The sequence below is a fragment of the Eleutherodactylus coqui genome, chromosome 9, assembly GCF_035609145.1.
Source record: "Eleutherodactylus coqui strain aEleCoq1 chromosome 9, aEleCoq1.hap1, whole genome shotgun sequence".
Taxonomy (NCBI): domain Eukaryota; kingdom Metazoa; phylum Chordata; class Amphibia; order Anura; family Eleutherodactylidae; genus Eleutherodactylus; species Eleutherodactylus coqui.
This window is the reverse complement of record NC_089845.1, coordinates 52,545,158-52,833,515: the sequence shown is the minus strand read 5'-3', so window position 1 is coordinate 52,833,515 and position 288,358 is coordinate 52,545,158. Positions and strand designations below refer to the sequence as shown.

Here is a 288,358-nt window from a genome sequence, read left to right as displayed (position 1 = left end):
ATTATTCAATTCTATGCGCAAAAGAATTAGCGTCCAAATTTTACTTACAAAATCTAATTTTTTCACTTTCCGGTGTCATAGAAACGTGAAATTTGGCACGAGCATTGATTATGTCATAAATAGGAAAAGCTAATGGGTCCCAACTCCATTATTCAATTCTATGCACAAAAGAATTAGCGTCCAAATTTTAAGTGCGGAATGTAATTTTCCCACTTTCCGGTGTCATAGAAACGGGAAATTTGGCACGAGCATTGATTATGTCATAAATAGGAAATGCTAATGGGTCCCAACTCGATTATTCAATTGTATGCGCAAAAGAATTAGCGTCAAAATTTTACGTACGGAAAATAATTTTTTCACTTTCCGGTGTAATAGAAACGTGAAATTTGGCACGAGCATTAATTATGTCATAAATAGGAAAAGTTTATGTCCCAACTCGATTATTCAATTCTAGCGCAAAAGAATTGGCGTCAAAATTTTACGTGCGGAATGTAATTTTTCCACTTTCCAGTGTCATAGAAACGTGAAATTTGGCACGAGCATGGATTATGTCATAAATAGGAAAAGCTAATGAATCCCAACTCGATTATTCAATTCTATGCGCAAAAGAATTAGCGTACAAATTTTACGTGCAGAATGTAATTTCTTCACTTTCCGGTGTCATAGAAACAGCAAATTTGGCACGAGCATTGATTATGTCATAAATAGGAAAAGTTCATAGGTCCCAACTCGATTATTCAATTCTAGCGCAAAAGAATTGGCATCGAAATTTTACGTGCGGAATGTAATTTTCCCACTTTCCGGTGTCATAGAAACGTGAAATTTGGCACGAGCATTGATTATGTCGTAAATAGGAAAAGCTAATGGGTCCCAACTCCATTATTCAATTGTATGCGCAAAAGAATTAGCGTCCAAATTTTACGTGCGGAATGTAATTTCTTCACTTTCCGGTGTCATAGAAACGTGAAATTTGGCACGAACATTGATTATGTCATAAATAGGAAAAGCTAATGGGTCCCAACTCCATTATTCAATTCTATGCGCAAAAGAATTAGCGTCCTAATTTTACGTACATAATCTAAATCTCTCACTTCCCAATGTCATAGAACCATGAAATTTGGCACAAGCATTAATTGTGTCATAAATAGGAAAAGTTAATGGGTCCCACCTCGATTATTCAATTCTATGCGCAAAAGAATTAGTGTCCAAATTTTATGTAAGTATCTAATTCTCTCACTTCCTGATGTCATTTTATATAAAGGAAGCGTCGCATGGTTACCTCCACGTGGTGTTTTCTGGGTAACGCAGAGAACTATGCAAAATGGTGAACATATCTTTTGCCTCAGTATCTCTAAAGTAACCACGACTTCATAAGATTTTCCATGTGAACACCAGATAAACACTAGTACAAAATTAACTCGGGCGAAGCCGGGTATATCAGCTAGTATATATATATATATATATATATATATATATATATATATATATATATATATATATATATATATGTGTGTGTGTGTGTGTATATATATGTGTGTACGTATGTGTGTGCGTATGTATGTATGTGTGTATGTATATATATATATGTGTGTGTGTGTGTGTGTGTATGTATATATATATATATATATATATATGTGTGTGTGTGTGTGTGTATGTATATATATATATGTGTGTGTGTGTGTGTGTATATATATATATATATATATATATATATACACTACCGTTCAAAAGTTTGGGGTCACATTGAAATGTCCTTATTTTTAAAGGAAAAGCACTGTACTTTTCAATGAAGATAACTTTAAACTAGTCCTAACTTTAAACAAATGCACTCTATACATTGCTAATGTGGTAAATGACTATTCTAGCTGCAAATGTCTGTTTTTTTGTGCAATATCTACAAAGGTGAATAGAGGCCCATTTCCAGCAACTATCACTCCAGTGCTCTAATGGTACAATGTGTTTGCTCATTGGCTCAGAAGGCTAATTGATGATTAGAAAACCCTTGTGCAATCATGTTCACACATCTGAAAACAGTCTAGCTCGTTACAGAAGCTACAAAACTGACCTTCCTGTGAGCAGATTGAGTTTCTGGAGCATCACATTTGTGGGGTCAATTAAACGCTCAAAATGGCCAGAAAAAGAGAACTTTCATCTGAAACTCGACAGTCTATTCTTGTTCTTAGAAATGAAGGCTATTCCATGCGAGAAATTGCTAAGAAATTGAAGATTTCCTACAACGGTGTGTACTACTCCCTTCAGAGGACAGCACAAACAGGCTCTAACCAGAGTAGAAAAAGAAGTGGGAGGCCGCGTTGCACAACTAAGCAAGAAGATAAGCGCATTAGAGTCTCTAGTTTGAGAAACAGACGCCTCACAGGTACCCAACTCGCATCTTCATTAAATAGTACCCGCAAAACACCAGTGTCAACATCTACAGTGAAGAGGCGGCTGCGGGATTTTGGGCTTCAGGGCAGAGTGGCAAAGAAAAAGCCATATCTGAGACTGGCCAATAAAAGAAAAAGATTAAGATGGGCAAAAGAACACAGACATTGGACAGAGGAAAAAAGTGTTGTGGACGGATGAATCCAAGTTTGAGGTGTTTGGATCACAAAGAAGAACGTTTGTGAGACGCAGAACAAATGAAAAGATGCTGGAAGAATGCCTGACGCCATCTGTTAAGCATGGTGGAGGTAATGTGATGGTCTGGGGTTGCTTTGGTGCTGGTAAGGTGGGAGATTTGTACAGGGTAAAAGGGATTCTGAATAAGGAAGGCTATCACTCCATTTTGCAACGCCATGCCATACCCAGTGGACAGCGCTTGATTGGAACCAATTTCATCCTACAACAGGACAATGACCCTAAACACACCTCCAAATTGTGCAAGAACTATTTACAGCAGAAGCAGGCAGCTGGTATTCTATCGGTAATGGAGTGGCCAGCGCAGTCACCAGATCTGAACCCCATTGAGCTGTTGTGGGAGCAGCTTGACCATATGGTACGCCAGAAGTGCCCATCCAACTTGTGGGAGATGCTTCTAGAAGCGTGGGGTGCAATTTCACAAGCTTACCTCAACAAATTAACAGCTAGAATGTCAAAGGTGTGCAATGCTGTAATTGCTGCAAAAGGAGGATTCTTTGACGAAAGCAAAGTTTGATGTAAAAACAATGTTATTTCAAATACAAATCATTATTTCTAACCTTGTCAATGTCTTGACTCTATTTTCTATTCATTTCACAATGCATGGTGGTGAATAAGTGTGACTTTTCATGGAAAACACAAAATTGTTTGGGTGACCCCAAACTTTTGAACGGTAGTGTATATATATATGTGTGTGTGTATATGTGTGTGTGTGTATATGTGTGTGTGTGTATATATGTGTGTGTGTATATGTGTGTGTGTGTGTGTGTGTGTGTGTGTGTGTGTATGTATATGTGTGTGTGTATGTATATGTGTGTGTATGTTTATATGTGTGTGTATGTATATATATATATATGTGTGTGTATGTATATATGTGTGTGTATATATATATATATATATATATATATATATATATATATATATATGTGTGTGTGTGTGTGTGTTTATATATATATATATATATATATATATATATATATATATATATATGTGTGTGTGTGTGTGTGTGTGTGTGTGTGTGTGTGTGTGTGTGTGTGTATGTATGTATATATGTATATGTGTGTGTGTATGTATATTAGAGATGAGCGAACGTACTCGGATAAGCACTACTCGTCCGAGTAATGTGCTTTATCCGAGTACCTCCCCGCTTGTCCTGAAAGATTCGGGACGCGCTGCGGAGCGGGGAGCTGCAGGGGAGAGCGGGGAGGAACGGAGGGGAGATCTTTCTCCCCTTCTCTCCCGCCCGCTCTGCCCAGCTCCCCGCTGCGACTCACCTGTCAGCAGCGGAGCACCCCGAATCTTTCAGGACGAGCGGGGAGGTACTCGGATAAAGCACATTACTCGGACGAGTAGTGCTTATCCGAGTACGTTCGCTCAGCTCTAATGTATAAATATATGTGTGTGTGTATGTATATATGTATATGTGTGTGTGTATGTATATATATATGTGTGTGTGTGTGTGTATGCATGCATATATATATATATATATATATATATATATATATGTGTGTGTGTGTGTGCGCGTATGTATATATATATATATATACACTACCGTTCAAAAGTTTGGGGTCACCCAAACAATTTTGTGTTTTCCATGAAAAGTCACACTTATTCACCACCATGCGTTGTGAAATGAATAGAAAATAGAGTCAAGACATTGACAAGGTTAGAAATAATGATTTGTATTTGAAATAACATTGTTTTTACATCAAACTTTGCTTTCGTCAAAGAATCCTCCTTTTGCAGCAATTACAGCATTGCACACCTTTGACATTCTAGCTGTTAATTTGTTGAGGTAAGCTTGTGAAATTGCACCCCACGCTTCTAGAAGCATCTCCCACAAGTTGGATGGGCACTTCTGGCGTACCAGACGGTCAAGCTGCTCCCACAACAGCTCAATGGGGTTCAGATCTGGTGACTGCGCTGGCCACTCCATGACCGATAGAATACCAGCTGCCTGCTTCTGCTGTAAATAGTTCTTGCACAATTTGGAGGTGTGTTTAGGGTCATTGTCCTGTTGTAGGATGAAATTGGTTCCAATCAAGTGCTGTCCACTGGGTATGGCATGGCGTTGCAAAATGGAGTGATAGCCTTCCTTATTCAGAATCCCTTTTACCCTGTACAAATCTCCCACCTTACCAGCACCAAAGCAACCCCAGACCATCACATTACCTCCACCATGCTTAACAGATGGCGTCAGGCATTCTTCCAGCATCTTTTCATTTGTTCTGCGTCTCACAAACGTTCTTCTTTGTGATCCAAACACCTCAAACTTGGATTCATCCGTCCACAACACTTTTTTCCAGTCTTCCTCTGTCCAATGTCTGTGTTCTTTTGCCCATCTTAATCTTTTTCTTTTATTGGCCAGTCTCAGATATGGCTTTTTCTTTGCCACTCTGCCCTGAAGCCCAAAATCGCGCAGCCGCCTCTTCACTGTAGATGTTGACACTGGTGTTTTGCGGGTACTATTTAATGAAGATGCCAGTTGGGTACCTGTGAGGCGTCTGTTTCTCAAACTAGTGACTCTAATGTGCTTATCTTCTTGCTTAGTTGTGCAACGCAGCCTCCCACTTCTTTTTCTACTCTGGTTAGAGCCTGTTTGTGCTGTCCTCTGAAGGGAGTAGTACACACCGTTGTAGGAAATCTTCAATTTCTTAGCAATTTCTCGCATGGAATAGCCTTCATTTCTAAGAACAAGAATAGACTGTCGAGTTTCAGATGAAAGTTCTCTTTTTCTGGCCATTTTGAGCGTTTAATTGACCCCACAAATGTGATGCTCCAGAAACTCAATCTGCTCACAGGAAGGTCAGTTTTGTAGCTTCCGTAACGAGCTAGACTGTTTTCAGATGTGTGAACATGATTGCACAAGGGTTTTCTAATCATCAATTAGCCTTCTGAGCCAATGAGCAAACACATTGTACCATTAGAACACTGGAGTGATAGTTGCTGGAAATGGGCCTCTATTCATCTTTGTAGATTTTGCACAAAAAACCAGGCATTTGCAGCTAGAATAGTCATTTACCACATTAGCAATGTATAGAGTGCATTTGTTTAAAGTTAGGACTAGTTTAAAGTTATCTTCATTGAAAAGTACAGTGCTTTTCCTTCAAAAATAAGGACATTTCAATGTGACCCCAAACTTTTGAACGGTAGTGTATATATATATATAGATATATATACACACACATATATATGGTGTGTCTGTATGTATGTGTATATATATGTAAAAATATATGTGTGTGTATATATATATATATTTGTATAAACATGTGTATGTGTATATATATGTATACATATATGTGTGTGTGTGTGTATACGTGTGTGTGTGTATATATATATATTATATACAGTGGGGGAAAAAAGGATTTCGTCAGATACCAATTGTACAAGTTCTCCCACTTAAAAAGATGAGAGAGCCCTGTAATTGACATCATAGGTAGACCTCAACTATGAGAGACAACATGAGAAAACACATCCAGAAAATCACATTGCCTGATTTTTAACAAATTTATTTGCAAATTATGGTGGAAAATAAGTATTTGGTCACCTACAAACACGCAAGATTTCCGCACCCTACTATTGCTTATATATGCAGATGAATATATATATATATATATATATATAAGTGTGTATATATGTATGTGTGTGTATACATGTATATTATATATATATATATATATATATATATATATATGTGTGTATATCAGTGTCTGTGTATATATGTGTTTCACAGAAGCAGTAGTCTAATAATTCTACTGTAAGCCTGATTATCTGTTATTAAAATGGCAGTTTTAAAACCAAAAATTGTTCGGACTAGAACTAGCAAACATAAATTGTACCACAACACACCTGGGTGTGCAGTAAGTAAACAGCTATTAGAGAATGATCTCTGTGTAGTCTACAGACATGTAGTGATACCCAATCTCTGGGATGCAAGTCTGCAAAGAAAGAAGAAGAAGCAGAAAAGAAAGAGAAACTTTCAAGGGCTGAACTGAGGAGCGAAACAAGTCAATACAATAATGATAGTTTGTAGCGGATTTCCGCTCATGTACATCAGGGCTCAGTCACCCGGCCGCCGATCCGCCCGTGTTTCTATACGATTCTGACCGCTGCACTGCAGGTACGGACGACTCTCAGCACTGCCGGGGGAACACATGGCTGGCAATGGAGCCAGTCATGCAGAGTCGTCAGGACGTGCAGGAACACGGGCAGATCGGCGCCCATGTGACTGAGCCGTCAGGCTGCGCTTTCCATAGTTCATTGCATTAACCTCGTGCAGATTATTGCCGGTAGTAACACAATGCAGAATTGCCCGTGGACAGGAGGCCTTACTCAGAAAACCATTGCACATGATTCATCAGACCAGGCCATCCTCCTCTGTTGCTTCATGATCCAGTTCAATTGATAGATATGCCTCTATGTGATCTGACACCTTTCCATCTTAGCCAGCCTTTATGTTGTCAGCAATCTGTGCTGCAGTAGCTATTGTTGCATGAGGCCAGTCTCAATCGCTCAGACCCTTACGTCTGGCCATATTTCCATTTCCTAGACCTCAAGTTGGACCACTGACTGCTCCCTACTATACGCTACCCCATGACAGCAGCCAGTCACAAGATAGTCCATAAACTCTCTCCTTCCAGTCTCAAACAACAACTTTTAACACTTGCTATGAAATAAGGGAGACACTTAAGCAAATTGAAGAAGCAAACGGATTTAATGAATTTTTCACAGTTTGAAAGAAAATTACAGACTCTGTAATAATGTATATATTGATGTTTAGTTCAACAGTACATAGATTGTCTTATGCCACAATACTGTACATGGTAATACTCATATTGCAAAACAAACTTGTTTTTTCCCCCCCAACATCCATGCAAATAACTGAAGAGATATGAAGGAACTGCAGCCAGAGTAAAATTATGTCCCGTATTGTGAAAAACAGGAAAAATGGCACCTTTTGGAACTGGGAAGCACAACAGTTCAGTAGAAGCAGATAGCTGTGTGTATAATATACATATGCACATACATACTGCAAATGGAGTGTGTCCTATAGAAAGAAGTGAACTGTACGAACTAGTATTGTATATACAGTTATTTTTATATTGCTAAAGTGGGAATTCTATAGTATTTTGCAGTGGTGGCCAACCAATGGCTCTTCAGCTGATGGCGAACTCTCAACATGTCACAGTAAGTAAAGGCTGAAGAGCCACTGGTAGTCATGTGGCAAACTTTATTTAGACACCTTAAGAGTTATCCAGTTAGTAGACAACCACTTTTCAATAGGCTCCCTGCATAAAAAGTAGAAGTATACTTACCCCTCCGCAGCCGGCGGGATCCAGCACTGCAGGCCTCTGCCGTCAAGGTGATTCCGAGAACAGATGATGCCACGGGAAATCAGGTGACTACTGCCACATCACTGCCCGTTCTGGCATCGGTGCTCACATCCTGAGTGCCATGATGCCAGGAGTTCAAGAACATGATGCTGCAGCAGTCACCTGATTTCCTATGACATCATCTGTCACAACAAACCCCGGGATCGCAGCGAGCTGAAGCTCTGGATCCGGCAGCCACAGAGGGGTAAGCAGATCTCCGTTTATTATATTCATACAGGGGCTACTATCGAAAAGGGGTTGTTTAGTAACCAGAATCCCCTTTATCATGTTTAATAAACAATTTAAGCAAACTTTAACTTGCCTTAGTTTGTGGCAAACGTGTATTTAACGCATTAATCGTCAACTTAACATTTGCTACATTTGTATATCCTAATATATTTAGAAGCTGATCCAAGAACATTTTCTAGAATGGTTTCATTAACACATAAAACAAAAATACATAACTCATGCCAATATGTAGTTGTGGTGCTACTTTGTGCCAAACACCGACAAGTATAAACTTTGCTTCCCGACATGTCATATTAGCAGTTCCAAAAATGTGCAAACTTTACGTTAATGGGTAAAGAAAAAAACCTATCCATCAAAAATCCCATGACAGATAGGTCTTACAGCAAATTTTAACCCAAAATGCTTACATTTTTTTCAGCATATGAATGAGGTTTAGAAAAATCCTCTTCATTTGAAGGTATTAACCTTATCGACGGGGACAATCAACTCAAAAATAAGAGTATAGACAGTAATTCTCTAAAAAGCAGATAAAAGCAGCAAAGATGGAGACAGATTCATTGCCAAAGAGTACAACAAACCCTAAACCGTTCTTCAATTATAGAAATAGTAAAAAAAAAGATCAATACTGAAAGTATTGTGCCTTTAAAAATAATGTAAGAAAAATTGTGGATGGCGATGAGGAGAAAGCAAATCTAATAGATAGTTTTTTTCTCCAGTGTATTCACTCAGAATGAAATATCAGGTGAAATGCAGTTATGAAGTAAACGCTCCATTAAATATCACCAGCCTAACCAAGGAGGAAGTGCAGAGCGGCCTTAAGTAGGTTAAAATAGACAAATCGCCAAGTCTTGGCATACACTCCTGGGTTCTAAGGAAATTAATATGATATACCATGGTTTCTTATAGTTGAGGACTCGATGCTGATGGGGTCTGTGCCATTAGTATGGTGCATAGCAAATGAAGTGCCAATTCAAAAGGGAGGTCAACGAGCGAACCTGAAACTGTAGGCTGGTAAGCCTAACTTCTATTGTGGGTAAAATGAGGGGTTTGTAAGAAATGTATACGGTTGCAAACGGATCTGGATAAATTGGGGGTTTGGGCAGAAAAGTGGCAAATCAGTTTTAACACTGAGAAATGTAAGGTTATGCACATGGGCAGAGGAAATACAGGTCATCATTACATATTGAATGGGTAACACGAACATGGAAAAGGTCTTGGTGATTTTAGTTAATTGTAAACTCAACTGGAACAGCAAGTTTCAGGCAGCTGCTGCCAAGGCAAATAGGATCATGGGGTGCATTGGTCTTCCTCTTTACAAGTCATTGGTCAGACTACACATGGAATATTGTGCACAGTTTTAGGCACTGGTACTCAAGAAGGACATATCAGAGCTTGGGAAGGTGCAAAGGCGGGCAACTAAAGTAGTAAATGGATTTGGCAGGCTACAATACCCAAAGAGTTAATCAAAACTGGGATTATTTCAATGGGAAACATTATATCGCATGGTACTCTCATGTCTTTAAAGGTACCATTAAAAAGAATGGGCAAGGTATTTCAAGAGAATGCCAAAACAATTTTAGGGTGCCTGTCCACGGGCGTGATTTGCCGGCGGTTAACCGCCAGCAAATCACGCCTACGGAAGCTTTCCATAGAATTGCTATGGAAAGCGCCGTCCCCGTGTCCACGAGCGGAGAATTATTGCTGACCGCTTGCATGCTGCGAATTGCTCCGATTCTCAGCGGTCAGCCTATCTATCGGATTAGGCTGACCAGTGGAGATTCGTGTGCAGCTCCTGCTCCCAGGCGGTGGCGATCTGCCGCGGGACTTTGCAACGCCCGTGGCAGGGGGGGGGGGGGGGGGGCTTAATCTGGCAGCATTGCTGCAAGTGAAAAAAAGACGCTAATGTGAATAACTCCATTTAGAAGAATGGACTTCATATTCAAGTTGTGTGTGCGCGCTGCTATGCACAAAACTCGTACGAGATTCTCGCCCCTGTGCACATAACCTCATTGGGGTTTTTATTTTTTGCCTTCCTCTGGATCAACATTGAGGGGTAATAGGGCCGACTACATGGACATATGTTACTGTGCATTTTCAGTGCAACAAATCCACTCCTAAATTTCTCATTTACACAATTAAAAAAAAAATGGAACTCAGACATAGGATATTATGGTCCATATGTGCAGATACATTAGTAGGGTAGGGGATACTATGTGACCATCTACAAATGCAATGCAGGAGCCCACTGCAAGAACTATAGACCCCATTTATAAAAGTTCCATGAATTTAGTTTATAAAGGATAAGTAATATGTAGTTTCTTGGCGGCACATTTTTGGTTAAACCGTCTACATTCAGATGGTGCCTAGCCTACACCCTCAGATAAGGACTTATAAGAACTTAGCTGTTGGTGACTCCTCCGATCATTGGCCACGCACCTTTCACATCTTTCACCCATTTTATGGTAGGGGGGCCTTTTCTAATTGCCACCATTTTGACCGATTAGCATTTATCACCTAGCTATTTTTTTCCTAAAGTTGGTGGAGATGATGAAATGTGTCAGGTACAACACGGAGTGGCTGTAAAGTAATAACTATGCCCAAAGTGCATTTCTGTATATCGCACCTGGTTCCTTATTGCATTTGCAGCTGCAGACCACGTAGTCTTATATTTGCAGGGATACCTGCGCACTATAGAGATCAGTACTAGCCAAGTCACCCGTATCATATAATTGCTGGTGTATCCAATGACACTCTAATGTGAATGAGGTGGCCCGACTGCCCTCTGACATCTGCTACCAAGACAAACAGGGAAGGGTATATGTTGGATTTTCCTTGCTGTCTGCTCTAGTAGATAAGCAGGGTCAGCGGTGTCCGGTTTCTGCTTACATACCTCTCTAATGGCCCTTAAGACAAACTGATTCTTGTTTGTTCTCGTGCAGCGTGTTTAGACAGGCAGATCATGGTTGAGAATTGTACACTTCTCATTCAGTGTTGCACATTCCTATGAGAGGGGAGTGTTTAACGAGAAGTGAACGAGCCAACGATGATTTTTATGCCGGGGGAAACTGGATGATGAACAAAAAGTGCACGATTCTCGGTCATCGTTGGCTTGCATTTAAACTGAATGATTTTGGTTTACTTTCGCTCGTTTTAACGATCTTTTTTAACAATAATCGTTACATATAAATGCACCTTTAGGCCCAATGTCCACGGTCGGATTTGAATCGTGGAATCCACGTGGGCCACCCACACGAATGATCCACAGTTCAAGCCGCCCATAGGGAAACATGGGCATCCACAACTAAATTAAAGCATGCAGATTTGATTTGTGGACTTTTGGGTGCGGAAAGCAAATTGCAGCATGATCCATTTCAATGCGATTCCCGCATGGACGGCTTCCATTGAAGTCAATGGAAGGCGTCCGATCCGTGGATTCCAACGGAAAGCAGAAGTGGCCCACATCCACAGTAGAGAAGAAAAAAGACCCGAACGGATAAGCAGGGTTGGATTCCACTGCGGGCTTCCGCATGCAGAATCCGACCCGCCCGTGGACACGAGCCCTTAGGCAATACATATTTCAGAAAGCATGTTTATGGAGCCATCTGGGCCTGCTTTGTGTGTCAGGGACAACAGCTATATACATAGAGTGGGGCAGATTTATGACATTTCCTAAAAGAGAAACTCTGTTGCTCAAAGCGACCAATCACAGCTCAGGTTTGATTGCCCAAGAGCACTAAAAGAAGTGAAAGCTGTAATTGGTTGCTATGGGCATCAAAGACTTTCATTAATCTGCCCTTTGCTAGTGAGAAATGACCAAATTGTGACAATTTTCCCCCCACTTTTCCTAAACATAAAGTACCAGGTTAGGGAAATATAATATAATCACGTGTTAATGAAAAAAAAAAAAAAAACCCAAACTAAAAAAAGGCAAAAAAAAAAAACTCCACTGCAAGTCAATAGGAAAATATTAAACACTCTATAGTTGTGGATTTTTTTTCCAGCTCTTGCAAATACTTCTCTTATAAGAACATGAAGCACCAGAAAAAATATGTTAAAAATGTGTGAAGAAAAAAAAATTGCCAAGCAAGACAAGTTAAAAAAAAATAACCAAAAAAAAAACTTTACCATGCATTATTTGATGAAAAAAAAAGGGTGACAGAAGCCTTAAAAGGGGTTGCCCAGCTCTGAAGATTAATGACCCATCCCCAAGGATAGCTCATCAAAAGCAGATAGGAGGGGGTTTGATTTCAAAGGGAGTTGTGTGCCTGCAACAACATGCTGGGTTACTGCAGTGTATTGAGCTGTCCGATTCCTCCCCCATACACTGACACAGCGGCTGGCGAACAACTAATTGGCAAGATAGGCCATCAATCCTCAGAGCCCTTTAAAAGTGTTGACCACCAGGCAAAGGGATGCCATGTCACTGGCATATGCCATCACTCCCTGACTGGTGTGCGCTTTATTTGCAAGTACCCAACTGCTCCGCAGAATGAAGACTCCACACCAACAGTTAGGGCTCTCTCACACGGGTGTTTGCTCCTGCGTGTCGCAGGCGTATTTCCGAACAGGTGAGCATCGAGTAGTACGCAATGCATTGCGTACTGCTGCGTGCCAGTAACTCTACTTACACTATTTTGGCATGTAATATGCGCCAAGATTGAGCATCTTTTGTGCAAGCATTTCATGCGCGCTGAAAGTAAAGTTGTTTACCGTGTATTACGTGTGCAAAACCGACGTGTAATATGCAGTAAAAAACTCCCACATGAGAGCCCTTTAGCTCAGTGCTGCTCCTGTTTGTTCAATTGATGCGTTGAAAGCTGCCACACAACTCTAGCCCACAATAGGCAGAGAAACTGCCAAGTGCTTTCTGCAACCTGGTCCTTTGGGGTTATTGGGGGTCCCAATTAGATCTCATTGATCACTTCTTTAGATGGGAATACCCCGTAAACTGATATTTTATGGGCTTTTTCACCAGAACTGCCAAGACACCAAACAAGTGTATTTTTTTTTTTAGTTTTGACCAGACATGTCATCTACATGCAATTCAACCAAAATGTCATATTTCAGTGACTTTCAGATACTTTAAACTTAATGGTGTAAATAAACATCTTACGTACTTTACTAAACATGTCAAAATGTAATGCAAAACCTCGAATTACCAAACTGTAAACCGTCCCTATCTAAGCAATGCACAGCCACCCAGCAATAATGCATAAGCAATCATAGTTAACCTTTCCGATGATCTGTATACCTCACTAATATACGGTATTTAGCACATCCCCTATACCGAGTCCCCGGATCACATACATTCCTGGTTTATAGCTCTGCGGTAAAACAAAAAAAGTCCTGCCTTAGTCCCAGCTGTACCGACCTACAAACATACAAGCAGTTTCAGCCAGTTACATAATGTGTGTCAAATAAGAGCTGATGCAATGAAAGGAAAATCTGAAAGAGCAACAACAATGATGAAGAATATGATCAGCGCTGCCCACAGGGGCTGAAATAGGAGCAATTAGGAAGTTATTAGTAAGCCACCTGTTCAGAGTCACAGTCTGAAGTGCCTCAGTTGCATAAGGTTTGTCAAAGAGCGTCCGATACCAAACCAAGCCAACCAAAGTCAACCAATGGCCAAAACGATTTTGCCGGCACTATTGGCAAATTCTGCGCAGCTCATTAACTCCTGCCGTCTATGGACATGCAGAAGTTCGGCAGCAGATTGTCCACAGCTCAGACGTCCTGTTTGAAGGAAATCTTAGCCTAGGGTCACACGGGGCGGATTGCCGTCGGAAATCTCGCGGTTTGGCCGCAGCAAAAACCGCGAGATCTCCGCCGGCAGAGCCGCCGCGGTGGCTTTGAAGTGGTCCGGCCGCTTGCTCTTCCGTTGCGGCCGGCGCTCCCATAGAGGAGAGCGCGGCCGCAGCGGAATGCAAAAAAGAATGAGCATGCTGCCTCTTTTGAAACCGCGGCTGCGGCGGCCGCAGCCGCGGTTTCAACCGGATTTACCGCAGCAGATTAGCCGTCCCGTGTGGACGAGATTTCTGAGAAACCTCGTCCACATGGCTGGCTAATCCCGGGCTTAGCGGCCGCGGGCGGTTTTGCCGTGGGCGGATCTGCTGCGGCAAAACCGCGGCAAATCCGCCCTGTGTGACCCCAGCCTTAGGGTGGATTGAGGTGCATGTCACATGAGACATCACAGACACCCATCTGTGTCCGATTCCACGAACGCTGCGCTTTGCATGCCGTTCTCGGCCGTAAAAATGGAAGAGAATTGGAGATGCAGCGATTTTCTTCATACAAATTATCGGTTTATATGACAAATCGTGCATGTGAGCCGCCTCCTAGGCTATAATGGGCCACGTGCTGTCTGTGCAATAGGGCCACACACTTTTTTGTGTGTGTTTTAGAGCCAAAGCAAGAAGTGCATCCACCAGGAAGTAGAAGTCCTTCCTCCTGAAATCAACTTCTGGCTTTGCCTCAAAAACACAGAAAAAAAATGTCAGATGGGTGTCTGGGTAGCTGTAGGCCATTAGGGAATTCTGAAACACTCTACAAATGTTGCATGCATTTTTTTTCTTGTGACTTTTTCTCACTATTGGTCGATTGAATTTGGGCCCAAAGATTATTTTTCACCCCAAACTGCAGTGTGCACCTGGTAGGGCTTTTTAAAAAAACATTTTCTCTAATACTTCTCTGTAGGGAGGTAACTTTTTTTTAACAACACCAAGGAAAGGAGTGAATGAGTGGTGACTAAAGGGATTGACTGAGATTTTCTCAAAGTTTCGCAGAGAGCAGAAAACTGTATAAAAGAAATAAAAAGCCATTTTTCACTTTTCAAATGCCCCACCAGTCCAGTCCTGGAAGCTCCTACACCTCTCACATGACTACTGATGCCAGGGAGTAATGACGTGACAGCCGAGGCCAACCGTTACCTGCAGCGGCCACTTGAATGAGGAGCATGGCTTCATGATTGCAAGAGCAGCGGGAAGTTCTAAAAATATGTGTTTTTAGTTTTTTGGTCTCCACCCTTATCTGCTCTGTGCTAAACTTTAAAAACTTTAAACTAGCGAGTGCCAAGTGTCCCCAAACACCTCCCAAAACAAGAGTTTGTAGGCCCGCCAACCAGATGGAAAATATATTGCTAGGATACAGCCCAGGGCAGCGGTCTTACTTGCAGCAGCCATGTGGCCGAGAGCCCCTTCTGTGGTCTGTTTGCACAGTTCGTTAGACTTATGTGATCCATGGCTGACGGTTAACCTAAAAATCCATGATAGCACCAGGGATGGGTCATGCTGCGATTTAAAGACAGGACCTTTCAGGTTTCCTGACATGCACGTTTGGTAATAACTTGTATTCCCCACATTTCAGGACAATCATTGCTTAGAACCCTGCTGCCTGTCGTTCCTCTGTTATTCCTCCTGGAAATGTGCCACTATATTGACAAGTGGATGTTACAAATCTTCTTATCAATAGACTTCTTGCAGGTAGAATTATAGAGGACAACACAATACAGAGTCTCAAGAAAGGATGCTTCAGCATTGTTAATTTGTGGGGAACACAAAATACATATCAGGAGAGCTGCCAGATCCTCTTTAAAAGTTCTCCAACTTCTAGGTGTTTTAAGACAGCTCCGTACAGTGCGCAGTGGCCTAGGTTGGTACTGCAGGCTGAGTCTCATTCACTTTAATACGATACGATTCAGCCTGCAGTACCAACTTGGGCCAGTACGCACTGTACGGAGCTGTCTGAAAACAGCTAGAAGCGGGAGAACCACTTGAAGGAAACCAATAACGTTTGCAGATGAAAAAGCTCTTTGCCTACAGTTAAGTTACACACATATACTAAAATAATCTTTATTATATCATTTACACTTAATATTACATATATATGTGCATTATTTGTCAAAGAGGAGGTGGTTTTGTTAAAAATAAAATCTCAGAACGTGCAGGTTTGTCTTCTCCTTACTACATGCTCCTTATAAACCCTGAGGAGGTCCTTCGTTAGAAAGCATTATGTATTCTGCATTTTTCCGCTTCACAACACTGATCATCTGGAGAGATTGGCGACAATTATTAAGCTCATTCTTCCTGTAGTTGTATGAAGATTACCTTGTGTGACCAATCAGTAACACCTCATGCCGTTAGCAAAAATTTTTTAAAAAGCCCTTGACAATAAATAGCCTCTCAGAGGATTTGAGCAGCAAAATCACCCGATCACACGGCGTTCTGAAGACATTTCCATCCGTTTGCATCATCTCATGTTTCGCCTTACAACTATGGTGCCGGCTACAATGTCGTAGGCGGTTCTGTTGTGCTGGAAGAACAGCAACGTAATGAATGCAGGGAAGAAGAAAGCGATGGAGAAGTTCTTGATGACGGCTCGCACCGTCGACCTAGGAGGCAAATAGAACAGCATCAAAGTACAAATCAAAGTGTCAAAAAGCAAATGATATCAACATCAGCATTACAGCTGAAGGCCGTCTGCCCACGGCAGCCCGCAGCAGGATCAGACTCTGACAGATGCGCTGTCTGCGCATACCTGTATTTTCGCTTCTTCATCTGTACTGCGGATGGACCCAGCGGATCGCCGTCGGACATTCACAGTACAGATTTTTTTTTTTTTTCGCCGCACATTGCTAGGTGATGACGCGGAATCCGTGACCTGGCCACGATTTTTGCAGAATCACAGCAAAAATGAAGCGTGCTGAGACTTTTCCTCCGCTTGCGGAAAAGCGTTTTTTCCATAGCATGCTAGGGATTGTATTTGTTGCGGGTCCACGGTGCAGCAAAAACCCGTCCGTGTGCAGGCGGCCCAACAAGGAGCCGTTGTAAGGGCGGTAAAACGAACATCTATAGAAGTACAGTGGTTTCTCCCTCAGTGTTTTTTATGAAAAACAACCAGTGTGTTTATTTTAATTTTTTTTTATATTTTAGTGGCTTTTTTCCCTTCTTTTGGGGGGCTTTGTTGTTTATTTCAAAACATCATCCTTTTTTTCTTTTTTACCCGGTCGCTTTTTTCCAATAGGCTTTTCTACAGATCTTGAGAACATAAAAATTAAAAAACATAACATCTAAAACTGGTGTTAAGGAAAAAAGGGTATGAATGAAGAACTGTGGCAAAATCCGCAGAGGAAAAGCCACCCCATGCAGGCATACTGTATAGTCATCAGCCAGCAAACACGAAGGGCTCATGTCCACGGGTAGATTTGATTTGCAGAACCCGCACGTGATCCGCAAATCAAGCCGCCCTTAGGGAAGCATGGGCATGCGCAAATCAATTTAAGCATGCAGATTTATTTTGCGGAACTTTGGTCCGGAAAACAAATCGCACCATGCTCCATTTTTCGGCAGATCCGGCTGGGACAGCTTCCATTGAAGTCAATGGAAGCCGTCTGATCTGCGGCACACTGGCAGCTGACACTGCAGAAGTGCCGCGGATCCCGCAGGAAAGCAGGAGAGTTTGAAAAAAAAAACTGCACATATCCGACGGTGAGCCAATTACACAAAATGATTATCACTCTAAATTTGTTCAAACGAGCAAAAGTGAGCGATGATCGTTACGTGTAAACGCCAAGCCGTCGTGCATTATTCGCTCACTTGTCGTTTATTACCGAGTTTCAGACTGCATAAAAATGGTCGTTAGTTCGTTCAGTCTTTCAAACGACCTAAGGCCTCATGTCCACAGGCAAAAGAACAATTAAAATCCGCAGCGGAGCACCCGCACGCGGATCCGCGCCCCATAGAAATGCATGGACCACCCGCGGGTAGATAATACCCGCGGATGATTAATAAAAGTGAATTTAAAAATTTCTGGAGCATGAAAAAAAATGGACATGCTCCATTTAGGTGCGGGTCTCCCACGGGGACGGCTCCCGCAGGCTTCTATTGAAGCCTATGGAAGCCGCCCGGATCCGCAGGAGACCCGCACCTGAATTAAACTCCCCTGCTCTGGGTGATGCAGATCTTCCTTCCTTCGCAGCAGGATCTTCTTTCTTCGGCCCGGCGGATGTGCCTGGCACGCAGCCGGCGTGCCGAGCACATCCGCCCGGCCAAAGAAAGAAGATCCGGCCGCGAAGAAGGGAAGACATGCACGGCCCGCAGCAGGCGAGTTTATTCTTATTTTCAGCCCTCATGTCCGCGGGGCAGGAGGGACCCGCTACGGATTCTCCATAGAGAATCCGTAGCGGGCCCGAATTTCCCTGTGGACATGAGGCCTAAGGGAGGGGTGATTGTTTGCCCGGCTAAACACAATGACTCATGCAGCAGAAAAGCTTTTTCATCACACTAATTAACAACCTCCAACCAAGCGATTTTTCGCACAAACACAAGCCCACCTGAGCAATCATATACAATGTTTACATAGCCAACGAGGGAAATGACGAGGATTTCAAACGATTATCTTAACGTGTAAACGCTCAACATTTGTAAGCAAAAAAGTAATCGCGTTGTTCGTTTGTTCTAATGACAATCGCTTCGTGTAAACGGGGCTTAAAGGAGATGTCCCGAGGCAGCAAGTGGGTCTATACACTTCTGCATGGCCATAATAATGCACTTTGTAATGTACATTGTGCATTAATTATGAGCCATACAGAAGTTATAAAAAGTTTTATACTTACCTGCTCCGTTGCTGGCGTCCTCGTCTCCATGGTGCCGACTAATTTTCGCCCTCCGATGGCCAAATTAGCCGCGCTTGCGCAGTCCGGGTCTTCTCCTCTTCTCTATGGGGCTCCGTGTAGCTCCGCCCCGTCACGTGCCGATTCCAGCCAATCAGGAGGCTGGAATCGGCAATGGACCGCACAGAAGCCCTGCGGTCCATGAAGACAGAGGATCCCGGCGGCCATCTTCAGCAGGTGAGTATGAAGACGCCGGACCGCCGGGATTCAGGTAAGCGCTGTGCGGGTGGTTTTTTTAACCCCTGCATCGGGGTTGTCTCGCGCCGAACGGGGGGGGGGGTTTAAAAAAAAAAAAACCCGTTTCGGCGCGGGACATCTCCTTTAAACCGAATCAGCCCCAGTCCCCCACAATCAGAGGATTTGTATGCGATGAACCCTCAGTGCTCACGTTTGCCAAATGTAGACGGCTTTCAGATGTCTAAATCTCAACCACATCCGTCATCTGACAAATGCACTTTAGTTGCGCCGTAAGCTGAACGAATATACAGACAAATCTAAAAAATTCCAGCCAAGCGTGACATTTCCAAAAACCCAGTGCACTCACGTGGACGGCTGCACCTCTTCTGTGGTACGTAGCGATTATCGCTCAAACGGATGAAAGTGCGTGATGATTGTAACGTCTAAACACGAACCATCGCGCACTTTTCAACCGTCGCCAAGTTTCATGCTGCATAAAAGTCATCGCTGTTCACTCACTCCTCGTTGCGTTAAAACGCTCCTCGCTCAGCGTTTCACATGGAATTGGAAGCGCTAAACGAGAAGTGGGCGATTCTCGCCTGTCTAAACATTCTGCAGGACTGCGAACGAATTAGCGGTGACGTCACTCCCTCATTCAAACGAAAGTTGTCCCGTGTAAAGTGGGCACTAGAAGAGGGGGTTACTTTTCACATATATTACTGCTGACTAGCAGATGCCGCTGGACATCAAGCAATGTCTAGACTGCATAAAACTAGCATTCTAGAATCTTTCAAGTCTGGAGACATTATGATTTAAGGCTGTACAGCTCCGATGTTGGAAGACGTCCGTCGGGGTTCTCTTACTGTATATTGCCAGCCTCTCTGCTGTCGGAGCCTATCCAACGTGTCATCTCATGCAGTACTGGCTTTAGCCAGCAGATAGCGCCGTTGTATAACAGCAGAAAAAGAGTAAGCCACCTAGGAAAACCAGGATACAAATTGGATTGGAAAGGGTTAAACAGCGCCGTTCAGTCGTTCTCCGTCACTAAAACAACAAATGAGAACCACTGAATGATTTTTCATTTGAAGGAGCCAACGATGTACCTACTCTCATAAACCGGCTGTACGAGAGAACGAGCCAACGATGACATCACCCACTCGCTCAAATGATAAATCGGCTGGTCTACACGCGCCCTAACCCACTGGTAGTTACAGCACCTCAGTCTTCATTTGCACGAATAGCAAAACCTTCCAGATAAATGTTCTTTATGAAAACCAGCCACATATCAAGTTAATAATGGATTCAGTAAATAAACAGAAGACGACAGAAAGTACTTACGCAGTCATATTTACATTGGTGGAAGGGATCACCAACACTCTGTTGGGCGCAACCAGCACAGAGCTATCACATGTCACAACTCGAAGACCAAGAAGGAACTTTCCGGGCGTTGCTCCTCCGGCTCCCCAAATGCAAATAATCTTACGAATTAAAAAGAAAAAAAATTAATAAAAAGGCACCTTACTAGATATTTCCTGTACAACTTAAAAGCACAGGTTTCCACACACACAACATACATTAGAAAACCTGCCTATATCGTAAAACTATCATCTCATCGTTATTTTTCTCATTACTATGGCTATGCCAGGTCTAAGGAGAGGGGAAGAAAAAGAGACTTGCACAGATGTAGCTGCAGCGAATGGTGATTTATTTACTAAATTACAGCTACTGAAATTATACCTACACTGCTCAGGCCTGCTGTGCAATGTCCTCCATGATGATGCTATTTCTGTATATCTCTCTCTCTATGTATATGTGTGTGTATGCACGCTATGGTATTAGAGAGCAGAATTTGCTGCTTTCTCCATGTGCCGTGTGTAGAAGACGTCATAGTAGCTGGTCAATACCCACAACCTCAGGAAAGACAGAGATATAGAGATGCAGCCTCTCCAGAGGTAAAACTAGTGAAAAAAATGAAGGATACAAGTCATATAATTGCCAGAAATAGTATGTATTCACAAGGCAGCTTGTTCTGAAAAGTTAGGTAAACTTTAAAGTGCGAGTCACCTATTTACTAACATTCAGAACAAACACCGCAGCTTTGTATAATTGCGGATATTTAGTAGTTACAGTTGATTTGTAAGATGCCTGTGCTTTATAGCTCAGTGATGGGGCTGCATTTAACTTTAAAAAGGTACAATCACACTGGATTTGGATCCATGGCAAAGATCTGAAGCCAAGTCTCTGATTTCTGCTGCGAATTGGCCCCATCCAATGGTGAAAACCACATCTGTAAATGGCATGCCACATTTTTCTGCGATGCTGTAGTTCATACGGCCCGGATTCTTGAAGCAATCAACAGGACATTGAAAACACGCAGATTTTACTGGATTTTGGCAATGATTCCCCATGAGATTTGTGAATTTACCTTAAAATTGTAATTTCTGGAGATTTTTCAGAACACCACTTTGTGAGTAATAACACTATTTCGGACCACTATATGACTTGTATTCTGTATTTTCACCAGTTTTCTCCTCTGCAGAAAAAAAAATCTCCAATTGCCAGGTTTTCCATGAATTCAGAATGGTGTGGAGAAGACTAGCTGTGATTAGAGATGAGCGAGTATACTCACTAAGGCACATTACTCGAGCGAGTAGTGCCTTAGCCGAATATCTCCCCGCTCGTCTCTAAAGATTTGGGGGGCGGCGGGGGAGAGCGGGGAGGAACGGAGGGGAGATCTCTCTCTCCCTCTCTCCCCCCCGCAACTCACCTGTCACCCGCGCCGGCCCCCGAATCTTTAGAGACGAGCGTCTAAGGCACTACTCACTTGAGTAATGTGCCTTAGTGAGTATACTCGCTCATCTCTAGCTGTGATGATGTCTCCTATAAACAGAGGAGCAGGATTTCCATTTTTTCTCTCTATAACACGCCCTCAGAATAAGCAGCATGGAGGCCATTATATAGCAGTACTGAGCAGTGTAGCTGTAAATCCAGCACTGGGATGAGGAAAAAAAACATTTACTGGAATCAGCAGAATTTTTGCACCTCTTTATCTCTCCCCCTTTACAGCTGCTATTCCTATAGATTTTGATGGGCAACCGCTGTAACCCGAACTCCCAGAAAGGTGGAAAAAAGGCCTTTTTCTGTAATAAGATGTATTATGAAGTTTTTTTTTATCATGGCTTGTACTATTGATTTATGGGGGGAAAAAACCCTGAAATGACATTTTAATACTAGAGTTCGAAGGGTGCCGACATGATCTATTATCTTCTATAATAGCTGCAAGCAGTAGCAGACAGAACACACAAAGGTCACTGGAGTCCTGTTTCAACAAGTCTTACAAGTGCAGTCGGCAAGATGGACATATAGCAATATTAGTAGTATAGTCTTTGTCTTATTAGTCTTTACAAAAGAAATCTAAGTTTTATATGGAATTCCTTATTATTCTACTCAAATTCATGGGTCTGGGACGTAAACAATTAAAGGGCCACTACGCTGACTTTTCTTTCACTTATGATGTAGCTATCCCCCTCAGTATACACTAGGTTGACTAAAGCATTGGGACACACATGAAATTTGATTTTATTCACATTTTTTAACACAGTTGGGTTGCTTTTGGTTTCAATGACTGCTACTCTCCACCAAATTCTGATAGATGTGTGGAGGGATTTACCTCCATTCTTTGAGAAGAGCTTCAGAGAGTCATGCAGGGGATGAGGCGTTCTAGTTTATCCGAAAGATGTTGGATGGGATTGAGGTCCGGACTTTGGGCAGGCCAATGAAGTTTGCAGAGTTCTGCTTCTCCAACCAAGCCCCTCAACACTGCGTGCCGTATGACATGGTGCTCGGTCATACTGGTAGAGACACAGAGCCGTACCAAAGTACTGCTATAGAGTAGGCAATACCAGATTGTCTCTGTACCTATTGGAGTTGAGGGTGGACTTCGCTATAAATCGATGGTCCTCATCCTTCCCAGAAGAAACACCCCCACACCATAACAGAACCTTCTCCAAACCTCACTGTTGGGACGATGCAGAGTCTTAGAAACCGCTCTCAAGGGAACTGCCACTCCCAAGAGCGGCCATCCGAATGGAAGATGGTGTCCTGTGATTCAGCTTTCCACAACACTTCCTTCTACTCATTTACAGTCCAAGAATGACACTCCAAACACCATTACAGGCGCCTCTGTGTATTCACTGCTGTGATGTTGGACTGGTAACGTTTCGTATGGAGTTCCTTACAAATGGGTCTGCTGCTAATGGATGTTATAATGGCCTGTGAGACCTCCTGAGCGAGGGCAGAGGATGTGCGTGACATCTTCACGTCTCATACAAGGCGTCGTTGTCCATATTGTCGGTTTACGAGGTCTTCCCGAACATGGATGCGCTGCACTCACCAGATGGCAATGTTTTCCATTTCTGAATGATAACAGTGGACTTTGGAAGGTCCAAAAGTGTTGCGATGTCCTCTACCGATTGGTTGCTCAAGAGACTTCCCATGTTATAAGTCTGTCAACGCTACAGCTGGTGGCATTCTGATGATTTATGTACTGGGATATGCCTGTGTGATACTCCTTAAAGGCGGCCACACACGGGTGTAAGTGCATTTACGCTCGCTTATATGCGCCATGTTTGAGCAGGCGGGTCAGGTGACTCAATAGACCCAGGTGTTATTGTTTAGCCCTGTGAAATCGCACATTTCCATGCGCAATTTCAGGCAGATGGGGACCTTTGGTGCGCAACTGCGTCTGAAAATACAGTACGGGGTCTTTTTTTATCCTGCGCTCAAAATGTGCCCGAAAAAAAAAAACAACACGTGTGAAGTCAATGGATTCTATTTGCTGCGTATTGCGGGCGCAGATTTTGTGTATGCGTGAGACCGCCCTTATACCTAATGCTCACACATCTGATTTGCACATTCCCTTCACCCAACAGCACAGGATTTGTGGGTGTCCCAATACTTTTGGAAACATAGTGTATGTAAGTGAGCTAATGTTACCATGGTTAGTTATTCCTTTCTATCTGAAACTCCTGGCAGTTTCTTCCTCAGATGGTCATGTGATCTCAATTCTGACAAGCTCAGATGTACTTGGGGTGCTGTCCGAAACTAGTCAATTTCTCAGTGTGTCCAATGCTGTTACATGGAACCTACCCCAAAAAAGGAGGGACAAAATGCCCTGTCACAGCTCCTGTCACACAGTTATAATAGAGAAGGCCACTGCTCATCCTCCTGACTTTATACTTATGGTCTGTAGCATATTTAGATGAATATAGAAGGTAATAATTAAACTGTCCCTCTAGCAGGCGGAAATAGGTTAGCCTCTAACTAATGCCGTGCTGATGCATCATGGGATTAATTTCAAACTGAAAGTTAAAAATCTCCTTAAAAGGTGCTTGATAAGCATCAGAAAGGGGGGCTGCACTGCATAGAAGTGACTGCAATACACGAAAAAAAACTTCTAGAGTATGACAAAATCAGGTGAGGGAGGGCAGAGATAGATTTTCTCTGGAGTGACCCTTTAACAAACAGACATGTCAGGAGAAATGAGAGGAACTATTTAATGCTTATTAGCTGATCAATGTATTAAAGGGGTTGTTCTACAATTACAAGTTACCCCTATCCACAGGATAGGGAATAACTTGCTAATTGGTGGGGACAGTCAGACACAGAGGAGACCTACAGAGTGTGACATGTGACAATCAGGAGGCTGGAATCGGCACACGTCATGGTGCGGAGCTACGCGATGACGCGTAGAAGGGGGCGGAGCCAGAACGCCTTCTGCGCAAGCGCGTCTAATCAGGCGATTAGACGCTGAAGTTAGACGGAGCCATAGAGACGGGGACGCCAGCGCAGGGAAGGTAAGTGAATAACTTCTGTATGGCTCATATTTAATGCACGATGTACATTACAAAGTGCATTAATATGGCCATACAGAAGTGTATAACCCCACTTGCTTTCGCGAGACAACCCCTTTAAGCGCGGTATAATGCTCCCATTGAAATCTATGGGGACTCGCAGACATGCGCTTGGTTGCGGCGCTGCTCTATCTTTGGCCGTTAAGCGCACCTCATCACCCATCACAATGATGGGCTGCGCTAAAACACACCGTTGGATGCAGGGAGCTGCGTCCGAAAGCAGAAGTAAAATCGCAGCGCTTTGCCGCATTCATGTGTGAAAGGATCCCAAATACTCTCTTTCATTCACTCAATTTTGTTGTACATAACCTCTAGCAGTTCAAGGAAAAGACACAATAAGGCTACATTCACACGAGCGTGAATCTTGCGTGAGTTTTGTGCGTTGCGAGACGTACAAAACTTACGTGAAAAAGAACTCCATTCTTTTGAATTGCATCATACACATGAGCGATGCTTTCCCTCACTGCGATGTCAAAAAAAAAGTTGCTGCATGTCCCATTTTTTGCATCCCTCGGAACACATCGCCCAGTCAAACACATTGCATACCGTACGATGTACATCCGAGTTTAATGTAATGTTTCTCATTAAAATCAATGGGAAACACTTGCTGATTCTCCGATGTGCGTGAATCAGGCGCCAGAGGATCAGAATTTCATAGTAGTGATGCGAGGTGTTTTTACGTGAAAACCGCCTCGCGTCCGCTGATAAAACGCAGGTTGCTATCAGGCCCGGTTTCTCGTGTGAAGGTAGCCTCAACAGTATAAATAGTAAAAGTGACTCACTTCATATAAGCAGACCAGCAGCCTATATATAAGTGCTACTACCATCATTTTCTGTAAGTCTTCCATTGATGTATCTTCATCAACTTCTTCAATGATGTAGTGCATAGCAAACTTAGAAATATCTCTGAGGTTTCAAAAGAAAAAAGTTACAATTAAAAGGTTTAAAGAAAAAAAAAAAAAAACAATTTTATTTTTCAGAAACTGGCTCCATAAAGGAAGATAAAATGGGACCAATGAAATCACAAAGTATCCTGCTGTGACACTCAGCCATAAACTGTAATTTGTGGGTGAACCCAGTATCAAGTGTTCGTTTCCCCAGCAGCGCCTCCGCAGGGGAAATAAAGCATTACAGTAGTATAACCGCAGCAAGAGCAGATTTCTGTAGCCGCTCACAGCTCTGGTTAAATAACTCAGAATCTGCTACTTGGTTTACAAAGTTACTGTAATTTTCAAATACCCTGTCAATCTCTGAAAGAATGGGCAAACTCCCTAATTTATAGAGATGGGAATCTTGTTTTAATAGTAGTTAGCAATTTTTGAAGGAGGTACAAATAAAATCAGCTGGCACTACTTTTTGGAACTCTTTTCCATTAGTTTTCACAGAATTACCATAAGGTGACAGCAAGAAACGGAGGGGAAGGGGGAGGCTACTAATATATATATGATTGAGAGAAAGCAAAAATGTTTGCATTCCTTCTCAGTCAGAATAGTTAATACTACATATCATTATCATCTCAGTCCGCAGATTACTGGCACAGCTAGAGGAAAGGAGATTGCTTCATGCATCCGCTACCTAACCTAGTATGTGGTCATAGACTAACTCCATACTATGTATGAGACCAGCATCATCTCCTTATTCACCACTTCCTTGACACGTTGGATTCTACATAAACGCTACTAAAGCATAAATTTATTTTCTCGCTCAATGTTCCTCTAAACGAAAAAATAAAATCTTGCTACTCTGGCCTATGATCACTGTTGTAAGAGATAAGGCGCTGTAGGACAGAAATGCAATGCATTATCATAGCTTTTAGGTCCAATGCTCACAGGCGTATTTGCACTGTGGAATCCGGAGCGAGCGTTTGCTCCCAGATCCCGCCGCAAATACTGCTGAATGACATGCTATGCAAAATGCTTTTCCCTGCCCACAAGCGGAAATCAACTGCAATTTTCCGCTCGCGGGCGAAAGTAAAAAAATAAATAAAAAAAGAAGAAAATTGCAGCATGCCCTATGGCAATTTGTTGTGGATCCACATCATCGCCGGCATGTCAACCGGCACAACTGCAGCACAGAGAAGAAGACAACTGACAGGTACGCGGGGGTTACCGCTGGGGCATAGGGTCTGATTCCGCTGCGAGATGTCGCAGTCAGAATCTGACCCGGCTGTGTGGATTCAGCCTTATGGTTCAAGTCCCCAATGGGGACATAAAAAAAAGGAAAACAACTCGCCCCCCCCCCCCTCTATTCTGCACACTTTCCTATTTGTATGATTTTTTTTTTAAATCCAACATATTTGGTATTGTATCCGTAATGACCTGTACAATAGATTGAACACACTATCCTACACAACAAAAACTGTAAAAAGGAAACCCTAACGAAAACAGAACATAAGCAAATACTCACCAAAAATGCAAGAAATGCCCTAAAGACCTGCGGCCGTTACCCTGACTCAGCCCCATATTTGTTTTGTACCATGTGGAAAAAAATTATTAAAATTTCATCCACATGACTTGTACCGTATCCTGCAGCATTTACACTTGTTCTATGCAATGTAGATGAGTTATGTTCCAACAGCCACAAGTGGTATAATAATACTCTTTATAAAATAATAGATATTCACTCCGGCCCCGAAGTTGTCGTTTTGCTGCAAAACTCGTCCTGCAGTTCCATCTCAAATAGATAAAAATGATGAGATGAAGGGTCTTGTCACCTGAGGCCATAAAAGTGGTTCCCCCTTGGCCTATAATGCGGCTCTCGGAGGCTCCTTGTGTGTAGTGACCGCTTCTTGCGCTTGTAGGGCTTGTTGATCACTAGACGCCTCTACGATTTCACCCCTAAAGTCTGAGAGGGGGCGCATTACTGGCATGTAAGAAGCAGGATGGTGGTATCGACAGACTGCTGCCACCCGGGCCATTCTGACCAGACTGTTAGGAGGTGTTGGGACCATTGGATGCACGAGGGCACATAAAGTAACCGGGCTCAGGATACCATCGACAGACCACCTGTAGAGAGGATGGCCTGACAAGCACAAGCAGCTCCAACTGTTTCTTTGTTGGCAAGCAAAAAACAGGCCCTTGTGCCTAAATCATTTCCAGGCGCTTGGCTGAAGGACATTTGGTCTCATGGCGCCCATACCGGCTTTAACACCCACCCATTGTCACTTCCGTTTGCAGTGGTGTCATGAACCTGGACTGCAATGTAGTGGAACCGGGTTGTCTTCTGTGACAAATCCAGGTTTAGTTTGCCCAATGACGACGGCCGTGTTCGTGTCTGGAGACCAAGGGATAAACATCTCAATCCTGCCTTTCCTGTGGAACAGCACACTGCCCCCCACTGCTGGTATGATGGTCTGGGGGCCATCGCATACGGCAGCCGGACATTTTCCAGCAGGATAATGCTCGGCCGCACACACAAGGGGGTCACAGGAATGTCTCCACAACATGGTCACACTCCATGGCTGCCTGGTTGCCAGATGTACCGCCAATAGAACATGTATGGGACCATCTGGGATGCCAACTTCAACAGCCGACGAGTTTGCACGATCTAGAGGCTCAGTTACTGCAAAGTGAAAGTGACATGCTGAAGGATACCGTACAGAACCTGCATGCCTCCATACCCACCCATATCCCATCTTGTATCCAAGCTAGAGGTGGCTTAATTGGGTACTAGAGCCTCCATGCCCGCCTGTATCACAACTTGTATGTAACATAGAGGCAGTACAACAGGGTACTAGAGCCTCCATGCCCGCCTGTATCACATCTTTTATCCAAGCTAGAGGCGGTACAACAGGGTACTAGAACCTCCATGCCCACCCATATCCCATCTTGTATGCAAGCTAAAGGCAGCCTAACAGGGTACTAGAGCCTCCATGCCCACCATTATCACATCTTGTATGTAACATAGAGGTGGTACAACAGGGTACTAGAGCCTCTATGTCCCCACATCACATCTTGTATGAAAGAAAGCTAGAGGTGGTACAACAGGGTACTAGAGCCTCCATTCCTGCCCGTATCACATCTTGTATCCAAGCTAGAGCCTCCATGCCTGCCCGTATCACATCTTGTATCCAATCTAGAGGTGATACAACAGGGTACTGGAGGCTCTATGCCTGCCAGTATCACATCTTGTATCCAAGCTAGAGGTGGTACAACAGGGTACTAGAGCCTACATGCCCTTCGTATCATATCTTGTATCCAAGCTAGAGGCGGCACAGCAGTCTACTAGAGCAGTGGTCCCCAACTTTTCTGGCACCAGGGACCGGCTTCAAGCAAAACCATTTTTACAAGGCCAGGCGGGGTGGGACATGGGCGGGGCTTTGGTTATATGGGGCGGGGTTAAAGAGGGTTGAAGTTTAGTGCATACTTATTTAATTATGACATTTAGAATGTCCTGGCAGTACACACATAGGGCAGTATAATATATCCCCCCCCCCCCCCCCCCGCCTGGCAGCACACACATAGGGCAGTATATAATCTATCTCCTGTACTAGAGCCTCCGTGCCCTACCTGTATCAGATCTTGTATCCGATCTAGGAGGTGGTACAACAGAGTACCACAGAAGAAAGGGGGGGTGATAATAATTGGGAGAGGAACACTGACCTCCCATCTAGCAGGTCCTCTGGACACCAGCAGACCAGAGCACACAGACAGGCAGCAGGTGAAGCAGTAAAGGATATAAAAAGGTTCAAGTCTAAAAGACTGACATCATGTGACCAGCCCGGGAGGAGTCCGGCAGCATGTGTGCAGGACGGGAATAAGTAACCTGCAGTTACTTATAATCAGTATCAGTAAGATGTCCGGAGCCGTCCATGTGTGGGGGGACGTGATCTGCATGTATGCACGGGTACAGCCTCAGAGGGAGTAAAATATACCTAAAATCATGGAAAATATTCAGGCGCGGATATTTACCCGGGCAGCTAAATATAAGGCATCTACGTGTATCACTGCAGTTTGCCTTTTAGGCTGGCTGTCCACGGGCGTTGCGAAGTCCTGCGGCAGATCTCCGTCGTGGGAGCTGCCGCCAAATCTCCGCCGGTCAGCCCTATCTGATAGATAGGCTGGCCTCGGAGAATCGGGGCAATTCGCAGCATGCTGCGAATTGCCAGCCGCAAGCAGAGAATCGCAATGCTATGAAAAGCGTTGGCCGGCGTGCTTCGCCGATGGTTTACCGCCGGCGAATACACGTCCGTGGACAGGGGCCTAAGGGTCCTTTTATGGAATGTTTATTTAAAACAAACAAACACTGGATCGTTGAATTTTGAACAATAATCAGTGTAAACACGGCCAACAATAACGCACGATAATTTGTTCGCTTATCGTACATTTTTTTGCGAGCACCACTGGCTCGTTCGCTTTTGGTTTTAGCACTGATCCTTCGGTCGTTCTCACTCACTGATTGTGACCTTAAGGATCGGGTTTAAAAATAAAAAAAACAAACGATTTCTCTGTGTTTAAACTGACCGCCGGAGCGAACGGGTAGACCGTGTCACTTCCTTAGACCACCAGCGAAGTTTTACATTAGTTTGAAATATCTTCTTCCTATTTTAGTTGTCCAAACCCGATGCGTCCGAAGAATATGATGTGTTTAGGTATATATTACCAAACAAACAATCTCTTTATTTCCTACAAAACCAATAAAGCAGGCACTACCATTGAACATTTGGTGACATTAACCCCTTCGCTGTCACGGGCCACCCGGGAAGTTTAAATTGCAATGACATTTTTTCTTATTTTGTTAAAAATAATAAAATAGACTTACTTGATACCACTGAAATGCATTATGGTTAAAATAACAGCTGCTTTGATGAAAAACAGAATGAAGAAATCCACCATTTCCGCTCGAAACCTTTGTGCCAAGGATGGAATAATATATTCACGGCCTACAATGAGAGATCGAAAACTCTAGTTAAAGGGGTTGCAGAGAATTTGCCAAAGAAACAGCCATCTGTGTGGCCTGTGAGAAACTCATCCTAGAATGTAAGTAGGACGGGTCGAATGATGTTATAGATGGAAAGGGGCTGCGAGCGGCACCTAACTTGCATAGTTTATTCCTATCAGGCTTACCATTCAGCCCGACAGGAATGAACAGTGTGGTTTTAGGCTCCGCCCTCATTCCACTCCACTCTAGAACTGCATTCAACCCATCCTACTTACAAAGCCGCAGGCTGCCAATTCCTATACAATCCCTTTTAGTTATATTAAAAGTATACACATTCAAATACCTTTACAATGTGGATACTTCCAAACAGTATATCAAGCAAAAACCTAAGCTACCAAAGACATCAAAGGTGACAAGGTCTAATCAAATGAATATATAAAAAGACAGAAGTTGGTCATGGGTGAAGAACCACTGCAAAAAGTAAGTCCCAGTTAAACTGCCTGCAAAATACCCTTTAAATGGCATTTAACAATAAGAAATGCAAAGTACCACATCTGGACAAGAAAAATGGAAAAAAAACAACCACATACAGAATGGGAGGAATTGAGCTATGCGCATGTGAAAAAGACTTGAGTATACTAATAGATCGCAGACTGAACATGAGTCAACAATGTGATGCAGCAGCAAAAAAGCAAACACAATTCTGGGATATATTAAGAGAAGCATAGAGTCTAGATCACGTGAGGTCATTATCCCCCTCTACTCTTCCTTAGTCAGACCTCATCTGGAATACTGTGTCCAGTTCTGGGCACCCCACTTTAAAAAAGACATAGATAAACTGGAGCAAGTTCAGAGAAGAGTTACCAGGATGGTGAGTGGTCCGCAAAACTTTTCAAAATAAGCTGTTGTGGGTAAACAAGAGGACTAACACTATCTGCCCATTACATGACTTGTATTCTGTATTTATCACCAGTTTACCTCTCTGCAGGCTCTATACCTAATTCCCAGTTTTTCTGAGCTGCTAGGTGCAGACTAGTTATTATATCTCCAATACACAGGACACAGTGAAGGAGATTCTTGCTCTCCCATCTCTCTGCAGAGCGCCCTAATTAAAAGCAACATTGAGGACAGTGTACAGCAGAGTACTGTAGATGTGATTTCAAAAACTCTAAGCCAATAAACACTATTAGGCTCCAATCACATGGAGTTTATGGCTCTATCCTGAGCTTCCATCCGACGCTTCTGTCTGGATCGCCAAAAACAGCATCCAGATAGAACCATAGGCTGCCATTACTAAAATAGAGGCCAAAGCTAAAAGCTTTAATCTCCACTTTAGCAGATTTTCACTTGTTTCCAGAATTTTAGCCGCATGGAAGAGCGTGAACATTAGGAGGTAGACCCCCTGGTGGTGAGCACTTCAGAATGATTTCAAAGCACAAAAACATTATATGGGCTCACTAAAGGTCAGGAGGGGTACTGCTTCTCCTAGTCGAGAGCACTGAAGAGGCCTAAGAAGTCTTATAGGCCATGAAATGCTCCTCTGGGAAATTTGGTATGCAAATGAGAGATGTTATAATGCCTCTGAAGCGACACCTATTGGAATACGGCTTCCCTAGAAGTCAATGTCCGATCATTTAACAGGCCTTACAACATCACCAAGTCTATACAGAATTATGCAAAAGTTCTTGGTAGATGTGGAAAAAAATACGGCAAAGTTAGAATACCTTAAAAAAAAAGGGGTGATAGTTTATTTTCATCAAGTAAAATGCAAAATGAATGAACAGAGAAATCTAAATCAATTTAGGCTGGGTTCACACAGGGCGGATCTGCCGCGGCACATCCGCCTGCGGCCGCTAATCTCGGAATTAGCCAGCCATGTGGACGAGATTTCTCGGAAATCTCGTCCACATGGGATGGCCAATCCGCTGCGGTAAGTCAGGCTGGAACCGCGGCTCAGACACTGATCTCATCGTCATCCGGTCTGTCTGGGATTACATGAAGAGACAGAAGGATTCGAGTAAGCTACATCCACAGAAGATCTGAGGTTAGTTCTCCAAGATGTTTGGAACAACCTCTCTGCTGAGTTTCTTCCAAAACTGTGTGCAAGTCTACTGAGAACTGGGGCTGTTTTGTTTTTATTAAATCACTTTTTATTGAAAGCTTTTTCATATACAAGTATCTGTTACAAACTTTGATGTCCTCAGAAGCATATCATCAGTCATAACTGTTTATAAGCAAGATGCCTGTGTGCCGACTTATATTCTAACGATAACTCCTAGTGTCAAAGAAAGAGAGGAAGAAAACTCTTGCTACTTCCTGGTAATCTCCAGCTCTGCTCCATGCGCTTCTGCTCATTAGCCACTCAATTTCCAAGAAAAACATCTTATTTTGGCTGGGGCCAAGCCACAGATCACCTTCAAAATCAAGGACGCTAACATACAGAAATATGAATGGGGATGAGAGGAGGGGGATGAGAGGATGAGGGGGGAGATAGGGGGGAGGGGGGAGATGAGGGGGAGGGGAGGATGAGGGGAGGATGAGGGGGGGGGGGGACTGATGCCGTTTTGGAGGCATTTATCTTTTATTCACTTTGCATTTCGTTGACAAATAAACTATTAACACTAGTATTTGTGAAGGCATTCTCACTTTTTTCCACTCCTGCCTAAAACATCTGCACAGTACGGTAAGCCAAACCAGAATCTTCTCCATGAGGAAGAGGTGCCCATGTGCAGACAGCTGTACCGGGGGTCTTGCCTCTCACCAGGCAGAGTGGTGCCCCCCTTAGCTTGTTATCACATAAGCCCAAGTGTGTTCAAAGTGCAGAAACCATTCAAGAGACAGAAATCTATTTACTAGGCTGATAATAAGAACATGCATATAAACAGAAGATCACCCAAAAGAGCCAGACCCCAGCGGGAGGGAGGCAGCTCTGCTGAGATGGGCATTGGTTGGTGGCCAAGACAATCCTTACGTCCGATCCATCTCGTATCCATGGTCATAGTCGGGCTAGACCTGTGTGCCAACTGCCCAGAGAAGAGCAGATGGACAACAGTGGAAGGAATCACAGCATCAAGCGCTGGAGAGCAGCCATCAGACGGACGGCCGGGATAATGAGCGGCTGCATTATAATAGGGGGGGGGGGGGGGGGGATAAGGCAGGGGTGCCCAACTCATTGAGCCACATCAGCCTTGTGGTTCTCTTTAATGGGCGATTGTAAGGCTGTATAGAAATAGTGACCAACATAGTGGCCCCAGTAGTGATAGTAACCCCCATAGCAAGTCTACCCTATATTGGTGGCCCCTGTAGTACTAGTAGGCCCCCATTTTGGTCTCAGTAGTGTTAGTGCCCCACCCACCATCATGGGGGGGGGGGCATTGTTTAACCCTTTGCAATCCCATTTTGGATTCAGGGTTTCCTAGGGGGATTTCTCTTTCTGCCAATATACAATGGCACCATCTGCTGGCTACAGCCAGTACTGTGGTCTGGGACATGCTGGAGAGGCCCCCCGACAACAGAGCGGCCAGTAATATACAGTAAGAATACCCCGCCGTACGTCTTCCGGCATCGAAGCTGTACAGTCTTCAATCAGAATGTCTTCAGATGTCAGACAGTGGATTGGAAAGGGTTAATAAGTGACCCCCCCCCCCCCCCATATACTCAGTGCTCCCCCATATAATCGGTGCCCCTCCATATACTCAGAGAACCCCCCTTTCCCCCATACACTAGGCGGCCCCCCCCCATATACTCATCGCTACCCCATACACCGCACACCAGCGGACAGCCAGCAGTCTGTACAATCTCCAGCACTACGCCCCCTGCAGGACGTGTAATGAATGACGGTTTACCTGCAGCCGGCAGCGCTGTTGTCGTCGCCGCAGAGTTGGTATTGCCGGCAGCTGTGACAGGGGGCGCTCTTCCCCCGCCGGCCCCCCTGCTCTGTTCCCCGGAGTTGCCCGCATTCATCATGACAAGAGCAGCTGCGGTAGCGCAACTGTTCTGCCAGCACAGGGACCCGCAGTAACACTGCCACAGCCATTCCTGCAGCCTTCGGGAATACTCCGCCGCGCTCATGTTAGGAGCAGGAGGGTCTCTTCCTGCATAAGCTTCGTCCACACTGTGCGGCTTCTTCTCCCGTAGCTCTGCAGCTACCTGAGGAGCCTCCGCCATGACTCGCCTACACAGAATCCATCAACATCTACGTCATCAACGGGGACGGAGCGAGCAGCCTGCGCATACTGATGACGTCACCGCCCAGCGGCGCCATGCTGGGTACTGGCACTAGGCGGCTTCTCATAGCTGTACGTGTATGATTACTATACAGTCCCTGTGGGCACTGTACTGCGTGTAGTTGTCAGTCACAGCTATTGTAATGACCAGCACAGTCATGTAATGTCCAGTCATTATTAACAGAAGGACTCAGGGCAAACGTGCAAAAGTGAACTATAATCATTCAGTGTAAAGGCAGCCAAGGCCAAACGTTTTTTTCCACGCCACATTGCATGATTGAAAGCATTGCAAATGGGAATGAAACCATTAAAAATCATTGGTTTCATAATTCTGTTTCACTCACTCTTGCATCGCTCAAGAAACGCACAATTTTCTCGCACGTGTGAAGGCACCCTTATAGTGTCTGATAGTGACCAATGTTCCCTCTAAGGGCTCCTTCACACTGGCGATAAAATCGCACGATTTTTGCGTGACGCAAGAGTGAGTGAAAACACAGAATTATGAATCCAATGATTTAAAATGGTTTTTATTCCCATTTGCGATGTTTTCAGTCCTGCGCTGTGGAGTGGAAAAAACGTTTGTGTGTTGCGATACTATGAAAAAAGAGGCTCCATAGGGCAATAAAAAAATTGCAAAACGCAGAAAGATAAGGACTTGCTGCCATTTTTTTTAATTGCAAAATCACAGGAATGAAACCATTGAAAATCATTGGTTTAATAATTCAGCGTTTTTACTTACTCTCCCGCCCCCTCTCCGCCCCTTGCCACTGTTTACAATGGGAGGGGCAGGGATAAGTTCCACCCCTGTCCTGCCCCCTCCCATTTCAAACAGTGGTGAGGGGCGGAGAGGGGGCAGGAGCTCAGTGCACTGCTCCCGGCCCGCCTACTCTGCCTGCAGAGAGGGACAGCGTATATCGGCCTGGAGTGAAAATCCGGCCAATGTACGCACGTCGGAATAAGCCCTAAGGCGTTTTTTACATGCTAGTTCAATCTGATTGTGATGTGGACAGAACTGACGCTAAAAAAAGAACCCATTATTTTCAATTAATATATTCACATGAGCGATGTTATTCTTGGACCGATGGTCCGAGATGGAAAAATTGCTGCATGTCCTAATTTTTGACGATTCTTGTTTGAGAATTGCCCGTTCTTTCCTATAGCAGGGGGAAAAAAATCCCATCCCAAGTGCTTTGACACGATGAATGCGTTTTTCTTGCAAAACACATCACACTCACAGAAAAAAATCTGCAAGTGTGATGTTGGTTTGGGTTTTTTGGGCCAATATTGCACTCGCGCGTGTGAACGCACCCTAAGCTGTGGGAGCTGTGGAGTGGAGTGGCCAGGGAGCTGGGCAATTTTTCATCAAAGTTGGGCAATCTGAAAACCTAACATTTCAGACGGTGCGGTTGAGGTGAGCCTATTATGGATTCCCTCTTATAAGCAGGGGGGTGGAATCCACAGTGACTCAGCACCAAATCCACTTCTAATCCACATGTAGCACGTGATTTGCTGCAGATTTTCCGCTGCAGACACTATGTCATATGTGCATGTATGTCCACGGGGAAAATAAGAATTAAAATCCGCAGCGTTTTTCCCGCACGCGGATCCGCGCCCCATAGGAATGCATTGACCACCCGCGGGTAGATAAATACCCGTGGATGGTAATTAAAAAATTTCTGGAGCATGAAAAAAAATGGACATGCTCCATTTTAGTGCGGATCAGGCGTGCGGGAGCTCATAGAGCACATAGCTCAATTGATCTCCCGCATGAAAAATAAAAGACAATTACAGTGCATCCGCAGCCCAAATCCGCGTTACAAATCCGCAGCGGATCTGATTTTCCCCATGGACATGAGGCCTAAAGGTATGGGGTGCAGTTTCTAGGACCACATAAAAACCCTACCAACCCTGCAAAAATGTGAATGGTAACTGTTACAAACTTTTATTTCCAGACCTGTACACCCCTAAAAGAAGATGACATTGACTGTACAGGGGATCAGATGCTTCCTCCCTGTATTGCCCCCTATAGCATGGGTGTCAAACTCATGTTCACCGAGGGCCACATCAGCCTTATTGCTGGGCCGATTGTAATTGTAAGGGCTTCGACAGATGAACACATACGCAAATACGCTCGCCGCAATGGAGCATATTTGCGCATGAACAAGGGTTCTCCGCAGGGTCACACCCTTCCCTTGGCCTTTTTAACCCGCCATAGACTTCTATGACAGCTTGTTGCATAAAACACAGCAAGATAGGGCAGGTCCTATCTTTTCTCGCGCTCAGGAATTGCGTGCGAGAATCATGCTCATGAGAACGAACCCACTGAAATCCGTGGGTATGCTTTGTCACATTTTGCGGGCGTGAGTTTCACATGCGCAAAAACGTGCGCAAACACGTTTGTCTTTTTAAGCCCCAAGGCCCAATGCCCTCGGCGGATTTAAATTGCGGCATCTGCGTGGGTTACCCTCGCAGATGATCCGCAGTTCAAGCTGCCCATAGGGAAACATGGGCGTCTGCAACTGCATTAAAGCATGCAGATTTGATTTGTGGACCTTTTAGTCCAGAAAACAAATTGTAGCACACTCCATTTCAGTGCGGTTCTGACCCGCAGCCTGTCCGTGGGAAAAGCAGGATATAAAAAAAAAAATCTGTACTGCGCATGTCCGACGGCGAGCCATGTGGACCATCCACAGTACAGATAACCCGGAAGAAGAGGGGTCCGTGAGGATGCCACCTGCACGCATAGGTACGTAGAGTCTTCCACCCCAGTCACGGGCCGGATTCCCGTGCACAGCTTATGCGCATAATTTTTGCGCACATACTACACAGTGAATAGAATCTATTGTTACACGATGTGTGATGACGTTAAAAAATATGCCTTTTTTGCTGCGTATTGCGCGCCACAATAGGCCATTGGAGTGACTAGGCTGGCGCAAATACACAATAAATATGCAGAAAGCCTGTGTATTCACTTCATATTTGTACACCATTTCATTGAGCCTATGTTCTTTTTGGCACATGCAAGTACGCAGTGTACTTGCCCACACAAAAACCTGCGCGGCCAAAAACACAGGATAAATGCATGACTGAAATACGCTTACGCCCATGTGAGCAAGCCCTAATAGTGATCCCCATAAGAGCAGAAGTAGTAATAGTGACCCCCATAGTAGGCCCAGTAATAATAGTGACCCCCATAGTGGGACCAGTAATAATAGTGACCCCCATACTGGCTCCAGTAATAATAGTGACTCCCATAGTGGGCCCAGTAATAATAGTGACCCCAGTAATAATAGTGACTCCCATAGTGGCCCCAGCAATAATAGTGACTTGCATAGTGGCTTCAGTAATAATAGTGACTCCCATTGTGGCCCCAGTAATAGTGACTTGCATAGTGGCCCCAGTAATAATAGTGACTCCCATAGTTGCCCCAGTAATAATAGTGACCCCAGTAGTACGTGTACCTTATATAGGTGGACCCAGTAGTAATAGTATTTCCAGTAATAATAGTGACTCCCATTGTGGCCCCAGTAATAGTGACTTGCATAGTGGCCCCAGTTATAATAGTGACTCCCATAGTTGCCCCTGGTAATAATAGTGACCCCAGTAGTACGTGTCCCTTAAATAGGTGGAGTATTTCCAGTAATAATAGCCACCTCCCTATTGGCCTTGGAACGGGCAGCATCATTACAGGTATTCCACTCACGCAGCCCGCAGGTCCGGTCCGGCATCTATGACCGCTGGCCTCTCCCTTCGACGTCTGCGTTGTGTACAGGATGGCGCACACAAACGCCATTGAAGAGAGGTCAGCGGTCATAGACTCTGCTCTGCTGCCGCCAGACCAGACCTGTAGGCTGGGTGAGTGGAATGTTGCACGGTCGATGGGCCACATAAAATGTGGTGGCTGGCTGGATTCGGGCCGCCGGCCTTGTGTTTGACACATGTAATCTACAGTATTTAAAGATGTGTGACATGTAACTGTCTCTTGATTCAACATTGTCCCGTAGATGAAGCTTCATCCTAAATGCTTTTGTTGCCATGGAGATGTGTATTACTTCTTAGCATATGTCTTCCTACAATGTCCTATCTGTCAGCTGGACCACTGTGTCCTTAACAACCTGTATCCATAGCAACATGCATATCCATAGTGTCTCATATACAGTACATGGTGCTACCATGACAACACGTAGAATGGCATTACCACAGTCAATCGCAATGTGTATCCGTCTGGCAACAACCATTCCCATGGCAACATGCATCACCAGCTGTTGTCTCTACGACAGCACGCCAGTATGGTAGATTCCTTTTTATGTATGGAAACACATAAGAACCGCTGAGAGGTTTTCATTCACAGCAAACGGAGCTTCTCCGAGACTAAGCATGTCTACGACATGTATCCATGGCAATATGTGTTACCATGACAACAGGGGTCTCGTATTGTCATTTGTATTCATGGTAATGTACATGGATTACTTTTAGAAGGACCCTTCTACGTGTAATGATTTATCGTTCGAACGAGCAAACGCTGTCAGGGTTTGTTCATTCACTCGTGCAGCTAGATAAATCGTTTGCTTGTTAAATCATTCATTCCCTCGCATTCACTGGACCACTGAATGAGAACGACTGAACAATCGGTATTTAATCAAACGATTGGCGAACGAGCAAATGACGATTTTTATGCCTGCATGAAACGAACAATAAGCGAATAAATTATTAGTCGCTGTTTGATCGTTGGCCATGTTTACACAGAACGATAATTATCATTCAAGTTCGACCGATCCAGCGTCTAAACGCACCTTTAGGGCTCCTTCACGCGTGTGTATGTGTTTATGTACATGCATCAGCTCAGCGTATTTGTGCTATGTACGAGGCTTTTTTGTGTGCATATCGATGTATTTTACTGTACTTTTGCGCACGCAGGGCATGGTCATGGTCATTTGTGCACGGCAAACGAACACGTCCCAAATGAAATGGCTACTTGGCCTAATGACTCCCAGATGTGTTCTTTTTTCATAGAATTGCACATTGTGTGCATTTGCGCACCTTTCATAGACTCCTATAGGGACTGTTGGTACGCAAATGCGCACAAAAATTGAGAAGGTCTTTTTTTTTTTTACCACGCAAGAAATGCACGCAGAAAAAAAGGACATAAGAATGTAACCCTGAAATCAATTGGTTCTGTTCTGTGTATATTGCATGCATAAATGCAAAAAACATGCCCAAATACGCCAGTGTGAAGGAATCCTTAGGTTACATATACATGGGCGAGCATGGTATCAAGCCAAGAAACTCGGCTCTATTTAGCACTTGTCAACGCGAGTTTTACCCACGGACGCAAGGCGTTTTTCATTCAAAAACGCCTCGCATCATTTCTCTAAAGTTGCGATCCTCCAGCGCTTGTTTCACGTTTGTCGGATGATCGCGTTTCCCATTGTTTTCAATAGGAAACATCACATCGCACTCGCGTTCACACGGCACGGCATACGATGCATTTGACTGTCCCTTTGAAAACAATGGGTGATGTGTTCTGAGGGACGCAAAAAAATAGGGCAGGCAGTGATTTTTCTACCTGGAAACCATCGCTCATGTGTATGACTCCATTCAAAAGAACAGAGTTCAAATTCGTGCGAGATTTGTGCAATGTGTAGCGCATACAATTCACGCGATATTCACACTCTTATAAATGCAGTGGTGAACCTGTCTCCCTTCTTTTAACTTGAAGACCGAAACTAGCAAAGTAGATATAATCAAATTGAACGTTATTTTATATATATATAGTGTATCGGAAAGTACTACATCTTAAAGGGGTTGTCCACTTTCTACATGTTTCATTTATAGAATAGGAAATCATACAGTTTTCTAATATACAAGAAATTGTCATTTTGCTCACACACCCTCCTTATTTCAGTGCCCGGAAGCTTCAAGTTACGCCCCTGGAACCCAATATAGTCAATGGCGCTCATTGGTTCCGTCCTAAGAGCCATCCAGCCAGGAGAGTCCCCTTTCCTGTACCCCGAAAGGAGCAGGAAACCAGAACCCCCAATGGAGATGTGAAATCACCCTAATGCCGCCTGCAGACGGGTGGAAATTCCGCGGTGGCATTTCCCGTGGAATTTCCGCCCCTGGAAACTGCGATAGGATTGCGTTAACAAATGCAATCCTATGCAGACGGCCGCGATTTGGCCGCGTGAAATCTCTCGCGGCATGCTCTATTTCTGTGCCGGGCTCGCAGAGCCCAGCATAGAAACGTCATTCACCGGCCACCGGGTCCGCTCTGCGCATGTGCCGGCTGCATTGAAGAGCCAGGGCCGCGGGAGCAGGTGAGTGTCACGCTGCTCTCTGCAGAGAACTCTCGCAGCCGGATCCGACCCGGACGTCTGCAGGCGGCCTAAGGGTTCCTGCAAACTGGCAAGAGCGATATCGGGATGTGATTGATGCCCTGGATGCGAGGCGTTTTTGCGGCGAAACAGCCTCGCATCCCAGCAGGGCTGAAGGAATCTCCTGCTGTGGCTGTCACAGCCATGGCAGGAGAGTGTTCTTCTCCCATTGATTTCAATGGGGCCAACGGCAGCAGCGCCAGCCCCATTGAAATCAATGATACACGATCGCTGAAGGAATCCAGCAGGGGATTCCTTCAGCAATCGTGTTCCATCGAATTCAATGGGGATGGCGCTGCTGCCGCCTGCCCCATTGGGAACAATGGCTGACATCACAAAAAGATAGGACATACTGCAATTTTGTTTTCACGCTGCATCGCAAGCATTAAAACATTGCACGTGTGAATGGAGCTATTGGCTTCATAATTTCACAATTTCCCACAGCACTGGGAAATGGTGCAATTTCTTCACCAATGTGAAGGCACCCTAAGAAAGATGTGATACCTACTAGCAATAGGATCATAAATACTTAGAAACCAGACTACAGAGGTAGGGGTGCACAAAGACTCCCATTATTGCTTCTCACTTTTAATGCTACATTCTACATATGCCCCGAAGTAATAAATATAAGACCCCCCCACCCTCTTATAAAAGGCCATTTCTTCATCATGGATTTGGACATATATGTATAGTAACACCCCAATATTTTGTTATTATCAATGGCAATTCCTATATGATCAGGATTGTCCCCATAATACGATGTAGGATTGCTTAGCACTCCAAACCACCAAAAATTCAAATTTTATTAATATTTTTAACCCTCATGTGGTACCAATTCCAAAGTGCAAGACTACAATAAAAAAGGCTGGGGTTACACAGATCCCATGGTACCTCACAAGGGTTAAAAATCCTACCTAAATCTCTGATGCATTTGGGATTTCTGAAGTCTAAATGTCTTCAGGATTGCAAAATGCACCAGGGATTTAATATGAATTTTCAAAGCTATATATTATAGTCATTCCCAACACCTTCGGAAGACACTAACATGATAAGCAGGTAAGGACGTTGCAACTCCTCCTTAATCTCCACCAGTATGGCCACTGCTGATGCACACATGGTTAATTATTTCATGTTCTGGAATGATTGGTTTTACTGTAGGTATTCTATAGGTTTTAGTATGCTATGTACTGCTTAATCGGTACTGTACTGCCATCTAGTGGCTACTACTACTAATTACATTTTTTGTAGTTAGTGATGCATATAACGAATATATAAGTTCTAACATTATTATATATTCAAATAATTCTATTCAAATTGCAAAAATCACATTGAGAATGTCCACGACTTATTCATAGGCATGCACAGTTCCATACGCAGTCTCTGCAAGCTCTTTGCCGCAAGAGTGTATGGGCTCTAATGTAGAGATGAGCGAACGTACTCGTTTCGAGTAATTACTCGATCGAGTACCGCTATTTTCGAGTACTTCAGTACTCGGGTGAAAAGATTCGGGGGGCGCCGGGAGGCGGGGGGAGGCGTGGCGGCGCGGGGGTAGCAGCGGGGAACAGGGGGGAGCCCTCTCTCTCTGCCCCCCACTCCCCGCTGCAACCCCCACTCACCCACGGCGCCCCCCGAATCTTTTCGCCTGAGTACGGAAGTAGTCGAAAATCGCGGTACTCGGGCGAAAAAGGGGCGTGGCCGAGTACGCTCGCTCATCTCTACTCTAATGTGTACAACGCTGTGGAAGACCTGAAACATTGTACGCATATGCCCATGTGAACGAGCCCTTGGTTCGGTTCTTGTTTGGTTACTGTTTGGTGATTTCAGTGTCCGGTTCTGAGTGCATATCCTTCAGCAATAAGTCTATTACATTTGTGTAGGTCGCTGTTCACACGATCTGCACGAATGTAACAGTTCCGACTCAGACTTACATGTAAAAAAGAAATGTATTATAAATATGGTATAATTCATTACATGCAGAATGTGTTACATATGAATTTAGGAAACTTTTGAAATGTCCTATAAATACATGCTCTATTCAGTACACAACATGTATTTAGAAGACATTTTAAAACTTTCCTAAATGCCTATGAAAGGAAATATGTAACAAATTCAACATAGGGTATTGCATATTTACAATTTAGTAAAGTTTTGCTTTCTGAAATTGTAAAATATTTTACATTCTATGTAAATTGCTTGATTATTTTATCATAATGGTGATGAAAAGCCTGATGTTACCATTTTAAATTAAGTTTGACTTTTCGACTTCGCAGCCCAGCTGTCACCTAGTTCTGTTTAGGAACTTGTATAAATATTCTTTATGATGTCTTATCATTTTTTCTTGAAAATTATATTCTTCAGATCTATTCCAGCAAGTCTAAAGAGAAGAACCCAAAATTGATTCGAAAGCTCGCAATAACATCGTGTCTTTTTGTTAGCCATTAAAAGCTATCATATCTACAAGATTATTTGGTTTCTCTTACTGAGATCAATCACACTTTGACAACAGAATATAATGCAATCAAATGCTTGAGCGGGGTATGGAGGGGAGTTAGAAGCAACAACATGTTAAAAGCTTGACTTCTGATATTTGGTACATGTTTAGTTGCAAACAACCCCCATCTCCAGGATCCACTGTAGTAAGTTGGGGAGTAATGGATGCTTGACATACAGAATAAGGGCTTCAACCTTTAGGCTCAATGTCCATAGGCAAATTTGATTTGCGGAATCTGCAAGGTTCACACGCGGGAGATCTGCAAACCAAGCCGCCCATAGAGAAGGATGGGCGTCCGCAAATGGATTAAAAGAATGCGGATTTGATTTGCAGACCTTTTGGTCCAGAAAACAAATTGCAGTATGTTCTATTTTTCTGCGGATCCTGCAGGGACGACTTTCATTGAAGTCCATGGAAGCCGTCCGATCCTTGGCACACCCACAGCTGACACTGGATCCACGGGAAAGCAGAAGATTTGCAAAAAAAAAAGACAAAACTGTACCGCGCATGTCTGATGGCGAGCCGTGAGAACCATGCGCAGTACAGCGAAACCAGTAGTGGAGGGATCTGCACGGACGCCGTTGCCAGGGACATGAGGCCTTAGGCTATTTTAGTATCCCATTATGTCCATCTGGTGGAGTCTGGAGGCACTGATGATGCCTATCCAGTTATTAATAAGTTTCATTACAAAAACAACTCGTGTATTAAGATCCTGCTATTTAACAGGGCAGAAAAGGGTGGCAGGCTAAAAAACAGGGTCCAGGCAGGCCTATTAGAAGTCAACGGAATCATAGTATCCCTCATGGGTCAATGATGCCAATGTTAACCCTTTCCAATCCACTGTCTGACCTCTGAAGACATTATGATTTAAGGTTTCACAGCTCCGATGTTGGAAGACATTCGTCGGGGTTCTCTTACTGTATATTGCCAGCCTCTCTGCTGTTGGAGCCTATCCAACGTGTCACCTCATGCAGTACTGGCTTTAGCCAGCAGATAGCGCTGTTGTATAATGGCAGAAAAAGAGTAAGCCAGGAAAACCAGGATACAAATTGGATTGGAAAGGGTTAATAGTCTGAGACATTCAGCAGAGTCTAAGAGCTGTAACAAAAAATGATGGACCACAACTGCTAAAAACTCATTTTTATTTCTTTTTTGACAGACAGAAATCAGATTTTCAAAGCAATTCTTTTAATAAGAAATGAATTCATGACCAGGTATTTACAAGTCATATGAATATAATACTGTATCATGACACTAGAAAGGCCAAAAGATTTTAAATATAAAGCAAGCATGACCTTTGTGTAAATACCGCTGCGTTCATACTACGTAATGATGGAATGACATATAACGGTAAGGCCAAACAGTCTGGTGCCACATGTGGCTGACAATCACACCCGCCATCAGTGGCCAATGGACTCGTGATCCTACTGCAAAATCATACGGGCATTAGCATGGCCACTGCAGGTGAGCGGGACTTGGCCGCATGAGCCAACCACACTGTGTGGCTTCCCCCCATAGGCTTCTCTGCATTAAATATAGAAGATTAACAAGTTCAGTCTTCCAGAAAGCATCTCTTTCAGTGCAAGTTAATCTCATAGCATTCACAAATGTATATGGAAACGTTAGGTTGTAGATTCTGAAGCACACAGCTATTATTCTAGATTATGAACCATTTCAGGCTAACGTAATCTGTTAATAGGAAGCGTATTAGACTGTCATTCTTAGTCACTGAAAGTAAGAGGTTGACTATTTCATGCTCACTGAGTCTGAATTGACATCAACCTCACAGTTGGGGGCACTGTTGCATTTGTGTCTATGAGCAGGACTTATATGCGGTCACAAAGTCTTTTGAATGGAGCACTCTACTAGATAAGGGTTGCCATAGATGTACAGATTTTTCTCCCTAAAAATATAAGTGTTCTGCTTTTATTGAACTTTCATATGTAAATTACTTCAGCATTTAAAAATAGGACATTAGTTTTTGAACAGTTTGCAAGAACAGAGACATTATCCACAGAGATATTTGACATTCCTACGTTTGATGTCTTCTATCGTCCCTTCTTTTGTTTGTATATAGAAGAATAAACATTTCAACATTTCCTGTGTCTTGCCCAATGATCCCTCGTCTATTGGGTCTCCCACAGTTATCTTGCCATGGGAGCCCCCAAAAATAAGCCCATTAAGAGCCCCCCTTCTCTTCTTGTCCCATTTAATCAAGTTCTAATTATCAGTATATGTATAAATTTAGGAAGGAAAGCCAAAGAAAGCAGAAAAAGCACAAAGAGGGGACAGTTGGAGGGATGAGGGATGGAAGGTGCCCTGGGTCCGTGAACCAAACTCATTCTTGGGATTTCTCCTAATTTCTATATTTAATCACCTGAGGTCTCTCATGGTATCGATCACTCCTCAACCAAGACATGAGAAAGGAAGAGAGTCTCTGAACTCTATCCAAACGGCCCCAGGTGGCATAGAATTTTGAGTGTTCTGCTTCCATTTCGTTACAAGGAAGCTCCACCATGTATTTCAAGGAGTCCATGGTCTCCAGCCGCACCACTCTCGGGATTACAAGATTTTGTCTACAGTATCTGGGAATAATTTGTTGCATCCGATTTGTTTTTCAGTAAATCAAATGTGGGTTAGGAAAGGGGACATTCATAAACAGCTGTTTACAACTTTACAAATGAGTTTCCCATGAAACACTGTACATGAAATATAGTGCTTTTACATGTACTACAGTTTCCCCGAAAATAAGACCTACCCCAGAAATAAGCCCTAGCATAATTTTTCAAGATTTTTGAGGATGCTGGATGATTTTTTCAGGATGCATGAAATATAAGCCCTACTCCAAAATTGAGCCCTAGTTACAGTTAATAAAAAAGACAATGTAAATAGTGTCCAGATTGCTATACATGTAAAAAAGTTAAATTTAATATAAGACACCTGTCTTATTTTGGTGGTATATGCCATTTTTTCTATAAGACGCATAGTACATGCAATACATGGAACTTTAACATTAAGGGTAATATGCATATTCATATCATTTGCACACCATATTTTGCTAATTCTGTATAAATGACAAAGATATTGTCATCTTCTTTACAATTAAAACATGTAAGATTATCATTACAAATAGTAAAATAGTCTGATTGCTTAAAGGGGTTTTCTTGCTAGGCTTGGCACTTCTCCCCTTAGGTGTCTGTGGCCATTTAACTCTTTCCAATCCACTGTCTGACATCTAAAGACATTTTGATTGAAGGCTGTACAGCTCCAATGTCGGAAGACATCCGGCAGGGTATTCTTACTGTATATTACAGGCCGCTCTGTTGTCGGGGGCCTCTCCAGCATGTCCCATACAGCAGTACTGGCTCTAGCCAGCAGGTGGCGCCATTGTATAATGGCAGAAAAAGAAAGCCCCCTAGGAAACCCTGAATCCAAAATTGGATTGCAAAGGGTTAATAAAATGTCTGATTCTTTCATCTGAAAAAAATGTAAGTAGTCTTATGCAATATGCTATTTCCTTGTGTAAGATATTAATTTCCATTATTGTGATAGCTCCACTTAAATTCTGTGTCGTTGCTGATGCAAACGTTATCTGAACTTTGGCACTGCGCAGAAGACAGATGGAATTTCGAGTTGGTATTTCTAACGTAGAACATTTGAATTTCAAGTGCTCGGCTAAGGCACAAAGACGATGGTAAGAACTTGACTGAACGACTCACGGGCTATTTACTATCTCTACCGACAACTTCACAGCACATAGCAACTCACACATATCCTTCACTTACAGCATTAATATCTCACTTCTCTATTCTATGTTTTACAGCAGTGAAAAAAAGGATTGTCCGACCATTCACAGAATTCTGCTTTATGGTAACATCAACCACGTGATGATGTGCTTTGGCTAATCTGTAGCTTGTTAAACACACAAAGTCTTCAAGGTTCACAGTTTACTGACCCATTGTTCTCTCTATTACTGTACGGCTGGTGTGTTAGCGACCGCAAAATTTATGAACGCAATACGCAGAGAATAAAACCCATTGATTTCAATGGGTTGGTTCACATGTTCATATTTTGCGCATGTATTGTGGTCACGCAAAAAAAACACTGCATGCTCTACATTGCTGTGCATTTGCACACCAAAGGTCCCATAGGAGTAGAGATGACCGGCAGGAGTGACAGGTGAGTTGCGGCGGGGAGCGGGGGGGGGGGGGGGAGGGGGGGAGAGGGAGAGAGAGAGAGATCTCCCCTCTGCTCCTTCCCGCTCTCCCCCGCCGCTCCCCGCCCCCGCTGGCCCCTGAATCTTTAGAGACGAGCGGGGAGATACTCGGCTAAGGCACTACTCACTCGAGTTATGTGCCTTGGCGAGTATACTCGCTCATCTCTACATAGGAGTCAATAAGGGTGCACAAATGCTCTCGCAATACGTAATTGCACTAGAAAAAAAACACATCTGGAATCAGACATTTCAATCAGTGTATCTTTGTTTGCTGCAAATGAACATGTAGCATACACCGATACGCACGAAAAAAAGCCTCATTCAGTGCACTAAACATTTTTGATTGGTTGCGTAAAAACAAATGCGCCCCTGTGATGCCGGCCAAAATGTACAAAGGTAGAATTCTATTTATAGAGATTTATCTGTTTGTGAATTTCAGCAATATTTTTGTAGCTAAAAATAAGTTTCTTTTTTCTTTTTTTCAATTAAAGACATCGGGAAAACCTCCTAAAAAAAGGACAAATATTGGGCATGTCTTGATTTTAAAAAAGCAGCAGGTTCTCAAAACCGCACTGATCACCGCTGACTTGAATGGCCAGTCATAAATTCTCATTTAGGGCGCCTACCCACTTGCGTTGCCGATTTCCGCGCGTGAAAAACGCGGCGTTTTCCGTGCATTTTTCGCAGCGTTTTTTGCAGCCCTCCATTGACAATCATGGGTGCATTAAGAGAAAAATAAGGAGACATATGCAACTGACAGTTCCTATGTGAAAAAAACCCACGAAACGGAAAAAAAACCCAGATGGACAAGAACACATTCTATACTAATTGCTCTTGAGAAAAAACGCAAAAGATCACAGGAAAAAAAATCGCAAGTGGGTAGGCACCCTTATAGGGTTACTCTGCTGCACAAAAAAAAAAACTCCTGGTCACTTTGACCTCGGCCGTAGGTAATGTATGAGTTACATCATAGTATATAGTACATTTTCCTAATAACAAACTACTAATAAATTGTCTTGTATTACATTGTATTCATTATACATAACATAAAAAGTGTTTACTAAAATATCTACCATCATGAGTGCTGGCCTTGTTTGGTTCGAGATATCCCAAGAGGAGTGGCACAAGATGACCAACCTTGGGGAAATGAAGTTTGCATTTTGCATTACTCTATTCTATTGACCGAGTAATACAAATCTCTTTGTTTCCCCCAGAGTTGGCCATGTTGCACCACTCATCTTGTGTTATCTCAAACCAAGAGGAAAAGGAAAGAAAGGACTTCTCTGGACACTCTAGTAATGTACCCACAGACTTAATTGACCAAACGTATGCCAAAAGGGTGCGACAATAGTTATGTAGTAGTCAATGTAGTAGTAGTAGTCAACACTACTAGTTGAGCACAACAGGGTTAATAAAAAGTTGCATACTTGTAAAGGTTGTATTAGATAGAGTAGCATGGCATTGTCTTAGTAACCTAGAATGTAGGCTATAAGCTATTCCGTATACCTCCTTTACAAGCTGGTAAAGCTTGTGGTATTTTGACACCATTACCAAAAGCCTGTTTATATGGCTGGTAAGTGTCTGTCTGGGTTGCATATTCCATTTGTGCAAATATAAGTCTCTTTCCTTGTCCAGTGTGTTCAACCCAGTTGACCCATTTTGTGGTGCAGACTCCGTTTGAGGGCACATTATTAGGATGCATCTACTGGTGTAACTATAAGGGATGCAGGGGATGCGGTTGAACCCGGGCCCAGGAGCCTCAGGGGCCCATAAGGCCTCTCTTCTCTATTATAGGGAGCCCAGTACTATGAATAAAACATTATAGTTGGGGGCCATGTTACAGGTTGTGCTTTGGGGCCCAGGAGCTTCAAGTTACGCCTCTGGATGCATCCACCAGTACACACTTGCAGCAATAACCTACTACACTGCCATAAACACGAATCACATGTCATAGTAATGGTAACAGAAATAGAAAAAAACACAGAATATTAGAAGATGTCAATCACTGCACTATAAGGCAAGTCACAATAACTGAAGGCCACATCATATGGTTGTATAACGGCTATGTATTTACTGTACAAATACTTAATATCCTGTACACCACCTGGTCAGATTGTCCATGTAGGTATTGAATAAAAATGACTAAGAAGGATATTCAGCTTTATAGAAGTATATTTTCTAACCCTATAAATAGTATACAAATAGTATAGACAACACTTTTCCATTAAAAGAGGTTGCACCACAATTACAAGTTATCCAACTCTCTCATTAGAGGGGGTTTTAATGCTAAGACCCTCACAAATCTCGAAAATGGGACTCCTGTGTCCGCTGTACCTGTCACTGTAGGGGGCGCTTCTTTGCCCACAGTGACGTCACTCGGAATCAAGCACTGGCTGAGCATGTACAGTCAGCATGCCATTCATTTCCATAGGGCTGATGGAAATGCCCAAGTGCTTGCTGCTCGGCTATCTCAGCAAGCCTATTTAACGTGAATGGAGTGCCACTGCGCTTCTGCATCGAGCGCTCCAGTCAGTCTCCTCCTCACTGTGGGGAGTGCTATAACCCTGCAATGAGGAGGATGGGGGACACAGGACCCCCATTCCTGGGATCAGTGGGGGTCTGACTGGCAAGAGATTTTTTAACTTTCATTTTCAAATCTATCCCATAATGCATCAGCACTGCATTAGCTGAGGCTATACCATTTCAGCCTGCTGAGGAAACGGTTTAATTCTAACTATCTTCTATTTTCACCCAAATAAGCTACAGACCATAAATACACAGTCAGTTGAATGAACTGTGTACTCCTCTATTATAATGCTGGGCGATCAGACTGCGTATTCAACATGTCAGTTCTCCTTTAAGCTCATAAGCAGTTAAACTGATGCTTTATATAACCAGCGTAGTAAACATTAAGGAAAACGTATTGTAGGAAGTGGTGTTATAAAATAAAGCACTAAGAAGCTGATGTATAAAGGTTGTCTTGGGACTAATGAATATCATATAAGCATATACAAAAAATTAACTGCACGGTTGTTAATAAATGAGATTTCTATAGTGTGAATACATGCCAAAAATGGAATGCACTTAGAAGATGTAATCATAACGTAACAGTTTTTTTTTAATGGTAAAATCAATATCTTCATCACAAATTGCTTTTTCAATTTTCCATTCTTTGTAATTAAAGTGTATATACATGGAGAAAAAGAAGGTGTAACATAAAAAGACATATGGGGTAAAAATCTAAATGTTGCCCACCTTTATAAAATCGAGCATATGTATAGTTAATAATTTCCCATGTAACGATTATAATCATTATGCCTCTTGTATTTAAACTGTCATTTCTGACTGATGAAGAGGTGCTTAATAAGTCAAAACATTGTCACATATCGAATGATTTTCCTAAAATAAAAACTGCATTGTGGCCACTACCTTTGGTCATGTGCCTTTCTCTAATGACTGCTCTTATTCTTATTTCACCATGTCCTATTATGAAATATGGACTTACAACCTCCCTTTGTTGGTTAGAGAAGAGATCTGCTGCCAACAGCTGCTCTGGTTCTCCAGGACTCGGGGTGCATTCACACAGGTGAGTGCGATATCAGTCCAAGAAACTCAGACCGATATCGCACTTGCGATCCTGTGATTTCTACTGCAAGTGATTTTTCAATCTTGCATCATATCGCAGTCAATCAGATATTGCACATTAAACTCTCCTGTATGAATGTGATCATAGACTTAACCCCCTCAGTGGCAGGTTTATTATTACCATGTCAGTGCAGCAAACCCTGGAGATTTTACTGAGGTAATTCAAAGTGGCAAACATGTACAGTGGCACAATAACTGTGTGTCCTGGCCAGCATTTCAGCAGTGGAGCTGTCCACAGAAATCTTCTGGGGTTTAAGTGCATGGTCAGTGCAGCAAGCCCAGTAGATTTTCCTGGCGTGCCACTAAAAGGGTTAAATGGGCACAGTGTATGGGTAGTGTTACGTATACTTTTTTAATGCTAGCTCTCAGTCAATAGGGAATTGTGAAATGTACTACAAGCAGTGCATTTTCTTTGTAGTGCCTTTTGCACGTTTAGTGCTTTTTGGGTCCACGACATCTTCTTCAAAATCACAACATGCTCTGGGTATGGTGTTTTTTTATCTGGCATTTTTCCATAGGTAAAAAGGCGAACAAATAGCCTTCATGTAAGCAAAAGGCAACAGAAAAACAAACAGTAAAAAAAAAAAGCTGGCATCATAAAAGAAAAAAGCATTATTCTGGCACTCGTTAAAAGTGCACAAAAAACAGGAGGAAAAGACTGTCTAACGGAAGCCTGCATTCTCACAGGCGGTTTTCACTTGCGAGTTTTGTCTGACTGCGATATGGATGGAACTCGCACATGAAAAGAACCCATTCTATTTTATCTGTTTATTCACAAGTGATTTATTTTTTAGATGGCATGTCCTATTTTCGGGTGAGTCTATTCAAATTTCCTATGGTAGGCAAAAAGAATTGCATCGCTCTCGCCTTGTAAATGTGATTTTCATGTAAGTGCAAGGCGCGTGAAAATTGCATGTGCAGCGATGCATTCTTCTTGCAAAACGCATCGAACTCGTAGAAAAACAAAAATCACTGGTTTACGAGTGTAATATCTGTCTGATATTGCACTCGCCTGTATGAATGCACCCATATACTATATTTCTCGTGCAGTGGCTCCCTTCAGCTTCCCAATAGAATACCCTGTTCACCTTCAGTAGCCCTGTTGGCTTTGATGCTCACGCCTGTTTATTCCCGAACAAAAGGAAACAAGATGGGTTGTGGAACATGGCTGATAGTCAGATGTCAGGAATCTAATGTGGGTAGACATCTTTGTGTCCACTTCTAGTAAATGACCCCCTATGAGGCCCGACTACATTGTTGTAAAAGATCATCATATCATATAAACATAGAGGAGTAGATGTATTATCTGGTTCGTGCTAGAACCGTGGCATCAAAAAGTTGCAATTTAGGTGCAAGTGCCAAAATTGTGACTTTTTGATTCATTTACACCCTGTTTTGGAAAATGGGTGTGGCCTGATGTAAGGGGGTGGGCCACATAGCCTTCGGATTTACCGTAATTTATTCCAAAAAATGGCACAAATTAAAGCTGAACCTATGGCAGTTTGCAACTGGAGTAGATTTCAGCCTGGTTAATGGAGGTGCAGCCCTTAATACATTTATTGCACTAATGTCAGCATTAGGCCTTAGTCAGACGGGCGTTTTTTCGCGCGATTTGCGCATCGCATGTCGCATGCGCATGCGCAAATCGCATGACCGGAGGCGAAAAATCGCGGGAAAAATCTGCACCTAGCTGCGTTAATCGTCACAGCAAAACGCCCGTCTGACCGGAGAAAAATCGCCGTGCGCATCAAAATGCGCATGAAACTTCGTCTGACCGGCGAAAAAAATGATTTTGGTGCGCACATAAAACGCAGAACGCAGATAGGCGCGATCTGCGAATCGTCGTGTCCTATAATTTTTCGCATATGCGCATAAAAAGCGGACATGTGACCGATACCATAGCGAACCATTGGTTCTATATATGCGCAAATCGCATGCGCAAAACACGCGAAAAAACGCCCGTGTGACTAAGGCCTTAAAGTTTACTTAGACCAGTGTTTCATATGGGCCGGTCTAAGTAAATATGCTCCAGTGTGCATTTTTTTGCATGGTTGACGTGAGAAAGCATTTGCTTGGTTTTGTAGTGATTTAGAAGATTTACAATATACATATGTTTACCCCATGACTATTTCCATTCTAGAACAGTACGAGCCACTGATGCCATGTTAGATTGACTATCAAAGCTCTGCTCATGATTGGGTGTTGTTCATGTGTATTAGATTTGACTGATCCTTTCAAACCCACCACATTGAAAAAGTACATAGATGAATTTATGTTAGCAAGTACGAAAAGCTCGTTAATACTAGTGCAATAAAAAGTGCAAGAACGACTCTACTATGTTGTGGGCATTTAACTTGGCTGTAATGTAATGTCCTCTGCCAAACAATTTAAAATAAATGCATACTGAATAAACGCAAGCAGTGGTCTTTATTATGAAGTGTGGTCTTACTGATTATCTCTATTAGAAAGAGAACAAAGTGGAATTAGTCAAAATTAGTACAATAGCAATACAAAGCCAGTGTTACCATTATAATCTACTAATTCTAAAAAGTGTTGCCTTTCGATATATACCTCAAGTTTCCTTAAGAATTTAGTAAACATTACGGCCCACATTTATTAAGATTGGCGTTTCCTATGTTGGAATGGTTTGCACCAAATTTATTAAAAGGTACACACCTTTAAATATACGGGTCACATTCCAAACTGCCTAAAAGTTAAAACCACAAATCATATCAGGGATAGATGATATCAGGAAGAGATGTTCCCACTTAAAGTTGTTTTGCTGCAGAAAAAAGACAGCTCTATACATTGCGCAGTGGCCCGGGTTGGTACTGCAGTCTAAGGCCCAATGTCCACGGGCAGATTTTAAAGGGGTTGTCCCGAGGCAGCAAGTGGGTCTATACACTTCTGTATGGCCATATTAATGCACTTTGTAATGTACATTGTGCATTAATTATGAGCCATACAGAAGTTATAAAAAGTTTTATACTTACCTGCTCCGTTGCTGGCGTCCTCGTTCCCATGGTGCCGACTAATTTTCGGCCTCCGATGGCCAAATTAGCCGCGCTTGCGCAGTCCGGGTCTTCTGCTGTCTTCAATGGGGCCGCTCGTGCAGAATGCCGGCTCCGTGTAGCTCCGCCCCGTCACGTGCCGATTCCAGCCAATCAGGAGGCTGGAATCGGCAATGGACCGCACAGAAGAGCTGCGGTCCACGGAGGAAGAGGATCCCGGCGGCCATCTTCAGCCGGTAAGTATAGAAGTCACCGGAGAGCGGGGATTAAGGTAAGCGCTGAGCGGTTTTTTTTTAATGTCTCTGCATCGGGGTTGTCTCGCGCCGAACGGGGGGGGGGGGGGGGTTGAAAAAAAACAAAACCCGTTTCGGCGTGGGACAACCCCTTTAATAATAGAATCTGCGCTAGTCATCCAAAGCTCTAGGCACCCATAGGGATGCATTAGCATCCGCAAAACAATTAAGAGCATGCAGATGTGATTGTTTTTTCCCGGCATGCGGATCGCACACGCGAGAAGAACTCGCAGCATGCTCCATTTTCTGCGGATCCCGCAGGACGGCTTCCATTGAAGTCAATGGAAGCTGTCCGATCTGCGGCACAGCCACAGCTGTCAATGTGGACTGGAAAGTAGGAGATTTAAAAAAAAAAATTGCACTGTGCACGCATTCGGCACGTTACTAGCACGTCCGGACGCATCCGCCGTGCTGAAGAAAGAAGATCTGGCCGGTATGGAGGAGACTTGCGCTGGATCTGGACAGGTAAGAAAATGTCTTTTCCTGCCCATGTCTGCGGGGACAGCTGGATTCCGCTGCGGGATTCAGCAGTGGAATCCGTGCGTGCAAGTGAACATTGGGCCTAAGTGGCATTCATTTTAATAAAACTCAGCCTGCAGTACCAGCCCAGGCCACTGTGTAATCTATGGTGCTGTCTGCTTTGTGAAGCAAAACAGCTGGAAGTGAGATGACTTCCTCTAAGCAGGGAGATCATTCTATAGTGACCACAGTGACATCTCATGTCATCTTCAACTTTTGGCGAATGGGTCATAAGAATTGAAAGTTCTGTGTAATTTTGGCACGTGCAATGAATTTTTGGTGGAGATTGCGCCAACAACTGCCACAAACTATTAAATAAATGTGGGCCTATGAGATCTAAAATTATTAATAAAGACAAATGTATAATCATGGTTTATTACAGGATTTTACATATTTTAAATAATTATAGTTCCCTAAGTATTGAAACATGATAAACCCCTTTGCACCCCAGTGAACCAGTTTGGTGGCCAGGATATAGCTTAGCAGACGTGTTAGTGGGCATATGTGGTAGCTAGGACTGGCCTCATGTCAGATGGTGGCCTGGTCTGTCTGTTCTGTTGGCGCACTCTAATGGTGTACTGTCATACAGTGTACAAATAACCAAAATATACATTGTCTAATTACCAACATCATACAGTATGATGGCTAAATGACAGTGCCATATATTCCACAAGTAATACTTTGCCTAAAAAACAATGTTATACAACGCTGCTATCACCATATACTGCAAAAATATAAAGCCATACAGTAACAATACCACAGCACCTAAAGAAATACCAGCATAGTGACCAAGTTCCACATATGATCTAATATCAGTACCAATACCAGTGTATTATAATAATAGCTAAGTAATATTGCTATATAATTAAGATTCTTTGTGGTCTCAAGCCTTCAGAAACAGGACATTGGTTACACCCCTCAGTGGGGATGGTTGATGTATAGTCACTAGAAATGAGCGAGCATGCTCGTTTAAGGCTGATGCTCGAGAGAGCATCTGTCTTTTCGAGTAACTGCTTACTCGTCTGAGCAACATGCGGGGGAGCGGCGGGGAATGGGGTGAGCGAGGGGGAGAGAGAGATCTCTCTCACCCACCCCCCCCCACCGTCCCCCTGCATGGTGCTCGGACGAGTAAGAAGTTACTCGAAAAGACAGATGCTCTCTCGAGCATCAGCCTTAAACGAGCGTGCTCGCTCATCTCTAATAGTCACACAATCCTAAGGCCGGCCCCAGTCAGTGTTTTCCCCCTCCTTCTTGTCAACAGCAGAGAGAAAGCTGTTCTGCAGTAAAGGCTATGGACAACTTCACACACTTTTTCGATGCCTTTTTAGTGAAAAACCTTTGTATTTGGAATTATAGCCGTTTCCCTCCTGCATTTTACAACTGTGCACTACAAGGTGGAGGGCTCAATTTCTTCCTAAATCTGTAGCTCAGGGGAGGGGGGTATGTTCATTATCCACTTAACAGCAGTGGAGGAAGTGATGTGAAAGTTAAGGTTTACAGCCGGGTGGGGCTTGAAGATGTGCAAGCAGCACATAACTTAAAGCCTCATGCACACAGGCACTCACGGATTCAGCTGCTGAATCCCACAGCAGAATCCGTGCGTGCCCGGAGACATGGGCATTAAAAGACAGGTTCTTACATCTCGGGATCCAGCGCGGGTTTCCTCCATCGTGGCTGGATCTTCTTTCTTCAGCAAGGCGGAAGCTTCCAGGGACGCCTGCTGACGCATGCCTTTTTTTTAATCTCCTGCTTTCCTGCGGATCCGCAGCACGTCCGTAGTAACAGTAAAAAAAATATTAATGTTCCTGGATGGGACCTGGTCTCCATTGCCAACAGTCACCAGGCCCCAGCAGCTAAAGCTTGTATTCACGAGCAGATAGTAGTGCTGGCTGCTTGTACTGCTTAGGTACGTTGTACAATGAAAATCATAATTCATGCACCCAATTTTTATTTAAATGGCAGGTCTTTATAGAGGAGTTCCTAAACCCAAATGAGATCGTGGAATGAGACCATTTACCAACATGGTATTATATCCAAGCTGATATGAATGGCCCAGGGAAATGAAAAATTGCATAAATTGATGATTGTTGAACATATAGGAGAAATCCCATTTCAAGAAATGTTTAAAACTCTGACATTAAATCTGTGTAACTAAGCGCTGTGATTGGATCGAGTGCCAGCCAATCACAGCCGCCACTCGATAAACCAATCACAGCCATTCAATGATGTCATTCACTGAATGGCTGTGAATAATTGAGCGCCGGCTGTGATTGTCCGGCGCTCGATGCAATCACAGTACTTAGTTACACAGCGCTGATGGTGGAGGAATTGAAAATCGAGGCAGAGAGATGACTGCAGGGAGAAGTCTGACGCGACTTGCCGCACCGCCGGTGACAGCATCGCGCCAGGGATACAAATGCCGGCTGAGAAGTGAGTATTGCGTGTTTTTTGTTTATTTTTACCTCACTTGAGAATAAGCTGAGGGGGCTTTTTCAGCACATTCGAGTATATAAAGGTATATGGAAAATGTCCTAGTAAAATTAGTTTCTGTATAATATCCTCACCACCCTGTATATTTATACGAGTATCTATATCAATTTACGACTGTTAGTATACAGTAAGTGTATTACACATATGAATATTCCGGACAGGATGTGTGGACAATACGTAAAAGACCTCGAATTGTTCATGACTGTTCAGTACATTACTTGAGATGTAACCTTTATATGCGAATGAAAATATACTGTATTCTATGAAACCAATGTGATATTCCCCTGTTTTGATATTTTTGATATTTGGATATTATGAAAATTACAAATAAAGGAGTTTAAAAAAAAATCATAATTCATAATGTATGAAGTCCCCATTCCTGGCTGTATATATTTATGTCACATCTACTCCTCCCCTGCTGTAACATAGTCAGTGAACAACCCGTCCCAGCAGAACCTTTCAGTTAGTCTGAGTGATGGATTCTCCTAGAAACGGAGTCCTCCAGTTTGTGGTGTACAACTATAAACTGCAAGCACCGGAGGCGAATGCTTAAACTTGGATTCTAATTTCAAAAATTATTTTTCAGTACAAATCCATCAATTCTAAAAATTTACAAAGGTGTCCATGGCCTTTAAGAGTTCTCAGACAGCTTAAGAGTTGCAAGGGTTTGGGGTTCATGGGTAATGATGGAGTATATAGAGAGTGTGCGATAATCTATTTCCTGTTGGGGAAATTGTTTTATAGTGTTTTCCTTTGCATGTGTGATATGATGAGTTTGAAAAAGTGACAAGTCAGTTTATTAAATATAGAATGTATGAGATAACAAACAGTAATTCACTCTGGAACTTGAAAATATTCAGCACTCTATGTTATAAGCAAAAGGTTTACGATATGACTTAAAATGGACTTCTAGAATATATACTACATCACTTTAATGAAATGCAAGTTATTTGTTGTCTCCTATATAAAATGTCTATTGAATTTTCAAGTGCTGCGTTTGAAGTCAACTGCTAAATGCTTATTTCATAACACTAACACATGATTATTCCGCTATGTAAATAGGGGCGTCATAACTATGTTTGAACAGAGGTGAGGAAAGTGCAGGGATGGCGTGTATATATATGCCAAAATGCTTTCCCCTGCAGTCTGGGAAGATGCCGCTTACCGCAAGGTTCTCACCTTGCCTCATGGATTACAAATGTAGCAAAGTTTAACATGACTGTAATAACTTTTTGAAACAAGTTATGTTAAGCAATTGATTAGCTATTGTTATCTTATCTTCATACAGCAACCCATTTTAGACGCAACGAATAACGCTCAAAATTCGTTAAAAGTGTCTAAAGTCAGCGATAATCATTACGTGTAAACGTGCGCCCATCGTGCACTTTTTGTTAGTAATTTGTTCATCGTTGTCCTTCAGTCCGCTTAAAATCATTTTGTAGTTTGCTTATTATACATTAAGTGTCAAGTTAAACTTTGCTGCATCGGTGTGTTATCCTAGCAGTAGATACTAGATCTGCATAGTTGAGTTTTCAAAAAAATGAAAAACTCAGTGTGGCATCAGCATAAGGCTAGTTTCACACGGGCAATCGCGATTTTGCCATGAAAAAATCGTGGCAAAAGCACGCCTTTGTTCACTGCGATTTTTGAGCGTCGGCCATGCTTTCTTTTTTTTTAGAGAATACTCTTGAATCACATTACTGCCGGCCGCAATAAAATCGAGCAATTTTTTTTTTATCACACAAGTCAATGGGACTTTCTAATGTCAAAATTGCACCGTAACGCATGTTTATAGCGTTGCGATGTGATAAAACGCAGGCTCCATAGGGATACATGAGAGCTAAAAACAATCAAGGCATGCTCTATATTTCTGCAATGTACGATTTTTTTTATCTCTTAACATCACATCAGCGAAAACACCTAAACTGCCTTTTTGCTGACCAATGCATCAGGCAAAAATCATGTGAAAATCGTACGATTTTCTCGCCCGTGTAAAATCACCTTAAGGCCTCTTTCACACAAGCGCCGTTTGCCCACATGAGAAGCGCGCACAGAACGTGCTTCTATAGGAACTAATAGGTTCTTATAGAAGCGTTCACATGGACGATTGTTAGATAGAACATGCGACTACAAACTCACATGTCAGCTCCAAGGTGCGTTTAAAGATAGGACCTGTCCTATCTTTGCTGCGTGCTTTCTATACACTCCTATCGGAACTGGAAAGCACGCAGTCCGCACCTTGGATCGTGTGAATGGGCTACTTTAAGTAGCTTGAAGTAGCCCTTTCACGCGATCTTTAGAGCAGTGTAGCCGCAAGCTATGCACGCAGCTACACTGCGGGGGGACAGCGCTTGTCTGAAAGAGCCCTAAGACAGATCCTAGGAGTTGTACTAGGCAACACTTGACTACCTGATGAATAATCTGTAGTGATGAGCGAGCATACTCGCTAAGGGCAATTGCTCGAGCGAGCATTGTCCTTAGCGAGTACCTGCCCGCTCGGGAGCAAAGATTCGGCTGCCGGCGGGCAGGGAGCAGCGGGGGAGAGCGGGAATGGAGGGGAGATCTCTCTCTCCCTCTCTCCCCCCCTGCTCCCCCTGCTCACTGCCGCAACTCACCTTCACCCGCGCCGGCACCCGAACCTTTTCTCTCGAGCGGTCAGGTACTCGCTAAGGGCAATGCTCGCTCAAGCAATTGCCCTTAGCGAGTATGCTCGCTCATCACTAATAATTTGTAACTTATTGTTAAAGGTGTGTACAGCTAAGATTTCAGATTTATTGTAAATGGTTTCCTGGAGGATCTGATGCCACATTAAATGCCCACTAGAATACTTTCAGGTGACTTTAGTTCTGCATACTCCATGAGTACATGCAAGGTGCCACAAGCGCAGTCAGCGTTCTCCATCTGCTGAGGCTGAAGCATGTACACAATTACACTATTAGATTAGCCCATCATTTCTGCAGCCTCAGTGACCAGCTTGGAGCCATCCCATGATGTCTTGAACTGTTCAGGAACAGGAAATTCTTTCTGCAGAGACAAAACCAACACAAGAGATTATATAAACCCCGGGATACAATGCCGAAACAGGGAGAATGGGAGTGAAACTGTATGAATGATTAGGTCTTTACAAGTCAGACAAGCCTGGATTATGGACCTTTGCTCATTACATCTCCCAGGATGATGTTGTTGTAGTGCACAGCTATAAATCACACTGGGTTCAAACACAGTACAACTACCACAGAGATGCCGTGCCCGCTGCTGGCACTAGAAAAATGAGTTTTTCTTACCTACACAGCAGCAATTCTAGTGCAGTTTCAGTACCAATGAGTGAAATATAGCCCTATGTATTATTGCAGACCTGAGAAGGATACAAATGTACTTGCCTTGCTAAGCTTGTAGCCAGGGGCGTAACTAAAGGCTCAGGGGCCCTGATGCAAAAGGTGAGCTGGGGCCCCCCCTCTATCTGTATCTGTACCCGTACCCATACCTATACCATGCTGCACAGAGACATAACTTGAAGCTTCTGGGCCCCAATGCAAAACCTGTAACAGGGCCCCCAACTATAATGCTTTATTCATAGTACTGGGCTCCCTATATGGAGAAGAGAGGCCTTATAGGCCCCCTAGGGCTCCTGGGTGCAACCGCATCCCCTGCACCCTCTTTAGTTACGCCCCTGCTTGAAGCCTTCTATGGCCATGTAGGCATATTTACTTCATATGCCAGTCTAAGTAAACTATGCACCATAATCAGTGTGACAAATGTATTAAGTGCGGGCCTTTTAACCCCTTAAGGACCAGGGTGTTTTGGTCCTAAAGGACTAGACACTTTTTAGGGATTTTACCTATGATTTTACTGTCCTATTTTTTTTCTTCACCAACCAAAATTATTTTTGCCGTGTTTTTTTCCCATGACATACAGGGCTATTTTTTATATCTTTTAATTCCTTGGCTTTTTTTCCTGTTTTTAATCTTATTAGAGGTAAGGCCTCATTCAGATGAGCATGTTTATGTACGTACATACGTCTGCAGGAGACCGCGCATCTATTTGAACCATTGGCTCTAATTATTGAATGACAGCTGAGCGCTGCCTGTGATTGGTCACAGTGCTCAGCCAATCACAGGCAGCACTCGGCCATTCATTTAATTCAATGAATGGTCGAGCACTGCCTGTGATTGGCTGAGTGCTCAGCCAATCAGACGCAGCCCTTTCAGCAGGCAGAGATTTTAAATCCCCTCTGCTGAAAGTACTTCATTACCGTGCAGGGAGAACAACCGGCTAGACGTGCCTGAGCCCTGGCGGATGGGTGAGTTTATATATTTTTTTATTTTTTACAACAGCTAGGGATGATTTTCAGCGAAGGGCTTATTATTTAAAGCCCTTCCCCAAAAATCACTGCAGGGTTTGCCGGCAGGCCATTGCTTTCAATGGGGCCGCCGGCAGCAGCGGCGTCCCCATTGAGAGCAATGCTGCACGTGTTTTGGCATGTGTGTTGACGTGCAAATTTGTGCAAATGCACGTTCGTGTGAACGAGGCCTAAATAGCAACATTTTTATTTTACATTTATAGTTATTTTTAGAATTAGTATATTTATACTAGAATAAAGTACAGGAATGGATTCCTCATTTTGTTTTGATATATAATTTACATAGTCTCAGATAACAGGGCGTATATGGCGGCTTTGGTTGGCATCAGTAGTGGGTCATTTTATTTTTTATATATTTATTTTTTTTTTTACTTATTTTGGTAACTATTTTTTTTACTATGTCCCTCATGACGTCATATAAGACCTCCTGGGGGCTATTTACATTGTGTTTTTTATTTATTTATTTCAAACCTTTCCATTGCAGCTGGAGCATCCATAGGAGCCCAAATTACAGGTGAAAGCATCCCCCTGTAGTGGCAGTAGTCACTAGCAGAGTTAATCTGGGTCTACTAGGAGCCTGCAGCTCTGACTTGTTAGAGGGCACTCGGTGGTCACGTGATCGCCAGGTCAAATAGTGGAAGGAACAATTACGCTTTCTCTCTTCACTACATAGCGCTCATTGAGAGCTATGTAGCCTGTAAAGGAGAAGGCAGAAGTGGTGAAAAAATGATTTTGGCTTCTCCTCCGGGTCCTTGGCTGTGACTAACAGCCGAAGACCTGACCTGCTCCTGTGAGTTTGTAGGAGCAGCAGCAACTTTAATCCTATGCCATATTTTTACTGTCGGATGGGATTAAAGCCCAGGGCTAAGCGCCGTAAATTTACTATGCTTGGTCCTTTAGGGGTTAATACATTTGTCACATCTGGTGGCACCTCCATGCACCATACTGAAACCTACACTAGCTACAAGTTAGGTGTTAGCTATAATTTTGGGTATTATCAGGATGTATAATCCTTACACATTTCCCTTTTTTTTCCTCATAAAGTTGTCAGTGGATGTTGGGGGTAAATCCAAGACATTGAGTATGTATATTGTTTGAATGCTCGATCAACCGTAATATTACGATGGCGCCGGCGGGGTTACCTTCTTGACATGGAATTTATGAGGAATAGGAGAGGTCAATATAATGAAGGTTTTATTAAATAGTATAAAACAATATCAACTATTAATATGCTGTCTTCGAAGATGGATTTGATTGTATCAAGTTTCTAAATAAATATCAGATTGGACAAAGTTTTCATGCTACATATTCTACGTACTCGAGAGGGGGGAGCAAACTCATTCAATGTTGTTTCACTTTTGAGTGTATTTTTTTAAAATCAGTTAAGGTCGAAAAGGTATGTGTGTGCTTATGATAAACTTTACAATGTTCTCTGTATTGTGTCTGGAATATATACACTCATTGTCAAGTACCTAGAAGTTGTCAGCAGAATCAAATGAAACTTTTTCTGTGTGATTGTAACATTGATATAAGTAAGTGATTACAATATCAGAGCAAAAGGATATTTTGTTGCGGAAAACTGAGACCTGTTATATCGCCTCAAGCTTGGATACAAGATGTGACACAGGTGAGTATGGAGGCTCTAGTACCCTGTTGTACCGCCTCTAGCTTGGATCCAAGATGTAATATGGTAGGGCACGGAGGCATACAGGTTCTGTATGGTATCCGGCAGTATATCTGTCCACATTTGCTATCTCAGTCTCATGATCATGCAAACTCGTAGGCTGTCAAAGTTGGCACCCCAAATGGCCCCATACATGTTCTATTAGTGATAAATCAGGCAACTAGGCAGGTCATGGAAGTGTGACACTATTGTGGAGGCATTCCTACGGCACCCTTGCTCTGTGTATCTGGGTATTATCCTGCTGGAAAATGACTCTTGCAAGCCCTTCATCAGAGGCAACACATGTGGCTGCAGGATGTCCTGAACATATCGCTGAGCTGTCATTGTCCCTCGTACCACTACTAGGGGTGACCGACTGTCATATGCGAGGGCCTCCCAGACCATCACACCAGCAGTGGGGGCAGTGTGCCGCTACATAACAAAGGCAGAATTGAGGGGCTCACCCCAAGGTTTCCAGATACGAACACAGTCATCATCAGTGCCCAAACAAAACCCAGATTTGTTGCTGAAAACAACCAGGTTCCACTTCGCAGCATCCAGTTTTGACATTCACGACACCAATGCAAACAGAGGCAATAGTGGATGGGTGTCAAAGCAGTACACGTAATGGGCACCGTGAGAACCAATGTCCTTCAGTGAAGTGCCTGGAAATGGTTCCGAAGGGCACAGGGGCCTGTAATAATGGTGCCACCTGTCGCTGGATGGCGGTCAACAAAACAATTGGAGCTGCTCATGCTTGTTGCATGATCAGATGATCCTGTCTACTGATGGTATGTCAAGGATGTCCTGAGCCCAGCCACCTTGCGTGCGTGCCCTTACATATCCACTGGTCCCAACACCTCCTTACTGGTCAGAATATCCCAGGTGGCAGGCAATTTGTTGATATGTCCATCTAGCTTATCACATTCCAATAATGCGCTCCCTCTCAAACTCTGTTAACTGGGCGAAATAATAATAATAAACTTTATTTGTATATCGCCAACATATTCCGCAGCGCTTACATAGACAGGGGGATACAGAAAGACAAAAGTACAAACATTACAGAACCACGGTTACATAGTAATCAATTGATGGAAACACTAGGGGTGAGGGTCCTGCTCCAACGAGCCTACATACTACAAGTAATGGGGTGATACAGAAGGTAAAGGGGCTGGAGATGTGCCCGGTATGGTGAGATGGAGTGTGAGGGATGCTATACACAGACAATGGTCAGGCATTTAGCCGTGTGACGGCAGAAACAGTATGACTTCAGGAGCGGTTTATGATGGCTAGCAGGGATTGCAGTCAGTAGGTCAGGGAGCATGTTATCAGGCGGTGTACAGATGGGTTTGTTTAGGGAATGCGGTATGCCTCCCTGAAGAGGTGCGTTTTTAGAGCACGCCTGAAGTTCTGCGAGTCCTGGATTGCTCTGGTAGCCGACTGAGCGCCCTTTTAATTCGAACTTCTCATTCCCGCCTCCAAGACTTCTCCAAAGCAGCACCGGTCCTCTGGAACGCACTACCAACGGCAAGCCGGGCAATCCAGGACTCGCAGAACTTCAGGCGTGCTCTAAAAATGTCTCTGATTGCGTTGAAGAGACATGTCTAGTGGAAAAGTTCTACAGAAATGGAGAGAGAGGTCACTACATACAAGGATGGAACCATTTTTGGGTCCTCAGGTGGCAAGACCATTTATCTAATCATGTCACAACTCTAATCATTTGCATATCTGCCTGGAATGTAACTGCATGCCAAGTTTGTAGCAAGACAACAACTCCTTCTAGGTGCTTATTTTTTTCAGGTTTTTTTTTAACAATGAGTGTATATTTCCATCATATTCTGTGTTGCCATTAAAAAAAAATCCTGTTGTTTGTGGGAAAGGTGATCAATTGCTTTCTTATTACCCGTGAGAAACTTTTAGATATATGAAGAATTAGAAGAAATCTGTCAGCTTGCACATTCTGTCCTAACTACAGGCATCATGTTATAGAGCTGGCGGAGCTGAGCAGATTGATAGTTTTATGGGAAAAGACTCAATATAGCTTGTATTTTACTCTTTTATAACTCTGCTCCTTCTAAGCTGCACAGTCCAATGGGCGATCTTATCAGTGATTGACAGTTATCTATGAATGACTGTATATACAGAGGTAACTGTCAATCTCATCATTGGGGTCCATTTGGGACCCCGCAAGTAAGATCAGGAATTTAAATGCTGCTGCCAGAACTGACAGTGGCATTTACAGGATTATCAGATGCGAGAAACAGACGGCATCCACATTGTATGAGGTGGGATCTGCTCCCAATCCCCTTACAAACCCCAAATAGACAGGATGTAACTGTATGTCCTGTGTCGTTAAGGAAACACTGATGTATAATGGATCAAAAGTGGTTGAACATGAGAAACCCATGTCTTTTTTTCACCCTATGTTATTTTGCAAATTGAGAGGCTAAAGAAGGATATAAACCAACATAGAATAAAAAGAGAATAAAACACTGCTAACAAACACACAACACCACAGTGTACAAGTGAAAAACAATCCATTAAGGTGCTTAGTGCAAAAATATCAAATAAAGTACATAATTATTTAACATACTGATGGTGAAAAGTGAAAATGTGTAATGATAATGAAATATACATACAATCCAGAGATAAAAAAGATAAAAAAATAGATGGCAGGTGAAAACCTAGACACAAAATGAAAATATACATATAAAATATAAATTCTTTACATGTGCCAAAGAATGTTTTTGAGATAAAATGTATGGTATATAAAAAAAACAGCTATTAGAAATGATAAAATTAATACCATAACTGGTCGACATATAAACCAAGTGTATAAACATGGAGGCCCATGAAAAAGAAGTTGAAACCAATAATGAAATAAAGTGTGAAATGATTTAAAAATTATCAACCCAATGAAAAAATTATCCAAATTGCTATATGCAATAAATATAATAAAAAATACATCTACTCATAATAATAAGTACAGTATAAAGAACATCACATTGAGAATATGTGTGCATGGAAATGGTCATGAACCAAACTATGGTGAAAAGAGGTAAATCAATATATAAAGTGTGCCCCACCCCCCACCCCCCAGTTCATAGAGATGTAGGAAAGCTACAGCTAAACACATAAAACATAATAAAAGTCAAAATATATTAGAAACACATTGGTCCCAAGTGCAACTATAAATCAATTAATCCATGACAGGGATATACAAAATGCACCACCGCAACAATATTCAGTAGTTTAAAGTATCTACTAGGGATGAGCGAGTATACTCGCTAAAGCACTACTCACTTGAGTAATTTGCTTTAGCCGAGTATCTCCCTGCTCGTCCCTGAAGATTCGGGAGCCGCCGCAGCTGACAGGTGAGTCGCAGCGGGGAGCAGGGGAGAGCGGGCAGGAGAGAGAGATCTACCCTCCATTCCTCCCCGCTCTCCCCCGCAGCTCCCCGCCCCGCGCCGGCCCCGAATCTTCAGGGACGAGCACAGCGATACTCGGCTAAAGCACATTACTCGAGCGAGTAGTGCTTTAGCGAGTATACTCGTTCATCCCTAGTATCTACACAACTCCAGTCCTATAAACCACTAGAACGTAGTTTGTACTCTACTATATGCTCTTATGGTGCAAGTACATAATACTGTGTTTCCCCGAAAATAAGACAGTGTCTTATATTAATTTTTGTTCAAAAAGGTTTAACTTTTTTACATGTATAGCTGCCTGGGCACTATTTAAATTGACTTTTTTAATTAGCTGTTAGCAGGGCTTAATTTTGGAGCAGGGCTTATATTTCAAGCATCCTCAAAAAGCCTGAAAAATCATTTTGCATACTCAAAAATACTGGAAAATCATGCTATGTCTTATTTTCAAGGTATGTCTTATTTTCAGGGAAACAGGGTAGCATATTTTTATGTCACCGCACTCCAACAGCCGTAATTTTTTCCAATGATATAGCCATATGTGGGCTAAGTCATATTTTCAATACAACTATTTTTGGGGAGGGGCATACATAGTATAACATTTTTTATTAGATTTCTTTTGGGGGAGGAAGCAATTCTGTCATTTTCATGATTTTTAAACGTCATTCTTTTTACATAATCTGTCAACTACATTATACAGACCCTTACCACTTACGTGTATTTAACACTTTTGCAAAATAAAACCACTTTTTATGAAAAAAATGGTTTTATTTTTTAAAATGAACACTTTAAAAAAAAAAAAAATGGAAGATTTCCCACAGGACTTTACAATGTGATTGCTAATATAATGCTTTAGTATGGCAAGAATACCAAAGGATTACCGACTTCAGTAATAAACTGATAGGCAATGTATTAAGCATATAGCTATGGCAGGCCTGGGGGCTCAATCATCATCATACACAGGCATGGCATAATACCCTAAAGGGGTTGTCCGGCTTTCATCTACTGATAACCTATCCTCAGGATAGACCACTGTGACTGTGTAGGGAGATGGAAGCAGACAATACGTATACTTTGCAATGGCCTGGTGTGCGCGCTTTCCCATAGACTTGTATACGACAGCGCACACATGGGACTCTGAAAAGAGTCAGATTTTCACCCAACGCGTGAACTTCAAAGGTGGGCTTTGCAGGAACCAGGTGAGTATGAAGAATACAGCAATTGACTCCGTCACCTGCCCTAATAGCAGCAAAAATTAGATTACTGTTCTTTGGGTAGGTGACAAGTTCCCTTTAAATAGGTACTCCAGTTACTCAATGTTTAAATTTTGCAATGTGGTTCTGCTTTGGATTTTGTGTCTGTAGCTCTATAAACCATCAGCACTTCAGAATTGTCTATTCATAGATTGTCACAGATACTACCTATAGGCATTCTAGTGCTACAGGTCCGGCTTGCTCAGTAGGAACGATCAGGGGTGGTTTTTTTCTCTTCAGCTCTCAGATTGCTGACCAATAACAGACCAACTCTTAGCGGGGAAGAAAGTACAAAATGGGGAATCATGCGAATTTTAGTTTCAAACTACATATCGGCTGGGTTGTGGTGGCCAACTTGGAAAATAGTGATGTGGGCAAACCTCATAAACTGAGGGTAGGATAAAAAGGTAATGGCTGCTAAATTTATACCCATGAGCAGCTGTGTATAAACATGGCGTAAACACCTCCATATCTGGAATTTTGGAAAATTCACTTCCTAACTGCCCCTTTAAGGCATTTATCATTTGCATTTCAACATACATGTATATGATTAAGTGGAAAGGGGTTAATGTTTTTTCTTTTTAGCTTCGTGCCGACATTTTGGTGGCATTGCATATTTATTGCAGTGGTGATGCAGATGGTGTGATATGACCACAAGCAGACCAGCATTATTGTGCGTGTTTCACCACCATAGGTATATAATTGGGCCTAATTTTTAAACATATTGCACATAACCATTATTGTAATTATGCTCATGCTTTCTGTACAGACACTACAGTTGCATCAGGTATAGCAGGGCAAGTCACTGTATGAAGTGCTGTGACTTTACTTGTGTTCTCTCCTGGGGTGTTAAAGGGGATGAAAACACCTTGAAGGGCAGGATCCAAAAATTGGGCCCAATGTGCTACAGATTTGTGTTCAGCCACTTATATATTTCCCATATATCATACTGAAGACTGAGAATACATGTGTGACCATCTCTCTCCACTGCAAGTCAGGAGAAAACAGACTTTAATTGTAATTTGCAGCCCTGCATCCGAGGTTCTCGTAATGCAGTGGGTTGGCCACCATTAATCAAAAACTAATTTTTTGGTAATTTTTTTTTAGGTTAGATTGATTGTTGGGAATCTAATATTTCAACTACCAGCAAAAATCTAGTATTTTAATTTAAGCAAAGTCAAGATACAGGTGTACATCATCAATAAACCAATATATAGTCCAATATACTTTAGTAAATTTAGGCGTTTATTTTATTTTTTGATATTGGCTATAGATCATTACACAAAACAAACAAAACGCAGTAGTCCATAGAGAAATGGTTCATTATAAAAGACACAAAGCTTTTTGACTTACATAATCACCATTGTGTGGAACAAGGATATTCATCTCTGATGATTTGGCACTTATGATCTCACAGTCTATTGAACTTTCGCTGAGGTAAACATGGCAGCCATCTGTCTTGTTAATGGAAATGGTTGGCACTTTGCCCAAGACCTTTGTAGAAGCAAAAATATAGAACAGTTTATAAGGCCTCATGTCCACGGCATGCGCGGATACTTCATGCAGATTTACACAGCAGATGCACTGCGGGTCATCTTAAAATTGATTGATTTTTTCCACACAGATGTACGCGGATGTACTGCGGATCATCCGCACGACAAAAATCCGCAACCCCACCTCCCAGCCTTTTCCCCACCTCCCTAATTACTTCTAACCTTCAAATCCGCAGCGGATCTGCAAATGCAATTAAATGTATTTGCAGATGCACTGCGGACTCTGAGCTCCCATAGAGATGAATGGAGTAAGATCCGTGGCACAATGGAGCATGATGCGATTTATTATCTGCATGTGGCATCATTTAAAATCAAATCCGCAGGACTTAAATGAAGTGCGGATGCCCCATGCTTCTTTATAGGCGGCTAGAGCTGCGGATCAATAAATAACATCCACCCGTGGACATTGGGCCTAAGCAGTTTTGAAGAACAAGGCCACTTTACAAATAAACATTATTCAAAATGTAATAAAAACCTACACTTAAATTCATTTCAGAATTAAAGGAGTCCAACAAATAGTCGACATGTTTAGATGCTGGAAGTACTCAATGAGATCTTGTACAATTGAGGATTCACCATAGTAAGCAACATTGGGTAAATACTTAGAAGTTACAACTAGCTTTACCTAACCCTCAACAAAATTGATTACTTCAACATCATTACTTCAATAGATGCCTTAGTATCACTCATGCCTTTATGTTATAACTCCAAGAACATGACAAAAAAAGCAACTAATTTTCCTTCACCTATTTCCATCCATCATTTTTGGGATGAGATAGAACAAGCCATTTTCTTCATTGAAGCCTCCTGTAGATTGACAGTCACAATGCATTGGGACAGTTCTGAGAGTGGTGCGGTATTGGTGTAGCATTGGACCACACTCTTTCGGGTATTGGTGAAGAAAGGGCTTTTGGTACAAAAACAGGGGAGACTTTCTTGGGACTCGGGACCCAGGAGGGGATCAGGACCTAAATGGCTCCAGTCCCTTGGTTCATGTAGATCCAGTTGCCCCATCCTCAGCTTTAAACCTGCACACCATGCATGGAATCATCGGTCACAGGGGTGCTATAGGATCATATGAGATGCTGGTCAGTGCAGTATTCTCTTCTCCTCTCACTCTTGTCTGTCTCTCTCCTTCTGCAGTGAAACTCTCACCGACCCTTTATGGAATCCTTGTCAGCATACCCCCACCCAGTCACTGAATGTCTCTCTTCTCATTTTTTTCTGTGATCACTTTCCTTCTCTCTGATTTTCACTTGACCTTTCTTTACTTTCAGTCACAGAGTTCTTCATCATTCTCATTTTACAGGCATCACTTTATCTTCATCATGTATGGAGTGTCCTCATTGTTTTTTCTACCTTCTGTATCTCACAGCCGCATACTATAACTTCTCACCCCGCCTCCGCAGAGCAAGGGGTTTTCTGGCCCCTCCCATACACATGGCACTCCCATACCTTGCTATACAACCAAGACATGATGGGGCATATTTGTATATATTTCTATAATAGGTATCAAACACCCCTTACATAAAGAGTAATTAAACTTTCAGGTGACTTTTCAGAATCAGCCATTATGTGTGTACATAAGGAATAACAGTATTTATAACCCCTGTATCACTATCCTGCATTTCAAGCCGTTTTCTGCTTCTGCAGGGTCGAACTCTGATCTTTAGTTTTTCGTGAGTCGGTGCGTGCATGGAGACTAGCTGCTATGAGGTCTCCCATACACTGCATACATAGTGAAGCAGGATCTCTTCTTCAGAAACAGCAGCAGCATGGAGGACAGCAGCACTGAGCAGGGTCTGAACGTAGACCTGGGTGGTATATATGAACTCCCATCTTACAGTTTTTGCATAGTACATCTTATTTTTATAAGAGGTTTGCTTGACTATGCATTTTAGTCTCAAATTTGAATTTTCATGCAATTTTTGCTTCTAATTAATGTTTAATGCAAAGTTGCATGAAGGTGGTTGAGTCTTTAAAGTTTAATTCTATAAACAGTATGCTGTTTCAATTTTGGTAGCATTGTAGTAGTTTGTAGTATATATATTTTTAACACATTTGTGGGTGACAGTCAAATACGCATGACCTCGTTTTTTGAGTTTTTGAGAGCTCAAGCTCTTGTTGATGTAGATGATTCAATAGGAAGAGTCCTGCAATAACAACCTTGGCTGCAAAGGTGTACAAAGCTGACAGCTCTGTAGACACCAACAGCGGTCCGGCAAACAGCTGAATGCTGGGACTCCTGAGCATCAGAAAACTCCACCGATTTAACTATTGCTGACATCTATAGTTCAGACCTTTCAAATCTGGACAAGTCCTTTAAAGTTAACTTTCAGCTTTAAGCCACCTGTACACGGGAATCCCGCAGCAGAATCCGGCCCTGGCAGAAGTGGCGTCTGCGCATAACTGCCTTTCTTTTTCTCCATCTGTACTGTGGGTGGTCGGCACAGCTTGGACATGCGCAGTACAGATTTATTTTTTAAACTCCTGCTTTTTCCTGTTAGAGATGACGCAGAATCCGCGATCTTTTCTCAATGTCAATTGGATCAGACAGCTTCCATTGACTTCAATGAAAGCCGTTTGCACGTAATCTGCACAAAAATGGAGCATGCTGTGATTTTTCCTCCGCGAGCGCAAACTGCAATTGGTTGACGCTTGTGTGCAGGAAGAATCACTTTTCCATAGCATCCTATGGGTGGTATTTGCTGCGGAACCTGGAGGTGGATACCCGCTATGAATTTCATGATGCAAATCCACCCGTGTGCAGACAGCCTTACTTGTTAAGTCCGAAATTCTGTGCTCATTAGTTCCATAATAAATCTGTATATTGAAGTTCTGTGTAAGCCCCCCTAGTGGCAACTGCAGATAACCTCCATGACACTGTCACGGCAAAGTTCAGGTCTGAGCTCCTTACCACCAAGAAGTCCGTTCCTTACCTGTATCTGAACATCTTTGGAATTAATAACCTCGACAATGCCCACAACGTCATCAAACACCAGGCCAAGTTTTGTGCAGTTGTCTGAAACATAATACAAGGGAAGGAGAAAAAAAACTTAACTAACATGAATGCCCAATTCACTGACAGTAAGGTAAACTGGTGTTAGTAAGAGAAATCATACAATACAGTCAGCACAGCCATACTGCATTCTTATCATTGACTACTATAAAGGCCTTTTAAATAGGCCAATAATCGGGGACTGATGTTCAACCAAACATTTGTCTTCCCAGTTATTGGCCCGCGTGAATGTACAACGTTCATTCAGAAATCAGCAAACACTTGTTCATAGGCCGAACCGAAATAAATCATACTTCCTGGCAGCACATTCCCTTCATCTCCCTTTGCTTCTTACAACACTGATGAAATGATTGTTTGTCCCCCATGCATTATGAATTGGCCTGTGTGAAGGGCAGGTAAATGAGCGCCAATCTCGGTGCTTGGCGATTATCGTCAGGAACACATCAAATTGGGTAAAGGGTCTCTTACCTAATATTATGGAATTAATTTTCCCTTTAATTTGCAGCGTTGTCTTCTTGCACTTGTAAATATAAGCCACTTGCTTCAGCTCCGTTTCAGAAATCACTAAGTTGTTTACTCCTTCGTGGTATTCCTAAATTTCAAAGATATCACATGTAAAACAGAGCTGCGACATTTACCAGTTCATTTCTGTACCATGAGGACAAACGGTTGTGCGCCACGTTTTACATAATCCTACATATTTCTAAGCAGAGTTGACTGCCTTGAGTTTTATGCTGCCCAAAAATTGGATTTCATAAAATGTTACCACAGTTGTACTACAGAAATTGGGAGGGGCACAAATATAAGTAAAGCACAAGTACTATGCCCATTTAAAGGGTTTCTTTTAGGACTGAAAGAAAAACTCCTTTGGTCCGTAAATGTAAGAACATAGAAAAATGGGGCATGCTCACCTTTTTTTTTAATAATAAATGCTCTTACGAAATTGAAAACTTTAATAAACAACTTACCCTACTCTATCCCCCCCCCCCCACACACTCCAACCCTCTCACCCTTTTTATTCCCTCTCACGACGTCCCACCACAATGTATATGATGTATCGTTCGCTAGTAAGTTCAGAAATTATGGATCCTTCCTCCTCCGCACAACTATCCTCAATGATCCATTACAAGAGTTCCTGATAGTGGATACATTGCTCCTCTTCCTCCTTTCCATGGGATGTTCACCTTTTTAAATGTTCCCCCCACTCCAACACAGGAGCCCTGGTCACTTCCACTTTGATCCCAAAAAAAGCTGCAACAGTCATGTGCCGTTTATTGTGCACATGACTGCTCAGCCAATCAGAGGCTTCAGCGGTCATGTGCAATACATGGCATCAAGGGTGTAGCTAAAGGCTCATGGGCCCGGGTGTAATTGTTTATCTTGAAGCATTCCAACTTCTCTTAACCCCTTAAAGCAGAGGTGTAACGTGAAGCTGCTGGGCCCCAATGCAAAACCTGTAACAGGGCCCCCAACTATAATACTTTATTTATAGTACTGGCTCCCTATATGGAGAAGAGAGGCCTTATGGCCCACAAAGGCTCCTGGGCCCAGGTGCAACGGCATCCCCTGCATCCCCATTATCACCGCTGAAGCCACTGATTGGATGAGTGGTCACATGTACAATGAATGGCACACGACTGCACCGTCTTCTGGGATCACAGCAGTGGGGACTAGGGCTCGCGAACAGCTACGCCTACTCCTATCATGCATTTGTCAGGTCAGCTTAGGAGTCCTAGTCTTGCAACAGGTGGAAAAGCACAAGTTGAGGAACATTATCTAAACAAAACCAGTAGTTTTGTTCAACGGATGAATGTCTGATTGAATATTAAATACCACTAACTTACCACTCTCCATTTCTTTCCTTCAAGCTCTAGCAGAGGGGAATAGGACTGCTGTGGAGCTGATTTACGAGAGCCTAGAACATGACTTTTGCTAGGTGATCGAACTGGTGCCCCTTTCCCACGCAGGTTAGGATTCTTATGAGTCTTCTGATCATCAGAAACATGTTTTAGCCCTATAGAACACAATAGAGAATACAATCTAATTTTTCATGCAAGTGTTGATGCATTTTATTTTATGCTTATTTGTATTCCCACTGCTTTCACATCTGTAGCGGGGATTAAGTTTTCCTGCTGGCTGAATGGGTTTGTCTTATGATGGTACGAAACAGCACTGAACAAACCCCATTGACTATAATGGAGGTCCCACTGCAGGTATGAAGGCAGCCTTATCTCAATGTATATGCAGTTAAATGTATCATAATGGTATGTCACGTAATGTAATATCAGATAATACTATGTTAGAAGTCTCCACAATTGATTGGTTATTACCACTAGAGTTTGCTTGAGGGTGCATGGACATACTGCGATTGATCTGTTCTAACTGCATGATGGCTCACCAATGATTGCCAGGTAGAATCTGGAATTAATAGGTAGCCCCAGTACTTACTACTTGCCACTAGGCAATTAGCAGTGATCTGCATGCAATTTGAACTGATCAACCACAGCGTGTATAGGCACTCTAAAGGCCAATTTACATGTAACGATTATCGTTCAAAATTCGTTCAAACGACTGAAAATGAGCGATAATCGTTACATGTAAATGCGGGCATCGGGCACTTTTCATTTGAACACTGATTTTAAGGTGAACTTAAAATCCATCTTTCAGACACTGAGAGATAAAGAGTCTCTCAATATACCACACGCTGTTATCCCCACGGCAGATTATATTGTAATTTGCCATCAACCTTGAGCAGAACAATGCAGCTGTTTGCACACCTGTGTGTGTGATCACAGGCTTAGCTCTGCAAACTGCTCCTGGAGGCCCTTTTACATGCAAATGAAGATGATAAAGTGTTAATGGCCATTACCACTTTATGCAAATAGATCGCAAAATCTTTCAGTCGTTTGAAAGATTATGTTTGCATGTAAATGGGCTGGGCTAAATGGAGACTTTTTCAGTGCTACTAATTAATTTTAACTATCAAGAGACAGCTGTGGGCACAGGATTGCATATAATTCCATGTATGGCTCTGCACCGCAGCTTTATCTTTATAGCTAAAATTCATCAGTTGGGCTACAAAAAGTTTCTATGTAGTTCTAGTCTAAAGGTGTTGTCTCATGAAGACAACCCCAGTCCATGAACCCTACTAGGCATAAAGTGAAGTGAAAACACCATCACAGAAAATCCACGTCCAATAGTTTTTAAAACTAAAAGGTTTCACGGTCTTCATTAATAAACCTCTCTAAAAGTTAGCACTTACGACATTTGGAGTAGATACAACTGCAAGACAGTTTACATTGTCAAGGAGACATAGTAACACAGTACAACGTATTACATCTAAATTAGATACATTAATTAGATACATTTAATTCGTTAACCTCTTGTAATTTCTTCTCCTTGGTTAAGCTGGGCAAATAATGCAGATCGGTCTTGAGAAATATCATCTTTGGGTTTACTATTAAAAATATCAAAACTGGGAGGAGGAGGTCCTGGAGGTGGAGGAGGCGGTGGAGGATGACTTGGTCCGGATGGTGCATCCTTATGCTGAGGTTCATCTTTTGAAAGCAACTAAGTAGGTAAATGAAATGTAAGAATTGTGTAAGTTACTAAAGAATTACAGCGGAACACAAATTTTTGGACATATTGTATTTTGCAATAACATTACAGTTAAGGGCTGTTCAGTTCTGTCCTAAGAAGGAGCCGTTCAGTCACAGGGATTCCCCTTTCCTGCTCCCCGAACTGAGCAGGAAAGCAGAACCCCCGTTGCAGATGTGAAACCGCCCCAAAGCTCAATGTCCACGGGCAAAATGGAATTACTAAAACCGCGCGGGTCTCCTGCACGCAAGAGCCGTGCCCATAGGGAATTATTGGACACCCACAGGTAGTTAAATATCCGCGGATGTCATTTTTCCCTGGCGCGTGGATCACACATGCGGGAAAGCACCTGCAGCATGCTCCATTTTGTGTGGTTTCCCACACGGACAGCTCCCGCTGAAGCCTATGGAAGACGTCCGGTCCCGCGGCACGGACGCAGCTGTCACTGCGTCCTTGCCGCGGGACTGTGGAAAAGCAGGAGTTAAAAAAAAAAAGAGGTGTGCATGGCGCATGTGCGGGGCACGCTGCAGGTGTGCCAAGCACACCCACTGGGCAGAAGAAGAAGATCCGGCCACGGCGAACATGAACCCACAGCGTCCAAACAGGTAAGTATAAATCTATTTTTTGGCCTTGTGTCTGCAGGAAAGGAGGGACCTGCTGCGGTATTTTGCATGGGGAATCCGTGCGGGCCTGGATTTCCCTGTGGACATGAGGCCTAAAGGCGTGTTTAAAAGAATCAAAAGAATGGTGGAAAAGTAAAGTTGATTTATTTTCCATGAATTGCCATTAGAGATGAGCGAGCACCCAAATGCTCGGGTCCGTGTTATTCGAGTCGAGCTTTTCGTAAAATTCGAGAGCTCTACTCGAGTAACGAACCCCATTGACTACAATGGGAGACTCGAGCATTTTTGTATGTGGGACTCCGGGTCCTAAGCTTTTTTTTCTCTCCCCCTTTCTCCCTCTCCCCCTCTCTCCCTCCCTCCTCCCTCTCTCTGTTTTTTAATGCACCTTACCAGTGTTTCATGTGGGTGCTGCTGCTGACACGGCGCATGTCAAGTCGCTAGTCCAGTTCTGCCTGGATGCATCCCAGCATATCATCTGTCATCGATTCCGCTGATCTGGACTACCAACTTGACATCTGTAGTGTCATCAAAGATGCAGTTTCATATAATTTTGGTTGTTATAGGTCAATTCATATATGAATAAATCAGCTTTGCTTTTGCGCCATTCTTTTTGAATCACCCTGTATGATATCAAATCTTGCAGGGAAGGAAGTTGCAAGACTTTCAGCTCTCACATTTGCTGAATCTCATCTTGCTTTGAAAAAAAAAAAAACACCACAAGTTTGACAACTTACAACTACTTTACAACTTTACAACTATATAGGGATACAAGTATATAGGGAACCTCTACTACGAATCGTATGTTAATTCAAATACCCTGCAGCTTTCCTGGCGACCCCTTCGCATACCATAGATTGTTTTACTACAATGTACAGATAATATACAGTTCTCTAATATTTCCTGCAAAGCATCTTCAAACCTAATAGTCTTTACACACCAACCTTCACATTTCTCCATGAATTTGCCAGACTAAAGGATTTTCAATGTTTCATAAGCTGCTAATTCTTTCATGATGTTATAAAGAAGCTCTGATAAATGTTACACGCTTGGTTAATTTTTATGTAAAATTGCTCACTGTAAAATAATTGATGACTTACTAGGCACAGGCCATTTCTCCCATACTAGGCAACTATATTATTTCTTCCATATGATGCTCATACATGTTCTATGTATGCAGAGCACATGGTAAAGCCATCACAAATCGCACGTCATCTGAGAAGAACAGGTGGAGAGTCGTCCAGACACTGATCCTTTGTCGAGGTGCTTCTTCTGTAAATGTAGATTCTTGTTTTATTGAGCTGGATCTCACAGCACCTGTCTGTCTGCAGCCCTTGTGCATGCTAAAAAATAACAAAAGAGTCTATACCCCCCCGCCCCCCTGTCCCGGGTCACCTCCACTCACCCTTTCAAGTCTATTTTAACTCTTCCGCATTTATTTAGTTTCTACACTCTCCTTCAGAGCCTGATGACAATATCCCCCACACCCTATATACTCTAATGAACCTTATACCTATACATATATGGATACTGGCTGCTGACCAGTTCATGAAGTTTTATGTATACGGTACTACCCTATTTATTTAAAAGATGGTTGGCCCATTGTACAGAACACTTTTTACCTCTTGTGTCAACCCTACTTTCTCATGGATTGTAGACCCTTGGAAGCTGGGTTCTCACTCCTGTTCAAACTGTTGATTAGTTTAAGGGGATTGCCCAGTTAAACTATTGATAGCCTATTTGTAGAATAATCCATCAATAATAAGTAAGCAAGGGTCTTCCACCCAGGATACCTGCTAATCAGCTGTTCACCAGGGCAAATCACTTGTGCATTCAGTGGAATTCTGCAGGAAGCAGACAGCTCCGTTCTCACTGCAGTGGCCAATCTTGGTATTGCAGGCAATGTTTTAATTCAACTCAATGAGAACATAGATCATCCTCAGGTTAGGCTATCAGTAGTTGATCGGTAAGAGTCTTCCACCTGGGACCACCACTGATCAGCTGTTAGCCAGATTGGTGTGCTTTGTATATTGAGCTATTTTCTGCAGGAAGCAGACAGCTCCATCCCCACTATAGTGGTCAGGCTTGGTATTACAGGCATTGAAGTGACTGGGAACTTTGCCTGCAATGCTAAGCCTGGCCATTGCAGTGAAAACGGGATTGTCTGCTTATTGCAAAAATTAGCTGAATGCACAAAGTACATTGACCTGGCAAATAGCTGATCAGTGGGGGTCCAGACCTCCGCCAATCTACTATTGATGGCTTAAACTGATGATAGGCTATCAGTAGTTTACAACTGGACAACCTCTTTAATAGTGTATGCAACATCTGATATTCTCTAGACATGTACCCTGTGATTTGTAAAGTGCTGTAGTACATGCCAGTGCTATATAAAAATTATTATGTATTACCTTGAAAAACCCATTTAAGTATTTTAACAAACAAAAGAGGCTTCAAAATCTGTGAAAATACTATTATCACCTGGATTACCCATTGTCTGGCACTACTGTTCTTTGGCCAGAGCAGTAAAATGGTTTCTATCTTTACTGGCACACTGGACATCAGACACAGCAGTATTATGCTTGGCACTAACACTATTATAAATGGCATCAGTCATTACTTTAATATAATTGTCTCCAACTGAGGACCAATGCATGCCATTTGACTTGAAACTTTTTTCACTATTAGATCCGGCACACGAAAACAGCAACAGAGAGCAACTAAAATGTTACTATTTCTCAAAGCAAACATTTTCAAAGGCCCTTAAATTCCATCCTGGGGTTCCAGAAACCCCACAAAGACCATCATAACTATTATCTTAAAGGCCCCTATTGTAACAACAAAAATATAAGGCCTTTTATTATTTACAGGACTAGCGAAATTAAACTTCCCCAACTCAGAGGCCTCTGGAAGGGCCTTCTGCTGCTCCAAATGAGACGAAATTTGGACAACGGTCGCTTCAGACAATGTGCTTACCATTTATGAAAAAAAAATTAATAAAAAAGTCGCAGATATGTGGCGCTGTAGCTATGCAAATCTCACTACAAACATTCATTTTGTCCCACTTGGGTTTCAAAAACACTCTCCAATTGTTAACCCATGTTTCCCACTGCTGAATGTAGCGAGTCAGCTTTAGGCCTCCTTCATATGGGTGACACGATATCACCGCAAGAAAATCACAGCGATATCGCATCGTGGTCGGTGCAATATCACTGCATTTTCTCGTAGCAATACCACAATTTTGTGGCACTACAAAGTCGCAAGTGGTGCTACAAAGTTGCGCAACTTTGTAGCACCACTAGCGAAGATTTTCAGGGGGGCTTGAAATATAAGCCCTACCCCAAAAATAAGCCATAACTACTGGAAAAAAAGAATACCTTACCTTAGAAGTGCTGTCCAGCTCCGCTACATCTTCTTCCCAGTGCCCGGCACTGTTCTTCATCATCTCTTCTGGCCGGGGACTGAAAAATTCCCCGCCTCTTGGAAGCACTGCCTCTGATTGGCTGAGCGTTGTGACGAATCAAAGTCAGCGCTCCCAGGAGGCGGGATTTTTCAACTCCTGGCCAGAAGAGATGATGAAGAACAGTGCCAGGGACCAGGAAGGAGATGCATTCCTTTTTTAAAATTTTTTCCTGCAGCTAGGGCTTAGTTTAGGGCTTTGACAGTAGGATTTCCTACTGTCAAAGTTGCATTGCACTGCATGAAAACCGTGTTTTCATACGATGCAACAGAAAGGAAGGCTTCATAGAGAAACATGGGGTACAAAACATCGCAAGTCACATGCATATCGCGAAACCCCCAAGATTTTTGACTCGCAGTGTCCCATGCTACAAAACATCACAGATGAAAGCATGGACCCATAGGAAAGCATGGACCTCACTCGCAGCATGAGAAAATCACTCTGTCACCCGTGTGAAAGAAGCCTTACTTGCTACAATATGCTGAGGAATGCTGCCTTTCAGATCTGACACTGATGCAGGTCTATCACGGTAGACTTTGTCTGCTACAGCACCACTTATCGGCGACTTTTTTACTAAAATAGTTTTTTCATAAATGGCGAGCACATTGTCTGAAGTGGTCAGCGTTCGAATTTCATCCATTTGGAGCAGCAAAATGCCCTCCAGAGACCTTTGAGTTGCGGAAGTTTAATTTTGCTAACCCTGTGCTTTATATATAACTGATCACATAGGCCTAGAGACAAACTTTTAAACTTTTTTTTACCTATAGGCAAACTTTTTTCCCCAAAATTTCAGAATGCAAAGTCCTCCCTCAAGTCCATAATGTGCTGTACTGTGCTATCAGTTGTCTTTTGTATTTCACTGAGCATGTAAAGTACCCCAAGACACATGTCTATACCCGCTAAGACCTTGTTTTTGTATAGCTTTTTGTTCCACTAATACATTCACAAACCCCCTCTATGCTGCTACTGACTATCATTCCCTTAACACATGTTATAGCCGACACGTGTTTAATGCCATTAAGATCCACCAGTTGTTCAGTTACCTTCTACAAGTGTGACCATAGCCAAAATGACCTGCACTGAGTGTTTCTAAGCCCTTCTTGTTAGGATGTGGCACAGCTGTTGAGTTCCTTCCTCTCTTCACTTAGCAGTAAGGCAAACCACAAATCTGTAGCATCACTAAAGGAAGTCTTTTACTTTTTTTTGGCAGGTGCTAATAAAATAAAAGGAACAGTTGCGCTGTCCAGCTGTCAGTGCGTTGGGGAGGTTAGCTATCCCGGGTATGTTTCCATATCTTTATTTCACTGCCTGACATGTATAAACAGTCTATACTGGGGCAAGAAGAATACATCATTCATGAGTGTTATGTAGTTCATCATGGAAGGAAGGGGGGGGGGCTGGTCGAAACCTTTATATATGTTAAAAAGTAATGAATAGGGTTCATTTAAAAGCACTATAACAAGGGGGCACAATCTGAGATTAGTTGGGGGGGGGGGGGGGGGGGGGGATCAGAAGCAACACCAGGAGATATGATTTTACTGAAAGAGTAGTAGATGCTTGGAGCAAATTTTCATCAAAAGTGGTTGGAAAATCAACAATAAATTAATTCAAGCTGCTGGGGATAAGTATATAGCTATCCTAAAAGACATACAAAGGAGAGAGAGTATAAGGGGAGAGTAAATGGACCATGTGGTCTTCTTCTGTTGTCATTTCTCTATGTTTATATGTTAACACATACATTGTAATTTTTCGAATCTCTTCCCAACAGAATGCAGCATACCCTAAGGCCGGTGTCACACAGGTATAAGCGCATTAATGTGCACGTTTGTGCAACGGTGTTGTGAATTTTCGCGCACATGCAGTGCAAAAAAAACAAGCAACCATATTGCCATTAATTGAAATGAGCAATTTGTGTAATTAGTTCAATAGGTGTTCCTTCCCTTCGCGAATGTGCAGGAAAATAGAACATGCTATGTATTCCTTTTTGCATTAAAAAAAATGCATGCACAAATACGCTTAAGTGAATGAACCTATTGAAATCAATGGGTTCTATTCACAGTTAATTGCAGGGGTAATTTTTTGTGTATAATACGCAGCAAAAATACATTCATGTGAAACCGGCATATGAACCCACAACCTTCAGGTCGTGAGCGAGAGCTTAGGAGGGCATTTCTGCTGCTTTAGCACTCTGCTACCCACGATTCCCAATGCACCAGATCCCATTCACATATTGTGGAGAAGTCAGTACAGTTTTTAGGGCATTTTGTGGATTTCATATTGATTTTTGCAGCGGGTTTATCCCTGTCGTATGGTAAACCAATTACATAAAGTAACTCATGCTCATACGACCCTGCCAGTCAGGACGCAGACATAACATGCTGTATATAAAGATAATGCTTGATAAATACTTACGCTATTCCATGATGTTCCTGTAGTATGATACTCCTTAATGTATGCTTGTATATCATTCCAAATACTCAGGTATGACTTGACCCAGTCAACATGACGCACATCACTGTGATAAAGTAGAAGTCAAATTAGTAGATTAAACTTGCAACCAGTTTAAAATGTTAATATTTGATGTTTTACATTTTATTGTAGTGTAGCTTTAACAAATGGCGGTTCAGATGGGAAAGTGAGATGTGAGCCCCGTAGGCCAACTGGGTGGAATTATTTAGTAGCTGATGTTGGCTACTGCAGATCCAAGCATGTCCACAACCTGTGGACCTGGTTCTATGGAGATCTGTTGTGAAGGGGGTCAATACCTTTTTCAGAGTAGGTCTTATGTTCAGTGAAACAGGGTACATTAACCCCTTTACGCCACAGGGCGTAACTGTACATCCTGTCAGGGTGGTACTTAGCGCAACAGGACGTACAGTTACACCCTGAGTATAGCGTGAGATCAGAAGAGATCCCGTGTTATCCCACAGCAGGAGCCAGCTGTCACCGATAGCCGGCCTCCCACTGCAACAGCGGAGGTGCATCTGGACAGCGACCCCCACAGTTAGCCCCTTACATGCCGCGATCTATAGAGATAGATCATGGCTCGTAAAGGGTTCACAGAGGGAGCACGGTCGTGTCAACGGAAAAATAAAAAAGTTAGGGCTTTTGAAAGGTGGAGATGAAAATCCCCCCAAAATCTTTGCATCCTCAACGCCAAAATAGGCCGTATCCTTAAGGGGTTAAGGACTGTGTTCCAATCCTGAAAGCTGTACTTCTCCTCGGACAGAACCTAGAGACTGTTACACCTTGCAGGCCAAAGAGGTAGCACCAAACCGTAAGTTGCCTTGTTGACGACTGTGAGCAAAGCTCATGGTTTTGAGGATCCAAGGTGATCTTGAACATATTTCTTTATCTCACTAGGACATTTATATTTCTGTGCTAGTCGCTGGCTAATATCTTAAATCACAGCTGCTAATCCACTACCCATAGATCCGCAGCCTGCAGCTCAGCCGGGGAGACAATTGTGCCTCGGTAATCTCACACATCAATTCTATAAATCAACATTTTATATCAACATGATGACATTCAGAATCACTCTAATCTGTTAGCAACCACCTACAGGAAATATACAGCAGGCATTCACAGGTGGAGTATGGATCGCGCTACGAAGTAGAGCCTGCTCCATACTCTGAATAGCTGATACCTGCCCTAAACGGCTAACTCCCATTGTGGTTATTTAACTACTTAGATGCCATGGCCAATGTTGACTACGACATATAAGCAGCTATCTGGAGGGAGAGCCGTCTCTGGTGCCCCATCACCCCCTGGGATATGATTGTGGAGCGACTTTGGACTGCTACGGCAGCCTGGAGCCTAGTGAACTCTCTCAGGGCTGCCGTGCTTCACTGTCTATTAAGCATGGGGCAAGACTTAAAGGGATTGTCTAGGGTTAGAAAAACACAACACCACCTTTGTCCGTGGGATGTGTCTGGTATTGCAGCTTAGCTCTCATTCACTTCAATGGCGTTGAGCTGCAATACCACATACAACCTTATGGACACGTGTGGTGCTGTGTTTGGAAGAAAGCAGCCATGTTTTTCCAACCCTAGACAAACCCTTTAAAGGGAATCTGTCATCACCATTATGCTGCTCTCTCTGAGCGTAGCATAATGTAGTAATAGGTACAATGATTAGAACATTGTTTGTATTATGTACCTGCAAAGTAGATTTTCAGAAACTTACATTTTATAAGTAGCAAACACACATAAAGGCCTATAGGTAGGGCTGCATTTAGAGCTCATGCTGCCCTAGACACTAAGATTGGATACGTCCTATTAAAGGAGTTGTCCAGACATTCTCTCCGATCCAATTGGACATTGGGCTTGGAACAAGGTTACTGGATACTTGGTGGTACAGTTGCTGAGACACCCATCTAACACCCAGCAAGTATTGTGCACAGGTTCTGCATGTTGGTCAGTTGCATCAGCAAATGTACCACCGAGGTTGCAGTGGCGTCTCTCCAAGCCCAATGTCAGAGCTGGCAGAAGTGTATGCCTGGACAACCCTTCTGAAGGCCCATTTACACTGGCCAATTATTGTCACAGTTTACTCTTTTTGTGATCATAACGATAGATGCTCAATGTTAAAGAAGGAGAAGATCGACAATAAATATTGTTTACCGCTATTTTTAAGGGATCATCATGCTGCTATAAAAGCAATCAGTACTGGAGGCATGATCCGTAAACGTACATACCATCATATGCCACGGTTGTTGTTGTTTTTTTACATTTTTTACAGTAACTGTGGTAATAATGTGCACGGTTTTGCTGATGCATTTTTTTGTGTCGTTTTTACTGCAACCAAAGCATTCTGTGTGAATACAGACAATGGCCAAGTATCAACGGCTGAATTCAGTGACTCACAGGTAGTTCCTTCTCTGGAGGAGTCATTCTCTTTCCAATTTCTTCACTACCTGACTCAGACCTCCCATTGTGATATCTCCTTGCCACAACTTTGCAGAGTTTTCCGCTAGTGTTTTTGGCTCTTTGCTCTTCCAGCACATCCATAACACTAAAGCAACACAACTTCCCCATTCCCCATCCATCCCTATTTAATATCACCATCTTGTTGCTACCCCTAATACAGTTACTACTCCCGATACTATAGCCAACCTAAACCGTTCACCTGTTGTGCTGATAAGTAACTTGAAATACAGTATGGAAGAAAAAAATACTGTTATCTGCTGCACCCTTTACTTCTGCCTCGAATACATCTATTGCCCCATTTTTGTGTCAGTTGTTTTGTCCAGTGGCCACAAATACTGTATTAAGAGACACATAGCACAGCGTTTTTGCATATGCTATCGGTTGCCATCCCAGTCTTCTCTCTCAGATGCTGAAAACAGCATTGGGATGAACCCTTGATGGAACCATAGGCTTTTTTTGTGAAATGGAGACCACTTTGGTCTCCGTTTCACAAGGTTTCAGTTTCTTTTCCGCATTCTAGGAGGATAGAAGAAACATGACAAGACTTTTGTGCCCTCCTAAAATACCGGAAACCAAAATGTTCTCAGTTTCACACTTTACCAACTATGGTTCCATCCAGGGTTCTGTCTCAATGCCATTTTCAGCATTTAAGAGAGAACTCCAAGATGGCAAGCCACAACGAATGCAAAAATTATGTTTGTGACTGTCCCCTTATATAAATATTAATCGTAGTAACCTCAAGTAGTAATTCTATTATACTGAGTGCCCACTAAAACAGTGCCACACATAATTCCATTGAAGTATACAAGGTGGCTTTAAAAATAGTGCCACAAACTAAGCAGCTTCACTATGTACATTTTGTAGACTATATATATTAGTGTGTGTGTGTATGTATACACATTTAGGCCTTAGTCACACGGGCGTTTTTTCACGCGATTTGCGCATCGCATGACGGATGCGCATGCGCAAATCGCGTGACCGGCGCCGAAAAATCGGCCCAAAAATCGCCCGAAAATCTGCTCCTAGCCGCGTTTCATTAGAAACGGGCCGGAGCTGTCCAGCGCATTGCATTCAATGGAGCCGGCAATACAGCGGCTCCATTGAATGCAAGCGCTGTGGGCGTGCGCGGGGTTAATTGTCGGGAAGGGGTTAAATATATAACCCCTTACCTGCAATGCATCCTTAAATGTGAAAAAATAAAAAAAAAGGATGTACTCACCTGCTCCCGGCAGCTGGAGATCCCGGCGGTCGGCCTGCAGTGGGTGTGAAGGAGGTGTGACTCAGGCTTGCCCCTGATTGGCTCAGCGCTGAGCCAATCAGAAGCAAGTCTCAGTCACACCCATTCATGAATTCATGAATGGGTGTGACTGAGCTCAGCCTCTGATTGGCTCAGGCTGAGCCAATCAGGGGCAAGCCTGAGTCACACCTCCTTCACACCCACTGCAGGCCGACCGCCGGGATCTCCAGCTGCCGGGAGCAGGTGAGAACATCCTTTTTTTTTATTTTTTCACATTTAAGGATGCATTGCAGGTAAGGGGTTATATATTTAACCCCTTCCCGACAATTAACCCCGCGCACGCCGGCAGCCCATTGCTTTCAATGGAGCGGCTGTATTGCCGCTCCATTGAATTCAATGGGCAAACATCGTTCTTCTCTGCCACAGCTGTTCCAGCTGTGGCAGAGAAGAATGATTTGTCTTCTATATGTTCTCAATGGGGTCGGCGCTGCTGCCGCCGGCCCCGTTGAGCGCATATAGAGAAGAGAACAGGAATCGCAGATCGCAGATAGGTGCGATCTGCGATTTCTGTTCTCTAATTTATCGGACGAGCGCATAAAAAGCGCTCATGTGTCCGATACCATTGCAAAGCAATGGTTTTAAAAAGTCGCCGGACGCATGCGCATGCGCAAATCGCGGCAATAAACGCCCGTGTGACTAAGCCTTTACACACACCTAAACATTAACTGCCAGTTAGTAACTGCTCACAGATAACTTAACGTGATGGCAATATAGACATCGTACCTCCCAATAAGGCCAGTTTCACATGGGCAACATGTAGTCCATGTTTCCCTATGGAGCCTTTCTATGTGTTGCATCAAATGTGTTGCAAGCAATCATAGCCATTCAATGCGACGGCTGTGATTGGTTTATCGAGTGCTGCAGTGATTGGCTGAGGCACAGCACTCAAGAACCAATCAGAAACAAACACACCAGGAAGCGCTGGCTGAAAACTACAAGCAAGTCTGCCGAGGCTGCACGAGAGGACGCACTGTGGAGCTGACAGCGCCTGTTAGGTGATATTTTTTTTTAATGCAGATAGGCCTTATTTTCGGGCTAGAATACGACTTATAATGTGCAGTGTCCTGTACATTGCACAGCATACGGATGGGGTGTAAAGATGGCCTAGCAGTTGTGTGTGTTGAGTCACTGCTGCCAGGAGAGGAATACGTAGTATGTAACACGCTGGAACCTCTGGAGGAGACACGAAAAAAAGGGAGTTTCTTCCATAACCAGTGCCATACCTATCCATGATATGTTTCTGGTATTTCATTTCAGCCCCATCTACTTCAATGGAGTGATGCTGCAATACCAAATACAACTGATGGACCGGTTTGGCACACAAAAGAAAATGCTTGCCAGAAGATCATAGAAAAAAAGTTTACATTTTCTTGTTTTTTTCATAGTGTGAGGTCTCCAAAACACCAAAATATCAGGTTTTAATGTGTTTTATCTAACAGAAGATTTTAGATTGCAGTGAAATGTATTTGTTTCATAAGACTAACGTATTATTTTTTCCAAAGCCAGACTAACCACATTACCGGCCTAGTGATGTATCACCATCACAATGTTTCTATATTGATGTTGCCTGGATACAACTAACATGCTACTATGATTGCTGTCTCAAAATGTTTTTTTACTGGGAAAGGGACACTGTTGGCTTTATGCCAAAGCTTCAGTTACATACAAGAATAAATGTTAATTACGGTTAACGTGCGTCAGCCATAACAAGCCACAAAAAGTTAGTTTAGTTGATTGTTAGAAAGCATTTCCCTCTATATAAAAATATATAGTTGTGTTGTTTTGTCCTAGTTTTATCTGTGCATAAGATGTTTGAGTGGCAACCAGTATTTCTAAAGTGCCTTGCAAAAGTATTTTCCCTCCCCCACTTGGTGTTTTTCCAGTTTTGTTGAATTACAACAGTAAGGGCTCAGTCAGATGAGTGGATATTCACGCGTTTTTCTGCGCGGAAATAAACGCACTACGTGCGGAAAAAAATCCACATGACCACATCAATTGCCACCCATATATTCTATCTTTTGTAGGTGCTAATTTTTTTCTGCACGAAAAAACGCATGAATATCCGCTAATTTGACTGAGCCCACATTATAATTTTAGATTTTTATGTAATTGACCCAACAAAATAGCACAAATTGTTACAGCAGAATGAAAAAAAGTGTTAAATTTGAAGCCCAGTTATAAATAAATAAAAACTGAGTGCATGAATGGGAGGTGTGAGACATTTATTGCACAGATAAGACCCCCATCAACAGTAATTCAGGGACCATAAACTTTCACTCCCTTATCAGTGTTTAGTTAAAAATGTTTGTGTACCTCTTGTAGCATTCCTGGCCTGACAACCCCCCCCCCCCCAACAGTAATTTAGGACCATAAAACTTTCACTCCGTTATCAGTGCCTAGACAAAAAAGTTTGTTTGCTGTTGCAGAATTCCTTTTAAGTGCGAACCAATCACATCCATATCTGTGCCTTGTCATACGTATGTATGCTATAAGTGTGTATAAATATCCATGCCTCTTCAGATCCAATCCATTTAAGCTGCCTATTGTGCGCGTAAATTGTGCACACATAATACACAGAGCTAGTGCATGTGAATAAGCCCTTAGGCCTGGTCCAATCAATTAACTTCACAAGTTACATAATATGTTGAAAGAGTTCCTCCTGTGTGCAATCAAATAGGAGTGAAAAACCAACGATGAAGAAGCTTCCTTGTCAGCTCTAAATGAGATGGACATTTTCAAAGTGAGCTTGCTAATGTAAAAGTGTTATTCCAGTCTTCTTTGCCTATAGAGATACCTAGATCTCCTTCCCAATGAAGCAAGCATGGGGGCCGCTCCCTCTGAGATCTGTCCAAAATAATCTTATAAAAGTCTTGTGATGCCTTTGGCAAGTTTATTTGAATCAGAGAACGCTAATTCAAAGGTAGTTATGGGTAGAAAAGACAAATTGGGAATCTGAGCAATAAAGTGACATATTCCGAGGAACGTATAAAAAGCTGTTAGGAATTTGAAATTTAGCAAAAATGTCATTAAAGGACATACAATATATTTCTGAGATTGAAATTATCCCTGCAGTGATCCAGTTACTAATTGAGATATCAGGAATAATAAAGGGTATCACCTGTAAAAGTAATTCAGGCAATCTGAAGGGGATAATAGATTTGGAAATCATCATGCGCTTCCATACTGGGATCAAAGCTTCATATGTAAGATAAAGAGATTTAGGTAAAGGAACTCCCAGAGTTATTAGCCATAATTAACATCGGCAGGTATAGTGTTTGGAAACAGTTTTTCTATATCCCCCAAATATTGGCTTTCCAATGTCTGGCTTGATCAATTATGGTTGCATAGTAGTAATAAGAAACTTGTGGATGAGAAGATGCAAAGTGTGGGCTGCCACATGGGAAGATTGCCCTTTCCAAACATGTTTTTTTTTTACATTTCTGTAATTCATGGAAGTAAGACACTGGAACAGGGAAATAGAGAGTCTTAAGCATATATACCTTTTTGGAACTATTAGCATCTTGAGGGTTACTATTCTGTCTACACACGATGCTTCATATTAATGAAAATTGGTTAAATCATGTTTAATATCTTGGAGCAGTGGAATATAATTATTCACAAATAGTGTTCGGGATGGGAAGGATGGTTTAATCCTTAAATAGGTAAGTGAGTCCGGTGCCCAGAGAAATGAGAATTTGCTTTTTGAACTGGAATTAACAGAGACAGGTATATACATACCAAGATTTAGGATTTGGTGACGTTTAGCTTGCTGCTAAATATAATAAGTATTCCAAACACTGCAGGTGATGAAGATCTGGGTTGGCGAGGGCTATAATTACATTGTCCCTAAACAAACTAATTTTGTGTTCTCTTACCCCTATAGTAATTACAGATAACGTTTTTTGTTCTTTATCTTTACCCATTCTGCTAAGGACTCCATGACCAGAGTAAATATTAAAGGTGATAACAGATATCCTTGCCGACTGCCGTTGGAGGTAATAAATGTTTTAGAGGTGTATCCTGATGTTGGTACAGCAGCAGATGAGAGGGAGTATAGTGCCATCATTGAGTCATATGCTTCTCCAGATATCCCACATTTGAGCAGAATTTCACTTAGGTATCCCCCAGTGAACTCTCAAACACCTTCTCAGCATTGAGGGAAAGAAGTCTGAGTTTTTCCGATAAAGTTAATAATGTTTATAAATCTATGGGTACCGTCCACAGAGTACCGACCCTTAACAAATCCTACCTGATTTTGATAAAGCAGAGTGGCTAAAATTTTTGAATGTATTTTTAAGTCAGTGTTACGTAATAATATGAGGCAGAAGTTTCTAAGTCTATCTGGGAATTTCCTTGGTTTGGTGAGAGTAAAAGTTGTGGCATGTAATATCTCTTTGGAGATTGTACCCGTTGTTTGGATATTGTTAAAAGGATATGAGGTGATATGGCAGACTGAACTTTTTCGTTAAACCATCAGGGCCAGGGGTTTGATTTAGTTTAATTGACTTGATAGCACTATTGATTCCTGCTAGAGACACAGGAGCAGATAATGTTTCTAACTACTGCGCTGACACCTTAGGCCTAATTCCCACAGGCGGATTTCCACCGGGTATCAAGCGGCGGAAATCCGCTGCGTTGCCCGCAGCTATTAGGTTCTATTGAACCTAATAGCGCAATGCTCATGGTGCGGAATTCCACCATGGAATTCCGTCCCATGAACTCACCTGTAATCACCCGCGGCATGTTCTATTTGCAGCAGGCGTACGCGCGGACGGCTTTCATTGCAGTCAATGGAAGCCGTCCGTCATGCTATCTTCCGCTGTAGCACAGCGGTAGATAGCATGAAAACGCTTCCCCGCCACCCCACGCCCCATCATATGATGCGGCTGGCGTGTCATGTGATGCTATTGGCATGTCATATATCGCTGCTAGTGCGTCACACGACACTGCCGGTGTGGCATGCGCTGTACTGCACATGCGCGCTGGCACGGAATGCGGGACATTGGGCAGCGGATCCGGAGGTGAGTATGGGGTCTTTGGGCGGGCGCCGTGACGGACTCTGCTGCGGAATTCCGCTTGCGGAGCCCGTCACAGCCGTGGGCACTAGGCCTTAGAAAGCGAAATGGAATTTAAAAAGTTAGATCAAGTGAAGCAAAATAATCAGCTATAGCATTCACTATAGTTTGAGGGCTGAATATTTTTTTGTTTTGTGTATTAAAAATATAAGATATCTTAGAATTAGCAGCTCTAGATTTGAGACACGATGCTAATATTGTACTAGTTATATTATTTTGACTATAATACCTGGCTTTCATTTTCCGTAGTGTTTGTTCATATTTATATAAATCTCGTTGATGTGACTGATCTTGGAGGACATATATCATGTCTCATCTAACTGGGCAGTATTTTGCTTTGTTTAATTGACTTAAGTGAATATTATTGGAGAGATGTGATCTTAATTGGTTTTCTTTTTATCTGCGGCTGCTAAACTTGTAAATTGTCCCCTAATATAAGTTTTATGAGCAAATCATATTGTGGATGGCTGTATTTCAGGCGTGCAGTTGTTATGAAAAAGATCAAGGATGTTTTGGTCAAGTATTTAGAGGAATGTAATAAGTAATTATTCAGTTTGCAAGGGATGGTAGGGGAAAGTTTAAGGGTTTCAGAAATAGAGAGAGCGTAGTGTGTGAAAAAGGTGTAATCATTTTCAGTAAGGTGTTGTGACCTCCATACATCAAGAAAATGTTCTTTTTGTGGAAATTGTTAGAAATTGGTGGGTATTATCTGTCAACCTAGAAGCAGATGAGTCTGGAGATGGCCACATTAGGCTGGGCTCACATGAACAGGTTGGAATTCTGTAGCGGAAGACCTGCAGTCATTTGCGGAAAGTAATTGTGAATGGTCGCAAAATATTGCAGAGCCGAGGGTTTTCCACGCAGATGTATGTGTATTGTCCATGTGGAAGAAAGATCTCACACATTACAGCTTATGTATCTATTTTCCTATGAAGTAACGAGCGTTGCCATCGCTCGTACTTAGAGATGAGCGAGCACGCTTGGTAAAGGCAGATATCTTCTCGAGTATCTGCATACCTGTCTGAGAAAATGCGGGGGGGGGGGGGGGGTTGCCGCCCCCCGCATTTGCTCAGATAAGTATGCAGGTATTCGAGAAGAGTGATGCTCGCTTGAGTATCTGCCTTTATCAAGCGTGCTGGCTCATCTCTACTCGTACTCAGTGTTAATTGCGTATGGGTGACAGAACACTTGCATTCATTGACTTCAAAAAAGGTCATCTGGGCAGAATCTGCGCTAAAATAGAGCATGCGGCAATTATTCTTCTGCTCGCGGAACTCGCAAATTCCTATCTGAACATCTAAGCGAACCCAACAAAAGCTCATGACTTCCAATGCCCACGTATTACGACGTATCGTCCACGCAGACGCTTATCGCAGAATCCACAATTCAAATCCACCTGTGTGAGCCCAGCCTTACTCTGTTAAAATCTCCTGCAATCAGGACAGATCCATTTTTATAATGGTTAATTTTCTTGAAAAAAGTCTGATAAAATGTAGTTAGATTTTAGTTTGGGGGCATAAATGACTGCTATAGTATAATTTGTATTATTTATTGTACAAATCAAGACAATATATCTTCACATTTTTCAATGCAATGATTACTCCTCATTTCTTGTTAATTGCTGGAGCAGCAGGAATATATGTAAAATGTTTGTGTCTTAACTGAAAAACGTCCACCTGATTAAGGTGTAACTCTTGCATGCACATGATGTCTGCATTCAAGCTTTTAGCCTCTTCTAGAGCTTACATAAATGCAGTAAAACACCTTGTGACCAGCTAACAATATGTGGGTATAGAATCTTCTGTAGAAGCCTAATAAATTGCAAACACAATTTAAAACCTGATATTAACATAGATTAACCTCAAACAACACAAACATATGTTTGAGTATCTAACAACCTTTTACTGATGATGCAAGCGGGGGGGGGGGGGGGGGGGGTTAGAAGTTAAGAACCTCTAACTGTAATCTGTAATGTGCATATATGCCATTCCTGGGTTACAATATATATATATATATATATATATATATATATATATATATATATATATATAATATATATATAATCACAATAAATGACCTTGTAGGGTAATAAATAATTATGCATGCCCTTCAACCTACACAATAGGAGAACGTATATGGCCTCTAAATGATATAATTTACATCTCTTAATTTTGTCACCCATTCTTTTTTCAGTCTTATTGTTTGCTTTCCTCTAGGTGAATTTGGAACACTAGTAAGTCCCCAGTCCTAGAGAAGCTCTATCAGCTTGGCAGGAGAGTCAAAAACTATTTTTTGGCCTCCCTCATTAACACTAATTTTAACAGGAAACCCCTATTTGTAGGGGATATTGTTGGCACACAGAATTTTTGTGTCAGTAGCAAATTCGTAACAGTAAGGCAGAGGCGGCAGCATCAAAGGTGTAGAATAAAGTTTAAAATCCTTTTATTGCTTCCATATCGTAAAAGGCAACGTTTCGACTACATGTCTTTTTCAGGCTTTATTCTACACATTTGATGCTTCCGCCTCTGCCTTACTGTTATGGATTGACCTGGGATTGGAGGTCCATGATCCCACTGACTGGTGGCTGTGCATATATCTACCTCGCCCATTTGGGAAAGCTGTGTTTGAGTGCTGCCGGACCTCTATGAATTGAAAGTAGCAAATTCGTAACGTCTTACCAAAATTGCCGCAGTAAAGATGGCAGTGTCTTTAAAGCTGTTTGGAAGGTTTTGTACATTCCTAGCCGCCAGCATCAGTTTATTTTTAAAATAGTAGAAATGTAAAGGGGCGATAACATCTCTTGGAGTTGATGCAGGCAGAGATTTAGGTTTTGGTATTCAGTGCACTCTATCTATTAACAGATCAATTTGAGGTGCGTATGGAATAACTGCAACGAGGAAAAATGTAAGATATTTCGCAAGCTGCTCTAACTGTTTCAGGCATGCCGTGGAATTGCACATAATTAGAGTGAGACTAATCTTCCACTTCCAATTCCAGTGCTTTTACCTCCTCCTCTAGGGCATTATTTATATCCACTAACTTATCTGTTGAGAATTCTGCTATTTTAGATTCAATCAGAGAAGTACGGTCTCCCAGTGCTGGAAACTCTGTATGTTTTTAAAAGCAGCCTTAATGTCTTTCTGGAGTGATGCTCTCAACTGCAGCAACATAGCATTAAGAGATCCCTAAGACACTGGTCTAAGGGAGGAGGACAGAGAGTGTTCATACTGAAGGATGTTGTGTTGAATAATGTGTTGCTGATCAGATACAACATGTGCAGCCACCATTTCAGAGTTAGCTGCAGCATTTGTATATGTAGCAGGTTTGGGTCCTACTTTCTGCACTGTGAGCTCCAGCAAAGGTGCCAGGATTGTGAGAGGGTGAATTATCAGAGGATTCTTGAGAAGGATCAGGTGATGAAGTCAGTGAGGACACTTGTGAAGCTGCAACACTACTGCCATCTGATTCAGTGACCATTCTTTGACCTTCTGGAAGGAAAGAACTCCGAGTCTTGCAGAGTTCAGCTTCTTTTTTGTTTTCCCCATGATGAAGGAGCACTACAAGAGATATGTTATACAATTCTGTCATAAGGGACACACAAATGATGCACCGGAGAGCCGATTTTTAGCCCAGGGCAGTGGAGCTAGTGAATGTACTGCTTACTCTGTTGGTTGCAAGCTTACACCCCCATTAAGCCATTATTTTTATTTTTAACTTGTTTATTTTTTCTATGCTTACATTTTAAAGTACAGTTGAAACATAAAATTGTGTAAATATCAACAAAACTTGGAAAAATTTAGGTGTTCTAAAAGTTTTGACCAGTAGTATATGCAAAGACAGTAATGGTATGTGTTAGGTTGTGCACCTGGGACCTGTTGTTCTACAGGCTTCCTGGTACCCACCTTCACAGGTAGGGGTTAATTAAGATGGCTGGGTGCAGTATTTTCTGCCAGCCAATCCCCTTTAGTCTGCAGCATATAAAAACCAGCATCTCTCTGTAGTTGATGCTGGTCATTTTACTGCTTGGATATCACCGTCTTGTGCCCACTCAGAGCAGTGTTTGCATGTCTGTCTGTTAGTGTCTCTCTGCTTCCCTAAAGTCGGTTTGGACACCTGTAGTCCTTGTCTGTAGCATATGCAGACCCCCTCTTCCCTTCCCCGGACAGGTGCGGCCTCCAGACGTCTTATGTTTCATTTGTGTATCAGATAGTTGAGGACTGACTCAGTTCCCTATGTCAGCTCGGTGGCTGACTGTCTATTTTCCTGGTGTGAGGAGTCTTAGACTTGCTGTGGTAGTTCATCTGTTGCGTGTGAGCTCTGGGTGGGGTTCCTGTTATCTGTTGTATGTTTGGTGTGAACAGCGACATGTTTGATGTGTCTGTGCTGGTTGTCAGACATGTTCTGTATGTCTAGTCCTGTTCTGTGTTTGGTGTATCAGTACAGTGTTGTGTCCTGTGTGTCTGTTTAGTGCATCTCTCCAGATTCCATATCTGGAATAGCCAGGTCACTAGAAGAAGACAGTGGGGCTGCCTTTATCGAGGCGATTACTCCGCTTTTAGGCAGGGGTGCCCCTCTTTTCCTGATCAGTTAAGGGCAATTTTCCATTCAGTTTCCTGGAGAGGTGCAATTAGTCCATGCAAGTACTATATGTGTGTGTTTGTGGTTTTAAATGGACAGATTTGCGTCCCACCTGTGGAGTGGTGCTTTAATGCGCCCAGTGGGCATAACAGTATGTCTTGATATTATAGTAGAGAAACTAAGCAAACAAGACAAAGCCAGAACCTGTAGATCTAACAATATAAACACATTGCACTTTGCCAATGAATGACCCTGAGCGCCAACTATTAGACGCTGGTGCATAAACAGTGCTGGAAAATAAAAGGACAGACGTAGCTCCCTTAAACACAGATTCAGCGCACGTCCAGTATGTTCGATACTGATAAATTAGACAGTAAAATACTTCTGACGGCCATCAATAACAACCAAATTTCTAAGCAAAGCATTGTAAAACCAGATCCCACATGTAACCAAAAAGAAATGCCATAATGCCAAATTTGATTCATATCCCACATGGAAGCATTGTAAAGTAGACAATGTTGCAAAAAATGTGGTACTAATAGAAAAAAACAAGACATATAAACAAGGTATTTGGAAGGAGAGAACACTGTAACCTGAACATTTTAAAGGATACTAAAGATTAACAATCTGTTCCAAGGGAAATACAACCATTTGTAGGACTATGAATAGAACAGACCTCTGAACACAGCCAGGCAAAGACATATAAACTATATACACAACTGAAGATCACTTCTAAGGTTCAAACCTAATGGCACACAGGTGTTTAAATTTAGTATCCAAAAATCCTTCTCAATAGGAGGAAACAGATTTGTTGTGATACATAATGAAATGTTTCGAGGCACTGGATAAATTATGGCTGGATGATGAGCTCACATCATTAAGATGTTCTAGGAAACGCACCCTGGGTTTCCTAATAGTGCAGGCAACATGTAATTTGTGGAAAGGGCACATTTCAATGCATAGACAACATGATCAGAATTGCAGTTATTGTATTGTTGTACCAAAAAAAACTGTGAATTATTGGTGTTGTGGAAATTTCTAATAAGTTTGGCAAAGGAACATGACTTACATGGAAAACACCCGCATCTATAGAAGCCTTTGTATGATAGATAACATTCTTTAGATGAATGAGAGAACACAAATATACTTGGTGACAGAATACGTGAGATTCAGAACTTTTTTTATATGCAATCCTACACTCATCACTCAAAATGACACAAAACTTATCATCATAACATAGTAACATAGTATGTTAGGCTGAATGAAGACAATGTACATCTAGTTCAGCCTGTTTTGACCCCCCCCCCCCCCCTCCTTGTTGATCAAGAGGAAGGCAAAAAAAAAAAAAACATAAAACAATGCAGATGCCAATTTAGCCCATTTGGAGGAAAACATTCCTTCCCGACTCCATACTGGCAGTAAGAATAATACCTAGATAAATGTTTGAGTTCCTACTTAACTCCAAGACCCGGACCAACAAGCCCGCTGTTCACTTAATGTCTATATCCTGTGATATCATAGCGCTCTAAAAAGATGTCTAGTCCCCTTTTAAACTCTATCGATTTTGCCATCACCACGTTCTCAGGCAGGGAGTTCCACGGTCTCACTGCTCTTGCAGCAAAGAACCCCCTTCTATGTTGGTGATGAAACCTGCTTTCTTCTAGATGTAGCGGATGTCCTCTTGTTACCGTCGCAGTCCTCGGTATAAACAGATCATGGCAGAGATTCTTGTATTGTCCCCTAATGTATTTATACATAGTTTTTTGGTTGCCTCTTAACCGTCTTTTTTCCAGGGTGAATAATCCCAATTTTGATAGCCTCTCTGGGTATTCCAGTCCTCTCATTCCATGTATTAGTTTAGTTGCCCTTCTTTGAACCCCTCAAGCACTGCAATGTCTTTCCTGAGCACCGGTGTCCAGAACTGTACACAGTATTCCATGTGAGGCCTGACAAGTGCCTTATATAGCGGAAGAATAATGTTCTCATCCCTCGCCACTAGAGATGAGCGAGCCTACTCGGCCACGCCCCCTTTCTGCCCGAGTACCGCGATTTTCGAGTACTTCCATACTCGGGCGAAAAGATTCGGGGGGCACTGTGGGTGAGTGGGGGGTTGCAGCGGGGAGTGGGGGGGGGGAGAGGGAGAGGGCTCCCCCCTGTTCCCCGCTGCTACCCCCCACGCCGCCACGCCTCCCCCCGGCGCCCCCGAATCTTTTCACCCGAGTACTGAAGTACTCGAAAATCGCGGTGCTCGATCGAGTAATTACTCAAAACGGGTAGGTTCGCTCATCTCTACTCGCCACTATAACTCTTTTAATGCACCCCCAAGACTTTATTTGCTTTTGCAGCAGCTGACTGGCATTGATTGCTCCAGTTAAGTCTACAGTCCACTAGTACCCCCAGGTCTTTTTCCATATCACTTTTCCCTAGCAGTACCCCATTTTGTGTATATTGGTGACATCAGTTTCTCCTGCTAATATACATAACCTTACATTTATCAATATTGAACTTCATTTGCCAACTTATCTAGAACCACTTGTAGCTGCATATTGTCCTCCTTTGTATTAATTATCTTGTATAGTTTTGTATCGTCTGTAAATATTGATATCTTACTGGGCAGTCCCTCTATCAGGTCATTAGTAAATATATAGCCCAATCAGAATACGAACCATTAATTACCACCCTCTGCTTTCTATATCCAAGCCAGTTCTTTACCCAGATACACACGTTTTCACCCAGTCCGAGCGGTCTTATTTTATATATCAGCCTCTTATGTGGCATGGTGTCAAATGCTTTAGAGATATCCAGATATACAAGATCAATAGACTCTCCCAGGTCCAGCCTGGAACTTACTTCATCGTAGAAGCTGATCAAATTGGTCAGACATGACCGACCCTCGTGAACACATGCTGATGAGGAGTTATGCCGTTGTTCTCCTTGAGGTATTCCAGAATGGCGTCACCCAGAAACCCATCAAATATTTTTCCAGTTACTGAAGTGAGACTTACTGGCCTGTAGTTACCAGGTTCTCTTTTAGACCCCTTTTTGTATATTGGGACCACACTGGCAATGCGCCATTCTTGTGGTACACCCGCGGTCTCTATAGTGTCCCTAAATATAAGAAATAGCAGTCTATCTATCACGTTACTTCGTTCCCTTAGAACCCTTGGTTGTATTCCATCTGGGCCGGCGATGCTGCCGCCGCCGCCGCCACTGCCACCACCACCACATAAAATAGGTAAATATTTGTGGATGATCTTTATCTGATTAAACTGAGGAATACATGATAACAACAACACCAGTTTGTCACATTTGTCATTAGTTTTAGAATTACAGCAAAAGACCTGTCAACTAAAGCTATGTCAGATTTTCTGTCCACAATATTTGAGGCGCGTTGTAGCATCCAGGGAGTGTTAACCCTGTATTCTAACAGATGACAATTATTTTCATGCTCCATGATATAATCCCCATCATGAGAGCAATTCTTTCTAGATCACAACATCATTTTCATGGTTTAGCAAGAATGGTTACTGTGAGCAGTAAATACCAAGTTCCTTGCTGATGTCTTATAGAACATTAAGGTACAAATAACTTCACAAAATAATTCAAAAAATAAATAGCTTTGACAGTCAGCAGATGGGAAAATCCTAAATTAAATCATCATTAATATAGTTTATAAAATCTGCTATGGCAGTAAGGACCCCTCCAAATGAGGAGAAGGTCATCAATATACCTGCCGTACTAGAAAATGCAATGTTGCAATGGAATATTGGAGGTGAAAATGTAAGGATTAGAGATGAGCGAACGCGTTCGTCCGAGCTTGATATTCGTGCGAATATTAGGGTGTTCGGGATGTTCGTTATTCGTAACGAACACCATGCGGTGTTCTGGTTAATTTAACTTTCTTCCCTGAGACGTTAGCGCTTTTTTTTGGCCAATATAAAGACAGGGAAGGCATTACAACTTCCCCCTGCAACGTTTAAGCCCTATACCACCCCCCTGCTGTGAGTGGCTGGGGAGATAAGGTGTCACCCGAGTATTGAAATCTGCCCCTCCCGCGGCTCGCTATGGATGCATTCTGACATGAGTTTAGGGAAAGCGCTATCGTGTTGGAGCTGCTATAGGGAGAGTGTTAGGAGTATTTTAGGTGTCAAGAACCCCAACGGTCCTTCTTAGGGCCATAAATCTTCTCTATATGCGCTCAATGGGGCCGGCGGCAGCAGCGCTGACCCCATTGAGAACATATAGAAGAGAAATCCTTCTTCTCTGGCACAGCTGTAACAGCTGTAGCAGAGAAGAACGATGTTTGCCCATTGAATTCAATGGAGCCAGCAATACAGCATGTTCCACTGAATGCAATGGGCTGCCGGCGATCGCAGGATGAATGGTCGGAAAGGGGTTAAATATATAACCCCTTTCCTGCAATTCATCCAGAAATGTGTTACACTAAAAATATATACCGGCGTATAAGGCGACCGGGCGTATAAGACGACCCCCCAACTGTCACCTTATACGCCGGTAATACAGTGGAGCAAAGAATAAAAATCATTACTCACTTTTTCAGATGATCTGCGGCGCTCCTGCAGGCTGTCGCTCCTTCCTGGTTCCCGGCAGACTATTCCTTTCTCCACGAAAGGCTTTAAATCCCTGCCTCCAGAAACACATGTGCCTTCAGCCAATCACAGCCAATGACAATGATGTCATTGAATGGCTGTGATTGGCTGTGTTTCTGGAGGCGGGGATTTCAAGCCAATCACAGCCATTCAATGACATCATTGTCATTGGCTGTGATTGGCTGTGTTTCTGGAGGCGGGGATTTCAAGCCTTTCGTGCAGAAAGGAATACTCTGCCGTGGATTAGGAGGGAGCGACAGCCTGCAGGAGCGCCGCAGATCATCTGAAAAAGTGAGTAATGCTTTTTATTCTTTGCTCCGCTGTATTACCGGCGTATAAGGTGACAGTTGGGGGGGCGTCTTATACGCCCGGTCGCCTTATACGCCGGTATATATTTTTAGTGTAACACATTTCTGGATGAATTGCAGGAAAGGGGTTATATATTTAACCCCTTTCCGACCATTCATCCTGCGATCGCCGGCAGCCCATTGCATTCAGTGGAACCTGTTGTTTTGCTGGCTCCATTGAATTCAATGGGCAAACATCGTTCTTCTCTGCTACAGCTGTTACAGCTGTGGCAGAGGAGAACGATCTTTATGCTGACAGTGGGGGGGGGGGGGCACTCTTGCCGCTATTGTGGCTTAATAGTGGGACCTGTGAACTTGAGATGCAGCCCACCATGTAGCCCCTCGCCTGCCCTATCCGTCACTGTGTCGTTCCCATCACTTTCCTGAATTGCCCAGATTTTCACACATGAAAACCTTAGCGAGCATCGGCAAAATACAAAAATGTTCTGGTCGCCCATTGACTTCAATGGGGTTCGTTGTTCGAAACGAACCCTCGAGCATCACGGGAAGTTCGTTCCGAATAACGAACACCCGAACATTTTGGTGTTCGCTCATCTCTAGTAAGGATCCTTCCAAAAAAATATCACCAAGTTTGCAACAGATGGGAATGTTGGCACTCATTGACACACCTTTTGATTGACGATAAAGCATGCCATCAAACATACAAAATTATCAGAAATTAGATAAGATGTTGCTGATAAAATGAAGCTTCTCCAGGATTGGGGAGTGCACATATAAATGGATCGCTTCTAGAGATGAGCAAGCATACTCGCTAAGGGCAATTACTCGATCGAGCATTTCCCTTAGCGAGTACCTGCCCGCTCGGAAGAAAAGATTCGGCTGCCGGCGGCAGGCAGGGAGTGGCGGGGGAGAGCGTGGAGGAACGGAGGGGAGATCTCTCTCTCCCTCTCTCCCCCCCCCCCACTCCCCCCTGCTCACTGCCGCAACTCACCTCTCACCCGCGCCGGCAGCCGAACCTTTACTTCCGAGCGGGCAGGTACTCGCTAAGGACAATGCTCAATCGAGTAGTTGTCCTTAGCGAGTATGCTCACTCATCTCTAATCGCTTCACATAATCTCTCTAAAACTATACAAAACATCGCTGGGGTCTCTCAAATAACCAAGGACCACTTGACCAAGAAGCTGCAGGATGGAATCAACCCACTCACACAGCCTCTTGTCCAGGGATCCAATATTGGTTTCATTGGTGGGGGATATGTAGCTTTAGGTAAGGCATGCATGATGGCAATTATAGGGTTGTCAACATAGATGTAATACAAACCCTCCTGCAATAAGGAAAAAAGTTTCTGTTGGAAAAGAGGAGTGCAGGGTAGGTTACCTATATGTTTTTTATGTAATGCTCGACAGTTAGGTAGTTTGTAACTTTCTGCAAAACACATGTGACTTGTATGATCTGTGTCCACAATCTATTACATTCCATTTTGTTTATTTCTGTCTGTAAAATGTTGGGATATGATCATAGGTATGCCATTCTCTATGCTAATCAGATCATGTGACTTGTAATTACTCATGTCAGGTGTACGGGTCCCAGCCTGCAGTACCATTTCTACATGCAGTACATGTGCAGGGTCTGTGAAGGGGTTATCTATAGGTTTTTTGTAATGCTCGATGTGAGGTATTTTGTAACAATCTGCAAAATACCTTTAACTTGTATTATTTGTGTGCACAATATATCACATTCCAATTCATTCTCTACGACTATGGGTGGGATTTGCATCAGAAACACCTCAGCAGATTTTCTAGATTTCTGATACAATATGGTCTTTTTCAGAATGATTTATATATTATTAATATTTTGAAAAAAAAAGTTATTTTTTAATTCTTCTTTTTCTCCAATCAGTTGAGTTGGATATTTTTGATCTATTTTATATTTTATATGAGAAGTTGCATTGCGCTAAGTGCCCAGCAGTTGGCGCTGTGGGATCCAAAAAATCAACCATTTGTGCAGTGATAATGGTCACACTTAGGGTGCGGGCAGACGAGCGTAGGCGTATTTACGTTCGCACGAGCGCAACGTATAATCGCCCGAGAGAACGTTTTTCACCGATCACGACCAGAGCTAGAAAGCGTATTTTCGTTTGTTCCTACTTTTCAAACTGTGTTTTCGGCCATCGAATATGCGTTGGCGCGTATTTCGGTCGCATATGTTCCGTTTTTTTTCGGGTTGCCGTTTTTACGCGCCGTAAAATCGCCCATGTGAACGAATACATTCGAAACCATTGCCTCAGATGGTCACGTATATACGTTTGGTCGCAAAAATGCGCCGTTTATGCACTCGTGTGAACGCACCCTTAGAATGTAAGTATTTTATTTGGGTATTTGCTTAACAGCTGAAGCTACAGTACAGTGGAAACAGATCTCCAGGGGGTATTGCTTGCCATTCGCAATTCAGGTCTTGTGAAGGATACTGATACGAGCCACCACCTCGCTTGGAAGCCACAAAAAAAAGAAGAATTTGGTCCACTGGCCTCCAGTGCTGAATGGTGTGCTGATCCTAACAGTTTTTTTTAACTTATGGTGATTACGCCTGTAGGGATATGTATACAAGCCTATTGTTTGCCTAAATGAGTGAAATTGTACTTTTCATGTCTTTTGTGAGATTGCTGCATATTTTTCAAAACTTTTAATTTTTCCCAAAAAGTCCATCATTCACCCGCACACATTTTCCATGGATATTTATACTCAAATTGAGAAGGGAAATCTGCATTTGTATACAAACTATATGGTTGACGATGCAGGCATTCTACATGTCTAGTGATATTTTTCTGCATACATCCAAAACATGGCAGCATACCTCAGTGTGTAAGCAACAGTTACAAAAAATGGATCATCACCGACACAAGAACGTGAACGAAGCTGGATTAATGCAGCAACCTTATTATATACAGTTACAATCGAATCTAAATCAACCCCCATTTCAAATTAAGTTTACTTGCCAAAATTTACAAACTTTTAGCAAATTACGAACTTTCACTTATTTGCAAAAAACACTCATACAAGAATAATATAAATAGCTCAATATAACTAATATAACAAGTCATTTCTCCAAATTCAACACAAAAGGCCACTTTGAATGACTATTGGAGTCTCACAATTATTGAATCTCTTCATAACACGTGTCTTTAGTACTTAATAGCTTTTGGGTTTGCAGGCTGCAACCGCCTTCTTCAAATACCACTGAAGATTTTCTATGGGATTCAAGTCAGGTGACTGTGCCAGACACTCCAGAATCTTCCAGGTCTTCTTCTGAAACTAAGTTTTAGTGGACTTTGAGGTATGCTTGAGATTATTGTTCTATTGGAAGATCCAATGCCGCCCAAGCTTCAGCTTCCTCACAGAAGGCATGATGTTTTCTCCTAGGATTTCCTGATACTTGATTGAATGCATCTTGCCCTCCACACGTTGCAGGTTTCCAGTCATAGAGTTTGGGTAGGAAGACCTTCAGCATTTATTATGCGCTTTACTGTGCAAATGGAAACCTCAGTGCCTGCTGCTACTAATGATACTGCAGGTCTTTTACAGTCACTTGATGACTTATCTCCTCAGGAATCTGGTGACAGTCGGTAATAGCTTCCTTTTTCTGAAACTGTTCGGATAGTGTAGGTCCCTTCTAACTGTATCTAGGATCATTCAGTGCCTTTGCTAGCTTTTTGTATCATTTTCTTTGTTTGTTGAAGACAATGATCTCTTAACCTTTTAGACCACTCTCTAGGCTTAGCCATATCTCTAACATGCAATCAAATGTCACAGTCAACAAAACCCTATCCAGTCCAGGTATTTGATGTGTTTTAATTCAAACACATCTGATACAACTAATGAAGCTGTTGATTAGTTGCATCAGGTGTGCTTGAGACAACACCTGATTTACAAATGTGTGCTCTTATGAGGGATAATAATTCTGAGACTGCAGTAGTCATTCAAAGTGGAATTTTGTGTTGAATTTGGAGAAACTACTTATTGCATTAGTTGTGTTGAACTATTTAAGCTGTTCCTGTTTGATTGTTTTTTACAAACAGTCAAAAGTTTGTAAATTTGGCAAATAAATTTGATTTGCAATGGGGGATGAATAATTTTGATTGCAACTGTATAAAGGTCCTTCATATTCCACAACAGTATTGTAAATTTTGTGACTTCATGAATCAGCTGTAGAGGCATCTACATCCCAAATCATAGCTTTTGTTCTTAATGCGATTGGATGTTACAAACAGAAATTATACAGGTGAATGGTTTACCTATTTTTGTAGTCTTTCAATACCCTGTTTGTGTAAAATGCAGCAGCATCGGCCATCTCCTTCACAAAGGGGCCTGGCGCAGGTGTCTAAATATAACACAACATTAAAGTTACTTCATTCTTACATATATAAAAAAACAATAAAAAGAAAAGTAATCTGAGTATACAAATATAATCTGTATTTGTCACTTTATTCATTCTCATGTTAACACAGTGCCTTTTCTTCATTACAGGCAATGTGAATAATGGGGTTATACCGAGCACAAAATATTGAGATTGTCCTTATGTCAGGTGAACGAAGCACATGTGCCATCACTGTAGATTTCATCCAACGCCACCCAACCAGACCTCCTACAACCCTCAGTGCAGTAGCCAAATTTGGAAAAACAGGTTCCGTTACTGATAAACCAAATCCGGATGACCAAAATCAATTACTGATGAAGCATCAGCAACTGCTGTTCTGGCCTCATTCAGCAAGAGTCCACAACGTAGCTCTCGTTATCTATCTATAGAAAATGGGGTTAGCCGTGCCTCCATACAGCAAATTTTGTCTATGCGTACATAGCAGCCTTATAAAAATGCTACAACAGATGGAGGACGATTTCAACATGTCTGCTTGAGATAATGCCATCATTCACATTGCTTGTAATGAAGAAAAATCACTGTGTTCACACGAGAAAGAATACAATTATGTTAAAATGAAGCACACCATTGTTTTTCTGGTGTAATTCTCTGTCAGTTTGATATATCACATACCTACCTTTCCATTGGAAAAATTTGAGTTGAATTCAAGATGGCAGCATTCAAAATGGCCGTCATGTTGGTGACATGGCCTAACAGGGTTCCCCCTTTCCCTACAGCTTGCTTGCATGGGTGTTTCCATAGTTTTGAGACACCCTTCATATTTCTAGTTCATGTTTTCTAGTTTTCAAGGTGTTCTGGATTACATTTTTGGATTTTTTTTTCTATGGTGGATATTTTGAAATAACAGCCAAACCTCTTTCCTTGGGGATGTCAGTGGAGTGAGACTATGGGATCATACACTGCTGTGAACTATGTAAAAATATCATAGTTCATCAATGTGGACACGTAATATAGACCTTATACATGAGTCTTATCATATTAAAAAAGTTATGTTGTCAACCTGCTTGAACAGTAAGCCACATAAATTATTGTGCAAAATGGAGGCAAAATAGTAAAACTCATGAAGCTATTGGGACTAGTACAAATTAGACTTTAGGCTTGTCCTTTAGCCATTCTTGCAGGCATTTGGCCCACTGTTCAATTCCCTTTATTGCATAGATTGCTCCTTATCAGAAGGAGATCTGTTATAAAAAGATGTTCTATTTTTCAAAGCCTGCACAATTAATTGGATAGACCCAGCCACGTGCAGCGAACATACAGACCAAGCAGGTGGTATGTGATATATTACAGACTTCAATATGTCCTACCATAGTGTTCACCTCTTCATGAAGCTATAATGTCCAAGCATCAGAACACCTAACCATTGTGTATGTGTAACTCCTTATACAGGATGTGGCGGAAATGAATGTAACTCACCACTGTGATCCAGCCAAGTGCGGGAATACTTTCACTTATTGCTGAAAGGTGGTTGAACATTTGACTTCCTCTGTTTTTTTCTCGGAATGTCAGTACTTCAAGAATCTTTTCTGATATGGGTTTAAGAAGCAATGCCAGTTCAGCCTACAGAAAGAAAATATATAGTTAGATTATATAATACACCTTTATATATATAGCGCAAACATATTACACAGCACTTTACTTCACTTGGTATTAGGGTCTGTCTCCATTGAAACTCACAATTTTTTAATCCACCTATTAGTGTGTGTTTTTTTGGAGTAACTGGAGGAAACCCACACAAACACAGGGAGAACATACAAACTCCATCCAGATGTTGTCCTTAGTCAGATTTGAACCCAGGAGACACTGAAAGACAACGGTGCTAACAGTTATACCTTGATGGAAACTTTCAAGTCCTATGAGCACAATAAACTAAGTTTATGGGCTCGTAGGACAGAGGCCACTGAGTCAAGGAGTGTACTTTTTGTACTCACTTGTCTCCCCGTTTATTCGCTGTCCACTCAGGAATCCGTCACTCATTCTATACATCTGACTCATCTCTGCATTCAAGGCGCATGCACACACATAGAGAACATTTTGTATGTGCACACACTGACTGAAGAGATGAGTCGGGTGCACGGACCCAACGGTAGCTCCCCCGGTGGACACTGAAGGAACGGGGAGGCAGTAAGTATAAATAGGGACACCCCTGAGCTAAGCGGCCCCTGTTCTATGAGCCCATAGACTTAGTTTATGAGGCTCACAGGATAGGACAGGTTCCATTGAAGACCTCCTTCACACACATATTTTTTCAGCATGTTTTCTCATATGGTTTTTTAAAGGGTTTTTGGGTGGCTCTTTAAAGAAAATGTAAATCAAACATTTTTTCTGCCATTTTTAAGTCCTATAGAAAAGACTACGGGAAAAAAGCAAAAAAACAACATACTCAAAGCATACTTCGTTTAAAGAGAAAAATACCACTGACCCTAAAACTGCCACAAACCAAAGCACGCATTGTATGTAGTGTTTTATCTAATTCACTAATGTAGCAATGATTTATACCTAAAGAAAATGTTCCTAAAAGTGCCAGTGAAAAGGCCATGAAAAACACAGCAAAATGCCGTGAGTGAGTTCAACCTAAAATGGATTTTTCTTATCCGAAACAATGTGCAACCTTATCTGTAGGTAATCCCACACTAAACTTGGACTGCTAGTGTTAGCACAGATACCAGGAGGATGTCTATGGGAAGCTACATCTAATCTCTAAGCAATGATGTGTGGACTAATATCAGTAAATGTATTGAGCTGGAGGTGACACTGGAAGTGGGAATCCGATGCACCTTGTATGCCAAAATTACCAGGAAATTAGGGCAATATTTCCCCCCTACATCCTACGTGTGAGCAGCGGTGGCATCTGGGGTATCCAAATCTCTTGACGATTTTGACATACCATATATACTCGAGTATAAGCCGAGTCAATAAGTTTTACCACAAAAAACTGGTAAAACTTATTGACTCGAGTATAAACCTAGCTATACTCAAGTATATACTAGGTAAAGAAAAAATGCAATACTCACCTAGCAGCGGCGTCTGTGTCCCCGGTGCGATGGTCTCTCTAGCGGTGCGGCAAGCTGCTGAAGAATTCTCCCCACTGTCATCTCCCTGCTCGGCTTTGAATTTTCTCGCTGTAAGCGCTGTGTAAGTAAGCGCTGTGATTGGATCGAGCACCAGCTCAATAAACCAATCACAGCCATTCAGTGATGTCATCCACTGAATGGCTGTGAATGATCGAGCGCCAGCTGTGGTTGGCTGGCGCTCGATCCAATCAGAGCGCTTACCTACACAGTGCTGATGGCGGAGGAATTCAAAGCTGAGCAGGGCGACGACAGCGAGGAGAATTCTCAAGCAGCTTGCCGCACAGCCGGGGAGACCATCGCGACGGGGATACAGATGTACGCTGGGAGGTGAGTATTGCGCGGGTTTTTTGTTTTGTTTTACCTCACTCGAGTATAAGCCGAGGGGGGCTTTTTCAGCATAAAAAATGTGCTGAAAAACTAGGCTTATACTCGAGTATATATGGTAACTGCCTTTTGAAATTAGCAATAATCGACTATTAGGGAGAGATTAACACGTCAGGCCGTTCTTTTCAGTGCAAACACTTGGCTTATCGGCTGCACAGATATACTAATCAGTCCTTCAATATGCAACAAGGTCCTGTTTAGAATCCCAAGACGATGTATTGGATCCGATTCCCACTGCCATAATGATGTACTTATTTCTAGCCACCATTTTTTCACTGATTATTATTTTATTCACTGATTTTAGGGTTCTTTTCCCCCAAATGTTGTATTGCCCGGCACACAATATTAAATTACATATCACATTTTTAAGCTGACTAAGTTTAACAAAGTACAAAGTCACAGTTAAGGTTTTCCAGAGAATGTAATGATTTAACTTTTCTAATGATGACAATGTCATGACCAAGAATTTATTTTACTACTGTATTTTCTTCTGTTTGCATATATTTGCTGTGCCAAGGGCAGACTGTTTGGCTGACTAGATGGACCAGGCAGAGGCATGTAGTTTGATTTGTGTACACTATCCCCCAGGTTCATTTTAAAGAGTTTATTTGCAGCCTTAACTATATTAGGGTTCCCTGCTTTTAAACAACCAAAAAGCCATAATATTTTGGTAGGGTTGTCAATTTGATGAAGACCAAAGACATAAAAATGATGGTGACTTTGGCCCTGAGCCACAGTTCCAGGAAGAATTTTTTTCTGAAAATGTATGCAGGAGCTGAACTCCACATTAAACTGCACATTTGCCATACGCCCATAAAGAAAATGAAGGCTTCGTTTTCAAAAGCTCAAAAACTTGAATTTGTAGCATTATTTTTCTTTATGATTGCTTTGTATGTTTTTAGATACTTTAGGGGGAAAACTCTCATTAATTCTTATTGAACGGTAGGAGACCTTTAGATACCCAAATATTGCTTATACCTCCTATATCGATTTCCATACGGTATATCCTTACACTGCTGCTCATTAACTTCAATAGTGCCTTAAATTTGTCAATTTCTCCATAAGGGATGAACGTGATACGTGTTTTTGGCACAGAAATGAGATCATCTGCTGTTTTAAACACTTTCAGCACTTGCATGAATGGTGTTCAGGGGCATAGCTATAGGGGATGCAGAGGTAGCAGTTACTACCGGGTCCTGGAGCCTTAGGGGGCCCAAAGGTCCCTCTATCCTATAAACAAAACAACAGTATTTAAAAGGGCTCATGAATGGTTTGGAAGCCAAGTTATAGATTTTGCATTGGGGCCCCATACATTTAGCCTTTGCCTAATCTTTTAAGATTCTAGCAAGGCCCCTGCCTGCTGGTGTTGCATAGATGGGCTTCTTAAGAAACTCAACAATGGAAAAGAAAGTTGTTGTATGGTTCCCCCATGGTGAACTTTTTCATCCGGCCCCAGGAACCTTTAACTATGCCCCTGATTGTGTGTATATATATATATATATATATATATATATATATATATATATATATATATATATACACACACACATATACATGTATATACACATACACGCACACACACATATATATTTTTGCAGTAGTCTTCAGTAGCTTCTTTTCTTCATTTCCGTAAAATCGACGATTTGGGTGGTGTATTGAAATTAATGCGCTGTAGGGTATTAGCACAAATTATAATAGTTATGCTGATTTCTTGGGACCCTATAAAAAATACTAAAAATAATTTGTCCTCCGTTTTATTTACGGTGTCCAGTCTCCAATAACTCACTGGTAGTGCACTGACTTACCCCAAGGACAAAACTATATATATCATGTCAAGGCCCTATTTCATGATTTAATTTTGAGGAACTCCTATAAAATGTTTCTACTCCAAGGGAATCCCTATGCAGATTTGCAAGGGTCAATTTTGGAAAAAGTCAATAAAGTAGGTTTTCTTGAGGCACGCAATACATGCACGCTTTGCCCATGCACTTTTTCTGGGAGGTTCACCAGGGTGATTAAATGGTATCTGTATCATGACACAAGTGAACTTCAGAGATAAACAAAAGGTTATATCCATGAATACGGGATAAGAGGCACTTATTGATGAGTGTACAGCGACAACTGGCAATCACAAGTCACCAGCAGACAGTGTTGCCCTGTACAACAGCTGTGCCACCAGAATGAGTCTGACTATCAGTGACTGATAATGGAGAGCTACTCAACTCAATGTATTTGTGTTGTAAATGAGAAATCCCAGCTGCTCGTTTTATGTTGTGTATGTCTTGTGCTTACTTTGCACCTGTCACACAGTCAAAGTTTTATGGCTTTAATACCCTTGTCCCAAATTCTTTACTTAAAATAGCATGACTATAAATGACATGGCAATTTTAGGCTGTGTTCCCCTGTAAGACAACAGACTTAGTGCTTCAAAGTATGCATCATTTTGAAAACTTCATGTTTTAATGCAATCACTAGGGATGAGAATATGTTTTCCAAGTGTCATTTTTTGTGAAAAAAGAGCTCAATTGTGTGATATACATGTTACACAAGAGACCATCTAGCTGTTACACATTTTTGAATACAGTAGGGTACCACATATCCTACTAGCTATAATAGTAATAGCTCTACAACAAATGTGCTATACAAATGGGACTATTGATACATAACCACAATTGTCTTACAAAAGAGGTGCAGGTAAGAGGGACAGTTCTTATATAAGGCCCTTGACCCATTTGCAGTGCCCCACTTGAGGGTAGCATAGTAAATTGGGCGGATATCAATGGTAAGATTAAGAATACTTTACAGGAAGCACAAAGTATAGCGGTTATAGTTACAATGGGTTCAGGCTAGTTAGTTACAGAGTCTATACAAGGCACAGAACTTGCTGGTTAAAGTAATGGTACAAAGCTTGTCAGTTACACATATGGCACACAGCTTGTTGGTGACAGTATCTCTAAAACATATAGAAAGCAAAAGTCTGCACATCCAACAAATAAAAGTGTGAAGGTGCACAATAAGCCGTGGCTGCATGAAATACAGTAACAAACATGTGCTTCAGCACCCGTACAAACTTAATATCTGCAAAGAAATGCATAATGGTTTTGGGTACTAATTAGGGATGAGCGAGCATACTCGCTGAGGACAATTACTCGATCGAGCTTTGTCCTTAGCGAGTATCTCCCCGCTCGGGAGCAAAGGTTCGGCTGCCGGCGCGGGTGAGTGGTGAGTTGCAGCCATGAGCAGTGGGGAGTGGGGGGAGAAAGGGAGAGAGAGATCTCCCCTCCGTTCCTCCCTGCTCTCCCCCACCGGTCCCCACCGAATCTTTTCTTCCGAGCGGGCAGGTACTCGCTAAGGGCAATGCTCAATCGAGTAATTACCCTTAGCGAGTATGCTCGCTCATCTCTAGTACTAATCGCATAAAAATGCAAGATTCTTAGTGCACAATGTGATCAAATCTGTGTATGCCCATCCGCCACATCAGGGTGAACCTTAAAGGATGGGTACCTAGATCTATAGACATCTCTCTTTAAGCTAAAAAGCCTTCACATGACTTCGAAAGCTGGGTACCTGGCTTATATACCACCATTGAACCAAAAGATGACCGCTAAACAATTAAAGGTCTCTCTCACATTAATTAATGCTAATGTTCATGAGTCCACTGTTAGAAGGACACTGAACAACAATGGTGTGCATAGCAGGATTGCAGGGAGAAAGTCACTGCTCTATAAAAGAAACTTAATGCCTGTCTGCAGTTACCTGAAGATCACCTGGACAAGACAAATGCTATTGGAACAATGTTTTGTGGACAGCTGAGACCTAAATGAAGCTTTTTGGCTTAAATGAGAAGCATTATGTTTAGATAAAATAAAATACTGCATTACAACATCAAAAATCATCAGTGAACTACGGTGGTTGTAGTATCATCGTTTGGGTCAGTTTTACTGCATCTGGGCCTGGATGACTTGCCATCACTGATGGAACAATGAATTCTGAATTATGCCAGCAAATTCTAACGGAAATTCTAAATGTCAAGATATCTGTCCGCAAACTGAATGTCAGGAGTAGGTGGGTCATGCAGCAACATAATGACCCAAAGCACACAAGTCGGTCTACAAAAGACTAGATAAGAAGAGGAAAGTTGAAGTTATGGAATGAATGGCCAAGTTGAAGTCCTGACTGTAATCCTATAGAAATGTTGTGGAAGGACCTGAATTGAGCAGTTCATGGGAGGAAACCCACAAACATAACAGAGTAGAAGCGGTTTTGTATAGAGGAATAGGCTAGTATTCAGGACTAATCAACGATTATCAGAAATGTTGAAATACAGTTATTGCTGCACAAGGAGGTCACACCAGATACTGAAAGCAAAGGTTCACATACTTTTGCCACTCACAGACACGTGATATTGGATCATTTTCCTCAAATAAATGAGCAGGTGTAATATTTTTGACTCATTTATTTAATGTGGTTCTCTTCATCTACTTTTAGGAGTTGTGTGAACATCTGATGTCGTTTTAGGTCCAATATAAGCAGAAATATGGAAAATTCTGAAGAGCTCACAAACTTTCAAGCACCACTGTATACAACTTGGAATGTTACAGCGAATATTTTCTTTAAAACTGTAAAATTTTAAGTTATACTATAGCTAATCTCAAGACAGAAAAGACCATTGTGAAGGAGATGTAGAAGTGATCTGGAAAAACCTCCTGCATGACTGAGGCATGTGTTCTATGAAATGTCTTGTCATCTTAGACAGGGTACAGTTGCTTCAGATTACTTTAGGATTCCTTGAGTAAACACTTCTGCTTTATTACAGAGTTTCTTAAGATTGTTTAAAAGAAGAGGTAAGTGCTGCTCCACATGATGACTCATTTTAAACCAGCCATTGATTTTTACTAATTAACCCTGTCTTTACTTCAAGCTCGTCGGATTAATAACACATGAGAATTAATGAAACCTCATCTTATTCTGTATGAACTTCAGCATACTGTAAAGGATAGAACTCAATATTTAAAATTGTGAATCAGGGACAGGATGGAATATACTCATACATAACTATCACGGTATGATGCTTGGCCATACGACTAGGCATACACTGAGGAGGAGATGGCCAATAGTAAGATTCTAATGAACACCTTCCTCCCGCGGCATGCCATTAGCATCATCATCTCTGCAGTCAGTGTACTGTCACAAGATATTTTACTGTGATGTATAGATCGGTAAAAAGAATCATCACTTGGAATTCTTGGACCCTATAAAACTCTTTGCAAACCACTGCACATCCCTATAGTCAACGAAGTGATCCCTTTGGAATTACGCCTGGGACTCAGATAACAATCGGCCCACATTTTACTAGTAATTAATGCATCAATATAGATATTTCCAAAGGATTCACTTACTTTTTCTTGCAACTGTACATGGGTAATTAATTAATAATCCCATATCAATCATGACTACTAGAGCTTCATAAGGCTTTGTCAAAAAATGTAAGGGCATTGACAATCGAATCCAAGGCACGCTGCAGATTAATCAGATACATAGTATTCTCAAGGGTGAATTCTGTGTACAATATGTGGCCAAATCTGTGGCAAAATTTGCGTGTCACATGGAAGTACACTCCGCTATGTGAGGATGTACCCCGATTCCTCCAATAAGTAGTGTATAAACTGGGCATCTACATTGCTGCTGGAATGACAATGTTTGCAGTTTCAACAAACAAGATCATATTATAAAAACATACATGGAAATCATAGACCCTGTAAACTCTAAATTAGGCTCAATTCCTTGGGCGGATTTGATTTGCGATAGCCGTCCGGAAGATCCGCAACTCAAGCCGCCCATTGCTGATAGGCCGCAAATTCCGCGAGAAGCAAGGATTTAAAAAAAAACAAAAACTGTACTGCGCATGCGTGCCGGCTAGCCAGCCAGTACTTTCGTACGCATCCGCGGTACAGAAAATAGAAGACCCAGACAGGTGCGCAGGATCTTTGACTGCGGGCAGGGTCAGATTCTGCTGCGGTTTCCCGCATGCGGAATGCGACCCGCCCGTGGACATGAGGCCTTAACGCCCCTTTCCCACCTGCAATAGGGTTCACTTCAGGGTTTCCATCTCTCTGCTAACATGCTATGTTACTTTATTATTTCCGTTTTTTTATCATTGGTTTCAATTGGTAAAAAATGGATCCGTTTAACTTCAGTTTGGCCGCCCGCAGACGTCCAGGTCGGATCCCGCTGCGAGGATTGTCGCAGCGAGACCCGACCCGAGCCTCTGCAGTGACCAGTGCAGCACTCACCTCTCCCGCGGCTCCGTCTCTTTGATGTGTCGGCCAGCCGGCCCATGTGCAGAGCAGAGCGTCGGGAGAGACATTTCTGTGCGGGCCTCTGCGAGACCCGCACAGAAATAGAGCATGCCGTGATTTGTTTTCCGCGAGTGTTTTTACGCGGACAAATCGCAGCCATCTGCATAAGATTGCGTTTAACCTGCCACAGAATTTCCTCCCGTGTGCAGGGGGCCTTACTCTGTTCCAAAAACGGAAAAGAAAAATTGAAAAGCCTCAACGGAGCCCAAACGCAGAAGTCAAAGGGGCCTAAATCAGTTCACTGAAAGTACAAGATGCTGGAGCAGACAAGACACGCTTGCAACTTTATTGCCTGATACAGAGGCGTAACTTGAAGCTCCTGGGCCCCAATGCAAAACCTGGAATGGGACCCCCAACTATAATGCTTTATTCATAGTATTGGGCTTCCTATATGGAAAAGAGAGGCCTTATGGGCCCCCGAAGGCTCCTGGGCCCGGGTGCAACCGCATCCCCTGCATCCTCTATAGTTACGCCCCTGGCCTGATACTAAACACTACAACAAGTGATGCTTGGAATTCAGTCCTGATTCCTTTCAGTAATTTCTGATGCCATGTTAATATGGCCTAAATGTTACTACTTGCTAGAAGCATCTTAGACACACGGTGAAACTCTTCAATCCTGTTTTACCAGCAGACTAGTTTTCAGCTGTATACTAGAATAAAGGGGAAAGGGGTTCTAAATGGTTTGTAAAAAGGAGCTGACAATCTAATATTGCGGTCCCATCAGTGCCACCAGCATTGTGTGGTAGCTAGCAGGTCACGTCAGAATATAACAGATGCTTTTACAAAGTGCCCTTCCTTTTCTATTTATAAAGCGCTTTCATTACAAGAGAGCGGCCTAATAACGACAGGAGATTATTCCATATTAAAATGTACTCGGCAGGAATGTCTGCCTGTAACAGTGCTTAATTGCAATGGCCGGGAGGATCTCTGCTTTGTACTTCAAGCGACCACTAGTTGGTACACATAAACATTTCTATCAGGTAAGAAAGCCATCTGACTGTTCCCATCGCACAAACAAATATAGAACATGACCATAAAAAGTCACAAAGCAGGTCCTCCGTACAGGAACTTATTCCAGCCGCTGCGGGATTGGCATGCTAGCTGGAATTATATGAGCAGCACAAGACCATTTCGCAATGTATGCAGCACAGAGGACGAAGGAGAACTCGCACAGACACTATATACTCAATGCTTCCAGGCAGACATGTAAACAAATGTTTCATTTGTTTATAAACAAATCGATACATGGAAACAATGATGGTAAAACAATGTATTCAATGGAAATAACTTAAAGGGTTAATGTACTACAGAAACATGTTACACTTTGTAACATGCAGTATGAAAGCAGCTACAACACGTACAGGAAAGCACGGAGCTGTCTGATCGTCAGCATGTACATCTCAATGGAATTATATTTGTTCTTGCAGCAGCGCACGATGACAGAACTGCAGATGCTTTGGGAGCTCCCTGCTTCAGGGCTTAGTCACATGGGCGCATCCGGGGGCGCCGATGCGCCCGTCTTCCTGCAGGATAAGACAGCTGCACTGCAGGTACGGAGAAAGAATGCATAACCGGCTCCATTGCCGGTCATGTGTTCTTTCTTCCGGCGCTGAGGAGAGACGTCCGCACCTGCAGTGCGGCCGTCTTCTTCATGCAGGAAGACGGGCGCATCGGCGCCCGGATGCGCCCGTGTGACTAAGCCCTCAATGCGCATTTTGTAGCTGCATGTAGGCTAGTAGCTGCTGTTAGGCTAATCTCATGCAAAAAAAAATTGCGTCTTTGTTCCAACGATTTTTGAGAATAATCTCACATCCCTGCCGCCTGCGCTAAAATTGCGCAATAAAAACACGTGATTTTTTTTATTGCGGAAGTCAAAAGGACTTTCTAATGTAAAAAATGCATTGCATGAAAATTGCAAGTTAATATGTTGCAATTAGAGATGAGCGAACACCAAAATGTTCGGGTGTTCGTTATTCGAAACGAACTTCCCGCGATGTTCGAGGGTTCGTTTCGAATAACGAACCCCATTGAAGTCAATGGGCGACCAGAACATTTTTGTATTTCGCCGATGCTCGCTAAGGTTTTCATGTGTGAAAATCTGGGCAATTCAAGAAAGTGATGGGAACGACACAGCAACGGATAGGGCAGGCGAGGGGCTACATGTTGGGCTGCATCTCAAGTTCACAGGTCCCACTATTAAGCCAGAATACCGGCAAGAGTGGGGCCCCCCCCTCCCAACAACTTTTACTTCTGAAAAGCCATCATTAGCATGGCATACCTTTGCTAAGCACCACACTACCTCCAACAAAGCACAATCACCGCCTGCATGACACTCCACTGCCACTTCTACTGGGTTACATGCTACCCAACCGCCCCCCCTCCCCCCCACAGCGCACACCAAAGTGTCCCTGCGCAGCCTTCAGCTGCCCTCATGCCACACCACCCTCATGTCTATTTAGAAGTGCGTCTGCCATGACGAGGGACCGCAGGCACACACTGCACAGGGTTGGCACGGCTAGGCAGCGACCCTCTTTAAAAGGGGTGGGGCGATATCCCACAATGCTGTACAGAAGCAATGAGAAATAGAATCCTGTGCCACCGCCATCAGGAGCTGCACACGTGGGCATAGCAATGGGGAACCTATGTGCCACACACTATTCATTCTGTCAAGGTGTCTGCATGCCCCAGTTAGACCGGGCTTTTTAATTCATTGACACAGGCAGGTACAACTCCCTATTGTGAAGTCCCTGTCGACCGACAGCATGGGTGGCTCCCTGGAACCCACCGGTGGTACACAAAAATATCCCATTGCATTGCCCAACACAGCTGAGGTAGTAATGTCGTGCGTAATACAGGTGGGCTTCGGCCCACACTGCATGCCCCAGTCAGACTGGGGTTCTTTACAAGTGGAAACAGATGCATTTATAATTCCCTGTGGACCCACTGCCTGGGTGGGTGCCAGGAAGCCACCGGCGGTACATAGAAATATCCCATTGCATTGCCCAACACAGCTGAGGTAGTAATGTCATGCTTAATGCAGGTGGGCTAAAAATTTATTTGATTACACTGTAGGCGAGGGCCCACAAAAATTGCTGTATCAACAGTACTAATGTACATCCCAAAAATTGGCCATGGCCAGCCAAGAGGGCAGGTGAAACCCATTAATCGCTTTGGTTAATGTGGCTTAAGTGGTAACTAGGCCTGGAGGCAGCCCAGTGTAACGAAAAATTGGTTCAAGTTACAGTTCCAACGCTTTTAAGCGCATTGAAACTTTTAAAAATTGTTTAGAAAAATTATTTGAGTGAGCCTTGTGGCCCTAAGAAAAATTGCCCGTTCAGCGTGATTACGTGAGGTTTCAGGAGGAGTAGCAGGAGGAGGAGGAGGAATATTAGACACAGATTGATGAAGCAGAAATGTCCCCGTTTTGGATGGTGAGAGAGAACGTAGCTTCCATCCGCGGGTGCAGCCTACGTATTGCTTACGTATCGCTGATGTCCGCTGGTGGAGAAGAGAAGTCTGGGGAAATCCAGGCTTTGTTCATCTTGATGAGTGTTAGCCTGTCGGCACTGTCGGTTGACAGGCGGGTACGCTTATCTGTGATGATTCCCCCAGCCGCACTAAACACCCTCTCCGACAAGACGCTAGCCGCAGGACAAGCAAGCACCTCCAGGGCATACAGCGCTAGTTCAGGCCATGTGTCCAGCTTCGACACCCAGTAGTTGTAGGTGGCAGAGGCGTCACGGAGGACGGTCGTGCGATCGGCTACGTACTCCCTCACCATCCTTTTACAGTGCTCCCGCCGACTCAGCCTTGACTGGGGAGCGGTGACACAGTCTTGGTGGGGAGCCATAAAGCTGTCTAGGCCCTTAAAGACTGTTGCACTGCCTGGGATGTACATGCTGCTCGATCTCCGCACCTCCCCTGCTACCTTGCCCTCGGTACTGCGCCTTCTGCCACTAGCGCTGTCGGCTGGGAATTTTACCATCAGCTTGTCCGCAAGGGTCCTGTGGTATAGCAACACTCTCGAACCCCTTTCCTCTTCGGGAATGAGAGCGGGCAGGTTCTCCTTATAGCGTGGGTCGAGCAGTGTGTACACCCAGTAATCCGTTGTGGCCAGAATGCGTGCAACGCGAGGGTCACGAGAAAGGCATCCTAACATGAAGTCAGCCATGTGTGCCAGGGTACCAGTACGCAACACATGGCTGTCTTCACTAGGAAGATCACTTTCAGGATCCTCCTCCTCCTCCTCAGGCCATACACGCTGAAAGGATGACAGGCAATCAGCCGGTGTACCGTCAGCAGCGGGCCAAGCTGTCTCTTCCCCCTCCTCCTCCTCATCCTCCTCATGCTCCTCCTCCTCCTCCTGTACGCGCTGAGAAATAGACAGGAGGGTGCCCTGACTATCCAGCGGCATACTGTCTTCCACCGCCCCCGTTTCCGAGCGCAAAGCAGCTGCCTTTATGGTTTGCAGGGAATTTCTCAAGATGCATAGCAGAGGAATGGTGACGCTAATGATTGTAGCATCGCCGCTCACCATCTGGGTAGACTCCTCAAAATTACCAAGGACATGGCAGATGTCTGCCAACCAGGCCCACTCTTCTGAAAGGAATTGAGGAGGCTGACTCCCACTGCGCCGCCCATGTTGGAGTTGGTATTCGACTATAGCTCTACGCTGTTCATAGAGCCTGGCCAACATGTGGAGCGTAGAGTTCCACCGTGTGGGCACGTCGCACAGCAGTCGGTGCACTGGCAGCTTAAAGTGATGTTGCAGGGTGCGCAGGGTGGCAGCGTCCGTGTGGGACTTGCGGAAATGTGCGCAGAGCCGGCGCGCCTTTACGAGCAGGTCTGACAAGCGTGGGTAGCTTTTCAGAAAGCGCTGAACCACCAAATTAAAGACGTGGGCCAGGCATGGCACGTGCGTGAGGCTGCCGAGCTGCAGAGCCGCCACCAGGTTACGGCCGTTGTCACACACGACCATGCCCGGTTGGAGGCTCAGCGGCGCAAGCCAGCGGTCGGTCTGCTGTGTCAGACCCTGCAGCAGTTCGTGGGCCGTGTGCCTCTTATCGCCTAAGCTGAGTAGTTTCAGCACGGCCTGCTGACGCTTGCCCACCGCTGTGCTGCCACACCGCGCGACACCGACTGCTGGCGACATGCTGCTGCTAACACATCTTGATTGCGAGACAGAGGAGGAGGAGGAGGAGGAGGGTGCTTTAGTGGAGGAAGCATACACCTCCGCAGATACCAGCACCGAGCTGGGGCCCGCAATTCTGGGGGTGGGTAGGACGTGAGCGGTCCCAGGCTCTGACTCGGTCCCAGCCTCCACTAAATTCACCCAATGTGCCGTCAGGGAGATGTAGTGGCCCTGCCCGCCTGTGCTTGTCCACGTGTCCGTTGTTAAGTGGACCGTGGCAGTAACCGCGTTGGTGAGGGCGCGTACAATGTTGCGGGAGACGTGGTCGTGCAGGGCTGGGACGGCACATCGGGAAAAGTAGTGGCGACTGGGAACTGAGTAGCGTGGGGCCGCCGCCTCCATGATACTTTTGAAGGACTCAGTTTCCACAACCCTATACGGCAGCATCTCAAGGCTGATGAATTTTGCTATGCGGACGGTTAACGTTTGAGCGTGCGGGTGCGTGGCGGCGTACTTGCGCTTGCGCTCGAACACTTGCGCAAGCGACGGCTGGACGGTGCGCTGAACTACACTGCTGGATGGGGCCGAGGACAGCGGAGATGAGGGTGTGGGTGCAGGCCATGAGGCGGTAGTGCCTGTGTCCTGAGAGGGGGGTTGCATCTCAGTGGCAGGTTGGGGCACAGGGGGAGAGGCAGGGGTGCAAACCGGAGGCGCTGAACGGCCTTCGTCCCACCTTGTGGGGTGCTTGGCCATCATATGTCTGCGCATGGTGGTGGTGGTGAGGCTGTTGGTGTTGGCTCCCCGGCTGAGCTTTGCGCGACAAAGGTTGCACACCACTGTTCGTCGGTCGTCAGGCGTCTCTGTGAAAAACTGCCAGACCTTAGAGCACCTCGGCCTCTGCAGGGTGGCATGGCGCGAGGGGGCGCTTTGGGAAACACTTGGTGGATTATTCGGTCTGGCCCTGCCTCTACCCCTGGCCACCGCACTGCCTCTTGCAACCTGCCCTGCTGATGCCCTTGACTCCCCCTCTGAAGACCTGTCCTCCTGAGTAAGCGTTGCACACCAGGTGGGGTCAGTCACCTCATCGTCCTGCTGCTCTTCCTCCGAATCCTCTGTGCGCTGCTCCCTCGGACTTACTGCCCTTACTACCACCTCACTGCAAGACAACTGTGTCTGATCGTCATCGTCCTCCTCACCCACAGAAAGTTGTTGAGACAGTTGGCGGAAGTCCCCAGCCTCTTCCCCCGGACCCCGGGAACTTTCGAATGGTTGGGCATCAGTGACGATAAACTCCTCTGGTGGGAGAGGAACCGCTGCTGCCCAATCTAAGCAGGGGCCCGAGAACAGTTCCTGGGAGTGTTCCCGCTCCTGAGCAGGTGTCATTGTAGTGGAGTGAGGAGGCTGGGAGGAAGGAGGAGCAGCAGACAGAGGATTCGGATTTGCAGCAGTGGACGGCGCAGAACTGCGTGTTGACGATAGGTTGCTCAAAGCACTTTCTGCCATCCAGGACAGGACCTGCTCACACTGCTCATTTTCTAATAACCGTCTCCCGCGTGGACCCATTAATTGGGCGATGAATGTGGGGACGCCAGAAACGTGCCTCTCTCCTAATCGCGCAGCAGTCGGCTGCGACACACCTGGATCAGGAGCTCGGCCTGTGCCCACACCCTGACTTGGCCCTCCGCGTCCTCGGCCACGTCCACGTCCTCTAGGCCTACCCCTACCCCTCAGCATGCTGTATTACCAGTGATTTGATTTCACAGGCAGGAAATAAATTGGCGCAAGACTGCAGGCCAAATATAATTTTTTCCCTTTTTTGAAAACGAAAGGCCCCACTGCCTCTAGTGAATGAATAATCTAAGTTTAATAACTGTGCTGTGGCCCTGCTAATGTGTCACAGAACGTGAGGGTAGCAGAGTTATTATATCTCTGGCAGAGCAGGTATTTTTTTTCCAAATTAAGGAAAGCAAATGGCGAAGCCAGCAGTAAAACGTAGCTGGGTGCGTCTGTTTTTTAAACGTTGCACACGCAGCCGACACGTGTCCACCGCCCTTAGGACGGACAGAGGCAGGACAAATAGAAAATTTTTCATTTTTTTTCCACCAAAAGGCAGCACTGCGTATATTCAATGAACATGAGAAGTTTAATAACTGTGCTGTGGCCCTGCTAATGTGTCACAGAACGTGAGGGTAGCAGAGTTATTATAACTCTGGCAGAGCAGGTATTTTTTTCCCAATTAAGGAAAGCAAATGGCGAAGCCAGCAGTAAAACGTAGCTGGGTGCGTCTGATTTTTAAACGTTGCACACGCAGCCGACACGTACACACAGCCCTTAGGACGGACAGAGGCAGGACAAATAGTTTTTTTTTCAGTTTTTTTCCACCAAAAGGCAGCACTGCGTATATTCAATGAACATGAGAAGTTTAATAACTGTGCTGTGGCCCTGTTAATGTGTCACAGAACGTGAGGGTAGCAGAGTTATTATAACTCTGGCAGAGCAGGTATTTTTTTTCCAAATTAAGGAAAGCAAATGGCGAAGCCAGCAGTAAAACGTAGCTGGGTGCGTCTGATTTTTAAACATTGCACACGCAGCCGACACGTACACACAGCCCTTAGGACGGACAGAGGCAGGACAAATAGTTTTTTTTTCAGTTTTTTTCCACCAAAAGGCAGCACTGCGTATATTCAATGAACATGAGAAGTTTAATAACTGTGCTGTGGCCCTGCTAATGTGGCACAGAACTTGAGGGTAGCAGAGTTATTATAACTCTGGCAGAGCAGGTATTTTTTTTCCAAATTAAGGAAAGCAAATGGCGAAGCCAGCAGTAAAACGTAGCTGGGTGCGTCTGATTTTTAAACGTTGCACACGCAGCCGACACGTGTCCACAGCCCTTAGGACGGACAGAGGCAGGTCAAATAGAATTTTTTTCACTTGTTTTACAAGCAAAAGGCCGCACTGCGTATATTCAATGAATAATAACTGTGTTGTGGCCCTGCCTACACAATTCTTTCCCTGCAGTATCAATGGAGGGTTCAATGCTCTGCAGAGGCGATTTTGAGAAGAAAAAAAATATGCAGCACAGCTAACAGCAGCCAGCACAGTACTGCACACGGTTAAATATGGCCCTAGAAAGGACCGTTGAGGTTCTTGAAGGCTACACTCACTCCTAACACTCTCCCTGCCTATGCAACACTTCTGTCCCTAATGCCGGGTGCAACGCTCTGCAGAGGCGATTTTGAGAAAAAAAAATTTTGCCACTGCTAACAGCAGCCAACACACAGCTATCAGTGGCCCTAATAAGGACCTTTGGGGGTCTTGAAGCCTACACTAACTACCAATTCTTTCCCTACAGCAGCTCCGGTACAAACAGCACTGTCCCTCATCTAACTCACAAGGCATCTGAGGCGAGCCGCGGGAGGGGCCGACTTTTATATTAGGCGGACACCTGATCTCGCCAGCCACTCACAGCAGGGGGGTGGTATAGGGCTTAAACGTTGCAGGGGGAAGTTGTAATGCCTTCCCTGTCTTTCAATTGGCCAGAAAAGCGCGCAAACGTCTCAGGTAAGGAAGTGAAAGTAACCCGAACACCGCATGGTGTTCGTTACGAATAACGAACATCCCGAACACCCTAATATCCGCACGGATATCAAGTTTGGACGAACACGTTCGCTCATCTCTAGTTGCAATGCGATAAAAAAAAGTCTCCATAGGGAAACATGGGAGATAAAAAAAACCGCACATCGCAGAGAGATAGAGCATGCCGTGATTTTTTTCTTGCAACATTGCAAGAGTGAAAACATCATAGATATGAAGGAAACCATTGAAAGTCATGGTTTCATAATTGTGCATTTTTACTTACTCTTGCATCACGTGAAAATCCCAGAATTTTATCGCCTGTGTGAAACCACCCTTAATGTGACCCTCCCCTTTGGAACAAAATTCTGTCCTGGAACGAGAGAGGGAGGGGATGTATATTGCTTGCAGCTTGTTGTTCTCTGTTGGTTCAAGTCCCCTTATGGGCTGTCTAAGATGGCTGACACAATCTTCAGACTACCTAACCCCCACAGTGCATTGGTAGTGTTAGACTACTCTGATTGGCCAAACTGTTTATGTGATCAGCACTGGCCAATCAAAAAGCAGTGCACAATGTGCATTAGATAGTTAGAAAGTTTCTGCAATCAACTTGGACTTCCGATGGGCCTAGAACCAGTGGTTTGGATGGGCAGCATTGAAGAACAACTGCAGGTAATATACCCCGACCTGCCCAGGGACTGAATTTTGTTCACCAACTCATAGGCTGCTTTAATGATCGGACACAACACTCATGAAGCTCTCTGCTAGATCATAGAAGGAAATGTGTGATCGTTTCGTCACAACATCACTGACCTGTGTGATTAGTACAGGAAGTGAGGGGGAAGCTGAACGTACTAAGTATGAGTACATCATGGTTAGCGTCCTGCTAGAGACAGAACATAGCAGGCATAGCCGGTGCCCAGGGAAGCGAGTAAGCAATTTTGGACAGCAGGCATTAATTCACTGCTACCCATGACCACCAGAGAAGCAATCATTAATTTCCTCACTATCCAAGATCAACAGGGAAATGGGCATTAACGTCTCGATTACCATATACCTTAGGGAAGTAGGTATTATTCCCATGGCTCCCAACATTTGAATCCCAAATCATGGGATTCAAAATTTAAAACCCAACCTTACTCTGAACGCTCTAAAGAAAGTCTTTTATGAAAATTTGCCAAGCTTTGCTCTTTTCTAGGTTTACTTCAGATGAAAGTCAACCAAAAATCATAATTATTGACATGTATGATTAACTCCTGTAAAACCCCAGAAAACCTGGCGGGTTTTCAATTTATTGTACGGGTCATTCTAGATGCAGTGATACCAAACTTTTTAAAAATTATTTTAAAAAAAACATAATTGAAAAGTGCAAAAAACAAGTTTTTTTTTTCACATGAATTTTTGAAATAATTGTATATTTTTCACCTCCCTTTAGGAGACTTGAACCTGTGATCTTATGATTGTTCAGATAATACACTGCACTACTACTGTACTACAGTGTATCATCACTATTCATTTACATTCAAAACCATGGCAGACCTGGAGCCCCTTCTGCCATGGCACCCAATTGGCCCTTTGCCATGAGGCTTGCTCCCTCTGTTAACTCTGCACATGCTGCAATCAACATTGATGGTGGCATTTAAGGGATTAATTGACGGGATCCCCATCGCTGTAGTGGGACATCAGCTGTCAGTCACAGCCAGCTCAGTCCATGTAGCGGAGCCCATATCATCTATATGTCACTCGGCAGGAACTCCAGCCCTTCTTTGACGTACATGTACATCATGGAGCCGAAGGGGATTAAAGGCGTACTCCCATCTTAGTCAAGCATAGTCAAGATGAGAATAATTGAATGAAGCTTGTGGCCACCGGTAGCTGGGGGTCTAGAAAAATTATCTATCTGAAAAAACAGATTACAAATAGAGATGAGCGAGCATACTCGCTAAGGGCAATTGCTCGAGCGAGCATTGCCCTTAGCGAGTACCTGCCCGCTCGAGAGACAAGGTTCGGGTGCTGGCGTGGGGGAGCAGTGAGTAGCGGCAGTCAGCAGGTGGGAGCGGGGGGAGAGGGAGAGAGAAATCTCCCCTCCGTTCCTCCCCGCTCTCCCCCGCAGCTACCCACCCCCCGCTGGCACCCGAACCTTGTCTCTTGAGCGGGCAGGTACTCGCTAAGGGCAATGCTCGCTCGAGCAATTGCCCTTAGCGAGTATGCTCGCTCATCTCTAATTACAAAATGTTTGCCCTGTTAGCTAAATTCTCTAGATCTTGCTATGAACTGGGACATCATATTATAAGTGACATATCTGCTCTGGCCGCTCTAAGACGAGTGTATATTTACTCCCTATTTGGTCTGTATTTTATAGTCTATAACACAGAGCTAATGTAAATCTATGTACATAGTTTTTCACGGCCATATTTTTAAAATGCAGCAAGCACTATTTTTGCCTACTTCTTTGCATTCATTGCTATTACCTTCTATTGGACAAATACAGATCCACATTTGTCCAGTAAAAAGACAAAACCAACGGCAGCAAATACAGACCCAAAACAGATCAAATGCTGATGACATTGTGATAACATCTAGTTGTAATGTCATCTGTAGTAGCCTAGGTCCATATTATGGATCCATATTACAGACGTGTGACAATACGCTCATCTGAAACTGGCCTTAACCTTTTTTTTAATATTTGCTTAATAGGCAACAATGAAACGTGCAACAAAAGTATTGCAGTATATTGTACAAGCAAACTCAGTTTAAATTGGCCAATGTTTTCTTTCATAAGTGTGGGTGTAAAACACTTATAATGCTGCAGCCGCACAGTCATGTTCCCAGTTATTTCATTTTCATGGAGATATAAACAGGATTCATAAAATTTGTGGATACAGCAGTAATGACTAAATGACAAATGGCGGCTATAATCCCAGATGCAAACCTCTAGCTGTTTGTAGCTTTACTATTAAATGACAAGACTTCTAGTTCACGAATTGAGACTCACATGATCCTTGCTCCTAAATATACAGCATGATCTAGTAAGGAATGTCAGATCTAGTTACACCATTTATTATAGAATCATGTAATACAACAAGGATATATTGTGCTAGTTATATATACTGTATGTCATGTGTAACTGCTATTATTATAGCAATAGTGGTCCACAGTGGCTTAAAACAGGCAAAATGGCGTCTGCATCATGCAGTTAAGAGATAAGTCACATCGCCCAAAATATTTCACATGGTCAAAGACAGACAATCATAGCTGAGATGGAGACAACCGGCTATTCTGCGCTATTTTTGTAACTTCTGAGATTCAAAACATTTTAGCTCGCTGTGCTGTTCTATTTCTGCATCTTCCATCCACTTCTATGGGAGCTGTAAAAACATTGTAGAATGGCCAGTTCGGCTGTTTCGGTGAGCCACCTTGGGCAGTGGAGGGGAACCTGGATAGGGTTGGCCAGTTCTGGACATATGTGCGGGTCCCAGTGGTGGAGGCTGCATCTATCTACAGGATATGTCATAAGTGTCTGAAATGGAAATACTTTAGGGTGCGTTCACAGGTGGCAGATTTTGATGCTTTTCAATTGAAGGGGTGAAGTCTGCTGTCGATCCACGTCAAAATCCACACCAATGGTTTTTATTGCAGAATTTGATGTGGATTTTGCTGCATATTTTTCATGAATTCTGAACCAAATCCCATATGTGTCATCACACCCTAAGGACTCAATCAGATGAGCGCGGTTTACACGCTGCTATAGGAACCAATAGATGCTATGGAAGCGCTTTTAAAAAAGAACGGTCAGCGAGTAAAGACTTGCCTGTCAGCTCCGTGGTCTACAGCGGTGCAGGGTGCTTTCCATAGGCTCCTATGGGAGCCGTGGAAGCACACAGCCCGGACCATGGATGTATGACCGGCTGCTCCACAGAGCTAGAAGCAGCCCGGTCACGCAATCTTTTTCAGGATGACAGCAGCGTGGTTTACACGTTGCTTAGCAGCGTGTAAACTACACTCGTCTGACTGCGCCTAAAGGTTCAAAATACAAAACATCTCCTATTTAATGCAAGACCATATTCTTCAATAGTTTTTCATTATCTGAATATACACTTTTTAAGCACAAGCAATAAATTAAGAAATCACCTGCAGGATGGAACTAATATGCAGTTGGGAACTAGATAGAACTTTGCTCCTTTAACAATCAGTGACACACATGTAAGTCATTAGTCAATGGGGGGACATGGAGTGGGCTCAGGAGCCAAGTTGTTCCATACCCAGTGGATGCTGGCTGTGTGAAACAGCTGAAACCTGTATGCAATGGCAGCGATCAGCGCTAACTGACCGCATCATCTAAAGGTCCATTTAGATGGGCTAAGAATTGAATAATTGTAACAAGCCCCGATCGACAAATCATATTGATCGGTGCACGTTCACTGCTGGTCACAAACAGGATTGTCTGTATGGGTATGGACAGTCGTTAATATGATCATTTGTCCTCATACAGTTATTGTTGGTTAATGGAGATAAAACTGAAAAAACGTTTCTCTGCTCTTGTAAGGGTTTTTCTTCCAAAATTGTTAGAAAACGGTGCGCAGTAAATCATTAATAGTTGGTGGAACACTTTTTGTGTTCCAAATGGTGGCCATCTTGGCCCACACGTCACAATAAATGCCAGAAGACGTGATGGTGCCGCTCTACATCACACCAACGGGAGACCCATTTGAAACGCAGGTAAATCATTTAAATTGTGTATACTATGTACTATCATTAAGCCTGAAAAAATGCACATTCCAAGCGCCGAAACGCGTTGGCAGAGCTGTGTATGCACTTTTTGTGTAGATGTATTTAGATGACTTGTCTATCAAATTCCCTTTTTAAATATATATAAACTTTATTAATATTAAAACTGAAGATCCCTCACTGGGAAGAAGTTTGGCGGACCGTTTTGTTCCAATTTTGGAAAAGAAACCCTTACAAGTGCTTCATCTCCTTTCTGTATTGCACCCACACTCTGACAGTGTTGGGTCTGGATCTCTCGAGCTGCACTCCATTTTCCAGGATGTCCTGTTGGTTGTAAGGTCTCCAGTACCAGAGCGAACAAGGATTCTGGGTGCCAACAGGTTGGGTTCCCCATCATGGACTCCCCGCAGGTGTCAGGTAAGCCTTTTTCTTTATATGTGCATTTAGAAACAGATTGCATTACTTCCTGTGTAGCCGCTATACCTAAACACACACTAATCATTGGTTAATGGTACTTCTCCATGTTTACATGGGGAGATGTGATGCCAACCAGCAAGCATTTTTAGGCTTCCTAAAAAGCCTCAATCAGCCAATGAACAAGGAAACGGCTGATCATTGGCTTTTTACATTGCCTGATGATCAGGCAAATGAACATTCGGGTGAATGTTCCTGCCCGATATGGGCCATATAAAAGTCATACAAGCCAAGGTGGGGTGGGGGAGGCAGGGCTTATTAGCAGCCATGAAAAGTGTCATGGAAGTATTGCAGTATATTGTACAAGCAATCGCAAGTTTCCAAGTGGAACTAAACAAAAACTTAAAATGAATAGATTTTTTAAAACGTAAAGAAATGGAAGGTTCAAACTTTCCCCTTTTTCTCCATTTTTCCAATAAAAAATCTGAACAATAACAAATGAAAATAATTTGTATCGCCGCTTTCTTAAAAATCCAAACTGTTAGACTATTTTATTATTTAATGATGAAAATTAGGCATCATTAAAAAAACCAAAAACACAGTGTCAGAATTCAGTTTTTTTTTTAAAATTCCCCTTTACTTAAAAAAATATTAAGAAAGTTCTACGTACCCCAAAATGGTACGAAAAAAAAACTACAGCTTCTGCCACAAACAAATGTTCCTACAGCTCTGTCAGTGGAAGAATAAAAAGTTATGGATCTCAGAATATTACCTTTATCGTCCCAATTTTTTTTTTATTCTTTAAAAGTAGTAAAACATAAAAAAACAATATAAATTTGGTATTGCTGTAATCATATTATGAATGCTGTAAAAATGAAATCACTCCCCTAAATTGGTACATTTGCAAATTTTCTTCTCTATTTCAAGGCGTTGTGCTATTTCTGGCTGATTGCAGATAGCTCTGTACATTGCTTTATGGTCGTATTGAAGTGAATAGGACTCAGCCTACAGTACCAACCCGGGCCACTGTGCAGTGTACTGAGCTGTCTGTAAACAGACGTGGAAGAACCCTCTTTAAGGGCTTATTCAGATGACCGTATATCGGCCGCGTATTCACGCCGGCCGATATACAGCGTCTCTCTCTGCAGGGGGAGGAGGCTGGAAGAGCCGGGAGCAGTGCACTGAGCTCCCGCCCCCTCTGCCTCCTCTCCTCCTCTCTGGACTATTTGCAATGGGAGAGGGCGGGACAGGGTGGAGCCAACTCACGAGACTTAGCTCCGCCCTGTCCCGCCTGCTCGCATTGCAAATAGTGCCGAGGAGTGGAGAGAAGGCGGAAAGGGGGCGGGAGCTCAGAGCACTGCTCCCGACTCTTCCAGCCTCCTCTCCCTGCAGAGAGAGACGCCGTATATCAGCCGGCGTGAATACCCAGCCGATATACATTCATCTGAATAAGCCCTAAGGTTGTATTCACACGGGCAAGCGGGATATTAATCTGAGAAATTCGTAAACCTGCGTTTCTGGATGCGAACGCGATGTCTTTTTACATAAGTAACGCATCGCCTCGTATCTATGTACTTGCAATTTTCACACGTGTCATTTACACGTGTGAAAAGATTGTAAGTGTTTCCAGTACACTTCAATGGTAAAAACTGCACTTGCATGCAAATCACATGGTATGCGAGTGTGATGCCATATTTTTAAAGATCCCATAGGAAATTATGGGCAATTCGTAAGGCAGTTCTGGCTGAAAATACCGGAAGAAAAAGTGCTGCATTTCTTCCGCTAAAAGCCAGGCAGCTGAATGGGAAACGTGTGGACCCCATTTTAGTCAATAGAGTCCGCCTGTAACAGTTTAGTTGCATCCGGTGACGGAACCGTTTGGCCTGGGGATTTCCCTGTCCTGCTCCCCGAACGGAGCAGGAAAGCAAAATCCCGAGCGTAGATGTGAAACCACCCTAACCCTACTTAAAAATATTTAGGGGCTTAATTCCCACCACCATATTTACACAGGTATTTTGCCACGTAAAAAAGAAATAAAAAATAGCCCATAAAACACGACCGCGCAAGGCATTGGATTCCAATGGGTTCATTCAGACGAACAATTTTTTGCCGCATAAAAAAATTGCCCCTGAAAAAATAGGACATACGTGACTGTTTTCGGTCCCCTTATTTATATGGCGTGAAAAGATAGGTCTTAGGGTGGACACCCACTGGCGTTTTTTTCTCCACTGCGATGCGAGAGTAAAGTTAAAGTCTCGCATCGCAGTGCGAGAAAAAAGCCAGCATCACGCCAAGATATCGACATGACGCCGGCATATCGCCAGTCTTTTCAATGGGGCCAGCGGCAGCAGTGCTGGCCCAATTGAAAAGATAAGCAGAATGCCGGGACTTCTGCCACATGAATGAATAGCTAAGGGCTATGTGTGATTGGCTGAGCACTCAGCCAATAGCTAAGTGGTAGCTGCTATTGGCTGAGCCCTCAGCCAATCTGCACAGCCCTTTCAGGAGGCGGGGATTTTTAAATCCCCGACTGCTGAAAGAGCTTCATAGCAGTGTCGGGGAGCCAGCAGGAGGACGCGGCTGAGCGCCGGAGTGGTGAGTAATATTTTTTTTAATTTTTTTAAACACTTACTGATGATTATCGGGGAAGGGCTTATATTTCAAGCCCTTCCCCGATAATCATTCTGCGGGGCTTGGCAGAAAGCATTGCTTTCAATGGGATCGGCAGCAGTGCCAATCCCATTGAAAGCAATGGAATAGAATGCCGCGGACTTCTGCCACAGCTGTCACAGCTGTGGCAGAGGATTCCTTCATCCCCGAGGTCCCCGCGGGGATGAAGGAAACTCCTGCCACAGCTGTCACAGCTGTCACAGCTATTGCAGAAGTCCCGGCATTCTCCCTATGCTTTCAATGGGGCTAGCGCTGCTGTCACTGGCCCCATTGAAAGCACTAGCAATATGCCGGTTCTATACCGGCGTCTTTCTTGCGCTGCGAGACGGGAGTTTTCTCGTGCTCTTGCAGCGCAAGAGAGAAAATAACGCTAGTGAGTGTCTACCCTTAACCTATTTTTTGATAAGATATGCAGCAAGCTCCCATAGATTTCTATGGCAGTTGGAAAAGGGGATGCGTAGGGAGTTACCTGGCGTACAACGCTGGGAAAAGACAGATCGCCGTAATTAAGCATTATTTGCTATTCCGAGGATTTCTGCCATTCATTGGTTTCCTGCGTTTTTTTTTTTTTACATAGCGCCCCGCGTGAATGGCTTGAAATACGCGAATAAAAATCGGGACTCGATCGGGTCAAATCTTCAGTCATGCGAATATACGGTGCGTACGGGCAAACGTAAAAATGCTTACGGTTGTGTGAAAGGGGCCTAAGGTTGCATTCAAGGGTAGCTGATTTTCTGTGGATTTTATCATGGATTGTTGTGCAGATCTGTAGCAGATTTAATCCCTTCAATTTTAATTGAAAGGGTGAAATCCACTGCAGATTCACACCAAAATCCACAACAGAATCAGCACGAAATCAGTTAAGTGTGAACACACCCTAAAATGTTTTTGTTAATTCGTTATAAGGTACATTAATTAGTACCATTAAAACACAACTCGCGCCACAAAAAACACGTCGATATATAGCTATGTTGATGTTAATGAGCAGAAATGTCCTTTATGCTAAGAGGGGGAACAAAGGCAGAACCCCTAGTGAATATTCAAGAGCGGTCATTTGGTAATATACAATATATGGATAGAACTCAGGAGAGTTGTAATGTAAATCAGGGTTACACAATGCAGAATATTTATCATAGGACTCCAGTATAATCGCTGTAAACATATAGAAAAACAGAACTTTTGTCTTCTCCCTGTGCATTCCGGACGCATTCCTTCCTGACTGTTATGCAAGTACATGGCGGTACAACTCCTAGTGCATAATGATAGCCATGGATGATATAGGCATGGCGGTAGGTCAGGCTTTACAACGTGGACAGACATAGGTTGATGGCTACAGGTTTAAACAATAACTATTCTATTATACACATGTAGGCCAGCTTCACACAAGCGTATACATATTTGCACGCGCATGGATGCCGCATAATTGCAGAACGAACGTTGCTTTTTTATTGTGCGCACATCAGCTTATATTTTGCTGTTTTTTGCGCCCGCAAAAAAAAAAAAAACGTACTGATGATCCCAGCCATTAAAATGTCTAATCAGTCTAATGAGTTCAAGATGTGCTCTTTTTCTGCGCGACTACGCAAGGTTTCATGCATCTCCTAGTGTATTACTCGTGCATTTGCACATCCCCATTGACCTCTATGAGGACTTTTGGTGAAAATGTGCAGAGAAATAGGGCTGAGAAATACGCTCATGTGATGAATCCATTGATATCAATGGGTTCTATGCACTGCCTATTTGCGCATGAAATTTTTGCACACGCATTATGCAGAATAGGAAAATGGATTTCAATTGGTTCGTTCACAAGCGTGTATTTTTCGTTTCACAAAAAAACACAGCTTGCTCTATTTTCTTTGACACTCATTAAAGAATTTGGCCAGGGGGGCGTGGCCGGCTAATGGAGGAGTGAGAAGCATATCAGCTCGGCTCCCGCTTCCAGCACCAATTAACCCCTTATGTGGATGTCCCAGACCCGGCTACCAGAAAGCATGGCGAGGGGGAAGAGACGAGGGACACCTCAAGCCTCCTCAGACAACCCCAGGAGAAGCATAGCGATGTTTTTAAAGAAAACAGCGGGAGCGGAGGTCCGAGCCGCCGCGGCCAAGATGGCGCCCGCAACTTTTACAGAGCGGCACCCCAGCTCTGACTCCGAGCAGGATCAGCTCGAGGGGAGAGCCTGCGGGAAAACCAGCGCCCGAGGCAGCAGCAGCCCGTACATGACAGCTGGAGCCTCTGAAAGCCGACAGGAGGCAGACAGCGGGGAGACACCAGCGGGAGGTGAGAGGACGGAGCTCACTGAAGCCGGCACAGCGGGGAGGAGCAGTGAAGCGGCGAGCAGGAACGGAGTCCCTGCATCCAAGGCAACAGGAGGGGTGAGTGATATCAGCGGGCTAACCCCAGGGGAGAGAGGAGACAGCAGCAGCTCGGAGCCCGAGCTCCCCGGAGCTCAGACAGCCCCCCCCTCAGTGGTACTGCATAGAACTCCAGGGGACAAAGCGACAGGGCACTGGATGTCTGAGGCAGAAAGCCCCCACCAGACCAGCTCGTCAGAGGGGTCCCCTGTGCCACAGAGGGACAAGAAAACACTCCCCACGAGCAACAAGCCGCAAGCGGGGGACGAAACTACACAGGGACACCCGCAAGGAATGGAGAAAGGGAGAGAACCCCCACAGCAAGATCCCCCCCTGCCAAGAGGGTCACCAGCACCCACCTCCCCGCCACGGAGCAGCTCCCCACTTCTACGCAGCTCCACAGCTCAATCCCCAGGGCAGAGTGACCCCAATAAGGGCCTTGCAAGCAGTCCTCACCCCAAAGGCGCAGGCACTGCGACGCCCCAACTAAACCAGGGCTCTCCAAAGCCACAAAGAACCAACACAAGACAGTTGAGACAGACTGACCCCCAGCCCGCTACCAAACCCAAGACCACCCGCTGGCCAAACGCTCAAGACGACTCCGGCCATAGAGAGAGGCATCCACCCGTCCACAGACAACTGGCCCAGAACACAGCCCCCAACCCCCATCATCTGGCGGAGGAGGAGGACAACTGGGATTGGAAGAAGCACCTGAAGGCCCTACCGACGCAGCACCATATAGATGCTTTGTTCCAACAACTAGAAGCAGCCCGCAAGGAAGACGTGGCTTCCCTTCAGCATGAGATTCGGCAAATAGGCCAGAGGGTCGAGGCAGTTGAGGAGGCTCAAGAGAAAGTCACTGAAACACTCGAATCCCACAACCAGGAACTGCATTTACATTCCCAACAGATCCTGGAGTTGCAGACCCACATAGACGACCTGGAAAATCGTCACCGCAGGAATAACCTGCGAATCAGAGGCCTCACCGAGGAAATCGAACCATCTCAACTGGAAACCTGGGCCCAGTCCTTTTTTAATAATATACTAAAAAGACCAGAGTCCTCCTCCATGGAAATGGACAGAATCCATAGATCGCTCGGCCCTAAATCCTCTGACCCCGGCAGACCCAGGGACGTGATCTGCCGAATCCATTTTTACAAGGATAAAGACCTGATACTACAAAAAATGCGCCACATCAAAGACTTGAACTACAAGGGCTCCCCGATTCAGATCCTCCCAGACCTCTCGCGTCGAACCCTACAGCTGCGCAGGGCGCTGAGGCCCCTGCTGACTCTTCTACAAGAAAAAGAGATCCCGTACCGTTGGGGTTTCCCTTTCCAGCTCCACGCAACAAGGAACGGCAAGACAACAACCTTCAGAGGCCTAGGGGATCTACCAAATTTCCTAGGCACCTTAGAACTCCCAGTGGTCCGACTTCCGGATTGGCCGTCACCAAGTGCCCTCCCAACGTTGCCCCCCAGGAACACCTGGCAGACTGCGACAAAAAGCTCCAGACGAGGCAGAAAAGACCCCCACAAGGAAGGGAGGAACAACACCAGAGGCGGCACGGGAGACTGAATCAGCCGGACTGATAAATATAGCGCTATAGGCTCTGCTTTCACCCTGGCTCTTCATCTCACCTATCCGCTTCTGCCATACTTGCCCCCTCCCCCCCTTGATCTTGAGGCTTCCCGCCCGGCGAAACCTGAGGCGCCGGACCGGGAAAACAATGCAGAGAAAACCTGACCTGGCCGGGTCTGGTTCTGTCCACATATATCATTGATAGGTCCGGGTAAACACCTGGACAACACAACACGAGAGGTTGGTCAGCGGGAGGAGCCCGCCCCTCTCTGGCCCCACTCTCCCACTTAGGGTTTACAGCCTATTGAAGCTGTAATTAACTGCCTAGGTTAGGCAGACTGTTAGTTCTAAGGGGTACATAGCGACCCCCTTTTGTTAATGTTTAAATTTGTGTTCTATGTTGCCCCCTATGTTTTCCCCCATCTTTCTCTTTCCTCATGTGTCACCCTTCTGTCCGACCCTACCCCCCCCCCCCCTGGGGGAGACAGGAGGCACATACCCACTCCTCTCACCAAATTGTAAATGGCAAACCTAACCTTCTGCTCTTATAACACTAAGGGTCTGAACAGCCCGCAGAAGAGAAGACAGCTTATATACCATCTCCATAGAAAAAAGGTGATGGTAGCCATGCTACAAGAGACCCATTTCAAAGCGGGGTGTGTGCCCACCTGCTCCTCCTCTTACTATCCCTCCTGGCTACATGGTCCTGACCCCCTGAGAAAGGCGGGAGGAGTTTCCATCGCCTTACATAGGACCCTTCAGAGCCAACAAATCGACTCATTGATCGACCCTGGAGGCAGGTATATTTTTCTTAAGTTAGAAATTTTAGGCATTGTAATAACTTTCGCCAATATCTACCTCCCAAACCAGAACCAAGTTCCAGCCGGAATTAGAATACTGAAGGCCCTAGCCAACTTCGCGGACGGGTCGAGAGTGATCCTGGGCGGAGATCTCAACATGGTAATGGACCCCATCTCAGACTCCTCCTCGGGTAAGTCCTCCGTCTCCCGATCGGCAACCAGGGCCCTCAAGAAACATTTAGACACACTGCAATTAGTAGATCTTTGGCGAATCTTGCATCCAGAGAAGCAGGACTTCACTTTCCATTCAGCAGCTCACAACTCCTATAGCAGGATAGACTACCTCCTGATATCACACAGTCTCCTAGACAGCATTCCGTCCTGCTCCCACGGAGATATTCTGTGGTCAGATCATGCACCTGTATACGGAAGCCTAGCGGGGTGGGGCCCCACTCCAAGATGCCAATCTTGGAGATTAAATGACAATCTTCTGAGAGACCCCATCTGCGTCGCGGCATTAAGAAAGGAGATAGAAGTCTTTAAAGAGACGCACCAGCTAGACCAAACCCCTGCGCCAATTAAATGGGAGGCACTTAAGTGTTTATTAAGAGGAGTGCTAATCTCCCAAGGCGCCAGACTCAAAAAAGAAAGATCCACCACCCTCTCAGGCCTACTGGCATCCCTGAGGGCCAAAGAAGCTGATAACAAACGTCAACAAAGCGAAGTCTTGAGAACAGAGATCTCCTCTATCAGGCAGCAAATTCTTGAGATCCTGGACCAAAGATCCCTGGCCCTCAGAGACAGGCTCAGAAGAGGGTCCTTTGAATATGGGGATAAATGCGGGAACCATTTGGCCAGAGCCCTCCACCCCAGAGCGCCACTCTCATATACACTACCGTTCAAAAGTTTGGGGTCACATTGAAATGTCCTTATTTTTGAAGGAAAAGCACTGTACTTTTCAATGAAGATAACTTTAAACTAGTCCTAACTTTAAACAAATGCACTCTATACATTGCTAATGTGGTAAATGACTATTCTAGCTGCAAATGCCTGTTTTTTTGTGCAAAATCTACAAAGGTGAATAGAGGCCCATTTCCAGCAACTAACACTCCAGTGTTCTAATGGTACAATGTGTTTGCTCATTGGCTCAGAAGGCTAATTGATGATTAGAAAACCCTTGTGCAATCATGTTCACACATCTGAAAACAGTCTAGCTCGTTACAGAAGCTACAAAACTGACCTTCCTGTGAGCAGATTGAGTTTCTGGAGCATCACATTTGTGGGGTCAATTAAACGCTCAAAATGGCCAGAAAAAGAGAACTTTCATCTGAAACTCGACAGTCTATTCTTGTTCTTAGAAATGAAGGCTATTCCATGCGAGAAATTGCTAAGAAATTGAAGATTTCCTACAACGGTGTGTACTACTCCCTTCAGAGGACAGCACAAACAGGCTCTAACCAGAGTAGAAAAAGAAGTGGGAGGCCGCGTTGCACAACTAAGCAAGAAGATAAGCACATTAGAGTCTCTAGTTTGAGAAACAGACGCCTCACAGGTACCCAACTGGCATCTTCATTAAATAGTACCCGCAAAACACCAGTGTCAACATCTACAGTGAAGAGGCGGCTGCGGGATTTTGGGCTTCAGGGCAGAGTGGCAAAGAAAAAGCCATATCTGAGACTGGCCAATAAAAGAAAAAGATTAAGATGGGCAAAAGAACACAGACATTGGACAGAGGAAGACTGGAAAAAAGTGTTGTGGACGGATGAATCCAAGTTTGAGGTGTTTGGATCACAAAGAAGAACGTTTGTGAGACGCAGAACAAATGAAAAGATGCTGGAAGAATGCCTGACGTCATCTGTTAAGCATGGTGGAGGTAATGTGATGGTCTGGGGTTGCTTTGGTGCTGGTAAGGTGGGAGATTTGTACAGGGTAAAACGGATTCTGAATAAGGAAGGCTATCACTCCATTTTGCAATGACATGCCATACCCAGTGGACAGCGCTTGATTGGAACCAATTTCATCCTACAACAGGACAATGACCCTAAACACACCTCCAAATTGTGCAAGAACTATTTACAGCAGAAGCAGGCAGCTGGTATTCTATCGGTAATGGAGTGGCCAGCGCAGTCACCAGATCTGAACCCCATTGAGCTGTTGTGGGAGCAGCTTGACCGTATGGTACGCCAGAAGTGCCCATCCAACCAATCCAACTTGTGGGAGATGCTTCTAGAAGTGTGGGGTGCAATTTCACAAGCTTACCTCAACAAATTAACAGCTAGAATGTCAAAGGTGTACAATGCTGTAATTGCTGCAAAAGGAGGATTCTTTGACGAAAGCAAAGTTTGATGTAAAAACAATGTTATTTCAAATACAAATCATTATTTCTAACCTTGTCAATGTCTTGACTCTATTTTCTATTCATTTCACAACGCATGGTGGTGAATAAGTGTGACTTTTCATGGAAAACACAAAATTGTTTGGGTGACCCCAAACTTTTGAACGGTAGTGTATAACCAAAATTCAATCCTCCAACGGCCACATAATACACAACACCAAAGGTATCCTAGAGGAATTTAAATCCTACTATGATAAACTATACAATATAAATGAGGACACACAATCCTCGACATCACCTCCTATGAGAGAAATAGATTCCTACTTATCCAACCACGCCCCCAAGAGACTGACGCCAGCGGAGGCAGACGAACTAGAACTAGATTTCTCTTCCCAAGAGCTACTTGGCATAATCCAAAATCTAAAAGTAAACAAGAGCCCAGGGCCAGACGGGTACACGGCTAGATTCTACAAATTATTTGCTGAAGAGCTCTCTCCAATAGCCGTAGAAGCCTTCAATGCAGTAAACAGAGGACACCCGTTCCCCCAACAGGCACTACAAGCTCACATCGCTATCATTCTTAAACAGGGCAAGGACTCCTCGGCCTGCGGAAGCTACAGACCAATATCCTTAATAAATGTTGATATAAAGATGTTCGCCAAGCTGATAGCAAATAGACTGCAAAATCATATCCCAAAGCTGATTCATTTGGAGCAAGTCGGTTTTGTCCCGGGCAGAGAGTCACGAGACAACACCATCAAGACGATGTCCCTGATAGCCAGAGCCAAAGAATCAAAAACCCCCTTATGCCTCTTGTCAATCGACGCCGAAAAGGCGTTCGACAGGGTGAGCTGGAACTTCCTCTCCGCCACCCTGGGGGCAATCGGACTAGGACCACGGATGCGCCAATGGATCATGGCGCTCTACAAAGACCCCACAGCTAGGATCAGGGTAAATGGGACCCTGTCAGACCCACTTAAAGTCAGCAACGGGACAAGGCAGGGGTGCCCCCTCTCCCCCTTCCTATATATTTTGACCATGGAGACCCTAGCTAACGCCATCCGAAGTAACGATTCGATAAGAGGCATCAGGGTCGGCTCCGCCGAACATAAAATGGCACTATTTGCTGACGATTTGTTGCTGTACCTGTCCAACCCCCGAGTCAGTATGCCCGTACTGTTAAAGGAATTTGAAAAGTTTGGAAGGGTTAATAATTATAAGATCAATGCGCAGAAGTCAGAGGCCCTTAACGTCACACTTCCGCAGGCCGAGGTCTCCCACTTGAAATCGGTGCTCCCGTTCCGCTGGGTCAGCTCTCACCTAAAATATTTGGGGGCCAACATTCCAACCGACCTATCACTCTCTTTTAAACTAAATTTCATCCCTTTTGCCGAAAATCTGGAGAGGGATCTGGGCAAATGGAGTCCCCTATACCTCTCTTGGAATGGCCGGGTAAACGCAATCAAAATGGATGTTCTGCCCAAATTCCTTTATCTATGCCAAACTATCCCGATAGGGCTCCCAAGAACCTTCCTGAAAAAAATCAGATCCTTGATCACTGACTTTGTCTGGAGGGGACGTAAACCGCGCATGCGATATTCGCTGCTGACGAGGAGTAAGGAAAGGGGAGGCCTAGGCCTACCGGACTTCTCCCTCTACCACAAGGCTAGTATCGCAAACTGCGTGCACGATATCCTCAAAAATAGAAGATCTAGACTCTGGGTCGACATCGAGCACGAGGGAGAAATAGACGGTCTATACGGAGCTCCTTGGATCCCCCCCAAAGGGGTAAAACACATCCCCAACATCTCTCCCTTCGGACTACTCCTATTCAAAACATGGGCGAGTTTCGCCCCGAGACATGGACTGGTCTCTGTCCCAGGCCCTCTAACCCCACTTCTGGCAAACCCCTCATTTGACGCAACTTTAAGACAGAAGGGCCTGCTGGCCATCTCAGCAGACCCGCTCCCCAGAGTGAGGGACGTAGTGTCTCAGACGGGTCTGAAACCCATGACCGAGATCCTAAACCAGCACCCATCTCAGCCAGGATTCTGGCTTCAGTATTTGCAATTGAGAGGATTTGTGAGCTCGCTGACACCGAAAGAAAACCTGACGGCGCCCCTAAAGGCGTTTGAACAACTCTGTATGTCGGACCTAAGCCAGAGGCACATGATTTCCACACTCTACAAGTTGCTACTGGATCGGGAGACGGAGGAAGAGACTCCGAACTACAGAGGGGCCTGGGAACGGGAACTAGGGGAGGACTTTACCGATGAGGATTGGAACAAAATCTGGGCCCTAACCCATAAGCTTTCCTCAGCAGGTAAGGTCCAAGATCTCAATTACAAAATAGTCTCTAGGTGGTACAGGACCCCCGACTACCTTCAAGGGATCCTCCCCCAGGTATCTCCCTTGTGCTGGAGATGCAGTGGGAGCAGAGGCACAATGACCCACATATGGTGGGAATGCCATCCAGTGGCCGACCTCTGGGAAAAGGTAACTAAACTTTATAACCATATCAACCACTCAGAGGTAACCATGTCTCCAAGAATGGCCCTGCTCTCACTGTTCCCAGGCAACATAAGAACTGCTAAATCAAGCATCCTAAAACACTTCATAATAGCAGTGAGAAGACTTATCCCAAGGTTCTGGCGATCCTCAACTATCCCAACCAGGGGCATGTGGGTCGAGGAACTCCATGCCCTCATGAGATTTGACGAATTGGGGGCTGACGACCCGAAATCCTGGGAAACACACTATAGGACGTGGCAACCATGGGTCGCGTTTAGAGACTCAGACGACCTCAAAGGCTGGATAGACCACGGATCAGTCGGCCAACCCCCTACTCGGGCTAGCGACTAGAGGTAGCTGCCCAGGAGCGCCTCCTGACCCTGATCCCTCCCCCCCTACCCTTCCCACACATCCTTATCTTCTGCCCCCTAATGGTTAGTGTCTTCCCTCCCCCCCAAACGTCTACGTGAGTGTCCGTGTTTAGTTGAGTTAAGCCTACCCGATGGGAAAAGGGGATCCCCCTCTACAATCCCAAACGGGTTCGAGATCAACACCCAGACTTGAATTCCACATAAAGCTAGAGGAGAGGAGAGGATGATGTTTGTTGAAGTAATTACCGCGTTACTCCCGTCAGCCGACGGAATTTCTCAGGGTGGACTCGCTCTATTCCCACAATACCCCTCTTTTTTCTCCCCTCTCGTCCTCACAGATCCTTCTAAAGCTTATCTCCATTCCGTGCAAGGCTTAAGTGTTTTCTATAGTTAGGTTTATGTTGTAGTATAAGATTATTGTCCTTAGTCAGCATAACCTGCCCAAGTAGGAAAAGAGACGCATAGTTGACGTTTTAGAAGTGTAAAGAATTTATTTACTTTTGTCAAGACAACGGAGTGCCATTTCAAACTGCTAGCAAATGACTGACAAATGTTTATATTGTTGAAACTATGCGAATAAAATACTTTTGAACGAAAGAATTTGGCCATATCAATGGCTGGGAGCATTGGTGCATTTTTTTTTTTGCACATGCATTCGTGTATGACTTGCGTGAGAAAAAAGTATAGTAAAAAGCAGCTACAAGTACAAATATAAAAAAACGCGCAAAATACGCTTACGCTCTTGTGAAGTCTGCCTAACAGACATCTAATTAGTACTACATTTGTTTCATAATTAAACATCTAAGATGAAGTCACCTTGTGTGACATTGAACAGCAAAGCAAATCCTCTCAGTCTCCACTCTGCTGTCTATGAATCTGTGCAAAGCTTCCAAGCCTTAGCTGTGACTCAATGGTTCATTCACAGCTTTACATTACTAAAGCAAACAGTCTAGACAGCTGAATGACAGAATTACCCCTTTTCTCTGGCATTCACACATATGCTGTCATCTTCATTAGCTTTTCTCATCCCTCTGCATTCTGATAAACTAATGTTTAGTTTTCCTGTTCGGGTTTAACAAAGACTTTGTAGATTTAGCCATTTAGTTTGGGCAGAACGCGGTGAGATCTACTGAACTAAACTGAGAAAGACACGTTTGCAAAACAAAAAACATGTATAAATAGATCTAGAATTAAAGGCTATGTCCATCGTTGCAATAATTCATTGCCTCATCTAAAATAAAAAAAATTGAGTAAGTTTGCGAATAGTCTTGGTAAAAAAAATTCCCAGGGGTTTGTGTCTACAGCCCTTAATCAGACCTATGTGTCTCCATGGTAACAGACTACAAGCACAACCTCTTGTAGTCTGATCCTGCAGTTGTAATATATGGCTGGGGATTATTATGTTAAAAATATATTTTTTCTTTTTTTTAATATATTTTCTATGTCACCATGTTTATTTAAGAAAAAAATGCTAAAATCCTGCAGTTATACATTTGCTGGTAAGCCTAATAATAGGCTGACGCTTCTTGTACAGAGAAGACCTTTCAGCAATCATCTTATTATCCTCACTAGTAGGATTACAATGAATGGTCACACCTGTATATAGATAACACAGGATCCACCATTCACAATAGGTGATGGTCACAGCTCACCTCCTTTCTCTCCCAGCACAATAATGCCTAGAAAAGTCTCATAAATGTTACTGTGAAGTCTATGAGGCTATTGTACAGAACAGGAAGTGTCAGACTATTATTAAGCTTAGTGGTCAAAAGGGAAAACTATAAGACATTGGGATTTCTTTAAAGGTGTTGTCCAGGGTTAGAAAAACATGGCTGCTTTCTTCCAAGCGCAACGCCACCCTTGTCCATGCGCTTTGTCTTGTATTGTCTCTCAGCTCGCATTCACTTTAAGGGAGCTGTGTTGCAATACCACATACGGCCCTATGAACAGGAACGATGCTGTTTTTTGGAGAGAGCAGCCATGTTTTTCAAATCCTGGACAACCCCTTTAACCACTTTGCAACTACATGCTGTAAATACAGTAAATTTACTTTGTGTGGTCATGTAGGGTGGATGAAGTGGGCTCAGGCGCCGAGTTCGCCCCATACCTGGCAGCTGTTAGCTATTTTTTACAGCTGATATAGTCACTAGTAACTGCAGCAATTGGAACCAGTGGAGGCTCCCAGGGTTATCAAGCATGGATGCCAATGAAGCTCTGCCTGTAGCTTGGCTACATAGATAACATTACAATCACTATATACTGCAATGGCCAAATTCGCTTACCAAAAAGTATCCAGCCTTTAGTTTTTGTGCGTAAACAAATGGAGCAAGGGAGGTGCGGTTTGGTGCACGTATTTAGGCGACCCTAATGCGCATGCTTAGATTTTTTTTTGCCTGCAGAAGCTGTCAGTCGCCAGCAGACAGACGATGAGTGAGGAAGAGTAAGTGAGAGCCGTCTGTCAGAAAACCTGGAACAACAGTATTGCATTACATTTTGCGTAAAGCTTGGCGATTCCACTTTGGAAATGATCCGCAAGATTCCATAGGCCTTTGGGGATGAAGCAATGGGCACCACACAGATAAAGGAGTGGTACAACCGCTTCACAGCAGTGGAGACTCAAGCTCCTACTCTCCCGAGGGCTCCATGTGACTTCTGGCTTTTCTCCAAGCTAAAAATGCCCTGAAAAGAACCAGATTTCAGTCCAGAGAAGACATCATGCAGAATGCGACAGACCAGCTACACGCCATCTCAAAAAAGGTGTTTCAGCACTGCTTCCGACAGTGACAGAAGCGTTGGGAGAAGTGTGTGGCTGCCCAAGGGGACTACTTTGATGGAGATTAGTGTTAGATTGTGGTATATTAATACAAATATTTTTATGAATAAATGTTGGGTACTTTTTGAAGACACCTCGTAGTAGTAGGACACAGATAAGAAGACAGGATACTCAACCTCCCAGTAGAAGCAGAAAGGCCAAATGCTAAATGGAGGAGCAAGAAGTAGGTGCAAGGTACTAATTAGAACCACTCACTTGACCAACCTAAGAAAGGAGAGTGGCTGCTCAGTGCTGCACCTGCATATAAGTAAAGGTCATGTATCCTGCCTCCTTATCTATGCCCTACTACTATTTTTGATAAGTGAATTTGGCCATACTCCCCTGTGATTTTGTATTTTTATCCCTTTTCTGTGACTTTTGCATATTAGTGTAGGGACACGGAAACAAGGACACTTGACGTGGGCTTGTGAGCTTCCATATTTTGGCCAAAATATTAACCAATACCTCACATTTATTTGTATTTATCAAAATATTTGTTATTTAGCAGTTTGACCTTATAGGCTGGGGAGCCTGGGGTGTCTATGCCAGTATGGTTCACCTTTGTATTACAGGGCAGCCCACTGATATAACAATGGTGTTTCTAATAGGCTGTAAGCCTCTGTGGTGCATCACACCTGTCTATTGGCCTGACTCCTTTTGTATCGTGTATCCATTTGCTTTTCTGGTGCTGGGCAGCCGCTCCTTCCCTTGTAGGATGTGTGTGAATGGCTTTTTTTCAGTTGTTTGCACTTTTGCAATGTTCCGCCATATTGCGCTTTGGCTGCCTGCCTGTTTGCGTTTGTTCATTCTATCAATTACAACATGTGGTTTGGCTTTTGGTGCTGGGGGAGCACCTGGGTGCCATTGCCAGTGTGTAATGCTCTTTGTCACGCTTTATCTTTATCTGTAGGCTGTGGATGTGCATTGAGTTGTGCACATTTGGCCTGGCACCGCTATATTCTTTACCTATATGCAGGTGCAGCACTGAGTAGCCACTCCCCTTTCTTAGGTTGGTCATGTGGTCAGGCTTTTCCCACCTACCACATCAAAAGTGACAGCTCTTCTCATTGGCTGTGTCATCAGTCTTGATACCATGGGTGCGGAGAGTCCGGTACGACCAGTCTCTTTGACTAGGAGTCAAACATCTAACTAGGATTTTTCTGACTGCACTATTTGTTCCATTTAACAAAAGGAGACCAAATAGAATGCAGGGAAACGGAAACAATACAGTTTTTTTTTAAATCCATTGAAGTCAATGAGGAAAAATATGTAAATGTTTATTTCTGTGTGAATTCAGTTTTTTACTACAAAAATAGGAACAGCCAGACGGAATTCAAACAAAAATAGCAACCACAGATGTGAACCAGCCCTAACAGTCTATATATACAGTATAACCAAGATCCCATTCATTCAGAGCCAGCCTTCAACTGCAGTGATTTCATTTCTCAGTCACATGACATGACTTCTCACCCATTGGCCAAAAATTATATAGGAATATGTATGTTATATGTGCACCAACCATCAGCAGTTACTAGGAGGCCAATGAAAACCTAAAACATTGCTAATTGCACCACACTTGATCATATTACTGTTGCTTACCTCCGGGGGCTGCTGGTGCTGAGAGGCATAAGCCAAAAATACTCTTTCAGCTTTAAATGCATTTTCCACTAGTGCAGCCTGGAAGAAATAGGAGAAGAAGATATCAATCGACAAGGCATTTCAGAGTGTGTATCGCTCAATTTCAGGAGAGCATTTATATCACATCTCTCACATCTAATAAACTATCTAGATCTCCCATATGATTTCTTATTCATTAGAACACAGTAGGGAAAATAGTCTTAAACATTGTCATTAAACATCATAAATAAGTTGATGGGTAGTCTCACACCTGCGATGGACCCTCTGGTCGGAGGTTCTGTCGCAGACCGGCTCAAAATACAGGAAGAAAAAGCGCTGCATGCAGAGCTTTTTCTTCCATCTCACAGCTGGGTAGCTGGGCAGAAACTGAACGGACCCCATTATAGTCAATGGGGTCTGTTTGCTGCTGTTCAGTTCTGTCCTGAGACGGAGCCGCTTGGCCACAGGGATTCCCCTTTCCCGCTCCCTGAATGCAGCAGGAAAGCAGAACCCCAGGTGCAGGTGTGAAACCTCTTGGATTTGTTATATTGATTGTACAAATACAATGATACCAGCTTTTTATATGTTTAATGCGACATAATTTATAGAGTTTTTATCATGAAAAAAAATGTGTATTTTGTGGGTTTTTTTAAACAATCTTTTATTTTTTGCAGCGATACGGGGCGGACTGCTACTTCCTATATTGAGGTTGCCATTGAAAGAATTTGACTGTAGCAGTATCAGTTATCTGCAGAAAGAGTAATGTGGTTATTTTCTGTCACTCATAAGTAACACTTTTGTGTGTGATGCCTCTATTATACTCAAGACCAAGGCACCAAAAAGAGGGTCGACTGTTACATGACCTCTTTATGAATTAAAGTGCACTAAATAATAGGATGAATGCAAACAACGAGTGGAGGCATTACGTCAGTCAAAGAGCTTTGTGTAATGAACATGACATGCACTCATTGTTTTATACAGAATGCAAATGGGAAGATGAAACCTCCACAGCGCCACCTATTAGTTGGTGGCATTCCTACAAATCAATGTCTGGCCTTTTAACAAGTCTTGTAACAAAGACTGGGAATGTAAGCCAAAGCCAGAGTCATCTCTAGAAGGAGAAGATAGCCATGTCCATACAGACTGCTTTGGGTGATTGCCCCTCACCAGTATACAGTAGGTTTCTGGCTTGACTAGTGAGAAGCCTATAGACATCGGTTATGAAGGGTATGGTTTCTCCTTCGCTAAAGTGCCTAGAAGGTGTAAGGAGACATCTAAGGCCATGCATGCTCCTCTGGGAAATTTATGGAAACGGAAGGTTGAATGATGCCTCTATAGCGCCACCTATTAGAAAGCAACATTTCTGCAAGTCAATGTCAAACCTTTTAACAAGCCTCTTACCCAGCCAAGCCAGCAACCTAATTCACACTTATGAGAGGCAAAACCCCCAAAACTCTCGGTACATGGTTATCTTTTTCTTCTGGAGAAGACTCTGGCTTGGACTTATATTTCCAGTCATTGTTCCATCTTCCTATTTGCATAAATTTCCCAGAGGAGCCTGCATGGTCTTATAAGTCTCTTCAAACTTTCTAGGTACTCTCCCTAAGGAGAAACGATACAGAAAGCAAGCAAGCTTTAACTAGAACACAAACAGAACTGTACAAAGTACGGATGATGATGGTCCTGGAAATGTCACATTGATGCATGTTGGCTAAGCTTTTCCTACTGTTATCTCACTAGGTCCTCCCTGCGAGGCACGAGTTATATGTGGATCTTGTTTAGTACAATAGAGCAACAAGCTGTAGTTCAGACCTCATTGTTTACATTTCTGCTGACGGCAAGCGATGACCGTATTCTTCTATATTCCAGTTCGCTAGGTTCTAAGCTCTTACTGACACATCTATGGGTCAGCGAGAGACACAAAATGCACAGTAAGACAACATCATATGGGTGAGAGGGGCATGGTTATCCAGTTTTAACTGGTAATACACATCTATTATTTACTTATGGGTTGATGATAGTAAAAAATCATGTACACAAAATAGTTAATCCAACTCAAGATAAGTCTTAAGTTCTAGAGCAGCAAAAAGTTGATAAGGTAGTACTGTAGTATTTAACTGTTGTGTAACTTGGAGCTCCTGGGCGCTACTCCAAGTTATCTGATGAAAACATCTCTCAGCGCGTATTGTAATTTTTCACTACGTTATATGCAATAAGTCCAAGAAAATGTTACAATGTACTACTTTCTTTCCTTTCACAATAAGAACATGTTCCATTACTCATGTATTCATGTGGATGTGAAATCAAAATCAATCTATGCATTTAGTCGTGGCCAACTCTCGATGACTTTATAGGTGAACATTCTCCATGCTTCCCTAGCAGGTACAGCCTCTTTTAACTGGTTGATGCACATATTGGTATCCATTTTGATGGTGTCGAGCCAGTGTGCTCTCTGTCGACCCTTTCATCTGGTTCCACCGGTCATTCCCAACATTATTGACTTCTCTAGCAAGTTAGCAGGCATGACAAGGCCAAAGTAAGTCGGTCGCAGTCTAGTTACTTTAGCTTCTAGTGATGTTCCTGGTTTTATGTGATCTGACACTTCTCTTGTTGTTACCCTGGCTGTCCATGGTACTCTTGTTGTTACCCTGTTTTGTCCATGTTGTTACCCTGTTTTGTCCATGGTATTCTTAATAATTTCCGCCAGCACCACATTTTGACTACATCGATTCTCCTTCTGTTGGATTTTCTTAGTGTCCAACTCTCGGACCCATAAATCATCATAGGAAAGACGATGGCTCCAACTAGTCTGCTTTTGGTAGTTAAAGTGATATCTTTGCTCTTCTGGATTATTATTCATGCCAATCATCGCAGAGTGACCATTGCGATCCTACGTTTGATTTTTTGGGTGGATTCGCCATCGCGGTTGATTTTTGATCGAAGGAAGATGAATTCCTGAACTGATTCAATTTCTTTGTTGTTAATTTTAAGCTTCCATTTTCCATTAGCTGCTGTTGTCATGATCTTTGTTTATTTGATGTTAAGGTGCAAACCCATTTTTTCACTTTTTACCTTAAGTTTCAAAATCCTGTTTATCAGGGCCCACCCTCTCTCTGTCAGGCAGCAGAGTCGTATTACCCGCATATCTCAAGTTATTAATGGTCCTTCCTCTGATCTTCACTCCAATGTTAGACAGGTCCAGGTCTAATTTCCTCATGATCACCTCAGCATAAAGGTTGGAGAGAAATGGGGACAATATGCAGCCCTGTCTCACACCCTTGCCAATCCTCAACCAGTCTGTATCACCATAGAGCGATTCATCAACTAGATGCCAGTCTCAAGCCCGAACAAATAGGGAGGGTTGGGGAAAGCAATGGTGAGCTACCCTTCAAAAATCTCACCAGAAAACATTACGAACGTGAAATATACACAGGCATATACAATGGGAACAAACTGAACCTTTATCATATTTTTGTTTTATAATGTTTCTTTATCAAACATTAAATAACAATATTGAAAACATTCAATTCCCTTATTTTTATACATATGGGGTTGAAAGACCAGAATTAACATTCAGCATGACCTGAGCTGAAAATGGCTGCGTCAGGAAACCAGGGAAAGCAGAAGTCGGGGTTTCCTGCAACGTAGCCCACAACCCCTGTCCCTGCCTACTTGTCCCCCTGGGCTAGGCCCCAGGGCGGCAACTGGGCGACGGTCCCTACCCTGAGCTAGGGAAAATGACCTAGGACACCACAGTCCCTTGAAACAGAGAAAGAAAATACAGACAAACAAGGAAACAGAGAGTAGCCCCAAGGGAAACAACAACCAGTCCAGGAGCAAGCCAAAGGTGCAAGCACAAATGTCAGTCCAAGAAGTGCAGTACAGGAAAGGGAAGAACGGAGTCAGGTCAGGGGAAAAGCCGAGGTCAAATACCACTATCAGTCAGTAATAGCAGGGTAACGCTGGTGAGTGACAGGGAGCCTAATCAAACACTGGCAGTCTCTGGAAGAAACTGAGGGGTTTAAATGCTTTTAGAGGTCCCGCCCCTCTAGAGGTCCCGCCCCTCCAGGGGCGGAGCGCCTGACAGCAGCAGATTAAATCACAGAGTGCTGGCACCTAGCACCCCTGCAGCATATAGGAGCCGTGTGGCCAGGAGAGGTAACCAGCGCCGAGGTTACCCTGCACCGCACACCAGCAGCAGGAGCGACAGTACTAGCAGTGCGGGCACAGTGACCCCGAGAGCTGCCAACCCTGACAGGCTGTTTGCCAAACATTTAGGCTGGATTCACATTACTTTTTTATCTTTTCATTGACATAGCTATATGAGAGCCTTTTTTTTGTGGGACAAATATACTTTTTGATCGCTTTTTATTCCACTTTTTTGGGCTGTAGGAGTAGCAAAAAAACAGCAATTCTAGCATTATTTTCTCAGGTTATTTTTAACAACGTTCACTGTGCAATTTTCCTTTCATTATGCAGGTCAATACGGTTACAGTGAGACCGAATTTATACAGCTTTTTTTTATATTTTACTACTTTTATACAATAAAAACCCTTTATAAAAGAAAAAAATTAATTTGCATCACCATGTGTGGTCTTGTTTTTTAAAGGAAGAGTTGTAGTTTTCATTTGTATCATTTTAGAGTAAATGCAACTTTTGATCAATTTTTATTGTTTTTTTTTGCCAGGTGGATGGACGAAAAATAGCAATGTTAACATTTTTAAAAATTATTTTTCTACGCTGTTCTCTCTGTGGAATAAATAACCTAGTATGTTCATAGCTAAGGTCATTACAAGCACTGCAATATGTTTTAGGTGGATGTTTTTTATTTTTAGTTATTTTTTTATTTAAGAAGTGTTTTGTCGACTCAATGGGACTTGAAGATGCAGTTATTCAATCGCTTCTGCATGCAGTGAACTATGCATATGATGTTAGCCCACTAGACTCTACAGTGACATGGCAGACATGGATGCCTTTGTCTGACCTCCACCTACCATGCAAACTCATTGGCACCTCACAATCACATAATTGGGTGCTGATCGGTGACAGGGGAACTGTTGAATCGTGGGGGACTGAGGTTTCTCTACTTCTGGGTGTTAGAGCAGGAGCCTGCTTGTCATCAGACAACCAAGCTTCAGATCTTCCCTGCAGAGTTAAACCTGTACCACCATAAAAAGGCATATATGCCGGTTTAAAGACCCCTGAGGGCCATTAACACAGGACTATCCTCCTGTCTAAATGGGACATTAGTCATTGCCATAATAAGGAGTATAGGCGGTCACAAAGGGGTTAAGATAAAAACTTTTAAGCTGCTCCAATAACTTTCTAGGCAGATGATAGAGATTTCGGATTTCAGAATACTCATCCAAGAATAGATGTTTCCTATAATATGAACATTTTTTCCCAAGCAATTTACATTGTTGTCATCTGCTTTGGTCTGAAAGCCAAAATCTGTTTGTGCAAACCCAACAGAGTATTCAAGTGGACTGCAGACAATGCAAGATAAGAGGAGATAAAATACCTGTTTACCTCCCATTATTTCCCATTAAAGAAGTGGTATGAATGACAGAAGATAAAGGAACCCATCAGAGCAAGTAAAGAGAAAGACCAGACTTGGGAAAACTGAAATGCTAATTAGCTCCTACAACTTATATCTGTGAAGAACAAATTAGATTAGTCACAGTAGAGGTGCAGAGCCAGCTGAGATTTGTGGGTGTTACTGATCACATCCGCTTATTTCTGGTCATAATTTCAACCCCAAACGTGTCTCCTACCTGTAAATACTGATAGAACCCCCCATGTTGTAGACGAAAATTTAGTTGCAATTAATGGTATGTTCCACATGTAAAAAATGTCCATGGGAAATTGGCAACAGTTTGATGTAGATTTGCCTCTGCGCATTGGGACAAAAAAAAGTATATTCACCTTGTGCGTCTTCTATGCACTTTCCCAAAGAGTTTTTCCTGCTCCCCTGCCAGTCTTTCCTAGTCTTTAGTGATGATGTCCAACCCATGTGACTGCTTGTTACTGCCTGTAATTGGCTGCAGTGGCCTCATGTTTATAGAACTTGTCATCACTGGAGGCCGGGATGAGAGGGGAGCAGGGAAGAGTCTCAAGCGGAGCAGGAAGAAGATGCACAAACATTTTTAAAAATCTCACAGTCTTTTTAATTCACAAAATGTCCTTACCTTCGGATCATGCTGTGGATCCAAGGTTAATCCCCAGCAAAATCTCCAACAATTGGAACTCAATTGAAGTCAATTGACATGCATTGGATTTGAAATCAGCACCGCAGGTCAATTGGGAGCATTTAGATGAGATTTCTGTAAATTCCATCTAGCTTGCTGCTGATGTAATATGCTGCGTATTTTCCGTGTACAGATTTGTGATGGAAAAGATCGAGCATGTCTGACCCTTTGTGCACATTTTTGTAAAATAAAAAAGTTGTAAAAGATTAAAAAAATATATACTAACTTTCTATACCCCCTCACATCCCTGAGCAGCCGCGGCTGCTGCACCACTGGTCTGCATCCTGCCATCCAGTGATGGCATGTCCTATAGACATGTGACCTCTACAGCCAATCACAAGCAGCAGTAGTCACTTGGGTTGGATGTCATTGCTGGAGGCCAGGAGAGACTAGCAAGGAAGCAGGCGAGATTGTTCATGGAAGTACAAAGATGTGGAAGGTTCATATGTTTTTTTTAACCAATCTGCAGTGGCAAATCTGCACCCATTTGCTGCTGCAGCATACCCAGTAAGTCTGGTGCAGAACATTTGTATAGATTTTTGGCATCAAATTCTCCCCATGTGATCATACCCTTAGCGTAGGGAACCTATGATGAGGTATATGCCACCCTCCCTATTTTACTGTGACGAATAATGGACAACCTCCCAATGTATATTGTAGAACGGCTTCCACTCATTGATGTTTTGTCCTGTGAAGAGCTAGAGTAATGCATGAAAAACAGTTGCCAGCAGTTCCACTGATTTGGCAAAAAGTCAAAATGACAAATTGCACCCTTTCTAGTACCTCCATATAGGAAAAATCTCAATGTCCAAAATCCATAAACCCATAAATAGTGCCACTCAACTCTATCGAACATCTTTGCAGAATCTAGTAAAATATAGTTCTATGTCCAGTATTATCAGCTGGTGACTACATAGTAAGAAACAAGCGTCAATAATTAATTACGCAGGATTTAGGATATGTTCACTTAGCGTAATTTTGCCAAGGATTTGACATGAAATCTGTGCTGATTCTGCATCAAATCCATATCCCATTACTTTCAATAGGAATCGATACAGTAATCTCTTTGGCACTATTTTTTTCGGTATGCAGATTTTCAAATCCTCATGGGGAAAAAAAAGAGTTGACATGTCACTTCTTAACATTGCATCCATGTCAGAATTAACAAATGCAAATTTGCCCATCGAAAAGAACTAAATCCGTGTACAGAATTGCCGCTTTATGTTCGCGTAGAAATCTGCTACTCGGTTGTGGATTTCTGCCATAGTTTTTAGGAACAGAATCCATATGGTAACATCTGTGTCGAATGCTGCCATGGGAACATACCATTATTGGGTATGACACCCATCAGGTCCATGTATACCACTGAGGACAACTCTCAGGCTAGATGGTCCACCAACACTTTAGCCAAATTGACTATATCCACCGACAGTAGTAATATAGTTTAATACAATTCAGGTAGCTAGGCATCTTTGCCCAGTTTGGGAAACACTACAATTACAGGTTCCTTATTGGTTTTTTTTGCCTTCCTCTGGGTAAACATTGGGGGGTAATAGGCTGAACTGGATGGACGTATGTCTTTTTTCGGCCTTAAATACTATGTTACTTATCAGAGGCAGTCAATATTCCTTCTCATAAATAGCAGTTATAGAGTTTTAAGAGGTGGCATAAAAATTGTCCCTATACCATGTATATATCTCTATGAGCAGACCACCCACACCCAATACTTTGTCATTAGCTATGAAGCCTATAATTTCATATCAGTAGGTTTCAGCAAAGTGTGATCGGCAACAGTTTAGGCCAACTTTAGGGTTTTTTTTAGTTACAGACAGTGTTGGACTGGGGTGCATAGGGTCCACCAGTAAAACTGATTCTGGAAGCCCACCCAAACGCTGCATACAGATAGTATCTGAACCTTGTTGGCCAATTCCCAGCTGCTACATATGCTACAAATACTTCAATGGAAAGGTGGCTGTGTTTATATGGGGAATGTGGTGGGCAGGAAGTGGACCCCCTACTCTCACAATAGGTAGCGATTGCAGAGGTGGCATTTACGGCATATACTGTGAAGGGTGAGTTCAAATGTAGTGGCCCCAATGCAGCTAAACACTGTGATGCCATGCTGTTTTTTTCTACAGCTCAATTTTTAAATTAATTGTTAATAGCAACTTAGTTTTGTGGTTAAACAGCAGTATTACCCACAAAACTGTTGGCTCATTAACAATCAGTTTGAATACAGTGCCATCGTCTGCAGTCCTGTTCTTCCACGGCCCTTATTTCCTGGTGAAAATGTTCACCCTGTTCATCACTTACATCCCCAAAACAATCTGGAAATCGATCCAAAATGACTGTGCAGGTCATGCAATTTAATGCTCATGTTACAACCAAGTTGTAGCGGTTTCTAGCACTGGATTAGAGCATCAGATGTGGTAGCCGCAGGTCTGGAGAGTAGTCAGAAGGGAAGACTGGGGTCAGTATCAGAAGGTTTTAGTTGCAGTACAGATGGATGAGGGAGTAGCATAGTCATAAGGTCTCTGTAGAATTGCAGAGGAGCAGGTAGACCTGGAGCTTGATTAAGGCTTGGAGCACAATAATGACGCGCTAGTGTAGTGGCAGGGCCAGGCTTTTATAATGAGCCTTCTCAGGAACAAAGGTGAGGTCAGGAACTGGAGGCAGGAACTAGATAACTGGGGTCAGTTAACAAGTCTGAGAGTCGTGCAGGGGAACTGTCCACAGGATGGATGGCTCAGTAGTGAGAGCTACCAACTGGAGCGCAGGAGGTCCCCAGTTTGATTCCTGACACAAGCATTCAGAAACAGAAGTCAGCATACTCTCCACAAGAAAATACTTTACAACCATACAAAACAACGACCCCACAATCGCCTCAAAGTTGTCCACTGAATCTTGGAAACACTGGTCTTTCATGAATTCCTAAATTTGTGGTCCGTCGAATTTACCAGTTTTTAGCTTCTCCATGCTCAGTGCAGGAAATTTCCTAAATTTATAGCCAAAATACGTTCCATTTCTCTTCAATGCCTTTACATTGCTTCATCAACCCAAGATTGATACACAGCGGTGAAAATATCTATCATATGTACTAATAGTGAGCAAATGCTGGCAGGAAAATAATGGAAATATGACAAAAATAGATAATGACATCAGGAATATCTCAAAAAGTGGAGCTCCTAAAACAAAAAAAGGATATTTCAGAATCAGCGGCACAATAATACCCAGATTAAGGTCTAAAATTCCAGGCACCATGGAAACATTTTTTTTTGTTCCCCAGTGTTATTGTTCGTCGTTCAGTCGTTGGCTCACTTTTAGACTGAATGATGTTATCGTTCACTTTCGCTTATTTAAATGATTTTTAAGAACGTTTGAACGAATTCTCGTAAGCACATTTTTTACCCCGGAAGTAATTTACCATGTATTGAAATGTAAACTCGGCTTCCAATAAAGAATATACGCCATTTTTCTGATACGTGACACAGCTATTTGTACAGTAACAGATGCAGAGTCTGATGGAGCTGCGATTCTCTAATAGCAGATGGTAACAGGACGGAAGGATTGTCTTTGGGACTTGGCATAGCTGTTGCCAATTTAAAAAAAAAAAAAAAAGCGATTCAAGCCAAGTGATTACCTATAACGGTGGGTTTATGACAAGGTTCAATAATTAGGAAAAACATTAGAAGGCTAAAATCACAAAGTTTTGCATGACATGTATACAACAGTCAGTCAGACAGCTTCTTATGTGTACCACCAACTTTACTAAGTAGTAGATAACAAGTTTAAAATAAAGCAGGGGTGTCAAACTCAATTTCACCAAGGGCCACATCAACCTTAGGCCTCTTTCACATGAGCGTTGGGATTTTTGACAGGCCGCATCATGGCTGAAAATCGCATGAAGGAGAAAAAGCTAAAACTTGCATTCTCACATGACCGGGTGTGGCGTATATACTCCGGAATTCTTTCCTTTTTTGAATCGTTCTACTGGCACAATAGAGCCAGCTGACATATTTTAGCAGTGCTAGCTGCTGCTAAACTCTCTTTGCCGGCAGCTCCCAAAGAAGTCTATTGAAGCCACTAGCTGGTCGTGGCCGAAAGATAGGGCAAGACCTTTCTTTTCTGGCCGCGTCAAACATCGGCCGGCATATTTGGCCAGCGATGTCCTATCTTCGACGGCCGGATGTTTTTACGTGGCTAATAATCGCCCATGTGAATGAATGTATTGGAATTCAATGCTTCACATGGTCGAGATTTTTAATTAGCCATGTAAAAAACGCTTGTGTGAAAGAGGTCTTAGGTGGGATTCACATGGGACGGCTTTATACAAGCGTAAGCATTGATCGTAACATTTTTGCGGAACAAATTATGCTTTTTTGTGTGCGTATTGGTGTACTTTACTGTACTTTTTGCACCCACAAGACAAGTTCATTTGTGCACGGCAAACAGCAAGGCACTGATTGAAATGGCTAACTAGTTTTAATGAGTTCCAGGTGCATCCTTTTTCCTGTACAGTTAAGCAGTATTTCACGCATCCCCTAGCGTATTGTGTGCACATTTGCGCATTGCCATTGACGTCTATGGGGACAGAAAAATAGAGCATGTTCAATTTTTTATTTTTTGCATGACCAAAATGCACATACAAAATGTCGGCCTTATAGGCTATAGACACAATAGACTAGAGGTGACTGATTAACTTCTCTAGCTTTTATGACATGTACATGTGACTCAGCCGTGAAACTAGAAATTAAGGCTCCTTTCACACAAGCGTTATTTTGCGTCTAATTTTACTGCGCAAAAAAAAGATGAAAAAAAAAAAATTGCACCAATCTCTGCCAAAAATTGCATAAATGAGGAATGACTGAGATCAAGGCGCAGCTATCATTCTCAATTTTTCCGTCCATTCACATAGCTGACTGCAGGGTAATTGCACCTCAGCCCCGAAATCCCTCGTTCGGCAGAACTACTAGTAATAACTTTCAAATGCCTCAACTAGCGGCATCTGTCAGTGTTCAGCAGGGCTAGCCGCTGCTAAACTCCCTTCCACTCCCTTTTTCTGATGGATCCCATAGACTCCCTTAGGAGTCTATGGAGCTTCCTGCATTATTCAGTCCAAAGATAGGGCAAAACTTATATTTTTCAGCAGCGAGGAATTTCGGTCGCTGAAATCACGTGCTTATGTGCTAAATTTTTCGGTTCTACATTTTTGCACGCCAAAAAAACATTTGTGTGAATGAAACCATAAAAAAACATTGATTCTGATGGTCACGAGTTTATTGCATGGCTAATTTAGCCACGGAATAACGCTCATGTGAAAGAGGCCTAAGTGAGCAAGTTTTTTTTGGATTCATTTCAGTGTGAATCCACATTAGAATGGAAATGGAAATGGGGTGCAACATTGCCGAAAGTATACCGAGAATGGTGTGATTAAGAAAAAAAACACCCAAGGAAGGGATATACTGTAGACATAAACAACTCATTAAGGAAAGGGGTCAGAGGAGGATGTCAAGAATCATTTTGATAAACATAGTTTAATCCAATTAAAACAAGACTTACATGAGTTTCCACATCGCCACCAAGAATCTTGCTGTTTTTGAGATACTCTTGCAAGGGCCCAGTCATCAGGGCATCAAATGCTTCAACATGTGGAGCAACAGCTGAAAGGGACACAAGAGGTTAACACAAAGAAAAAATGTACAAATGACTAGTAGGGATGAGCGAGTATACTCGCTAAATCACTACTCGCTCGAGTAATGTGCTTTAGCCGAGTATCTCCCTGCTCGTCCCTGAAGATTCGGGAGCCGCTGCAGCTGACAGGTGAGTCGCAGCGGGGAGCAGGGGAGAGCAGGCGGGAGAGAGGGAGAGAGAGATCTCCCCTCCATTCCTCCCCGCTCTCCCCTGCAGCTCCCAGCCCCGCGCCGGCCCCCGAATCTTCAGGGACGAGCAGGGAGATACTCGTCTAAGGCACATTACTCGAGCGAGTAGTGCTTTAGCGAGTATACTCGCTCATCCCTAATGACTAGTCATTCCTAATCAGCAATAAGATATATGACCCTGTAAGGGCTTAAACAGACAAACTTGACCTCGTCTCGTTTTGTGGGCGTGAAAATCACGCCCGAAAAACAGGACAAAAGGAGACCATTGACTAGCATGATTCTCTTGCGCTAATCCTATGCATGAGAAAAGATAGGACTTGCCCTATCTTTCTCACACGTAGCTTTTCTAGGACCTTCCTGCTTTTTTTTTACTCGCACACAATAGCGTGAAGTTTGAACGGTCAAAACCTAAAAGGATTTTGACTGCTCTATGTGCCAATACACACCATACCGGCGAGCGTATTTGCATATGTGCCCCTACTGTTTAAGCCCTAAGGCTGGGATCACACAGGGCAGATTTGCCGTGGAAATTCCGCTCTGCATTTTGCTGCGGCAAATCCGTCTGCGGTCGCTAATCCCGGGATTGGCCAGCCATGTGCCACATGGGACGTCCAATCCGTCGCGGCAAAGCCGACAGAAGCTGGCGGTGTGGCACAGATTCCCCAGCCGCAGCATGTCAATTTTTTTTTCTGCTGCAGCCATGCTCTCCTCTATGGGAATGCCGTCTGCAGCAGAAAAGCATGCGGCCAAGCCGCTCCAAAACCCGCGGTATAGTGCCGTGGCTTTTGAAGCAGCGCTTTCCTGGCAGAAATCTTGCGGTCTTTCACAGCGGCCAATTCGCGAGATTTCCACCGGGAATATGTCCCGTGTGACCCCAGCCTAAGGCTGTATTCATACAAACGAGTACTACCGATATTGTGCTTGTAAACTTGCGATTTTAGATGAAAGCACGATGTGCTAAAAAAAAAACACATCGCCTCGCATCCATGTACTTGCGATTTTCACAAGGATTTTTCACATGAGTGAAAAGATTGTTTTCAATAGATTTCAATAGTAAAAAAATCATACAAATCGCATAGAGGAATCACCCCAAAAAAGGATATGCAGCGACTTTTCAATCTCACAGCATTGGTGCAAGTGAAAATTCACTTGTGTAAATAAACACATTAAAATGAATGTACTATTAACAAACGAAAGTTCAGTCTATATAGCTATCGGGCGGAATTCGCACGTAAAACGGACTCACGTGACTATATTTGTGCACCATTTTGCGTGCGCAATATACATAGGATAGAACCCATTGATTTCAATGACAGCTGTGCCTACAGTTACAAGCGCCGGCCACTACACAGAGGTCGGTGCGGAGGCTTCTGCGCCGACCTTTGTGTATTTGTGATGCTGATAGCATGCGTCGACTCAGCTGATCGGTTGGGGTACCGATTGACGGACTCCAGCTGGTTAACTATTGATGACCTATCCTGATGATAGGTCATCAATAGTATTTCCCTGGAAAACCCCTTTAAGTTAATTAGCTTGATAGTATTAAAAATAAGGAAGATGGAGCAATACCTCAGCAGCACCACCTATTACAGGCAGCTTTCCTGCAAATCAATGTTAGACTCTTTAGACAAGCCTTGTAACAATGACTGGAAATTGAAAGCCAACCAGAATCCATGCACAGACAGCTGTTTCAGGGTGTTTTGCCCTCAGCAGTGTGCAGTAGGTTTCTGCCACTTTAGTAAAGCATGCTGCTTATTTTTTTTGCGTGAACGAAATGTGCATTTAAAATGTGCTTGTGTGAACAAAGCCATTAAAATTAATGGGTTGCAATCACTGCATATTGCGTGCGTAAATTTTGTGTGCGGTCAAAACACTGCGCAAAAACGTTTGCATGACCCAGGCATTATACGTAGCGATCGTTAACATTCCCAAGACATTTATAGGTTTCAATAATCAAGTGGCTTTTTTGCAACTCTGATCATTTGTGTCACCGCTTGTCTTTCCTCGTCTCAAACTGTTTCAATTAAAACCGACAGGCAGCTGTCTGCTTCCACGGGTGCTTGTTCTACTGACAAACATTCATTTTTACAACGATTGTTCTAATTCAATCCCCTACCGTGTTTCCCCAAAAATAAGACAGTGTCTTATATTAATTTTTGTTCAAAAAGGTTTAACTTTTTTACATATATAGCTTCCTGGACACTATTTAAATTGACTTTTTAAATTAACTGTTAGCAGGGCTTAATTTTGGAGTATAGCTTATATTTCAAGCATCCTCAAAAAGCCTGAAAAATCATTTTGCATCCTCAAAAATTCTGGAAAATCATGCTATGTCTTATTTTCAGGGAAACAGGGTAGCAGCAAATTGGATGAGATTTTAACAAGTGTTATCCACACACACTGCAGAAAGAAGTCTGTACAGATTGTCACAGCAGACGTCACGCCATTCAATAAGTGACGTGTAATCGGTGGTGAAAGGACAGCAAAGTCTGTGACAAATCCACACGCAACATGTGGATTTTGTTGCAAAATATGTGCTAGAAAATCTGCATCAGAAAAGCTGTGACTGTACTTCTAGACTGTTTGGTCATGGAGACAAGAGGTGATAGAATTTGACTACCACATGCAAACAGGAGATCATCACTTGGAAGATGGAATAATACCTTTACAATGCTACCTGACCCTTGTCTATAGGCCTCTCACTAGTCAAGCCAGAAACCTGCTGCACAATGATGAGGATTAATCACCCCAAAACAGCTGTCTGTGTGTGGTTATTCTGGCTTTGGTTCACAAATCCCAGTCATTGTTATAAGGCTTGTATAAAGAGTCTAACATTGACTTGCAGGAATTCTGCCTTCCAATAGGTGGTGCTGTAGAGTCACTGTTCCATATGCATATGTCCCAGAGGAGCATGAACGGCCTTATAAGTCCCCTTACACCTTCTAGGTGCTCTGCCTAAGGAGAAACAATACCCATCCTGACCCTAGGCGGCACCACACATGAAAATGACTACACTCATTACAATGCATTGCATGTTTGTCCCATATAAGTCAAAGACATCTTACCTCCATTTATTCCATTAAGTATATCATTCCCTGTTGACTTGGAAAAGCAAGACGTTGACAAGGCTGTTTCAAGTCGAATTACAGCTTTCTCCAACCTGTCCATTAATCCTTGCACCTCTGCCATCTTAAACACCTAAGGTAGAAATGTGCAGATATATATTAAATGTAACAAAAGTAATAATGCACTATGAATAACGATAAACTAGTAGAAATGCTAAACTAATGCACAACAGTTCTCGTAGCAGTTACATGACTGTACTTAGCAAACATAACTTTAACCCTTTCCAATCCAATTTGTATCCTGGTTTTCCTAGGGGGCTTACTCTTTTTCTGCCGTTATACAACGGCGCTATATGCTGGCTAAAGCCAGTACTGCATGAGGTGACATGTTGGATAGGCTCCGACAGCAGAGAGGCTGGCAATATACAGTAAGAGAACCCCGACGGACGTCTTCCAACATCGGAGCTGTATAGCCTTAAATCATAATGTCTTCAGTAGTCAGACAGTGGATTGGAAAGGGTTAATACATCAAATTCTAACTGAATGACAAATTGCCCCAAGCTTTTTCAGATGGGTCATACTATTTGCCCCGTTAACGGTTTTTATTAGCAATACCAATATATATATTTGCATGGATAATTGACACTTAGCAACATACGCACCAAAATCCTTGAAAACAGATAACAGTAAGCGGCCAGGTCTGCCAATTCATTTCTGAACTCCTATCACATTTCTGTTATCTCCAACATTAGCACAAGCTAGCTCTGTAGGAACTTCATTTTTTAAGAATGTGACAATTTATCGTTTGATACATTCCTAAAACAAATGTATTATTTATGTCTCAGTGTTATGATCAGAGGAAAGATTTGTTTGTAGGAGAGAAAGCTATCCGCTACTTCCTGGGCCTTGTTAGATTGTTCACAATGTGCTATATGTCCTGTCTAGAGATACAACTGACGTTCTGCTACATTCTGCCACTTACTAATACCCTGTCTCAATGAGCCATACCGTTAATCGTCTTTGTAAATACCAACTAGTTCCTACTTCCTTCATTGCATCATTCACGATCAATAGAGTCTGCAGAAATGATTGTCTCCGAATAGAAGCAAGGAGACAAGAGAATCGCCATAAAGCCTAGATGTATACAATACACAGACACTTATGGGGATTATGCACTGTCCACGGAATATGGACTCTTTCCGAATGTATTGTTTAATACCACTCTTTCTAGAATAATGAAAAAAAATGATGTCACCATGGACATTACAGTATGCCATTAGCTGGCAGAAAACCACAGCAATAGAAGCAGCCCGGAACGTACATTGATAGATTGTGTTTTTTTACTTAGGCCGGTTTTACATGGGTGTATTTGCACACACAATATGTAGAGAATAGAACCCTTTGATTCCAATGGGTTCGTTCACATTTCCGTATTTTGCGCACATGTATTTAGGTCACGCAAATATAATAGAACATGGTTTGCGCACCAAAGGTCTCCATAGAAGTTACTGGTGGGTGTGCAAATATGCGCGCGATATGCAAGGAGATGCGTGAAACACTGCATAATTGTACAGGAAAAAGAACACATCTGGAACTCATTAAGACTAATTAGCCACTTCAATTGGTGCATCTTTGTTTGCCCCACACAAAAAGTGCATTGAAATATGCCAATGTGCACACAAAAAAGCATTGTTCATTCTGCAAAAACAATATGCTTAGGCATACGGAAATACGCTTATGCTCATGTGAAGCCGGCCTTATAGTGGACATAGAAGATCAATGTAAAGATATGGGAACAAATGTATATGTGTTTGTGCCAGATTTCTTTGAGATGGTAGGAGGAGACTGTTATGCTGTCTTCTTTACACTGCACATAGAGAAATCAGCAGATTTTGCTCCCTAAGCACTAAAGCACACACAGAAAAATCACATCATCGTGGATAATACTAGAGAAGTGCTGAGCAGTGAAGATGTGATTTCAGTAGCTGTAAACCAGTTACTATTAGCTGTAGGCATGTTTGTGTGTGAATCTTTCTCCCTCTAGCAGCTCCCTCTCCCTTACTTCATAGAGTTCTATAGGCAGCAAGAGTCATCCATCACTTCCTGTTCTCCATCCTGTTATCTTTATTACTGGAGAGACTGTCATCACTGGACAACAGGCAGTGGATAGAATATTAGAAGAATTTAAAATGTCTTTTTAGGTAAATAAAGCCATTTTCAGTTTTGCTGGTTATCACATAGTCATAAGTTATTTGAAAAGTTAATGGCCATTAGAGCAAAATATGCTTGTTCCCTTATCTCTGACTGTAATCATAAATCTCAGATCATTACAGCTAGGTTGTCTAATTGAGGCTATACAAAAAAGATTTACATGGAGCTAAAAAGGATTAAAAACCTAGAAAGCATGACCAATGCAACAAAAAAAAAAATCATCTCTTGAACACAGTTTAATTTTTTTGACTCCATGTAGTGTCAGGGTCTCTGATGTAATACAGTATAATACAAATTCTCAGATCATACAGAAAGACCCTTTATTGTCACACAATGATTCTCTTTCAATCACATAGGAATCAAATTCATTGGGAGAAAATCGCATACTAATGGTGATGTATTATTCTCTAAACCCACCTCCTGTCCTCAGGGACCCCCGACAGGTCATGTTTTCAGGATATCCTATAGTAAGAATACTTGTGGCAATGTCTGAGGACTGACCTGTTGGGGTGCCTTGAGGACTCAAGTTGGGAAACACTGGGGTAGTGTTAGACCTGCTACCTGTGTCTGCCGCCCTTTTGCTATTCCGGGCAGACACAGGCATCGCTCTGCTTCTTCTGTTTGAAAGTACTCTTTGTTCTAATTTTCTAGCAGAAATGAGGGAGTAAACCCTTCTCAGTGCTCACAGCCCAGCTGCAGCTTAAATAGCAATTACCCTTCTATTTAAGCGAGATGGGGACCCTCCCTCTTTGCCTCAGAATTGATGTGTGTTTACTTCAGACACCCAGCAGGACTGTCTCAGGACTGTTCTGTCTTTTGAGCCAGTAGTTGGTTATATTGTATTTTTTTTGCCTTATGCTTTAGCCGGTGTGCATTTGTATATTTCTGTCCAGTCTGTGCATCATTAGTGTTTCTGTGGTAGTCAGTCTTTTCTGTACTTTCTGTACACTTTCCCTGTTTCCTGTCAGTGATAGTCAGCCCCAAGGTTCTAGCGTGGGGCCGTTCTTATTAGGACGTCTACCCTGCCTTCAGCCAGGGGTCTTCGCATCTTCCTGCTTAGTTGAGGGCAAGTTACCCATCTAAGTTTTCCATGCTTTGATACTTTTGACCACTGGGGTCAGCTGCCAGCCATACCAGGTTTGGTCTAAAAACCAGGTTTGGTTGGTTAGCACAGTGGGTCCTCACCCAGAGCCCTAACAGGTAGAATTCTGTTGGTATCCATTTCAAATGGTTGAATTTAAAAAGTTGCTTTAAATGTGGCGAAAATAGATGCAGTTTATGCAGTGATATTAGGGTGGTTTCACATCTGCGTTGGAACGTCTGGTCGGACGTTCCCTCACTAATCCAGCACAAAACACCAAAGTGTCGCAGCTAGAGATGAGCGAGCACCAAAATGCTCAGGTGCTCGTTACTCGAGTCAAACTTTCAGTGATGCTCGAGAGTTCGTTTCGAGTAACGAACCCCATTGAAGTCAATGGGCGACTCGAGCATTTTTGTATATCGCCGATGCTCGCTAAGGTTTTCATTTGTGAAAACCTGGGAAATTCAAGAAAGTGATGGGAACGACACAGAAACGGATAGGGCAGGCGAGGGGCTACATGTTGGGCTGCATCTCAAGTTCCCAGGTCCCACTATTAAGCCACAATAGTGGCAAGAGTGAGACCCCCCCCCCCCCCCGCACTGTCAGCATAAAGATCGTTCTCCTCTGCCACAGCTGTAACAGGAAGAACGATGTTAGCCCATTGAATTCAATGGAGCCGGCAATACAGCCGGCTCCCTTGAAAGCAATGGGCTGTTGGCGATCGCGGGATGAATTGTCGGGAAGGGCTTAAATATATAAGCCCTTCCCTGCAATTCATCCAGAAATGTGTAAAAAAAAAATAATATATATATATACTCACCTGGTCCCGGCAGACGGAGTTCAGCAATCAGATTGGTCCCTGCGCTGAGCCAATGAGAGGCAGCAGTCACTCACCCATTCATGAATTCATGAATGGATGTGTGAGTGAGATCTGCCTCTGATTGGTAAGGCTGTGACCAATCAGAGGCAGCTCATTCAGCAGGCGGGGATTTTAAATCCCCGGCTGCTGAATACTACTCACAGCTGTTCAGAGCAGTTCAGGAGGACTGCCACCGGCCGCGCTGAACTCCGTCTGCCGGGACCAGGTGAGTATATATATATTTTTTATTTTTACACATTTCTGGATGAATTGCAGGGAAGGGCTTATATATTTAAGCCCTTCGACAATTCATCCCGCGATCGCCGGCAGCCCATTGCTTTCAATGGAGCCAGCTGTATTGCCGGCTCCATTGAATTCAATGGTCAGTGCTCGTTTAATCGAGACGAGTACCGCGTGGTGCTCGTCTCGAGTAACGAGCATCTCGAGCACCCTAATACTCGAACGAGCATCAAGCTCGGACGAGTATGCTCGCTCATCTCTAGTCGCAGCACTTTTTCCTCTGGTTAAAGGCTGCGCAGCTGAGCGGAACGTAAAGAGACCCATTATAGCCAATAGTGGACAGACCCATTATAGTTGAACGCAGCAGGAAAGCGGGACCCCTGGGTGCAGATGTGAAACCACCCTTATTCAAACTAAAACTTTCACTTTTTGTATGGCTAACAGTTTTGCAATTAAGTTTTGCAATTAAGTTCTTTATTATTTGTAATACAACATATTTAGTATGTCTTATTGAATGTGTAGCCCGTCATGAGCAATATGTTTGTTGCACATCATGGAAGTTCAAAACACACATAGCAGAGCATGTTTCTGGCTCTTTTCCCAAAAATAACATTATTAGTAGAGATGAGCGAACACCAAAATGTTCGGGTGTTCGTTATTCGGAACGAACTTCCCGTGATGCTCGAGGGTTCGTTTCGAACAACGAACCCCATTGAAGTCAATGGGCGACCAGAACATTTTTGTATTTCGCCGATGCTCGCTAAGGTTTTCATGTGTGAAAATCTGGGCAATTCAACAAAGTGATGGGAATCACACAGAAACGGATAGGGCAGGCGAGGGGCTACATGTTGGGCTGCATCTCAAGTTCACAGGTCCCACTATTAAGCCACAATACCGGCAAGAGTGGGCCCCCCCCCTCCCAACAACTTTTACTTCTGAAAAGCCCTCATTAGCATGGCATACCTTAGCTAAGCACCACACTACCTCCAACAAAGCACAATCACCGCCTGCATGACACTCCACTGCCACTTCTCCTGGGTTACATGCTGCCCAACCGCCCCCCCTCCCCCCCCACAGCGCACACCAAAGTGTCCCTGGGCAGCCTTCAGCTGCCCTCATGCCACACCACGCTCATGTCTATTTAGAATTGCGTCTGCCATGACGAGGGACCGCAGGCACACACTGCAGAGGTTGGCACGGCTAGGCAGCGACCCTCTTTAAAAGTGGCGGAGCGATAGCCCACAATGCTGTACAGAAGCAATGAGAAATAGAATCCTGTGCCACCGCCATCAGGAGCTGCACACGTGGGCATAGCAATGGGGAACCTATGTGCCACACACTATTCATTCTGTCAAGGTGTCTGCATGCCCCAGTCAGACCGGGCTTTTTAATTCATAGACACAGGCAGGTACAACTCCCTATTGTGAAGTCCCTGTCGACCCACAGCATGGGTGGCTCCCTGGAACCCACCGGCGGTACACAGAAATATCCCATTGCATTGCCCAACACAGCTGAGGTAGTAATGTTGTGCTTAACCCTTTCCAATCCAATTTGTATATGGTTTTCCTAGGGGGCTTACTCTTTTTCTGCCGTTATACAACGGCGTTATATGCTGGCTAAAGCCAGTACTGCATGAGCTGACACGTAGGATAGGCTCCGACAGCAGAGAGGCTGGCAATATACAGTAAGAGAACCCCGACGGACGTCTACCAACAACGGAGCTGTACAGCCTTAAACCCTAATGTCTTCACAGGTCACACAGTGGACTGGAAAGGGTTAATGCAGGTGGGTTTCGGCCCACACTGCATGCCCCAGTCAGACTGGGGTTCTTTACAAGTGGACACATGTAGGTTAAACTCCCTGTGGACCCACTGCCTAGGTGGGTGCCAGGAAGCCACCGGCGGTACATAGAAATATCCCATTGCATTGCCCAACACAGCTGAGGTAGTAATGTCGTGCGTAATACAGGTGGGCTTCGGCCCACACTGCATGGCCCAGTCAGACGGGTTCTTTAGAAGTGTACAGATGTATTAAAAACTCAGTGTGCACCTACAGCATGGGTGGCTCCCTGGAACCCACCGGCGGTACATAAAAATATCCCATTGCATTGCCCAACACAGCTGAGGTAACGTCAGCTGTAATGCAGGTGGGCTAAAAATTAATTTGATTACACTGTAGGCGAGGGCCCACAAAAATTGCTGTATCAACAGTACTAATGTACATCCCAAAAATTGGCCGTGGCCAGCCAAGAGGGCAGGTGAAACCCATTAATCGCTTTGGTTAATGTGGCTTAAGTGGTAACTAGGCCTGGAGGCAGCCCAGTGTAACGAAAAATTGGTTCAAGTTAAAGTTCCAACGCTTTTAAGCTAATTGAAACTTATAAAAATTGTTCTGAAAAATTATTTGAGTGAGCCTTGTGGCCCTAAGAAAAATTGCCCGTTCAGCGTGATTACGTGATGTTTCAGGAGGAGGAGCAGGAGGAGGAGGAGGAGGAATATTAGACACAGATTGATGAAGCAGAAATGTCCCCGTTTTGGATGGTGAGAGAGAACGTAGCTTCCATCCGCGGGTGCAGCCTACGTATTGCTAACGTATCGCTGCTGTCCGCTGGTGGAGAACAGAAGTCTGGGGAAATCCAGCCTTTGTTCATCTTGATGAGTGTTAGCCTGTCGGCACTGTCGGTTGACAAGCGGCTACGCTTATCTGTGATGATTCCCCCAGCCGCACTAAACACCCTTTCCGACAAGACGCTAGCCGCAGGACAAGCAAGCACCTCAAGGGCATACAGGGCTAGTTCAGGCCACGTGTCCAGCTTCGACACCCAGTAGTTGTAGGGGGCAGAGGCGTCACCAAGGATGGTCGTGCGATCCGCTACGTACTCCCTCACCATCCTTTTACAGTGCTCCCGCCGACTCAGCCGTGACTGGGGAGCGGTGACACAGTCTTGGTGGGGAGCCATAAAGCTGGCCAGGCCCTTAAAGACTGTTGCACTGCCTGGGATGTACATGCTGCTCGATCTACGCACATCCCCTGCTACCTTGCCCTCGGTACTGCGCCTTCTGCCACTAGCGCTGTCGGCTGGGAATTTTACCATCAGCTTGTCCGCAAGGGTCCTGTGGTATAGCAACACTCTCGAACCCCTTTCCTCTTCGGGAATCAGAGTGGCCAGGTTCTCCTTATACCGTGGATCGAGCAGTGTGTACACCCAGTAATCCGTCGTGGCCAGAATGCGTGCAACGCGAGGGTCACGAGAAAGGCATCCTAACATGAAGTCAGCCATGTGTGCCAGGGTACCAGTACGCAACACATGGCTGTCCTCACTAGGAAGATCACTTTCAGGATCCTCCTCCTCCTCCTCCTCCTCCTCAGGCCATACACGCTGAAAGGATGACAGGCAATCAGCCGGTGTACCGTCAGCAGCGGCCCAAGCTGTCTCTTCCCCCTCCTCCTCATCCTCCTCATGCTCCTCCTCCTCCTCCTGTACGCGCTGAGAAATAGACAGGAGGGTGCCCTGACTATCCAGCGGCATACTGTCTTCCCCCGCCCCCGTTTCCGAGCGCAAAGCAGCTGCCTTTATGGTTTGCAGGGAATTTCTCAAGATGCATAGCAGAGGAATGGTGACGCTAATGATTGTAGCATCGCCGCTCACCACCTGGGTAGACTCCTCAAAATTACCAAGGACATGGCAGATGTCTGCTAACCAGGCCCACTCTTCTGAAAGGAATTGAGGAGGCTGACTCCCACTGCGCCGCCCATGTTGGAGTTGGTATTCGACTATAGCTCTACGTTGTTCATAGAGCCTGGCCAACATGTGGAGCGTAGAGTTCCACCGTGTGGGCACGTCGCACAGCAGTCGGTGCACTGGCAGCTTAAAGTGATGTTGCAGGGTGCGCAGGGTGGCAGCGTCCGTGTGGGACTTGCGGAAATGTGCACAGAGCCGGCGCGCCTTTACGAGCAGGTCTGACAAGCGTGGGTAGCTTTTCAGAAACCGCTGAACCACCAAATTAAAGACGTGGGCCAGGCATGGCACGTGCGTGAGGCTGCCGAGCTGCAGAGCCGCCACCAGGTTACGGCCGTTGTCACACACGACCATGCCCGGTTGGAGGCTCAGCGGCGCAAGCCAGCGGTCGGTCTGCTGTGTCAGACCCTGCAGCAGTTCGTGGGCCGTGTGCCTCTTATCGCCTAAGCTGAGTAGTTTCAGCACGGCCTGCTGACGCTTGCCCACCGCTGTGCTGCCATACCGCGCGACACCGACTGCTGGCGACATGCTGCTGCTAACACATCTTGATTGTGAGACAGAGGAGGAGGAGGAGGGTGCTTTAGTGGAGGAAGCATACACCTCCGCAGATACCAGCACCGAGCTGGGGCCCGCAATTCTGGGGGTGGGTAGGACGTGAGCGGTCCCAGGCTCTGACTCTGTCCCAGCCTCCACTAAATTCACCCAATGTGCCGTCAGGGAGATGTAGTGGCCCTGCCCGCCTGTGCTTGTCCACGTGTCCGTAGTTAAGTGGACCGTGGCAGTAACCGCGTTGGTGAGGGCGCGCACAATGTTGCGGGAGACGTGGTCGTGCAGGGCTGGGACGGCACATCGGGAAAAGTAGTGGCGACTGGGAACTGAGTAGCGCGGGGCCGCCGCCGCCATCATACTTTTGAAGGACTCAGTTTCCACAACCCTATACGGCAGCATCTCAAGGCTGATGAATTTTGCTATGCGGACGGTTAACGTTTGAGCGTGCGGGTGCGTGGCGGCGTACTTGCGCTTGCGCTCGAACACTTGCGCAAGCGACGGCTGAACGGTGTGCTGAACTACACTGCTGGATGGGGCCGAGGACAGCGGAGATGAGGGTGTGGGTGCAGGCCATGAGGCGGTAGTGCCTGTGTCCTGAGAGGGGGGTTGCATCTCAGTGGCAGGTTGGGGCACAGGGGGAGAGGCAGGGGTGCAAACCGGAGGCGGTGAACGGCCTTTGTCCCACCTTGCGGGGTGCTTGGCCATCATATGTCTGCGCATGGTGGTGGTGGTGAGGCTGTTGGTGTTGGCTCCCCGGCTGAGCTTTGCGCGACAAAGGTTGCACACCACTGTTCGTCGGTCGTCAGGCGCCTCTGTGAAAAACTGCCAGACCTTAGAGCACCTCGGCCTCCGCAGGGTGGCATGGCGCGAGGGGGCGCTTTGGGAAACACTTGGTGGATTATTCGGTCTGGCCCTGCCTCTACCCCTGGCCACTGCACTGCCTCTTGCAACCTGCCCTGCTGATGCCCTTGACTCCCCCTCTGAAGACCTGTCCTCCTGAGTAAGCGTTGCACACCAGGTGGGGTCAGTCACCTCATCGTCCTGCTGCTCTTCCTCCGAATCCTCTGTGCGCTGCTCCCTGGGACTTACTGCCCTTACTACTACCTCACTGCAAGACAACTGTGTCTGATCGTCATCGTCCTCCTCACCCACAGAAAGTTGTTGAGACAGTTGGCGGAAGTCCCCAGCCTCTTCCCCCGGACCCCGGGAACTTTCGAATGGTTGGGCATCAGTGACGATAAACTCCTCTGGTGGGAGAGGAACCGCTGCTGCCCAATCTAAGCAGGGGCCCGAGAACAGTTCCTGGGAGTGCTCCCGCTCCTGAGCAGGTGTTATTGTAGTGGAGTGAGGAGGCTGGGAGGAAGGAGGAGCAGCAGACAGAGGATTCGGATTGGCAGCAGTGGACGGCGCAGAACTGCGTGTTGACGATAGGTTGCTCGAAGCACTTTCTGCCATCCAGGACAGGACCTGCTCACACTGCTCATTTTCTAATAACCGTCTCCCGCGTGGACCCATTAATTAGGCGATGAATGTGGGGACGCCAGAAACGTGCCTCTCTCCTAATCGCGCAGCAGTCGGCTGCGACACACCTGGATCAGGAGCTTGGCCTGTGCCCACACCCTGACTTGGCCCTCCGCGTCCTCGGCCGCGTCCACGTCCTCTAGGCCTACCCCTACCCCTCAGCATGCTGTATTACCAGTGATTTGATTTCACAGGCAGGAAATAAATTGGCGCAAGACTGCAGGCCAAATATAATTTTTTCCCTTTTTGGAAAACGAAAGGCCCCACTGCCTCTAGTGAATGAATTATCTAAGTTTAATAACTGTGCTGTGTCCCTGCTTATGTGTCACAGAACGTGAGGGTAGCAGAGTTATTATAACTCTGGCAGAGCAGGTATTTTTTTTCCCAATTAAGGAAAGCAAATGGCGAAGCCAGCAGTAAAGCGTAGCTGGGTGTGTATGATTTAGCACTGTTCTTCACGCAGCTCACACGTCTCCACCGCCCGTAAGGACGGACAGAGGCTGGACAAATAGATTTGTTTTCACTTGTTTTTCCACCAAAAGGCAGCACTGCGTATATTCTATGAACATGAGAAGTTTAATAACTGTGCTGTGTCCCTGCTTATGTGTCACAGAACGTGAGGGTAGCAGAGTTATTATAACTCTGGCAGAGCAGGTATTTTTTTTCCCAATTAAGGAAAGCAAATGGCGAAGCCAGCAGTAAAGCGTAGCTGGGTGCGTATGATTTAGCACTGTTCTTCACGCAGCTCACACGTCTCCACCGCCCGTAAGGACGGACAGAGGCTGGACAAATAGATTTGTTTTCACTTGTTTTTCCACCAAAAGGCAGCACTGCGTATATTCTATGAACATGAGAAGTTTAATAACTGTGCTGTGTCCCTGCTTATGTGTCACAGAACGTGAGGGTAGCAGAGTTATTATAACTCTGGCAGAGCAGGTATTTTTTTTCCCAATTAAGGAAAGCAAATGGCGAAGCCAGCAGTAAAGCGTAGCTGGGTGCGTATGATTTAGCACTGTTCTACACGCAGCTCACACGTCTCCACTGCCCGTAAGGACGGACAGAGGCTGGACAAATAGATTTGTTTTCACTTGTTTTTCCACCAAAAGGCAGCACTGCGTATATTCTATGAACATGAGAAGTTTAATAACTGTGCTGTGTCCCTGCTTATGTGTCACAGAACGTGAGGGTAGCAGAGTTATTATAACTCTGGCAGAGCAGGTATTTTTTTCCCAATTAAGGAAAGCAAATGGCGAAGCCAGCAGTAAAGCGTAGCTGGGTGCGTATGATTTAGCACTGTTCTTCACGCAGCTCACACGTCTCCACCGCCCGTAAGGACGGACAGAGGCTGGACAAATAGATTTGTTTTCACTTGTTTTTCCACCAAAAGGCAGCACTGCGTATATTCTATGAATAATAACTGTGTTGTGGCCCTGCCTATACAATTCTTTCCCTGCAGTATCAATGGAGGGTGGAATGCTCTGCAGAGGCGATTTTGAGAAGCCCAAAAAAAATGCAGCACAGCTAACAGCAGCCTGGACAGTACTGCACACGGATAAATATGGCCCTAGAAAGGACCGTTGAGGTTCTTGAAGGCTACACTCACTCCTAACACTCTCCCTGCCTATGCAGCACTTCTGTCCCTAATGCCAGGTGCAACGGTCTGCAGAGGCGATTTTGAGAAAAAAAAAAATGCCACTGCTAACAGCAGCCAACACACAGCTATCAGTGGCCCTAATAAGGACCTTTGGGGGGTCTTGAAGCCTACACTAACTACCAATTCTTTCCCTACAGCAGCTCCGGTACAAACAGCACTGTCCCTCATCTAACTCACACCGCATCTGAGGCGAGCCGCGGGAGGGGCCGACTTTTATATTAGGCGAACACCTGATCTCGCCAGCCACTCACAACAGGGGGGTGGTATAGGGCTTAAACGTTGCAGGGGGAAGTTGTAATGCCTTCCCTGTCTTTCAATTGGCCAGAAAAGCGCGCTAACGTCTCAGGGAAGGAAGTGAAAGTAACCAGAACACCGCATGGTGTTCGTTACGAATAACGAACATCCCGAACACCCTAATATTCGCACGAATATCAAGCTCGGACGAACGCGTTCGCTCATCTCTAATTATTAGACATGCCTTAGGCTTTATGTGCACGGCCAGCAGAATATCGCAACAGAGTCCAACACGGTGCCCCCCCCCCCCCCAAAGACCCCATACTCACCTCTCCGGATCCACCGCAGTACAGCGCATGATGTGCTGGCAGTGGGCGATTGCACGGCCGGCGACGTGTACTCACGTGATACTTCCGCTGTGCTCACAGCAGAAGTATCGCTTGATGGACGGCTTCCATTGACTAGTCAATGGAAGCCGGCCACGTGTTTTCCAGCGGCAATTAGAGCATGACGCGATTTCCTTCTCTCTTCTTCTTCTGCGGAATTCCGCAGCGTGAACATCGAGCTATTAGGCTCAATAGAACCTAATAGCTGTGGGATAATGGCGCAGATTTCCGCTACGTGAAACATGGCAGAAATCCGTTTATGGGCATTAGCCCTTATCCGGAGCTTTCTGACATCTTCTGAAGATTCATTAGGGTGATGTGTCAATTCTAAAAACTTCTGGTATATAAAGTGTTCGTTGCCCCATTCAGGGAGACCACTGGTTTGGTAAACTCTAGAGATGAGCGAACGCGTTCGTCCGAGCTTGATATTCGTGCGAATATTAGGGTGTTCGGGATGTTCGTTATTCGTAACGAACACCATGCGGTGTTCTGGTTACTTTCACTTCCTTCCCTGAGACGTTAGCGCGCTTTTCTGGCCAATTGAAAGACAGGGAAGGCATTACAACTTCCCCCTGCAACGTTTAAGCCCTATACCACCCCCCTGCTGTGAGTGGCTGGCGAGATCAGGTGTTCGCCTAATATAAAAGTCGGCCCCTCCCGCGGCTCGCCTCAGATGCCTGGTGAGTTAGATGAGGGACAGTGCTGTTTATACCGGAGCTGCTGTAGGGAAAGAATTGGTAGTTAGTGTAGGCTTCAAGACCCCCCAAAGGTCCTTATTAGGGCCACTGATAGCTGTGTGTTGGCTGCTGTTAGCAGTGGCCTTTTTTTTTTTTCTCAAAATCGCCTCTGCAGACCGTTGCACCTGGCATTAGGGACAGAAGTGCTGCATAGGCAGGGAGAGTGTTAGGAGTGAGTGTAGCCTTCAAGAACCTCAACGGTCCTTTCTAGGGCCATATTTATCCGTGTGCAGTACTGTCCAGGCTGCTGTTAGCTGTGCTGCATTTTTTTTGGGCTTCTCAAAATCGCCTCTGCAGAGCATTCCACCCTCCATTGATACTGCAGGGAAAGAATTGTATAGGCAGGGCCACAACACAGTTATTATTCATAGAATATACGCAGTGCTGCCTTTTGGTGGAAAAACAAGTGAAAACAAATCTATTTGTCCAGCCTCTGTCCGTCCTTACGGGCGGTGGACACGTGTGAGCTGCGTGAAAAACATTGCTAAATCATACGCACCCAGCTACGCTTTACTGCTGGCTTCGCCATTTGCTTTCCTTAATTGGGAAAAAAAATACCTGCTCTGCCAGAGTTATAATAACTCTGCTACCCTCACGTTCTGTGACACATTAGCAGGGACACAGCACAGTTATTAAACTTCTCATGTTCATTGAATATACGCAGTGCTGCCTTTTGGTGGAAAAACAAGTGAAAACAAATCTATTTGTCCAGCCTCTGTCCGTCCTTACGGGCGGTGGACACGTGTGAGCTGCGTGAAAAACATTGCTAAATCATACGCACCCAGCTACGCTTTACTGCTGGCTTCGCCATTTGCTTTCCTTAATTGGGAAAAAAAATACCTGCTCTGCCAGAGTTATAATAACTCTGCTACCCTCACGTTCTGTGACACATTAGCAGGGACACAGCACAGTTATTAAACTTCTCATGTTCATTGAATATACGCAGTGCTGCCTTTTGGTGGAAAAACAAGTGAAAACAAATCTATTTGTCCAGCCTCTGTCCGTCCTTACGGGCGGTGGACACGTGTGAGCTGCGTGAAAAACATTGCTAAATCATACGCACCCAGCTACGCTTTACTGCTGGCTTCGCCATTTGCTTTCCTTAATTGGGAAAAAAAATACCTGCTCTGCCAGAGTTATAATAACTCTGCTACCCTCACGTTCTGTGACACATTAGCAGGGACACAGCACAGTTATTAAACTTAGATTATTCATTCACTAGAGGCAGTGGGGCCTTTCGTTTTCCAAAAAGGGAAAAAATTATATTTGGCCTGCAGTCTTGCGCCAATTTATTTCCTGCCTGTGAAATCAAATCACTGGTAATACAGCATGCTGAGGGGTAGGGGTAGGCCTAGAGGACGTGGACGCGGCCGAGGACGCGGAGGGCCAAGTCAGGGTGTGGGCACAGGCCGAGCTCCTGATCCCGGTGTGTCGCAGCCGACTGCTGCGCGATTAGGAGAGAGGCACGTTTCTGGCGTCCCCACATTCATCGCCCAATTAATGGGTCCACGCGGGAGACGGTTATTAGAAAATGAGCAGTGTGAGCAGGTCCTGTCCTGGATGGCAGAAAGTGCTTCGAGCAACCTATCGTCAACACGCAGTTCTGCGCCGTCCACTGCTGCAAATCCGAATCCTCTGTCTGCTGCTCCTCCTTCCTCCCAGCCTCCTCACTCCACTACAATGACACCTGCTCAGGAGCGGGAACACTCCCAGGAACTGTTCTCGGGCCCCTGCTTAGATTGGGCAGCAGCGGTTCCTCTCCCACCAGAGGAGTTTATCGTCACTGATGCCCAACCATTCGAAAGTTCCCGGGGTCCGAGGGAAGAGGCTGGGGACTTCCGCCAACTGTCTCAACAACTTTCTGTGGGTGAGGAGGACGATGACGATCAGACACAGTTGTCTTGCAGTGAGGTAGTAGTAAGGGCAGTAAGTCCAAGGGAGCAGCGCACAGAGGATTCGGAGGAAGAGCAGCAGGACGATGAGGTGACTGACCCCACCTGGTGTGTAACGCTTACTCAGGAGGACAGGTCTTCAGAGGGGGAGTCAAGGGCATCAGCAGGGCAGGTTGCAAGAGGCAGTGCGGTGGCCAGGGCCAGGGGTAGAGGCAGGGCCAGACCGAATAATCCACCAAGTGTTTCCCAAAGCGCCCCCTCGCGCCATGCCACCCTGCAGAGGCCGAGGTGCTCTAAGGTCTGGCAGTTTTTCACAGAGACGCCTGACGACCGACGAACAGTGGTGTGCAACCTTTGTTGCGCAAAGCTCAGCCGGGGAGCCAACACCAACAGCCTCACCACCACCACCATGCGCAGACATATGATGGCCAAGCACCCCACAAGGTGGGACGAAGGCCGTTCACCGCCTCCGGTTTGCACCCCTGCCTCTCCCCCTGTGCCCCAACCTGCCACTGAGATGCAACCTCCCTCTCAGGACACAGGCACTACCGCCTCATGGCCTGCACCCACACCCTCATCTCCGCTGTCCTCGGCCCCATCCAGCAGTGTAGTTCAGTGCACCGTTCAGCCGTCGCTTGCGCAAGTGTTCGAGCGCAAGCGCAAGTACGCCGCCACGCACCCGCACGCTCAAACGTTAACCGTCCGCATAGCAAAATTCATCAGCCTTGAGATGCTGCCGTATAGGGTTGTGGAAACTGAGTCCTTCAAAAGTATCATGGAGGCGGCGGCCCCGCGCTACTCAGTTCCCAGTTGCCACTACTTTTCCCGATGTGCCGTCCCAGCCCTGCACGACCACGTCTCCCGCAACATTGTGCGCGCCCTCACCAACGCGGTTACTGCCACGGTCCACTTAACTACGGACACGTGGACAAGCACAGGCGGGCAGGGCCACTACATCTCCCTGACGGCACATTGGGTGAATTTAGTGGAGGCTGGGACAGAGTCAGAGCCTGGGACCGCTCACGTCCTACCCACCCCCAGAATTGCGGGCCCCAGCTCGGTGCTGGTATCTGCGGAGGTGTATGCTTCCTCCACTAAAGCACCCTCCTCCTCCTCCTCCTCCTCTGTCTCGCAATCAAGATGTGTTAGCAGCAGCATGTCGCCAGCAGTCGGTGTCGCGCGGTGTGGCAGCACAGCGGTGGGCAAGCGTCAGCAGGCCGTGCTGAAACTACTCAGCTTAGGCGATAAGAGGCACACGGCCCACGAACTGCTGCAGGGTCTGACAGAGCAGACCGACCGCTGGCTTGCGCCGCTGAGCCTCCAACCGGGCATGGTCGTGTGTGACAACGGGCGTAACCTGGTGGCGGCTCTGCAGCTTGGCAGCCTCACGCACGTGCCATGCCTGGCCCACGTCTTTAATTTGGTGGTTCAGCGCTTTCTGAAAAGCTACCCACGCTTGTCAGACCTGCTCGTAAAGGCGCGCCGGCTCTGCGCACATTTCCGCAAGTCCCACACGGACGCTGCCACCCTGCGCACCCTGCAACATCACTTTAAGCTGCCAGTGCACCGACTGCTGTGCGACGTGCCCACACGGTGGAACTCTACGCTCCACATGTTGGCCAGGCTCTATGAACAACGTAGAGCTATAGTCGAATACCAACTCCAACATGGGCGGCGCAGTGGGAGTCAGCCTCCTCAATTCCTTTCAGAAGAGTGGGCCTGGTTGGCAGACATCTGCCATGTCCTTGGTAATTTTGAGGAGTCTACCCAGGTGGTGAGCGGCGATGCTACAATCATTAGCGTCACCATTCCTCTGCTATGCATCTTGAGAAATTCCCTGCAAACCATAAAGGCAGCTGCTTTGCGCTCGGAAACGGGGGCGGGGGAAGACAGTATGCCGCTGGATAGTCAGGGCACCCTCCTGTCTATTTCTCAGCGCGTACAGGAGGAGGAGGAGGAGCATGAGGAGGATGAGGAGGAGGGGGAAGAGACAGCTTGGGCCGCTGCTGACGGTACACCGGCTGATTGCCTGTCATCCTTTCAGCGTGTATGGCCTGAGGAGGAGGAGGAGGATCCTGAAAGTGATCTTCCTAGTGAAGACAGCCATGTGTTGCGTACTGGTACCCTGGCACACATGGCTGACTTCATGTTAGGATGCCTTTCTCGTGACCCTCGCGTTGCACGCATTCTGGCCACTACGGATTACTGGGTGTACACACTGCTCGATCCACGGTATAAGGAGAACCTGCCCACTCTGATTCCCGAAGAGGAAAGGGGTTCGAGAGTGTTGCTATACCACAGGACCCTTGCGGACAAGCTGATGGTAAAATTCCCAGCCGACAGCGCTAGTGGCAGAAGGCGCAGTACCGAGGGCAAGGTAGCAGGGGATGTGCGTAGATCGAGCAGCATGTACATCCCAGGCAGTGCAACAGTCTTTAAGGGCCTGGCCAGCTTTATGGCTCCCCACCAAGACTGTGTCACCGCTCCCCAGTCACGGCTGAGTCGGCGGGAGCACTGTAAAAGGATGGTGAGGGAGTACGTAGCGGATCGCACGACCATCCTTGGTGACGCCTCTGCCCCCTACAACTACTGGGTGTCGAAGCTGGACATGTGGCCTGAACTAGCGCTGTATGCCCTGGAGGTGCTTGCTTGTCCTGCGGCTAGCGTGTTGTCGGAGAGGGTGTTTAGTGCGGCTGGGGGAATCATCACAGATAAGCGTAGCCGCTTGTCAACCGACAGTGCCGACAGGCTAACACTCATCAAGATGAACAAAGGCTGGATTTCCCCAGACTTCTGTTCTCCACCAGCGGACAGCAGCGATACGTAAGCAATACGTAGGCTGCACCCGCGGATGGAAGCTACGTTCTCTCTCACCATCCAAAACGGGGACATTTCTGCTTCATCAATCTGTGTCTAATATTCCTCCTCCTCCTCCTCCTGCTCCTCCTCCTGAAACCTCACGTAATCACGCTGAACGGGCAATTTTTCTTAGGGCCACAAGGCTCACTCAAATAATTTTTCAGAACAATTTTTATAAGTTTCAATGCGCTTAAAAGCATTGGAACTTTAACTTGAACCAATTTTTCGTTACACTGGGCTGCCTCCAGGCCTAGTTACCACTTAAGCCACATTAACCAAAGCGATTAATGGGTTTCACCTGCCCTCTTGGCTGGCCATGGCCAATTTTTGGGATGTACATTAGTACTGTTGATACAGCAATTTTTGTGGGCCCTCGCCTACAGTGTAATCAAATTAATTTTTAGCCCACCTGCATTACAGCTGACGTTACCTCAGCTGTGTTGGGCAATGCAATGGGATATTTTTATGTACCGCCGGTGGGTTCCAGGGAGCCACCCATGCTGTAGGTGAACACTGAGTTTTTAATACATCTGTACACTTCTAAAGAACCCGTCTGACTGGGGCATGCAGTGTGGGCCAAAGCCCACCTGTATTACGCACGACATTACTACCTCAGCTGTGTTGGGCAATGCAATGGGATATTTCTATGTACCGCCGGTGGCTTCCTGGCACCCACCCAGGCAGTGGGTGCACAGGGAGTTTAACCTACATGTGTCCACTTGTAAAGAACCCCAGTCTGACTGGGGCATGCAGTGTGGGCCGAAGCCCACCTGCATTAAGCACGACATTACTACCTCAGCTGTGTTGGGCAATGCAATGGGATATTTTTGTGTACCGCCGGTGGGTTCCAGGGAGCCACCCATGCTGTAGGTGCACACTGAGTTTTTAATACATCTGTACACTTCTAAAGAACCCGTCTGACTGGGGCATGCAGTGTGGGCCGAAGCCCACCTGTATTACGCACGACATTACTACCTCAGCTGTGTTGGGCAATGCAATGGGATATTTCTATGTACCGCCGGTGGCTTCCTGGCACCCACCCAGGCAGTGGGTCCACAGGGAGTTTAACCTACATGTGTCCACTTGTAAAGAACCCCAGTCTGACTGGGGCATGCAGTGTCGGCCGAAGCCCACCTGCATTAACCCTTTCCAGTCCACTGTGTGACCTGTGAAGACATTAGGGTTTAAGGCTGTACAGCTCCGTTGTTGGTAGACGTCCGTCGGGGTTCTCTTACTGTATATTGCCAGCCTCTCTGCTGTCGGAGCCTATCCTACGTGTCAGCTCATGCAGTACTGGCTTTAGCCAGCATATAGCGCCGTTGTATAACAGCAGAAAAAGAGTAAGCCCCCTAGGAAAACCATATACAAATTGGATTGGAAAGGGTTAAGCACAACATTACTACCTCAGCTGTGTTGGGCAATGCAATGGGATATTTCTATGTACCGCCGGTGGCTTCCTGGCACCCACCCATGCTGTAGGTGCACACGGAGTTTTTACTACATCTGTACACTTATAAAGAACCCCAGTCAGACTGGGGCATGCAGTGTGGGCCGAAGCCCACCTGCATTAAGCACGACATTACTACCTCAGCTGTGTTGGGCAATGCAATGGGATATTTCTGTGTACCGCCGGTGGGTTCCAGGGAGCCACCCATGCTGTGGGTCGACAGGGACTTCACAATAGGGAGTTGTACCTGCCTGTGTCTATGAATTAAAAAGCCCGGTCTGACTGGGGCATGCAGACACCTTGACAGAATGAATAGTGTGTGGCACATAGGTTCCCCATTGCTATGCCCACGTGTGCAGCTCCTGATGGCGGTGGCACAGGATTCTATTTCTCATTGCTTCTGTACAGCATTGTGGGCTATCGCTCCGCCACTTTTAAAGAGGGTCGCTGCCTAGCCGTGCCAACCTCTGCAGTGTGTGCCTGCGGTCCCTCGTCATGGCAGACGCAATTCTAAATAGACATGAGCGTGGTGTGGCATGAGGGCAGCTGAAGGCTGCCCAGGGACACTTTGGTGTGCGCTGTGGGGGGGGAGGGGGGGCGGTTGGGCAGCATGTAACCCAGGAGAAGTGTCAGTGGAGTGTCATGCAGGCAGTGATTGTGCTTTGTTGGAGGTAGTGTGGTGCTTAGCAAAGGTATGCCATGCTAATGAGGGCTTTTCAGAAGTAAAAGTTGTTGGGAGGGGGGGGGGCCCACTCTTGCCGGTATTGTGGCTTAATAGTGGGACCTGTGAACTTGAGATGCAGCCCAACACGTAGCCCTTCGCCTGCCCTATCCGTTTCTGTGTCATTCCCATCACTTTCCTGAATTGCCCAGATTTTCACACATGAAAACCTTAGCGAGCATCGGCGAAATACAAAAATGTTCTGGTCGCCCATTGACTTCAATGGGGTTCGTTGTTCGAAACGAACCCTCGAGCATCACGGGAAGTTCGTTCCGAATAACGAACACCCGAACATTTTGGTGTTCGCTCATCTCTAGTAAACTCTTATCTCAGGAGATATTTTGGATTATGAAACTTCACACCAGATTCCCCACAGGTTTGAATCAGCATGCAGACCTTATGTGCATATATTAATATGTTGTACTATCATATATTGCTGTCCTATATATTGATTATATTACATATTATGAGAATTCTTACAATACTGAGAGCTTAAACAGATGGGCGTGATTTTGTCCCGTCATGCAGCCATGATAATCTTGGCCATATAATGGGACAAAACGAAACCATCAAGATTCGCTGCCGTTAGTTATACGGGCAAGAAAAGACTTCCTTCATCCTTCCCGCATGTAGTATTAGGGCAAGGTCGATCTTCCCGCTGTGTTTTTCAACTCCTGCGCTATGGCGCAGAGTTTGAACAGTCCGGAAAAAAAAAACTGTTTATGCGCAACTCTGCTCCATAGCAGTGAGTGTATTTGCACATACAGCCGTTTGAAGCCACACTAAAAGAATGCATAGAATGCGCATTCAAATAAAAAATACTTACAAGTTGCAGCTCAGAAGAGCCTTAAGGCCCATTTAGACTCAACGATTATCACTCAAAATTCGCTTAAAATCCATCTTTTGAGTGATAATCGTTGTGTGTAAATGTGCACCCATCGAGCACTTTTCAGGCACTATTCATTCATTGCTGACTGTAAGCATGCTTAAAGTCAGCGATGAGCCTTATCAGCGGCTTGCACTGAGTTCTCAGCGGGATACCACTGATAGCTTTGAGAACAAAGCAGCTGTCTGGACATAACAGTGCTGCTGCTGTCATCTGCATAAAGCAGGAGCCTTCATTTACACGCTAATAAACTCCTAAGTAGCTAGTTAGCTACCTAAAAGTTTATGCAAAGTGATCCCTCAAAACTGTCACTCAAACTACCACTTGAGTGAATTTTGAGTGATCATCTTTCAGTGTAAATGGGCCTTTGGGGTGGCTAAACCCTATAGCAAAAATGATTGTCAGGCCAGAATACATGTATTTAATTAAAAATAATTTCCTCTAAAGGTGTCCATACCCTTTAATATTGGGTAAAATTATGATTATTTTTAGTTTCGCTCTGTTCCCTGCATCTTTTGCTCTTTTTTGTCTCTGTTCAATTCTCCTATACTATTCCTGCCCATCCCTTGCATACACAACATCTCTATCTACAGTGATAACTAAATATAGCTTATCTCTGGTGATGAGCCCTCAACTGCTGGGTCAGCGGTTTTAGTAGTTATGCCCCTGAGGTCCAAGCTCATGCTGCTATACCTTATATAAAATATTTGTGTGTTTTTTTAATTCACTATTATCCAAGCCCACATCATCTCTGGAATTGTTGCTGCAGGAGCTTAGACGCGATGGTTGACCCCCATAATCAAGTAAACAAAAAATATTGTATATTCAAAGCTATAAGACCTATAAAACATTGCTAATATTTACAATTTGGCTTCTTATTCAACACATTGGATTACCTCAGTAGAAAGTACTAAAGCGGACAATCTCTCTGTGAAATCTCATCAGGAAAGATGAGGACATCTGTATTCAAGTAAAAGGATGAGTCATAAATATCACAGTGTGCACAGGTCATTGGCAGAACAGCTGAAACCTGATGTATACCAGAAGATCCGTTCCAGCACACAATCGGGTGAAGGGCATACACTACAGAAAATATGTCTTGTTAGCTGTATATATTGCATTGGTCTATTTTTATTTCTGTGGCAACTTTGATTACAGAAAGAATACATTACTTCCTAGAAAACACTGTCTGTCTGTCTGTCTATCATATCTCTCATAGGTAACTAAGTAGATGAACTGGAAGTAATAATGTCGGAGAAAAACTATGACATAGTGGGAGTAACGGAGACCTGGTTGGATGAAAGCTGTGACTGGGCGGTTAACTTACAGGGTTACAGTCTGTTCAGAAGGGATCATAAAAAACAGAAATTCTAAACTTTAGGAAGGCAAAGTTTGACCAGCTCAGAGAAGCCCTAAACCATATTGACTGGGAGAATGTTCTCAAAAATAAGAGTATGGACAATAAATGAGAACTGTTAAAAAACATCCTAAATACTTACTGTGAGTGGTTCATACTTTTCAGGAATAAAAGGGATAGGAATAGGAGAAAAACAATGTGGCTCAATAAAGATGTTAATGGAGCAATAAACAGCAAACAGAAAGTGTAGGCAGCGAAGAAGCCCTAGAAAAAATGATGTCAAAAGCAGATAAACGCAGCAAAGATGGAGACAGTGAGACTTATTATTAAGGAGAGTAAAATTAACTGTAAACTGTTGTTCAATTATACAAAAGATTAATACTGAAAGTGTTGGCCCTTTAATAAATAATATAAGAAAAATTGCAGATAGTGATGAGGAGAAAGCAAATCCATTAAATTGTTTTTTCTCCAGTGTATTCAGAGAAGAAGATGAAATGTCAGATGAGATGCAGAGTGATAAAGTAAACTCTCTACTAAATGTCACCAGTTTACCCAGGAAGAAGTGCAGAGCTTTTGAGTTCACACATCACCCTAATGGATCTTCGGAAGATTAAAAAGCACAAATGGTCAGGTCCCAATGGCATACAGCCCTGGTTTTTAAAGGAATTAATTAATGTGATTGACAGACCCTTGTTTCTTATGTCTAAGGACTCCATAGTAACGGGTTCTGTTCCACTGGATTGGCGCATAGCCAATGTGGTGCTGATATTCAAAAAGGGGTCAAAAAGGGTATTTGGAAACTACAGGCCGGTAAGTCATACTTCTATTGGGCAAAATGTTAGAAGGGTGTCTAAGAGATGATATCCTGGAATACCTAAAACAAAATAGCTGCATAACTCCGTATGAGCATGGGTTATGAGGAGTCGCTCCTGTGAAACCAATCTGATCAGCTTCTATGAGGAAGTAAATTCTGGACTGGATGGTGGAGAGTTATTGGTTCCTTGTGTATTTGGACTTTTCTAAATCGTTTGATAATGTGCTGCATAATAGGTTGGTATATAAAATGAGAATGCTTGGTCTGGATGAGAATGTGTGTAAGTGGGTAAGTAACTGGTTCAGTGATAGAAAGCAGAGGGTGGTTATTAATGGTATATACTCTGATTGGGTCACTGTTACTAGTGGAGTACCACAGGGAACAGTACTGGGCCCTTTTGTTTTTAGCATATTTATTAATGATCTGGTAGAAGGTTTGTACAGTAAGATATCAATATTTGCAGATGACACAAAACTATGTGAAGCAAAGCAAAACAGGACGCACGGCGGTTGCAAGAGGATCTGAATTAGTTGGGGGCTTGGGCAGAAAAGTGGCAAATGAGGTTTAGCACTGATAAATGTAAGGTTAAGCACCTGGACAGGGGAAATACATGTCACCCTTACACACTAAGGCACCCTGTACACGGGCGGAAATTCAGCGGCGGGATTTCCCGCAGAATTTCCGCTTGCGGAAGCTGCCATAGGATTGCGTTAGAAAAGGCAATCCTATGCAGACGGACGCGATTTGTCCGCGCGAAATCTCGCGCGGAAAACAGTTCGCGGCTTGCTCTATTTTTGTGCGGGACATCACAGAGCCGGAGCGGCAGAAGCAGGTGAGTGCCGCGCTGGTCCCTGCAGTGGCTCAGGTCGGGTCCCTCTGTGAGAATTCTCGCAGCGGAATCTGACCCGGCCGTCTGTAGGTGGCCTTAATGGGAAACCACTGGGTAACACTGACATGGAAAAGGACTTAATGATTTTAGTTAACTGTAAGCTTAACTGGAACAAACAGTGTCAGGCAGCTGCTGCCAAGGTAAATAGGATCATGGGATGCATCAAAAGAGGTCTAGGGACACATGACGAGAAAATTGTTGTTCTTTACAAATCGCTAGTCAGACCACACATGGAATGTTGTGTACTGTTTTGGGCAGCGGTACTCAAGAAGAACATATCAGAGCTTAAGTGGGTTCAAAGGTGTCAACTAAAGTAATAAATGGAATGGGCGGACTACAATACACAGAGAGGTTATCAAAACTGGAGTTATTTAGTTTAGAATAAAGTACGTCTGAGGGGCGACCTAATAACTATGTATAAATATATCAGGGCACAATACAGAGATCTCTGCCACAATCTATTTATATCCAGAACTGAGTGCAACAACGTGGTGCCCTCTAGAGGAAAAAAGGTTTCTACACCAACATAGGAGGGGGTTCTTTACTAGAAGAGCAGTGAGAAGTCTCTGCCTGAGGACGCGGTGATGGTGAACACGATAAAAGAGTACAAGAGGGACCTGGACGCCTTTCTGGAGTGATACAATATAACATGTTCTAATCATTAAAAACTTCAGGAGGGTCGGTGATCTGGGGATTATTCCGATTGCCAAATTGGGGTTGGTAAGGAATTTTTTTTCCTTTAAGTGGGGAAATTTGGCTTCTACCTCATTGTTTTTTTTGCCTTCCTATGGCTCAATTTTGGGGGTGGGGGAAATAGGCTAAACTGGATGGGCATATGTTTTTTTTCGACCTTACATACTACCATATGTTACTATGTTACAATCTATCTATCTTTATTCATTTAGTCGGGCTGACTCTCTGGCACTTGTATTTTACACTACCCACTTCTAATCTGTTAAAGGGAACGTGTTACCAGTTTTATGCTGCACTATCGTCGCTAGCGGGGTGCCACGGGATTCAGTATTAGGCCCCATTCTGTTCAACATATTTATCAACGACCTGATAGAGGGACTGCGCAGTAAAATATCAATATTTGCAGATAACACAAAATTATACATATAATCAATACAACGGAGGACAAGGTACGGCTACAAACGGACCGAGATAAGTTGGGGGCTTGGGCAGAAAAAGGGCAAATGAAGTTCAATGTTATCAAATGCAAGGTTATGCACATGGGCAGCAAAAATGGATATTACCAATATACACTAAATGGGGTACCACTAGGGAAAAGTGATATGGAAAAAGACCTGGGGGTACTAGTGGATTGTAGATTTAACTGGAGCAACCAATGCCAGCCAGCTGCTGCAGAAGCTAATAAAGTCTTGGGGTGCATTAAAAGAGGTATAGGGGCGAAGGACGAGAACATTATCCTTCCATTATATAACGCACTAGTTAGGCCCCACATGGAATACTGCGCACAGTTCTGGACACCAGTGCTCAGGAAAGATGTTACAGTGCTGGAGGGGGTTCAAAGACGAGCAACTAAACTAATAAATGGAATCAAGGGACTGGAATACCCAGAGAGGCATCAAAATTAGGATTATTTACTCTAGAGAAAAGACGACTAAGGGGTTATCAAATAACTATGTATAAATACATGAGGGGACAATACAAGGATCTCTCCCATGATCTGTTTATACCCAGGACTGCGACGGTAACAAGGGGGCATCCTCTACGTCTAGAGGAAAGCAGGTTTCATCGCCAACACAGAAAAGAGTTCTTTACTGTAAGAGCAGTGAGACTGTGCAACTCTCTGCCTGAGGATGTGGTGATGGCAAAATCCATAGAGGAGTTTAAAAGGGGACTTGATGTCTTTCTGGAGCGGAAGGATATTACAGGATATAAATCTTAGGTTAATTGTTAATCCGGCTATACAGGCAGATAGGAACTATTAGGGGTTGATCCAAGGGATTATTCTGATTGCCATTAGGGAGTCAGAAAGGAATTTTTCCCCCAAAAGGGCTAATTGGCTCCTGCCTCTTGGGGTTTTTTGCCTTCCTCTGGATCAACAACATAGGAGGATGAACAGGCTGGACTAGATGGACATTGTCTTCATTCGGCCTTACATACTATGTTACTATATTATGTTACTATCTACGGGAAGAATAAGCTAGTGAGAGAGTCCCATATTGTGCTACTTTTCCTTGCATAGTGTTCATAAAATTGCTGTTTTTAAGTTGTAACTCAAATTGAGCATTGGGTCCTCATATTCAGCCCTCCCACGGCTGATTGGCTGCTTTCTCCTTACAGTGTGCCTGGGAAGAAAGCTGTCCATTAGTGTTGTGTGCAGGAAGGGAACTCACTCAGCACTCATGAATATCGAGGACTCCAGACCATGCGGAAACCATTAAGAGGACTCCTGCGCTCAGTTTGCACGACAGCTCAAAAACAGATGTTTTAAAAAAAAAAAAAAATTACTGTAAGAAATAAATGACCATAAGTGACAACACTGGAAACCGGTCCTCTGCCACCACTATAGGCTGCCCCTGGATAAATCTAATGTCAGATTTCCTTTAATTAAATCTTGCAAAACGCGTCAGTTTCAAAAGAGAACCCAGTTAGGCTCGCATCCCGCCTTTGCATCCTTCTGTTTCCAAACTGTCATTTTTTTCCCTGTTCTACATGAATCTCTGCCACGGGGTAACTGCTGTAATAATTTGTGTCAATCACAGTCCTTTTTCCTGTGAGATCTGCATTAAAGCGCTTCACATTTAGCATTCATTCCTGTACACCATTAGATGTAATCACCTCTTCTGAAGTGAAGTGCGCACCATATAATTATATGTTGCCGACAGCTAAACCCATTATGCAGTGTATAGTGCAGAACATGGAACATTTCAGGAAGCATTATAATCAGGGAAATCTAAATTTTCTCAAATACCATAAAAGAAATGATTAATTCAGAATTATAGGCACCACGCCGTGTATGGTTAGGGATCATTGTCTAGGGGACTCAGCGGAATCACCCACACAAGTCTATAAAAATCATTTTTTTTGTTCATACTTATAAGAAAGTTCTATACAATTCAGAGATGTTTTTAAATACACGAAACAAGTGGGGCGACCACTGAAGTTGGTAATTGTTTGTTTGCGCTGCTAAAGCTATGTCTCTTCTACTGTTACTCATCCCTAGATTTTGTACTTGGATGCCATGATCTTTATGAGAATTATTATTAAGGGCTCCTGCAGACGAGCGTAGGCGTATATACGCTTGCGAAAGTGTGACATGATTGTGCTGTGAAGGGAGAGCTATCAAGTGCTTTCGCGTGCATATCCACTCATTCTACTGTATTTTATCAGTGAATGAATCGGCTGGCTAATTAGTCCCCAGGCTTATTGATTACATATCAGATCGGGATGTCCGACTTCCGGTACCCAGATGACTGAAGAGACCACACCTAGGCCTCCTTCACATGACTGTATGCGTTTTTACACTCCCCTCATCGTTGCCAAAAATCGAGTAAAAAGAAAAAAAGCTGCTAGAAAGTTATGATCTAAATTAGCGTTTTCTCATCCAATCACATGGGCAGCTGTGGTGTATCAGCGAAAATATATGCTGCAGCATGGAAATCCCTTGGTCAGCAGAAATCCTTGGAATGACTGCTAATGCTTAAAGGGGTTTTCCAGTGAAATACTATGGGTGAGCTATCATCAGGATAGGTCATCAATAGTTGATCAGCTAGGGTCCCTCACTTGGGACTCCGACCGATCAGCTGAGTGGGCACATGCTGTCAGCGCTGCAAATACACAGAGGTTGGAGCAGAAGCAGTGGAAGTCTCCTTGCCGACCTCTGTGAAGTGGCCAGCGCTTGTAACTGCTTCCACTCCGACCTCTGTGTCATTGCAGCGCTGGCAGTATGGGGTTGCTCATCTGATGGGTCGGGGTCCTGAACGACAGACCCCGGCCCATCAACTATTGGTGAGCTATCCTGATGATAGGTCATCAACTGTATTTGACTTGAAAACCCCTTTATAGCCAGCTGTAATCATTTCGTAGCATTGGACGCTACTAAACTCCCTCCTCCTCCCCTATTTTGCAGCTCCCATAGAACCAGAATCCATGGATCCAATCTGGAATCATAGAGAAAAGAATGTGACAACATCTAGGGTGCAAACATTAAAACGTCTTTATTCTTCCAAAAATCACAGCAGCAACATTTTGACCATATGGTCTTCGTCAAGCAAAAAAAAAAAAAACGCAAATGTATCCCATATATATAGTAAAGCATTAAACATACAAGCCATTCCCAATAAAAAGCCAGATGTACTTACACCATCACAGGTCAGCCTTCATTCTGACGTGCGGAGCAGTCATGGCGCCATCCATTCCTCTTTAGCATCATTGCTCAATAACTGCGCAAACGCAGAAAATAGTTCACAAAATCCTGCAGGATTACAATCACCCGTATGCTCCAATATGGCGCCAGCCAATTGCATCTCATAGATTACGTATGCGTAGGACATCAACCAGCAATGCTCAAGGGACTAAAACTGTCAGACCACATCAGCTATCACAGTCTCAACACTATCCCACTATCCGCGCATGCGCAAAACACTGCCGATATGCGTCAGCAATCTATCACTTTACATGGATTGCTTGATATATTCCCCTTGGATTAAGATGGATAGTCCCTTAAAACCTAGATATATTTTAAGAGCCTCTAGCACAACGTCTATTTAAAGCATCAGATTGGTAACAGTACACATTGTCCTGGCTGTGGGGTCCATTTAGACCAGATGCTCATAGAAGTGTTTTATCAGTTCCCGCCACACTGCAGTTGATTGATCTCACGATATTGCGAACTCAAATATGGCTATGTAAGCTGATAGCTTGCTGGTGCATATTGGCAATGTTGCGCATGCGCAGGATACTTCGGTAGTGGTGAGACTACAATAACTGATGTTTTTTGACAGTTTTGATCATGTGGGAATCGCCGGTTGGTGTCCTGCACATGTGATCGATGAGATTTTGGATGCAATTTTCTTTCTACGAGGAGGCCACAGTGAGAGCTGCAGTACCAGCCACAGCTGCTGGCTTACAAGAGGTTTTTCCATATCTGATATTCATATTCATGGCTTATCTACAAAGTAGCATACAAATGTCAGAAATAGCTGCAGACATATTTAAAGATGCTACAAGTCTAGCAATATTGTGCAACTGTGTGCTAATTTGACGCAAATAATGGCAACATTGGCTTCAGCAAAACTGACTTTAAAAATACCGAATGTGATAAATTTCCAAAATGGACAGCAGGCTAGCTTGGCTGTTTCCAATACTCCCATAGACAACAGTCTGTTACTACTGTTCTAGTATTGACAATCTAAACAAATAATAAATCTGTATATTGCATATTACCCAGAGGAGCATGGATGGCCTTATAAATCTCCTCACTCACTTTATTGGTGCTCTCCCTAAGGAAAGATGTTACCCCTCCCAAACTGTAGGGGTACACTAGTAATTATTAGAAAATTATAGTACCAGTGTTTCTGGTGGCGCAATGCACCACACAGCTATTCTACATGCATATCACACACACAGCACTGCTACATACATTGTTCATCCCATACAATAAGGATCAGAAGCAACACAGCACTGGAGATAAAGGACCGGTGATGACGTCACAGTCATGCTCCACCCCTGATCACATGACGGTGATGCTCATCCCAGTGAGACACTTGCATGCTCTGCCCCTGATCACATGATGGTGACATCATCACAGGTTCTGCATGCTTGTGCTAATAACGGGCAGACTACAAATCCCCTGCGGCCTCAGTTAAAATAAGGTATGCAGAGGTCAAACCAGCGCTCCTACAGGCATATGATGAAAATGAGTAGATACTCAGTACTTACTTACCCGGTACTGAGTGAGGCCCCATGTGAGACAGGCACCCCACTAGTACCTCCTGGTCCAAGAAAGCCTTCAATATGGAAAATTTTTCCCAGTGAGCGCTGGGGTCATTTTTTTCTTTCCATTCTGCGGCCTCAGTTGCTATGGAATACTAACGAAGACCTATCTGGACAAAAGTTGTGTGGATATAAGACCTGTGATGATGTCACCGTAATGTGATCAGGGCGGAGCATGTAACTCCCTCACTGGGTATAAAGGACCTTTGATGACGTCACCAAATAGTTTAAATCACCCCCCTTTTGCCATATCTATAATAAAAAAAAATCTAAATCATAAAATAAAAATACACAGTTGGTATCACCACGTCCGTAAATGTCCGATCCATCAAAGTAGCACATTAGTTACCCCACAAGGTGAACGTAGTCCGAAAAAAAAAAATGAAGAACGCCAGAAATGCACTTTTTCAGCTACCCTGTCTTCCAGAAAAAACTGCAATAAAAAGCGATCAAAAAGTTGTATGCATTCTGAATTGGTACTAACAGCAACTAAAGGACATCCCGCAAAAAATGAGCCCTTGCTGAACTACCTCGACGGAAAAATCTAAAAGTTATTGCACGCAGAAGATGACTGCAGAAAAGAATTGAAAAAAATTAAATGTCTTTGAAAAAAAATAGTAGTACAGTGAAAAAAACTATACAAGTTTGGTATCGTAGTAATCGTACTGACCCATAGAATAAAGTTATCATTTCGCTTTTGTTGTAGTTTGTGCGCCGTAGAAACAAGAAGCACTGAAAGATGGCGGAATGTCGTTTTTTTTTACTTTACTCCACTTAGATTTTTTTTTAAGTTTTTCAGTACATTATATGGTAATTTAATTAGCACCATTGAAAAATACAAGTCATCCTGCAAAAAACAACAAGCCCTCATACAGCGACGTCAATGGATAAATAAAGGAGTTATGATTTTTTTAAAGGGTGGACGAGAAAATGAAAATGGAAAGAAAAGGGGGCCCCATCATTAAGGGGCTAAAGGGGTTTCCCCAACTTGGATGTTTATGGCATATTCAAAGCATATAATCCATAAATCTTTGACTGATGCAAGTTTCACCTCTGGTGGTAAATGGGGTTCCCTGACCCCCACAGTAAGGTGGGTGGCAGCCATCACACTTGGGTAGAGAATGAATTGAGACATGGCAATATATGGGTATGGCTTTCTTCATTTACTTCTTTGTGAGTTATTGAAAACAGTTCAGCAAAGAGCAATTGTACAAATTTTCCATTTATTCTCCACTTGGATGCTTTCACCATTCCAAGGTGTCTAAGCGGTTGGACCTGCTCAATTTCCCCCTTTTTTTTTGCTAAAGGGTTGTTAGTATACAGAATCAAGCCTAGTAATAAGCAAAAACAGAGCAATAATTAGTAAAAGAACAGCTATGGTGAGGCCTCCAGTCCACGGGCGATATATCATTGCGTTATCTGCGGCGATAACCCGTGCGCGGGTAACGCAATGGACACTTTCCTTAGGATAACTATGAAAAGCTGCATGCCGCGATTTTCTATGGTGAACCTATCATTATTGATATGTTCTTCACAGAAAACTGGGGCGAATTTAGCGTTCTCCTGCGGTGGAAATCCACTGCGGGAAAACACTATGCCTGTGGACAGGCGGCCTAAACCAAAAAACAGAGATTTACTGAGCAAAATGCACTAGAATTCTGGTTCAATTTGTGCAAAAAAATTGCATTACAGGCCATTCAGCAGTTTTAGTATCTCTTTTTAGGGTTGTGGATTAGTAGAAAAAGGAATTGTAGAAACTGTGGAGTGGGCGTGGCTTAAATGTGACAACCATGTCAACCAATATTTGTTCTGAAATACTGGTGTAAACTAAGAAAACCAATATAGTAACATAGTACGTGCGGCCAAAAAATGACATATGTCCATCCAGTTCAGCCTATTACCCCCCAGAGGAAGGGAAAAAAAACAATGAGGTAGAAGACAATTTCCCCCCAGTTAAAGGAAAAAACATATGGTGTAAAGTTGGACAGTATCTGTCATCCAGCATGAGCTGCTGTCATAAACTCACGCATGTTCAGACTTTCTAGTCTAACTTTTAGAGCTCATTCACACAAGCAGTGTATTATGCAGTGAATAGATCCCATTGATATAGTCCAAGATAGAAGATATACCTGTAAATAGGAGCATTGAGCATTTCTCTGTATGGGACCGAGATACTTCTAGTGGCAGCCCTGATGTGTAATGCCTACATTGCAAATACAAGCCATTGTCTGGGGGAGCATGCAGGAGATAGTCCAAACCTGTTGCTGTCTTCTTAGGATGAATAGATGTGTGGGGTCTTGCTTAATTCTGCCTCTATTCAAGGGTTGGGACGATACATTACACTTCCGCTCCACTCTACGCTTTACTTTCGACATGCGATCTACATACACATCACTGAATCTTGTATGAATCCTCTGAACTTGAATTACTCATTGGGAAATGAGCTCGTTCCTCGCCGTCAGCCGCATAGTGTCATCGTCCTCACCCATTAACTGAAAGGTAGCAGCTTGCTGTCTGGAGATTCATGTAACAATGGCGTAGAATGTGTTAGGATACGCTCCCACGGCATGGAACTGCTCAAATTCCACAGCATTTTCGCATCCAAAACAGAGTCAAAATCCACACGATTGGCGGCATGGTACTCGCTAAAGGTCACCGGGGGGCACTTACAGCACCAAGACTTCGGAGGCGAGAAGGAGCACTGTATCTTCTGATAGCAGCTGATTTTGACTCCGCTGTTTTGGATGTGGAAATGCTGCAGAATTTTCCACTGTGGAAATTCTGTAGCATTTCCATCCAGTTGGAACGTACCTTAACCCTTTGCAATCCAATTTTGGATTCAGGGTTTCCTAGGGGGCTGTCTCTTTCTGCCATTATACATTGGCAACATCTGCTGGCTAGAGCCAGTACTGCGGTATGGGACATGCTAGAGAGGCCCCTTGACAACAGAGCAGCCAGTAATGTACAGTAAGAATACCCTGCCGGACGTCCTCCAACATCGAGCTGTACAGCCTTCATTCAGAATGTCTTCAGACGTCAGACAATGGATTGGAAAGGGTTAGGGCCGGCTTCACATGGCCATATTTGCTTGCACAATACGCAGAGAACAGAACCCAATGATTTCAATGGATTGTACACAATTCCATATTTTGCATGAAAACAAACAAACCATGTTCTATTTTTCAGTATATTTGAGCACCAAAGATCCCTATAGAAGTAAATGGGGGGTAAGAGGGGTGTTTGCACAAATATGTACGGAACGTGCAAGGACATGCATGAGATATTGCGTAATTGCACAAGAAAAATAAAACATCTGGACCGCTTTCAGACTAATTAGGTATTTAATTCAATGCGCCTCTGTTTGCCGCACAAATGAATATGCCTTGCGGGCGCAAAAAGTACAGCAAAATATGACGATGCGTGCAAAGAAGCATTGTTCATTCTGCAAGAACACTCCACTCAGGCGTGCACCACTACACATAAGCTTGTGTGATGCCGGCACTAGGCCAGCTTCACATGAGCATATTTGCTCACGCAATACGCAGAAAATAGAACCCATTGATTTCAATGGGCTTGTTCACATGCACGTATTTTGCGTGCGCATTTTGGCCTTACAAATAAAATATGCAGCATGTTCTATTTTCCTGTGTACTTGCGCAGGGAAATAGAACATATGGAACTAATTGGCCATTTCAATGGTTGAGGCTGTAGTTGCGTGTTTTTTGAGTGTGCAAATACGCACGATTAGCGTGCACAAGAAGCACTGCAGAATGACAGCCTTATACGAGTCTATGGGCAAAAACGCTCAACATAGCGCAGCGTATTTGCGCGAACAAGGTTTGAAGAAGTAGATTTGTGCATGTGTCTACGCATAGTACTGTAGATTTTGGGGACACATGGCCACTTGAAGAGCACGCGACACATCCTCTCCGTGGAATAAAAGGCTAATTAGCCTAATGAGGTCCAGATGTGTTCTTTTCCCTGCGTTTTGCGTGGTGTTTCACACTTCCGTTGCGTATTTGCACATCTGCCATAGACTTCTATGGGACCTTTGCTGGGCAGGAAACAGAGCAGGTCCTACTTTTATTGCGCACACAAAATGCGCTTATAAGAATGAACCCATTGAATCCAATGGGTTCTACCAGAGGTGTAACTTGAAGCTTCTGGGCCCCAATGCAAAATCTGTAACAGGGCCCCCAACTATAATGCTTTATTCGTAGTGCTGGGCTCCTTATATGGAGAAGAGAGGCCTTATGGGCCCCCTAAGGCTCCTGGGCCCGGGTGCAACCGCATCCCCTGCATCCTCTATAGTGGGTTCTACTCTCTGTTTTTAGCGTGAGAATAATTTTTGCAAATAAAAACACACACAAATGGGTGTGAAGAAGCCAAAAAATGCAGAGGCGCATGCAAAAATGCAATGCCCAATGAGCAGATGCGCGCCTAAATGAGCATACATCCGTGTGAATCTGGCCTTATAGATACAGGTATATGAAACAGTGTTTGCCACCTTGTGGTTACTGCAGATTTGTCCTACTATATTATAAACCGCTCAGCAGGCTGCCCCCACTTTGTGGCAAAGGCATAAACACGGGCGCATGTGCAAGTACGCTCCCCGCTATGGAGTGTCTTTGAGCATGAACCCAGTGAAGGTCTTCTTTTTTTTAAGGCTACTACATATGGGCGATTTTGCGCGCAGTTTTACATGCAGGAAAATCGTCTGTGGAAACGACATCCATTAAAACCCAATCGTTTCAAAGAGTACCTTCACAGGGAGCGTTTTTGCTCTTGCATTTCCGTTGGGAGAAAAAATACGCAACATGTTCTATTTTTGTATGCATTTGCGCTCCCAAGGATCAATAGGAGTCTATAAGAGTGCGCATATGTGCACCAGTGAGCACGAAATCCCGCTCATAACTGCGCAATTTTGCTGTGTTAATTACTAACACCAGCGACTAATTAGGTTGCTGAGTCGGGCATGGCAGCACAAAAATGGATACTTACCTGCGCAAGAAATGCTTATGAGAAGACTTGATCGGACTCCATTCAGAGCGCACTTACGTCACGCTCATCTGCAGGAGGCCTTACAGTTCAAATTTCGAGCTATTGCACGCGAGTAAAAAAAGCCAAAAGATAGGTCCTGCCCTATCTTTTTTCGCACGTAGCAATATCTTGTGAGAATCCTGCTAGTCAAAACGAAACCATCGAAATCAAGCACAACTGATGCAATTTATCTGCAAGGGGAGGCAACCCATTGACCTCCAGATCCCGAACAGCTTCTCTCCATAGAGACCTAATTTCCCAGAAAGCAGCGTTTACTCTAAGTGTCTTGTGTACCTCCAGGCTCAAACTGGCCCACGAGGGAGCTGATAAATCCTCCGGTGGGCCCCTGAGCCAGGAGTAGGCCTCCGCTTCCCAAACGAGCAGCATGTATAAAGGCGAAGAAACTGCCCCTTTAAGTATCCCCTCTTGCAGTATGTGTTCCAAGTGAGAAGGGACAACTTCTGACCATAAATGCTACCTACCTTGGGAATTCCCATCTATTTGGAGAATGGAGTCCACTGACCCTGTCCAACATTTCTCGCCATGGCATTCTCCATATACTTCAGTGTATATGTGGTTGCCTACAAACATAGCCACTAGGGATGAGCGAGTATACTCGCTAAAGCACTACTCGCTCGAGTAATGTGCTTTAGCCGAGTATCTCCCTGCTCGTCCCTGAAGATTTGGGAGCTGCCGCAGCTGACAGGTTAGTCGCGGCGGGGAGTGGGGGGAAGCGGGCGGGAGAGAGGGAGAGAGAGATCTCCCCTCCGTTCCTCCCTGCTCTCCCCTGCAGCTCCCAGCCCCGCGCCGGCCCCCGAATCTTCAGGAACGAGCAGGGAGATACTTGGCTAAAGCACATTACTGGAGCGAGTAGTGCTTTAGCGAGTATACTCGCTCATCCCTAATAGCCATCTTTCCATTTGAATGTATGGAGAATATGGCGGCAGGAATTGGCAAGCGAGCTTTAGGTGATATTTATATGTAGCTAATTCTCTGTTTTCTCTAAGGCAGGGTTCACACGGGACAGAACTGCCACAGAATTTCCATGCAGCAATTCCGCTCACAGCTCCCAGTTCCAGGATTAGCCAGCCATTGTCCACATGGGGCGGCAAAGCCGAGTGGAAACAGTCATGTGGCACGGAATTCAATTCCGTGGCATGTCAATTCTTTTTTTTTCCTGGCCTCACTCCTTTCTATGGGAGAAAAAGCTGCATTGGAATGCCGGCGGCTGTACCGCTCCAAAACCCACTGCAAAATGCTGTGGGTTTTGAAGCTGCAGTTCTCCTGTGGAAAACTAGCGTTTTTTTTAGTGCAGCCAAACCGCGAGATTTCCACGGGATTTCCGTCCCATGTGAACCTAGCCTTGCACTGCTGTTATGTTTGATGTCTCCATACACTGTCCACAGGGAAGAGCAGAATATCTTCTTCTCGAACTCTCTCTAGCACATTGTCATAAGGAAAAGCATCATGCATAAAAAGCATACAGCATTACTGAGCAGTGCAGATGTGATTTCAGTAGCTGTGAGACAATAAATCATTCACCGTTTGCTCTATTAACACGTCTGTACACACAATGAGAAAAGCACGATTCTCGTTTGCCTGAGCAAACGAGCTGGTGACGTCATCACCAGCTCGTTCGCACTCGTACAGCCTGTTTAGACAGGCAGATCATCATTCAGTTCTCATTCGATGTTTCACATTCCTATGTGAAACACTAAGCAGAAAGGTGTGAATACAAGAGATGTGAATGAACCAATAATGATTTATGCGGGCTGAAAGTGAATGGCGAACGAAAAGCAAACGATTTTTGTTCGGCGTTTGCTTGTTTTTGAAAATGAATGAATATCGTTCACTTTCTTTCATTTTAACAATTTTTTGAATGATAATCGATCCGTCTAAATGCACCTTAAGTCTCTGCTTCTCCCTCCTCTCCATAGACTTCTATGGGCAGCATGAGTCATCTCCCCACCTGCACACACACATACTTCCTGTGTTCTGTCTTGTCATCTCTGTTACTAGAGACAGATTTCACATGACAACAAGAATGGACAGCAAATTAGAAGAAAAGGCGACCCCTAGTGGCCAGCAGTTCAGAGGGATTTTTCAGCACAAAAACATCATTTTAGGTAAATGAAGTGATTTGCACTTTTACACGTTATTCCACTGGCTATCCTATTAACACAAGTTGCCTGAGCAGTCAGTGACCATTTAAGAGAAGGAGCATTCAGTTGGTTAAAAGAGGTTTCATATTGATAGGGCATCTAATAGATAGTTTAATTTAAAGAGACCTACACTTATATCTTGCATGATTAAAAATGCTGCATGTTAGCATGGTATTTCACTGCACTTACAGTATGTAGCCCTGTTGTCATTGCTAAAATAGTCTTATAAAGGCTGCAATTTCTATATATCCCTATTACCACATCCCTGATGTGATATGAATGAATGTATGATAAGCAGCATGGATGCTTCACTGCAGAGATTTATGACGCTGTCCCTGCACCAGGACAACAAATTCTTTGATTTGGGTTGTGCTCGTCAAAATGCAAGTTATCATACATGCACTAAGCATTGGTAACAATTCATTTCTAATTAAATACAATGTTGCTATGCCACAAAGAAACAGAATTACAATCTGGCTCAAAACTAACAAGCAAAATAAACCCAATACAATTCTAAACCTAGCGAGAATACAAAACAATGTAACTTGAGCTATAATACAGGTATATCAGCGTTCTCTGACTCGTTTTTTTTCAATAGATGATCCGCTATAGTAATTAACAGCATCATGCCCAGGCAAAATGGGAACTAGCAGGCCAGGCTATGGCAGGATTAAAGGGAGGGAGTGGGTGGGAGCTAATGGCCATGCTGGATGACTTGAAGCAAAGGGGAGGTATTTGGATGTGACCCGTCAGTGTGATTTGAACATTAGGATAAAGGACCTGGATGTGGGAATTATGAAGCCTGTGTTCTCCCATGCAGAATGCAATTCATCTCCTCCACATAGCTGACATGACAATAGCAAGCAGATAGCAGCACTCACACAGCAGTAGGAGATGACATTACCTGCTTTCTGAGGACGGGCTGGGACAGATCCAACGAAATCCAGTATTATCAATGGAGCAGTAATACGAAGCAGCAACGGGGATGCAGGCGCAAACGCATAAACATGGGCTGCAGCTCAGTCCCTCCGTGCGGCAGGCATGAACAACAGAGGTTGGCTGGGTTTCCGGGAGCTCCAAATAAAGACAAGTGTTCTGGAGGCTGCAGACGAGGGAAGGCGGAGGGGAGGGACATATGGAAAGGAATGACAGCTCCAGTCTGGTACAAGGAATGCCAGCTGAATGCTGTCGAAAGATACATACAGATCTGCGCAGATTCCCAAAAATCTCATACGTATTGATTACCTCTATTACCTCTTTTGTATCTTTGCTTTTATGGTAAATGTGAAATAAAAAGGGACAAATGCGGTTAATCTGGAAAAGGGACTTGTTTTAGGGAATGCAAGTGTAGAAGAGGCAGCATTAAAATTTGGGGAAGAAATCCTAAAATTCACACAATTGATCTGGGATATACCGATTTACTTTTTCTAGGAATCACAGATGTTTTTTAGGCATTTAAGCTTTTAGCAGGAAATGTTTACACAAAAATGTATAGAGAAGGCTGCATCTGATAGGGGCACGGACCCCCTCCATATTTAACAAAAATCAAAAATATTCATAAAACATTGGGCTATTATCTACTAGGTTCATCCAATACATAGCAGCCTGTATACATACACTCCTTGCTCCCATCTCTTGTTAGGCTCCGGGCACACTACTGTACTAGTGTAGTAGTGAACGCATCGTCCTAAAAGCTCTTTCACACGAGTGTATGCGTCTTTACGTTTTCTTGCCAGCGCCGTAAAATCGTGTGAAAGGGTATTCTTCTGCCAGGGTAATTAGCATTTTCTCGCCCATTCACATGACCGTTGAGCATGGTTTTTAGCAAAAAAAATACGTCACACCTTGGAAAACGCTCGCTCGGCTTTATGCCTCTGAATGACTTCTAATGCCTACATAGAGGCACCTGTAAGCTTTTCGCAGCCTCCCCCTCCCTTTTCCCCCTGCTCCCATAGGAGTCTATGGGACCCGTCGGCGTATATTGGCCAAAACATAGTTCCAGAACTATCTTCTTGCCCAACGTATATGCGTCGGTGCGTATTTCGGTCGCGTATGTTCCATCTTTCATGATTCGCCATTTTTACGTGCCATATATTCGCCTGTGTGAATGGATGCATTTCAAATGAATGTCACAGATAGTTGCGTATATCGATCATCTGTAAAAACGCGCCGTTCATGCGCTCGTGTGAAAGAGCCCTTACGCTGGGATTCAGAGCTGAACACAAGCAAGGGGATTGAGGGCCCCTTCACACGAGTGTATGCACAAAAACGTTCAGGTAAGTGCAGCGCATTTGCACGCATTTTTGCACATATGACTGTACTTTTTACGCTTGCAGGACCAGTTTACACCCCCGCCAAAGAGGTCTTCTTTTTCCTGTGGAATTGCGCAGCGTATTGCACAGTTGTGCAGGTATTAAGTGCACATTTGCGCAACTACCATAGACTTCTATGGGGACATTTGATGCACAAAAAAAGAGCATGCTGCATTTTTTTTTCATGTGCACAAAATGCGTGTGCAAAAAAAATCAATGGGTTTTATTCTCTGCGTATTGTGTGCGCCAATACGCACATAAATACACTTATGTAAAGGGCCCTAAGGCTGACGTCATACGGGCGTATGCGCACAAGGGCATGTGCATTTGTGCAGCAAAAAAACATGCACCAATTGAAATGGCTAATTAGTCTAATGAGTTCCAGATGTGTTCTTTTTTCTGTGTAATTACAGTGTTTCACACACTTCCTTGTGTATTTTTTGCGCATTTGCGATCCCCATTGACTTCTATGGGGACTTTTGGTGCGTAAATGCGCAGGCAAATGGAGCATGATGCCCTTTTTTTCTTTGCCACCAGAATGCATAGGACAAATATTTGCATGTGAACAAATCCATGGAAAACAATGAGTTCTATTCTCTGTGTTTTGTGGGTGCAAATTTTGCACGCGCAAATATGCCTGTATGAAGCCGGCCTAAGTATATGGTCTGGTCTGAGGTGTGAATATCTTTTAGTCTGATCTGGAGCATCAATTATAGGTGTTGCAACTGCTGAGACCCCCACTGATTATGAGATAAGGGGTCCTAGGTATCCTTGAATGAATGGAATAGTGGTCACACTAGCACTGGTACTTGACTATCTATGGCAGTCCCATTGAAATGAATGGAGCAGTAGTGCACATGCGTAAACCCCACTCTAATCAATTGGGGGACACTCAGGATCCTTGTGATTGTGGTTGCCCCAGCAGTCAGACCCCCAACAATCAGGCACTTCTCCCTGTGGATAGAGGGTACTGTCATATGAGTGTATTACAGGCACATTTATACACTCGTAATAAGGATTAGTTTTTTGGCCCAACCACCATTCTACTGAACCAAAATCAGAGTATCATAGATTCCCATGATACTCTGAGTTTGAGTCAGGAGACTCAAGGTTGGGTGAGGACACTCATCCATATTACACTCAAGTGAAACCGGTGTTAAAGAGCATCTGTAGCAACTACTTGTATTCTTTTAAAACAGGGTTTCCCAAAGTGCACTCCACAGAGCCCATGGGGCTTCGCGAGTGATTATCTGACGGAGGGTCTAGGTCCTCGCTCTACTCACCTCTGCAGTGGTGTCCAGACAGCTTGTACAGAGGAAATAATTGTCCAGGACCTGCGGTCGGCATAGCAATGCGGATGACAAGAGCTGGCTCCGGTCATATGATAGGCGTTGCTATGCCAACCACAGGTCCTGGACATTCATTTCCACAGTACAAGCTGTCCGGACACCGCTACAGCGATGAGTAGAGTGGGGACCAATGGCGGATTCTAATAGGGGCGATTGGGGTATATTATTCATAATTATCATATTATTATTCATACTTTGTACATGTATTGTGTGTAATATGCCTCATAGAACATAGACAGATAGAACTACACTCTAAACATTTCTTGGGCCTCCAGAAGAAACCTTTGCTTCAAAAATGGTGCCATGGCTGAAAAGATTTGGGAACCACTGTTTTAAACTAATAATCCTGGAGCATCTTTTCTCACAACTCTACATTGTGCTGTTCCTCCTGTTATTTCTGCAACTGGGTGTTACTAGTTGGGGACATATTCCTACATACTAGGGATGAGCCAACCGAACTATTCATACCCAATTTCGGGTTAACCACTGAACCACCATGCTGCTTCTTTTGATTCCTCGTTCTCTTCTGGAACAGTCGATTCTAGAAGTTGATGTGTGAAGGATCTGAACGACTTTGACAAGGGAAAAAAGTGTGATGGCTAGATGATTGGGTCAGAGCATCTCTAAAACAGCAGGTCTTGTGTTCTTGGCATGCTGTGGTTAGTATCGACGTCAGAAGAAAGATAACTGGTGATCCAGTGACAAGGTTATGGGCTTTCAAGGTGCATGGATGTGTATGGGAGCAGGGGCGTAACTATAGAGGATGCAGGGGATGCGGTTGCACCTGGGCCCAGGAGCCTTGGGGGGCCCATAAAGCCTCTCTTCTCTATATAGGAAGCCCAGTACTATGAATAAAGCATTATAGTTGGGGGCACGGTTCCAGGTTTTGCATTGGGGCCCAGGAGCTTCAAGTTACGCCTCTGTATGGGAGTAAAGGCTATCCTGTCTGGTCCAATCCCATAAAAGAAGTATTATAAAACAAACTACTGATAAAGTATATGTTGGCTGTGATAAAAAGATGAGGATCAAGGGCAACATCTGCATGGAGTTTGTGTGTTCTCTCTATGCTTGTTTTTTTTATAAAGTGCATCCATTTATTGAGGAGGAGGAAGCATGGTTGCTTCATGGTTAGCACTGTTGCCCTGTTGCACTGGGGTCCCTAGTTCAAATCTGACCAAGGGCAACATTTGTTTGAAGTTGAATAAAAGGTGATTAATATGGAACACAGAGAAAACATACAAACCAGAAGCCAATAAATATTTACTTTTACTCTGGAGGATTTGTGAGGGCTGGATTTATCTAGTATCCTAGAAACATACAAACTCCTTGCAGATGTTGTCAGATTGAAACCTAGGACCCTAGCACTACACGGCAACAGAACTAACCACTGAACCACCACCTAATTCAAACCAAGCTTGTGTGAACCAACTGAACTTTTCAAAAGTTCGCTCATCTCTGCTACATATTGTAAAATGTTCAATCAGTGCTGACGGAGTGAGACAGAATACCAATAGATCCATTCCAAGAGGGGAATAATAATGTGCAAATATCATATTATTCATAAATAAAAAGGAGGAATAACTAAGCAACAGCATAATACAGAGTCATGGGAGAAGATGTTATGCCGTTTTATGGGGTAGGCAAGGATTTACTAAATTAGGCATGTCAGGAGAAGGTAGAGGTCTGGTTTTGGATCAGATATTCATATAGGGGGCCTGAATGAATGTAATATATTTAGGGTCTGTGGTCTGAAATTAGAGTGGGAGCTTGGTCTGGGGTATGTATACATGAATATAGGCAATCTGAATATACTTAGCCATGCTCTTTTATATAAACCACACCCCTTTGAAAGAATATTCCACTTTTTGCCATAACCCGATTCTTGAGTATCATCCTTTGAAGGGCTCTTCCAGGTTCACATCTCTGAATATGTACTTTGTATATGGGCTCCCCTACTCCTGGAAAAATATAACATACCCTCACAGCAGCCACATTTACCAGAACTGTGTGACTTGAAGTTACGGTAATAATTTTTTTCAGGCAATCCTTTCCCTTTATCATTTTTTTGGCAAAAAAACATAACCCAAGATGTTCCATTGTTTTCTATAGACGAATTGTATGTCAATGTCTGTCACATTTGCATACATATTTTGTGATGTATGTAAACATACCATACATTAGCATACTTTACATGGCATGTTTTGTTCCCCTTCGTCCTTGATGAAAACATCACTGAAGTTGCCCATTGGACCTACAAGGGGCAGAAAACACAAGAGAGGTTAAAACCCCCTATCTCCTGTTCTCTTGTCCCTACTAGGGGCAGAACATCAAGAGAGTTGTGTGGAGGAGAATCCAAGGTCAACAGTCAGATTGCTCAACTTTGAGCAGTTGAGGTTGATCAAAGTACTGTTCCTTCTTTTGTTACTGCTCCAATGCCAGTACTTGGTGCATTTTTCTGCTATGCTGTGCTCCCCAGAGAGTATAAACTGGATATGCTGTGTGTAGGCTTCATTCTCCTCCCTAGCCATCCTCACCTGTGTGTTCCTCAGTGGCTAGTGTGGAACCAGCCTATGTCAGCATGGTACAGGTGCACGGAGGTATGCTCCGAATGCTGAGTAAACTATAAATGATGATTTTCGACATCAGCATGGTCATCCTAATCTGAGGTCTACTGGCTAAGATAACATCCTTCTTGCTTATACTATGTCTATTAAATTAAGTAATGATACTTAAAACGGAAAAATCCCGGCCTGAACCTCGGAATAAGGATATTTGGTATGGAGTACCATGTGCAGATGGAGGGCATTTAGATGTTACGCTGTGCTACTTGTGGTACTATATATTTCCAGCAGAACACCACTGCAGGTATGTGTTGATTTGGCTGGCTGATGCTGTGGAGTTCTCCAGTCAGCCAATCACCATCAGTCTTGAGCATATGAATTCCAATAGCTCTTACTAGAGGGGGCTGGTCATTTTGCCATTAATCTGTCAGAACGCCAGTGCTTGGAGTCATGCATGTTCTGTTTCGGTGTAAGTTGCATGCATGAAGTTCTGGGTGGGATACCCTTGTTTGTTGCTTTGAACAGTGACATGTTCAGTGTCTGTTTCCAGGTGTTCAGACATCAGGTGTCAGTGTCTTGTTCAGTGTCTGTGTGAATAGTTGATTATCTGTTTGGTGGGGTCTGTAGGTGTGCGGATATCTGGTGAGTTTTTATGTTCTGTTGTATTTTCCTGTGTTTGTAGGTGAGAAAATGCCTGTTGTGTTATTGTCCTTGTCTGGTGTTCCTCCATCTAGGGCGAGTCAGACTCCTAGGTTCCAGTGTGGGGTCGTCCCTATTGGGCTGATCTTCTCGCTTGTAGGCAGGGTTCCCTTGTTGTGGTTTTAGTTGTCTTGTTAGAGTAGGTACTCAGAAGACAACGAGGACCCTTGACGTAGGCTTGTGAGCTTACGTATTCTAGCCAAAATACAAACTAATACCTCATACTGACTTATTCATATTTCCATCTGTCTGGGTGTTGAAGTTCATTGGTAAGTATTTTGGCATCTGTTGTCTTGTATGTGTTTGTATGCACGTTCGGTTTATGTATGCGTTGGTGTCCAATGTCTACGCCCCTTTCTTTCCTTTCTTGTCATAAAAATGGTTGCATTTGTGCAGGTCCCATGGCCTGCACGGACATAACAGCAGAGATCCAGAATTTCCTCATTGCGTTATTACTTGTTGATACAACAGCAAAAAAAACAACTGGGTCATAATAAAAAAAGTGAGCAGCGGCATGAGGTGGTGCTTACTTTGGCACTATATGCCTAAAGGGGCTCAGAGAGCCTAAATCCTTTGCCTTATGCATATGTGAAGACGTGAGTTGAATGCATTACATTGTGAACCAAGACCATGATTTTTTTCTTTAATATATATATATATATATATATATATATATATATATATATATATATATTTATATTTATTTTTTTTCCCTTTATCCTACTTAATGATTATTACCCCATGTTCAGAGTTTCGCATTCTTTCAGATTCCCCCTATATTCCACACCTATTGCTATAAATCGCATGTGAAATGTTATGTACCATTAATAACTTGCGAAATAAAAATATTTGAAATGATAAAAAAAGTGAGCAAAGTGAACTATTGGTTCAGAAGATTAACAGATTAGGGTTCTTCTACACAGAACGATTGTCCCAGCGATAATCTCTCCTGTGCTCTTACATAGAGGTAATCATTGCTCAGTGAATGAAGGACAACCAGGCTGGGAATCTTTCCAACCGGCCTGCCTACATTCACAAAAAACAGGTGAATGAATGAAGATTTGTTCATACAGGCCAATTATTGTAAGATTTTATGCCTGCATGAGCTGAACGCTGAACAAATTATCATGCAGGCATTTCCACTGAATGATTATTTAGATTTCTGCAATCCAGAAAGAATCTAAACGATAATCGTTCAGTGTAAAAGGTCTCTTACTCTTTAGCTTGACTCTTAGCACAACATAATATCGCGGTGTTCCATGCTATGAAGGTGGTTTGTTTACACTTTAAATTACTTTGCAATGGGCTTTTTGTTAAAAGAGAACAATAGCTTTTTAATGGGTTAAAGGCTATGTATACTTTTGCACTCACCTTTTTTTTAATCAATGTGGCTGTAGCAGTTCAGGCACTAAGGTGGAGCCTCAGGTATAGCAGCCATAGGACTGGAGAGTAGTGAGTTGGAAAACCATGAGTCAGCAACGGGCAATCATGGTATGCAGTCCAAGGATGAGGCAGGTAACAGTCAGAAGAGAAAGCCAGGAGTCAGCAACGGGTAATCTTGTAGAAATAGAAAGCAGAAGGGGAGCAGGATCATACTCTGTGGAGCAGAATAATTTCACACTGAGGCAGTAGCAGGGCCTGGCTTTTATAGGAAGTCCAATCAAGACAGAGGCGGGTCAGGACCAAGAGGCAGGAACTAGGTTAACAGGAACTTGAAACAAGGCTAGGGTTTGCAGGAGAAAGCTGCTGACTGGAGCACAGGAAATCCTGGGTTCGAGTCCCGATAGTAGCCCCCTCCTTCTAAGATGGCCTCTGGACATCCTAGGGGCTGGCTTTCCCAGGTATCTGTGATGGAACTCGTTCATGAGTCTGGGAGCATGGATGTTGTTGGCTTGTTCCTACGAGTTTTCCTCTGGGCCACACCCCTTCCATTTAACAAGGTACTGCAGTTCTGAGTCCTGTTGACCATCCTCGAGGTCTACTTCTGTGGATTCACGAGTCCAAAATCTTGTCCACCATGAATTCTTCCTTCCCTTGTGCTGGCTTCTTCCCAGAAAGGCTTTAACAAGGACACATGAAAGACTGGATGCCCAGGAGCTTCAACTGGAAAGCCACCTGGCTGATCTTTGCCGTGATCAGGAAGGGTCCGATAAATCTTCGTCCAAGCTTGGGGGAAGGTACATTACATTTAAAATTTTGGGTGAATAACCACACCTTGTCGCCCACTTGAAAGGTGGGGGCTGCTGGGTGATGTCTGTCCATTACTTTCTTGTAGGCATCCTTCCTGCAAGGTCTCCTTTAGTTTTCTGTGGATTTCAGCTAATGCCGTCAGTCTATGGTTGACCATCGGGACAGGAGTGCTTATAGGAAGGCCCGGAATAGAGACAGGATATATTCAGTAGTTTGCATAGAATGGGCTCTGGGCGGTTGAGCTATGCTTGGAATTGTTATAGGTGAACTCCGCTGTTGATAGATATCCAGCCAGTCATCCTGAAGATGGGGGATAAAGCAACGGAGATACTGCTCCAGTGTATGGTTAGTTCTCTTGATCTGGCCGTTAGATTGCAGATGAAAGGCAGAGAGGGACTCACGGTAGTTCCCATGGCCGAGCAGAAATGACTCCAGAACTTCGAGGTGAACTGAACCATTCGGTGCGAGACGATATCATCCAGAATTCCATGAAGTCGGAAAACTTCCCGGATCATCAACTCTGCAGTGTGCTCAGTGGTGGTAATCTTTTTTATGTGGACAAAGTGAGCCATCTTTGTAAGTCGGTCCACAACAACAAAGATAGCTGTCATTCCTTCTGAGGGGGGCAGGTCCACTATAAGGTTCATCGATATAGATCTCCATGGCCTGGATGGGATTGGTAGCAGTTGTAGGAGATCCAGAGGGCAAGCTCTTGGTGTCTTGTTCCAAGTACATACCTCGCAAGAGGTGACATATCTCTTCACAATTTCCTTGTTCCCAACATCATAGTTTTTCTCTGCAGGTGAAGAATAAAATAAATAAATCTTGTTATTTGTATAGTGCCATCTTATTCCGCAGGGCTTTCAGGTAATTTTTATTAATTACCGCCCCACCAAGCATTTTACCGACCTTGGAAGGATGAAAGGCTGAGTCAACCTTGAGCTGGCTACCTGAACTATTGAACTATACAGAGATTGAACTCGGAACCTTCAGGCCGTGAGCGAGAGCTTAGGACTGCATTTCTTCTGCCTTAGCACTCTGTGCCACACGAGGCTCGAAGAAGACCAGGTGAAGCCCTTTTTCAGATTTTCACCCAGATGTTCTCGAAGGGTCTTTAACTTTGGTTCTGAGAGGTTTTAGATACGCCTAAATGGAAGAGAAGATCAGGAAGCAGCTCGATAGGGCAGTCAAATGGCCGCTGAGGTCGCAGCTGGCCAGCTTTCTTCTTGCTGCAAACATCCCTGAACATCTGGTAATGAACTGGCAATTTTTCAGAGTCCTGTTGATCATCCTCGAGGTCTTGCACAGGGGTGGATGGTGCCATCTGGTAGTTCTCTTTACAGTATTCCGAAGGGAAGGCAATGATCCTTGTTTCCAAGTCAATAGAGGGATTATGGGTAGAGAACAAGGGTATTCTGAGAAACACCAGAAATTTACGGGACGAGATGAGCTGGAAGCTGATTGTTTCTTGATGGTCAGGGTTCATGCGGAGCTCCAGTTCAATTGTCTCCTGTGTGACAGGACCCGAGGACAAGGGTGACCCATCCACGGTTTCCATATCAATCAGTATGGGCTTAAGTCTGGTGGCAATGTTTTTGTCACGTGCGAACCTTAAATCCATGAACTTTTCTCCCACTCCAGAATCCAAAATCACGGAGCACTGTGTTTTCTGATTATCTGTAAAAATCTCAACTCGCAAAACAAATTGGTGGAGTTGGGGAAGAGCTTTTACAATGTCTTGAGCTACCGATGCAAAGGTGTGTTTGGTGGCAACCCCTTGTTTCCTGACAACTGGATTGGTCATGGTCTTGACGTTGGCTAAAGCGAGAGTCCTTTGGGACTTGTTTGGACAGTTTATGGCATAGTGTCCCAAGCTTCCACAATAAAGGCACAGATTTTCAGCCCCGCCCTTTTCTTTTCAGTGGTGGAGAGGGGTTTATGGATGGAGTCAACATGCATTTGTTCAGGTGCGACGTCAGTCCTCAGCTGGGGACTCAACGTGGATTGACTGAAGGAGTAAGGGGTGTTGGTGCCCCAACCCCGCAGTCTCTCCTTTCGCCACTCAGGAAATTTCTGATCAATGTGGATGCACAGCTGGATGAAATCTTATAGGTTATCAGGGTCTCCAGCCTAACAAATTCATATTTTATCCACTCAGATAATCCCATACAAAATTGGCTATGCTGTGCGGCTGGGTTTCACGTGGTATCATTTTCCCAGCGACAAAACTCCGCCGTATAATCTGCAATGGAACATTATCCCTGTTATAGGTTATGCAAAATTCTCTCAGCCATGGCACAACGGTTTGGATCGTCAAAGATTTGACCCATAGCAGTCGTGAAGTCATCACAACTGTCGAGGAGATTACTGTTGGTCTTTATGTACGACACAAGGCCTGTGGGCCGAATCCGACCTGCTGCCTCATTTTATGTGGCCTGGGGCATCCCGATTGCCGCTCACCACTGTACTGATTTCCAGCTGTGGTGCCGCAGCTCCCCGCTGGTAATCACGCTGTTAGTGCTGATCCCAGTGCACACTCTGACGTCAGTGTGCAGCCAGGATCCTCCTCCCCTGAGTCCCCTGCTCCTCAGTTCCGCAGGAGAGGACTCAGAGAGGAAGCGTGCCGGGTGCACACACTGATGTCAGCGTGCAACTGGGCTCAGCGCGAGCAGAGGGGGAGCGGCACGGACAGCAAGGAGGAGGCAAGTATATGGGCTGGGGGGGGAACTATTATTACTGAAGGAGGTTAATATTACTGAGGCGGGGTTAATATTGCTATGGGGTTAATATTACTGAAGGGGATAATATTATTTCTGAGGGGGGTTAATATTACTATGGGGGGGTTAATATTACTGTGGAGGTTAATATTACTGTGGAGGTTAATATTGCTATGGGATTAATATTACTGACAGGGATAATATTATTACTGAGCAGGGTTAATATTTCTATGGGGGTGTTTATATTGCTGAGGAGGATGATATTATTGCTGAGGGGGATAATATTACTATGCAGTTATTACTACTGAGGACGCTAATATTATTACTGTGGGGGTCGCTATTACTACTGGGGCCACTGTAGGGTACCCTGTCACTACTGGGGTCACTGTGGGGGTTGCTATTACTACTGGGGCCACTGTGGGGGCCGTTATTACTACTGTGGCCACTGTGGGGGTCGCTATTACTACTGGGGCCACTGTGGGGGTCGCTATTACTACTGGGGCCACTGTGGGGGTCGCTATTACTACTGGGGCCACTGTGGGGGTTGCTATTACTACTGGGGCCACTGTGGGGGTTGCTATTACTACTGGGGCCACTGTGGGGGTTGCTATTACTAATTGGGCCACTGTGGGGGTTGCTATTACTAATTGGCCCACTGTGGGGGGGTTGATATTATTACTGGGGCCACTATGAAGGTCACTTTTTTTACTTGGGGCCACTATCAGAGTCACTATTATTACTGGGGCCGCTATGAGAGTTACTATTACTACTGGGGACACTATGAGAGTCACTATGACTACTGCGACCACTATAGGGGGTCACTATTACTACTGCGACCACTATAGGGGTCACTATTACTACTGCGACCACTATAGGGGTTACTATTAGGGCTTGTTCACACGGGCGTAATCGAAAATCGCTTATGCCTGCATATTTGGGCTTGCGAAAAACAACGCAGATGAGCCCATTGAAATGGTGTGCAAATATGCAGTGAATACATAGGTTTCCTGCGCACTCACCACATATTTGCGCGGCCCATTCACTTTAATGGCCTATTGGGGTGCGTAGTACACAACAAAATAGGTCATGCTGTGTAAAAATATACATCCTGTGAATGAATTCATTGAAATCAATGGCTTCTCTTCACTGCATATTATGTACACAAATACGATTGTGTGAACAGGCCCTTACTGTACTGTCTTACAACCGGCCCTTTGAAGGTCAGCATAAGCCTGATGTGGCCCTCGGTAAAAATGAGTTTGACACCCTTGCTGTATGGCGAGGCCCATGCTAGTGCTTCCTGACCTATTGACTGCAATCCTTGCTAGCCATCATAAACCACCCCCGCAGTCATACCATTTCTGCCATCACACGGCCAAATGTCTGACCATTGTCTATGTGTATAACATCCCTCACTCTCCACCTCGCCATGCCGTGTACATCTTCAGCCCCTTTACCTTCTGTATCACCACACTATTCGTAGTATGTAAGCTCGTTGGAGCAGGACCCGCACCCCTATTGTTTCCATCAACTGATTACTATGTAACCGTGGTTCTGTAATTTTTGTATTTTTTGTCTTTCTGTATTCCCCCTGTCTATGTAAGTGCTGCGGAATATGTTGGCGCTATACAAATAAAGATTAGTATTATTATTAGTGTCTCATCAGTGAGGAGGTTAATGATGAAAAACACCTTCTTCCTGTCGCTAGTAAATAAGGTGGGCTGTATCTGGAAATAAATCCGGCATTGATTAAGGAAGCCTCTATACTGATGACAATCCCCACCAAATTTTGTGGACAGCGGCATGCGGACATCAGAGCCTGAGTGATGCAAATCTAGAAGCCATTTATCTCCTTCGGTTGGTCCAGCAATAATGTCTGTAGCCCTGAAAACTTTTCCTGATAGGAGGCACAAAGCTCTGGGAGTTCTGTAACTTGCTTTGTCAGAGTGGTTACTATGGGCTCCATTTTGGCTAGATTATTTTGTAGTGGTTCAGGCACTAAGGTGGAGCCTTAGGTGTAGTAGACGCAGGACTGGAGAGTAGTCAGATGGAAAGCTAGGAGTCAGCAACGGGTAATCATGGTATGCAGTACAAGGGATGAGGCGGGTAATGTAGTGAGGATAGAAAGCCAGAAGTTAGCAATGGGTAATCAGGGTATGCAGTACAAGGGATGAGGCGGGTAATGTAGTCAGCAGAGAAATCCAAGAGTCAGCAATGTGTAATCTTGTAGCAATAGCAGGTACACATTACACAACAAGGGATTTGTGAGACATGACCACTCAGGGCAGGAGCGTAGCTAAAAGCTCAAGGGCCCAAGTGTAAAAGTTCAGCTCAGGAGCCCCACCTTACCACACTTGATAACTGCTGGCCATGGTCTGCTCAAAGCTTTTGATGGGCCATAAGTTCATGAGTGAGACCAACTGATCAGTGCTGGGAATGCCCTACCAGCCACAAATTTTAGTGGAGGTCTTCAGTGCATGACAACAAAAATGCAAAGCAAATTATGGATAAGTGCATCATTAGATATGTGGGTGTTGATTTTTCATGCACAAAGGTTTTCCCTTTCTACCCCATAATCAAGGGAAAATTTGTCCCATCTGTATTGACATGGCTGTACTTTTCACACCTATGTTTTAAAAATGTGGAATGTGCTTCTTTATTTTGTTTTTGCCTCCATTTTTGCATTTATTGGCATTACTTTCTATAGGGCAAATATGAATCAGTATTTGCCTAGTAGAAAATCTGTAAAGCCAATCACAGCAAATGCAGAGGCCAATACATATCAAATACTGATGTTGTATGATAGCATCACATACATTGTACTGATCCACATTATGGACGTGTTCCAATATGCTTGTGTGAAACTGGCCTAAATCTGTAATTTTACGTTTCACAATGCTAGGGAACAAAGAATGGACAAAGGCTCAAGGCTCCAAAATCTCACAAGCAGTGAAATTGTTGTATTCTCACTTTTCAGAGATTTGCTAATCAAAATGTACCAGTACACTATCACAAACTCATCAAGAAATGCAGTACCCAGTGTGTTCCCAATTACCTTTGTGTTATCGTTTTTTACTTCTACTTTTATGATGCTAAATGCTGTTCTGTAAAAAGAAGACAAGAGTATTATAGGAGTGACGACGCTATTGGCTAACCAGAAAAAATTATATTTGCAAGCTTTTGGAGTTAATATAATTTTTCTGGTTAGCCAATAAAGGTATCACTCCTACAACCCCAATTTCCCCAAAAGTTGGGACACTGGGTAAAACTAAAATAAATGTGAAGGAAAAAAGAATCCAATGATTTGTAGATTTCATATTTTCTAACCATATTGTAAGCTAGGGGGCCCATGGACTCCCTCATTATACTATGTTTTCTGCCCTGTACTAATGCCTCAGACCCCAGGCCACCCAGCGGTGCCGTGACAGCTATCAGCTCAAACTTCCTGTCACCGTTGCTCAGTCATATAACCAGACAGCATCAGAGCCCAACTCCTCCTCTGTGTCTCCAGTGCTCATACAGTATGGTCTGACACTGGAGACAAAGGGGAGGAGTCAGGTGCTGCATAAGGATAATGGGCCACCCTTTGAGGACATTGTTGCTAAGTGGCCACATTTGGGAACACTATTCCTATAACGGACCAAATTGGTGGTACTATTAAAAAAAGGCCACATTCAATGGCACTATTACCATAAGGGGCCAGATTCGGGGGCACTATTAATTAAAGGGGCAACTTTTGGGGGCATTATTATTGCTATTAAAGGGGTTATCTGTGTAATCATACTTTGTTGCCTGAAAATAATAAATGATCCTATGCTCACCTCTTCCGGCTTCCCTCGACTCCAGTCTCCATTGTGACATTGTTTACTGGCTGCAGTCAGCTTGTGTATGGGACATTACCGTTCACTGCAGCCAGTTACAGACCTCAGGATTCAAACACTGAAGTCTATGATTGGCTGCAGGAGCCAGTGATGTCCCATACACAAGCTGACTGCAGCCTGTAAATACATTGCCATAGGGGAGAGAAGGGATGCTGATACTAGACATGCGGGGAGCTGGCTGAGGTGAGAATAGAATATTTTATTAATTTCTGGCATGGCAAGCATTAATTAAAAAATTAATTATTATTCACTCACAGTATGATGGTATTATTCAGTTAGGGTGTGGTGGTGTTATCCAGTCATGGTTTGGTGGTAATATGAAGCAGAAGGGGGTAGGGGAGTTCGAGCTGAACTTTTGCACCAGGGGCCATGAGTCTGTTGCTTCATCCCTCCCTGTAAATACCTACAAGATTAAATGAAGGCTGCTGATATAGCACTGCATATGTGGAGAAATACTTCCTAGATGGTACAATGGCTCAGTTGTTAGCATTGCTACCTTGCTAACCTGTGCTTGCACATTTTCTTTCCAGCATTGTCAAACACTGGACAAGTTATTTTTTGATTGCAAAAATCATCTGGGCAGAGACCAAGGCCCTCTCCCTTTCAGACATGCACTTAAAGGGAGCCTGTCACGTCCCCACAGTACCCATAAACTAAGTTATGGTGCTGTTAGGGGACGTGACAGCGAGTCAGGTGATGTATTTTTCATACTCACCCACTCCTGCGATCTATGGCTGATGCCCTCCAAAGATGGCATAGTGCTAGAAAATCTGACTCTTTTCAGAGTCCTGTGCACTCTCTCCTATACAAGTCTATGGTGGAAGCATCTGAAAAGAGTCAGACTTTCCAGTTCCACACGATCTTCGTAGGATGACAGCGCTGGATCGTGGCAGCGGGTGAGTACAAAAATTCATGACTCATCTCCCCTTTAAGTTCTCTAAAAGCACTATTACTTAGTTTATGGTGCTGTGGTGACGTAATAGGTTCCCTTTAACCCCTTAGTGACAAAGCCTGTTTGCGCCTTAGTGACGGAGCCAAATTTTGGAAATCTGACATGCGTCGTTCAACGTAGCATAACTCCGTAAAGGCTTTACATATCCAAGCGATTCTAACAATGTTTTTTCGCCACATGTTGTACTTCATTTTGGTTGTAAAAAGACCGATATAATTTGTGTATATTTATTAAAAGCGCCAAAATTGGGAAAATTTTTTCAAATTTTCAACTGTAATATCTCAAATATGTCCAAACATACTGTACAAATTTTTGATAAGATATATATTTCCATCTGTTTACTTTATTCTGAATGCACATTTGAAAAATGTTTGTGTTTTTTTAACCATTTAGATGACGTACAAATTTAACATTACTTTTCAGCATTTTGAGGAACACTTTGTTTTCCCGCACCAAGCCAAGTTTGCAAAGGTTCATTAGTGTCAGAATAATAGATACCCCCCCAAATGACCTCATTTTAAAAACTACACCCCTTAATGTATCCACTGAGGGGTGTCATGAGTATTTTGACCCTACCGTTTTTTTTCAGGTATTAATTAAATTTAGAGGAGAAAAAATAAAATTTCATATTTTTGCAAATATGTCATTTTAAAGACATATTTTTTTCCTATAGTGCCCATGAAAATGAGGATTTACACCCCAAAATGGATACCCCCATTTCTCCCGTGTTCAGAAATATACCCATTGTGGCCCTAATCTTATGTCTGGATGCACAATGGGACCCAAAATGAAAGGAGTAGTCGGTGTCTTTCAGAACATAAATTTTGCTTGAAGGCATTTTAGACCCCATAGCACTTTTGTAGAGCTCTTGAGCGGACAAAGCCACAGAGAACCCCCACAAGTGACCCCATTTTGAAAACTAGACCCCTTAACGAATTTATCTAGGGGTGTACTACCCATTTTGACCCCACAGTTTTTGAATGAATTCAAGCAAAGCCAAAGGAAAAAAATGTGATTTTCGTTTTTTTGGCAATTCTGTCATTTTAAAAACTGCTTTTTTTGTACAGCACACACATGAATGAAGACTTGCACCCCAAAATAGATACCCCTGTTTGTACCGTGTTCAGAGACATACCCATTGTTGCCCTAATCTTTTGTCTGGATGCACAACGGGGCCCAAAATGAAAGGAGTAGTCGGTGGCTTTCAGAACAGAAATTTAGCATGAAGGTGATTTAGGCCCCATTGCCCACTTGTAAAGCTCTTGAGTGGCCAAAACGACAGAGAACGCCCACAAATGACCCCATTTTGAAAACTAGATCCCCTAACGAATTTATCTAGGGGTGTACTGTGTATTTTTACACTATAATTTTTGAATAAATCTAAGCAAAGCAGTAGGAAAAAAAAATTACAATTTTCATTTTTTTTGGCAGTTGTATCAATTTAAAAACTGTTTTTTTTGTACAGCACACATAGGGATGAAGACTTTCACCCCAAAATGGATACCCCTGTTTGTCCCGTGTTCAGAACCATACCCCTTGTGGCCCTAATCTACTTACAGGACCCATAATGGAAGGAGCACCCGTTGGATTTCAGGGTACAACGGAATAAATTCCAGGCCCCATCGCCCACATATAGAGCCATTGAGCGTCCAAAACGATAAAGAACCCCCACAAATGATCCCATTTTAAAAACTAGACCCCTTAAAGAATTCATCTAGGGGTGTACTGCGTATTTTGACCCCACAGTATTTGAATAAATCTAAGCAAAGCAGAAGGAAAAAATTCCAATTTTCATTTTTTTGGTAATTTTGTCAATTTAAAAACTGTTTTTTTTGTACAGTGCACATAGGAATGAAGACATTCACCCCAAAATGGATACCCCCGTTTGTCCCGTGTTCAAAAACATATCCATTGTGGTCCTAATATACTTACAGGAAACATGGCAAGGCCTATAATGGAGGGAACACCCATTGGATTGCGGGGTACAACTGAATAAATTCCAGGCCCCATTGCCCACTTGTACGGAATAAAAATTGACACCTTAAAAAAATATTCCCCCCCCTCCACACACACACACACCACACGCACTCCGCGCCCTTTTTTGGCATTCCCCAAATCTTAGATAAAAGTAATAATGTGAACTGTGTAGTATTTCCGAAGACTGGCGTAATTACGGAGGCTGGTTGGGATGGGTACATGGGGCTATAAAACCGGGTATCCCCCCTCCTCTCATGCTTTTTGGGGGTATTTTGTGACCTCAGTAGCAGGTATAGGGTGTAAAAAGTGGCGCTCTGTGAGTCTCCGTAAGCTTGATGAGGTGTGGCGGTCTCACACAGAAGGCGCTCAACAAGCTGCTCGTGTAACTGCATGAAGGCGAACGTTCCCGGGGGTTCTTGTAAATTACGGATTACAGGTAGCGGTCTGAATAACGCCGGGCTCACGCAGTCGTAGGCGGAATCCGCTTCCGGAGGCCCGCAGCGGATCTCGGCTGTGACCCTGCGTACGGCCGCGTAATGTACTGCGCATAACTGCCTACTCACACAGGTGGTCATACGCAGTATATTTTTTAAAATTTTGTTTGTATTTCCCGCACTGTCGCTTAGCGATGACGCAGGTACCCACAGCCCGTATACAACGTAGTTGCGTATGGGCAGCGGGTATATCCATGACCATGAAGCACTATGGGCTCTATGTTGCGGATATCCATGGTAAAATAGAACATGCTGCGTTCTCTTTTCTGCGAGTGGATTACGCAATTCCAACCCGCTAATGTGAGCGGAATTGTGTAATCCAATGCGATTGATCTGCGTATTACCGCAGATCAGACGCATGTGGAATCCGTAATTCCTATCCGGTTATGTGAGACCGGCCTAAGGTAGATCACTACCTTTTTATCACGTGACCGGGGACCACTCAACGAGGCCACCCGTCACTGCTCCAGGCTCTTGGCGACCAAGGAGATTTTAAGTTTCCTGGGCTCCCTGACTCCTACGCATGTGTCCGGTGTTTTACCGGCGGTCGCATGCACAGAATCCGGGAAAGTTCACGGAGGAAGATCGCGTCGGGGTGCAAATACGGAGGCCTCCGGTAAAAAGTTTCATGTCCTCTCACCGAGCGCATCGGTGAGGGGAGATGAACCTTCACCTTTTTTTTACTTTTACGTGATCGCTATTATCCATTGGATAACGGCGAACACGTGATCAGGAACCACTCACCGCGTCCCCCTGTGAAATCACCAGGCTCTTGGCTAAGTTTTGTAGCCAGGAGCAGGGAGATTTTAAATTACCACAGCTTTTGCGCATGCGCCTGCGCCGACAGGCACGTGTACAGAAGTTGGGGTAAGGTCCGCGGATAAAGGTACGTCATTTCATCCTCCCTCACAGATATGATCTGTGGGGGGAGATGAAACGCAAGCTTTTTTAACCTTTTTAAACTTTTTTAAACTTTTTTTTTTTACTTTTTACACTTTTTTTTTTTACTTTACATGATCACTGTCATCCAATGGATGACAGTGATCATGTCCCTGGTGACATCTCTCTGCTCCTGGCTACACATGGCAGCCAGGAGCAGGGGGATTTTAAATTTCCCGGGGCTCGAGCCCCTCTGTGCATGTGCCCGATGATTGACATTGGGCACGCATGCGCAGACTGGGACTTCGGGTCCCGGGACATCGGGACATCACAGAGGACCCGAGGTGAGTATTTTCACCTCCCTCCATGGATCCGATCCATGAGGGGAGGTGAAACTTTTCTTTTTTTTAAACTTTTTCGCGATCACAGCGCTCACAACGGTCCCTGGTAACACCTCCTGGTTCCCGGCTACCTTCAGGAGCCAGGAGATTTTAAATTTGCCAGGGGCTCCCTGGCTTCAGTGCATGCGCGTGACGTCACCGTCTGGCGCGCATGCGCAGAAGGCCGGCGGCGGGTCCGGGAGGACCAGATCTCCTGGGGACACCGCGGACAAGCTGAGTGAGTGTTTTCAGCTGCCCTGATGGATCCGATCCATCAGGGCAGCTGAATATCTAACTTTTTTACTACTTTTATTTACTTTATTGTGATCGGCGCTACCCATTGGATAGCGCCGATCGCAATGCCGGGGGTGACTGCCCGCATCCTGGGATGACAGCTCCATGCTGTCGGCTACCTGCGGGCACCGACAGCATGGAGCTGTCACGTCCTCAGGCAAGTGGGCATTAATCCAAAGAGGATGCATAAAACTACGTCCTCTAGAACTAAAGCCCACTTGCTGAGGATGTAGTTTCCCGATGGGGCCGTCATTAAGGGGTTAAAGGATTTTGGGAACAGCTATGCAGTTTTTCCCAAGTTTGAAAGACTTAAATCCAGGAGAGTTGCGTCTAAATGATAAGGTATTCCAGACCTTTGCCCTTAATTAAATGTTTGCAATCTGACAAAACAAAGGTCAAAAAACTTTTTTTCTCCTTAATCATCAGGACAAACCTCAGGGTCTAGATCAGGGGTGTAGCTAAAGGCTCATGGGCCCGGGTGAAAAAGTTTATCTTCGGGCCCCCCAACTTCTATTAACCTCCTAATGCAGAGGCATAACTTGAAGCTTCTGGGCCCTAATGCAAAACCTGTAACAGGGCCCTCAACTATAATGCTTTATTCATAGTACTGGGCTCCCTATATGGAGAAGAGAGGCCTTATGGGCCCCCTAAGGCTCATGGGCCCGAGTGCAACCGCATCCCCTATAGTTACGCCAGTGGTCTGGATGTTTTATCCCCAGACTTGGAACTTGGCACTTGCATATGCTTTTCCTCCAATCTTTCTTCCAAAAAGTGTTACAGAAAATGTTGTCTGAGAAAACCAGTTTGATTCTTGTACCATAGCTCCTCTTTGACCAAAAGCGTAGTTGGTTTTCTCTCCTAAGGTTCACACATTGCAGAAAAAAACCTGTCACATTAAGCATGGTACCTGTAGGTCTGAACCTAGGCGCGGTGAAGAAACTAGCTGAAGTTAGGACTGGCAGCTGTATAACAGCAGCTATGGGACCAATTGCTTAGGCATCCTCCATTAAAATAAGTCTTACTGCTAATTCGATTTCTGCGAATCCTCCATGACGGCTCATGTTTTTCCTCCCTGCCATGTATATTTCACATGTGAATACAAATTTTTAAGCAAAGTTTGGCGTTCCTAAGTAGTTATTTATAAAACCCTAGTGAAGATGGGATGAGGAGGGGGTTTCAACTACTTTTCTGTTTCATGTCCCTATTAGGTTAAATGGACAACTCCTGTTGTGCCGTCATGGGGGATTTACAGAAATTGAAATCCCAGTAAGACTAATTTTAACTTTTTTTAAGCAAAAAGTACACCTTGAAAATTGAGATATGAAAGGGACCAACTCTTACTTTTTTTTTAGCCAAGTATGTATGCATACCCTTGCAAATAAGAAATTGCAAATCAAAATATTTCAATATTTAGATTACTAGGCAATGACAGAGGAACATGATGAAAAAATGCAAATACAAGTTTCCAGAATTTATATTAGAATTGGCATAGCCTCCTAGTACCCAGGCTTTAATAATACAGAGAGGAATGGGAAATTGGGAAAATGAGAAGAAAAAGTACTGTGGGAAAGAGAATTGAAGAAAGGTCAGAAAAGCAAGAATCAGGAGAAGAAGGTAGTAATAGAGAAAAGTGCACAAAGCTGCTGGCATTAATCCCAGGTAAGTGGTAAGAGAACAGGTTGGCAGAGACAGCCATATGTTGATATGTTGCTGCAGATTTATCCATGGATTTCACCGATTGTGTCGCAATGGATAAAATCCATGGCATAAATCCATGAAGGACGGGGCACATGCTACATATGGATTTTATCTATTGCATTACAATGGGTAAAATCTGCTGTAAACTCTGCAACATATAGAGTATAGTGCAGATTTGAAAATATGTAGCATGCCTGGACTGCAATTTCACAACCCATATGCAATGTGCAAATACTGAGATACTTTGAAACCCATATGTTATCTGTGCTGAATGCATAGGCAATTACCTAAAACACCATAAAGAAACATTAGGCCAAAAATATGGCATTATACACGACAAGGTTGTATTCAGACGACCGTATATCGGCCAGGTATTCACGCCCAGCCGATATACGGCGTCTCTCTCTGCAGGGGGAGGAGGCTGGAAGAGCCGGGAGCAGTGCTCTGAGCTCCCGCCCCCTCTCTGCCTCCTCTCCACCCCCCTGCACTATTTTCAATAAGGAAAAGCGAGACGGGGGTGGGGCTAATTCCCAAAATTTAGACCCACCCCGTCCCGCCTCCTCTCATTGCAAATAGTGCACAGGGGTGGAGAAGAGGCAGAGAGGAGGTGGGAACTCGGAGCACTGCTCCTGGCTCTTCCAGCCTCCTCCCCCTGCAGAGAGAGACGCCGTATATCGGCCGGCGTGAATACCCGGCCAATGTACGGTCGTCTGAATGCACCCTAAGGGGAAGGTTGACAATCCTAAAGAGTGCTAAATGGTACAGATTCTCCACAAGGTCATGTGTATGTGTGCTTCACATTATACTTTATATCAACCTGGTGGCAGGATTAGCTCAGGATCGCTTTTGCTGCCAGTTAGCAGCCAGTTGGAAGTTTAAAACTAACACTTGGACAGCATTATTAACACGGTTGCAAAACAAAATAGAAAATAAACAGTCTTGCCTTTCCGGCGCTAACTAATACAAGTAGATTTTCCTTTCTATCAACCATAAAACAGCACTTTCAGCAACTTTACTCACAGATAATATTAGTAGCTCTCACAGACCAACTTTCTGTGTGCCCCAGGTAGAGCAGCTCCCTGATCTGCTGGCTGCTCCTTATATCTCCACTCACAGGCTTACTTATTAATTAGCTTGCAGGTGATACTCTGTATGATGCTCTACAGGAGAGAAAGCGAGTCAAAATGTATTCTATCACCACACCTTCTGGCTTGTCATATACCAGCCCATCTATTCCATCCCCCCACCCCACGCCCCCCGCTCCTTCACTGTTCAGGCCACTCAGACTAAGCAACTGTCACCAGTGAACAGTGCGCTCATGACAAAGTATCTTACATTTGTAAAGCAAGTAACCATCTTGTGACCCTATTTCTTTCTTTCCTTAAATTCATCCATTTGAGGGGGCCATAGTTTGTGACTAACTTTTTCCCAATAAGTAATACAGGGTTATTCAAAAAGGAGCAAATTTGGGGATGTAATTACAAACTACAAAAGACGGGTACACAATCCACACATCACTGAAAAGAGGAAGGTTCAAACTTTTTTTTATGGTAAACAAGTAAATTCCATGTTCTGCCACATTGCAGCGCTGTTTCCTGTTGCTTACAGTTTGTAGGAAAATGGCTACACTACAGGATAAATATTTTCATGTGCTTGAGTCTGCTAAGTGTAAAGCCATTGTTCAAGTGCAACATGAATTCCGTTCATGGATTGCAAAAACGGCCGCCTCGTCACAAGCAAGTTTCCGAGTGGCAAAGCTTAAAACTAAAACTGGACACCAGCGCTGTGATGTAGCATAAAATAAAATTTACTGGTATGTCATAAAAAACTTTGAGCCTTCCTCTTTTCAGTGATGTGTGGATTGTGTACCTGTCTTTTGTAGTATGTTTGTAACTGAATCCCCAAATCTGCTCCTTCTTAACCCTGCATTTAAGGGACTCAAGAACCAACTTAATGGCTAGCCGTTCTTTTTTCAGTATCGCATCATTTTTCTCATGTTTATTTAATTTTCTGCTTAAATAAAGCACGGATTGTACTTTTCCATTACTGATCTGTGATAGCCAGTAGATCTGTGATAAAACCGCTCCAATACCTATATTGAAAGCATCAGTTTCTACCAAACTATTTTTTAAGTCAGGGGTTACTAACACCAGTAGAGAACAAAAAGCTAATTTTAATAATTGTAATGTTTTTTCAGCTTCTGAACTCCATTTTATCAGAACTGACTTCTTTCCTTTAGTAAGTCCAGTTAAGGAGACACCTTTGTCTGCAAAATTGGGTATAAACCGTCTATAGTAGCTGGTGATTCCTAAAAATGCCCTGACTTGTTTTTTTATTAATCGTTGGGGACAATTTTGAATTTCTTTTATCTTGTCAATTTAACTCAGATATGTGGCCTCTTCCAAATCAATACTACATTTCTTGGAGTTTGCTGTCAACCTAATGTCCTCAGATTATCAGTCACTGCCTGTACTTTCGCTAGGCATGTCTCCTAGTCTGAACTAAATATCACTATATCATCCAGATAGGCAGAAGTGTATCGTCGGTGTGGTCTCAAAATTCTAGCCAATAGTCTTTCAAACTTTGCAGGGGCACTATGTAGTCCAAATGGCATATTCACACATTGGAATAAATGTTCTGGTATAGTCTGTCTTCTCCTTAGCAGAATCAGTCAGGATTAACTGCAAGTGTGGTTAAATTTTACGTCCTGATGTACCGAGCAGTACCAAATTGATCTATCAGTACGTCAACTCGTGGGATGGGATATACATCAAATTCTGACATGGAATTCAGCTTCCTAATGCCATTGCAGAACTATATAGTACTCCCAGGCTTTGGAATGAACACAATAGGGCTCAACCACTCACTTTGAGACCATTTAATTACCCCCAGAACTCCAACATACTATCGCTTTAATTTCTTTTGAGACTGCCTCTCATCGGGCCTCAGTGGTCTTATAGGGTTGGACATGTACCTTTACCCCAGAATCTGTTATAATGTCATGTTTTATTAGCATTGCCTGCCCCAGTTACTCAGAAAAAAACTTTGTTACAAATAACTGTTAGGGCGCATTCACATGACCGTATATCGGCTGGGTTTTCACGCCCAACTGATATATGGCGTCTCTCTCTGCAGGGGGAGGAGGCTGGAAGAGCCAGGAGCAGGAACTGAGCTCCCGCCTCCTCTCTGCCTCCTCTCCACACCTCTGCACTATTTGCAATGAGAGGAGGCGGAACAGGAGAGGGAGCTCAGAGCATCGCTCCGGCCCTTCAAGCCTCCGTCCCGCCTCTCCTCATTGAAAATAGTGCAGGGGGGGTGAAGAGGAGGCAGAGAGGAGGCGGGAGCTCAGAGCACTGCTCCCGGCTCTTCCAGCCTCCTCCCCCTGCAGAGAGAGACGCCATATATCGGCCGGCGTGAAAACCCAGCCGATATACGGTCGGGCGTATGAATGCACCCTTAGGCTGTGCGTCTGGGACCTGTGGTTCTACAGGTCTCCATTAGCACAACTTCACAGGTGAGAGATAATTAAGCTAGCTAGGTGTGGTGTTCTGCAGCCAATCCCCTCTGGTCTGCTGCACATAAATACCAGCATCTCTTGGTAGTAGATGCTAGTGATTTTACTGTTTTACTCTGTTGTAAACCCACTCAAAGCAGATGTTTGCATGCTTGTCAGAAGTGCCCCACTCACCTTCCCTGATGATGGTCTGGACACTTGTTGTCCCTCCACTCCCCGCGTTCTGGGGTGTGTGCATCAAGTAATATGTGGTACGATGACCGCACAAGTGCATATGCCCGCAGGTTTCTCCCTATGCCTTCACAGGTGCGACCTCCAGACATCTGATGTCTTATATGTGTGTCAGATGGGTGATGCCTGACACTATTCCCGATTATCTCAGCACTGTGGTGTATGGCCTTAGTCCAACATGGTTTTGCAACACTGCTGTGTAGTTTGTAGGTGAAAGGGTTAAATTCTTTTAAGCATCTAGGAAAGCTGGGTGTTGAAAAGAAACTTTGAAGCAGGCTTCAGAAAGACTGTCATATCCCCTCAGGGGGGGGGGGGGGGGGGGGGGTCTGTGATGTACTATAGCCTTTGCTAAACCAGAGCTAGAAAATGTTTACCTTAAGAGATAAGGACAAGAATAGGCCCTTCACAATCCAGTAAATTGTCTTCCCCATTCTTCAAGCTGGTTACAGCTGATAACTTTTGGAGCCAAATCCGAACAAAGGGTTTTCGCTCTAAACAAAGAAAAAATGTAATTTGAAAATAATGACTGACCTGCACATCGCAGCCCGCTAACAAGGATATTTTGCGAAATGTCACATCACCATGAATAATAATACTCCTATCTTTGTGGGATGCTCAGAAACCAAAGAACCACAGATCTGGGAAAGTATATGTCCCACCCCCCTCGTATGGGGGCTCAAAACGTACGTAATATTTTCATTGTGGGTCCCACCCACACAGAGTTATGAAAGAAATATGGATTTAAATGTCCATGTGCTTCAATGTAAAACAGACCCCCACTGGGGGTGGAAGGAGCTAGAGGAACGTTACTTCACTGAGAGTTTAAAAATCGCATAGGAAGAGGAGCTTTGTATGTCTGTGCAGGTGGCCAGACATGTGCTCTATGCGCATTCCTGTTCTGTGTGGTATGCATGACCTTGTGTGCTGGTGTGAACAGTGACTTGCTCCGTATGTCTGTGCAGGTGGCCAGACGTGAGGTGTGAACTGTCGCGTTCTGTGTTCAGTGTGTGTGTGAACAGTGTCCTGTCCTGTTTTTTGTACATCTCTCCAGGTTCCTAATCAGGGATCGCCAGGTCGAAGATGAAGGCAGTGAGTCATCCTTATCGGGACAATCACCCCACTTTTAGGCATGAGTTCCCCACTTTCCCTGATTGGTAAGGGACAGGTGTCCTTTCATCTTTACCTGGAGAGGTGCAATTGGTCTATGCAACATTATGAGAGTTGTTGCGGTTTTATTAAAACACCTTCTTGCATCCATTCTGAGGCGTGGTGCTTTAGTGCATGGCATGGACGTAATAATAACTATTTCTTTAGTACATCAGACAAAGACTGGGCTATCCTTACCACCTATACTGGTTTATCAGGCATGGGCAGAGCCAGCTCTGCAGACCGAGTAAGCCGATCTTTCCAGGGTTTTATCAGGTTAACATGGTAAATCTATTCTGGGTTTTTTACCTGGCTGACATTATAGGTCACATCATTTACTTTTTCCTTTATTTCAAAAGGCCCTTGCCATTTGGCAAGAAGCTTACCTTCTGTTGTAGGGATAAGGATTATTACCCGGTCGCCTAGTGTAAATGTGTGAACTTTAGCAACTTTGTCTTGGATCATTTTATAGGCTTGCTGAGCCTGCTCCATATGCTCTTTAACAATTAGCATGACCGCTGTAATTCAGTCCTGTATCTATCCTGTGAGATGTTCTATTGAACTTTTATAAGGGGTGACTTGTCCTTCCCATGTTTCTTTAGCCACATCTAGTAGACCATGATGGTGTCTACCATACGAAAGTTCAAAGGGTGAGAACCCTGTTAATGACTACGGTACATCCCTTATGGAAAACAGTAGATTTGGAAATAAAAAGTCCCAGTCTTTTCTGTCCTTGTCTACCACCTTTTTGAGCATTTGTTTGAGGGTCTCCTTGAATCTCTCAACTATACCATTGTTTTGGGGGTGATAAATGGATGTGCACAGCCGTGAGATTTTGTACATCTTACATAGTTCTTTTGTTACCTTTGATATAAAGGGGGTAACCTGTGATTTGTGAGAATTTCTTTTGACATGCCAACTCTACTGCATACCTGGACCAGTTCTTTTGCAGTAGTCCGAGATGATGTATTGCATAGCTATGGCCTCAGGGTGGCATGTGGCATAATCTACAATAACTAAAATGTGTTGACCTCACTAAGTGCCTTACCAAATCCATCCCAATCCACTCAATTGGTACTTTGATAATGGGCATGGGTACTAGGGACTACAAAAATGAGGCCTAGGTGCCGAAATCTGACACTTCGGTCACAAGTCAAAGTAGGTTTTAACATTACCATGTACTCCAGGCCAGAAAAACCTTCACAATATGCTTTATGTCGTTTTCTGGACCCCCAAATGGCCACACATAATGTGCTCATGTGCCAGATCCAGGACTATACTCCGGTAGATTTTTGAAACAGCCAATTACTGCACTGTATCTTCCCCCTTTTTATCAATATGATATACTAAATACTTTTCAAGAGCCATATATGGGAAAATAAGCCAGACTCTCTGGAAAGGGTAGAGTTCTTTATTAGCTCACTTTGAAAATCATCCTTCCTGACTAGGTCAGGCATAAACTTATCAGTATCAGCCTCTCTTAGGGTGCATTCCCACGAACGTATATCAGCTCGGTTTTCACGCCGAGCCGATATACATTGCCCTCGTGTGCAGGGGGGGAGGATGGAAGAGCCAGGAGCAGGAACTGAGCTCCCGCCCCCTCTCTGCCTCCTCTCCGCTCCTCTGCACTATTTGCAAATGGGGAGAGGTGGGGCGGGGCTAATTCTCGGAATTTAGCCCCGCCCCGGCCTGCCTCTCTCCATTGCAAATAGTGCAGAGGGGTGGAGAGGAGGCAGAGAGGGGGCGGGAGCTCAGTTCCTGCTCCTGGCTATTCCATCCTCCCCCCCTGCACACGAGGACAACGTATATCGGCTCGGCGTGAAAACCGAGCCGATATACGTTCATGGGAATGCAGCCCACGGCTGGGTTCACACTGGGCGGATTTGTCACGGAAATTCAGTCTGGAGTTTTGCCACGGCAAATCCGCCTGCAGCTGCTAATCCCAGGATTAGCCATCCATGTGGACGAGATTTCTCAGAACTCGCTGGCAGCAGCGGGTTTTAAAGCAGCGTATTCACGGCAGAAATCTCGCGGTTTTTCGCTTCGGCCAAACTGCGAGATTTCCGCCTGGGATCCGCCCACTGTGAACCCAGCCTAAGTGGCTCCTCTAAATCTCTCACCGCAACAAAAAGCAGAAAATAAAGGGATTTTTCGGTAGATACCTCAATTACACCCTCCTGTGGGAAGATCTAAATAGGTTTAGGGTCTCGGTCTGAAGTTGTGAGGGTTTCAAGTGCACCACTTTTTGGCACGAGATTATTCTTCCACAATTCCAAGTAATGCGAAAAAAATCCCCTACCAGAACTACATTGTGTACCAATGCTGGGACTAACCCAATGGTTATAAATAGAGATGAGCGAGCGTACTCGGAAAAGCACTACTCGCTCGAGTAATGTGCTTTATCCGAGTATCGCTGTGCTCGGGTCTGAAGATTCGGGTGCCGCTGCGGCTGGCAGGTGAGTCGCAGCGGGGAGTAGGGGAGAGCGGGCGGGAGAGAGGGAGAGAAAGATCTTACCTCCGTTCCTCCCCGCTCTCCCCTGCAGCTCCCCGCTCCGTGCCGGCACCCGAATCTTCAGGGACGAGCACAGCGATACTCGGATAAAGCAAATTACTCGAGCGAGTAGTGCTTTTCCGAGTACGCTCGCTCATCTCTAGTTATAATACACCGCCCCATAGGGAGCAGTAATACAAACAATGGTAAATACATGTGTCCCCATGCACATAAGTCTATATAAGGTTCATACAGGCTAAAAAGGGAATGCAAAAGCCTTGCTTGTGTCACCCCACTCCTAGTGTCCAATAAAGCAATTACAGTTTTATCGTCTATTAACCCACACCGATGTCTCTGTACATGCCACCTGTGTGAACACTGACAGGCAGTTTTTCAAAAAGGCAATATTACAATGCATCGGCTCAGCAGTCTTCAGACAGTTTATAATAATATAGTCTAATTCTTGACACCGAAAACACCTTAGGCTGGGTTCACATGGGGCAGATTTGCTGCGGAAATTCCGTCCGGAATTTCGCCGCAGCAAATCCGCCTGCTAATCCTGGGATTAGCCAGCCATGTGGACGAGATTTCTCAGAAATCTCGTCCACACGGGACGGCAAATCTGCCGCGGCAAAGCCAACAGAAGCCGGCACTGCGGCGCGGATTAGCCGGCCGCAGCATGCTCATTCTTTTTCTTCCTCCGCTGCGGCCGCGCTCTCCTCTATGGGAGCGCCCGATGCAGCGGAAGAGCGAGCGGCCGGGCCGCTTCAAAACCCGCGGCTAAGTGCCGCGGGTTTTGAAGCAGCGCTTCTCCCGGCGGAAATCTCACGGGTTTTCGCTGCGGCCAAACCGCGAGATTTCCGCCAGGATTTCCGCTGTGTGGGAACCCAGGCTTAAGGTCCCTTTACTTGGTACAAAGTTCTGTCTTTTAGGTTTCGCTGAGCCCCCAGTCTCATTATCATTTTCACCATCAAATGCGTTTACTTGTTTCCTGACACCTTTAAACCCCAGAGCAGTCTTAAGGCCCATTTACACCAGCCGACGATTGAAAAAAAAAAAGAAAATCGCCACTCAGCGGTTGTTTTTGCTATCATTTATGCATCTAAACGCGCGCCGATTGTAGCTGATCGTTTAATTCAGTCCAACCTAAAAAAATCGTTCATTCTTATCAGCAGTTCTCCACGGGGAGTGCTGATGCAATTGTTTCCCCGGAGAACAAAGGCTCTGAGTACAGATAAGAGCCCTCGAGGTCTCCAAGGGGTCACCCATTTCCTCAATGCCGGTGGAAATGCTCTTAAGTATTTGTCCATGACAACACGCTGTATTACTTCAGACACCGGCAAAACCTCAAGTTGCAGCCATTTTCGGATTAGGTGCACAAGATTAAACTGTAGTTGTCGGTTATCTGTCACCAAATTTTAAACCCTTTCAAATTCACTGTCTGACATCTTCCTGCATTCTTATTGAAGCTTGTACAGCTCCAATGTCAGAAAATATCGCACACAGTGGCGCACACACACTGGCTTTAGCCAGCAGATGGCACCGTTGTGTAACAGCAAAAAGAGAAAGCCTTTTAGGAAACCCTGAATCCAAAATTAGATGACCTATTCCTCCCCAGACAGTTTTTTTTACCGCATCTTCTCCTCCCCGACCTTCTCCTGGCTCCTCCAGTCCCCTGGGTCACGTCACCTCCAGCTGTCCGGATCCTCTTCTGCCTGTTTTGGAGCGTCCATTAGCTGCAGTTCACTTTCTGCAGGGCAGTGAACGCTACGAGTGACATAACGCTCACTGCCTAGCAGGGAATGCCAATTCCTTGGCCGCCTGCTTTAGCGTGCATGTGCGATATCTCGCTGCTAGTGCTTCATATAGTATATGAAACACTATTGGCGAGACATCGTGCATGCTCAGTCGCACTAAAGCAGGTGGCCGAGGATTCGGCATTCCCTGCTAGGCAGTGAACGCTATGTCACTAGTGACTGGGTACATTGCCCTGCAGGAAGAAGAATGCCGGCAATGTACGCTTCGTCACAGGAAGAAGAGGATCCAGCCCGCTGGAGGTGACGTGACCCAGGGAACTGGAGGAGCCAGGAGCCAGGCAGGAGAAGTTCTAATAAGAAGACTGCCTGGGGAGGAATAGGTAAGTATAGATTTTTTTTAATGACAGAACCCCTTTAATCAGCCAGTAGGGGATATTCTCTTTGTTGCTCCACGCAGGAGAGAAAGTGAGGGGAAACCTCCTTTCTATAACCGCGCCTTCGGCTTATCACAGTCTAATATCTGCTCATGTACTCATATTTTACATATCCAAAACGTAAAATAAACAAAAATTTCAAAAGTTCACTTATGTTTAGTGAAAATTTGTATCTTTTCTTCGAATGGGGGCCTGTATGGGTCTGGCATAGAATCCATTTTCAAGGGCCACCGGTATCTATGGGACCCACCTCTAAAGCTTAAATTTGATTGTTTAACACTGATCTGTTAATTCATTATACAGAGTTTCTCATTAGAAAGAGCAGTTTACAAGCTATAAAGATAACAGGAGATTAAGAGGCTTGCACTGAAAGCAAACACTGACAAGCACAATGCTCTGTGCTGCTTCTTTCAAGAACTAATCAATAATTGGAATAACAAGAGCCAAAAGCAGCAACGATTTAAATGTTAAACTTAAAAAAAAATAAAATATATATATATTAAAAAAGGTACTGCAGCAATGTTTTTGTCTTTATAAGGCCGCCTGCACATGAACGGATTTGCATTGTGGAATCCGCGGTCGGCATCCACACTGTGGTTCTGCAGCAAATACCGTTCATAGTATGCTATGGTAAATCGCTTCTTCTGCACACTTGTGGAAACAAACTGCGATTTCCACGAGTGGAAGAAAAATTGCAGCATGCTCTATTCTTGTGCGGTTTCCACACGGACGACTTCCATTGAAGTCAATAGAAGCTGTCCGACCCGTGGGCCTTCCACAATTGACATTTCGGATAGGTCGCAAGCACCAGCATCCTCCCCCAGCGATGTTGCGGGAAAATGAAACAGTTAAAAAAAAAATCTGTACTACGCAGGTCTGATGGCGGCTCGCCGCAGCCACCTGCAGCTTGGAGAGAGAAGATAAATGACAGGTACGCAGGGTTGCCGGACGGGCACAGGGCCAGATTCCACTGTGGGCTCCCGCATGTGGAAACTGGCCTGTTCGTGTGTATGTGACCTTAGGCTTTACTCACACAAGTGTTTTATCATGGCAAAGTGCGACCATTCCAAAGCATCCGTTCAAATGGGCGGTTTTCCAGTGTGTAAAAATGGCTGGCTGGAAAAATAGAGCCTACTGTGCGCATTCCGGCTGGCTGATTTCACACCGGCCGGAGAAGATAGGTCTGGACCTATCTTTTCAGCTGGAATACGCCGGCCGGTCCCATAGACTCCTATGGGAGCCTATGAGAGCTGCTGGAAAAGGGAGGTGGGAGATAGTTTAGCAGTGGTTCTGCTAAACTCCCTCCCCCTCTCCGCACCTTGATGGCTGCTGGCAAAAGGAGGGGTCGAGATGGGACTGGAGTTAAGCACACTACGGTATCCTGAGTTAGGTGCTCAACGGTATCTTGGACTGCGGCGTATGCTCGCCGCATCCGGCCGTCTGAACGGGTGACAAAACAGGAGATGCAGCCGTGACTTGGTCACGTCTGCCTCTCGTTCGTGTGATTTTCGTCCGTGCTGTGGCCATGATGCGGGCAGCCATAAACTGCAATGCCTGTGTGAAGGATATAATATAATAATATCTTACATATAATAATGTAGAGGTTCTTGTGATAAATCAGTCACATATAACCTTTTTCCTTTAAGGCCGGCTGCATATGAGTGTAAGTGTATTTACGCATGCATTTGTGCGGTTGACAAAAAAAACAAAAAACAAAGCATGCTCCCATTGATTTCAATTGGCAATTAGGTTTAATTAGTTAAGTATGTGCTATTTTCGTGCGCGAGACACACAAATTAAAACGTGCTGCATATTTTCTTGCAGAAATGAAATGCTCGCGCGCAAAAAAAAAAACGCACATCCAACTGAACCCATTGATATGGATGGGTTCTATGCACGGCATATTATTGCGCACACAAGTTTTGCAAGCGTAATATGTATTTGTGTAAATAAGCCCAAGCCCACACTGCGGAATCTCAGTGTATTTCTATATGGTGTGACTTCAGCCTGCCTTCCCTGCCTCTTGCTGGTGATAGACGTCTCCCTAGCAGTGAAGCTGCATCTCATAAGAGATTCTGTACGCAGATAGTACAGGCAGCTGGGGAAGACTGAGAATTATAACCCTGCAGCTAACCATTGTGGGGATTCATCTATTATATCACTGCTCTCCTGGTTCCTTAGATAAGGCAGAAATTGTATCTCACAGCTCTCTATGGGGCGCATACAAAGGAACAAGGAGGTGGAGCTTGGTGGAAAGGGGAGGGGTCTGAGAGATGCCAGCTCAGATTAGGTATATGATGTTATACTGTAGTTCACAGGAAGTCAGCCACAAAGGGGAGATTGACATTCTGTATAAATAGGACACCAAGCTATAGACTGGTGGCCAGGCGGGGGATCACATGACGTAGCTGTCATAATAAAAGGATTAAAATGCATAAATGCAACTCATCTGGGATGAAACAATTTACACTGAGAGGATATTGCTGGTAAAGTAACAATGGATGTCCAAAAAAATGTGAAGAGTGCTTCTTTAAAGGGCCACTCCAGCAAAAACGCATTTTCCCAAAACCTCACTTCTTACCTGATTGTCACACTCTGGACATGCCCTTTGTGTCTTGCATTCACATCCATGTAGTGCAACTTCCTAACAAATTCTTAGCAAACACCATCTTGATTTTTAGATTTCTCTCTGCTTTCTCTTCCTGATGGTGAATACCCATTTGCGCTTTTCTTGCATGTTTTTTTCACGCGATATCGCTGCGTTTTTTTTTTTACATGATTGTCAATGGGACTTTCTAATGTTAAAAACGCATCGCACAAAAATTGCAAAGCACAAACTTGGGATGCGGTTTTAACATTAGTTAGTCCCATTGACAATCGCGTTAAAAAAGTGTGCAGGAGCCCTAAGTGTTTCCCAACCTTTTTCAGCTTGTGTCATGCCACGGTAAAAATCGCTATCCCACAGCACTTCCTCAGATCAAAAAAATTCTGTCTTACTCCTGCCCTCCCCTTCCCATGGAACCAGGTTGCCACAGAGCTGTGGTTGGGAATCACTGCACTATGCTATGCTAGCAATCCTATGATGCATCTGCAGCGTCCGAGGAGCGGGCCCACAGCCAACGATATAGCGGAATAGATAAGGCCTTGTCATGGGGCTCTACCATCTTTTTTTACAGGGAAAACCCAATCTGCGGTTTACCTGAAAGTCTTGGTCACTCGTGACGCCATGGTTCCGTCCTCTGCGGTGAATCCAGAAGTTGGAATAAATAGTCCACACACACAGGAATAGCTTTCTGAGAAAAACCGTGAACGGTCAGCAGAGCTCGTTTACTTTAGGATACATACAGGATAGTGGTGACAGGGAAGATTCTCAGGATGGCAGAAGAATCCACAGTCCCAGTTATCTGTGGGGTTCTTCTCCCGGCGACTCTCTTCACTTTCTCTCCAGCTCTCTACCAGTACATACTCACAATTTGAAGTTGCAATCAGTACTACATGGCAGCTCCTCTCACTCTCTCTCAGTACTCCATTCTAGCACCGAGGTGGCCTCGGTGGATTGGGCTCAGGGCAGACATCAGGCCATTACTCAGCCTCTACCATTTTAGGGATCTTCCTAAGACGAGGCACAACTTCTCCTACTCAATAAGAGTTACTTTTTCTCCTCCAGGCAGGCTCCACTGCTTGCACTCTTACAGACTCAGACTGACTTATACTTAGACTGACTTGCACTGCATCCTTGCAAACATATATACATAGCATGATCACATGAATTACAACATGATACATTTCTCAGACATTACCCAGACATTAACCCATTTAGTGCTGCAGAGGTGCAATACACATCAAATGCATTCACATTTATGGAGGGGCACCACTAACTAGGGGCCACTACACATCAGCACAGTATTACATGACCAGCTAGAGACAGTACCATCTCTGCCTGCTGGGTGGACACTGTAATTATCATTACCTTCTATACTCACCTAAATATGCTACAGATCATAAGTATACAGTCATGGAGGCTGAACTACCATCTTTTTCATTATAACCAATGACAGCCCTACTGGGATGAATGATCATAATTAGGATTGTTTGGCTCCATGTGGGGCCGAGTGGTAAGGCAGCAGAAATGCAGTCCAAGCTCTCACTCATGACCTGAAGGTTGCAAGTTCAATTCCTGCATGGTTGAGGTAGTTGGCTCAAAGTTGACTGAGCCTTCCATGGTTCTGAGGTCAGTAAAATGAGTACCCAGTTTGTTGTGGGGCAAAATGATAACTGGGCAAGGCAAACCATCCCGCAAAAAAAAACTGCCAGGCACCAGGGAACTTTACCTTATGTCCCCTAATAGAATTTGAATTATTTATCAGTGCTCGTCTACACAAGCAAATTGCTCCATGTAAAAGGACAATAAGCTCACTGAGGGATCACATTACATGCTGCCCATAGAAATATGGGAGAAGCAGACACACAAGCACACAGATGCCGCTTCAGCTAATAGTAAGAAATAACAGCAGGAACAACTATGCAACAGCCAACCAACTATGCAAAACCGAAAACTGCAACAGCAAACTGAGATGGCAGGAGGTGACAATACAGCAGGAAACTTCTGGCTGATCCTAACACCATGCTGCTAATGCTTCTCCATATATGAGAGATAGAGGATCACAATCTCCTCTACTTTCTATGCACTGTGTGTGGTAGACATCATGGCAGCTAGTCTCCACCCACCAGCTCAGGTAAAAAAAGAGTTGGAAATGCAGCTTGCAGAGGGAAAAGCTGGTAAAAATGCAGGATACAAGTCATATAATGGCCAGATATAATATTATTCCTCACATACACACACGGTAGCTTATTTGGAAAGTCACATGAACGTTCAGGTATTCTTTATAACACGTTACTAAAGTATGTTATCTTATTCTGCATGGTTAGTTTGCATTTGTCTTCCATTTAATGACTGTTTTTTTGTGTGTTTTCTTTTACCAATCACTTGCAGCACTAAGAAATGGGTTCTTCTTACGTTTTAAGACATAGCATTTACTTAACTGACTGTGTGTCACATCTGTTGAGGGTGACAGCTGCACATTTTTCATGAATATGAATGAGGGGTTGCCACAGTCTTGACCCTGTTACTCACATTACTAGACACTATATATTTAAAGAGTTCAGCACAAGATTGTTCAAATGGTGGAGAAACTCATTAAACAAGTGGCAAGTACATTCTTACTGACCTTCGGGAAACAATTTGTATAATCACATAATAATAAAACAAGGTTATACAGTAGGGCATCCAGGAGCACCCGGCTGCAGAAAGGAACATAAGGGAATAAGAACCAAATCCTTTAGGGTGAATGGCCTCTGGGTTGATGATGCATTTATAATGTTCTTCATTAGAGATGAGAGAGCATACTCGCTAAGGGTAATTACTCGATCGAGCATTACCCTTAGTGAGTACCTGCCACGGGGGAGAGGGGGAGGAACGGAGGAGAGATCTGTCTCTCCCTCTCTCCCCCCCACTCCCCCCTGCTCACTGCCGCAACTCGCCTATCACCTGTGCCGGAAGCCAAACCTTTTCTTCCGAGCGGGGAGATACTTGCTAAAGACAATGCTCACTCGAGCAATTGTCCTTAGCGAGTATGCTCGCTCATCTCTATTCTTCATCACTGGATTTACAGAAACACAAATGAAGTGTTCAGAAAACAGATCGCCTTCCAAATAGTAATACAAGTAGTAGACTCACATAGAATGTAACAGCAAAATCTCAGTGTTCTTGTTTTTTGTATAAAAGGTGTTCGGGTGGTTTCACATCTCTGGTCGGAGAGGTGGGATCAAATAATAAAAATTATATAAAATAGATCCATATACATATCTTATAAAAAAAATCATAAACAAATAATAGTGGAGACCACATCTGGGATACTGTGTTCAGTTCTGGAGACCTCATCTACAGGAAGACATTGATAAAATGGAAGACGGGCTACAAAAATGGTGTAAGATCTCAAGAAAAAAACTTTAGATGTAATCCTTTCCAATCAATTTCCCTGCCACTTGAACACTCCCCAGATCTTAGTTATTTTGGTCAGGAAAAAGTGTGGGGATTCCTTGGAATTACTCAGCAGAAACACATAAAAATGAACTGTCATGATTTTATTACTAATTTTTTGAAAACTAACAATTTCCAATCCAGTATCGGCCCTCATCAGACATTAAGATTTTCCTGCATAGCTCCCATGTCGGATGAGGGCCGACACATGTTTCTAGCAGTATGCAGGACAGAGCTCCGATGTCAGTGGCAGTTCTGCATATATATGCTACAGTATACAGAACATTGAGAAATATCCACAGTGCAGGGAAAAAGGTAACTGAACCATTGAGGTTAAAAACCCGCAGATCCCCATTTAGCAACAATCACCTCACTATTAAACTCGGCGATCACGTTACTAATGTCAGGGTTTTAGCAGACCTGCCAGTGACTAATATGACTACCATGGATGTTCCAGAAAAGTGTGAAATTAAGAAAAAAAAAGATAATGTGAATGACCCCAAGAGGTCTTACATGAATAAAAAAAATAGTCAATAAGATTAAGTTTTAAAAAAATTAAAGAATACAATAAAAAAAATATATATAAAAAAGAAAACGACCCATTGCCGATGCCAACCTAAACTGTCGCAATATGTTCCCTGTAGTCCAATTATCAAAACGTCCGAAACAAAATGAGAGAATAGAATTAAAAACCGGCAGTGAAAAGGCGCAACACTCCAGGTTAGAGCATGTAGGAAGCGACCAAAGGTGTGGGAAACTTCTCCTTTTAATTAATAAAATACGTGATCAGCATATGAAAGCGCATTATGGGGATAAAGATATACAACAATTGGTCCCAAAAAGGGTTAATAATTAGAGATGAGCAAACCTACTCGGCCACGCCCCTTTTTCGCCCGAGCACCGCGATTTTCGAGTACTTCCGTACTCAGGCGAAAAGATTCGGGGGGCGCTGTGGGTGAGTGGGGGGTTGCAGCGGGGAATGGGGGGGAGAGGGAGAAAGAGAGGGCTCCCCCCTGTTCCCCGCTGCTTCCCCCGCTCCGCCACGCCTCCCCCTGCCCCCCAGCGCCCCCCGAATCTTTTCACCCGAGTACGGAAGTACTCGAAAATCGCGGTGCTCGATCGAGTAATTACTCGAAACGAGTATATTCGCTCATCTCTATTAATAATGAGATCCTGTTTGCCTGTGTGGTGATGGTCAGCCACGGTAGGACAGGAGAAACAGGATCTCCTTATTAACTCTTTTTGGGACCCATTAATTGCTTGTATATGTTAAACACCAGCTGAACTGATGAAGGGGTTATCCCCGAAACGCGTCTTCACATGCTGATCACGTATTTTATTAAATTAAAGGAAAAGTTTTGCACACCTTTGGTCCCTTCCTACTTGCTCTATCACACCCACCCAGGTGGTGCGTCATCTAGTCAGGCAGCACCTCCACCATGGAAGATACCATTCTACTCTCTTCACCACATATGTAGTTTCATCCTTCACAATAAACACAACTATACGGGTTTTGCTCCACCCCTCTCTTCTTTCCTTCTTCGAAACAAAATGAGGAACCCATTGCTGTACTTTATTTTAGCTTAAATACACTAATTTTAAAAATAAACCATAAATTAAAAAAAAACTTTTTTCTAGGCTTTTACCCCCAATAAAACTAAAAACGGAAAAAAAAATTCTGTGGAAAAAAAAGGAACAAAAAAGAGCCCTACACGTCACAAGAAAAAAGTAAATGCAGCAAAAATAATTTTAGTAGCGGAAGGAAAAAAAAATAGGGTTGTAAAACTACCACATGGGTAAAATCCCCAAAAAGTATCTGGCCCTTAAGGGTTAATGCGACATTCCCTCCTCTGTCTCAGACCCAAATCAATCCTGCTTGCACTTGAAGTGATCAAGCTTCTATAAGCATAGTAGGAAATTGTTCACGATCCAGAAGTGATTATCACCTTAGGGCCCATCCTTATACAACAGTGCATGGAGCTTCTTCCAATGTGTGAAGAACAATAAATGTAAGCACCATATATTTATTAGTAATGATGCCTGACATCCCAAAGTAATAAGGGGGAATGGTGCCCGGTGTAACCAGTTCATTCAGATTGCCCCGGTCTGCACTTAGTTCCATGTAGGGATATAAACAGATGCTACAACAATGGCTCTACACCTGGCTTCCGTTCTGTAGATTCTTTCCCTCCGGGCTAAGTTTGATCATACAGCGTATTTAATACAGTCTCTTCCCTTATATGGAAGCACACATTCCTCTCGACCATAGAATACACTGAATGGTTAGCAATGAATTCTTTAGCAAGAACAAATAGTGTTTGATTTTTCTTTCCATGCAGTTCACATCAGTTGAAATGGCATTCATAAACATAGATGAGATTGCGGTAGTAGATAGAAGAGGCTTGGCACACTCTCCTCCAAGTTCAATGCTTCAAGTGACTCTCCGCCTTCATCTCAATGTCATTTTAGGTCCAGAATTCTTGCTGTTTAACTTTTTAATGTAGCTTTACAGCAATCAGAGCTTTATTTTTCTGATACAAAGTTCCAAATGCCCAGAGGCGTAACTTGAAGCTCCTGGGCCCCAATGCAAAACCTGGAACGGGGCCCCCAACTATAATGCTTTATTCATAGTACTGGGCCTCCTATATGGAGAAGAGAGGCCTTATGGGCCCCCCAAGGCTCCTGGGCCCGGGTACAACCGCATCCCCTGCATCCTCTAGATTTACACCCCTGCCCTTAATGACTACGGGTGCTTTTACATCTTTGGTGGGGGTTCCACTTTCCTGCTCCGTTTGGGAAGCATGCAAGGCAAACCCCCCTAGATGAATGGGTCCATTGACTATAATGGTGCCCCTTTTGGTTTCCTCAAAGCATTTTACTGGAAGAAAAAGCTCTGCATGCAACGCTGTTTCTTCCAGTATTTTGTCCCGGATTTGTGACGGAAGTTTCAGGGCAGATTAGAGATGAGCGAGCATGCTCGGTTAAGGAAATTACTTGAGCGAGCATCGACATTTTCGAGTAACTGCCTAATCGTCCGAAAAGATTCGGGGGGCGGGGGGGAGCAGAGGGGAGCGGGGGGAAGAGAAAAAGAGAGAGATCTACCCCTGTTCCCTCCTGCCCTCCCCTGCCGCCTTCTGAATCTTTTCGGACGAGTAGGCAGTTACTCGAAAATGCCGATGCTCGCTCGAGTAATTTCCTTAACCGAGCATGCTCGCTCATCTCCAATGCAGATGTGCACCCGGCGAAAGATCCACCACTACTGCAAGCTGTGGCATTATCAAGATCAATGCATGCAGTAAGTTTCTATGCCCTCTCTAGGGCCAGCTGCTTGCAGAAAACATATTACCTTTGAGGCCCCCTGTCCATGGCCGAGGCGGAATATCGTTAGCGATATTCCGCCGCAGGGGAGGAGGAAGGAGAGGTGACAGGTCCCTGAGATGAGTCTATCTAACAGATAATCTCACTGCGTAGAATCATGGCAATCGCAGCATGTCACAATTTAAATCCCGCGAGCAGAGAATCACTGTGATTCTCCGCTTGTGGACACCGGCACTGCGCTTTCCATAGCAACAGTATGGAAAGCTTTACAGCGCGTGATCCGCAGGCAATTTATCACTCGCGGATCATCGCCAGTGGACAGGCAGTCTTAGTCTACATTCACATGAAGTGGATTCTTTGCAACAGAAAATCAGCGGGAGATTTTGGTGCAGATCCACTTCAAAATCCATATGTAAGGGCCCCTTCACAGGAGCGTGCAACATATTTGCGCTATGGACAAGGCGGATTTACGTGCGTGTCTGTGCATTGTACTGTACTTTTTTGCGCATACAGGGCCTATTCATATGTGCGCGCAACAGCCCACCACCTTGATTTAAAAAGCTATTAGTTCCGGGTGTGTTTTTTTCACCGCTGTATTTTGCGCACGCCCTAGCATATTGTATGCACATTTGCGCACTACCCCTTCGATTTCAATGGGATCCTTTGGCATAAAATAGAGCATTCTTTGCGTGCAAGAGAAATGCACACGCAAAAAAAGAAAATGCGAATGAACCCATGAAAGTCAATAGGTTCTATTCTCTGCGTATTGTGCACACACATTTTGCATGCGCAAACACGCGTGCAAATACGTCCGTGTGGAGGAGACCTAGCACACAGATTTTAATGCGGATTTTAAAGCAGTTTTCACCCTCTGATTTGAAGAGGTGAAATCCATGCTTAAAAACCGCAGCATTAATTGACATGCTATGGATTTAAAATCCACATGACAGTTCAGTTTTCACTGCAGATTTCAATCTCATCCACACTGCTCGTACTGTAAAATGCTGCAGGTTTTCCACAGCACATCCTGCTGCAGAAAATGCACGGCATTTCCACTAAGCGTTACCCAAAAGTTAAAGGGCTTCTGTCAGTCAACTACACTGCGCTATTTAAAAGCAGCACAATATGGGGACAAGTCCTTTCTCCTATAAGTGCAAATCGCATAAAACAAAATTATGTCTTTGGCAACTTAGGACTCCTTCCCACGGACGGATTTCCGCTGCGTAATACGTGGTGGAAATCCGCTGCGTTGTCCGCAGCTATTAGGTTCTATTGAACCTAATAGCACAATGCTTACGGTGCGGAATTCCACCGCGGAATTCCGCACCGTGAAAATTGCCCGTCCTCACCCGCAGCATGCTCTATTTGCCGCGGGTGAACGCGCGGACGGCTTCCATTGCAGTCAATGGAAGACGTCCGTCACGCTATCTTCTGCTGTAGCACAGCGGAAGATAGAGTGAAACCGCTTCCACGCCTACCGCCAGCTACGCCAGAGCGCCGAAGCGTCGTGTGGGACGTAGGACGCCAGATCCGGAGGTAAGTATTGGGGTCTCGGGGGGGGGGGGGGGGGGGGGCGCCATGACGGGCTCCGCCGCGGAATTACAGTAACTTCTGTCAGCAGTCTGACAACCACCAGTGAGAAGAATTTGGGAGTACAAGTTTCTAATTATCTTTGACACTCTCAACACAGGCATCAACATTTCAAGCGGTTTCATGTATCATTGGAGAATATGAGAAATCTATAGCACAGATAACACACCTATGCGGTGATCCCCTAACACCAATCTAGAGACCATAAAACTGTCACATCCATATCAGTGGACTAATTTAGTATTTACTCCTCTGCTCATCCTGTTCTGGTATTGTTTTAAGTGCAAATTAATCACACCATGTCTGTGCCTTGTCATATGTGTATATAAAAATATTAGAGATGAGCGAGCACCAAAATGCTCGGGTGCTCGTTACTTGAGACGAAATTTTCGCGATGCTCGAGGGTTCGTTTCGAATAACGAACCCCATTGAAGTCAATGGGCGACTCGAGCATTTTTCTATATCGCCGATGCTCGCTAAAGTTTTTATTTGTGAAAATCTGGGCAATTCAAGAAAGTGATGGGAACGACACAGCAACGGATAGGGCAGGCGAGGGGCTACATGTTGGGCTGCATCTCAAGTTCCCAGGTCCCACAATTAAGCCACAATAGCGGCAAGAGTGGCCCCCCCTCCCAACAATTTTTACTTCTGAAAAACCCTCATTAGCATGGCATACCTTAGCTAAGCACCACACTACCTCCAACAAAGCACAATCACTGCCTGCATGACACTCCGCTGCCACTTCTCCTGGGTTACATGCTGCCCAACCCCCCCGCACGACCCAGTGTCCACAGCGCACACCAAAGTGTCCCTGCGCAGTCTTCAGCTGCCCTCATGCCACACACTGGCCTCATAGCCACACCACCCTCATGTCTATTTATAAGTTCGTCTGCCATGAGAAGGAACCGCAGGCTCACACTGCAGAGGGTTGGCATGGCCAGGCAGCGACCCTCTTTAAAAGGGGCGGGGCGATAGCCCATAATGCTGTACAGAAGCAATGAGAAATCCAATCCTGTGCCACCTCCATCAGGAACTGCAAACGTGGGCATAGCAATGGGGAACCCATGTGCCACACACTATTCATTCTGTCAAGGTGTCTGCATGCCCCAGTCAGACCGTGTTTTTTTATAAATAGTCACAGGCAGGTACAACTCCGCAATGGGAATTCTGTGTGCACCCACAGCATGGGTGGCTCCCTGGAACCCACCGGCGGTACATAAATGTATCCCATTGCAGTGCCCAGCACAGCTGAGGTAACGTCAGGTTTAATGCAGGTGGGCTTCGGCCCACACTGCATGCCCCAGTCAGACTGGGGTTCTTTAGAAGTGGAAACATGGAGTTACAACTCCGTGTGGACCGACAGCATGGGTGGGTCCCAGGAAGCCACCGGCGGTACATAAATATATCCCATTGCATTGCCCATCACAGCTGAGGTAACGTCCGATTAAATACAGGTGGTCTTCGGCCCACACTGCATGCCCCAGTCAGACTGGGGTTCTTTAGAAGTGGACACATGGAGTTACAACTCCGTGTGGACCGACAGCATGGGTGGGTCCCAGGAAGCCACCGGCGGAACATAAATATATCCCATTGCATTGCCCATCACAGCTGAGGTAACGTCAGCTTTAATGCAGCTGGGCTTCGGCCCACACTGCATACCCCAGTCAGACTGGGGTTCTTTAAAAGTGGACACATGCAGTTACAACTCCGTGTGGACCGACAGAATGGGTGGCTCCCTGGAACCCACCGGCGGTACATAAATATATCCCATTGCATTGCCCATCACAGCTGAGGTAACGTCCGATTAAATGCAGGTGGTCTTCGGCCCACACTGCATGCCCCAGTCTGACCGGGGTTTTTAATACATAGACACTGGCAGGTACAAATCCCTAATGTGAAGTCCCTGTGGACACAGAGCATGGGTGGCTCCCTGGAACCCACCGGCGGTACATAAATATATCCCATTGCAGTGCCCATCACAGCTGAGGTAACGTCAGGTTTAATGCAGGTGGGCTTCGGCCCACACTGCATGCCCCAGTCAGACTGGGGTTCTTTAGAAGTGGACACATGGAGTTACAACTCCGTGTGGACCGACAGCATGGGTGGCTCCCTGGAACCCACCGGCGGTACATAAATATATCCCATTGCAGTGCCCAGCACAGCTGAGGTAACGTCAGCTTTAATGCAGGTGGGCTAAAAATTACTAGGATTACAATGTAGGCGAGGGCCCAAACAAATTGATGTACCAACAGTACAAATGTACTTCAGAAAAATTGCCCATGCCCAACCAAGAGGGCAGGTGAAATGCATTAATTGCTTTGGTTAATGTGACTTAATTTGTACCTAGGCCTGTAGGCAGCCCAGTTAAAATAAAAATTGGTTCAGGTGCAAGTTTCAACGCTTTATTGAATTGAGAATTGAAACGTATAAATATTGTTTACAAAAGTTATATGACTGAGCCTTGTGGGCCTAAGAAAAATTGCCCGTTCGGCGTGATTACGTGAGGTTTCAGGAGGAGGAGCAGGAGGAGGAGGATGAATATAATTCACAGATTGATGAAGCTAAAAGGTCCCCATTTTTTATGGTAATAGAGAACGATGCTTCCATCCGCGGGTGCAGTCTACGTATTGTTTAGGTATCGCTGCTGTCCGCTGGTGGAGAAGAGAACTCTGGGGAAATCCAGGCTTTGTTCATCTTTATGATTGTAAGCCTGTCGGCACTGTCGGTTGACAGGCGGGTACGCTTATCCGTGATGATTCCCCCAGCCGCACTAAACACCCTCTCTGACAAGACGCTAGCCGCAGGACAAGCAAGCACCTCCAGGGCATACAGCGCGAGTTCAGGCCACGTGTCCAGCTTCGACACCCAGTAGTTGTAGGGGGCAGAGGCGTCTCGGAGGACGGTCGTGCGATCGGCTACGTACTCCCTCACCATCCTTTTACAGTGTTCCCGCCGACTCAGCCTTGACTGGGGAGCGGTGACACAGTCTTGCTGGGGAGCCATAAAGCTGTCAAAGGCCTTGGATAGTGTTCCCCTGCCTGTGCTGTACATGCTGCCTGATCTCTGCGCACTGGCAGATTAAACCGATGTTGCAGGGTGCGCAGGGTGGCAGTGTCCGTCTTGGACTTGCAGAAATGTGCGCTGAGCCGGCGCACCTTTCCGAGCAGGTCTGACAAGCGTGGGTAGCTTTTCAGAAAGCGCTGAACCACCAAATTAAAGACGTGGGCCAGGCATGGCACGTGCGTGAGGCTGCAGAGCCGCCACCAGGTTACGGCCGTTGTCACACACGACCATGCCCGGTTAGAGGCTCAGCGGCGAAAGCCAGCGGTCGGTCTGCTCTGTCAGACCCTGCAGCAGTTTGTGGGCCGTGGGCCTCTTCTCTCCTAAGCTGAGTAGTTTCAGCACGGCCTGCTGACGCTTGCCCACCGCTGTGCTGCCACGTCGCGCGACACCGACTGCTGGCGACGTGCTGCTGCTGACACATCTTGATTGCGAGACAGAGGTTGCGTAGGAGGAGGAGGGTTTAGTGGAGGAAGCATACACCGCCACAGATACCAGCACCGAGTTGGGGCCCGCAATTCTGGGGGTGGGTAGGACGTGAGCGGTCCCAGGCTCTGACTCGGTCCCAGCCTCCACTAAATTCACCCAATGTGCCGTCAGGGAGATATAGTGGCCCTGCCCGCCTGTGCTTGTCCACATGTCCATTGTTAAGTGGACCTTGGCAGTAACTGCGTTGGTGAGGGCGCGTACAATGTTGCGGGAGACGTGGTCATGCAGGGCTGGGACGGCACATCGGAAAAAGTAGTGGCGACTGGGAACCGAGTAGCGCGGGGCCGCCGCCGCCATCATGTTTTTCAAACCGCAGTATAAAAAAACCAGGTTAGCGCTCCTGAATATATAGGCAGAATATAAGTAATGTGTGTAAAATGTATATAACACACTTACCCGGTGTTTGGCAGAGACCTTGTATAAGATCCCTACCAACACCTCTTTATCCAGAAAAGCCTGTAGATTATGTTGCCGGTAGGTCCCTTAAAATCCCTCTGGGCTAGACAGGGGAGAGTTTCTGCGGATCCTCCGTCTCTCTGGCACGAGAGCCGCTGAAGTAAAGAGCTATATACTAAGAAAATTGGATACCGCGCTCCTAGGAACATCCACCTCCGGACAACATCATGTTTTTGAAAGCCTCCGTTTCCACAAGCCTATACGGCAGCATCTCCAGGCTGATCAATTTGGCTATGTGCACGTTTAACGCTTGAGCATGCGGGTGCGTGGCTGCGTACTTGCGCCTGCACTCAAACACTTGCGCTAGCGACGGCTGGACGGTGCGCTGAGAGACATTGCTGGATGGGGCCGAGGACAGCGGAGGTGAGGGTGTGGGTGCAGGTCGGGAGACGGTAGTGCCTGCTGCACTTGCCTCCCCCTCTGAAGACCTGTCCTCAGTAGGCGTAGCAAACCAGGTGGGGTCAGTCACCTCATCGTCCAGCTGCTCTTCCTCCGAATCCTCTGTGCGCTCCTCCCTCGGACTTACTCCAATTACTACTACCTGAGTGATAGACAACTGTGTCTCATTGTCGTCGTCCTCCTCACCCACTGAAAGCTCTTGAGACAGTTGCTGGAAGTCCCCAGCCTCATCCCCCGGACCCCGGGAACTTTCCAAAGGTTGGGCATCGGTCACGACAAACTCCTCCGGTGGGAGAGGAACCATTGCTGCCCATTCTGGGCAGGGGCCCGAGAACAGTTCCTGGGAGTCTGCCTGCTCCTCAGAATGTGTCATTGTAATGGAGTGAGGAGGCTGGGAGGAAGGAGGAGCAGCAGCCACAGGATTCAGAGTTGCAGCAGTGCACGGCGTAGAACTCTGGGTGGTCGATAGATTGCTGGATGCACTTTCTGCCATCCACGACAGGACCTGCTCACACTGCTCATTTTCTAATAAAGGCCTACCGCGTGGACCCATTAATTGTGAGATTAATCTGGGGATGCCAGAAACGTGCCTCTCTCCTAATCCCGCAGCAGTCGGCTGCGATACACCTGGATCAGGAGCTCGGCCTGTGCCCACACCCTGACTTGGGCCTCCGAGTCCACGCCCGCATCCTCTAGGCCTACCCCTCAGCATGGTGTATTACCAGTAGTGCAGAAACAGAACGCTGTAATTAAATGTGCCGCTTATTGGCCTGTGGTTGGAGGCTGACTTCGCTTACGGAACGCACAGCAGAGCCAGGAAAGAATTTTGCGCAAGCCTGTAGTGAGACGTAGGTGCGTATGACTGAGCTAGTGGAATTCACAGCGCAGAAGCAGTCAAGTGTCCAAAGGCCACTAGTAGGCCTTAAGTATTTTGCTTCTATTTTTTTAAAGGCTGAGCTGAGACAGCAGACAGCTACTGTAGGCAGCGTATATATGTATACTGTTTCCCTCTGGACGGGATGACGGCGGTGATGTAACGGGCAACGCAGAGCCAGGAAACAATTTTGCTCAAGCCTGCTGTAACACTTAGCTGCGTATTAATTAGGACTACTACTCCCAGCAGACACGCAGTACACTGAAGACGGTCACAGGCAGCCCAAATATAGTCTTTTCCCCAAATTTGTTTGAAAAAGCCCACTGCCTATATAGACAGTATATCTCTTTCACCTTTCCCACTGTCCCTGCCTCACCAGTACTGGCCCTATACTATGTAAAACTACTTCAGACTTTTTCCCTCTGGACGGGATGACGGGGGTGATGTAACGGGCAACGCAGAGCCAGGAAACAATTTTGCGCAAGCCTGCTGTAACACTTAGCTGCGTAATAATTAGGACTACTACCCCCAGCAGAGACGCAGTACACTCAAGACGGTCACAGGCAGCCCAAAGACAGTATTTTTCCCAAATTTGTTTGAAAAAGCCCACTGCCTATATAGACAGTATATCTCTTTCACCTTTCCCACTGTCCCTGCCTCACCAGTACTGGCCCTATACTATGTAAAATTACTGCAGACTGTTTCCCTCTGGATGGGATGACGGCGGTGATGTAACGGGCAACGCAGAGCCAGGAAACAATTTTGCGCAAGCCTGCTGTAACACTTAGCTGCGTAATAATTAGGACTACTACCCCCAGCAGAGACGCAGTACACTCAAGGCGGTCACAGGCAGCCCATAGATAGTTATATAGACAGTATATCTCTTTCACCTTTCCCACTGTCCCTGTCTCACCAGTACTGGCCCTATACTATGTAAAATTACTGCAGACTGTTTCCCTCTGGACGGGATGACGGCGGTGATGTAATGGGCAACGCAGAGCCAGGAAACAATTTTGCGCAAGCCTGCTGTAACACTTAGCTGCGTATTAATTAGGACTACTACCCCCAGCAGACACGCAGTACACTCAAGACGGTCACAGGCAGCCCAAAGATAGCATTTTTCCCAAATTTGTTTGAAAAAGCCCACTGCCTATATAGACAGTATATCTCTTTCACCTTTCCCACTGTCGCTGCCTCACAGGTACTGGCCCTATACTATGTAAAATTACTGCAGACTGTTTCCCTCTGGACGGGATGATGGCGGTGATGTAACGGGCAACGCAGAGCCAGGAAACAATTTTGCGCAAGCCTGCTGTAACACTTAGCTGCGTAATAATTAGGACTACTAGCCCCAGCAGAGACGCAGTACACTCAAGACGGTCACAGGCAGCCCAAAGATAGTATTTTTCCCAAATTTGTTTGAAAAAGCCCACTGCCTATATAGACAGTATATATTTTACCTTTCCCACTGTCCCTGCCTCACCAGTACTGGCCCTATACTATGTACAATGACTGCAGACTGAGGATGCAATGCTCTGCACGCCCGATATACAAAAAAAAAAAAAAGTGCAACACTGCTAAAAGCAGCCTCAACAGTACTGCACACGGTCAGATGTGGCCCTAAGAAGGACCGTTGGGGTTCTTGAAGCCTAATACTACACCTAACACTCTCCCCATAGCAGCAACAGCATCAGCAGCACTGTCCCTGATCTATGTCAGAATGCACCTGTGGCGAGCCGCGGGCGGGGCAGATTTAAATACTCGGGTGACACCTGATCTCCCCAGCCACTCACTGCAGGGGGGTGGGATAGGGCTGGAACATCACAGGAGGAAGTTGTAATGCGTTCCCTGTCTTTCTATTGGTCAGAAAAGCGCGCAAATGTCTCAGAGATGAAAGTGAAAGTAACTCGAACATCGCGTGGTGCTCGTCTTGAGTAACGAGCATCTCGAACACCCTAATACTCGAACGAGCATCAAGCTCGGACGAGTACGTTCGCTCATCTCTAATAAATATACTTCTTCGGATCTATTTCATTAAGCCTGAGAAAGAGCCCTAGGTAGGTTTGAAAGCTCGCTATAACATCATCTGCTTTTGTTAGCCATTAAAAGGTATCATATCTAGAAGATTTGTTGGTTTCTCTTACTGAGAACAGTCACATTTTGTTCTACTGGCTAACACCGGACCAAACGTTTTTCTTTGTAGTTGACTGTTGGCATGTTTGCCACTAATATGTTTTGCTACTGTCATTGTAATCCATTGTTAATAATGCCCCAGCTATCCTAATATTCACTTTATTTGCAGGTTATAGTGGAAAAATGTATATTGTACACTATAACTTTGAGGTGTTGGGAGAGCATCCTGGCTGGGTAGGTATTTGGTTGCACATCTGGACATACTTAGATTGCACTGCACAGCTCCCTGACCAAGGGCCACACAAAAAGCAAGCCCTCATATGGCCCTGTTTATGGAAGAAAAAATAAGTTAGGACTTTTGAAAAGTGGAGATGAAAATCCCCCCAAAAATCAGAGTGTCCTTATGGCCAAAATAGGCCGTGTTTTTAAGAGGTTAAGGACCAAACCATCTTTGGCCTTTGCACAAAGTTTGGGGATTTTTACTGTCTATACCAGGGCTAATAACTTTTTTATTCTTGCATCAATATAGTTGAACAGGGTTGGTTTTTTTTTACACAACACATACCATTTTGGGATACATATATGTTAAAGTAATGATGTTAAAGTAATGATGAGACATAGATTTGATGCAGGAATGTGTTCAAAAATCCGCCATGTGAAAATGCCGTAAAGGCTTATGATGTACCGAAATAAATAAATCTAAAGCATAAAAAACTTATAACAAGAAACATGCCTTTACAGTTTCTCATAATTTTTTTATTATTGAAGTCTGGGGGGAATGCGCATGCTGTAATTATGACAAAAGTGCTAGGAGTGCAAAAGAATCCTCGCTCAAATAACTACATATAACAATAAAAATACTTGTGATATGAAGAAATATGCAAAGGAGACACGCAAGGGGGTAAGATAGACAACTGTGCCATGCAGTGCCCATTTCAGCCTATGATAGACCCCCTTACAAACTAGTTCTACCTGTCCCCAATATCGGGTGTAGTTCCTCTGAAACCTAATTAATTATTATTTTTCCATAGTCTGCAATATAGTCACACTACCTGTGATGTTGCAGAGGCAAATCCGAAATGCAAATCACACAATTTTCAAACTGATTTCAGATAAAGTAGTTCGATTGGGAATAGGCATGTGATTTCACAGCTAAATTTGAAAACCATGCCATGTGGTTTTGGCCACATCACGGCCACAATGTATGATCTCTGCCTATATTATATTGCATGTGGCGAGGAACACGTTGCACATATTATGTGGGCTACATCTAGAGATGAGCGAGCGTACTCGCTAAGGCAAACTACTTGAGCGAGTTGCAGGAGTGAGCAGGGGGGAGAGAGCGAGAGAGAGATCTCCCCTCCGTTCCTCCCCGCTCTCCCCCACCGCTCCCTGCCCCCCGCCGGCACCCGAATCTTTAGAGACGAGCGGGCAGGTACTCGTATAAGACACTACTCGCCCGAGTAGTTTGCCTTAGCGAGTATGCTCGCTCATCACTAGTTACATCCCCTTAATTTGACTATAGTATCATTTTTTTTGCTAATAAGATGAATTTTTGCAGGATGCAGCTGGTATTTACTATATCATAAGATCTGGAAAATCAAAGATAAAAGCATTGCAATGAAATGCTGAATGGTCATCGCAATCGTCTTCCCAATCATAACTTATGGCTGAGAAAGTTGGAGACTGAAGAAAACGGACCGGAAGAAGACTGATGCCTTCAAACTTTGGTACTGGAGAAAACTCCTACGAATTCCCTAGACTGCCAAGATCACAAGCAAAACAGTCCAAGACCGCATTCACACCAAAGTTTTCATTGGAGGGCAAAATTGCGAAAAACAGAGACTCTTATACTTTGGCCACACAATGCGAGGCAATTCATTAGAAACCACCATAATGCTCAGAGTGGTCAGCAGCAAAAGAAGACCTGGCCACCAAAGAAAGTGCTGGCTTAATACTATGAAAGCCGACACTAACATGCAAATGATCGAACTGAAAGAAGCAAAACAAAACAGAACCATGTGGAGAGGACTGATCTATAAAGTGTCCGAGAGTTGGCCCCGACTAAACAGAAAAAGACTATAGGATAAATGCTGAGCTCTGGATGCCTAAGGGGAGGGGTGTTCTTCATAATGCGTTGGGGGGAGCGTCTATTGTATGTGAAGACGTAGAGTATCCAAATCTCGTGAATGGAGAGAAAGCACCTGCCCACCCATCCAATATGTGTTGCAAAGGGATAGGCAGGACTTATGAGGTGGGCTTAGGTTTCTCAGAGGGAAGATACCAAGCTGGAATGGTATCTCATTATTTTTTATGTTTTTAAGTATATGTATACAAAAAAATGAAATGAGAGTATAAAAAGATAAACCGTGTATGATCAGTTTGCTGGGGTTGATTTATTAAAGTTAAAAAAAAAGAAATTTAATAAAAAGTCTTGGGAGTTTATTTGTATTTGCATACTGTGTATAAAATTACTAGTAATTATTAGGAAATTATAGTACTAGTGTTTCTGGTGAGGCAATGCACCACACAGCTCTACTACATGCATGTCACACACAGCTCTACTAAGTTGCTTTCGCATATGAGCTGCATGTGATTTACAAACTTCACTAGCTCGCTGAGGAGACATGTTTATTCATAGCTTTCGCATATGAGCTGCTTGTGTTTTACAAACTTCAGCTGGTGGCTGAGGTGAAATCGTGGCTTGTCGCTGTGTCATGTAAGATGCATTAGTTTCATGGTGGCATTGAACCCTCTATGGTGACATGTTTGCACAACATCAATGGTTTGTTTCAACACTGGACAACAGTTGACTATTAGATGAAGGCTGGACTGGTATTGGCACCATTAGCACTTGAGATGACATGATATCACGTTCAGGAGATGTGAAGATAATGGTGAAGGACTATGCTTCAATGTTGTTGGTCAATATGTACTGCCAGCTATGTATGTGTACATTTGTGAGGGGTCATTTATTGGAGTCTCCACACAGGTGTCCAGCTACAAACGGACAGACTGAGTACTGCTGTATCCAAAGCCTTTGAGGCCACAGGGGTTTGTGGGGGATGTAGTCTGCCCATAATTCCTCAGTCAGTGCAGAAGGAGGATAAAGGACCTGTGATGACATCACTGTCATTTGATCAGGGGGCAGAGCTAAGAGCCGGTATGTGTAAATTTGTGAGGTGTCATTTATTGGAGTGTACATACAGATGTCTAGATGCCTCACAACCAGATACAAACTGCCAGAATGAGTATTGCTATATCCATAGCAACTGGGGCCACAGGGGCTTGTGGGGAATGTAACATAGTAACATAGTATGTTAGGCTGAATGAAGACAATATTCATCTAGTTCAGCCTGTTTCACCCCTTCCCTCCCCTTTTGATCCAGAGGAAGGCAAAAAGCCCCAAATGAGGCAGAAGCCAATTAGCTTATTCGGGGGAAAAATTCCTTCCCGACTCCATAATATCAGTCAAAATAATCCCTGGATCAACCTTTGATAGTTCTTACCTGACTGTAAGACCCGGATCAACAACCCGCTGGTCACCTAATGTCTGTATCCTGTAATATCACAGCGATCTAGAAAGACATCTAGTCCCCTCTTAAACTCCTTTATACATTTTACCATCACCACATCCTCAGGCAGAGAGTTCCACAGTCTCACTGCTCTTACAGTAAAGAACCCCCTTCTGTGTTAGTGATGAAACCTGCTTTCTTCTAGACGTAGAGGATGCCCTCTTGTTACCGTTGCAGTCCTGGGTATAAACAGATCATGGGAGAGATCCTTGTATTGTCCCCTAATGTATTTATACATAGTTATTTGATAGTCCCTTAGCTGTTTTTTTTCCAGAGTGAATTCTGATAGCCCCTCTGGGTATTCCAGTCCTCTCATTCCGTTTATTAATTTAGTTGCCCTTCTTTGAACCCCCTCAAGCACTACAATGTCTTTCCTGAGCACCGGTGACCAGAACTGTACACAGTATTCTATGTGAGGCCTCACAAGTACCTTATATACCTTATATAGTGGAAGAATAATGCTCTCGTCCCCCTTTATAATGTAAGGCTAGCAGCTAAACAATCCCTAACCCTAACCCTCAATGGCAGGGAGCCGGGACAGGAGGTAGCCGGGAGAGCTCTTGACCAGCAGCGGGGCTGGGAGCTGGGACATCAGGGAGCGGAGACAGCACAAGGTGTGACAGCAGTGAGCAGGGAACAGTGGTGAACACAGCATGAGTACCAGCAGCAGCAGAAAAGGGCCAGTCCATAGAGTGTCGTATCAGCAGCAGCGGCCCGGGATGCACCACAGGAGGGAGTCGGCAGCAGCAGTGGAGAAGGGCCACAGAGACTTATTGCAGCAGTGGGGAGCTTAAGCCAGGACCTGCAGGGGAGCGATTAAAGCAGCTAATGAGGTAGAGGGGTGTCACCTGGTTGTCACTCTTGTGTTACACCAGTACCATGCACCCCGAGACTTTATTTGCCTTTGCAGCAGCTGACTGGCATTGATTGCTCCAGTTAAATCTACAATCCACTAGTACTCCCTGGTCTTTTTCCATATCACTTTTCCCTAGCAGTGCCCCATTTAGTTTTTCCTGCCCATGTGCATAACCTTACATTTATCAACATTGAACTTCATTTGCCATTTTCCAGTCCAAGCCCCCAGCTTATCTAGGTCCTTTTGTAGCCGTACATTGTCCTCCGTTGTATTAATTATCTTGTATAATTTTTTATCATCTGCAAATATCAATATTTTACTGTGCAGTCCATCTATCAGGTCATTGATAAATATATTGAACAGAATGGGGCCCAATACTAGTATAGTCAGCCCATAATTCCTCATTCAGTGCAGAAGGAGGATTAAGGACCTGTGATGACATCGCCGTCATGTGATCAGGGGGTGGAGCTAAAAGCCGATAACTGACATCACAGGTGCTGTCAAGCTCTGCATATAACTCACACATCACACACACGGATTGACGGACAAGTGGTTGTTAGCGCTTTGATGTACTTTGATAACTTTTATTTCCTCGATGTTTCTTCGGGGGTTAAGGTTTTAGTGGCCTTAGGCTATATAATGCTTTTATAATGCATATTATTTGGAGCTGTCAAGAAGTTTTAGGAAAGTGTATTGTAGTTAAAATGGCCTTTTTCCACCATACGTAATTTTGGTCCTTGTCATTATTTAAACTGAGGTTCCGGCGCAGATGTGAAAGCAGCCTTAGGCCTCATGTCCATGGGCAAAAGAAGAATTAAAATCCGCAGCGGATTTTAACTCTTCTCCCGCCCGCGGATCCGCACCCCATAGGGATGCATTGACCACCCGCGGGTAGATAAATACCCGCGGATGGTCAATAAAAGTGATTTTTTTAAAAAATGGAGCATGAAAAAATCTGGACCATGCTCCATTTTCGTGCGGGTCTCCCGCGGGGACGGCTCCCGCAGGCTTCTATTGAAGCCTATGGAAGCCGTCCGGATCCGCGGGAGACCTAAAATAAGAATATACTCACCTGCTCCGGATCTTCCCTTCGCCGCGGCTTCATCTTCTCTCCGTCGTGGCCGGATCTTTTTTCCTCCGGCCGGCTCATGCGCGGCACGCAACCGACGTGCCATGCACATCCGCCGGGCCGAAGAAAGAAGATCCGGCCGTGACGGAGAGAAGATGAAGCCGCGGCGTAGGGAAGATCCGGAGCGTGCGAGAGGTTAATTCTTATTTTAAGCGCTCATGTCCGCGGGGCAGGAGGGACCCACTACGGATTCTCCATGGAGAATCCGTAGCGGGCCTGATTTTCCCCGTGGACATGAAGCCTTAGGGTGCCTACCCACTAGCGTTTTTTCCGCTGCGAATTCGCTGCAGGTTTTTTCCAATTGTCAATGGGACTTTCTAATGTTAAAAATGCAACGCACCAGTTTTTGCATTTTTGGTGCGATGCGTTTTAAACATTAGAAAGTCCCATTGACAATTGGAAAAAAAAAACGCTAGTGGGTAGGCACCCTAAGGGTTTATTTCCTAAAAGAGTTTTAGTGTTTCATATCAAAAAGAGGTTAACCATTCTATTATGAAAAGTAATTGCATTTTCTAGTAAAATTAGTGTTTCATTTTCTCACCATTCTCAGGCCTCATGTCCACTAGAAAAATTCAGGCCTGCGCGGATTCTCCATGCAAAATCCCGCAGCGGGTCCCTCCTTTCCCGCAGACATGAGGCCTATAAATTGATAATACTCACCTATCTGGACGCTGCGGGTTCCCGTCCGTCGTGGCCGGATCTTCTTACCTTCTGACCAGCAGATGTGCTTGGTATGCCATGCACTCCTTTTTTTTTTGAATCCTTGCTTTCCCGCGGCCCCACGGCAGAGCAGAAATTAAGCTGCGGGTGTGCCACGGATACGGACGGCTTCTATAGGCTTCAATGGAAGTCTGCGGGAGCCGTCCGTGCGGGAAACTCGCCGAAAATGGAGCATGGTGTGGATGATTTCCCGCACGGGCTATCCACGCGGCAGGGAAAAATGACATCCGCAGGTATCCCTATGGGCGCGGATCACGCGTGCGGGACACCCTCGCGGATTTTGTAAATATAATTAGCCAGTGGACATGAGGCTTCAATGAATCCCTTTGCTGTTAGTTAATGGAAACATTCAGGTACTGAAAACCTTTGCTGATCTAGTCCAGCTTTCACATATCTGAGGGTTTATTATAATGTAACATTCAAAGAAACAACATGGTGGAGACTGGAACAGCTGTCCTAACTCCAAAGTTGCAGAATCAGCGTAGCTCACTTGTATAGACGTTACAGAAACAGTGGACAACATTCAGATTGTCTATACCTGTAATCTTGGTCACTAGTGGCCATGGAAATAAACCAAGATGGGGTTGAGGGACTCCTGTTTTGAAGATAGGGTATGGAGATAGAGGTGGTACCTGCAGCAATCAGACATATATGTATTGTGACAACCTGGGGCATGCCAGCCCATTGGGATCACTATCTTCCTGAATAAGATGTTTGATATACTTAATAAACATTAGTTGTAGCAAGACAATCTGTAATGAGAGGAAAAGGAGTGTAAAGTATGTAGGACCTCAAAAAGTGCACTTATGAGGCGTAAGGGGTCATTATGCTGGAAGAGGTCGCATACTGGAAGTGCAGCATCGTAAAAGCCCAAGTTACAGAGGTCTTGCTGCTGCCAAATATGGTTAAATACGATATGGCAGATATGATGTACATGACGTGCTTGATGTATTTGAGGGCGCAGCAACCGCCTGGTGATGAAGTGAGATGCAGCGGGATAGATGTCTGGTGTCTTATGTGAAAGATGCCTCTCCTAGGGGATGATAGGAGTCAAAGCTACTGGTAGTATAGTTGGCATCGGGCAAGTGAAGCAAATGCCCAAAAGTTCAGGTGACTTGTTGCTGCCCAGTTCAGGTGGTGATGTAAAAGAGATGTACCTGAGAGTTAAATGTGAAGTATTATAATTTAGTGTGCCTTTGTATGAAATGTTTAAGTAATATAAGCCTCCTATGAAGTGAAATTACACAAAACATTACTTTCATTCAGTACAGTTTACTTTTATGAAAAGAAAGTGCTATCTCTTAGCCTCCGTCTGTCTCTGCCACGGCATCACATACCTGCCACCTGCGTCACCTGTTTCATTGCTGAGAGGCTCATAGCCTCTTTTATTGAGGTCTCTCATGTGGCTGCTAATTAATTTCCTAATGGCCCAACCACGCACCTACGATGGCTATTCAGCCACTACATACAATATATAGAGATGAAATACCCCTTCAACTATAAACAATGTTCTTCGGGGGACTACGCTCCAGGAAACGTAAAGCACAAGTCCTGTGTATAAAACAATATAGTATATGCCAGGTCGAAATGAAATATAACCTGTTTCTACTATGTAATACTGCACACATAATCTTACGCCATTAAATTGTAGACAGCTCTCGCCCCCGGCTGTAGCCAGGGGTGGTCCTATAATTAGATATATTAAGCGACTTGCTCCAGGCAGTAGAAGGTAGGAAACGGCTAAATGTATGGTAAAAATGGAACTATATATAGAAAATGTAAGTGTTACCACCAGTATTAAAATCTGGGATTGTGATATGTTAAATAAAATCTACAGATTTCTAAAGATATTAGTTGTAGAAATGAAAGGAAGAAAGAAAAGAGAAAGCAAATATCTATTTGTCCATATGTAATGACTTGCAACATTCTGAAACAGACAGGCTTGAGGAAACCTTGAACAGAAGCAAGAGTCCAAAAAAGAGAAATGGCTGTCAGCCGGACAAGCGTTCGCCAATAGCTATTGAAGGTGTACGGGCACCTATAAGCATGGTCTAATAGGGAATCACTGATGGAAGTCCCGGGGGCTTTTGTCAGGGTCTCAGTTTCCATAGTAACCCACTGAGAGCCCATGGCGTAATAAAGGAAATAACTGACTGCAGAATCTAAGGGGTTAAACAGTTAACTATGAGCTTGACCATTATTTGTGGGTAAGTTACAGCTGACCTCTACCAGTGATGGTACATGCATAGCTCCCCAGCCCATGTAATACATGAATAAATTTAACCCCACTCTGTCTGCATGTACCTTCTCATATGGAAGGGGAAAGCTTTGTACCCTCCATTTGTTTGAGTTTTGAGCAAATCCCTTTATAAGGAAACAGTTGATTAATATGAGAAAGTGTTGGGAGGCAGTATATACATTTCCATTATATAAGGAAGATGAAAGATATGGTTGGCGGACCATACAGCGTGGATAGCTTTGCCTCGAGAACTGCACAAATTGGGAATGGATGGATGTAGAGGGAAATTGGAGTATGTAAAGATGTAAGTAATTCTAAGTATAATAATAATAATCTTTATTTCTATAGCACCAATTTATTCCGCAGCACTTTTGAGGCACACGGGGAAGACAAATAATACGAAAATTACAGAAATTACAAAAGTTACATATAGTATTCAATTATTTGAAAACAAAGTGGGTGGGGGTGATACAGAAGATAAGGGACAGTTGATGGAGCAAGGGGGAACACAGCAATGTGACAATAACATGCGATATACAGTTTTTTTAGGACACAAATGGGGGGTATTGCAGGAGGTGTAGGGGCAGGAAGTTTACATGATAGGCATAAGTGGATAGCTATAGGGAGGGGCAACGAGCATATTTTGGAGTTGGGAGACTAGATCAGGAGGTTTGGTATGCTTCTATGAAGAGGTGCATCTTTAAGGCGCGTCTGAAATACCGTGCATCGGGAATTGTATAATCTAGAACACTAATGACCCTCATTCAGTTTATTGCTGAATTGTGCAAAGCTGAATGTTAATTGTTCAGTGTAAACACTGCCAGCGGTTTAACAACCAATGTTAATTTGTTTGCTTATCCTTTGCTGTTCAGTTAACATAGTAACATAGTGTATAAAGCTGAAAAGAAGACACATGTCCATCTAATCCAGCCAATAACCCTCACCCCCCCCCAATGCCGATCCAAGGGAAGGCAAAACCCCTGATGAGGTAGAAGCCAATTTTCACTACTTTAGGGGAGAACAATTACTTCCCAACTTCAATTTGGCAATCTAAATAAATCCCCAGATCACCGATCCTTCTGAAGTAATCAGTGACTATAATTTGTAATATTGTTATACTTAAGATAGGCTTCCAGGCCCTTCTTAAGCTCTTTTATTGAATTTGCCATTACCATGTCCTCAGGCAGTGAGTTTCATAGTCTCACTGCTCTTACAGTAAAGAACCCCCTTCTCTGCTGATATAAAAAGCATTGTAATTTCACGTTTGAGGGGCGACCCTCAAAACTGGGCTTTCTCGCTACCCCCGACTCACGCCCCCGCCAATCGGTAGATGCCTGCTTTACGGCCTTAGGGCAGATTTATGATGAACCAGATAGGGCGGGGTACGCTGTTAGTAAGTTATTGAGTCTTCGGCAGGGAAGACATCCTGCGGAAGAGTTCTGCTCCCAGTTTCAGCAGTTTTGTGTGTAGTCAAGATGGAATGACCGCATTCTGAAAGATTTATTTCTGACTGGGTTGTCTGAGTCTGTTAAAGATATATTGTTGTCGCACCCGGAACCTGAGACGTTAGAACAGGCTATGAAAATCGCGGTAAAAGCTGACCATCGTCTTAGAGCCCGAGGCAAGACTCGGACCAAACTGCCCGTCAACTGATCCGAGAATCCACCTTTGACCTCAGCGACCAACGAAGGCGAGGCAATGGAGAAGGGCTCTATGTCTCCAAAGGAGCTCAAGGAATTCCGGCTCAGAAATTGATTATGGCTGTATTGTGGAGGTCTAGGTCATCGGGTCACCAACTGCCCCAAGAAACAGCCGTCGGAAAACTTCCTCTCCTAGGCGATCTCCGGAGGGATCGCCTAGGAGCTCAGGTACTTCAGGAATGTTCTAAATTGTTTGTGCCGTTCTCTATTTCGTATAATGCTCATTACCTCAACAGTTGGGCCTTCATTGATTCAGGGGCAGCCGCGAACTTCGTTAATTTTGAATTCGTCAAGTCTATATCTGCATGTCTTTTACCGGTGAATCCTCTCATCCGGGTCTCGGGTATTGACTCCACTCCATTGTCAGCGGGGATAATCAATAAGAGGACTCCTGAATTAATGTTTTCTGTAGGGGCGCTGCATTCTGAGGTGTGTTCTTTCCTGGTGATGGGTGATGGAGAGCCTTTCCGTTGATTTAGTACTTGGGTTACCCTGGCTCCGGCTTCACAATCCCCAATTTGATTGGTCCACCTCTGAGTTAGTACAGTGGGGGCAAGGTTGCCGTGAGCATTTGATCTCTGTCCAGGTGCACTCCACTGAGTGTAAGGTAAAGGGGTTGCTTCCGTATATTGAAAACTTTTCTGATGTGTTTTCAAAGCAACTTTTGTGAGCTTTTGCCACCGTACCGTGAATGGGATTGCAAGATCAATCTTATTCCCGAGAGCAAGATCCCCAAGGGGGGGATATATAACGCAACAGTCCCTGAACGCGAAGCGATGAAGGAATATATTACGGAGTGTCTCGCCAAGGGACATATACGTCCTTCCAAATCACCCGCAGGGGCAGGGTTATTTTTTGTGGAGAAAAAGGATAGTGGCCTTCGGGCCTGTATTGGTTATAGAGCCTTGAACAAGATAACCATCAAGAATCAGTACTCTTTACCCCTAATTCCTGACCTCCTCAACCAGGTCGTAGGAGCCCATTGGTTCTCCAAGCTTGATCTTTAGGGAGCCTATAATCTCATCCATATCAGGGAGGGGGACGAATGGAAGACAGCATTTAATACTCCTTTGGGGTATTTTGCATGTTTAGTCATGCCTTTCGGGTTATGTAAAGCGCCGGCTAACTTTCAAGGTTTTATGAATACCATTTTCCACGACATCCTAGGCGCGTACATGGTTGTATATTTGGATGACGTTCTGATATTATCTGTTAAGGCCCTCACACTTCTCAAGAGGGCTTTTTCGACAACATCAGTTTTGGCTCAGCGGGATCTAGATCGCCCGTTTATCATTGAAGAGGATGCTTCTGAGCATGTGTAGGGGCAGTTTTCTCGCAGGAATCTTCCGGCCGACCTGCTCTACAACCCTGTGCGTTCTTTTCCAGGAAGTTCAATCAGGCGGAGCGCAACTATATTGGCAACAGGGAATTATTGGCCATAAAATGGGCATTTGATGAATGGAGACAATTTTTAGAGGGCACTAGTCATACAATTATGGTCCTCACTGATCATAAGAATTTGGTTTATCTGGAGATTACCAAGCGCTTTAATGCTCGTCAGGCCAGGTGGGCGCTGTTTTTTTTTGCGTTTCAATTTTGTAGTCACATACGTGCCTGGGTCCAAGAATGTCAAGGCTGATGCCTTGTCACGCAGCTTTGGGGTACCTGAGTTAGAGGAAACTCAGCCTGAGAGTATTCTGGGCCCGGGCGTGGTTGTAGCTGCCATTACGTCCGACACCTCTGCTTTACTCCTGGCGGCTCAACAGTCCGTTCCTGAAGGCCTCCTGGAGGGGAGGTTATTTGGTCCCAGTGCCTTGCAGTTTCTCATATTAGAGGAAGTTCATTCGTCGGTGTTGGCAGGTCATCCAGGAGTTCAAAGCACTCTGGAGCTGTGTGGCTGCCTATATTGGTGGCCACAAATGTCTCGGGATGTCAGGGAATTTGTCAAGTCCTATCCTATTTGTGCTCGAGGGAAGAGTGTATGGAGACAGCCTGAAGGTCCGCTTCTTTCCCTTCCCATTCCGAAGAGATCATGGACCCATCTGTTGATGGATTCCATCACCGACTTGCCTGAGTCCCAGGGGTGCTCGGTCATCTTGGTGGTCATCGAAAGATTTTCCAAGATGGCGCATTTTACTGCTTTTAAGAAGCTTCCGTCCGCTCCTGAGTTAGCCACCATATTTATCAAGGAGATTTTGCGTCTGCATGGGGCTCCCAAGAATATTGTCTCCGACCGGGGAGTCCAATTTGTTGCCCTGTTTTGGAGGGCTTTTTGTAAGAATATCAGTATTGTTTTGTCTTTTTTCTCTGCCTTCCACCCTGAGTCTAATGGGCAGATGGAACGTATGAACCAGGAACTGGTTCAGTACCTCAGAATGTACGTGAGCGATTGTCAGAGTCTCTGTGTCAACTATTAAGCGTTGGCTGAATTTGCTATCAATAACCACACTCATTCGGCGTCTGGTGCTTTTCCTTTCTTCTGTAATTTTGGTTTTAATCCCAGTTTTGCAGTGTCATTCCACTCTTCCTCTGGCAATCCTTCTGCAGACACTCGGATCCAGGATCTACGGGAGGTGTGGGGGAAGGTGCGGGGCAACCTAGAGCAGTCCAGGGGTGCGGTGCTGAGGAGGAGTACCATTTTGGAACCCTTTTTTGTGAGCCAGTTGGTATACTTGTCTTCTAAGAATCTGAAGTTAAAAGTGCCTTTTTTGAAGTTGGCTCCCAGATTTGTGGGCCCCTTTCCAATCACTAGAGTGATTAATCCTATGGCATACGAGCTGGCACTGCCGGACACGTGGAGTATCCATTGGGTTTTCCACAAGGCGCTCCTTAGGAGGTACATCCCTCCTATTTTCTTGAGGTACTCCAGGATAGCATCTCTTAAAAACCCTTCAAATATTTTACCCAAAATAGAAATAAGACCTATCAGCCTATAGTTTCACTTTTTGACCCCTTTTTCAATACTGGCACCACCTGGAACCACCAATGCACCCTGTTGAATGCCTTTTCAGCATCGATGGAGACTAAGCATAACGGTAGCTTTAGGGTTGAGGCTCTTGAAATCAGGAGAAGGGTTTTATTGGTATTATCCTTGGCTTCCCTGCCCAGGATGAATCCCACTTGGTCATTATGTATGATTGAGATATCATTGTGATATGGGTCATAAGTGCCTGACTTGGGAATGGAAAAGCTAGGGACACTCGATTAAAGACCAATGTCACGAAAGGGGAGAGCAGCTCCTGGAATTGTTTAAAGAATCAGAGCGTAAATCTGTCGGGGCGATTTGTCTATTTTAATCCTTCTAAGATGGCTCTGCATTTCTTCCTCGGTTAGACAGGTGACATTTAATGGAGAGTTTACTTTATCACTTTGCATTTCACCTATCATTTCATTTTTTGGCAAAAAACCTACTGAATAGAATTGCTTTCACCTCATCACTTTTTTACTATTTTTCCTTAATTGCTTTTTAATCTCTTTCCCTTATAGGGCGTACATTTACATCCTGCGGAGTCGGGGTATGTATAAAGGGAGAGGAGGATGAAGAGGGGAGGAAAAAACAAAAATGGAAAAAGGGCCGTGTCATTAAGGGGTTAAAGGACCCACACTTTCCATTTTAACCTTTTTGCTATTTATATAATTGAACTGTTTAGAATTAATTTTGCTATCTCTGGCAATGAGTTTCTCTGTGTCCACCTTTGCTGCTTTTATCTGTGTTTTACTTTTTTTTTTTTCCTTATAGGTTTTTATGTTTCTTTGCTGCCTTCTTGTTTTAGTGGTTTAAATGCTTTCTTTTTGCTGTTTATTGACTTCTTTACATCTTTATTGAGCTACATTGTTTTTATTCCTGTAAGGTATGAATCGCTCACAGTGAGTAATTAAAATGGCTTTAAACATTTCCCATTCATTGTCCATACTTTTATTTTTGAGGGCATTGTCCCAGTCTGTATGGTTAAGGGCATCTCTTTGCTGTTTGAACTTTGCCTTCCTAAAATCTAGTATTTTTGTAGCTTTCCGATAAAACTCCCTATTGACAGACAAGTGGAAATTTATGATATTATGGTCACTATTTCCCAGGTGCCCCCCAACCTGCACCTCAGTTATTCTGTCAGGTTTATTGGTTAAGTCCAAAATGGCCATCCCTGTAGTTTGAAGTTGAGAAGTTGGGATAGATAATTCAGAAGTTAGATAGTTCAGAACTTGGGATAGATAATTATCTTATCTATCTAAGTTATTGACAGAAACTTGTTTCCTTTATGAGATCTGCAGGTTTCAGGCTCCCAATTTATATCCGGATAGTTAAAGTTCCTCATTGTGATTTGCCACTTCATGTATTTGCCTTAGTAATTTTCAGTGGCTCATGTTATATTTGGTGGCCTACAGAAAACCCGTATTACAATTTTACTATTGTCTATGTATCTTTACCCACTTAGACTCTACATGTTCATCTTCTTCAAATATATCTTCCCTTAGTGTGGGCTTTAAACAGGACATTACGTGAAGACTTATGTAAACACCTCTTCCTCTTCATTTTTTTATCACTTCTAAACAAACTATAACCCTGTAACTATGTTACAGTGGGAATAACGGAGACCTGGTTGGACGAAATATACTTCTAACTGCATTACACCTCCCACCGCTCAACCCCTATTTTCATTACTTAGTCCCAGATCACTGTCTACACTATCTTCCACTCTATCTCTCTGATTGCCCTCTCCCAGTCCCTAGTTTAAACACTCCTCCAACCTTCTAGGCATCTTCTCCCCCCAGCACAGCTGCACTCTCCCTATTAAGCAAGCATAAAAATGGAAGTGATCTCCGGCCCACTTTGCTTCCATTCACTGAGCGATCATTGCTCATGTGTAAAGAAGTGATAATTGTTGGGATGAATGTTTAGTGTAAAAGAACCTGTGTCCTGTGTAAAAGGACCTAAGGAGTAGTATTAAAGGATGTTACACACAGGTTTATTAAATAAATTATTCTCGATTAAATAGTTAGCATGCTAATCTTAAAGGACTATTTCCATCATAGCAAGTTATCCCTTATCCATGGGATAAGGGATAACCTGCTGATTGGTAGGGGTCCAATAACTAAGACCCCCTCCTAATCCTGATATTTTAGTCCCAGCATGTTACAAAGTGTAGGCAGCAAAAGCGGGGTAAGTTTGCCTCTGTTCCATTGACTTCAATGGGAGAGCCAGAGGTAGCCAAGTGCTTGAATTTGGCAATCTCTTGTGGTCTCATTAAAGTGAATGGGGCAGAGGTGCGCATGTATGGCTTCCACTACTCACACTTTGGGACACAGTGGGGCTGAAATCTCACGATTGGTAGAGTCCCACTGGTTGAACTGCAATAGATCAGCAAGGTATTGCTTATCCTGTGGATACGGGTTGACTTATCTTGATGGGAATAACCTAATAAAATTGTTTTATGCACTGGATCCCCTAGGTCGAATTTGAACTTATACTTAAAAAAAATGATCTGGCAACTGGACACCCACTTTAAAGTATACCTGAGTTTTCGACAGGTTTTCCTAAATGTAACAGGTTCACCTTATTTACTCACTTGCTGCTGTTTGAATCCTCTTTCATGTCTGTAAGTTCTGATTTTCGAGTGGTCTTCCCCATTTTCTTCTTGTTCTGCCGTTTTCAATCCAATATCAAGGAACGGGTATGAAGCAAGCCTAGCATTCTGCCAGTAGTACATTGTCCTGACTTTCTTGACCTTCCTTCCCATGCTGCATTACACTTTCTCTGGTCCAATTAGCAGGGAAGCAGCATCTGAATGCCCACCCCTTTGCTTTCCCAGGACAATCAGGTATCATACGACCAAGTCATTATGGATCTGTGGCTTGCTAGTTTGCTTTTTAATAGTCTTTTACTCAACATCTAACAGGTTTTGAATGCTCTGTAAGTCTCTGCAGACATCCGTACAAATTCACTTGTGTCACAAGTACAGCTTGGCTGAGAATCAAGCTTTATAGCAAATCACCCAAATAAGGACACACGCTGACTTCTTGCATGTGTCGTGTGGGAATCACTTAGCAGTGAACAATGCCGAAATTGTAAAGTCTTTTTTGCAAACCTACAGTAACTGATATAAGAGCAGGTTTTTTTTTCTCGGCCATTCATGACAGACGTGACTATGACTTTTTCAAATAAGCCCTGTTTTGTTTAAAATAAGTTTCTTCACTGCTGTTCCTTCAGCAGCAGCTGCCATTATACCTACTGCCATATGATACATTGCTTTGTTTTTCCATAAGTTGTTAAAAAATTCTACTTAACTTCGAATGCAACTGTGTAAAGCAAATCAAACTAGTCTATAGACACATGCATTTTACCACAGCTAGTGATCTGGAGGCCACTCATACTGTAGTTTTCAGACTGTCATAAACCCCATTCTGCTGGTGTGTATAGCAGCAATAGGAATTTGAAATCCCATTTAGCCCTGCATATTATTTTTGATATGTGCACATAAATTACCGTATATACTCGAGTATAAGCCTAGTTTTTCAGCATATTTTTTGTGCTCAAAATGCCCCCTCGGCTTATACTCACGTCAGGGAAGGGTTAAAAAAACTCCATACTCACCTCCCGGCATCTGTGTCCCCGGCGGTGGTGCGGCAAGCTGCTTGAATTCCTGTGTTCCCGGCAGCGATGCGGCAAGCTGCTGGAAATCTCCCCACTGTCATCCCCCGCCATCCCCTCTGCTCGGCTCCGTCATCCCCCACCGTCAACGCTGTGATTGGATCGAGCACCAGCCAATCACAGCCAGAGCTCGATCATTCACAGCCAATCGCAACCTGCTTTAGAATTCTCCCCGCTGTCAGCTCCCTGCTCGGTTTTCAAATCCCCCGCCGTCCGCATTGTGTAAGTAAGCGCTGTGATTGGATCGAGTGCTGGCTGTGTTTGGCTGGCATTCAATCCAATCACAGCGCTTACTTACACAGCACTGACAGAGATGACAGAGCCGAGTAGAGAGTACGGCGGGGATGACAGCAGGAAGAATTCACGCAGGTTGCCACACAGACACAGATGCCGGCTGGGAGGTGAGTATGGGGGTTTTATTTTTTACCCAGTATATAGTCGAGTCTAGCTAGGCTTATACTCGAGTCAATAAGTTTTCCCAGTTTTCTGTGGTAAAACGTATTGACTCGGCTTATACTCGGGTTGGCTAATACTCAAGTATATACAGTAATTCAGATAGCATTATATTAGAACATTCCATCATGTGTAATTAAGACTGGCTTCAAGAGTGAAGATATTTTACATGGGGTTAAAAAGGCAAGTATATTTCAGCATGGTGGACATAATGCCTGTGCAGCCGGTTTCACTACATAGGAGGGAGGGCTTGTATTGGTGTAGTTATAGGGCTCGCAGTGGTTGTGACTGCGCCCTTAAGCTTGGGGGAAGACTCTTGCCACAATCGTTTGGTCCCCAAAGCTCCAGCCAGGAATAGAATATATAATTGCATTATTAAATCGGCTGCCACAGCCTGTTTTAGTGACGCTCCTACATCTATCAATCATTGTGGGGAGCCAATCGTAGTACTGCTGCAAACCACTCATACATCTGTCATTATGTGTAGCTGTGACCTATTACAACCATGCATAGCATAGCCTGGCTTATCCTCCCTCGCCGGTCTACATACCGTACTGAGAGCCGGAGAGGGAGGATGAGCCAGGCTGTGCTATGCACGGTTGTGAAAGGCACATATTGACAGATGTATGAAAGGCGGTGATGCTGAGATTGGTTTTCCATAATGATTGATAGATATAGGAGCAGCGCTGTGACAGGCTATGGTGTTTGTGTCAATAATGTAATTGTATCATTCCTGGCTGAAGCTCTGGAGTCACTTTGTGGGGTGTAGAGGCAGCCACAGTCATTAGAAGGGGTTACGGAGGGAGCCACAGGCACTGAGGGGTACAGAGGTGGCTCAGTCACTTTTAGGGGCACAGAGGCAGCCACGGACACTATGAGGGGTACCTGAAGCAACCACAGTGACTTTGAGGAGCAGTAGTGACAGGGGTATGGGGGGGGCACAGTGACTTTTAGGGGCGCACAGGCAGCAGCATTCACTTTGAGGGAGGGACACAGAAGGGGCCACAATCACTTTGAGTGGTACAGAAGGGATCAAAGTCACTTTGAGGAGCACAAAGTGGAATTATTACAATGTGGGGCATGAAGAAGGAATTATTCCATGTGATGGAAATATTGTTGTAAGGAGGCACTATAACTTTACAGGACACAAGTACCAAATAGGGATTAAAAGCTGGCATTATACTATGTGCAGATACTTAGAGGGGCATTGAGGAGTAGCGGCAGGATCAGGAGAGTCTGCAGAGATGAGTGGTGGCTGGAAGAAGTCTTCATGGCAGTCTGGACCATGTAGAGAAGAAAAGGGAAAGAGAATGACTCTATGCTTGATAAAGACCCATGAGACGGGTCGAAACATCGCTGGTTATCATTTTTATGGAGGAATAAAGAGTCTACTTTTTTATTCATCTAATGCTGCCTGGACCACATACTTTATCCAAACTGAGACAAGGCCACCTGTGATCACTGGAGATGCTTGCAGTATACTCACTATGACCGTGTAGAACTGGTATCTATTATATGGTGACTGCATTATTTAGAGGTGTACTAGAGCTGAGCCAAAGCATCAGAGCAAACCCGCCATGCTGCCTTATAGTGTGTGCATATATTTAATTTTATTTTTTTGGAGGGGGAGGGGACCCAGGCCCATTCCTTGTAAAAGGGCTCTCTGTCACACATTTACTCTGCAATTATGAGCTATAGCAGAAACATACATTATTCCATATAGATCTTTGTGCTTAGATAAACCTCTCTTCTCTGTTTCCTTTTATTCAGTAACTGGTATTTTCAGACGTTGATCATATGCAAAGTTTTTATTCACAAAGAGCTTTCCAACAGCTGCTGCCAGTTCTGTGCATTTACATGCAATCTGAGTATAGAATGATGTATTCTGTCATGTTCCCAAAATCTGTAAACCATCAGGTCAGATTAATAAAAATGAGCATCAATTGATTTCCTCAAAACCGTTTTTGAAATTTTGGACAGATGCTATGAGTACTTCAGGATATGCAATTGAAATAGCAAGTGCAAAGCTTGTCAAAATAAAGCAGAGGAGAATACAGTATGTTCAATAGGGTATTAAACCATATTAACCCCATAGTGATGAAGACGGTGTGCGCTTTAACGACCAACTAATTTTTCATTTTTTTTCATTGGCACATTCTTAGAGCCATACCTTTTTTAATTTTTCCATCTATATAGTCATGTTGTAGTACCCCAGAGTTGGGGTCCCATAGCACTTTGTTGGCTGCCGTGCGCGGAGTGTCTATGGTCAAATGCACACGGGCGGAAATTCCACGGCGGGATTTCCCAAAGAATTTCCGCCCGTGCCTGTTGCCATAGGATTGCATTAGATAATGCCATCCTATGCAGACAGCCGTGATTTGACCGTGTGAAAACTCGCACGGTAAACAAATCCTGGCACGTCCTATGAGGCTCGCACAGAAATATCACTGGTGACCCACCGGCTCTGGTCTGCGCGGCTGTGTAACAGCCGGCGCAGAGCAGAGCGAGACCCCGTGGGAGGTGAGCGCCAGGTCACTGCAGAGGCATGGCTCACATCCTACTGTGAGAATTCTCGCAGTGGGATCTGATACGGCCATCTCCAGGAAGCCTAAGTGTGAATATGTGTATTGGTGTCTTGATGGGTGAGGTATAAAGGACAGAGCATGGGAGGAGTTAGGAGAGGGAAGTGGAATGTTGTGAGAAGACAAGTCAAGCCTAGGGCAGGGAAGCCTAGGCTAAGTGAAGCTCAGCCTAGTCCAGTCAAGGTTCGGCTGGAAAGTCTGGTTCTGGAGGTCGTGCAGAGAAGAGGCCTGGAAAAAACGAGGCAACTGAAGCTGAGGAGGTTTAGTACTGGAGGTCAGCTAGAGGAAAGTATCGGGCACTGCAACCGTGAGTCCTTGCAATAGCAGAAGTCAGCATCTACACAGGAGAGTCTGTCTTACACCCTCCATTCCTCCACAAACAACCTCCCTGTTCAGCTCCACTTAATTTCGCCCGGCCACCTCGCTCCTCCATAAAGGGATTAAGAAAGTCCATATATTTTGTACTTTATGCCTATAAAGTTGTTGATGAAGTTATTGCTTGTTGCAACGAGTGTGGACATCGTATTTAATTCTGAAGAGTTGTGACTGTTGGATTTATTCTGAATTCCAGTAAACTGTGTGCCTTCAGTTTTACTGATGTTTCATAGACTGGTCTCTTTATTTCATCACTGCGATACCCTCATGCAAAGGCACTGACGTCACAACGGACACTACACCGATTACTAATAGTTATCACTAAGAACCCTATTGGAATCCCACCTATTGCATGAGCCACCATTTAGGGTAGCAACCACTGTGACAAGGTCAGAGCCAGCGCACCCACTCAGTCTACTCCTGCCAACTTCTACTCGCTGCAATATGAGAGCTTGTTTTTTGCGGGACAAGTCATATTTTTAATGGCATCATTTTTGGATACATATAATGTACTTTATAACTTTTATAGCATTTTTTTAGGGGGATTGTGTAAAAGAAATTCTTGTATTTGTTTTTTGGATTTTATTTTTATAGCATTCAGTGTGCAAAATAAAAAATATTTTGACAACATTTTTCCCATTAAAGTCAACGGAAGCTGTCCAATTGCGGCCTGTCTGCAATTGATTTGCAGACAGGCCACCGATACCGTGGGAAAGCAGGAATTAGGAAAAAAAAGTACTGCACATACGTGCAGTGCCCCGGACGGAGCTCCCACATGCATCCACAGTACAGAAGAAAGAAGATCCAGACGCAGAAGACCTGGACAGGTTTGCAGAAGACCCGCACAGGTAAAAAAAGTGTCCTCGGCTGCGGGCATGGTTAAAACCTGCTGCGGGCTCCTGCGAGCGGAATCCGACCCGCCCATGTACCATTTGTTGATCCATGCGACATTTTGATCACTTTATATTCCGTTTTTTGTAAGGTGAGATAGGTAAAATAGTGTATTAATGTTCAAGAATTACTGCCATTTATTATTTAGTCTCTCCACTTTCATAAGGTCAAAGTAATTGGACAATTAACCTGAATTTCATGCACCGGAGTGACCTGTTACTTCATTATGCCATGACAAATTAAGGACATGAAAGGTATGATGTTGATTTCAAGTGTTGAATTTGCATTTGTCAGCTCTTCATAGGAACTTTATTTGGTCCAAAGAGGTGTCAGCACAAGTGAAAGATCACTGTGGGGCTGAAATAGTGAAGATAGTGAAAACGTTAGGAGTGACTAAATCAAGAATTTGGTACATTTTGGAAGGAAAGCACTGGTGAGCTTGGCAACACTAAGCCTGGAAGAACATGGAAAACAACTAAAGTAAATGAATTGTTTCCCTAGCCTCAGCCTTGGCCTTTTCTGGTCAGGATTAGAGATGAGCGAACATACTCGGTTCGGGTGTTTTTGCACTCGAGCACCGCTTTTTCTGAGTAACTGACTACTCGGACGAAAAGATTCGGGGGGCGCCAGGGGGCGGGGGGTAGCAGTGGGGAACAGGGGGGAGCTCTCTCCCCCCCCCACTCCCCTCTGCAACCCACCACTCACCCCCGGCGCCCCCCGAATCTTTTCGCCCGAGTAGTCAGTTACTTGGAAAAAGCAAAAACACCCGAAAAGAGTACATTCGCTCATCTCTAGTCAGGATCCTCTAGAATGCATACACAAAGGGCGAGCATGATATTGGGTCAAGAAACCCGGCCCAATATCCCTCTTGTCAACGTGCGTTGTACCAGCGGATGTGAGTCGTTTTTCATGCAAAAACACCTCACAACGTGTTTCATGTACGATGAAAGATCGCAAATGTTTCCCATTGATTTCCATAGGAAACATTGCATTATACTCACATTCACATCGCACGGCATGCAAGTGCCAAGTAATGTCAACAGGGTCCCTCTGAAAACATTGGACGATGCATTCCAATGATTGCGGAAAAAATAGGACATGCAGCAAGTCTTTTACCTCGCAGCATCACTGTGAGGGAAAGCATGGCTCATGTGTATGACCCCATTCAAAAGAACGGAGTTCATATTCGCTCGAGTTTTGTGCGTCTCACAACGCATGAAACTTGTGCGAATTTCACGATCGTGTGCATGTAGCCTGAAGCAGATAGTGCTTACCTTGCACTAACACCATCACATGTAAGTGCTGAACAGGGCAGGCAGGGAGTTGAGCAGAGCTTACTGCAGTGCTATTGCCATATTCAATTGTGTCTGCATTTTAAGAACATGGATACAATTAATTTCGGGAAAGGAGGACCGGATTGGCATACCTTCTCTCCCCAATTCTGTGAACCGGCTGGTATTTTAAATTCTACACCTGGCTTTGTTTCAAATCCATTGTGGTGGTGAACAAAGGCTAAATTATGAAAACTGTCACTTTCTAAATACTTCTGGACCCAACTGTGTTTGCATCTCGCATCATGACCCCCTATTAGTGCCAAATGAAGTACAGTCAAACATTACTAAAGGTCAGACAGATCCTTATGACTTAGCAAGCAGTTGTAAATAAAATTAGCTTTCAAGAGCAGTACTAGTCCTATAGCTCAACTTGTAATGAAACCTCATTTATGAGTGTGTGGTAGACAGTGTCGGAGTTGAGTGAAACTATTTTGGTGAAATTTGGGCTATTATGGCCATCTAGATTGATGTGTAATTAATTTTTCTTTAAACTGGTGAAATGCGGATAATTCCCATTGATTGCAGTGTTTTACATTTGCACTACTGATTAATTTACTACCTTAAAGGGGTTGTCCCGCGGCAGCAAGTGGGTCTATACACTTCTGTATGGCCATATTAATGCACTTTGTAATATACATTGTGCATTAATTATGAGCCATACAGAAGTTATAAAAAGTTTTATACTTACCTGCTCCGTTGCTGGCGTCCTCGTCTCCATGGTTTCGGACTAATTTTCGGCCTCTGATGGCCAAATTAGCCGCGCTTGCGCAGTCCGGGTCTTCTGCTTTCTTCAATGGAGCCTCTCGTGCAGGATGCCGGCTCCGTGTAGCTCCGCCCCGTCACGTGCCGATTCCAGCCAATCAGGAGGCTGGAATCGGCAATGGACCGCACAGAAGAGCTGCGGTCCACGGAGGAAGAGGATCCCGGCGGCCATCTTCACCGGTAAGTATAGAAGTCACCGGAGCGCGGGGATTCAGGTAAGCGCTCCGGTAAGCTTTCTTTAGGTCCCTGCATCGGGGTTGTCTCGCGCCGAACGGGGGGGGGGGGGGGGGGGGGGTTGAAAAAAAAAAAAAACCCGTTTCGGCGCGGGACAACCCCTTTAAGGCCAGATTCACATGACATGGATGTACTTGCGCGCAAAATTTATGTGCGCAATACGTAGAGAATAGAATCCATTGATTGCCTCTGTGACTCAAAGCTCATCTCCAAGTCAAACTTCACAGTGTATTTATTCTGAAATGCCACCTAATTTCAGAATAAAACATGCGCCTGAGCAATAGGCATCTCTGTCTCAGGTTCAAGATGCTGTGGTTCAGGCAGCATAAATCTGATGACAGAATCCCTTTAAGTCTTTACGGATAACTTTAATGCTTTAGAACTTCCTTCATTTTTGTAGTCCGTCTTTGGACTTGTTCTATTTTATTAATTAATGCAAGGCCGCTTCAACCATAGGGCAAATGGCAGCAGTCAGTGGTGCCATTTTCTTTATATTACTGTGGAGACAGAAGAGGGCATTACTTTGTAGTGGGCAAAGTGTAGGGGGCACTGAGAAAAGCATCTGGGTAGTGGCAGAATGAGGAGAGGGTGCTGGAAGACGTTTTTATGACATTTTGGGCCAGATAAAGAGTGGTCCTCTTCTGAGCACTGGGGTGAAGTGCTGGCTTGCAGTTGAGCTGGCAAACAGGGAAAGGGAGTCCTGGCTGTGAGAAGCAGAGTGGTTGTCCTGAAGGAAGGCAAAGGAAAAGGCAAGCATCCAGAGAACTGTAGCAGCAGTGCCAGGTCACACCAGAAGGGCACAGCAACAGGCGAGTACTACAGTGTGCAGGGTTAGGTGAATGTAAGTTTCTATTATTTTTTGATTCCGCACAAAATTCAGAAGGGGGGGGGGGCACAACAGTCATAAACTAATGTGTGCATTATAGGACGTTATCCAACTGCAGCAGTTGTTGGTGTCACTAGTAGCTACGATAGTGCCTTCTGGTGGTAGTTGTGGTGCTTGAAGTAGCAATATTTGCTATAAAGTAATGGAGCAGTTCTATGGTCTTCCGCTACGACCTTGTGGCTCTATGCGCAGTAGTTTCATGCTGGCAAACATGTAGTGTCTGCATGGCAAATTTGAGTCACCATTCTAGTCTGTTGACATTGGAGCTTGGCTTCACAGTACCCATAGGAAGCATACATAGAATTCTGGATTGATGGGTCTCATTCACACAACGTGGGTCTCAGCAGTTAATAATTAGGTTTAACCCTTTCCAATTCACTGTCTGACATCTGAAGACATTCTGATTGAAGCCTGTACAGCTCCGACGTCAGAAGACGTCCAGCAGGGTATTCTTACTGTATATTACTGGCCGCTCTGTTGTCTGAAGCCTCTCCAGCATGTCCCTTACGGCAGTACTGGCTGTAGCCAGCAGGCGGCGCCATTGTATAATGGCAGAAAGAGAGAGCCCCCTAGGAAACCCTGAATCCAAAATTGGATTGCAAAGGGTTAAACCCACACTATCATACAACAAAGACCAGCAAAAATGCTTGTTTGACCCACCTTTTTTGCTTTTAACTTTTCTTAACATGGAAAAAGAGGCTATGCATTTAAAAAAAAGGAATAAAAAAGAGAAACATACAAAAATTATACGTGAGAATGAAAAATCATTTCTAAACATTCTTCATATGAAACACATTGGGAGAGGGGAAGGCCTTAACAATTAGCCAAAACTGCTGTGTGTGAAATTGTTCTTGCAGCATTTATGTGGGATTGCTTTTTTTCATGGGGGGAACCCTAAATATATTTCTTTTGCTGGTAAGTCCTTTAACTACCCGTCTCCATTGTAAAAGTGACAACTTTTGATGTTTTCCACAAAACTGTACAGGGTGATTTATGAAACTGTCTAAAAGTAAACACATTATTTCCTAGAGCAACCAATCATACAGCAGCTTTCATTCCATCATGAAAAATGAAAGCTGTGATGTGATTGGTTGCGATGAGTAACAAAGACAGTATTACTTTTAGGTTGCATTCATGTCGCTGATTGGCTAAAGATGATGTTGCGGATTTTGGTGCAGATCGGCAGCAGATTTTACCCCTTCAATTTGAATTTGGAAATCTGCAGCAAATCAGCAATGTGTGAACACACTTTTATATAGTTTTCATTAATCTGTCCCAACTTTTATTTACAGATCTAATTATGTGCTTTTTCTTAATCAAATGTCAAATGTGTATTTTGTGTCCTGTGTTTAAAACACATACCCTATTCAAAGTCAAAAAATGATTGTGAAATACAGAACGTGATGAATCCTAGGAGTGTTTTCTGACTTGTCACTTTCTATTTAGTACAGTGTATTGAATTTAACATGTTGATCTCCCCTCCCACTGAACACAATATTCTTAAGCACAGTGACTCAGAGACTTCTATTACGTCTCTAATAAACAAGATACTTACATGAGTGAGCACATTTCTTCCTAATCCACTCAACCAAAGAAACAAGATACCAGTTTTATATCTGGCTTGAATGAAGTCATGTTAGATTTATGTTGTAAAATTGGTTGGCAGGACCTAGAATTAAAGAACGAGCCTGTATTTTTACACATCACATCAACAGACTCGTTTCTTTTGTGTCAGTCTGTGTCCCATTGACAGTTAATAAAAAATAGCTGTAGCCTGTTGCTAGATATAATATATTGAAGGACTGTAAACCTACCATCACAAATGGAACAAAAGGAACATTAAACACCAGCAAGTATAACCTTGACCCTCACTGGACACCTTTGTATAAAGAAATATAGCCTCCACCGCAATTGATCTTCCTGGGATCAGAACTTCTTGCCCTACTGAATATACCAGGTATAATCACCGTGTTTCCCTGAAAATAAGACCCTGTCCTATATTAATTTTTATCCCAAAACAGGCACAAGATCTTATTTTCAGGGGAGGTCTTATTATATTTACCTAGCAGGCTCAGTCCAGGTCCCTCCCACTGCTTTTCACAGCTACGACACGCGTCCCGCAGTCCTTGGCCGCTCATACAACATCGCTTCCTGGTTATGGGATTCATGAATCCTGCCAGTAGGAAATGATGGCTGTGATTGGTTCTTCGACTGCTGCTCAGCCAATCAATGCAGCTCTGGTTGAACCAATGCAATGGCTGTGATTGGTTTATCCAACGCTGCATTGATTGGCTGAGCAGCAGTGAAAGGACAAATCACAGCCGTCACTTCCTGGAAGTAGGATTTATGAATCCCATAATCAGGAAATGATGTTGCATGAGCGACCAAAGACTGCGAGAACTGCGCCGACCCTCTAGAAAGCAGCGGGAGGGACCTGGACCGAGCCTGCTGGGTAATGTTGTTTTTTTTTTAATGTAGCGTAACTAGGGCTTATTTTGGGGGTAAGACTTATATTTCAAGCCTCTCTGGAAATTAGGCTAGGGCTTATTTTCAGGGTAGGTCTTCTTTTCAGGGTAAGAGGGAGAAAAATTTGTACCACTGAGCACCAAATGCAGCCTGGATTTACATTAGCACCAAGTAAACATTGCAGATATTGGGTTGCATTGGTAAGCATGCTCTATAAGTGGGGTGACAGAGAGCCCACTGTGATCCGATGGCCAACATACACTTGTAGACAGTCCTGATTGGGAGTGCATATGCATGCCATTTCTTCTAAATATAATGTGCATTAATACCAAATGTGAGACAGAATCGTTTTATCTATTATAATTAATGCTTTTTTCTTTAATTCATTTTGTGAGCTTCCAACCTGAACATAAAGCACAATAGATTTCAATTTTCTTGTAACCAACAATTTATGAAAAAAAAGGTTTGTACTCAGCTGCTCACTAGTGTTCCACTCCAAAACCTTTATTCTCTACTTGTAAGCTTTATTACATGCTGTGTTTAGTTTACTGTATTGTGTTCTTATTGCACATGACTTAATAATGAAAATCTGCCAGAATATCTAAGCTGGATGTATTTGTTAACAGAGATCCACCCGGGGCTCCAACGCCTAATGACTCCTAGAATCTGAAATAAAACAGTCTACGCTGCAAATAAAAGCAAACAAATCACCTTTTTTAGAGGATTTGACCATTTCTTCCCATTATTTAATATACCTTTACTTTTTCCATTACTGCGGACACCCATTTTCTTTCTTTACAATGAATGATATGTCGCTTTGATGTAAGTGTGTTCAGACATAATCATTATGCAATGAATATTGAAATCGTACAAACAATGCGTGCAACATTCTGCCATTACAGGGATGGCTTTTCTATACAGAGATGATCGCCATATGTTGTGCATAAGGAAATAAAAAGTGGCATCCCAAATTGAAAAAATTAAGCAAATACCAATAATATGAAAACAAACAGATCCTTAGGATGTACCATTTCAGGGAACATATGTGTGTTAGTGTTCAACTTTTATGAAGGTAAGTGACAGAATGTAGTACTCCCAGAGGGGCTTGAATGACCTTTTGAGTCTCCTCACTCACCGTCTAGGTGCTCTCTCTAAGGCTGCCTGTCCACGGGCATTGCGGTATGCCGCGGTGGAGATCCGCCGCAGGAGCTGCTGTCCGGGAGCAGGAGCAGGAGCCGGCAGATGAATCTCCGCTGTCAGCCTATCTGACAGATAGGCTGACCGCGGAGAATCGTGGGAATTCGCAGCATGCTGCGAATTGCCGGCCGCAATGATTCAGACGTCATGATTCGCTGGCGATTTACCTGTGAACAGAGGGCCCTAGGAGAAAAGAATGTAATGAAAAACACCTGGGGAAAATTGGCTTCTACCACTTTGTTTTTCTTTGGCCTTCCTCAGGATCAACATTGGGGTGTAATAGTCTAAACTGGATAAACAGGTGTCTTTTTTTGGCCTTATATATTATATTACTTGAAATTCCCAGCTTCCCCTTCCCAGAGTTTTACACAGGGAGATCTGCTGTCAACAATTATCATTTTTTTGGGCTGTACAAATCAGCTAATTGGATGTAGCATCACAGAGCCCAATAATCGGGCAAAAATTGGTGGCCGATCATCATCAGGCCGTGTCTTTAGGGAGGCAGGTAGTTAGTTAATTACTTGTGCAAACAGTAAGATCCCATGCATATGCATCATCTAGATCCCAAATATAGGGTCATTGCATTTCAAAGGGGCCATGATATACAGGATATTCCCAACATTATTTATGCTTCATTTGCAGCTGCTCTCTATCAGGCTAGTTCTAGACTGGAACCTCATACATAGGGACAATAAAAATATTCTTGTCTGATAGTAGCCTCATGTGTCTACCCTTTTCCACACTGAAAGCTCTTGCAAGCAGGCCTCTCACCCATACTGTTCAGTTATTCGTTTTAGGGTGGCTTCCCATAAGCGTTTCTGCAAATACACTCACCGAAGCGAATTTTCACATGAATGACGTTCGGCGAGGGCTGTAATTTTTGTGCACGCAAGGCCAGTTTACACGCACATGTAGCACACCCTTTACGTAGAAATTAACGGTTGTTAAAGGCTAATAAGGGCCAGCTGTCTTCTTTTCCCTGTGTTGTGCGCATTGTCACACAGTTTCCCTTGCGTATTTTGCGCACTTCCTATAGACCTCTCTGGGACTTTGGCTGCGCAAAAAGGCAGAAAGAGAAGAAGAGCAGCTCCTACTTTTTTGCGTGCACAAAATAATTTTAATGAGTTCTATTCTGTGTTTAGCACACTGAAATGCTCAAGTGAAGAAGCCCTTATATTGTATAAAATGTCCATTTTTGTCTTTATATGTACCGTCTGAGTTGTAAAGTGCTGCGGAATATGATGGCACAATATAAAGATCATTACTCTGTATTAGGTCTGTGTTTAACACACCATAATATGGGGCTAATGTAAGTCTAGAAATAATTTTCGATGCATTTACATGGCCATATTGTTCACGTTGTGCTTTAAAGATGCAGCCTGCACTACTTTTGTCCATTTTTACCTCTGTATTTGTATTTGATTAAGCAAATACAGATCCGTATGTGGCAAGTAGAAATAAAAAGCACTGGCAGGAAATACAGAATTAAAACAGAGATCAAGCAATAATGAAATACCGACAACATGTTGCTGCAATGTCATCTGAAACATGTCTGTCTCTGAACATAAACATGCAATGTCATATGAACATGAGTAAACAATGTGATGCAGCAGCCAAAAAGGCAAACACAATTCTGGGATGTATTAAGAGAAGCATAGTCTAGATCACGTGAGGTCACTGGCGTAACTATAGAGGGTGCAGGGGATGCGGTTGCACCCGGGCCAGGAATATTAGGGGGCCTATAAGTCCTCTCTTTTCCATATAGGAAGCCCAGTACTATGAATAAAGCATTATAGTTGGGCAGCCTGTTACAGGCTTTGCGTTGGGGTCCAGAAGTTTCAAGTTACGCCTCTGTGTTAAGGGGTTAAGAGAAGTTGGGGGGCCCCCAAGATAAACTTTTGCACCTGGGCCCATGAGCCTTTAGCTCTGCGTGAGGTAATTATCCCCCTCTACTGTTCCTTAGTCAGACCTGATCTAGAATACTGAGTCCAGTTCTGGGCACCCCACTTTAAAAAAGACAGACAAACTGGAGCACGTTCAAAGAAGAGTTACCAAGATGGTGAGTGGTCTGCAAATCATGACCTATGAGGAACAGTTAAAGGATCTGGGAATGTTTAGCTTGCAAAAAAGAAGGCTGAGAGGAGACTTAATAGCTGTCTACAAATATCTGAAGGGCTGTCACAGTGCAGGGGGTCAACCCTATTCTTATTTGCACAAGGAAAGACTAGAAGCAATGGGATGAAATGTAGTATTAACTATAGGTCCATTTACACTGAGTGATGATCGCTCAAAAATTGCTAAAAAGTGATCGTTTGAGCGATCATCGTTATGTCTAAACAAGCGGCCATCATGCACTTTTCGTGCACTGCTAGCTGCCGTGAAATTCAGTCCAGCCTAAAAATCGTCCTTCAGCCTTATCAGCAGTTCTCCGCGGGTAGTGCTAATAGCATTGTTTCCAGCTGGAGAACAAAAGAACTGAAAGCAGATAAGTGCCCTCGGGCTCTTAACTGCTTTCAGCTAAGGCTTCATTTGCACACTTAATTGCTCTTAAGTAGCTGAGTAGCTACTTAAAAATTTATGCAAAATGATTGAGCAATCTTTGAGCAATCATCGCTTCGTGTAAATGGGCCTTAACAAACCGGACTGAATAATGGGGGTGCAGGTTGAAGGACACTTGGGAAGTAGTGACCACAATGTAACTAATTTCCAGCTGTCATTCTATAAGAAACCTTTTCAGGGAGCGTCAAAAAAACTAAACTTTAGTAAAGCAAAATTTGATCAGCTCAGAACTACTATCGGTAACATTACGTGTGACAACATCCTCAAAAATATCAGTACAGACCACAAATGGGAGAAGTTTGAAAACATCCTAATTACCTCATATGAGCGGTTCATACCCTTAAAAAAAAAAAAGAACCACAAGTAGAAAGAAACCAATGTGGCTCGACAAGACTGTAAGAGGGGCAATAAACAAAAAAAAGAAAGCGCTTAAACTACTAAAACAAGAAAGCAGCGAAGAAACGCTATAATCATACAGGGAAAAAACTAAATATGTAAAGGAAAGATCAAAATTGCTAAGGGGGAGGCAGAAAGACTGATCACTAAAGAGAGCAAAAATAACCCTAAACTATTCTTCAATTATATTAACAGCAAAAGGATTTTCACTGAAAGCCCTGGCCCGCTAACAAACAATGCAGGAGAATTCATAGAAGACGAGATACAGGGGAATAAAACGAACCCCCTGCTAAGTATTGCATACCTAACACAGGAGGAGGAACAGAGCTGGTTAGAAAGGATTAAAAATTGATAAATCGCCAGGCCCACATGAAATACACCCAAGGCCTCTAAGGAAACTAAGTGATGTGATAGCTAGACCGCTACTTCTTATTTATGAACACGGTCAATACCGGAGTTGCACCATTGGATTGGCGCATTGCCAATGTGGTTCCAATATACAAAGAGGGGTCCAAAGAGAGCCAGGTAACTACAGGCTGGTAAGTCTCACTTCAATAACTGGAAAAATATTCGAGGGATTTCTGAGAGTTGCCATCCTAAAATACCTTAAGGAGAACATTGGAATAACTCCTCACCAGCGTGGGTTCATGAGGGGGTCGATCATGTCAGACCAATCTGATCAGCTTCTACGATGAAGTAAGTTCTAGGCTGGACCTGGGAGAGTCTATTGATCTTATATATATGGATATCTCTAAAGCATTAGGTTGATATATAAAATGAGGCAGCTTGGACTGGGTAAAAACGTGTGTTTCTGGGTAAAGAACTGGCTTAGAGATAGAAAGCAGAGGGCAGTAATAAATGGTTTGCACTCTGATTGGGCCACCTGTTGCTAGTGGGGTGCCACAGGGTTCAGTGCAATTAATACAACGGAGGACAATGTGCGGCTACAAAAGGACCTAGATAAGCTGGGGGCTTGGACAGAAAAATGGCAAATGAAGTTCAGTATTGATAAATGTAAGGTCATGCACATGGGCAGGAGAAACTAATGTCACCAATATGCACTAAATGGGGTACTGCTAGGGAAAAGTGATATGGAAGAAGACCTGAGGGTACTAGTGGATTGTAGATTTAACTGGAGCAACCAATGCCAGTCAGCTGCTGCAAAAGCTAATAATGTCTTGGGGTGCATTAAAAGAGGCATAGGGGCGAGGGACGAGAACATTATTCTTCCACTATATAAGGCACTTGTCAGGCCTCACATGAAATACTGTGTACAGTTCTGGTCACCGGTGCTCAGGAAAGATGTTGCAGTGCTTGAGGGGGTTCAAAGAAGGGCAACTAAATTAGTAAATGGAATGAGAGGACTGAAGCACATAGAGAGGCTATCAAAATTAGGATTATTCACACTGGAAAAAAGATGGCTAAGGAGCGATCAAATAACTATGTATAAATACATTAGGGGACAACACACGGATCTCTCCCATGACCTATTTATACCCCGGACTGCGTCAGTAACAAGAGAGCATCCGCTACGTCTAGAAGAAAGCAGGTTTCATCACCAACACAAAAGGGGGGTTCTTTACTGTAAGAGCAGTGGGACTGTGGAAATCTCTGCCTTGGACGTGGTGATGGCAAAATCCATTGAGGAGTTTAACACGGGACTAGATGTCTTTCTAGAGCGCAAGAATATTACAGAACAAAGACATTAGGTGACCAGCGGGGTTGTTGTTCCGGGTCTTACATTTAGGTAGGAACTATCAAAGGTTAATCCAGGAATTTTTCCCCCGAATGGGCTAATTGGCTCTGCCCCTTGGGGTTTTTTTTGCTTTCCTCTGGATCAACAAGGGGGTTGAAACAGGCTGAACTAGATGGACATTGTCTTCATTCAGCCTAACATACTATGTTACTAAGAAACTGAAAGGCAGGAGACACAAATATGATATAAGAAAAAAAACTTTCTGACAGTGAGGGGGAACAATGAGTGGAACAGGGTACTATGGGAGGTGGTGAGTTCTCCTTCAATGAAAGTGTTCAAACAAAGGCTGGACAAATATCTGTCTGAGATGAGCAGTGGGTTGGACCCGATGACCCTGGAGGTCCCTTCCAACGCTACCATTCTAAGATTCTGTGTGTTGAAATGAACTCATGTGAAACTGGCCATATCCATATGGGCTACAATACAGTTTCATATTGCCTACCATATCATTGTAATGGATTGTAATAAACTAAGTAAAATGCCTATTGGAGATATGTGCTTTTTCTAATAACACACGCTGCCTCCTTAAATTCTGACTAACTACTTGCTACCCCATCCCACCGTGTTCCTGACAATTTACTCAAGATGGCGCTTCCATCTAGGAATGCAACCAAGATACCACAGATGATGTTAGCTCCTGTAGGGAAAAACCCCTGCTCATGCCACTCAACGTGCCAGCGTTGCAACACCCCCAGTCCAGCTACCTTGCTACCTCTGGAGAAAGGGGGGAAGTGGGAATAATGGATAGAAGTGAGATAGTTTTATTTTTCCTCTCAGATTCATACACATGACTTTGCACTAGCTAATGGCCCAGGAGACAGGGGATTCAGTCATTTTGATCAGTCATTGGATAAGCCTGATTCTGCACTCTTTGTGGATGGATCGAGGTATGGTCAAGAAGGCAGGTTCCATACAGGTTATGTTGTGCTCTCCTTACATGATGTAGTCAAAGCCGAACCTCTTCTAAGGTAACGTTTACACAGACTCCCGCTATGCCTGTGACATAGCTCATGACTACAGACCCATCTGGAGAGCAAAGTCATTCTTGAGGAAAAAAAGACAGCAATTAAGAAAAACAGAAAAGGTGAACCAGCACCGATGGAAGCCCTCTTGTTGCCCGAGAGAGTGGCCTGAAAATGCAAAAGGCCACTCCAAGAACAGCACAAAAAAGGCAACTGTAAATCACCTGGCTGATCAAGCTGAAGACAGCCACACAGAAGCCCAGACTCGATCCTTCAGGGGTGACGCGGTACAGATACCCCCTCAGCCGACACTTCCGCAGGACTATGACCTGTTGATTGTTACAAAAGCAGGCAACCGGGGGGGGGGGGGGGGGGAGAGAAGGAACAATGGGAACCTGCAAGAGGGGCAGAGACACGTGGAGATAAATGGATGGTCTCCCACGGGCCCTATCCCGTCATGGTTCCGGCCCCCACGGAAATACACACCTGTCAAAAACAGCTATGACAGATGTGTTTGCTAATCACTGATTTAGCGTCACGGCAACCAGATACACACAAGGCTGGCTGATTTGTGCATACAATGTGGGTAAGTCTTAATAGGCTCCCTTGCAATGCACCCCTCGTTCCGACTACCCGTTCCAGGGTCTTCAAGTAGACTACTTCCAACTACCAAGGGTGGGCAAGTGCGAGTTCAGTCTGGTCTGCTTAGACCCATTCTCAGGGTAGCCAGTTTGGCATACCCGCTCACAAACGCCACCACCAAAAACTGACCTCTGAGGTGGTATACAGGTACAGAGTACCAGAGACAACTGAGAGTGACAGAGGTACTCCCTCCATGGGAGAAGTGATGCAGAAAATAATGAAAGTTTGGGGGTAGAATTGGCCTTTTATGCTCTGTACCATCAACAAAGCAGTGGTAGAGCAGAAAGTTTAAATGGTTCCTTAGAAACTACGATCCAGAAGGCCATGGCAAAGCTCAATAGACCATGGATTGGTCAATCTGTTTTAATTGTGGTGGGTCCCGACTCCATCCCTCTGAGATGTCATCTCTTCTCCCCGTACTCCAAGCCACTCCTAATACAACTTCGGTGACCGTTTCCTGTCCTGGCAGCCATCTTAGCACTCCTGAAACTACACCTTCTCCACCCAGTTCCGGGAGCCATTTTGGTACACCAGCCAATGCACAACCAGGAAGGACCTAAGCCCACTATGCCGCTCTATCCGGTCCTTAGGGTAGATGGCTCCTTCTATGTACCACCTAATACTGGCCCTCCTGCACATGTAGCCAACCCCCTACACCCTAAGATACAGACTTTGAACAACATGATAGTTATAGCTGACCCTACCTTTGAGGACACCAAAGATGCCCTACAGGGACTGGCGAACCAGATAGGACCGACCTCCTCCATGACTTTCCAGAAAAGAATGACCTTAGATATGATCTTAGCAGAGAATGGAGGGGTATGTAAAATGATAGGGGAGACCTGCTGCACATACATTCCCGACAACACAGGACCAAACGGTAAAGTGACTTTAGCCATCAAAAAGCTAGAGGACTTGTCAGTGGAGCTAAAGAAAAACTCAGGTTTAAATGACCCATGGGACCAATACTTTAGTTGGATGAGTGGGTGGCAGAGAATGCTGGCTCAGGTAGGGATAACCATACTTCTCCCCCTGGTACTCTTCTCCGTAAGGTACACACCTGACAGAATAGGCCTCATCCCATATGAGGTACTTTTTGGGTCGGCCCCAAGGTTAGGATTGAATTTACAGTGATAACTCCAGATGCAGCATGGTAGCCTGAAAAACTGTGTTATTGATCTCCCAAAACACCTAACTAATGTATATTCGAATGTTTACTTCCCTTCCAGTTCCAGAGACTGACATGGGAACCCATGACCTGCTCCCCCGGAGATTGGGGTCTATGTGAAGAAATGTGTTAGAAAACATTCCTTTGAGCTCAAATACGACGGTCCTTACCAAGTGCTACTGATCACAGCCACGTCAGTGAAACTAGACGGGAGAAACTCCTGGATCCCTGCCTCCCATTACAAGAAGGCTCCGCCTCCTGAGGAGCAAGCATAATTATGCTAAATTACCTTCTACTACTGGGGCTGTTCAGGAAGGGGGGGGGCAGATCTCAGGTAGCCATCATAGGAGAAAAGAAACTGGAACCCCTGGTCGATGGCAGACAAGGGTAGTTACATTCTGGTACAATTCATCCAACACTCATGTAGCCATATTGTCCTTTGATTACTGTGACCTAGCCCCCTGCCTTCATGCTTCATGACAGTGTAACGGATATGCAGGCACAATATACATATGCGTCACGGATTCTTACTGGGGACAGGACTCTAGCTATTGGCGATCCGTGGGGTGGAACACAGGGACAAACTGGGGCTACAAATCACAGTGTGCCTTAGACAAGAAAGACAGAAACAGGAAATCCTTATAACCCTACTCAAGACTGGCAGATGCCTCCACATCAAAGAATCAGACTTCAGCATGCCCCTTCTCCGCCCTACCGTACTGGGTATGTCTCGCCTGTGACGTCCAGAATCCCAGAAGGCGCGACATCTGTTTTAATTGTGGTGGGTCCCGACTCCATCCCTCTGAGATGTCATCACTTCTCCCCGTACTCCAAGCCACTCCTAATACAACTTCGGTGACCATTTCCTGTCCTGGCAGCAATCTTAGCACTCCTGAAACTACACCTTCTCCACCCAGTTCCGGCAGCCATTTTGGTACACCAGCCAATGCACAACCAGGAAGGACCGAAGCCCACTATGCCGCTCTATCCGGTCCTTAGGGTAGATGGCTCCTTCTATGTACCACCTAATACTGGCCCTCCTGCACCTGTAGCCAACCCCCTACACCCTAAGATACAGACTTTGAACAACATGATAGTTATAACGGACCCTACCTTTGAGGACACCAAAGATGCCCTACAGGGACTGGTGAACCAGATAGGACCGACCTCCTCCATGACTTTCCAGAATAGAATGACCTTAGATATGATCTTAGCAGAGAAAGGAGGGGTATGTAAAATGATAGGGGAGACCTGCTGCACATACATTCCTGACAACACAGGACCAAACGGTAAAGTGACTTTAGCCATCAAAAAGCTAGAGGACTTGTCAGTGGAGCTAAAGAAAAACTCAGGTTTAAATGACCCATGGGACCAATACTTTAGTTGGATGAGTGGGTGGCAGAGAATGCTGGCTCAGGTAGGGATAACCATACTTCTGATTATCCTTGCCATCATAGTCTGCTGTGTACAACCCTGCCTGAAGAAACTCTGTAAGAAGGCCGTTGAAAATGCTTCACGGACACTGCTGAACATGGAGAGTCCAGAAGACTGTGAGAAATCCTACACCCCCTTTTAAAAAAAAAAAAAAAACTTTCCTCCTAAGCAATTAGAATACCTTTAAGCCTTAGGAAAAGCAGCTGTCATCTGATATGCCAGGTCGGTGTCTCTGGGAGCCCATGGATAAGCCATGGGTTGTCAAAAGGGCTGCAGAAGTATTCGAGAAAGGCATATCAAGGGAGGTGGATAGATCTTCGGAATTAGGGTCAGATTGTTTATTACAATCCCCCCTTAAAAGGACTATTCTAAGTAAAATGCCTATTGCAAATATATGCTTTTTCTACTAACACACGCTGCCTCTTTAAATGCTAACTACTCACTCTCGCTTCCCACCGTGTTCCTGACAATTTACTCAAGATAGCACCTCCATCCAAGTATGCAACCAGGATGCCACAGATGCCGTTAGCTCCTGGCGGGAGAAACCTCTTTAAAGCAATAACTAATCAGCTACAGATTCGTACTTCATGACATATTAATAGAGATGAGAGCGCATGCTCGTTTTAAGCAATTACTCGAATGAGCATTGCTTTTTTCGAGTAACTGCCTACTCGGGCGAAAAGGTTCAAGGGGCGGCGGGGGTGAGAGAAATCTCCCTCCTGTTACACCCCACCCCTTCGAATCTTTTTGCCCAAGTAGGCAGTTACTTGAAAAAAAAAGCAATGCTTATTTGAGTAATTGCTCTAAACGAGCATACTCGCTCATCTCTACATATTAACTATGCACACTTTCTATAAAACCCTATGTAGCTTAATTAGAACATAGAAGATTCATTTTTGCTGAACAGTGTGTCAGTGTGATTCTCCTGTGCATGCACAGGCCCCTTTAATCAGGAAGGGGGCAGATATTCATTAGGTATATTAGTACCAATCTATAACATCAATCGTAATACACATTCTCCTTTGCAGGAGGCCTAAAGCTTTGCTTTGCACAAGAATACATATCCAATGTTGACATCAAGCATAGGAGAGTGGCGGTGGAAGTCATGTACACATATCTCCGATGAGATTTTGTGAAGCTGCAGTGTCCAAAACAAAGAAAAGCTTTTAAAAAGAGAAAAAAAAAAACTACCCTGAAGCAAAGATATTGTGTTCTCCATCAACAATGCTGGCTGCTCCACAGTTCATTCATTAAATATCAGCCATTAAGGAGCTGCCCTGACATTGGAACATGGTGTTATGACGAATACAAGAACCCAAAGATGCACGGAAGCTACAATTCATCTCGCCCTCAAAAGGCTGTCAGATACTCCAATGCAGAAATTTTTTTTTCTTATCTGACAAGCCGTTTTTTTTTCTTATTCCTGGCAAGTACAAATATAGTTCAAACAAAACACAGCCGAAATTCAGAGCCCACAGAGCCGGGGTAGTGTCATCGCTGGCTGACAAAGTAGGAATAGAATGTTCTCAGAGTATGTGGAGACACGCCAAAATGTAATTGTATCTTGTAACCTCGGTGATAATGAAACATTAG

General features: G+C 44.2%; 2 protein-coding genes across 2 annotated transcripts; both read right to left on the bottom strand.

The window, feature by feature from the left end:
* Positions 1 to 16,078: 16,078 nt before the first annotated feature.
* Positions 16,079 to 35,090, bottom strand: FAM8A1 (family with sequence similarity 8 member A1). The gene is made up of 5 exons (XM_066579398.1): positions 34,742 to 35,090; positions 30,777 to 30,897; positions 25,799 to 25,922; positions 20,443 to 20,582; positions 16,079 to 16,647 (listed from the first exon to the last, which is right to left on the bottom strand). Exons 1-5 carry the CDS (start codon positions 35,061 to 35,063, stop codon positions 16,506 to 16,508), a joined length of 849 nt encoding a protein of 282 aa, XP_066435495.1. The 5' UTR covers positions 35,064 to 35,090; the 3' UTR covers positions 16,079 to 16,505.
* Positions 35,091 to 60,862: 25,772 nt separating this feature from the next.
* CAP2 (cyclase associated actin cytoskeleton regulatory protein 2) lies at positions 60,863 to 200,531 on the bottom strand. Its single transcript, XM_066579397.1, has 13 exons — positions 200,396 to 200,531; positions 162,250 to 162,382; positions 158,865 to 158,965; positions 147,040 to 147,117; positions 107,758 to 107,901; positions 106,199 to 106,284; positions 83,524 to 83,626; positions 76,815 to 77,004; positions 75,279 to 75,448; positions 73,903 to 74,026; positions 73,355 to 73,437; positions 70,216 to 70,356; positions 60,863 to 61,185 (listed from the first exon to the last, which is right to left on the bottom strand). The coding sequence occupies exons 2-13, from the start codon at positions 162,371 to 162,373 to the stop codon at positions 61,102 to 61,104; spliced, it is 1,428 nt and encodes a 475-aa protein (XP_066435494.1). The 5' UTR covers positions 162,374 to 162,382; positions 200,396 to 200,531; the 3' UTR covers positions 60,863 to 61,101.
* Between the last annotated feature and the right edge of the window lie 87,827 nt (positions 200,532 to 288,358).

Excerpts from the sequence above, each read along its gene's own strand:
- FAM8A1 (XM_066579398.1), bottom strand. The coding sequence starts at position 35,063 with ATGGCGGAGGCTCCTCAGGTAGCTGCAGAGCTACGGGAGAAGAAGCCG. Across the intron at positions 30,898-34,741 it reads AACAGCGCTGCCGGCTGCAG|GCCGTGAATATATTATTCCA; the intron begins GTAAACCGTCAT and ends CTCTCATTGTAG. Across the intron at positions 16,648-20,442 it reads ACCAATGTAAATATGACTGC|GTCGACGGTGCGAGCCGTCA; the intron begins GTAAGTACTTTC and ends TTTGCCTCCTAG.
- CAP2 (XM_066579397.1), bottom strand. The coding sequence starts at position 162,373 with ATGGCAGAGGTGCAAGGATTAATGGACAGGTTGGAGAAAGCTGTAATT. Across the intron at positions 158,966-162,249 it reads ACTTAATGGAATAAATGGAG|CTGTTGCTCCACATGTTGAA; the intron begins GTAAGATGTCTT and ends TGTCCCTTTCAG. Across the intron at positions 83,627-106,198 it reads TTGAAAGACTACAAAAATAG|TGATGTGCGTCATGTTGACT; the intron begins GTAAACCATTCA and ends ACTTTATCACAG.